Source organism: the organism of the source record quoted next, unplaced genomic scaffold (assembly GCF_019419815.1).
Source record: "Pyrus x bretschneideri cultivar Hongxiangsu unplaced genomic scaffold, Pyrus_bretschneideri_v1 Contig10, whole genome shotgun sequence".
Lineage (NCBI taxonomy): Eukaryota > Viridiplantae > Streptophyta > Magnoliopsida > Rosales > Rosaceae > Pyrus > Pyrus x bretschneideri.
The window spans coordinates 5,161,986-5,411,349 of NW_025999391.1; the positions used below are offsets into that span (position 1 = coordinate 5,161,986).

The window sequence follows — 249,364 nt, forward strand, 5'->3', positions numbered from 1 at the left end:
GACTGCTGCAGTAATCTTTATTGAGGAGTTGCAGTAAATCCTTATTAAAACGTAAGTCCTCATCAAAGTAATGTATCATCATCATGTGATAAATGATTTGGGTAATTCTACATCTCACATGATGAGATGGGCCCGTGTGGATCCTTCACTATGGATGAGGATCCTCGTCGGATCCTTTTTGTGGGAATCGTATGGATCTTTACATCTCAATTGTTTATCGTATATCATGCGGTCAATTTTTGTTAGATACTATTCGTGTTTAATTTTAAATAATAAAATTTAAATTATTTCTGATCGTACGATATACGATAAATGACTAAGATGCGAAGATCTTTAGGATCCTCACAATTTAGATCTGGATCCAAATCCCTTCACTATGACTTCCTATGTACTCTAATAGTTTTTATTTTTATAATATTAGAATCACTTTTAAAGTACATAAAGAAAAAGGGATTGTCTATAAATAAGAAGAAAACAAACCCAAATACTTATTTCATTTTGTATGGTATATAAATAAATGTTTGTTTTGTTTTTTTTGTTTTTTTGTTTTTTTTTTTTTTGCAGATAAATAAATGTTTGTTTAGTAGTAATTAAAATTCATAATTCATTTTTATGAATGGAATATGTAATCTAGGTATGAAAACGAAGTCGATTCCTTGATGAGAAACAAATTGTTTGTATGTCATAAATAATGAATATCAATACAATGTAGGTGCACCTTTACATAAAAAAAATTATCAAAACAAGTGTCCGTTCTTTGATTAGAAATTTTATGTGCATGGTGCGCTGTTGACGTTGTCGATAACTTCTCGGTAACATATTGGCATATTTCAATGGTTACAATCCTGATGTTGACACACAATTTATCACATACCGACAATCAATTTTTTAAAAAAATTAGCGATTGTTGAATGTCCAGATACATCTTTCTTGAAAACATTAAAAAGGGAAAGAAAGGGAAGAGACTTGATGATGTTCACATGAACATTCCAATTCCACAATAGCACCTGTAAATTGTCATCCCCCACAATCGGTTCACTCCATTTTCACTCCCTTTACTGTTCTCCTACTCACAAGTCACAATCACACATTTGCTTCCCACTCCCACATTCCACTCTGCTTCTCACTCACGAATTTTTCAATGTGACCGTCACACGAAATGGTACACTACGTGTTTCTATATAAATGATAAGTTATGTGTGTTAAAAGATTAATAACTTAAAAATTAAAATTTTCCACCATTTACATAAAAACACGTGATATACTATTTGTATTCCCGTCACAACTAAAAATTTCTCTTCACTCACGCTCAGACAAGCCATTTTCTTTTGTCCCAATTTCCAGCTCACAATATTTAACCCAAACTCCCCCTTTAACTCCTTTCACGTCCGTCTCGTCCTTCTTCTCTGTCTCTCTCTGTCTCTCTCTCTCTCTTTCCCTTTTCCTTCATAGCCATGGCAGCAGACAATGCAGACCCATGTATAAAAATGCCACTCTAGCTCGCCGTAGATCCAAATTGTGAAGCTTTTCAATCGAATAAAGATAACCCATTTGATTAAATCCTCCAAGTTTCTCGACCCGCCATTGAAATGGGTGGTCTCAGAGAGTCGTGGTGCTTCTGCAAGGGAGTGAGCAAGTCTGAGAAGATGAAAGCCGCCATTTTCTCCGGCAAGGCTCCGGCCATGGCCAGAATTTCCGGTGCCGCAAATGGGATCTCTGGCACCGGATTTCTGATCCATCGTAGTCTACTATTGACCACCCACGTCAACCTTCCGTCTGTAGCGGCTGCCGAGAGCTCCGAGATCCGGCTGCAAAACGGTGTCGCCGCAACTCTCGTTCCCCAAAGGTAGTCAGTACTAGATTTGCTTAATTTGTTTTACTAATAAAGTTTGGATTTTTCTTGGTTATATGGGAATTAATTGAAGGTAAATAATGGGTTTAGTGTTTTCTATTGGTTTGTTTTTGGAAAAGTGGAAAACCAGCCCCATTAGGCCTCTGCAACGCATTAGGATAGTTTTATGTGCTTTAGTTGTAGTGGGTCCCAAATGGTAGAAATTGAATTTTTGAATAGTTTGATTACATGATGTTTCTACCCATTTTGTTAGCTTTCAATGGAGAATTGATTAGTTTTGTACTGAAAATTTGGTTGTACCCTTTGTTTGCATTGGTGAGATTTGAATTGGTCAAAAGTTGTAAAGTGAAAGAGGTTATAGGTGCTGCTAAGAAGTTGGATTGTTTTGTACGCACCTTCTGGTGGTTGTGCAGTTGTTGGATCTGATTAGATCATATTCATTCATTTCTATATAAACTACGGGTTAGGAGAAAAAGACTGTCAACTGCTAACCATTTTCCTTTTGACAAAACGATATTCTAATTTAAGTGAGAGATCTTAGATTCAATTGTCGCCAAAGGCGAATTTGAACTACATTATTGCTAGCCCATTGTGAGGCTGGCTCACTCCCCCCACCTCCTTTGTGTAGATAATGTCATTTGTTCAAAAAAAAAAAAAAATTTAAGACAGAGGGATTCGAACTTGAGTGCAACCTGATGGCACGCTGCCCTGGTCAACTACCCAAATCCCACGTCTGCGTTAGCTGGTAACCATTCAGATAAGTTAAATGTGGAAGTCTTTAATGTAGGGGATGGAGACTAGGGGTTAGTACTGATAATGCAGTGTGTAAAATGGAGGAGGATTCTCTACCCTCCTATTCCCATCCCCTTCCATCCCCTCCTCTCACACATTGCTTTTTGTCTTATTATCTCTATAAAAAAATCAATATAAGATGTTGACGTGGCTTAACCGTGACCGTTCAAATAGGAGGGCATGGAAGGGTAGAGAGATTAGGAGGGTAGAGAATCCTCCTCCGTGTTAAATAAACTAAAACTAGAGGTCATGATGGAGGGATGGCATGGCGGAGCTAAAAATGGCAATAATTTGTAGGCAATAAGAGATGCCAGTGACTAAAAAAATGGAAGGCATTGGCAATAATGATCATTGTCTCTGAAAAGGTTAAGAAATGAAATTGCTTTCTCAACTTCTCGGGAAGCTCTTCCCAAAATCTCCGGAACTTATCTGGCAAGTCCTCCCCCTGAGTCATGGAAATTTTGTTGTTTTACTTTCACGTTGGGTTCCTAAGGCTTCATTGTGCTACGCATTTATATATGTAGTTATCTTGTGGGTTGCCTCCTCTGGGAGTGATTAAGAAAAAGAAAGGTGATGGAAAATTGGAGTACATAGCATCATAATCGTGATGATTCGGTTTATCACATTATAATAGATTTAGTATTGCATAGAAATTCTGTTGGTTCTAATAGAAGTTCAGTTCTCTAGTTAAGGCGAATGGGGAAAAGAAATTTTGTAGCATTCTTCTCTTAAAGCATCAATACATCATGGTTTATGATAGCCTTTGCATATTTAGGCATTTCGAGTAGTGTTTCTCATTCTTTCATTGGATTGCAGATTTTTCATCACCAGCTCCATCTTAGATCTTACAATAGTAGGTTTGGATTCGGTAGATGGAGATTCAACTGCCCAAGGCCACCTCCACCACTTGCGGACCTGCTCTAAACCAAACCTGGATCTTGGCAGTGTAGTTTACCTTCTTGGCTACACAGAGAAGAAGGAATTGACAGTTGGTGAAGGTAAGGTGGTGATAGCGACGGACAATCTCATAAAATTGTCAACTGATGGAGTAACGTGGAGCCCTGGTTCAGCTGGATTTGACGCACAAGGGAATCTTGCATTTATGATATGTGATCCTATGAAACTAGCAACATCTCCAAACACCAAATCCTCATCAACTTCCTCATCGTCCTCGTCATCATGGAAGAAGGATCATCCGATGCAATTTGGTATCCCCATTCCAATCATTTGTGATTGGTTAAATCAGCATTGGGAAGGCAGCCTCGATGATCTTAACAAGCCTAAGCTACCACTCATTCGGTTGATGTCTTCTGGCCAGAAAAGTGAGCACTCTTGTGCTTCCTTCACGCAGCGGCGAGTTTTTAAGTCAACTGAAGGTGACAATGATGGAACACCATCTTCATCAAATACAATCTCAAAACCTGGGGACCAGCAAGGACCAAGCTGCTCTGCTGCCGCAAACACTGTTGATGAAGAGGCCCTAACAAGTGATCGTCATGCTGCACATGTACAAGGCATTCCTACTCCAGAAATCTATGAATCACCAAAGTTAACAGCTATTCCTCTTCGGAGAAAAGAAGGTTCCCCAGTTCAGCTTTTGGACATTAATTTTCCTCCAAGGGTTGCAAAACCAGCAGTTCAACCACAGTCAACCAAAAAGTTACCCCCAAATTCTGGGGAGAATTTTGTCAGGGAGCCTCCCGAGCAGATCCGATTAAGAGGACACAGAGTTGAAGATAGAGGACCAGCCAGTCCTGATGCAAATGCTGAAATTGCCTCGACGGGTTCATTTAATGGGGTCCAAAGTGAGGTTGAGTCTAGTTCATTCCCAGTAGATGTTTCAGATATGCAGAATGGGTATAGCAGTGAGGGAGAGACTATGTACTCCGCCGAAACTGCTGAGAGTCGAAATTATACTATTCCTGCAGATGGAAAGTTTCAAGAAGTGGGAAGGAGCCAGAGTTGTGTGAACTATAATAGATGGGGAGCCACCCAAAGTAACCCAGTGCAGCGCAGGGCATTGCTAGAAAAGCAGAGAAGCTTTATCCATGGAAGGAAGATGCATTCGCAAGCTGCAACTTCTCAGAGGAGCAATGACTACTACAGCCCAACTGTCTCCTCAATCATGAAGAAGCGCAACTCCGAGCAGCCTGTCAGACCCCGGCAAAGTGCCGTTCATTCCTCTCCGAAATGGAACTTCTGAGTTGATTCTTATCAAATTGTGAAACCCGAAAGTGATTAGCACGAAGAAAATATAGTGTTTTAAGTTAAACGTCCACTATGGTATAGTGTAACAAATTTGTAGTGACTGTGCAGAGAGACAGACATCAGGTGAATAAGAAAATTCAGCAAAGTTGTAATTTTGTTCCTAGTGACTTGTGTTACTGGTTACACATCATCTATAAAATTATTCTTTGAGGGTGAAAAACTCCCAATGGCAAGTAGATAGTCTTTTAGTTCTGGGAAATTTTAGCAGGTTAATCTGTCTCCATGTTAAATCCATGGTATATTGAATGGCACATTTTAATGATAACTGCCTGGTTAAAGAACAGATAGGGCAGCCGCTTTCGAGTTGCATATAACAATAAGGAAAAGTGTTGAAGTTGGCTGTGTTCTGCCATTTTTGGCCATGCGGTTGAGCTTGAGATTCGGATCACAAATTCAGAAAGGGAATTAACGAAGATGATCTCTATTACGAAATGAGCCTGGACCATGGCATATATAACTCAAAATAAACTGCATAGCGTTAACGATTTTATTCATAACATTAGCATTGATCAGATATTAGGGTTCCTGCGATAGGACAACGCTCCAAAGAAAAACTACAAAAAATCTCTTGTTGAGAGCCTCAATAGGATTCAAGTGCAGGCTTCACTAGACTAAGTGATGTCAAGTTTATCCTATTGATACGACATGGTCTCAAGCTTGGCTGGTTTCCCTCAACTTGAGACCGCATCTTATCAATAGGATTCGAGTGAAGGCTTCACTATATTCATCTGAGGAAGCAGCAGAGAGACGGATTCAGTTGAGGGGAACCAGCCAAGCTTCTCTAGGAGTATGTCAATCAGGTCACCTGCTAAGTAAGAAACACCTCCCACCCCAATCACGATGGTGATATAGTAGAGTAAAGTTTTCATGTACTTTGGTGGCCTCTGGATGTAAGCCTTTCCAATTGCGAGAACCATGATGCACAGAAAAGAAGTTACTGCAACTGCTGCAATCTTTAGGTCCCTGTTGTTGCTCTGGAGGAACGAGAAGCTATAAACCACAGGAGGTATTAACCCGAAAACAATGAATGATAATATAACAATAGAGGCATGAAGAGGGAAATTCTCTCTTTTCCCTAGTACTTTCTGGTATCTTTCCACTTCTTCATCTGTTTCACCGGAGGGCACTTTTGAATGATCATCTTTCAGTTCCCAGAGCTGCAGGTTGTAGGTCATAAAACATTAACAAACAAACATTGTCAAAATAATAATTATGATGGGGTGAAGAGCGAATGAATTTGAAAGAGCTGCTATGGAAGTTCTGAGTTTTTCGACGGTAAAATCACTCACGTTGTGACCAATGATGAAAAGTCCGCCAAGTAAGTTTGCCAATGCCAAAGCTAAAATGTTCACTGCAAAAAGAAGATGGTTACAAACCTAAACATGATGATGATCAAGGCGCGCAAGTGAAAAACTAAATTTATTAGTTTCAACTACCGGAATGAAAATGTAATAGACATAAAAACTAAATGCAATGAGCTCGTATATAAAGAATCTCAGGCAGTTTAAAATTAAATCAACTAAAATAGAAGCAACTTACGTGTGGCAGTATCAGCACTGGCTGCAGAAGTCACGATGCCTAAGCTTGTAATTGCTTCAGTTAAACCACCGTATACAATGCTTTTGAAGATTTCTAACGTTGTGGTATCACCTGTTTCGGGGGGTATGATTGTTGGTTCTGGACTAATAACGACTACCGTGCTCTCAGGAAGCTCTGATGTAGTTGGCCCTGCATCAACACAGTATCGCATCATTCTAGATTATAATGTATTAAAGAACTTCTGTTTCAGTCTTCAAATACATGTAAATTTGCATTAGAAGGTTTTGCATTGCTATAATGCTCGATACTTCACTTTCTTAAAATGATTCCATGTTTATAGTTTCTCATGTATGACTGTGTCTTACACATACCTGCATCACTTTCTTGAATTTGCACGGGCTCTCGTGAAATGGCTACCACATCTATTTGTGATGCTGGGGGCTTCGTGGTCACAAGTACACCAACTCCTACTGGCAGAACAGGCACTGAAGGTTTTTTATCAAGTACTGTTCCATTTGACTCATGTGATGGAACTGACTCCTCAACTTCAACACCGCTCTCAAAATTATTTCCAGAAGGTTTAGCTCCAACACTAGCTTCAACAGACTCACCAGTCACTATAGGTTTATCTATTGAGGCAGTATCACCAACTCCAATTGGCTGAGCGGGCATTGCTGGACTTTTATCATATTGCGTTTCATCCAAGCCCTCGACTCCAACGCTGCCCTGAATATTATCTCGTGAGGGTTCAACTATTGCAGTAGCTCCAACGGGCTCTTCAGGCGCTGGACCTTTACTTACTGGTGCAGTTTGACTATTCTGATCTTGTAGTGTTCCAGCCGAGTCATGCGATGGAACTGGAATCAACTCTCCAACTTCAACACCTTTTCCAATATTGGTTTCTGCATCAGCAAATCAAGTAAGAGGTTCCGCTACTTGATAAGCAAAATCTTGAATACCGCTGAATTATACTTCAATGGCAGCTCGTTAAGGTTTATTAACAAAACAGTAGAAAAGTTTACCCTGTTTCGTATGATCGTCCTCATCCTTATGTTTCAATTTAGGAAAGAACCAGCTGCCTGTTTACATTGAAAGAATGGTTAAACTATCAGCCAAGAATTCAAAACAGAAAATGTCACACCGCAAATGCCTAATTGGTAAACGGAAACATTACAAGAGGAAAGATTCAGGTTCTGGAAGTTTAATAGCAATACGATGATCTAAATATATTACAATTTATTTTTTATATACCCTCACATCAAAAGGTAAAAATTCTTCTTTCATTTACTGGCAATAGTTAGGCAATTGAATTCCTTGTTCTAAATTCCGCCAAATCTGTTCCAGCATCAAATGCATTAAACAGAAAAGTTGTTACTAGAGTAAGGATGCAAAACTACCTGCAGGAATGAGGAAACTGAAACACGAAGTGCATCGAATTGGATCAACTAGTGGAGGAGGTGGCGCAGCAGGAGGTAGTGTACTTTCCGGTTCTCTACCGCGAATGATAACCTTTGTGATGCAAGAGTTGCAATTAGGACAGTAGAAATCATGCGCTGCCGGCTTCTGATATACCCTTTCAAGATACAATTCAGACGCTTCTTGTTCACTGATTTCTCTCAGCTTAACTCCCCCATGTTCAGTTGTCCCATTGTTTCCAGAAGCATCACGTCCATTCTGCTCAACTGACTGCTTGGAAGATGAAGTACCAGAACCATTCAACTCTTCTTCAACCTTCGCATCACCGACATCTTGACGGTTGGTAATACTAACAGCACTCTCATCAAAGACCACTTTGACATCCAGTATTTCATCTCCAGGGTTTTTCCTGAAAGAAAAATCGACATGTCCGCCACTGAATCCAGAGATCTCATATGGGGATTCAGTACCTGAAACCATGGAGAGGTCTCATCACAAAACCATTGAGCTTGGCCAAACACAATCATGCAAACATAATACCCTATTTAGCATGGATTTCCATGTCCACCAACCAAGTCCCAGTTGAAATTTACTGTTAGTAAATTGATTAGTCAATTAACTGGAACCCATTTGATTCTTCCTAGCTAAAAAACAGTTAAAAAGAAGGGGTAAAGCAACAACAAACAACTAGTAATTACTACTGAAACTGCAGAAAAACAAACCAAAACTTTCATTGTGAAATAACTAAATGCAGTTCTTGATACACAAACTAATGAACAATCAACTAACCAGATCTGGTTTCAATTCAAAAAGCTGAGAAAAATCAAACAAACAGCTGAAATCACAAAACCCAGTAGCAAAAATAAAATAAAATAATACCAAGAAGTGTTTTTTTTTTTTTGTCAGACAATACATTTTGTTATATTAGATATAAGATTAGCTACGACGAGATTCAAACTCTACGCCATCACGTAAGGCTCAACTCTTTTGTGGTAAAGGGCCACTTGCAAGAAGTGTCTTTTTTTATTACTTTACCTCCATTTTTGTGAGAAATGGGAGTGTCATTGCTTGGGGTTTCCTTGACTTCCTCTGCCTCCTCAGCTTCGCCAGAAGCTAATGAACTCTCAGAGGAAGAAAAGATAAAGTCACCCTGGGAGACAGTGGTGGCGAGGTTTGCTGTGTTGCTGTGCTGGTGTGGCAGCTTTCTTCTCAGAGCCGTGCCTGCTGCTGCTGCTGCTTCTTCTTCTTCTGTCTCCTCCCACTGATTCATTGCCTCCATTTTTTCCACCAATTGCCTTGCTCTGAAGGAAAGCTCTTGAGACTAAGTGTGAACAGTATTATATAGTGGTTGTGGAAATTTAGAAGAGATTTTTCAATGTAACTGGAACACAGTATGGTATATCACGTGTCATTAAATGATGGAAAATGTATATTAAAAAGTTAATAACTTAAAAAATACAATTTTTTACTACTTATATAAAAACATATATGTATCATTCGTATTTCGATCACAATGAAAAATTTAGCGAAATCTAAAGAGAAGGAGAACACATTTTCCACGTGACGTGACGCGGTTGATGATTCATTTTATTTAAGGATTGTCAGTACTTGAGTACCTATTTGTTTTCATTTATTATTATAATGAGGGAGGTACAGTAAGAAAATTATTACAATGATATAGGGACGAGGAGTCCGAACTCGGTGTGCATGAGCGTATCCCAAAATGTTACACAAATATCCTAATAAATAGGATTTTGGGATATTTGTGTAACATTTTATGTGATAAGTGATGATTCAATGAGATAGATTCATTATTGAAGTAATGTGGCATATCATACATTATTGGGGTTCAAATATGTGGTTTTCAAATCATTTTTTTAATAATTTAAAGAAATAGGTGAATATTAACTGTCATATCATGTGATCAATAAAATATAATTTAAGTATATAATCTTTATATAATCAGAATATACATAGGGTAATGTTATCCATATACCCATTTTTACTTATCACATACACTTCTCAAATTTTTGTCGTTCGAACGAATGAATAGAAAAAAATCAATGACTAAAATTTAACAAAAATGTATGAGAGATAAAATGAGAGCATGAATATCACTGTCATATATATTATCACCTGTAAAATGTGAAGTTTTGACATTTTAGGTTAGTTATGTTGTAATGTGCTAGAATTCAAATCTTCACATGAAAACAAAAGTAAGTCTGTATTTAACAATGACATGATTATATCCAAGTTAGGTGATTGAATAAAAAATTTGTCATGCTTTTTAAGTGTTGAATTAAAGTTTTGTATGTTCTTGACCAAAAAATTAAAAGATATTTTTTAGCTGTATATTATTCATAAAGAGAGGTGAAATCGGGTAAGGATCCTCGACGGATCTTTTTCTAAGGATCTCGTGATTTCACTTAGTCATTGTATATTGTGCAGTCAGAAATAATTTCAAATTTTAAAATTTAAAATTAAATATGAATAGTACCCAACGAAAACTGACCGCACGATATATGATGAACGGATAAGATCATGGAATCCCTAGTATAAAGATAATTGCTCTTAACCGCTTGGAGTCTTGAAATACAAATGAAGTCTTTGTAAATCAATTATGCTGATCAACTACTAAGTTAATATGATAATTTAGTTGTATATTTACATCGCTCTTATGGTGTAAGTCTTTCTCCTAGACATAAAAGGGGAAGTTTAAAAACAACAATGTAATTTCATACCAAATGCAAAATGTTCAAGTTAAAAGCCAACTTAAGGTCTTCACAATAGTCCAAGTAAGTGATACTTAATCAAGCAACTTAAGTTTGATACTTAGAATACTTTTTTTTTTTTTAACAAACGAATTATCTACATTATGGGAAAGTGGACTAAACCTCACAATGAGCTAGCAATATTGTTGTTCAAATTCACCTTTAACGGTAATCAAACCTAAAACCTTTGATTTCAATACATGTGAGAGTCATACTTTAAACCCTCATAGTTTATAAGTATCAAGCTCATGAGTTTAATATACAAGTTATAAGAATGTAATTCTTATATGAGCTCATCATATCACACCCAATTTTTCTGACATAAAAGCCCAACAGAAGAAAAATCCACCCAATTTGACCCATGTGCTTTTTTTTTTTTTTTTTAATATGGTAAGGACAATATCCTTGGTGATCCCTAGGGTAGGGACAACAGTTTAATGTTTGTGTACCACAATATGAATGTCATCTCTCCTTATTTCCCACCTCACGAAATTAATCCATTTTTGACCACACACAAAAAAAAAAAAAAAAAAGAATAAAAAAAAAAGAAATAAAAAACTTATCCAGCTAACAGTCAGACTAATATTATACTCATTTTAGTATGTGCTTCTGGATCTTCACAGAATTTTCAGTTTGGGGGTGGGATTTATGGAATCCATGTCTCTAGATATGAACATATGAAGTCAATTTCATCATTCACATTATTTCTCATCATCCTACATGTGAAACCTCAGAATTTTTAAGCGCTTCAAAAGTGATTAGTTCAGATTTTCATGATTATTATTATTATTGAAGAGTCATAAGATGAAAGTAAATTAAATTACAAGTTGGTAGCATTTTTTGAAATTTTTTAGATGTAGATGCATTTAAGGTTTAGAGTTGGATCAGTGAGTCGAAAACACATGGTAGACATTGAGTGGCTAAGTCTGCCACGTGGTGATCTAGCCAGCATCCCAGAGCAAAGACATTGGTCATGTTATTAATGTGTGGAAAGTGATTAGATGAGAAAGTAATGTTACGCTTATCATATTTATCATACCATGTTTGTACAAACTCTCTAATAAATGTACGACCCACTAATATAAGTGAGTCTCACTTTTATTAGAGAGCTTGTATAAATGTAGTATAAAAAAATACGTTAAAAATAGCATTTTTGTAGACGAGGTAACCTAATTGCTACATAAAAATAGCATTTTAAACTATAAGCGGAAGGGAGAAGGTAAAATAGATAATTATGAAATTGTATGTGGCTTCGGGTTTCTCAATACATGTCACACATATTGCCTGCAGCGATGATCAGTTGTTTTTTGAATTGGATATTTTGTATGCGTGCAATGTCTCTTGTGTGCAACTAATTTTAATTGGTCGATCGGGCATGGTCATGATTTGAGGCTTTTACTCAAATGTTAGATGATATTTTTGTTTTTTAAATAAAACGGGGCAATCCCTAAGGGGGAACAATGTCGCAATTGTTGTTCCCTTCCTACTGCATAATTTTCTATGCAGGCGTGACAATGGTAACAATTAAATTTATTTTGTTATTCTCGGACCTCTAATATATTTGTTTATTTGACTTCCAAGTTAAATAAAATCGTATTTTCGATTTATTTTGGTCTATTAAAGTATTTATCATTTCGTAAGGTTTTAAATAAATTATTTTTAAACTCATTTCAATTAGTTATTTATTTACTATTCTTTATTTATAAGTAGGAGTTTTTTTAGATTCGATTTTCGTCAAAGATAAATTTGAACCATATTATTATTAATTTATTATAAGGCTTAATTCATCATTTAGTATAAATAATATTATTTGTTCGAAAAAAAAAAAAAAAAAAAAAAAAAAAAAAAAAACACCTCAGATTCCGGAGGCTCTAGGTCCGAAGTGCGACAGTACATGTCCTTGATAATTAATCCGTAGTTGACAAGCTGATATAAGTGGTTCAGCAAACCCATGACTCACCTGATCAAGACATCATGTGCTCGACTGCTTGTGATGACCTATTTTTTCGGTATCTTTATTTGGGCCAACGTTGGACGAGATTGATATGTCACAATAGTGTCCGAAAGAGAATTGAAGGGACCCGAGCTTCAGATTCAAAGACTAATATTTAAGAAGAATGTTTCAAAAGTATGATTTTTTATAGAATTTTTGTTATTTGATACTTAATAATATTGGTATAAAAATTCGTGTTAAGATACGAGGGGAGAGTCCATAGAAAATGCCTTTGCATTTCTCTAAACAACTAAAAACAAAACAAGTCACGTGTGATTAATTAATGATTATTCATTCATAAATAATCCCTTCGTAGTTATACAATCTAAATATTAATCCCAACTTAATGACATGCATAATTTTCAACAGGTGTGAAGGTTTTATCAAATGCATGAGATGTGGCAGTAGTTAAATCATTTATCATAATCAAAACCGATCTTGATTTTGGTAATTTTTCATTGTTATGTGAAAAACAATAATATACTTACGATAAAAGGGAAAAGTATAGTTACTTAGTACTATAGTTTAGTGAAAAGAATAATAAAAAGAAATAAACCATAAGAAAACCAATTTCGTGTTAAATTCATTGAAACTACCGGAACATAAAATTTCCACCTAGCAACAAAGAAAGATCCCCAACCAGATTTCGCTACCAAAACCGTCACACCAGCAGAGAAGCACTAAACTTTCATCACATAGCCTTGCAAGTAGAAGGAAAAAAAAAAAAATACAAGTGAGAAGGAGATGGGGCGAAAGGGACACATAAAAACACTTTTTCTCTGCCCAAAATTGCATCATGCTTGGCCTTGTAAGTGGGAGAATGCTAGAGAGACTAAATTTATAAACTAAATTTTATAAACCAAATAATGTGGATGTTAATAATTGAATTACTACTTAAGTGTTGATTAACGTGTTTATTTTCTATTGATAACACATCATTTGATTTAAACTTTTGTTTTCTTTAGCTTTGTCTCTAAATTATTATGGCCGACCTATTATGATGCTTAACCCAAATTGTCTACCTCTTAAATAGCGAGTTGGGGTAAAATGTCATAATATTCAAATAAAGGAAGATATGTAGCCCAATGTAGGCCCAACTATTAGTAGTGGGCCAGTCAAACCTGTAACAAAGTGTGAAACTCAATTGTGGGGAATATTAGGCCCACAAAATACCTGTGTAGGCCCAGACTATAAACCATGGGGCCTCCTAATCAGATTACCATAACACGACAAGTCCCCAATGTCGTTCGACCCCAACGACAGTATTCCAAACGTCGGCAGATAAAGCACGACAATCCACGTGCGTGGCTCAAAGTGCGGTCATAGTCCACTTGGCCTCCCGTATATCCCAGTCGCCTAAAGCAGTTGGCTTTCCGGATCCAAATCCGGTGGCAATCTCGTAAATTCCTCCAAACCCGGTGGCGTTTCCGCTCTCCGAGGCTCCTCCTCCTCGGTCCTATCGGCCAGAAAAATATTATAAGCAGAAAAAGCGGCTTTTCTAAGTCACACATAAAATCTCTTCTTCTCTGGTTGGCCGCCGGTCTTCTCAACTTCCTGTGAAAAAAAAAAAACAATAGAAAAATAAAGAGAGATAAAGTGAGGAGAGAGGAAATGTTGAAGCTCTCGACGTACAATGGAGTGGACCAAATTCACGGCGTGGCGGCCCAATGCCGCTTCCTTGGCCCACCCAAGCCCAACCCAATTTTCCCCCGCCGGAAAGACGGCGCCTTTCTTGCCCACTGCGCTGCCTCACCTTCCAAAACGCCGGTCCTCGCCGTCGTATCGGACCGGGGGACCGGGAGCGTGGCGGGTCGGGTCGAGACGAATACCGGGCCGGTCACCCTTGGGGACCGGCTGAGGCAGGGGAGCATGGCGGAGGACTGGAAGTCCTATAAGGAGTGCTTTATAGTAAGGTGCTATGAGGTCGGGATTAACAAGACTGCCACCGTCGAGACGATTGCCAATCTCTTGCAGGTGTGTTAAGAGTTGGAATTTTTGGTTTCGATTCAATGTGTGTTTGCTGGGTTTGATTTGAATTTTTGTGGGAAATGTTCATTCTTTTGGATTCGATTTTTATGGTTTGTAGAAATTTATCGATTTGGTTGATTGGATTTTGTTTGGGCAAAATTTGGGGGATTTTTGTTTGGTATATTTGCCATCTCCCCCACGTGCATTTATGAAGTGAATTGCATGGTTTAATGGTCCAATTTACAGTGATTGGATTTTCAGCTATCTCTGCAATCGATTCATCTGCAAACACACTAAATTATTTCCTTTTTTTTCTCACTGGGAAGTGGGAACGTAAAATTTGATTGGGAATGCAAGTTACCAAATTACTGTACTTATCTGATCACTGTAATTTCTGATTTAATCAAGTGATTTTTGTTTTGATTGCTTGAAATCTTAGTTGCCTAGAAGCAAAAATGATTATATTCTCTTCCGTAGTTTATTTTTATTACTGTATTTCTGTATTAGCTAATTCAGTTTCTGCATTGAGGAAACATTTGGTCTTCTTCTGATGATTTTCATTTTCTGTGATCATTTTGTGATGCAGGAGGTAGGATGCAACCATGCTCAAGCTGTTGGCTTTTCTACTGACGGTTTTGCGACCACAACCACCATGAGAAAAATGCATCTCATTTGGGTTACTGCTCGCATGCATATTGAAATCTACAAATATCCAGCTTGGTGGGTGTTCTCTAGATTACAGTTCGGGTTTTGATTTGTAATCCGGAATGTGAAACTTAAAATGTGGGTTCGTGGTACAGGAGTGATGTCGTTGAAATAGAAACGTGGTGCCAAGGGGAAGGGAGAATTGGCACTAGGCGTGATTGGATACTCAAGGACTATGCCACCGGTGAAGTCATTGGAAGAGCGACGAGGTGCGTATTCTTTTTATTTTTGCTGTTCTAAGCTTTTTAGACATTCATGAAACACTGATATTTTGTCATGCAACATTGAATTTACGTTGGAGAACATGTTATTGTATTGAACCAACTTCCGTATTCTCATTAATATTACGTTTGAGTCTGGCATCTCTCTAAAGATCCGGTAAGCATGTACATGCGGCAGGTCTTTGAACTGTAAAATTATTATCTTCTTGATGCTCTGAAAGCTACCCAATTCCTTTTTTTGCACTGATGCCCGTTGGGCATGACGACATTTTAATTTGGCTGCATGATATTAGCACTGCAATCTTTGCTCATATTTTTTTCTTTGCCTTTTCCTTTCTCTCCTTTTTGATAAATCAATCATCCATTTTGAAGATTGCATGTGAAGAAGTTGTTGAATGTTTTCTGCAATTCTAATTTATTGTTGTTGGATTGTTCTAGCAATTCTCAGTTTATGTGAGCCTATTCTGAGATAGTTCTAAAAATTGGCCATATGTACTGCATGTTTACAGCAAGTGGGTGATGATGAACCAAGACACTAGGCGACTTGTGAAAGTCACCGATGATGTTAGGGAAGAGCATTTAGTTTTTGCTCCACGGGAACTGAGGTAAATGGTCCTTTTTTTCATTTTGTATGACTTCATCGTTTCTATATGATAAAGTTATCCCTCATGCACAATCTGCTGATTGCTTTCTTCTCTTGGGATGATAGATTAGCATTTCCAGAGCCTAACAATAGTAGCTTGAAGAAAATCGCCAAACTTGAAGATCCTGCTCAGTATTCTACACTGGGACTTGTGGTCAGTATATCTTCAATTCATTTATGTTCTCAAATTTATTCAGTAATCTCAGTATGCTTTTTAATTTCGCAGCCAAGAAGAGCAGATCTCGACATGAACCAGCATGTTAATAATGTTGCCTATATCGGATGGGTTCTAGAGGTTGGTATCTATGTCTGTTTCATTCATATGTTTGTTTTTGTGGTGTTCTATGGCCATAGGTTATCGTTGGTTTCATAAGAGATGTTTTCAATTTTATCTTTTACAGAGCATGCCTCAAGAACTCATCGATAGCCATGAACTGCAAACAATCACCTTAGATTACAGGCGGGAGTGTCAACAGGATGACATAGTCGATTCCCTTACTAGCGTTGAACCTTTAGACGATGCTCCAGCTCTTTCAGGCAACGGAACAAATGGATCCCCTACTGCAACAGAAGATGATAAGGACTACCGTCAGTATTTGCATCTACTAAGATTAGCAGGCGATGGTTCAGAAATAAACCGGGGACGAACTATCTGGAGAGAAAAACCTGCAAGATGAGGAAGTAATCTTATCCCTTGGTTTCGCCGGTTTTAGGGTTGATTTTTGTTTCTGTTTTCCTTTGTTTTTGTCCATTGTATGAGAGGGGTTTTGTTTCCTAGTTGATGTCATCTGTCATATTTTCGTTTTCAGTTTATTTCCTTCCAGTTGTCCTCTTCCAAATGCAATTATTTCCTGCACTGATGTGAAATGTAAGGTCCAGATTTTAGTTGCAAATGTAATACTTATGTTCCAATTGCCATCGTTTGTGATTCTTGCTGGTTTCCTTTTGGATTGGTGCAAGCTTCAAAGATAACAGCCTACCGTTTTGTTATTCATCGTTGGCTTATAACTTTAATGAAATGCGAGTTCGATATTAAGGGTTCAACGAATTATGAGTTTGATATTAAGGGAACCGTGTTATTGAGACTTCAAAAAAGTCATTGTTCTCTTGTATATTTTTTTTCAGTGCGGATGACTTTCGATTGGATTAATTTTTATTCTGTTACACTAAAGGGAGTTGAACTGTCACAAGGAATAAACCTATCATTTCAAGCAGAAAATCATGGACCTTTAAATTAGGTGTGTAGATAGCACACCCTTAAATTATGACCCTACTCTTCCTCACGGATTAGGAACTTGAAAATAGGTTCAATTCATGAAACTCTACTTTCATGTTTGACAAGTGCATTAATGGAATAGTCTTTCATATTTTTTATAACAAACAATATTATTTCTATTAAAGAGGTGAAGGAGTGGGCACAATGGGTTAGTAATAATGTGGTTCAAATTCGTCTTTGACAAAAATTGAACCTAAGATCTCTCACTTACCAGTAAAGAATAATACTACAAGACCGTAGTACTAAGTGACGGGACGGTTTTTCATCTTACATGCATTTCAAACTCCTATGAAGAGAAGTTGAAACTCTTATCCCCCTTGTACCCTCATTACTTTTTATTATTTTGTCTTTAAATATTCATTGAAAATGACTAAAATGACGAAAAATCAAATATCAATTCGAACCGATGAAAATAAAATATGAACGACATAATTCAATATCGACGATATAGTGATAAAAGACAATGACATGAGATATATATGCTAAAAATAAAATAATCTCAATCAATGAATTGATCCAAAATCAACTATCAACGATATAGCTAACACAAAATGATTAGAAATTAAATCTCAATTGTTGAACTTATCAGAATGAAATTTGGACGACATAATTGAGATTTGAAAAAATGATCATTTTGACCAATTTCTCATCTTGCACAAACCAGCATGAAAATAGTATTATCTTATACCCAGTCACTAGGAATATAGATGGAAAGTCCATTCCCAAAGACTCATTCCAAATGTTTAGGAATTCAATTTTTTTTTTTTTAACAGACAATCTTGTTTACACTAAGGGGAAATGGATGGGCTAGTAACAATGTGATTCAAATTCACATTTGGTGAGAATCGAACCTAAGACCTCTCACTTACAAATGAAAAGGAATATCATTAAACCGTAATGCTAAGTGGTTTCAAATTTAAAATGCATAAAATGCTGCTTCTCTCCTTAATATAGTAAAGTTGTATCAATTCCAGAACCATCCATCAAACGTCAAACTTAAATGCTGCTTTAGATTCAGAAAGCCTTATCGGCACGAAACCATGAAAATCCATGGCCATTTAAGCTTATCAATGAAGTTACCATTTGCTCCTACCTGTTACCAACAAATCAACCTAATTTCGAACCAACAGTAGAAACCCTCACCAAACTTGACTGGGCCTGCACATTTAAAACACTGCAGCCCCACTCAACTAACTGATTCCAAAACGACCAAAATCTCCATGCAGACCCTACTCAATGCCATTACCGAAACAGAGTACACAAATTAATCAAAAGATTCTCTCACTCTCACTCTCTAACTCCCTCTCGCAGAGTGCCACTATTAATAGCGGGAGATCTCTACGCAGACTTCTCATGCAAAATAACTATGGAGAACAAAAGGGTGTTGCTTGTTTTCATTGTCTTTGTAGGGTTTCTTGTGAGTTCTGAAGGAATGACCAGTACTAGTGAGAAGGAAAAGAAATTAGAGGAGGTCTATGATGCCAAAAATTATGGGGGATACGGTGGATATGGAGGATATGGGGGGCCATATGGAGGCTATGGTGGCCCTTATGGAGGATATGATGGAGGATATGGCGGCCCATATGGAGGATATGGCGGTGGGGTGCTGCCATTGATTCCATTGATTAGGAGTTTGCTTCCATTGCCATTTCCTGGTATACCTGGGCTGGGACGATTGGGGTTCGGTTTCCCTGGGATACTTGCAGAAGATCAGGGTGGGAAAGGATATGATAGTTACCGTAGAGGTTATTATGGCGGGAAGGGAGATGATAATTACCCTGGAAGTGATTATGACGGGAAGGGAGATGATCCTTACCCTAGAGGTTGCTATGGAAGCCGGAAAGGAGATGATCATTACCCTAGAGGTGGCTATGGCGGCCGGAAAGGAGATGATCGTCACCCTAGAGGTGATTATGGCGGGAAGGGAGATGATCGGAACCCTAGAGGTGATCATGGCGGAAAAGATGACAATGGTGGTAAGGGAGATGATAGTGATCACGGAGGCAAAGGAGAACGTTCCAAAGATGATCGTGGTGAAAAGGAACGTTCCGAAGATGATCATGGTGGAAAAGGAGACCGTTCCGAAGATGATAACGGGAAGAAAGGAGACCATTCTAAAGAAGATAACGGTAAGAAAGGAGACCGTTCGAAAGATGACCAACGTGGGAAAGAAGATCGTTCTAAAGACGATCGAGATGAAAGAGGAGATCATCAAAAAGATGACCAACGTAGAAAAGGAGACCGTTCTAAAGATGATCGAGAAGGAAAAGGAGACCGTCCTAAAGATGACCACGGTGGGAAGGGAGACAACCCCAAGTATGATTATGGTAGGAAAGGAGGCATTCCAAAATATGATGACGGCGGGAAAGGCGTTGGTGGCTATCCATAGTCGCTCACCCGACCACACTACGCTTTGACAGGCTCATTGAATTGAGGCCTTATTAACTATAGAAATAATCATGAGCCTAAGAACGTTGTAAACTCAAATTATACGTAATGTTATGGTCTTATTGTATAAATAAACGTGCTTCAATTATCACCGCTCTCTCTCTCTTTAATTTGTTTATGTTTTAGGCCATTTTTCTTTTACGCTTCTTTTTACACGATAATATGCATTGTAAATTATTATAATTTATGAAGACGGAATTTAAACTTGAGTGAGCAAGTTCATTGCCCTTAACGGGCCAACCTATAATATCTCTGCAAAGATATTATTCCGTTGCCGGCCCCGAAATTCTCTCCGCCTTGAAATAAAAGCCATTGTAGTGAATGGATGAAGTCTATTTCTTATCTTGTCTTCAACAAAAAGTTACTACTTAAACTATTAAAGTATTGTCAATAATTTTGTCAAAACATCTACTCTATATGTTTCGATACGTATGGGTGTAGGGTCACATCTAGGGTACATAAGATATCGAAAATCTGAATAATAAGGGATCTTTAACATTTTATACCACTGTCGTAAAAAAACTCTAAGCCACAAGAACAATCACGACCGGATTCTATTTAAATGGTTTTCTTTTAAATTATTATTATTGAGGTAAAGGGAAGGGTTTTCAAATCAGGGACACATTGATGAAAACTCATCAACATCATGTTCACTGAGATATAGAACCACATATTAACTTAGAGATGGTAAAGTTTGAACATTAAGCTTGAAAAAGTCTCCAAACTTTCAATATAACTTGAATTTTATTTTTTATTTCCGAGAATTCATATAAAACAAATTCAAGATTGAAATTTGAAATGTTTTCTTTTGAATTGAATTTGTTAAAGTTTCAAAGATACATACTAAATGGTTCAACTGCCCCTCAAGAGGTGTGGAGTTTTATCCTAAAATACCTCATTGAAATTAGAAATAGGAGTATTATATAAATCATAATTTGTTTTACTAAATTCTTGACGTGAAATTTCCAGCAAAAATTAAACACAAAAGTTCTAACAACAAAGAAGAAAAATTGATTTGTGTTGTAGACATAATTTACTGAACAATTTTATAGATGACATAACGGGGGTGGTCGGCGGCATAGAGAGAGAGAGAAGATAGAAATATGTAATTATAAGGTGTGTTATTCCATTGATTATGTCTTTATTTATAGTACTAGGGAAAATAAATTTCTTACCTCAATAGGAAGATTACAACTCTAAGACTATCTCCAAGGAATTTACCTATTTATAGTACTAGAAAATAATAGCTCAAATATGATAGGATTTATACGATAACATTCTTAAATAAATAGTATTGTAACAATACGTCGTAAAATAAAGTTACTTTATAAAATAAAAGGCAGTTTTCTGGGTTCAAATCATTTTCCTGAATTAATGATTTTACATAAAATTTATTATGCTCCTGACACAATCCATAAAAGGGTTTACCTTTTATACCTATAAATTTAGGGCAAGTCAAAAGATGAGAAGGATTGACTATACATCTATCCTCTATGTTAATGGGATACCTTAAATATCTTATACCAAAATTCATGTTAGAGTGGTATTTCTCTTTTTTATAAGAGAGATTGAACGAATTCTCGTCAAATACGAATTTGAACTACATTATTGTTAGTTTATTGTGAAGCTAAGTTCATCCTCTCCCTCTAGATAATACCATTTATTCAAAAAAAAAAAAAATCCATATTGGACCCACTTATTTATTTATTCGTTTGGTGTTAGTAAACAAAGAATTCAAAGTCAATTGGAAATGCTACAAGAAAAAATTTTCAGTAAATTTTCTTAACGAATATAAAGACGAGTTTGCGGTGGAATAGGAATGGTCAATGGAGGCACATTAATACTCCGTATGTATCACCATCATCATCACAAGAACAAAGATCACCACTCACGACCACATTAACACTCCATATATACCGCCATCATCATCACAAAAACAAACTTCACCACTCACGATCACAATTAACACAGATCTAGTTGGCCTTATCACCATCTTCACCTAGGAGTCCCCATTTTTGCTAACGAAAAGTCGAAACGCCTTGTAATCCTTGACCACTTTTGTGCTTCAATATAATTACCAGGATTAAGCACTATCGCTTGTTACTCGACAGCTTGACTGAACCAAGCCTCCACAATTTCAAAATCTCCTTGTTGAACAACCTGTTCTCCCTAGTCAGAATAGAGGGGTAAATTCCTTCCCATAGAACCATACTTGAGAATTTCCAACCTCATACGGCTCAGCAGTCAAATTCTTTCGTTGTACTATTTATCAATGGTATTCATATGACTGAGTCTATATACCTTTCAAAAAAGATGCTAGTTAGATGCTTAACACCGGTATAACCAATTGGTTTCTTCCTTCCGTCCGCTCTCCTCTTAAGCTGTGAATTTCAGTAGAGATCCGCAGAGGCTTAGAGTTCAATTGGTTGAAACATACCGCCTCATAACGATAACCGAAGGTTCGAGCCCTACTAAGCCAACCACGCCCTTCTTCTCTGCACCCAATACAGGGCGGTCGGATCCTCACCCAACCATAAACCATACGTGTAAAATAAAGCACCAGTAATTCATCACTAAGAACTTGGGCCATTCATTGCTCATCCAAAAGCTAATTGCATTACAAGCAGCATAAAGCTAAAATTAAGGTGCCTGATTTCATAAAGAAGTTACAAATACCCACTAATCATAACATCTTTTTTGATACAAACCATTTGAGTATGAAAATTCAATTCTGCAGGCATGCCAATTCAATTCCCCAATCCTCACTCCCTCAAAAACCACCTTTCATAACCCTGCCACAACCAAGACCATGTATAAGTACTTGACGACGAGCAAAACACGAAATTGTATAACCATGAGGAAATGTAAATTTCTTATGACTATTAGAGAATTGGCAATCCAATATCTAGTTAGTGCTCTTTGTAACCCTTGCATCATAATAACCGATATAGAGAGGCACATTGCGAACAGAAGTACACAAGTGAGCAAACATAATATTAACTCCATGAATGAACAAATAGTTATAGGAATAGGACAGCCGAGCGAACTTACATCACCAATCAACAGGTCGTAGGGAGGAATACCCTAATCAGTTCTTTCATTGTTACTTTTCTCCTACATGTAGGGCATTTGCCCTGCGCACCTATTGCAACTTTAATGCAAGCCTTACAGAAAATGTGGCCACATTTTGTTGACATCTCCTCAACTAAAGGAGCCATGCAAATGGGACAGGTAAAGGTGGGCTCCTTTGGTGGTGGTGGTGGTGGAGGCGGCTGTGTAACATTCTGTTTCTGCAAATAAAATATTTGAAGTATCACATACATGCACAACAAATGAATGCAATGCCCTTAAGTCAAAAGCTTACAATTACCGTGGAGGTGGAGTTGCTGTTGCTTTCCAGATTTATGTAAAAATCACAATTAATAATTGTTTGGTTTGGTCCAACTCTTCTGCGCTTGTTCTGAGTGACCCTAGCCGTCCGTTCTGCAATGATCACAGAGAAATGGAGAGACGCATAAAGATCAATGAAAATAATTACAAATTGTGACCAACATTAGACCTTGATTACCCTACAAACACATATCCTACTAGTAATATGGAGCACCTACAATTCGCCACTGACAAGCTCAAACTCAAAGGTGAGTAGATTTCCTAATCTCCCCTTCTTTTTTAGAACAATAAACAAAGAAACAAAGACGACAACACCTGACAGCTTGTACAGGGTTGTCCCGGACAACTTTCAAGACTCTGAAACTTATATTACAAACATCTTATCCTACTAAGAAAACGCTTAAAAAAAAGAAAAGAGATAACACATTATTCTGACATTATCTCCCTAATTTATCTCATAGGTTGCCCAACACCAAATTTTTATCATTGATGCAGCAAAAACAGAAGCGAGAGGAAAATCCAAAGGAGAACATTCAAATTGTCTAATAATCTCCTGAACTTGGACAGTATGGAACAAGAATCAAGTAAAAAATAAAATAACAAAAACATAATCTTCACCATGAAGTAACAAAGAGACAGCAGATCACACAAAAGAACACATAAATGCCTAAAAGTTCTGCCGTAACAAATAACAAGTTTACATTACAATATAACAAAATTACCTGATTCCACATCAACAACAGTCCTCCGGTTCCTTCTGGAATTGTTTTTAGCCTGGCATAAAATATCACAACATTTTCTTCAATACACTTAAGTGGATGGAGAAATTCACAATAAAAGAATGTGTAAAATTAATATAAGCATGCCTCAGCAAAAGCCGTGGGGCTGGATTCAATAACATCATCATCAATAGCCTCAACATCAATCGTATTAGGTGGTATGGGCTGAACTTGCAAAGTCGCTTGATTATTCTGAGGCACTGACTGAGTTGAAGTTCCCTCCTGTTCCCGACTGTCACCAGGTGGGGCACTATTGAGGTCCAAGTTCAACTCATTCTTTCTTCGCCGCCCTCTTGCATGTGGCGCCCTGGCCCCCCGAGTGCTCATGTTATATTAAATCTTGTATCCAAGTTGAAGATTTTAAAACCTACAGTTTTTTTTAGAAATGAAGTAATCTTATTCAAATACATGATTCACTTTGTCGGAAATCAAATGAAGAATTATAAAACAGAAGAAACAATAATAACATACTTCAGTATTTTCAAACCAAAGCAATAAAGGACATGACACTATGCTCTATCAGCCCATTTCCTTTCCTACAATTTTCATATCAAACAAGCCGACAATAAACTCTGCTGAACCATGCCAACGAATGATAAAACAAAAGTTTGATTATGATTCACTGTTTAACTTCGTTAACCTACCATAAAGACTAGTGCTTCAGTTGCATGCCTCAAACCAGCACGACTAACCAAACTCTCACTACAATGTATTCAGTTCTAAAAGACCTCGGCCAAAGAATCTAGAATCGAAAACCCTAGTGGCAAAACACGGTATGGAAATTGACCGTAACCTGAATGAATTGGAAATCCTAATTGCAATCACACATTTCATCCAACTCTGTGACCAAAAAGTGATCACATTTTCACAACAAACAAGGGGCCTTCTACTAAAGCAGAAATCAAATCATAATCCATCAAGAAAATTGATCATTTGCAACTGAAATTTTCAATTTCCACTTAAAAGTCCCAATTTTTGAGCACCTAACGGCTCAAAAATTGCCGACCCAGGGCTAAAATTTCCCACTTCCATCAAAATCAATTTTTTTTCTAATCCCCAAACAACACGAGATAAGAACGATACAAGCATAAAAAACCATAAAATCGCAGTAAAAATAAATAATAAATTCGCAGAAAGAAACCCTAGGAAATTAAGAGGCACACCAGAATCGAGATTCCACAACGAGAAATTGAGAATCTAACCTCCGACTTCTGGAAAGCAAACGGCTTTGATAATTCGAAATTAAATTGAAAATCGTACCTTCGATCAGAGATTTTTGAGAGGGGAGGGAGTTACCACCGTCTGCCCCGAGGCACCGGGTCTGCAAGCAAATATATAAGAAAATTTTGAAAAAAAGAAAAAGAAAAAGAAAGAAAGTTTATTATATTTTATTATTATTTTCCGCTTTATAATACGAGAGATTTATTATTTAATTAAATTATATTAGAATTTATATGGAGAGAAATATAATTTCGCTCCGCCTTCCTTCCTTCCCTGTGCGACGTTTTTAGTGGACACGGACTTTCGGTCTCAGCGACGAGCAGGTCGGTGAGGGACGCAACCTGTCCACGTCGCGTTGTCTACGTCCGAGGTGACGAACTTATCTCCCCCATACTAAAATGACCACTTTGCCCTCCTTGTGCCTTGCACGTGACTTTTAGTTTACGGGGTTGGTCATTCAAATTTCGTGTGCAAAATATACTAATTAATTGACCTAACTTGCAGGATTCGGTACAATATATATTTAATATAATAATTATTTTTAATCCTTCCCGCTCTTACTAAGATTAGACGATGTTCTTGAAAATTATGGCTGATTCCAAGTATATAAGCAGTGATTTCAAATCCAAAGATTAAACGCACTTTAGCTACTTTACATAAGGTAAAGTTTGTTTTTTTAGGGTGATAGTGAAAAAGTTGACAGATAAGTCATCCTTACTGCTACAATGCCACTCTATAGAAACCGTACATGAGATTTTCACCTCATATAACTTCCCGTTCAATTATTTTGAAGTCATTAGATCATTTTCCTCGTTCAAGAATCTCTAGGCTCTTCTATTTCCTTTTTATTTACTTCATGAAAGTATAGTAATCAAATTCCCAACTTGCATTAGCTTGAAAATGAGATATTTTAATGAAAAATGCTAAGAGGACATTCTCAAACTTTCTGTCACGTTACACTTTAACTATAATTTTTATGTCAACATTATAAAATATTATGTCAAAAACATGAGGTGACATAGTTCAAGAAGAGTCACAATTTTAAAAGAACCCCTTTAACATTTCTCTATTTTAATTTGTTTTAATCCATGAGAACAGATTTTGAACTTGTATGTGACGGATAAGCATATGATGCACTTGTCAACCAACTTGCCTTCATCAACAAATTTGTCCAAGTAATTGACGGCCGTTGACGTGATGGTAACAGTTTCAAATTGGATGGACCAAATTGATGCAACTGAACATAATAAGTGGAATTTCTATAAAACTACCTTCGCCTACAAAATATTTTCTAGCTCTTAAAAAGGTCAAGCAAGTCCACCAAATACTTCAAAGCAACACAAATCCACCTCAAATCCTAAATTCAACAGCATTGCAATCAGTGTCATTTTAAAACGAAAAATGATTTTCACACATTTTTTTAGTCTCTTACAGGCTTCTAATTGATCATGTCCCATTAATTACTTTTATATTTTATTCGATGATTATAAATAAAGAAGATCGTGTGGAAAGATAAAAAGGGTGTAAAAATCAGTTTTAGGGTTACAAAGGAAACTTTGAGCTCATATAGGTTACAGGTTGAGAGCTCATATAGGTTACAGGTTGAGAATAGGCGCCAGAGAAATTGATTACTAACCAGAAAAAAATCTCAGTTTATATATGAAAGAAAGAACATGTTACAACAGCAGTAAATAAGAAGATTTATTCAAGAAAAACGAAGAAAAAACGAGAAAAAGACAATTACATACCTCTTGGTACAGATGAACTAAAAGCATACGAAATATCAGTCATCTAAAACATGACCCAAATTTTTGCTCAAAGACTGAAAAAGTAGCTAAAAGTGTGTTGAGTTAGGCGTTTTCCTTGCAAAGTTCTACATCACAGCTTCTGTCAGCCTCACCATGAAGCTATTCATCTTAGCCGCCTCCAGAACAATCCACGAGGACTCAAACAACTCATGGAAGAACTCTGCGCCAATCTCCTGAGCTGCGTTTCTGAACGCGATTCCAAATGCGTTTCCTTGAACCGCTCCAAGTCTAGGCTTCCCACAAACCCCAACTATCAACACCTTTTTAGGCTCTTGTGCCAAGCATGCACAAACCAGAGGCTTCATTTGAGCTCCCTTCTCTCTCAGACCGTCCATCAGAAAATAGCAGAATTTCGTCAATGCCTGAGGGTACCCCAGCAATTTTGCATCCAACGAGTCTTCAAGTTTCACCCACCGAAATTTACTTCCACTTCTTATGCAGCCTCTCTTGGTTATTGCCATGCTTCCTTGCCTTAGAATTGCTCGCTGGATCTTTATTGCTTGTTGCATTCCTCCTTTCAACTTATCGAGATTGTTCATTGACAATGCATCATAAGCCATCCCAAACTCCTTGGAAGCACAAGAACCATCTGATGTCACATACGATTCAAGCAGCGCTGTAACTCCATAAACCACATCTGCTGCAGATACCCTTGATCTGTAACCATGGAGCCGCAGAAAGCTTCTGTAGTAGAAATCAGTGAGTCCATATTCGGGTAAAAACCGTTCAAACTCCTCTTTCATCAGCTGTTTCACTTCTGTATCCATGTACCTGTATTTCTGCTGGCAATCCACAAGCGAAAATCCCATCCTTGCAAGAAGAAGCTTGAGCTTCTTCATCCCATTGTCACTCCACGTCTTCAATTTAGTAGCAATGTACGAAGAACAAAGCATAGAATCGAATAAATTCCACTCCTGCAACAACATTAGCCTAGGCTCATCTTCGTATGTAATTCTAGACGCCTGGGGCACGCGAATCTTCGTGCCATCTTTGAGAGTCACATTAGTCACTGCCTCCAAATTCCCGGAACAGTTAATGTACTGCTCAAGCTCCATCACCGCAGCTTGGTACCTCTCATCCGTTAACCTCTCGTGCAAAAACTGATCCGTTAACGAAACGCAAGCCAACCAAAGCAACTCATTTGTGTTCTTCCTCAAAGAATGTGACAAATCATACATCAAACACCCTGAAGGCTTACCATGAAAAGTACCCAAATGATAATATTTCCTCTTCAGGTCCCGAAAGAGCTTAACTGGGTCGTTCTCCCGATCCACCCTTCTTCGCTTTCTCGACCTGTCTCCATTTCCTTCTTCCTCCTCACTCTGGCTGTCATCACCGTCACTGTCGCTATCCGATTCGGGGTCAAATTCATCATCACTATTCAAATCACTCGCATTTGCCAAAGCCGACACATCCTCAATGTCATACGCCAAATCAGCCTGCCTCTCATCATCCAAAGTATAAAGCACAACCACACGATCATTCTGGTCGCTCAGATTATGCAAATGAATCGGACGATGGCTGTCAACCACGAAAACACGAGCCTTGGGAGACAAATTGAGCAGCTTCTTCAGGTCCCGGTGGCAGCCCCAATTGATCAAAAGTATTGAAACCGGGTTTTCGGACGAAGAACACAGATCCGGGCCTGCATACTTGTGAATCTCCTGAAACGACGAGACCGGATAGCACGCGTATCGGATCGAATCGGACTCCAGGACGTGGAAGATGATTTTGAGGGCACAGAGTGAGTCCGCATCTGAAGTCGATGGGAATATCAGAAGAGGAGATTGAGACGACGCCGTTGCGGACTCACGGAGCCTCCGGTAGAAGGCCTCCACAGTCGTCTCTCTCACCATGAGTTTATAGGGTTTGAACTCAATTGGGCATAGAGATTTCAATGTTTCTAAAGCAAAAATCGAAGCTTTCCTATAAATCCCAATTCTGCGAAACCCTAATTTCAGCTATTCTGATACTACAGCTCAATTGGGTTCGCAGATTTTGGTGCGGGAATGTGTAAATGTAGAAATTGAAGTGAAAAATGAAGGGGGTTTTTTCTGCGTGGAAAGAACTGGAAGTTCTGAATCAAAGTGAAGTACCTGAGATTTGCAAGGATTCGAACACAGCAATCGGTTCCCTGTATTCGATTCAGCTATGGAGGACTGGCAATCCGAAATTTAGAAAGAGAGAGACAGAGAGGGGGGATTTGAGATTTTAGGTTTCAATTTTCAAACATCTAATCTAATATTTTCGTTTGAGTGTTTTAACGTACTTTTTTCAGCGAAATTTGAAGTTTTGAAACGCGCGGCGAAATTTTGGCGCTCGATTGGGTTTTTTGGTTTGGAACTTTGGTCTGTGGGGCGAGAATTGTAAGTGAGCACCCCCAGGGTGGACTCCCATTATTTGTACGGTGAGTGAGGATTGATTATTTACTATTGACCCTCATTTTTCTGCCTTGTCTTTTTTCTTGTCCGCGGCTCAGACACTAAGGGACTGTATTCAATTGGAATTTTGAAGGTTTTTAATTCTTTTAATGAATTCATGGTATTCAATCAGGATTTTAATTGATTATCTGAAATTCAATGGGAATTCAATCAGGATTTTAAGATAATTTATTAAAATTCTTAGAAATCCGAATGTATTCAATTAGAATTTTAAAGAAGTTTATAATATTTCAGGTGTATTCAATTAGAATTAGAATTTAAAGAATTTGTAAAGGTTGAGGAATTAGAGGGAATTTGAGAGATTTTGTAACAAATCTCACATCTCCTCATGAGATTTTGAGAGAATTGAATCAAAATTTTATATGGAATCTCTACAAATCAGTTAAACTCTATAAAAATCTATGAATTTATAAATCCATTAAAATCTCTCAAATTCCCAATTGAATACACCGCCCTAAATTGCAATAATGTAATGATATTAGTAGGGAAAAATCGTGCATAATTCTCCGTTCAAATTTTTGGGAGGACATGTCATTTTATTGCGGTCAGAAGTAGGATAGAATGCCTTTAATCTTTCTGAGTCCCACTAGACATTAGTTATGCTCTACGGAGTGTAAGATACCTTAAGCTTAAAAGAAATCGATTTATGATTCGGTTGAATTTTTGTAGAGGGGTTTTTTAAAATGATGACCTACAAAGCCGAAAGTCAAAATCATTTAGCAACATTACAGAATGAGAAGGAGAACTGAGAAAATAGACCGCGAGGGTACGAGCATCGTTAAGTGTTTATCTCTACCTCTGGTGTCAAAACGAAGGCATCATACATTCCCACAAGAGAATGCATCCCAAAAGAACAAGACAAATATTGCCGGACATTATATATTGAAATGGGATCAAAGAATCTGGTTTTTTCCATCCAATAATGGTTGTTAAATTGGTAACTCAATGGCACAATAAAACACATAAACAAAGATGACAAAAAAGAAGAAGAAGAAGAAAGATGTCCAATCAGAATGGAACGAAAGCTTTATTAATACAAAAATAACACACAACCTTAGACAGATAAAAATGGATGCATTTTATAGAAGGTACTTCTCCCTCGTGGACTCAGAGCCCTTAAGATATTTACAGGTCCAAACACCTTTTAATTTACCCACAAATTCCGAGGTACGATTCAATCTCATTTTCTGCTCCATGGAAAGCAGCAACTCTGCAAAATTTCAGTCCAAATAAGAAAACGAAATGAGACATGAAAAACGGTGTTTGTATGAAAATGTGAGTGATATGGTGATTAATGACAAACCTTGACACTGTCATTGGAACCCTGCTTTCTTGCATCTTGGTAAGACGGCTGAGAAGGAGTCCCTGGTACTTTTCCCGCCCGCTCCTCCCGCACTTTGTTGAATATGTGAGTGAAACCATCAGCTGATGCCGGGTCATTTTCATCCCACTCGCCAAATTTCGGAACAGCAGCACCTTTCTCAGGCTGCCACATAAAACAGAAAACATACTCAAGAGCAAGACTTGACAAAGATATTGTATCACTATAAAACTACCTTTTTTATAAGTTAACTACAGGACCAATAATTTCGAAAACAATGGTTTTTACCTAGCAAAACTTTTTCGAATGATGCTTGATCATCAGTAAATTAAGTTGTTGAGACCATATCTTTTTACTGTAATTAAAATAAAGATGGAAAAATAGACAACAGTTTGACAAGTTTATGATGGTATAACAATATAATAATGGATATGAGGAAGAAAATTTACACTTTCATCGCGAGGTTTGAGGCGGGACCTTCCAGGAGTGCCATGGCTAGATTCATATGAAGCCTTTCCTTCCCAGGAGGGTGAATTTCGTCCTGTGACCCTCGCATTGCGATGGAGAGGTGAACGCTCAACACTGTTCTCAGACCCAGCACTTGGTCGTGCAGGCCTTTGATGGGTATCCCCAGAACTAACTCCACGGCCTCTGTTAGGTTGATGTGCTGATTCACCAGAATTTCTGCGCTGGGCTGGGGAGTTGGCAAATCTTAGGTCATTATCCTCCCTGCTTCTTCTCCGTTCATGAACTGGTTTTTCAGGTTCTGGTCTAACTTTTGGAGGAGAAGATGCAGATATGTCAGAAAGGATGTCCGGGTTCTCTTGGGGGTCATTTGGATTAATCATCTTTCCACCGACACCAGTTCGATCCTTACGGGCCTTATCAAAATAGGCTGTGTAAGGAACACTTTCTTCGCCTTCCCAATTGCCAAACTTTGGTACATGTGAACGTTGCTGCCACATTAAGAAAATACCATCAGGCCTACTATTTTCATCAATCAATACATTTCAGTACATCAAGTAGCATTATATGAAGTATATAAGACCTCGTCTATAAACAGGGTCATTGAATGGGTAAGTTAAAGTAGGCAGATGAAACCACTGAACAGAAACAAGGACCAAATTTTCAAATATGAATTGGACAAGTATGACAGGCAGTTCAACGTGATCACAACTTGATCTCGCTTAACCACATTGCAACAAACTTTCAAATACACACAGTTAGAACAGATCGGGGAAGAAAAGGACATTCAAAATCTAATGCAACTCCCTAAACCTTCTCAAAGCAACGCGAAAGGGATACTTCTTCAACAAGCTTTGCTTGCATTCAAAGAATGAGGTAACAGCTGGTGACCTCACCTTTGTCAGGTGAGACAGTTATGCATTTTCTCAAAGGCATGCTCTTCCCTGAACGTGTTTCCGTTTCTATCATGAGCGCCCTAAAGCGAGAGAGGGAAATGACTGGACGATTAAATGCCCATGGAAAATATTCAAATGAACATACGCCAAATGGTATACCAGATGACACATCCCAATATACCACCTCTACGATTGTCCAATTGCCCACACGATTGTTTGGTTTAGACTGCATACCTATGCCTTTCTAGTTTCTAATCAAAAGCCAATCAATCCAATGCAACATCCTAGTTTAAGTTTTTAACAGCATATACTGACATCAAACCCAAATTCCTTTAAAATCCGTGGTATTATAAGACTATCTTGGCACTACCAATATCAAGCCATTAATTCCAGTTCTCCTTAATTGCAACAAATGAAGGATAACTCATCCAACCTAGTCACCTTGTCACTCAACACTATCGATTTGGAGAAGCTGTAAAATGCACTGAACACTAGTGAACAATGATATCTCTCTTCACACTAAGTAAAACACCGTATATTCATTTTCACTGGGAAGCCAAAGAATTTCAATTCATACAAGAAAGTTGATAAAGAGAGATAAATTTCAGCTTGCTCCAATCAACTCGTTCAGAAAGAGAGAGCTAAAGAGAAACAGCTTTCCGGACTCACCTACTAGTACAAAAAAATACCAAGTTATAAACTTATAATACATAAAAAAAATGTCAACCCATTGATTTCATTTCTCTAGAAATGGAAATTATCCAACATTCTCACTTTGTGCCCCAACAGTATCTGTTGGAGATACCTTAAAATTCATCGAAACAAATGAACAAAGATTTCTCCACCACATAATAAACAATGTAGACTTAGAGAATTTCAAGTGTGATTATGCAAACAAGAAGGAAGGGGGAGAGAAATTTTGTCTAAGAACATATTATCAAACATCTAACACATAAAGGTTTTCAATTACCTACTAGCACTAAAAATTTCAAATAAGATACCATAAAACATCAGCCTCATCAAAAGATTATCCATCCAAAAATTTCAGCAAAAGTATCAACTTCCAAGAATCAAAACACTGGAGCCATATGCATCAGTGTTTAAGCATAATGCAACATCAACTGGACTACACTAGACCGCTCAACCCCATTCCAATCTTCTACTTTGTGACCCTCAAAACAAGAACTCGGCAACCCAAACTCAGTACAACTATTACGCAAATTAACAAAAGCTAGGGCTCCAGTTCGCCCAAGCACAATTTTTTCAATGCGAATTCAACCACATGGGCAAAAAATAAAAAAATGCAAGAATTCTTCTTCTTTTTCGATGTAATTATTGAACATATATCATATACACAAGCTGAAATATAGATTAAAAGGAATGATAAAAGGCACTCTGATTGAGCAACCTAAAGTAAACTCCCCAATAACAGATCCCAGATCAATACTACATCAAAGTTTGCAACTTTACATGTCAACAAGATTTCACATCAAACATTATTGCTCATCAGAAAATAAATTAGTAAACTTACAATCCCAATTCAATATTTTCCATTCCAATTTCCAAAATTAGAAGACAAAATCAGATAAAGCTCATATTTTTCTGAATTTCCATAAATTCTCTTCTTTATTTCCACAAGCAAACAGAATATTCATATATTCAAAAAAATAAAGCACAAAAAAACCCAAAGAAACTTGTGAACTTACTGCCATTTTTCTGTCCACCAGATTTAGAAAAAACCCAGGAAAGTAATGTCAGAGTAGAATCTCCTGGACCAAAACCCACCACAAATACGCAACCACAGTAGCCCCTCCACGAAACCCTTCTACGAACCACCAAGAGAGAGAGCAATTATTTTAGAGAGAGAGAGGAAGAGGGTGTGGAGAGAGAAAGGAGAGAGCTATAAAGGGGTTTATCAACCATTGACGGACTCTACCCGTCATGTTTGACCTTTCTCTCTATGTAAAAGTCCTGCTTCTCCGTTCAAACATCTCTCGGCGAGTTAAGACTCTCTGTCTATTTGCGATAATGCTAGTGGTTGATAACATGCTCTCTTTTTTATTAATTAATTTATCCTCTGTATAATTCAATTTTTTCATCACTTGTTTTCTAATTTTCTTTTTCTTACAAATTATAATGCTACATTTTCCACTCATCAAATTTTGATAGTAGGATAGGATATGTTTTAAGGTTCTCTCATTCAAGTTGTGTTAGCGAGAATCATTCATGCACACATAATTGATTGTGAGGTTTTTCTTTAAAATAAGCAACATTAAAATGATAAAATAGTAATTTACTCACTTTCATTTAAAATTTAGCATGCCTTTATCAATTTGAAGTAATTTTAAGTTGTGCTAGTGAGGGTCGGTCATGTATGAATTATAAAAAAGAAGTATATAGATATGACTTTTTAAACACTGTTGATGCATAGTAGTTCTTGGAATTGGTTTTTCAGTATGTTATGTGTTTTGCTACTCTTTAAAGCAAAGCTACCAATAACAGCTCATGCGTATCTGATTGATTTAAGTTATTGTTCATGATTGGTACAGGGATTAGCAAAATTAATCATACGAAAATGATGTAGTTACTAGTTCTTGATGCAATGTGACCATAGCATTATTATTATTTATTTATTTTTGTACGTATGTGCTTTATGATTGTCTTTTTCTATCGATGTGTTTTATTGGGATTGTCTTGTTTTTATTAGGGATTTTAATTGTGTTCATTTGGGGTTAAACATGATTAGTTTTAGTGGCGGCTAACTTTAAATTGTAATTTGAGGAAACCTCATCTGAAATACGGCTGTGTTCGCCTGTCGATTTATGTGGAAACATTTTCTCATGACTCCTTCTTTTGTCTTCTTCTCAATTTTTTGGGTTTAATTTCTTTTAAAAAGTCGTATTGTAATTAGATAAGAATTTTTAATGCTAGCTTATAATTTTCTTGATTTGGTTTACACTATAATTACTCTTTTGTTTGTGTCTTTTTTTCTAAAAATTAAAATTGCTCTGCCAAGAGTCTGACTACATTGAATTTTAAGATAAACAAAATATCTTTACAAGTAGTATTGTTGAGAGTCTGAATTTCATATTATAGAAATACAGTTTATACACGAACATTTAATAATCTTGAGATTCTTTAACCGTTATCAACTAGTTTGAATTGAATTTGCACATTCTAGTATATGGTGTGTCAGAACTAACTATTTATGTGTTGAACTGAATTGTCCATTACTCTCGCATCACACAAAATTTGTTGCCCTTGATGGTTAATCTCACATTGGAGCAATTAAAGCCTTAGAGCAACTCCACCCTCCCAATTGCTAGGGGGATTGGGGGGATGATTTGATCCACCAAAACCAACAGAATGAGCTCTAGCCTTATGCCCAATCACTCAGGCTATAGTGAAAACCAGAAGGGCCGACTGCTCAATCGGGTCACAATCGCCCATCGCACTAGCTAAGGTAGTCGGACGTCAGGGTGATGTCACACACGTTATAATTCTTTGTGCCAGACGTATGCGCTTCACGCGCACGTGGGCACAAGTCGTCTGACAAAAATCTAGGCAGCTGGCCCTCTACAACAGTCTGGATTTCTCATATTGACAGTCCCTTGTTATCCTGATTTTTATTGAAATTAAACATAATATGATGTTTTTTAATATAATTTTTTAATACCAATTGTCTGGACAATTCATTTAGGGCTTGAGATACGCTCAACTAATTACTGTTCACCAAAAAAAGAAAAAAAAAGAAAAAGGCAATTACTCAATAGCACAGACTATTATCGCCCTAAAGGGTGGAGTTCCTCTTTCATATGTGTTGCTTGCGATGGTGAATTTCATCCTAAACCCTCAACATGGGAGTATGATTTTCTCCCCTCCTAATCTCTCTCCTATTCCCTTCCCTTCTACTTGATCAGTTACGGTTAAGTCACGTTAACATCTTATTTTGATTTTTTTTATAAGGACAATAAGACAAAAAACAATGTGTAAGTAAGAGGAGGGAAGAAAAGGGATAAGAATAGGAGGAGAGAGAATCTTACTACCTAAACGTGAGATGGATTAGCTTTAAATTAGGGGATGCATATTTTATTTTAATCCCATAGAAAGTTCTTCCACAGATAAAGTCCATAAACTGTGAGTGGTAGCTGGGGCTTGGCAGACATTGAAAAAAAAAAAATTATATATATATATATAAATAATACAAACTTAACTATTGATACTCCAAAATACACAGTTAAATTGTATCTTATGTTGTGCTTATCAACTATAAATCGTGTAAAATTTGCTTCCATGGGTAATAAATTAGGTAGGGTTATGAACTTATGCATCTTCTAGAAAGGCCAATTTGTCAACTAATTAAGTTTTAATTTAATTAACAATTGGGTTATTAAACAAAAAGAAAAGCATAAATAAAGCCTTTAATCAAAACTCAATTTTTCATAAACAAATGCCCTAGTTGACATGAAGAATCTGGTTCAAATCTTGAAAGAACACAGCTTTATAGAGAAAAAAAGTATTCTGGGCCTGATTGAGGTAAATTTTTGTGCAAGGGCTTATTTGTTTGTTACGTCACGACATGAATCCGTTTAAAATACAAAGAAGATTCCTGCATTTTGGTTCATTAAAATAGGTCAAAGTAAGATTTGAATACATGAAACTTATTTTGTGGGTACATTTTGAATGGATATGTAAGAAGACATAAAAGCCTGTACCTAAAAATCTCTCATATGTATGACTTACGATTAAGAGCATACCATGAGTTCAAAGATGGATTCACCTTCGAATCCACAGTAATGGTTCAAGCTAATCATGTGATTCAAAACAACACAAGCTATGTAATGTATCTAATACTTTAGCTCAGTCCGATTAAGTTTGTTGACTTGACCGTCGAAAAGTTTCAACCAACACTGTACGTATACATCAGTCACACCCTAAATTATATGTCATCTTTGAATTATAGATTACTAGAGTAATTTGGATTCACGTTGATATTTTTGCTTATTAATTAGCCTCGCACAAAACGAACGACTATATAATAAATGGTGCATCTTTTGTATGATTGTAGTGGCTTTTTGCATAAAGAATCATAGTCTTTTGGGATAACGGCCATATTGTATTCCCATCTAATTGCACAATCTTTCCCACTAATATTTTATCAACTTTTCTTTATCTAATCTCATCACTTCTATAAAGTTTGTATTAAATAGAAAGCCCTCATTAGTTTCATTAATCTTTCCACTTTAACTTTATTCATACACTTAATAGAAAAAAACCTGGTGTTTGTATGGGATTATTTTATACATACAGGTTTAAGGTGAGTGTTGTAATAATATTGTACATGTACAAGGAACAATGTGAGATGTCATCGTTTCATAGTCAAACTTTGGTCTTATTCAAAAGTTTTTGTATTATGCACCAGAGCATAGTGTGTAGCGGAGTTTTAAATGGTTAGATGTTTTGGAATTTTTTGATAACATGAAAAAAGGAATGACAATAGGGTTTTGATACCTTCAATTCTTCAGTAAATATCATGCACCCGAGCATGATAAAACTTTACCTTATTCAAAGAATACAAATATGACTCATTTGAAAGTCTTTTTAAAATAAGCGAAAGTGTTTTTAGAAAAAAAAAAAAGTTTTTGGATTCTAAAAGTACTTCAAGTGTGTTTTTAGGATTCACTTGCACTTTTACTATGAATTTGTTCCAATAACATTTCACTAAAAGTGATTTTAGCCTATTTAAAAGCATTTCCAAACAAGCAAAACAAGCTTTTAACTATAATTATGAATAGTGAGACTGTTTTGGACGAAGCTTTTTTATTGGATGATATTTTTGTACCACTTTTATTCCTTTTTCTTACTCAAAACATTGATAATATGTTTACTAATTCGAAATAGGCAAGGAAAACTTGAAATAACAAAGGAGCGAGTAGATGAATGTTTACAAATCTGAAATCAGATCCAAAAAGTAAAGTAGATGATTTTATATAACCAACGAACCCCAGCTTCATGTTTGTAGCCATAACGTAGATTAGTAGCCCATTGGACCCTCTTCTCTTACATTTTCCAACAAATGCCATATAAATAAATAGTCAAATTGGTAGCATGCAATTGCAAAGTGTGGCATATCAACATATTTGACAAAATTATGGCTTGGTTGAATGTCAAAGTATGTGTATCAAGTAGCAAGACCTTCTCAGTTCTCAACAGTCAAAGTCAAGCCGTTGCAGCTTCTACTCACAATAACAAGTACAGTCAACAATCTCTCTCCCACCTCTCTTCCTCCGGCTAAAAGCTATACGCAAATATCTCTTTTTTTTTTTTTACTTTTTTTTTTTTTTTTTGCCTTCAATTGCACGACAAGTTCATTGCTTTTGACTCTGCAAAACAACTTTACTTTTCATCCCCTAATCTGAAAGCAAAACCCATTTGCAAATAAACCAAATTACACCGCCTTTTCATCCCCTAATCTGGAAGCAAAACCCATTTGCAAATAAACCAAATTACACCGCCTAGTTACTGGAAAAGCCAACAAATTAACAAATGTTTTTCTGCAGAAAAGCTTCCTGCTTTCTTACATTTCCCTCAAAAAGCATAGATCTGTGTCCTTAAACCCCAATTTTTGTCGATAAATCCAGCTTGTAGCAACTGGTTTTGGCTATTTACCTCGTAATATCATTACCCATCACCAAAAAATTCGGATTTTCGGTCAGAAATCCGTTGTTACAGCCAGTATTTATTGCTACAGTGTCAGGAATCTGCTTTTACAAGTCCATGGATCTGTGACTCTGCCTGCCGAGAAATGAAGCTGCTTTTCTGAGAAGCAGTTCCGATTCCATCACAAGCCAAGCAAAAAAAAAAAAAAAAAAAAAACCAGAGCTTTTGGTGGAAGCAGGGAGAGATGATTCAGCTGTTGTTCGTAGTGCTTTTCGCCGAGGGGGTTGTGGCGTTCCTTCTGCTGGTGAAAATTGGGCCGTTGAGGGAGCTGGTAATAAAGAGCTTGGATCAGATAAAAATGGGTAAGGGTCCGGCCACCATAAAAACGATTGCCGGGACCATGTCTGTGATTTTAATCTCCGACTTCATCAGCATTGTGAAGATCCAGAACAAAGGTGTGAAGCTTGGGACGATGTCGCCGATGGATCAGGTTCTGTGGAGGACCCACCTGCTTGAAGCTTCATTGATGGGTATGTTCCTCAATCCTGCTCACTGTTTTCTTAGTAGTTTTGAGTGTTTTGGTTACTATTTAGTTAGGGTTTTCTTGCTTTAGTTATGGCTTTTTGTTAAGAGTTCATAGAGACCGGCTAGCGGCTCACTACTATTGAACACCGATACTGAACCTAACTTAATCACTTGGCCCGTAGATTTTGTACAAACGGTCTCGATGCAATGAGTGGTGGAACCACTCAATACAAGTTCTACTGAATTTTTTATTTTTTTTTTCTCGTGTTTTCGATGTGGGACTTTACATTTTTAACAGTTTTAATTGGAAGTTCACAAATGTGGATGAGTGTGTGGATTATTACACGAGTCCAGCAAGAGAAAAGTAGAAGTTCTCTATCACAATTAGTTTTGTTGCACATAAACAAGAAACTTTTAAGGTTGTTGCCAGTAGGTTCTGTTGAGAAAGGGGATGGTCAGAAGGATGAACGAGTCGCTCCTGGAAAAGAATCTATTGATTCTCTTGCAATTGGTTGGACCGTGATTAACCCTCGGCTTCACAGATGTACCCGCCAATGATTCTTTATACATTACAAGGATCTTTTGGCTTCTTTAGATTGTGTGTTAAAAGAATTGCCCGAAAAAACTGGTTGTTTTGATTAGTGGAATCTAGTAAGAAGGACTAGAAATTGGTCTATTTGTTAAATATCGCTTATCAGACTAATTAAGAAAGTGAAAATATAAGATATAAAGGTTGTCCTTCAGTTGCCTACCCTTTGCCAGTATTTGTTGGTTTTTCCGTTTTAATGTGAAAATAATTTCATTGGTTTTCCTCGTACCCCTATACATTTGTTAAAGTCATATCACTATGAGTGTTATTTCTTATGTTTTTCATTTCCTTTCCTTTTCCGATAGCTTAAGAATAATCAAGTATTAGCATGCATAATTGTATATCTTCTTGGATGTGACATCTTAAATCTGTATGTATCGCATGAGGAGTAGTTTAGTACCAAATCAAATTATATTGAATTCAATCAAAAAATTGCGACCTAAGTTTTGCATTCACAATCTACAGTTTGACTATCACCAATGTAAGGACTCAGTCCACTAGCTAAATAGGCATGGGGGGCGACAAGATAAGCCATTCATTAATAAAATCTTCACGTTGGCCTCGTACGATCACCATCCATTGTAAATGTGATTCGCTGGAGGTTTCTCTCTATTGTTGGAATGACCGTAATTAATTTCACTCTTAAGAACTGTTTCTTGCTCCTCTCTTTTTATGGTTAAATGATGCAAACCTGGCAACCAGATGACTCCATCTCTCTCTTGGACCGTGTCCCGAATCCGCAGAATCGCTGTCTACTGGTTGAATACTTGGTGTCTCCATTCTTCATTACCCTTGGTTGCTGCTAGTCCAGCCTCTCTATCCTTGTACACCTAGTAATCGCTATCATGTTCTGGAAGAGGACGCTTTTGGTTACCGGAAAAGGGAATGCTTAAGTTGATTATACAGTCTTCTTGGGCAACTGACAGTAGTGCTTCATGCATGGTGTCTGCTCTGTGATTGATGTCCGAACTGTTGTTTGCATTCCAGTGAATGATCCTTTCTATCCCTGACGACCCAAGAAATCAAGCACCATTATCTCAGTAAGCTAATCGATAATTGATCTTGCCTGCAGGTTTTACCCTATTTCTTGGATTCATAATTGATCGAATGCACCATTATCTCAGTAAGTTAATCGGATTGAGGAGTAGCGTGGGAGCTTCAAAAGAAGAACTTGATAGGCTTCAGAAAGAGAAGATACAGCTTAAAGAAAAGGAAAATAAATCGTCCCAAGAAATCAAGCAGCTGCAAGACAAAATCTCAACTCTAACAGAGGATTTGAAGAAGCTGAAATTGGAATGTGCAGAGAAGGATAAAAGCATCGAAACTGCGGAATCCCATGTTGCCTCCCTCCAAAAACAGGCTGCAGATCTACTTCTCGAATACGACCGCTTGTTAGAAGACAACCAAAATCTTCAGACTCAGTCTCTAGGTTATAGGATCAGGTAATTTTGAAACACCGCCGCAGTTTGAACTTTGAGAAGTATTTTGCTTACTTGTGATGTTCTTGTCTGACATCCCCTGCCAAAAAGTTGTTGAAAATTTTGTAATTCTCATGAAATTAGAATGTACACTCCCAGGTTTAGTTCATGATGCCTTTCGATTAATAGATATGCACATGGAAATTTGATCTGTTAGAGCAATTCGATAAATTTTCTTTGCTGGAAGGAATGTTTGTCTTCCGAATTGTGCAACAGAAATTCATTCCTGTGCACATATCCGATGGCTCTCATGTCATGATCCAACTTATTCAGGATTTGCATGATATCCTCATGATGTTGGTGTGTCTTATCTTCCATGAGAAAAGCATGTAGCTCTCCATTCACTTCCACAACGCTATAGCCTGGCACTTTCTTTGTTCGTCTTTGTTTCATTATCTTCTTCATGTCTGCTGCATCATCCCACTTCATCGCCATTGCGTAGAAGTTCGAGACCAAAGCGTAAACTCCTAAATCATCCGGATTCAACTCGAGGATCTTCTTTGCCGCGACCTCTCCAATCGATGACTTCCTATGATTGTGGCAACCTGCCAGGAGGGCAACCCAAACAGCAAGGCCAGGTTCAGTATTCACAGAATTTATTAGCTCATAAGCCTCTTCCACTCGTCCAGCACGAGCCAGTAGGTCAACCATGCAAGCATAATGTTTCTCCTCCGGAGTGGTTTTGTACTTATTGACCATAATGTCGAACCAATGCCGGCCTTCTTGTACGAGGCCTGAGTGACTGAAGGCTGAAAGAAGAGAAGCAAAAGTAGCATGATCAGGCTTTATGTTTGTCTCCGTCATCTGGAGGAAGAGGGCTAGAGCTTCCTCTGCATGACCATGAATTCCGTAGCTTGCAATCATAGCATTCCACGAGATTAAGTCTCTGGAAACAATCTGATCGAAGAGAGCACGAGCGTAAGAAAGGGATCCGCATTTCGAATACATGTCAATCACTGCAGTACCCAAAACTTCATCAAAATCAAGCCTCTTCAAGATATATGCATGTGCGGATTTACCCCATTTCAAAAACCCCACCTGTGAACATGCTAGAAGTGCACTCACAAGACACGCTGAATCGGGTTCAAGTCCACTGCCCTGCATCTCTACTAGCATTTTGAGTGCACGCCCTGCGAAGCCATTTTGAGCAAAGCCGGAAATCAAAGAACCCCATGAAATGGCATTCTTGTAAGGCATCCTATCGAACACCCTATAAGCTAGCTCCAAATGCCCGTTCTTTGCATACATATGGGCAAGGCTGGTTTGAACCATAACATCCATACGAAGACCTCTCCGAATCATAAACCCGTGAACAGAAAGACTCATTCTCAAGTCCCCAAGACTTGCACAAGCCTGTACCAACCCCATCATCGAAACCTCATCAAATTCGATTCCCTCATGTTGCATTCCCCTAAACATCTCAACTGCTTCCATAGGCATTCCACTCTGCACAAACCCTGATATCATTGTTGTCCAACAAACAAGGTCCTTTCTAGGCATCTTCTCAAACACCACCACTGCTTCACCCATCTTCCCGCTCTTGGCGTACAAGTTCAAAACAGATGATCCCACAAACACATCACGTTCGTACCCGCAACCCACCGCCTTAGACCAAATTTCCTCACCAATCTCCAAGTCCAACATGCTTGTGCACGCCTTAATCGCGACAGTAAAAGTCGAGCTATCAGGTCTAACTCCTTCCGCTACCATCTGATGATATAAACTTAAAACTTGAGACGGATAATCTTGCCGAGAATACGCGACTATCATGGCATTCCATGCATTCACGCTTCGTTGAGGCAATTTATCGAACACTTTGCGGGCGGATACAGTATCCCCAATACGTGCGTAGGACGCTATGAGTCGAGCGTTGGAGCTTCCATCGGCGACGGTACTAGTCAATATCATAAGAGCATGGACTTTAGCTATGGAGGTCTTATCCGTGCAGGATAAGAGGAGAGCTCTGAGGCGGTTTGGCCATGGAAGTAACTGCATCTATGCATGGGAAGCTAAAACTTGATATTCTGTTAACACCTAACAGGTTACTGTTTATAGCCGTTGCAAAAAGAGATATTATTATTTCCTACTTTACTTTTGCAATTTGTTTGATTTTCTTTTGAGCGAATATCACACTTTCTTTTAGGTTAGGACATAATATTCGATCAGATAAAAAAAGACAGAATAATTTGGTCCAAATCCCTTCTTATTTATTAAATTTTTTATTAAAAATATATATATTTACATTAAGACCTCTCACATTATTCACGAGACCTGTCATTATCTCCCACTTACATGGTAAATTCTTACAACATTAACTCTTTTCCTGTTAAATTATCTAATTAATTGTTTTTATTTATTTGGGATTTTGGTGATGGTACTTGCTAACATTTGGAAATATGTTTGAATTATTGACGCCAATATGTTCTTGATCGAGCCATAGATTCTTTTGGCGTTGAATTTGATTGGTTGGAATTAAAAATTAAATTTATTATGATTGCATCTAGAATTTGGTATCCTTAATAGAATCAAAGTGTACAAATGCTTGTGTACCCTTTATGCGATCAACTAAATTAATCAAATTAATTTGTATGGATTTGTTTAGTACTATTTGGGCTTTGTCGTGATTTTATACAACTTAGATATTTGATTTGGAATTTGAGAATTAATAAACATTTTGAGTTTGAACCAAACTAAATCATACTAAATTGTTTGATTCAAGAACTTGGCGCAGTGAAATAAACACGAGTCAGACTAGTTTTCAATTTCTTTGCTCGCAAGAAAACTCACTTCCTTGACCCCCACTTTTCTTTGCTTGCAAGACAATTATTTACTTCATTTTCTTTTACATTTTATGTAAAAGGTTACAGATTCAAGTCATAGAAACAACTTATTCGTAAAACATGAGTAAGGCATGGACATTATCCCCGACCCTTGCAAAGCCAGGAGCTTTATCGGTTAAGGTCGCTATTTTTCATTTTTTGTATTTGATATTTAATTCTCTCTGATCACTCCATATATAAATTATTAAATTAAGCAGAAAAAGAAGAAGAGTCTTCTTGGCTCTAAAGTTGAAGGAACCAATAGAAAAATTATATAAATTCTGTTGGTCTACTCATAACCCACAACTTAGGAAAAGAAGAAGAAGAAATCAGATCCCAAATTCCATTACCAAAAGTTGGGGAAGCAAATTGCATCTATTTGTTTGAGCATATATTTGGAGAATTATTCAGTTTGTGAATATTAAAGCTACCAACATTCTGTGAACCCTCATTTCTGCACGCAGAACAACCTCTTTGTGAGTTATCAAATCATGGACGATCAATCAGACGGCGGGGAAGGCAACTCCCAAAGAAATCCGAAGCTGCCGGTACCCGGAAAACGCAACATACTCATCACAAGTGCCCTCCCTTATGTCAACAACATCCCTCACCTTGGCACCATCATTGGCTGTAAGTATAATTCCCAACTACTGCTCTTTCCTCGCCTTGTTTTAGCTCGCTTTATTTATACACAAATCGCAGTTTCACGTTTGCAACATGTTCGTGACTTTAATTTGTTTGAGACCGTGATTTGCGGTTTGATGTTTTTATGCATGCTTATGATTGTATTTCATATATGGACATGATGCAGGTGTTCTAAGTGCTGATGTTTACGCTCGATACTGTCGCCTTCGCGGGTACAATGCGATATACATATGTGGGACTGATGAGTATGGGACTGCAACTGAGACAAAAGCTAGGGAGGAAAATTGTACTCCACAGCAAATTTGTGACAAGTAAGTTGTGACAAAAGTTCGGATAGTTATAGCAGTATGAACTTTTTACTAATTATGGAGCTTAAATGGTTTTGTAGATACTATGAAATTCATAAACAGGTCTACGAGTGGTTCGATATAAGTTTTGATAAATTCGGACGCACGTCAACTCCTCAACAGACAGAAATTTGCCAACATATTTTCAAGAAACTTATGGAGAACGGATATTTTTCCGAGAACACAATTCAGCAGGTATATATGTACTAGTACTACTGCTCGTGTGAAAATTTACATCACTTTACTGCTTACTTAAGTGAAAATTTTGTATCTAAATGGTTTGAATTTCGGCAACAATCCAGCTGTTTTGTGAAACATGCGATCGTTTTTTGGCTGACCGGCTAGTGGAAGGCACTTGCCCAACGCTAGATTGCGGCTATGATTCTGCACGAGGAGATCAGTGTGATAAGTGTGGAAAGCTGTTGAATCCAACTGAGCTTAAGGATCCTAGATGTAAAGTATGTTTAGCTCCTTGAGATTTTGTACTTCATTACTGTTAATTTGTTAGGATTTCGTCGAAATTACCAACTTCTTATTTCCTGGTTTTGTACTCAAAACTGTAATCAACAGGCATGTCAGGCACGGCCATGCATACGAGAGACGAACCACTTATTTCTAGAGCTCCCTTTACTGAAGGATAAAGTGGAAGAATTTATCAACAACCTGTCAGTTGAAGGATCTTGGAGCCCGAACGCTATTCAAACTACATACGCATGGCTTAGAGAAGGACTTAAGGTGCGATGTATGACGAGGGACCTTAAGTGGGGTGTTCCCGTTCCACTCGAAAAATTTGAGGACAAGGTTAGCACTTAATTTATGTAACAAATGGTGATTTGCCCTTTGTTAATGTTTACTAGAAATTTGACTTTTTTTTCTTTGCCAATTTATGATATGCTTAGGTTTTTTATGTATGGTTTGATGCGCCTATCGGTTATATCTCTATCACTTCGTGCTACACGCCCGATTGGGAGAAGTGGTGGAAGAACCCCGGAAATGTTGAGCTGTACCAGTTCATGGGCAAGGACAATGTGCCATTCCACACGGTAAATATTTCATCTTGTTTATCTGGAAGTTTGTAACTTTGTATTTGTTCCTGAAATGTTTATTTGTGGTACGATTTGATTCCAGGTTATGTTTCCATGTACGCTTCTTGGAACCGGAGAGAATTGGACACTGATGAAGAGCCTTAGCGTTACAGAATATCTGATGTATGAAACAGGTAATTATGCGTGAGAATATGCGATGATCTTCTCAAAAGTTTGACTATTTAAAGTTTCAGCTCATACTTCTGTTTCTCTTTTCATTTTCTCTCATTGATCGATGCCACAGGGAAGTTTTCCAAAAGTAGGGGAATAGGAATTTTCGGCAATGATGTGCAAGAAACAAACATTCCCTCAGAAGTGTGGCGATATTATTTGCTAGCTAACCGGCCAGAGGTAATCTGTTTTTTCTTCAGCTGCTGGTGATTTTGCAGTTCTTGCGTTGTACTTGGATAGTTGCAAATTCCAACGGTTATTACTTAATTATCTGTTTCCTTAATCATGATTAGGTCTCAGACACTGTTTTTACATGGGCGGACTTACAAGCAAAACTAAACGCTGAGTTGCTGAATAATTTGGGAAATTTCATTAACCGGGTATTGATCTTCATTGCAAAACCTCAAGGTCAGTTATCCGCTAAACAAAGAATTTTATAATTCGGAGTTTACTTGAATTCACTTTCGAGGTTTTCGATTTCCTTGTGTTTTACGAAAGTTCAAAACACTTAACTACATTTCTGTTTTTACTTGTTATATATCTTGTATCACATTTTTTTTCTTCTTCGATCATCATATTGTGATCAAATTTATGTACCATGTTCTGCTCTCTCTTGCATTTTGGCATTCATGTGAACTTTCACTTTCTCCTGCAGGACAAGGATATGGATCTATTATTCCAGAAGCTTCTGGGGCGGAATCACATTCCTTGACGAAAAGATTGGCAGAGAGAATCGGCATACATGTGGATCAATACATAGAAGCCATGGAGAAGGCAATTTATATCTGAAACTAATCTCTCAATTCCTTTCTGCACTATCTTGTTTGACTAAGGAGTTACATTATCTCACAATCGGCGATATGTATAGGTCAAGCTAAAGCAAGCACTGAAAATTGCAATGAGCATATCCAGTGAGGGCAATGCATATTTACAAGTAAGCTCGTAAAATATCAGTTTTTCTTCTTCAAATTATTGACAGTTTATGAATGAAGGTTTCCCATATGTAATGCAGGAGAACCAGTTCTGGAAACTTTACAAACAAGATCAAGCTTCCTGCTGTATTGTCATCAAGACTTCTGCAGGACTCGTTTATCTTCTCGCGTGCGTGCTGGAACCTTTCATGCCTTCATTTTCTCTCAAGGTACAAAAAATATGTCTTGTATCGAGCAGATTAAGGACAAACAAAATACTTCACTCCATATTTACCAACTTGGTATTAATTTTTCCTTTTCATATCCAACAGGTGCTAAAGCAGCTCAATTTGCCATCCGAAAATCAGTTTTCGCTTTGCAACGAGGATGTTGAAAGGGCAAGAAAGCCTTGGGAAATATTACCTGATGGTCACAAGATTGGGACACCAGAGCCTTTGTTCAAAGAAATGGTAACATTATATGTTCATGTATAATCTTCTATATCCGTTGTCTGTGGTTTTTGAAATGTAATGTAATTGTTTTCGACTTATTGTTTCTCAGAAAGATGAAGATGTGGAGTTCTTTAGGAGCAAGTTTTCTGGAAGCCAAGCTGAAAGGGTTGCCAAGGGAGAGGCTGAAGCAAAGAAAATGGCTGAGAAATTGGAGCAAACAAAAATTTGATGCTTCCTTTATATAATAAGTAGATTCCTTGTTGTAGTAACTTGTATGGAAGGGTTGGAGTCTACCAAGTGCTTAATTTATGAATGAATAATGAATTTTGAAGGATTTTGCATACTATTTTGAACGTTATGTTTATAGAATTAAGTTGAGATTTTCTAGTATGCATCCGTGTATATTATACACTATCATCTTTAGCCATTGAATTTTGGCACATTCAACGCTTCATTTATTCGGTGCATGCTATATAATAGAATTTTAGAAAGAATTTTTTAGTATGCATTTCAATGCTTAATTTCATCCAGTGCATGTCATGCGGTAAAAGAGATGAGACTCAAAATGATGGTTGAATTCAATAGCAGGACAACAAAATAAAAAGATGAAAAAAACGCCGTCTGTGGGAATCGAACCCACGACCACACGGTTAAAAGCCGTGCGCTCTACCGGCTGAGCTAAGACGGCATTTGCGACAGTAAACCACAAAGGATTTTATTTGGAGATTAGCGGCTAGTTTACTTCACCTCCTGATTCTGGGGATTCCAGTTTAGAGCTACAGTGCCTCCACAACAAGGGCGGAAATCACAGAACCGCTCTCCCTCCTAAGGAAACCCCAGAAACATCCAAACCGCTAGAGCCAGCAGATGACTTGGATCCCAAGACGATGCTCAGAATCACGCCAGGAATCAATCGCCTGATCATCACCGTTTCAGTCCTCTTCTCCTTCATTCTCGGTCCTCTTTTATCTCTCTCTGTGTCTCTCCTCATTTCTCTCTCTCCAATTTCTATTTGCTGATTTCTGACTTTGATTTTGCATGCAGGAATCCCATTGATATACAAATCCGTGGAAATCCCATTGATTTCTAAGACTAATAGCTTTGCATCTCCAGTTAGTTATCATGCATTCACCATCTTATGTTTTCTTATGCTAATCTTCCTGCCAATTTCAATAGACGTTCTCCTGGCAGCTCTACGAGAATGGAGAAGATACAAGCAAGAAAATAAGAGGTAGTTAGCACGGAAGACCAAAGTGAACAAAGCATCTTGATCGTAGTCGACACGTAGCACTTTTCTGTTATTTGTGATACATGCGTGTTTCTTGCGGCCTTGGGGAGTAGACCAAGGGGTAAGGAAGGGATGCATCGAAAAGGCAGAAGATGACCTTCTTGAGTACGTGCCATTGAATTTGAGGAGGCGGCTGCGGTGTTCAGGGCGGCGGAATTATTTGTTAGTGTTAGCCGTTCGGTTCCCTTTTCAGATTCATTAGGGATGTATTTGCCCAAATATATATTTCATCTCAAAACCGCCTTGGGGGATCTTTAATCATTTCTTCGGTTTTGGACATAGCACCCGCAACTTAATTTCCTACGCAATTATTCACCTAAGAGCGAAAAACATCGGATTACAAGTTCAAGCTGTGAGATTGGTCAGTAAAATGTAAAGGTATCGGTAGACGGAACACAACAGCACATCCATAAAATTTAAATTTCGAGCTGTTCCAAGCTAACAAATTCACAAGGTTTATATCTATAATGAGCACATTGAAAGCCACTTACAGCGATGCGTACTAGAACGAACGGGAAAGAAAAATGAGGGGTAAAATAAAGTTACAAGCAGGTTGATACCAATCGAAATAAAGCCTGCCAGACTGAGTCATACTAAACATGATGAAACAAGGCCATGAAACGGCTCCACCCCTCAAATGTCAGACTCTTGATTCCAATGCCAAAAGTATCTTCTTCCTTGGTCCCTGAAACCCCCAGATGGAAAAGGTTAGCTCAAAGCTCCGTAGCCAAAACTCATTTGATCAAACGGAATACTCAAATTGCTTGTATATTCATCACCATTACATTATGCACAATCACGGGAAATTGAAGGATACTAACATATCACGTGGTTCTAGCAAAATTAAGGAAAATAAAAAACTACAACAAAAAAAACCATTGAGGCATAGACAACGGTGTGCCCAAGCCTAATCTTCCTTTGATCTAGTGTTATAAAAAATGAATTTCAGTAAAACAAATAGTTTAACTGTTTGAAACAACTGTAACGCAACAGGATTAGTTTCAGGTCAAACGAACAGACACCGTCCTGAACATTAATTAATGATAGCCCTAATTGGTGTTTGAAATTCTCTGTTTTATTTTAAACTCCACGACATCCAACTGATGTTAGGAAAGTAACTATTGTTCAACCATGCAATTCTATTTAATTTTATTAGACTATTGTGAGGATGGTATATATGCTTTACAATAAATGAATTTTTCCTAGTGATTCAAGAATAACTTCAAAAAGCTTTTATGCCACTCTAGCATGTTGAAACATAGGTTGTACAAAGTTTTCTGACATGCACCCACAAACAAACATGTAAACTAGTATACTTCAAATCACAAGAGCATACCACAGGTTCAGTAACAATAAAGTCGACATAAAATAAGTATGGATTTCTTAGTTTCGAAAACAACAAATGCGTATAACATATTGCCTATTGGGATACGAATACGATATTCATAATTCATGTTTCAAGAATTCTATCTGGGAATTTGGTTGAGCTTACCATTGGTATTCCTAGAGCCTTGAGGTCCTCATCAGTCATGTGCACAAGAGCTGTCATATCAACCTGCATAAACACATGGAATTGAGCACTCGAAGGTAATCAAATGCAGGTGGTGGAAAAAAGAAAGAAAAAAAAGCTGTAATCTGCTTACTTCCTCTGCCTGAAATGTGATGGAGTATTTTTCAAGATCCAAGGACGTCAAAAATTCATCCACTGATGAACCAGCCTGTACCAAAAGAGGTATGCGTCATGAAATTAAGAGCCAACTGTCGTAATGAGTGTGTGTATGTCTTAGGATGGGATATTGGAACATAGACACTCAATACTTCAATCTAGAAACAAAATGAATTTTCTTTTATGCTTACTCAAAGACATTGCAACGTAAAAATACCCGTATACCACCAACAATTGATGAACCACTTCATGAAATGATTTCTTCCTGTCACGCCGATTATTGTAAAGAAGTCTTATTCTTATTTATTTCTTAAGAAGCCTGTTAGAAAGTCCCTTCAGGCCACCCTTTCTGGTGCAAAATAAAGTATGAAACTGCTTATTCGTTCTACATGAAGACAATATTTAAGATCAAGTCCTAATGAAACCTCATACTTCTATGTTGTAATGTTGTAATGTCAACCCAGTAACTGCTATATACATACTATTCCCAAACCCATCCCATTCTGGCCCCTTAAACAAATAGAAATTAAAAAAGGGAATGGAAAAGATAGTAGGGTCAACACATATCTAAAATCAACATGTTATATGTCGTAAAGCAAACTTCCGCTTGGTGAAACATTTTAAATATTGAAAAGTTTTCCTCTTGAGCAACGTAGTAAAGAGAACCTAACTATATTAATTCTAGTAATCATATGTCGAGAGCAATCTCAAACACACCGAGTGTAAGTGTGTGAGTGTGTGCTTACTGGTATGAAATTACAAAAAATAAAACACTTCATGCCTTCTGTGAAGCCTTCTTCCTAGGAGCTGGGTTGGCCACTTTTTTAGTCTCTGTTGCAGGGGTGCCAACAGCAATACTTCTCCTGGCTGGTTTGGCAGCCTCCACTTTCGGTTTTGGTGGATCAGTGTTCATTGGTTGTGGATTCATAGTACCAGATAGCTTTTCGCGCAGGTCCCTTACACCTGAAAGGGATCGATTTCCACTTTTTTTGAAACTTTTCTTTTGGAGCTTCAATCGAAGGTCCCGAGCATCGACTTTTCGATCTTCACAAGATATTAACACACAGTCAGCAACCAAAGAAAGATGACTCAATGGCATAAAGCCATAGCTGAAGTTTTAGTTGCAGGTGAAAGTGTCATAGCCCATACTTGAATCTTGAGGATCATCCTGATATAGATCATGCTCCCACTTGCCATCTTGTCTCTGCCTGCAAAAGGATATGCCATGAACTCAATTATGAAGCTTTTTGGACTGAATAACCTTAGTCCAATCAAACACTAACAGTTGAATTGACACAAAGTAACCATTCAACAAATTGCATCCTCTAAAGTTTTGGACAAAAAGTATATGCACCAAATGGGTCAAAGAATCTGGTGAAGGCCAAATTGCAACACCAAATGCAGTATCTTTGTAACTACAATGATTTCATCAAGAATGAAACAATTACAAGTGCTCTCATTGAAGTCTTCAAAATTCATCAACTAGGACCAGACTTATCATGCACCCCATCAGTTCATTTCAACAAACACAAAATCAACTGTGCTAATAACATTGCCACTGCCACACAATTCTGTCTTATCAAACACAGATGTAAGTCATACATAAATAAGAGGTCACAACTTTCACTACTAGAAATACAAAAATAACAACTTTTTGTAATAAAAATATGAAGAGTCAAGTGGTAGAAATAGAGAAAATGGTAAAACAAGGAGTCCAATGGTATCCAAATTTGATTCCACATACCACTTTGTAAAGAGTCCTCATTTCAATGAAAAGGAGATCGATGGATATGAATACCAATTCAATTGCATACATGTTTAATGGTATTGATAACAATGCTGTAAGCCTGATATCCAGCATTTTGAAAGTATAAAACTGTTGTGGACTATTGTTACTTGCGTAATCATATTGGATTTGAAAGAATTGTTTATCAATATCCAACCTTTTCTATTTATAAGGATACTATCATCATTATTAGCTATTAAAGTTGCCAACTGAGACCAAATTCCTGAACTTTTTCCACCTACTTTGACTATCAATACAAATCCAACTCCAAAAACTGATATTTCTATTAATCGAGCGCATCACGAAAACTATTCTGCAACGTACAAAGAAAAAGGGCAACAAAAACCACACTCTAACATACACAATTCAAACCCAAAAACATATAATCGGTGCAAACTAAACCAAAATCCACAAACTACCAGAAGAATCATTGCCATCGATTCCCGTTCTTTGGAAAAACAAGAAAAAGGAAGGAAGAGAAAGCGAACCTCTTTCCAGCTATCTGTCTACGGCGACCAGAGTCCTCCCTGAAGCCGCCATTGAGGCGGTCCTTTGCGGACAACTTGGTATCAGCTTCCTCTCGATCAGCATACATCTCCCTTAAATACAAGAAACCCTAAATCCTAACTCCGAACTCACACTTGAACCCTAACGGGTCGGGAAAAAATGGGGAAAAAGCACAACCTAACAGTCTGGAATTCGAAATATTAGAGAGACATGCAGAGAGAGGAAAAGGGGGAATATTTGGGAAACCCTAACCCTCGTTTTATCAGTGAGAGAAAAAAGATGAACGCTGTAAAAGAGGCGGAAGTAATTGAATTCCAGAGAGGAGAGAGAGAGAGAGAGAGAGAGAGATTTGATTGGAAACGGAGAAAGCCGGTTCAGCTGTAAAACAATTTGAGATATTATGACGCCGTCACTTGATATTTCGGGTTCGGATCTCGGCATCTTTTGATTGTTCGGAGGGGGATTTGGCCAACGGTGAATTAGTGCTGTGATACGCACCGCATTGGCGCCTTTTACAAAAAAACAAAAAAAAAAAAAATTTGCCCTTTTTTACTTCTTAAATTAATTTTGGAAAAAAGTTATTATACAAAATGATCTTTGAGATTTGCATGGTCAATAGAAATGGTCCCGAGTTATCCATCATCCATGATTTTGGTCATTCCGTTAAAAACTCTTTGGGCAATTTTCAAAGTTTTGTAATTCAATCGATTCTTAACCAAATTCGACCCATAATATATCAAAATGAAGATAAGAAAATGTAGAACAAGATTATACCTATTTGGAAGCCCAATGATCACCGGAGATGTCCGACCAAACCTAGGCGAGTTAGCCTTCGAAAAAGGTACCATTCTCTTCGTCTCGTCAAGAAGTATTATTTTCGTTTTTGAATCACTCGATTTGGTTGAGTATTGAATAAGTTATGAACGTTTAAAGTTAACCTAGTTTCCGACGAGTTTTCCAGTTTTCATGCGGACCAGTCACCTTTCAAGCTATTTTCCGGTCATCTCCAGCAACCATTGGGTTTCCAAATAGGTATAATCTTGTTCTACACTTTCCTATCTTCATTTTGATATATTATGGGTCGAATTTGGTTAAGAAACGATTGAGTTACAAAGCTTTGAAAATTACCCAAAATCGTTTTTAACGGAAAGGACCAAAGTCATGGATGGTGAACAATATCAGGGACGATTTCTATTGATTTTCAATCTCATAGACCATTTCTATTGATCATGCAAATCTCATGGACTGTTTTGTATAATAACCCTTTTGGAAAATTGTGTCGTCCAAAACTAGGAGTGCAGTTTGAAGTGAGTTAACCTGAACTCATCCATGTTTAATCTAAATTTAAACCCGAATAAATAGGTTTTTTCTTGGTGATAAGTTATAACCCGACAGTATTAAATCCAAATCGATTATTTATTGAGTTAAATTGATCATTTGCCTGACCATGTCCAAATCGATTTATCAACCCACTATAACCTGATTATAACCCAAATAACTAATGCATATATCACACCCGTCCAACAACCAAACTTTATAATATTTGGTACAATTTCATTTATAGGCATAGTTGATAGTGCTGAAGCATTTGGCATTGGGATTTCTTGTAGCATTAAACCGGATCTATTTGATAATTTTTAGGCCCTCATGTACTTTGTTTTAAAGGATTTTAATGATTGTTGTGGACATATGATATATGATATATATATATATATATGTATGTATGTATGCATAGCTAACTAACTATTTTTCTTATTTAATAGGAATGCAAATTAAATTTCGGACATCAAGACTTGGGTTCGGTGCTTGTTTATATACGGTTCATTGAGGGGCACTGGAAGTAGAGGACTACTTCTAATTTGCACCAAGAATCTCACCAAAACTACAAACTTATTTCGTTAGTACGGTTCATTGAGGGGCACTGGAAGTAGAAGACTACTTCTAATTTGCACCAAGAATGTCCATGGCTGCATGTAAGTGTTTCTGTAATCAAAACCTGCATGCTTTATATGCCATGCTGTTTATATTGTTTAAAATGTAACCCTAGTTTCATACTGTTGGATTCTGGGATAGTATAACATGGCTAGCTTGAAAAAGGTTGGCCAAGATGGCAGGTTGAAGGGATCCACTACTTTTCAAGTTGTGGCGGCAAAAATATGGAAGGCGAGGAGCATCGCGCTTAACATGCCAGACGAAAAAACTTCTGCCATTTTTTCCAGTCTGATGTTTGCAAAGGCGTTGTGCCCCAAGCCCCACCAGGGTTTGCTGGCAATGCATTGGTCGTCTTGCCTTGTGAGGAAGGTGCAAGAAAGGGTGGAGAGATTGGATGATGAGTATGTGAGGTCAGGGATAGATTGGTTAGAGGTGAATAGAGGGGTGCCTTGTGGGGAGGAGGACAGCTTCTCACTTGTAACATGGTGGAAATTAGGGTTAAAGCAAGATGAGTTCTCATGGGGAAAAGTTAAGTGCGCCACTTCGGTTCTACTAAAGCCGGGCCTTGTCATGCTTTTGCTGAGACTGGCCAGTGGCAACGGAGGCCTTAGCATTTGCCTGGGACTGCCTGATGATCAAATGGAGATGTTTCGCAGGTTGATGATGGAAGAATAAAACACAAGATTTGTATAGTCATATAAAATCATAATAGAATTATTTGAGCCGAGCCTAAGCACTTGACATTCGACTACACATCTAAAATGGAGTTGTTCTGCAGGTTGATGATCGGCGAATCAGATAAACCAATGCATTCGTTCCAATTTGAGAAGCTTTCTACCAAATTCGTTCTCATTCGTACTCATAAGATATTCATGTCTTGAATGTATTATTCTAGGAAAATGATTTTCACACGCTGATTTTCTGCTTCTGCACACCCTTATTTATTTATGCCCCTTGATTTTCTTTGAATCCAGTGGCAATAAATAAACCGGGTTCTGTAAGAAAAGAAAAAGGATACGTCGGTGAAAGTGTGTAAAATTACAGTTCCATAAGATCAAACAAATTAAATTACTGTGCTACCAGATCAAACAAACTAAACTACATTCATTTTTACAAGTTCTTGATTTTCCCCAAGGTAAAATTCTTAGACCAAGGCAAGAGGCTCAATGTAAGAACTTTAACATGATATTCCTAGAGAAAACAATTCATCAATACTGCAGAAGGCCGAAGAAGGGGTTCGTCAATGCATTCTTCAGATGAGAAGCAGCTGAGTATAATGTGGCCATGTCAACCTTGTCCCGAGGAAGATACAAAAACTCTTCCCCTTCGGTTCTCTCAAATCCACAGAGCTCAAGAAACTCGATTCCTCCAACCAAACTGCCAACTCTATCCTGTTTAAGAAATAAAAATTTAGACAATATACAACAACTGTTCGTTATTATCTTTCAAAACCTTCTGATTTTACTTATAAAAGAAATATTTCATTATATTGATCTACTCTAGACACACAAACACACACACACACACACAATCATCACAAGTTACCAGACTATCAGCATTGCTATATAGCCAATGAGATAGTGTTCAAAACAAACATGCGCCGCACACACACACACACTCACTTGTTTGGGGAAAAAGAAGAGACAAATCAACACACAGCTTACCAAGAACAACGGATTACTGAGTCTGATCTTCCTGAATTTTTCTTCATCAGGATTCTTTGCAACATTTCCCACATAAATTAGCAGAGTCTGGAAGGCCCTTCGCACTTTAGAATCATCATCCTAGACCAACCAAAGAAAACCAATAGACTAATGTGGATCAATTAAATTAATGGTAGTTCACTAGTTCTACACCAATGTTGAACGAAATAAAAATGTAGCTTAAGGAGGACAAAGAAGGTATCCTCTAGAATACTGCTTAAAATGGGTTTAAGATCATAATTACTGTATAATTCAATAAATTAGTCTTCAGTTACATGCCATATATTTGGAGCAAGATTATTTTCCCTTTTGTAACAGCCAGTACGAACACGCGCTACTATTCCAATTCTTGGTGTACAGAGAGTGGAGTCATTTACCTGGTGGTTGCGCTTCAAGGATCTTAAACACTCTCTCATGTGTTCCGATTTTGCAACAGAACTGACACGAATTGGAATCTGATATTAAGGATCAGGAAAAGAACATTAATGATACTTTGTATTCTCATTCTGCAATTCCCAGAAGAAAAAAGAATTATACTTTTTGATGAGATTGTCTTATAGAGGAAAATTAAATACATAGTCTATAGAGGTCACTACAAAATATCAATACCTGTTGTTCACTTGCTAAAGGTGTTGAAAGTTTCTCGGGTGCAGGGTGTTCCAGTGGCAATCCAAGCTTGGCCCTTCTTTCTAACTGCAAAGGGCATGCATACAGTTTTTTGAGTAATGTAACATTACTGAGCCTCCATTGGTAGGGAAAGCCTAAAAGAAAAGTGGATCAGCATTAAGCAAGCACCTTATCCTGTTCTAATTTCCTGCGAATTCTCTCTCTTGCTCGTTTCTCTTCCTCCTTCTCAGCTTGCCGGAACTCTATATTGCTGAGAAAATATTGTTTCACTCAGAAGTTGATAGATAATTCTCAAAGTAGTAATATATAGGCTAAAAAAACAAACCAGACAGAAACAATAGAAAAAAAAAATGTGAATTAGCGCAGACCGTTTTCTTTCATTTTCTTCTAAAATTCGCTTTGTTTCTAAGAGTTGCTTGCCAGATTGAATCCTCTCCTGAAACAAAAATAGTATACGGATTAGTTAGAACCGAAAACAAAAGTACTTTTTCAACTTAAGTTTACAACATATATAGGTTAGGGATGTAAAGAGTGTGCTTAACAAACAAATAAACAGAATTCCCACTATAATTTTAGTCAAAAGATCGAAGAATTAGAACAAGCAAACACGGATAACATGCTCTGTAATTCAGTAACAACCAACTCATTAGCAAGCATAACTTTATAATCTGAAAAAGAAAACGGTACGAAAGTTCATCGGCGAATCCTTCTTTAACACCTTCTCCCTTTCTCGTTCCAATTTCTTTTCTTCTTCTCCCTTCTTCTTGCGTGCTCTATTCCTAATAATAAGGAAAAAAAAACAAAAAACAACAATAAGGAATCGGATATAACTAGAAAGACAACTCTTAAAAGTCTCAAATATCAGACTACTTGAAGAAATCAAATACGGAAGATTAATGAGCTGAGGAAAAAGTAACCTTAATTCCTGTGCTTTCAATTTCATCCCTTCCGTGATGTAGAGTGGTTCTGGAGATTCGATGTTAATGTCCACAGTTACCTGTGCGTATTTGAACAACTAAGCAAAACTGCAAAAGTGAATGCAGTGACAGTATGTGTAGATAAAATGATTTCAAACGCCCTATAAAAATGAATGATATATACAACTGAAAGATCTTTTACTCTTCCAGCATATGAAATAAAGATCCACCAAAAACAAAATGAAAACCAACTGGACAATATCTCATGCTTCAAAACCTAAACGAACAGGAAATTATATGTTTGTAGCAGTGAAAAATCATATGCAATGTTAGATAGAAGCGCAGCGCCGGCTAATATTCCAAACCATACCAAGGGCATCTCATCAATGTCCGGATCATCATTGTGATCAATAATCCAATCTATAGCAGCCTCTAAGCTGGCATTACCTGGTAAAAAGTGCATAAAAGAAAATTGAAATTACCTGAAAACTTGAGAAACATGATCATTCAAGAAATTAAGGAAAAGAAAAATGCGTTTGATTAAAATTCAAAACAGCACGTGATCATGAATTCAAGTTCAACTAATCCAAGCCTGAAAAACACATAAAACTCCTATATCCTCTCAAAAGAATATTCATTAAACAACCCGAAGAAGCTAATTACATCCGGACTGCGCAATCACCATTAGTGGAGCAATTAGCAAACTATAAGAGCCTTTCATTTTATATGAAGGAGTTCTGTCTAAGCCCTTTCACAATTTTTCAGTCCTCTACCATTAAACACTTTCAACAATCAAGTTTACGCACACTATATAAAATCACAAATCTTTTTCTAGTTGAGAAAAAGTCTAATCTACTCCCATGTCCGTGAAATTGTCACAAAGTCCAAACATGTAATCTTGTTAAACCAAAGCTGAAAATACGAGCAAGAAAAAGCTTCACCAGAATAATGAAGCGCTCGAGTTGCTCGGGGTCTCGGAAATCCCATTGCTTCAAGCTCTCCAAGCAATTTCTTGTCCACTTCCGGAACAGCCATGCCTGTATTTTCGGTCAGAAATGGTTTGCAGTTTCGGGTCAAAATCGGAGAAGAGTTGGGAATTGAGAGTTTTAAATGAAAAGATGGGAATTGAGGAGTCCTGCAATGGAAGCATTGAAAAGATGGGAGGAGTCGGAGGACAGCCATTTTCAAGACATTTCTAAAACCTTCTTCTCAGTTGATTGATTCTCAATTTATACCTTTCGGCTTCTTGGGATTTAAGAAAAGAATTGTCCTCGTAGGAACTGGGTTTTTCTCCGTCATCTTACCTTCAAAAAAATAAAAAAGGGAATTAAAGCGTGAAAGGCACTTGAGTGTCAAGATATAAGGGTTGTTTGGAACATAATCATTCTTTCTATTGCTGTGTAAATATAAAATGATGATTGATAATTGAATTATTATTTAAGTGCTGAAAAGATTTTTCAGTATGTCTGGAATATAGGTACAATATAGTTTAAAAAGTTGGTCTACCTAACTTTTTATTTTTCTTTTTTTTTGAACAAATGGTCTACATAACGTTACTCTTCTCTAAAATACCTTGATACACAAAAGGGGGGTTTTGACCACCCCAACGCTAAAACCCTAACTCCTGCAAATCTCCCTGCTTTCTCTCTCTCTCTCTCTCTGACAAGGCCATGTACCACGTGGAAGAGGGGCAGAATCAGGCCGAACCGGCGAAGGAAGTGCTTGATGAGGAGAATAATCGTAAAAATGGTATGCTCTTGATTTTCTGGTTTAGTGTAAATTCATGACATGGAAGAAGATTATCTGGTTTGTCTAATTGGGTACTATATTATCTGGAATTCAATTGCCACTACATAATAATTTTTATTTCCTCGATCTGGCGTAGTATTTCAAGCAAATTAAGCAGTTGGTATGGATGAGTTAAATTTGTTATCGTAACAAGTTAAGCTATAATTGTCTTGAATTGAATAGAATTGAATTGAATTTCGTTGTTTATTATGTAACATTCCACATCATTCAGGGAAGTAAATTATGTAAGCCTTATATGTATATTTCCAGAATAGGTGACCCACTGAGAAGTTCTCGTGTGAGTTACCATAAACAAATCGTGGCCAGACCCAAAACGGACAATATCGTACTACGGTGGAGTCGAGCCGGGAATGTGGTGGGGGCCTGGGCCGGGATGTGACAGTATATAACTTGTTAATATGCCTTGGTGCTGTTTTCGTCCACGATGCCCTCCTTTACCCCAGGCTGTGATGTTTGGAAGAGGGTTTTTCAAGTTTTTAAGGAGTAGATGTAAGTTAGAAGGGAATTGGCCACAAATTAACATAGAAGGGATTAGAAAACCGTCCATGAACATTTCATTGGCCGATAGGCGTATGATAAGGATTCGCTAATGCCTATTTTGGAGGTGTCATCTACATATCTCTCATGCATTTGTAATACGCATGTTGGAATTTTCTTGTGCTTCTTAATTTGTGCGATTTGACGATTTAGTTTTGTATTTAACTATGGAACTGCAAACAAACAGAAAAACAGAAAGTTGTACCAAAGGATGTTGGAGACTCAATGACTAAACTCCTTGGACGACAAAGAAGAAGATGACGACGATGATGGTGCGCACTTGTAGGCTCTGCATAGTTTGCTGTAAGAAGAAGAAGCACTTGAGTCACAATTGCCCCGTACCTGAAGCATGTTCCACATGGTGCTACTGTTGGCCCTCGCTTTCTGACATATTTTGCAAGTGTTGTAATCAGCTTGGTGGCCACCCTGGGCGAAACTTTGTTGCGTTTTGTGCTTGTTGTATGACTCTGGGTCAACACCCGTATGTGAAGTGCCCGTATCGTCCCAAGGAGAGAGCACCATTATTTGTGCCTCGCACGGTGGTTGTGCGGTCGGACATGGACACACCACCATATGAGTATCATGTACATGACGTTTACTAGGATTAAGATCGATTTTGCCGATGTTTTTCTTGCTTATTTTTAGCTAGTATTATAATGAGATAAGTAAGAGCTTGAGAATTCTCTAATTGAAAGTTAAACTTTGAATAAGAATAAAACACATACATTCGCTTATTTCATGTCAAATTAATACGATCAAGATTCAAGTGCAATCATTTGCCACTAATTCCGAATTGTGACGAGTTTTCTTTGCCACAGCTCTTCACCATCAAATGCTTGCGACTCCTAATTAACCTTCCCTTCTCAGTAATGCATTCTTAATCTTAATACTCAAAGTTCACGAAAATAATATAAAATCTCCTTAATACAAATATGTAGTTTGCAATGGTGAAATCTAGGAACGGGATTTCACAGGCCTTTGCTACTGAGCTCGTCCCAGACCCATCGCCCAAGAGGCTTGTAGCCTTCCAATGACTCGATAGGCTTGCAATAGGCCTGCAATTGCTCTGCAGGGCATGCCCTGTGCACTGTAGCCAACCCAATCAAGTTGGGCTGCGCTATTTTTTTTACCCGACATCAATTTTTGGCATTTCCGCTTGATAACCATACCCATTTAATTTTTGGGACATTTTAGTTAACGCTAATTAAGCTTTAATTTACTGGTTGCTTGGTCCGCTACCAATCGAAGCTAATATGATTTAAACGTCATTATTTTGCTTTCACGATCAACCCCGTATGGTCCCGATCCATTGAATTAATTTCAAGTGACCAACAATCCATTAATTTGACATAATATCCAAAATTATTGGCTTGAAGCCAAGTTTTGGACATTAACGATTCAATATTTTATTTCTTTTCTTTGGACCGCTGACTCCCTTTCGTAGTCCCGAAGCACTCACATTTGAGTTCCTAAAGCAATCCAAATCCACTACGTTTAGTTGTATATTGTATTATGTGTTCGTACAAATACTTCCTTTTATGAATAGGAAGTTCATAACTGAACTCGAACATGTAGTTTCGAATTTAGTGCCTTTGAAACCCGAAGATTTCATAAAACAATACACCCATGAAAACTCGACGTTTTTCCATGTAAAACATGTCTTAGAACCCGAATGTTCTAACTTTCATGCTTATGGATATGTTATTTCCATAGCACCAATCACAATTTTGTTCCCTCCATTCAGTGGATTGTCGAATTTAACAAGTTCGATTTCACTGATTTGGACGTTTCTTAACCGAAATCACTTTATGTGGGTACAAGACGTGAATCTCCACTTGACTACCAAGAAGTTGAGAAACCATTGAGGCCAACAATGGCATGGAAGAGCTTAATAAGTCTCAGCCATGATCTTCACTCGAAGACTTATGCTTGAAGCATTACAAATGAAAATACTTCTCGAACAAGGATTCTATGGCTCTTTGGCTTACTCTTCCGGACCGTTTGATCATGAAAGACATTGCTTGAAGCACACCATGATTATGTCCATGAATGAGTACAATTTTGAAGTTTATAAAACCCCATCGAATTTTGACTGGAGAATACTTTTCTCGTTGTTTCTAACTCGTTCCTGAAGCAGCAGTGTAGAGAACGGAAGTTTACCAAATTCTCAAATCTAATTACTACCACAAATGTGAGAGAAAGATATATACACAGTTTGTCAAAGCCTATTGAACGATACGCCCTGCTTCGACATGGATGTACCAAACAGATTCGCATGGTTCGATTGAAACCTTTCGAAGATGTCTGCCTCTCACACCTACTTTAGGGTTTGTTTTTACAACATATGGTAGAATTAGGGTTTGCCAAGTTGTGGCATCATGCCCGAAGCATGATCTTTGGCACCTAAGACCTAAAACTTCAAGAATAAGGAATATTGTTCCTGAACCTCAACCTTGCAGAATCTACTTCTGTTTTGATGGAAGAAATCATTGGTTATGCACATGTTCGTGCCCCTACCAATGTCGTTGAGGAGTACCCCTCTTGTATTCAATATGTGAGACTAATTTTGCTCCACCAAACATCAATGGAAAAGGAGAATTTTGACATGAATGGCCATGTTGGCCGAATCCACCTTAGTTCGTGAACATTTTTTTATGTTCTTGGATTCAAGTTTGGTGTTTGTTTTAGCTATGGTTAATCTTATTGATATTGTCCTCGAATATGAGTTAAGTGAATTATATTTTTTTAAATACATGTGACCAAATTCAATTAAACACGTGATGAGGTACGAATGTGAGAAGGTTAGTTGTCTGAATGAATGCGATACTACGCACACTAACTTTATACCTAAATCACACATCTAACAACGATTTTAGGTCTATCCAACCTGATTAAGAGCATTGGCACACTCCTCGTTGTATGAATGGTACTAAATTACTATTTAAGAGACCTTATATTCACCATGTACCGGAAGAACGCCGTTGAGTTTTAAGGATATTTGAGATGACGATGATCATAAATGAAACCACTGTTGGAAAATAGAATGGAATGTCTTTGCACCACCTCTAAAATACAAAGCCTGAAGCTATACTTTGGGGCCAATGAGCTGCCTCCCAGCTGGGATGCACCACATGTGGCAAGCCTAAAGTCTGGTGATTTGAGCAGTTTACTTGCTTTGGCATAAATGTATAAAAAAAATAATTAGTGTTTGCTTATTGTTTCCTTTAAGTAAAAGGAATTGTTATTAGTATTCAAAAAATCTCATTTGACACTCCAAATTTTCTATAATTATAAATAAATAAAAAATACTTGAGAGAAATGTAAAATAAGATTTTTAGAGTGTTAATAACAATTTCTTAAGTAAACTAATGTTTTATTTTTCAATCACAATTTAATTCACCAATTTTGACCCCCGACCCGCTCTAACAAAGAAAGAAACTTTAGACACTTCCGGAAACCGTTGGAAGCCAACGTTGTAAGTTCTACCACTCTCTCCGACTGAAAAACTCTCTAAGAAACAGAGAAAATAAGAAAAGGAAGCAACTTCTTGTTAGAGAGATGTCAGAAAACAGAGTCAGGACGATAAAGCTTCGCTGCCCATCGGCTGCGAAAACGGCGTCATTCGCTGCACCGGAGGAGCAGAAGCTGGACCTGGGCTCCATAGCCAGAGCGTTCGGGGTGGACCCACAAACGCTGAAGCTCAACGGACACTTCATCGGCAGAGGCTCCGACCTCATCGCTTCCTCGGTCACCTGGAAGTCCCTCCTCTCTTTCTTCTCCACCAAACGACTCCCCACGGGGGAAGACGACGCCAACCCCATCGTCGTCGACGGCAAGCTCTGCAGAGCTGGCACCAAGAGTGAGTAAATACTACTAAACCACTGCTTGTTTATGCGTTTTGGGCAAATAGGTCGGGTCGGATTCGATTGTTTCTTCGTTAGGATTGAAAAAGATTGAATCTTTTTGGTTTTGCAGGAGTTGGGTGTGACGTTGTTGATGATAGCAGTGGAAGAGAGGCAGAGTTGGAAGATGGGGAATTTTTGGGGATGAAGAGTAAAAAGATGAAGACGACTAGCAATGTTGGAATTTGCTCCAAGAGGAAGCAATTGTTGGAGGATGTGAAGTTGCTCAAAAAGTTGAAAATTAGTGAAACCAACCCAGGTATTTGTTAGTGATAGATAGGCACTTTGTAATCTGGATCAAGTTTTAATTTGTTTTCGGAAAAAGCATGCGTATTGATACTCTGTTACTGCCTATCATGACACTTGGAACAATATTGACATTATTGAGATGATATCGATCCAATGGATCGAATTTTTCCGAAGTTTTTTGGAGTGGTTTTTGGTTCATCTTTATGTTATTTAACTGGCTTTGTTAACCATTCAACCAGCTTGATGGATATTTTCAGATATTCAAGGAAGCAGTAATGGACTGTGCAAGAGCATCGCGAGCAACTAATTCAGTTGCAGTTATATGAGTGGGAGTATGAAGAGGATGACAGAAGATGAGGCAGGTGTGGCTTCTCCTTGCAAAAAGATTAGATGAAGTTCTCATGTTTGCTTGTTCTTAGTTTCCATCTATTTGGTGTCTCGTTCTCGTGCGCTACCTGTGGTCATTCAGTCCAGTTGGGGTTCTTACTATAGTAGAATCCTCGATTGGGGAGAATCCTCGATCACTCTAGAAATTTCACAAGCGAAGAAATCTCATAGCGTAGAAAAGAAAGGACAAATTGTTTTGATTCGAGGCGGATCCCTTTTGTGTTCCCTATTTTCCTTTGTAATTTTGGGCCAGATACACTTTATATTACTTGTAAATGATGAGAATATAATGCAAGAATAAGTCATATATAGGTTTCATTCACTCAGCCTAAAGTGAAAATAAAACGGATGCGAAAATCGAACGAAAAATTCGTACTCTAGGTTGAAACTTCCATTAGCCTTCAAAATATCCATCGGTAACAATAATGAACTAGAAATTGAGTTAAAAGATATAAAACATCTATAGACATGGTGGATGAAATATCTTATGAAGCCAGGGTTACCACACTTGCTTCAAGGTTTCACGGTCTCTGCAGCGGTGGTGTAGATGTAAGCGATCACTGATTCTCCGGCCAAGCTTCATCAGGTTGGTACAGGAGACTGACTCAGAATGAAGATGTTACCATTCCAACTGCAAGCAAACGTCAGAAGCTGTTAATTGAGTAACAAGCACAAGGACAGATTCCTGAGCACTAGATACGAGGTTTCACGGTCTCTGCAGCGGTGGTGTAGATGTAAGCGATCACTGATTCTCTGGCCAAGCTTCATCAGGTTGGTACGGGAGACTGATTCAGAATGAAGCTGTTACCATTCCAACTGCAAGCAAACGTTAGAAGCTGTTAATTGAGTAACAAGCACAAGGACAGATTCCTGAGCACTAGATATCTCACTTTCTTTCTGCAAATGATCGAGTTGAGCAACTGGTCCCCAAGCTGAAGGTACACGGTCAAAGACTTGGTAAGCACACATCTTCCACTGATCTTCCTCCTGAAAATTTGAATTCAAGGACCAGCTTGTATGTAATTTTGTTTCATGGGAATAATTTTGTTTCTTGGGAATAAGTCGTAACGGTTCTCTAACTATCGGCTTCTACAACAACTATAAGTGTTTGCCGAAGAGAAATTCCTGAGCCTACCCCATCTGATTCAAATTCACCAGCCCAAGCGCTAACTCTGTGAATGATAAAATCCTTTGTACATAGATGGTCTATCCATTAATGCAGAAAGCCAGCTTTATCTCTGCACAGAAGAGCTTGAGCCAGAAAGTTAGCTTCTCGGTAAACAGCCTTGCGGGGAAATGTACCATACCTCAAACTGCCTGGCACCGGGCGATAGCCCCATTCAGGGCCAAAATACGTCGTAGACGATTCCAGGAAGTTGATTGATGCACAAAACTGAAAGAGCATGGGTTAAATTCTTCCAAGAATCATCCACCTGTTCTGAGAGACATCAAAGACAGCCCACAACTCCAACTCCAGAATGCTTGGCAAAGTTGCTTGCTATGGGATCAAACCCACTAGTGATCATATCCAGCAGCCTTGTGTGAAAGATAATTCCATTTCCTTAATATGAGACTTCTGAACGTGTCCAACCAACACTACCCCGCAAGTTATATCGTAAATGTTAACCCAGTATCTCAGATTCAATGCAGATAGAGAGAAAGAGAGAGAGAGAGAAAGAGAAAGAGAAAGAGGATTGTAGAGAGAATTCAGAGGGAAAAGTTATGATGTATTATTATGCTTGTTAAGGAAGCTATTACAAGATGGAGTATTTATACTCTTAGTAAACCGACTCTTCTAACCAATATAACAGACTAGCTAATCTGTTTACATGTGGCATCATCTCAGCCTTACATTCTTATACTTCTAACATCCCCCCACAATCTCATGCGGGGAACTGCCAAGCATGAGATTGGTACAATGAAACTTAAACAAAGGAGCACTCAATCCTTTTGTGAGAATATCCGCAAACTGTTCTTGAGAAGACACAAACTGAACACTCAATTTATTCTTGGCAACCCTCTCGCGAACAAAATGAACATCTATCTCAATATGCTTAGTGCGCTGATGTTGGACAGGATTGAAGGATAAGGCAATTGCTGAAAGATTATCACAAAACAACACAGGAGAAGAACAAACAGAAACCTTCAAAAAAGTCAGAAGTTGTTGGATCCAGTTTAACTCAGCAGCCGTGGAAGAGAGGGCCCGATATTCAGCTTCAGTAGAGGAACGAGAAACAGTTTGTTGTTTCTTAGATGACCAAGAGATGGGATTGGTACCTAAAAAGACAACTAAACCGGTTGTAGACCTCCTATCATTAGGATCCCCTGCCCAGTCAGCATCACTAAAAGATTTGAGATGTAAATCACCCTTGGAATATGTGAGCCCCAGATGCATAGTCCCTTTCAAGTACCTTAAGATCCTCTTCACTGCTGTAAAATGAGACTGCATTGGTGCTTGCATAAACTGGCACACCTGATGAACAGAAAAAGCAATATCGGGCCTAGTAAATGTAAGATACTGAAGAGCCCCGACTATACTCCTGTACATGGTTGGATTGTTATAGGGTTGACCATCATCCTTCAAGAGCCGATTATAAGGGAGACAGGGAGTATCACAAGCTTTAGAATCAATCATTTCTGTTTTATGCAGCAGATCCCGTATGTATTTAGTCTGTGATAAGAACAGACCATTGGAACACCTAGTAATCTGAATACCCAAGAAAAAATGGAGAGTGCCCAAATCCTTGATATCAAACTCAGTTGTGAGAGAGTGAATGACCTGTGTAATTGCTGCAGAACTGCTCCCTGTGATGATTATATCATCAACATACAACAATAAAATCACAACTGATTCACCAGCATGCTTGACAAAAAGAGAAGAATCAGAATATGTATGTTGAAACCCCAGAGAAGGTAGAAATGCAGTAAACCTTTCATTCCAAGCCCGAGGGGCTTGTTTCAACCCATAGAGGGACTTGTGTAACTTACACACTAATTCAGGTTGTTTAGCATCTACAAACCCAGGAGGTTGAGCCATATATACCTCCTCTTGAAGAACACCATGCAAAAAAGCGTTTTTGACATCAAGTTGGCGAAGGGGCCAATCAAATTGAGCTGCTAATGCCAAAACTAACCTGACAGTAGTTGGCTTGACTACAGGACTGAAGGTTTCTCCATAGTCTAAACCAGGTTCTTGGCTAAACCCTTTTGCGACCAACCGAGCTTTATGCCGAGCTATAGAGCCATCAGAATGTTTTTTGACCTTGAAGACCCATTTGCAGCCCACTAAGTTCTTTTGAGGTGGTAAAGGAACCAAACTCCATGTCCCTTGTTTATACAATGCATCGAGTTCTTCTGTCATAGCATTGAACCAAACTGGAACCTTGAGTGCAGATTTGTAAGTAGCAGGTTCCACCAAAGAAAGATCAACTGGTGGAGATTCATCAAATGTGGTCAAGAGTACCTTCTTTTTAACAATTCCACTTTTACTCCTTGTTTGCATAGGATGTAAATTGAGGGGAGGTATGGGTAATACAACTTGTAGACTATCAGGACTAAAATCAAATGCCACAGGGATCGCAGGATAGGAATGTGCAGCTGCAGTAATGGACTGAGGAACAGAATTGAAGGTGACTGGTTGTGAGGGTACTAATGAAGGAGGAGTGGAAACAGATGGATGTAATGGGGTAACAGTAGGACTATGAGATGATAAACTTGGTGACACAGGTATAGAAGATGTATGTGATGAGGAATGAGATGGGAATGTAACTAATTCATTAAGACTATTAGTGATAGGGAATGGATGTGTAAAAGAGGCTGCTGTAGAAGACTGTGTAGATGACTTATGGAAAGAATGAACTGATGTCAATAAGGCTGAATAAGGAAACTCTGTCTCATCAAAGATCACATGTCTAGAAATGTAGAATCTTTGACTTAATACCTCATAACATATATACCCTTTATATTTAGAGGCATACCCAAGAAAAACACATTTGGCTGTTTTGGGTTGCAGTTTAGTATTGTTGTAAGGCTTAAGAAGAGGATAACAGGTACACCCGAAGACCCTTAAGTGTGAAAGAACAGGTAAATCCCCAAACAAAAGCTCAAAAGGTGACTTATTCTGCAAAGTTGCAGAGGGCATCCTATTGATGAGATAGTTAGCAGTTTGACAACCAAATGACCAAAACCGGGATGGCAATTGAGCAGCTTGGAGAAGTGTAATTGTGGTTTCTACAAAGTGTCTATGTTTCCTTTCTGCTAAACCGTTTTGCTCAGGGGTATAAGGACAAGCAATTTGATGGGAAATGCCTTTGTCTTTAAGAAACCTTTGAAATCGGTGACTGAGGTATTCCCCACCCCCATCACTTTGTAACAATTGAAGAGAAACAGAAAATTGGTTCAACACAAATGAATAAAAACCAACAAATGTGTCAAACAAATCTGATTTATTGATGAGAGGAAACAGCCAACAAAACCGAGTACATTCATCAATGAATGTTACATAATATCGAAAACCATCAGCAGAAATACATGGTGCTGGCCCCCAAATGTCACTATGAACAACTTCAAAAGGTTTAGCAGCCTTATTGACACTACAATGAAAGGGCAGTTTGCTAAACTTGCCTTCTAAGCAACTTTGACACAACATAGGTAATGATGATTTTGTACAAGGTATGTTAGCTTTACTGAGCATTAAAGACACAATAGGGTTTGAGGGATGACCTAGTCTACTATGCCAAATAGTAGATGTGACAAGCTGACCAAGAAAGGCTGTGGGTTGCAAAATCGATTTCTGAGACGCAGGAAGATGATTGGCAAGTGAAGGTATGGAATATAGCCCATTACTGCAAATTCCTTTGAACAGTATCCTCCCTGTAGCCTTGTCCTGTATCCAAAAATTATACGCATCAAATATGAGCCAACAGTTGTTGTCAAGGCAGAGTCTATGCACAAATAACAAGTTTTGAGACAATTTAGGCACATATAGTATAGAATTCAGCTTAATGGGATGAATATGAGGTTTGAGAATAGTACTCCCAATATGAGATACTTTCAGACCTTCACCATTAGCAGTGTGCACTGTTTCAGAAGTAGGATAAGGAGTGGCCAAAGTCAAATTGTTGAAGTCAGCAGTCATATGGTTGGTGGCACCAGAGTCTGCAATCCAAACCTGAGGGGAAGCAGCCGGAGTGGAGGACATGCCAGGTGTTGACTGGGAGGGTTGAGAAAGCACAATGTTCATTGCTTGCATAGAGTATTGTGGAGGAGAGGAATTAGAGAACATGCCAAACTGTGGTTGTGACAGGCGAGGATCTTTATCCTTGTGAAAACAATACTGAGCCGTGTGATTCTGTCGGCCACAAATGTAGCACTTAGGCTTGAACCGGAATTGATTAGGACAGGAAGGTGCAGTGTGTCCTTCTTGATAGCAGAGTTGACAAGTATTAAAAGGATCAGGATAACTGCCATAAGCTGGTGGAGGTGCATGACCAAGAAGACCTGGACTCGGAGTTGGAAGCACTTGGGTTTGAGTGTTATATGACTGCCTTGGCATGTGGAATCTGTTGCCTGAATTAAACTTGCCCTTGCCTTTGTATTTATTGTTGGTTTGCCAAAACCCATAAGTGGATTGCCCAGAATTAGAAGAAAGACCAGAGGAATTAGCACTAGAACCCCTGTCAGTAGTAGAAGAACTGGTAGCCAACATTGCAGACAGCAGCTGAGCATTATTACTGGCATCAACAATTCCTTCCTCAGCAAGCAATTGAGAGCGAAACTCTTTCAACGAGATAACCTTTTCTCTTCCACGAATGACACATCGAAATGTGTTATATTCAGGAGGTAATCCATTTAAAGCCAAAATCACAATGTCTTCATCTTCAAAGAACACTCCTGCAGCAGATAGATAATCGCGAGCCTCTTTGATTCTCTGCAGATACTGAGAAATTGTATTGGAGCCTTTCTTAATATTTTGTAAGTCAGACTTCATCTGAAAGATACTAGTTCTTGAAACTATCGAAAAATTGTCTTTGAGACGAGTCCAAATGTCCTGAGAACTAGTACTCCCTATAGCACAAGAAACAGCTACAGGGGATAGTGTAGCCGTTATCAACTGCATAAGGGCACGATCATGCATTTTCCACACTTTATAATCATCAGTTTCGACAGTAGCAGATGAATCACCAGAACTTACTTCAGATGCAACAGAAGAAGATACAAAACGAGGAGGACATGGGGACGAACCATCAACAAACCCCATAATTCCATATCCCTCCAGCATTAATTCCATTTGAAAATGCCAATTAATGTAATTAGAGTCATCCAATTTGACATTCACAGAAGTGGACACAGAAGAAATCAACCCAGTAATCGGAGATTGCAAAATTTGAAGTTGCGAAGCAGTAACCATGGTTGTATACAAAGAAACTGAGTGAGATAATACCTTTCTGTGGCTCAGACAAACAAACAAACACCTGGTGTGCAGTCAAGAAACACCCAGAAAACAAGAATCAGAACTTGATGTAGAAACCCTAGAATCTTGAACACCAAGAAAAAACACCAAGAGAAGAGACGATGCAGCGCCAGAGTAGCAGACGAAGACTGGTAGAATGCGGAAGCAACAAAGGATCGGATCTTTATGCGTGATCAACAATGGCGATTGATACCATGTTAACCCAGTATCTCAGATTCAATGCAGATAGAGAGAAAGAGAGAGAGAGAAAGAAAGAGAAAGAGAAAGAGGATTGTAGAGAGAATTCAGAGGGAAAAGTTATGATGTATTATTATGCTTGTTAAGGAAGCTATTACAAGATGGAGTATTTATACTCTTAGTAAACCGACTCTTCTAACCAATATAACAGACTAGCTAATCTGTTTACATGTGGCATCATCTCAGCCTTACATTCTTATACTTCTAACAGTAAAGACTGAATGCCCATGCCACATTCAGGTTGCAAAGTTGTATTAGACAACAATCATAACAGAAACCTAAAGTTTCTCCCTGAATCATTATTCGACACTTCTAGTTTCACATTCTTCCGCACACCGTATACAAGATCCAACCTTTATGTGGCAGGAGATCTTGAATTCAAATTTGGTTTATCAAGCTACGTCAGGCACTGTTATTAAACAAAACCCAGATACAAGATTCAAACTTTTTCTCTGCAGTGCATTAATCGATGCCAAATTTAGTAGATTTGAAAAGAAAAAATGCCAGAGGCAAATGTGATGACTTACCAGCTGAGATATGGCTTTGGGGAAGAGATGGTGGCAGCAGCCATTGGACCCTGCCCCGGAAGTGGAAGTGGGCCAGCACCTTTCGGTCTGGCAATGGCATCACAAACAACTCCGAGAAATCTTCTCGACCGATTCCGAGGCAGCTTGGGGAATGGAGAATTGGGGAGAAAAGTAAGAGAGAGAGCAAGAGGACTGGATGTCTGAGAAGGAGGAGGAAGGCTATGAGGTGGAGGAGTGGGCGAGCTTTAAAATCGGAGTTTGGGCAGCGTTGCGGGAGTGGCTTTAAGATGCGGGCCAACGGGCGGCGATTCAGATAGTCCGCCGTGGGAGAGCGTAGCCGGACTTTGATCAGTGAACTAATCGATTAATAAGTTCATACAACATTAACCATCCATTTCACAGTATGTTTTATAATATAATCTAAACTAATTATGTTTTAGGTCATTGCTGGTAGATCATTCCTGCAAAATTTGCTTCAAGCAAAACTCGTTTAGATCATTTGGCAAAAAAATAAACTAGTATTCATCTTCATTAGTAAGTAAAGGGTCTTAGTTTCAATTATCGCTAAAATTAAATTTGAACAACATTGTTGCTAGCCCACTGTGAGATTAAACTCACCTACTATTCTTTAGTGTAGATAATATTGTTTGTTAAAAAAAATCACATTAGTAAGTAAAAGGTTTTAGGTTCAATTCTCACTAAAAGCGAATTTGAACTACATTATTGCTAGCTCATTGTGAGGTTAAGCCCACCTCTTCTTCTTTAATGTAGATAATATTGTTTGTTAAAAAAAATCATAAGAATAGATTGTTAATTGAGCATTGGACCCAAACGAGTAATTGGCTTACTAATGGGAAGGGCAGTACATGATGAGTAAATTGTAGTAATGGTTCTTTAATCACTCTTGAGATTTAATCACTCTTGAAATATGATTTGGAGTAAATTGTAGTAATGGTTCTTTAATTTTAACTTAATTGAAGCAATGGTTCATCAACTAAAAATCCATTATTATTGGTTCCTCAACTCACCAAAATGTGAAACTATAGTCCCTCAACTAAAAATATATTACCATTGGTTCCTCAACTTTAATCCAACTGGAGAAATGGTCCCTCAATTTTAATCCAATTGGAGCAATGATCCCTCAACTTTAACCCAATTGTAACAATGGTCCTTCCAACATAACTCATTTTGACAAAATTTTGACGAAGTTGACGAGAATGACCATAACTACACGTTTTGATGAGTTGAGGGACCCCAATTATAGCAAAGGTCATTCCAATATAACTCATTTTGACAAAATTCTAACGAAGTTGACGAAAATGACCATAGCTACATATTTTGATGAGTTGAGAGACCAATTGTAATAGATTTTTAGTCGAATGATCATTGCTCTAATTTGATTAAAGTTGAAAAACTATTACCACAATTTATTTTTGATTTGTTATATCCATACATGTAAGAAAAACCCACGGTTATTAAACTGTGCCTATGGATCGTGGCCTTTGTCCCGTTCTCTAGTAGTGAAACTTCTTCAATCTATCCATTCAGATCGCACTCTGGTTTCCTTGGAAAACCAGCTGAACAATAGTCATATACCAAAAATCTTCTAATATCCTCGTATTTTTGTCGTTCGTTGGAGTCAAGTTCCCAATGCTTCCTACTGTTCCACCAATATCTGTGCCCATAACAATCTTTGATGGAGTTCTGTGGTGTGCAGCCGTTTACGTCAAATCCTTGGTAGTGAGCTTTAAAAGGTGCATATCTCCAATCTATATCTGCATCACGAGTTGCCCACTCTGCGTTCCACAAGCTTGCTTGTATTTTCATTGGTTTTGATATGTAGGGAACTCCAAATTTTTTGTTGTTCTTGAAAATCCTAATTGGGAATTGGTCAACATAAAATCTACAAAACGTATAAAAGAGAAAAAGTTAAATAAGTGAAATGTTAAGTTGTTAGACTGTGAATCAAATCACTCATTTAACAGTTTTGATTCATATATAGTAATTGTCTAACAATGTAAAAGACACATGATGACGGGAAGAACAATATGTGGATGTGACTATTACACAATTTGATGGTGGTTGTAATGAATTTTTGTAGTTGTGATAATTATTATTGTTTATTACAAGCGGTATTTTATATTATTCTACATAATATTTAATAATGGTTCTAATGAATCTTCCTACTCAAGATAGTTTTTTTTATTTTTTTTTTTATTACAAGCGACATTCTACACTAATTTACAGTAACGAAATGAGGAGAGTTGAGACGTTATGGGTTAAATAGGAAGATTTAATTACCAAGACAATTCACCACTTTCCTCTAGTTGTGGTAATTAGTAGTGGGGTAAAAGAAAGAATAATGCTATTATCGATAGCATAAACATCGGGGTAACATAAACAATACTGCATGTGAAACCACATATATTAGACACATCAAATATGCTAGTTTTTTGTGTCTAAATAGCATTACTCGAATAACTAGATATGTGAATTAAAATCATGACTTTAGATTAGTTATGTGTATTCTGACAAATGCAAATAACATTTGATGATTGGGAGGCTAAGACATGGAGGATGTGATTCTTACACAATTTGATGGTGGTTCCAAAGAATTTGGTAGTCATGATACTCAGTGGTGGGGTCAAACCAAAATGTCATGGTTTCCTCTCTACCGCCCTGACCATCTATAAAAACATTTGTCAGCAATAATTTTTCCCCCCCGGGTTTGCTTCCCAAAAGCTCAAAGTCCAGCTCATCCTGATGAGGTTCATCGCCTGAAGTTAGCTGCATATACATATATATAATTATTAATGCAAGTCACCAATGAATATTTTGCCTCGATCGGCCATATTTTGGGACAATAATATTAATTCATGGAGAAAAAAAAAAGAAAAAAAAAAAGAGAATGGATGGAATAATATTCACATAAAAAGTTGTGCAAACATCAGCAGTATTCCAGGCTTCTGGTAATCTGATCCTCATGTGAAAGAACCCAGAACCATAGCTTAGCTTGGATATAAACCCTGCGCCTGAAATGTGCAATGTACTTAATAAATCAAATATTTATATCTATTTAATTTAAGATAAATAAAGGAAAGAGAGAGATAAATAATTATCCTTATTTATGGTTAATTACCCTCCATCTATAAAAGTCTTAAAGAGAGTAAAATCTCACATGTTCAACTTTGTTTTTCTTAATTTCTTGATTAAGGTGGGTATGATGGACCAACTACAGTAGTCAAGAATCAATCAAAATAACTGGCTTCGTGGTTTCTTTCTCATAACATGCAATTGATACTAAAAGTTAAAGTTGACACGGTAAACACATAAAGTTAATTTATCAGTCTTAATTTACTCCATATTTAACCGTAGTTTTGGTGAAGAAATGGAAAGAAATCGACAAAAACAGCTCATGAGAAGGAAACAAAAATATTTGTCGGTGATTAATCATGCGTGGGGAGAGATTTTCATTAGTTGAAGAAAATATGGAAATGATAATGAAAGATGTTATTGGCACTTTGTAATTAAGGTCATTATGCACTTCTTCATGGTCATTATGCACTTCTTCATTTATCCCTTGTGTTTTTAACAAAATTAGTTCCTGATGACTTTTTTGCATTGTCAATAACGTCGCCCTTGATAATAATCCGAAGTAATTCCTTGAAATGCTAGAGTTCTATCTCTCTTGATTCAAAGAGGAAAAATGAGCATGATATATACCATTACCATGTGAGCGTTTATAGTTTATATGGCTGGTTACACTCTTGCAAGTATCCAACCAACATGTAGAAGAAACGCACAGAAACGCATCATTAAAAACAGCCATTTTTAGAAGGGAAAAAAAAAAAAAAAACTACTACTAATCAATGTTTTCAATTTTTTATTTTTATTTTTATTTTTGACAAACGATAGATAATCTACCTTAAATTATATGACTGTGTAAAGAGGAAAGAGTTTGAATCCGAGACACAATAGATTGAATAGGAAAACCTTATCCACTGCTTATATCAGCGTTTTCACGTTGGGCAATGGATAGATAATCTACATTTAAATCATATAATGATGGTGAGGAGCATGGTCAAGGTATGTAACCCTAGCCTTTGCCCCAAGCCCATATATGTACTAGTTTTATTAAACTTATGAGTTATGATATTTCTTTATTTTTAAAATCAGTTAGGAAAGAACAAAAAATTTCATATGTGCAACTCGCAAACAAAAAATTTCATATGCGCACCTCACAATTTTTTTTTTTCAATCTTTATTTTTTCATTTAATTGTCAAAATTTTGTTTGGGATGGAAAATTTTCACGGTTGGGTAAGTGTGTCAGTTTTTTGGTGTGACAGTCACACAGCACTTGATGTTACTAACATATACTATGCCCTCGGTTTCACAAATTGTCATATTCCTCACATGTCATTAATCAATCTGAAAAATATAAATTGTGATCAAGAGATCAAAATTTATGCAAATTAATAACAGAGTTTGAATAATGAATGCATGAAAGAGATCATGGATCGTTAGCATAAAAAATTCAAACAAAGAGGACAAGAAGAGGATGAATAATTGAATATTTAAATTGTGATATATGATGATAACCCGAATTATTATCCAAGGAAAGCTCGACTTCTCTCCCTTGATACCGAGATTTGAAATGATCAAATCCCCATTTGACTTCATAGTTCTCATCATAGAAAATGTCACGTGCAAGCATCCCACCAACAAGTTGGAGAATTAACACAAGGAAACCCAGCACTGGAAAATCCATTTTAATCCAAGACCCTAGTGCCCCTATAGTGGTGGTGGTGCAAGCTATAAAAACATATATGTGCTGTTTTTATATAAGTGTGTGTGTGCCTGCGTGTGTGAGGTTTAAACGTCTTCCTGTAAGAAATCCAAATTAGAGAGAAGCAGAAAGTGTGTGAGCCATCATTCTCTCTACCTTACAGCTGATCTGTTTCCCACACGCTATTGACTTCTCCGGATATCCTATCTCCATAACAAACTACATCTCGTATTAATTTATGCATGATAAAAAAGGCCTCAAAAATTGTAAACGAGTAATATATGTTTAATAATTAGTTCATAAGTTTGTATATATACAAACGATACTAGAGGAGGAGGAAACAAACAAATAAGATCGGGTGTACGAGTAAATGCTTTTAATTAATTAAAATGTTATATGCCCCCTTGCAAATAAGTTATGTTGTTTAGAAGCATCCTGTAATACATGTAGGTCTCACATAAATTGGTATGTTCCACCTTCGTTGAAGAGTATCAATTTTGTGTATTGGTATTAATGTTGGAGAATAGAGTATCACAATGACAAAATACAATACAACTTATACATGGTATATTCCACCCTAGACCCTCGGTCTGTTATAATAAACCCTACATCTGACCATTTAATACATGATACACATCATCAATATTCTTCCTGGTGTGCTCCTCTCCCTTCAATGGAAATTCACCATTTGTGGAAGAATCTCCAAATCTAATCAGTACGTTAAAATGATGAACAAAAACCCTGCAACCTCCGTCAAGAGGTCCTGTGCAGCGATTACAGATGTAATCCTTCTTCTTCCCCAATAATGAACAAATTATCCTTGGCTTAGAGGATATGAAGATTCCTCAAACCATAAGCCAATTTCCATCTCTTGTTAAGCCAAAAACAAGGCAAAGATCGGTAGTGAATCTCGTGATGGAGGAGAAATTAAGACCATGACAAACTGAGAAAGACGCACCAATGCAAAAACTGACGAAGACGCCCAAACCCTGACGGCAACAGTTAAACGTGGAAATCATTTTGCTTCTAGAAGAAAAAAAAAACTAAACATAATTATTGCTGATGTGTTATATTTTAAATCGTTAGATTACTAATTACCGGCTTGGATGCTGTGAAATACGGTTGAATGCACAAAGTCTAAATGTAAAGACTCAATTTTCGTCCCAAAAAAATGTAGAGACTTGGAATCTATTCAGGTTAGCTTTGAGTAAAGTTTGACGTCCGAAATAATTAAAGAGGACCAAATATTGTTGTATCAAAACAACAGAAAAAGTATAAGCTTGCAAAGCAAGCCAGGGTGCGTACGCTCATGCATAGTTTGACCAAATTATGTAGTTATAATTTTTGTCACGTGACAATGTTGAGTGACAAAATAATGCAATCCAAAATAGCCTAAATATTGAAATTTAGCGAAGCGTCTCGCTATGAGAATCTAGCTTCGCTAACGCTCGGCTAAGTCTTGAACCTTCGCGCTGACCGTTCGCTTTCTCAGTAGCAAAAGCGCTTCTCTTTGCCCCTTAAGTAGAAGGACAAGAAAGATCTTTTTGGTTTTATTGCTCCCTCACATCTGCGCTCGTCAAGCCAACTTTGCTTTTTGGGAGGTGAAACAGCGGTTGAAGCGGACATTTCGAAATGACAGCATCGAAGATATATTTATATATACACGGTCACGGTTATCCCGGACTGCGTTCCGGAAAAAGTGGCCCGCTTGAAAGAAAGGGCGGGCACTCTCGTGTTTCAACCCCACTATATACTAACAACCTCTACGATAAGCAAGTGAATGGGGAGATTTCTTGTGTGTGTGTGTGTCTACATATATATATATATATATATATATATATATATATATACACACACACATATATATATATATATATATCTTTTAACAATATTATTTTGTTACTCAATAGCAAGAACAATCTTGTACAAGTTTTTATCGAAGTTTTTGGTCGTTGCATAAGAGGGTTTTCGTACAAAAAAGGGTCTGACGTCACAACTTATTGCGTTTTGGCTGTCCTACTGTTGTAATTAGGCTATAAAGGTTACTAACCCCACATTAACAACTGAACCATTTTACTTGGCATTCCTTGAAGTCTCATTTCTGAGACAATAAATAGAGAAATATATTCGTAATCATAAGAGGCATAGTAATCCTTACACCATATCTGAACAAAAAGCCTAATCCTTCCTTAGTTAACTAGTTTGTGTTCTGTTAAAAATAAAAAAAAATAAAAAAGAAAAAACTAGTTTGCGCATGTTTGTCTTAAACTCTTTTGACAAACGATATGGATAGTTACAAGGATACTTAATTATCCCGTTGATCATTTGTAAAAAAATAAATAAATAAATAAAGAAAAACAATAGAAGACAAATTAAAAAACTGATAAAAGAAGGCTTTTTGTTTCAACAAAAAACTAGCTCTCTGTAATTCATGTTCAGCAGATGAATGTACTTTGTTATTCAAGTCATCAAATTGCAATGGCATAGCGGCCTAAGTATGATAAAATTAATTAATTAGTCAATTAGTCATGCATCACATACATATAAAAATTTCTAACCATCCTATTTAACAAGTACAATGCAAATGTTCTTCAGAAAATACCAATAAATTTCATCTGAGATAATTACAGCACCAATTGGTACTTTATTAAAAGTATTATTTCTCCCTTTATTCTTTTGGTAAATTGTTTCCCTTGTTTATTTGTATTCTAATATTTCTGACCATTATGTAGCTGACCATTTTTCTGAATAACGCACTCTCGGGGAAGCCCGGAAGGGTACTTAGCCTTGTCATCACAGTAGTCGTAGTTCATGTATTTCTTTCTCACATTCTCGTATGCCTTCTGTTGGGTAGAATTTAGGTTCCAATACTCCATGTTGTTCCACCAATGATTGGAGCTATAACATTCTTCAACATCGGAGTTCTGTGCTGAGCACCCACTTATGTCAAATCCTTGGTAGTGAGCTACAAATGGTGCGTAAGTCCAATTTATCTTATGCCCGAAAGTTGCCCAATCTGCAGTCCACAAGGCTGCTTCGATTCGCATTGGCTGCGTCGGGTACGGAACTCCATAGTTTGTGTAATTATTGAAAACCCTAATTGGGGTGTCATCGATGAAAAATCTGCAAATAAAGAGGAGACTGTAAATTTGGACCTCAAGTTTACATGATCGATAAGTGAAGAATAGTCTAACAAGAGAACGATATATTTCATGGTATTGGAGAGATGGGAGATTGATTCTTACACAACATGATGAGGGTTCCAAAAAATTTTGTAATCGTGGAAATTTCCTGCTGGGTCAAACCATAGGTTAATCCTTTGCTCTCTGTTCCCCACACCATTTACAAACACATTTGTTTGCAATGTGATTTGCTGGCCTTCTATGTTACCCAAGAACTCAAAGTCCAGTTCATCATGCTGACTAGCGCTAGCCTTTGACATTAGCTGCATGTGTGTATGCATAAACATAGGTATGCATATTAATTTAAGAAAATTAGATTCCATGGCAACAAGAGGATACATTAAAAAAAAAGAAAACAAATCTATATTATTATAAAGAGAATTATGGAAAAATATATCTCACATAAAAACTTGTGACAACTCCTGCAGTATTATTGTTCTCTGGTATCTTCATCCTCATATGGAAGAACCCAGAACTGTAGTTTAGGTACGAAGCAAATTTACACCCTGCAATGACCAAGTAGCTATTCAAATATTAGAAAAGAGGAAAGAGCTCATAAAGCCAAACGTAACTAATCGAAAACACTAATTGCTTTTTTTCTTTTTTCTTTTTTTGTTACCAGCTCTTTTATATATATGTTTTTTATAGCATGAAAGACTCACAAGTAAGAAGACTTACAAAATCCTTGGTCATCTCATATGTTTTCTAATTTCCTAGAAGTACATTCCATAACATCTATGGTTTGTTGGACATATTTTTCAAAAAATCATGCAAAATAGAGACCAAATTATGTCACACAGGTCGATATATATACCTATAGGGCACATGCCATTTACTTGATAGAAAGAAACGTGATAATCATCACAACTATCAAAATGCAAATATTAAAAGATAGTTAATCATGAAATATCATTAGCACATCTAACAAAAATAAGAAGATGAAGATGATAACCGGAACGATTATCCAACGTAAGCTGGAGTTCGCTCCCTTGATTCAGAGACAATATGTGATCATTTCCCCATATGAACTCATAATTTTTATCGAAAGCAATGTCATCATTTTCAGCTGCAAATATCCCACCAAGTAGAAATAAAAACACAGAGATCACTGAAAAAGCCATTAGTTATAAGCTAAACCTGTAGAGGGAGATTGCTATCAGATTTTAGGTTGTTCTGGTGCCTGTGTGGTTATGGTGGTGCAAGCAATATATATATATAGATGATGATTTGAGGCGTTGAAGTTTTTCCTAACAACACAAAAAACCCAAAAACGAGTGTGAGTCATATATCATGATCGAGAGCCTTCACCAACTTTGTTACTTGTTACTTGCATGCTTTTGACTTCACCTATTGGTGTTACTAGGCTAAAAGGCCATGGCCCCACTTCTCATTTCAACTTTTGAAGAGATCTTTTAGTGTGCCAGGAATATAACTCATTCTAACTTTTGGACCGTCTGATTTGGAGTTGATTATCTTTTGGTATATTTTGCTAAAAACAAATTAATCCCAACAATCTAATCTGGAGTCTGTGACTTCTGTTGCAGCAAAGCGTCATCAGCTACGATTGAATGACTTTTCATTTTCACCTTTTTATTTATTTTTAATTCAATGCGTCATTCAATCTTAAATCTCAAAACCACTAATTTTGATGGCTAAGTTAAATGGGAAGAATACCGTGTAGTAGGTGTTGGTTCACTCTCCCTGGTATGAACAAAAGGAATATAGATAATGTGAAAGGTAGCTTTTTTAGACTGGCGTTGAAATTACTTCGATCCCTTAAAGCTCTATGTCTAGGTAGAAACCTAAATGAAAGAAAATTGCCAAAAGGTAAAAAGGGGAATATATTTGAGTACCACAACTTATGCAGCAAGCTAGTCATAGAATGGTCATCTCTCATTAATTAGTAAAATGTTAATTTTATCTTTAATACTTATTATCTACACTATGAAATAGGACAGTGAACTAAGCTTACAATGAGCAGTCATAATAATTATATGCATTGTTTACCACTTTTGTATTCACATTGGCCGCCATAAGAATATTGCAAACAAGAATATGAATTTTTCTCTAATAATTTTAATATTAAATAAGTATCGAATTCGGATTAGATCATATTTTTATTGTATTGAATTGAATTTGTAGCCAGTATTACACACTAGAATAATATTGAAAATAAAAAGATAGACAATTTACAGCTTAATTATTTCACTTGGCATTCCTTGAATTTTTCTCTTCTGAGAGAACAATAATCATAAAACAGATATTTCTGAGTCACATTCTCATAAGATCTTTGCTGCTCTGCGGTCAGATCCAAATAATCTTTGTCGTTCCACCAATAGTTATGGGATTGAGAAGAGCATTTGGCTCCAAATTGGCATCCATTTATATTAAATTTTTGATAATGTGCTTGGAAAGGTGACTGAGACCAATTTACTTTTCTGCCATTTGATGCCCAAGATTCTCCATTCCATATGCTTCCTTCCACAAACATCTTCAGTTCAGGGTACCTTGCTCCCAACATTGTATTGTTCTTGAACACTCTAATTGGGATGTTATCCACAAAAAACCTAGAATAAAAGCATGTACGAACTATATCAATAAAACTAATCATACCACATCTCTCACTTATTAACATGCTTCACAAACTATATGTAAATTTCACATCTTTTAAAATGTCGGTCAACAAATTAATAAATCTAGCATGCGCGTTTTAGTGTTTACTCTTATTACGCTATCTATTTTCCGAAAAAGTAAACAAAGAATATACATTAAGATATAACAATTAAGGAACAATAAAGAAAGCTACAGTCTTTTGTAGTTTCTGAGTTTGCTTACACTACTTGGCTATAGTTCCATAGGATTCCATAATTATGAAAATCCTCGGTGGGATCAAACCAAAGATGAAGCCTCTGCTCTCTCTCCCCATTGTCATTTGCAAAAATATTTGTTTGTAAGGTATAATTTGGCCCATCGATCGGTACCCAAGAACTCGAAGTCTAGCTCGTCATGGTTTCCAGGCTTATTATCTGGATGTGAAGTTAATCGTCAAAATAATGCATGCAAGAAGTTAATGCATAGTTTTATGCATGCAACAAATTAAGGAACTTTGATATTAAACCCTAGCTAGGGGGTAGTTGGTGGGCAACTTGCAAAGTTTGTTTGATTTCCAATCACCTTCAAAAGGTAACGTCATACGATATGCTTACATAAAATGTTGTGACAACTCCAGGAGAATGGCTTGATGGCAATTTCAGCTTCATTTCAAAGAAACCCGAACCATATCCGTTCTTGGAATTAAATCCAGATCCTAGCATGCATTAATATGATACATAAGATTACAATTACCCAACCATGAAAAAGGAGATAATATTTACCCTAAGTGTGAGGAAATTAGATAGAATTAGAACCTGTAGTTTGGTCCAAAGAAAGCTGAACATCTCTTCCTTGGTTTAGTTTCAAGAAATGATCATTTCCATATCTGACGACGTAGTTTTGGTCAAAACTAACGTCGTCCTCAGCTGCTTCGCCTACATCATGCTTTCTAACAACTAGTACAACTAGTACTAGCAAAAATAGCAGAGAATACCAGGTTATCATGAATACTGATCAAGAAAAATGTTGTAATTAAGCAAAGATATTAAAGAAGTTGCTAGCTAGCTAGGGTTCTGTTTCATACAAGCTCTAATGAAAACTCTATATAGTTTTATTTGTAATAAAACAGATTGTTTAAGAGCTTCGATCGATATTTGCAATGTGTGGCCTCTTATTTCATAACAAGCTTTTGAAATGTTTAATTTAGATTGGAGATAAAATTTTCTAGCTCCAGTCGATGTTAATTATGTTTAATTAACATATGCCGTAGAATATATAATTAGGGTTAACTAGAGACACCTAGACCAACCATGTCAAAGAGAAGAGGGAGGCTGCAGGCGATCACACAAAACAGAAGCATCCACAACCACAGGTGGCACTGGCAGGCGTACGTTTTTATATTTATCGTTTTTAACAAACCACTACTACAAAAGGGGATATTACTGTGAGAGTAAAAATGACAAGAAACACTACTTACTATCAAATTATTGGTAAAAATCCGACATTAAATCGTGCAATGTCGGATAGAGAAACCGACACCAATGCTACCGTCACAAAAAGGGTATTTACATCGCTTAGGCCCCTTAATCCGCCACCATAAAGTAAAGTAATATAAAATAAAAAGGAACAAAGGCGTCGCTTAAAACTAACATATAGGTACTAATGTCGCTTATAAGCGACATAGAAAGGAACAAAGGCATCGCTCCAATCCGACATTAAGTAACAAATAAACAATTAAAATATCACAGTTACTGTTGCTTCCAACCGACATTACCTAACATCTCGTTAAAACTGGCAAAGGTGATGACGTCGCTGATAAGTGACACTAGATATATTAAAAATAAAAAATAATAATAAATCTTCCTCAGGGTCCGCCAACCGTTTAGCATTAGCTTCATCATTCCTTCTCAATTCATTGTTCTCAGTCATCAACACTACTACTGAACTCCTGGATGATCTTCTGGAAGAATTATTTTGCACCAGTTGTGTGGTTCATTGTTTTCAACCGCCTATTATGCTTATTTTTTGCAGCAATCAGCCCACTGTCGAGGATCCACATTAGGAGGTGTGTTCTCGTGCTCCTCGACCGGTTTATCAGTATAATGTTTTTTTTTTTTTTTCGCCATATCATCTTCTTGAAAAATAATAGTTTCCTATACTCACCAAAAAAATCAAGCAAATTAATTATTACTATAAACATTGACTTATTATACTTTCTTCAAGTAACAAAAAATATTTATACCTTTATTCTATTCCAGCTTCCTTGTGGTCTTCCTTGATCATGCACCAATCTCTCACCAACGGAATATTTCTATAATCTCTAATCTCCGCCGCTACATGTTTTGAAAAAGCACTAGAATTTTCACTAATGCATTTTCCAGACACATCAAAAGAACAAGGTTGTTCCTTCCAGTTGGGAATTGAGGGTCCCCGTCCTCGTTGAGTTGTTCCTTATCAATACAGAAAAAAAGAATTAAAAACCAAGGACCAAAAAACAATTTTCAATTTGGGCATCATACTAGTTAGACTACAAAACAAAAAACTGAAACTAATAACCATAATAAATTAAAAATGGACCACCTTCGACTTCTTCCTCTTTGAATTGGATTTCGTCAACATGCACATCTTCAAAATGATCCAACCGTCAAACTTGTTTGTATATGCTTCAAGATCGCATACGCCAAAAATTGCAAAAAAAAAAAAAAAAAAAAAAAAAACATTCAGAGATCAAGTAATGGGACAAAACTTTTCGACGGTTATAAAATGTAAAATCACGATTTAACGGTTATTTTAATTCCGATTTTGATTATTTTTTATAGCTACACTCCTTGATCCTATATAAATACAATGAATGAATTCGATATTCAATTTAAAATATTTACATTAGAAGATACCACAAAATCTTATGTTATAATTGATGAAAGTATAAATAAAGTCTAAGTGTTAGTGAATCTATCGTTTTGATGGGATATGCATTCTACGAAACTAATTTCAATGATCCAACCGTCAAACTTATTTGTATATACTTCGAGATCGCATATGCCAAAAATTGCAAAAAAAAAAAAAAAAAAAACATTCAGAGATTAAGTAACGGAACAAAACTTTTCAACGGTTATCAACAAAAAATCACGATTTAACGGTTATTTTAACTCTGATTTTGATGATTTTTTACAGCTACACTCCTTGACCCTATATGAATACAATGAATGAACTCAATCTTCAATTTAAAATATTTACACTAGTGGATACCACAAAATCTTATGTTAATACTTAATGAAAGTATGAATAAACTCTTAAGTGTTAGTGAATCTATTGTTTTGATGGCAAACGCATTCTACGAAATTAGTTTCAACGATCTAACCGTCAAATATATTTGTATATACTTCGAGATCGCATACACCAAAAATTTCAAAAAACAAACATTCAGAGATCAAGTAACGAGACAAAACTTTTCGACGGTTATAAACAAAAATCACGATTTAACGGTTATTTTAACTCATATTTTGATGATTTTTTTACAGCTACACTCTTTGATCCTATTTGAATACAATGAACTAATTTGATCATCAATTTAAAATATTTACACAAGTGGATACCACAAATTCTTATATCATGATGATCGATGAAAATTGAGGATTTTGTAGACGGAATAACATGCAAGCTTTGAGTTCCATTGGCAAGGTTTAAACTTTTGAGAAAGGCTTCACAACCTTGAAAACAAAAACTCTTTCATTTTGCATGTCCTTGCACATTTAATATTTTGTAATAGACTAGTAGTGTATGGATGTTTGTTTATTAGCCTCTTATTTTCGAGTGTAGATGTAGTACTTAAACGACAAATGTGTTTTACTGTTTTGAAGTAATATTTATTTGGCAATGTGTGGTATGTGCAAATTTAAGAATTTTTTTTAATGGGTCGTAACGGGTGACACGACACGACCCATTAAGATAACAGGTGTTACACGAATACGATAGACACGACCCATTTGCCAGGCCTATTCTAGAGGATATATAAAGGCCACCAATCTGTCGCCTACAACCGCACTGGGTTTCAAAATATTTTAAAAAAATTTAAATCTATGTCGGCTACAAGCGACACAGGCTTTGAAAATATTTAAAAACTTTCTCTAGTGTCGGGTATAAGCGACACCAATCTTCTTTTAACCGACGCTAACTTTATGTCGATTACAAACGACACCGGGTTTCAAAATATTTAATAAAAATTAAAACTCATGTCGACTACAACCGACACTGGCTTTGAAAATATTTAAAAACTATCATTAGTGTCGAAAAAAAGTGACACCAGTCTTCTTTTAACCGACGCTGAAATTATGTCAGTTAAAAGTGACACCACTATTAAAAAAATATTAAAATCTATGTCGGTTATAAGCAACATTAATAGTTTATGTTGGTTATAAGCGACAATGATTCCGACACCATGTAAAGTAGGTGTCGTAATGTCTTAAGCGCCACTATGTTTTATAAAAACGACACTAGCCACCGACACAATTAAGACCCTTTTGTAGTAGTGAACAAATATATGTGTTTGCAAATTTAGCAGCTGTCGAAGTTTTTATTTACAAAGATGATGAGGCATATATGCATTATTTGGAGCTTAGAGTCAAACATAATAACATTAAGTTGACAGTAATATATATAGATCACTTGATTCAACAATTGGATGGTTGGAGTTATTACATTATTAGTACAGGATTTGTTGTGTATCCCCACTTACCACCTATCCTACACATTTAATCAAGGTTGTCAGTGCGAAACTACAATAGAAGTCCATAGGGTCTTACCGTTGGTACTCCGCATCTTCACAGAGAATTCAATTCCTTACACATATATTACATATATATAAATATGTGTAATGGAAAGTGTTATTAGCACTCCAAAAATCTCATTCTACACTTCTCACAAGTGTATTTTTCTTTTCAAATATAGAAAGTTTGGAGTGTAGAATGAAATTTTTGAAGTGCCAATAACAATTCCCATGTGTAATATATATATATATATATATGTGTGTGTGTGTGTGTGTGTGTGTGTCTAGTTAAACTAGTTGCACGTCCAAGCTGAAAGGCTATCCACTAATTAGAATTCAAGTGCTGAAAGAAACACACCCCATTTCAGAGTTTGCGAACAAATTTCAAACTTCAAAAACATGAAAACAAAAGAATGGCTTAATAATAAAAAAAGAATGTGAAATACAAAGTGACAGTCCAAAGGAAAAGGTTATTCGGTTTAAAGAAGGGTATTAATGTGTTGGGAAAAAAAAAAAGGTAGTAATGTGACAACCGGATGTTCAAGTGATAAATTGATAAATAAGAAAAAAGCAAATTTAAGTTGGGTAATGTGTATCAAAACAATCCAATTAATTAGGGTCGGGCCAAAAGCTAATTAAAAATTTCAGTAATTTCATCCATCAAGATACGATCTCTAAACAATCATCCATATAGTTTAATCTTGTCCAAAAAATACTCTAGCAAGAAATTTTTGAGGTGCAAGTTGCCATATCGCCTCATACATTTGCCTGAGACACAAAAACATTCTATGTGAACCAACACTCCCTAGATTTCAAGCTCACCCAATTCCTCATGGTTCTACTTCTATCCACTATACAGGGTTTGGCCCGACATTAAATGTTTTAGGCGTGCACGGGAGAATTTCTTCAAAACCAACCCGCACAATCATAGTTTGGTTGACTTTATACTTAATTAGCATATAGACACACAAAATGTGTAAGAAAATTTTTAATTTTAATTTTTAAAATAGAAGGAGAGAGGAAAAAAGTGATAGAGAATGTGAGAGTGAGAAGTTTTATTTTATTTTATTTATTTATTTATAATTAATTAGAGATATGTTAGAATTACATGTATGTGAGGTTTTGAAAGAAAAAACGCAAAGTTTGGTTGTGTGAAATTACATTTCTTTCCCATTTTTCTTATTCATGTTCTGTTTTAATTAGAAAGTTAAACTGGTAATTTTATAAAATTTTAATGGATAAATTACACTTTCATACATCAGGTTTGAGGTCTATTTCAATTTCTTACATCTTCAAAACATTTCACTTTCATACCTTAAGTACTATTTTATTTCAAAATAATACATCTGTTACATTTTTCATCCACTGATCCGTTAAATGCTCACGTGGCTGCCACATATATGTCACATGGCTGCCAAATGTCTGCACGTGACAAATAGAATAATTTTAAAAAACCTGAATTTTTTCAAAAAAAAAAAACAACCCACATCTGCAAGAAGAAGAAGAAGAAGAAGAAGAAGAGGGAGTAAGGGAGATGGGTCTGGGTGGGTGGGGAGATGGGTCGGGGTGGGTGGGGGGACGGGAGGAGGGTCGCCGGGCTGGGGGAAGGGGGACGAGAGAAGGGTCGCGGGGGGTAGGGGAGGCGGAAGGAGGGTTGCTGGGGGGAGGGGGGTTCTGGGAATTTGAAACCCTTTTCTTCTTCTTCTGGGTTGCCCCCGCGCGTGCGGGTTGGGGTGGGGTGGGGAGGTGGGTTGGAGATGGACAATTTTTTTTTTTCCTTTCTTCCTCCCTTTTCTTCTTCCTCTTCTCCTTGCAGAAATGGGTTTCAATTTTTTGTTTGAGAAAATTTTTAAAAAATTATTTTATTTGCCACGTGGCAGACATTTTGCAGCCACGTTAGCATTTAATGCATTAATAGATGGAAAATGTAACAGATATATTATTTTGAAATAAAATAGTACTTAAGTATGAAAGTGAAATGTTTTAAAGATGTTGTAATGAATTAAAATAGATCCCAAATTTGAAGTATGAAAGTATAATTTACTCAATTTTAATTGGCAATAAGTGTTTTATTAATTAGTAAAGATAAATGAATGAGATTTACAAAGAATCAAATCCAATCAGAACTTCCCAAAACTTCTGTTTAATGGAAAGTACACATCACCATTCTCCATAAAGAGGGACGAAAAAGCATGAAAATGACTCTTGAATCCAATCCTACTGCAAAAGTCCTACACATGCGCAATCTCACCCGTCGGATTCCCTCTCAATAGATTTCAGCCGGCAATTGTGATTCCACATCACACAGCTTTTTACCCTTTACAGCTACAAACAACGATTCCGTCTCTCTCTCTCTCTCTCTCTTCGCTTATGTAGCGTTTATATTACGCATAGCAACTCCGCCCCTGCTCTTTAAGTTTGGAGCATCAGAGGGTTTTGTGTCTGTGTGCCAAAGAGTAATTTAGGGGTGAGAGAGAGAGGGAGAGAGAGCCGCATTGTAGGATGATGTCAGCAACAGGTGGAGGTGGCAGTGGAAGTGGTGGTGGGCGGGAGGCAGAGAAGAAACCCCTGGATCAGTCTGCTGCCCACATTAACCTCAAAGTCAAAGGGCAGGTATACATACAACATACAGCATATTCACAGAAGGAAGTTACCTATAATGGGATGTCATTGCATCAATATCTCAAGTTAATCACGCATTGTCATGCGTTAGTCATTTACTTGGAATATCGCGATGGTTACATGCCGTTGTAGGTAAGTTCTTCTCCATATTCACATGTTCGCATGTGAATATTTTCATGATTGTTACTTGTTAGTGATTTTTGAAGATTAATTTGCTAATTTTGACAATAATTCTTCCTACTATTGTTAAATTTATAGGATGGTAATGAAGTGTTTTTTAGAATTAAACATACGACCCAGCTGAAGAAGCTCATGACTGCCTACTGTGATCGGCAGTCAGTGGACCTGAACTCGGTTGCCTTCTTGTTCGATGGCCGGAGACTCCGGCCGGAGCAGACTCCAGAGGAGGTTAGATATTGAGCAGTTTCTCAATCTGAACTCAGTATTCGTTTACTTTTAATTGAGTTTGCAGCTCATATTTTCCTTTCTTTTGGTGTTTTTTTAGCTCGAGATGGAAGATGGCGATGAGATTGATGCCATGCTGCACCAAACTGGGGGGTGATCATGAAAGTTGTTGAAACCCTTTTTTTCTTATATCTTCTATATTTTGTAGAAAATTATTAAGTCTTTAAGTTTCTGTTTGTTGGTAGTAAATATGATGAAGTTGTGATGAGATGAATATTTGAAATAAACGTTTTCTCGAGGGCGAGATCGAGAGTTAATGTGTTAAACAAAGTCTTCAAAATGTTCACAAATAAGAGTTAACGATTGAATATCATGATTCAAAGCATAAGACATTCTGAGAAGTATAATATATTATGATTCAGAAAACATTATATTCTGAGAAGTATACGTTCCTAGATACCGAAAACAGTTGCTTTGAGAAACCATGTAAGACGGAAAAAATATACAGAGTTTTGAAAGTCCGATGATAATGAGCATTTCCCGAGCAACGTATGTGATCCTTTTGCATAAGGAAATGGATGAAAAACTAAGCCTGCGTAAGGGGTGGCTGAGAACTCAAGCCGGTAACTGGAGCTTTTTGTTGTTTTTCCAGCTGCAGATCATGATTATACAAATATATAAGAGGGAAGGCTCAGATGAATGCAAACTATTACCGTAATGTAAACACATTTTTGTAACATCTAAGAGTATTTACCTGTGGAAATAATAGTAGAAGAAGTCGGCATACAGCAGTGTTTGAACAAGCCCGGAAATCCACGCTGCAACGGCCAAGGAACATAATCATATAGTTTATGGTGGAAAGGAAAAGTGTACCCAAACAAGAAAGGGCAAATCTTCCAGGAAGATGCTGATGAGCTAAACTTCGGTTTCAATGAGTGGTATAGGAACTCAGAATGTGAAGGCTTATGCTCAAAATAACACTCCCCACATTAAAAACAAGAAAATTATCGAAATTCACAGATGAACAAAATTAAGTTTACATTCTGAGAATTCGATACACCATACAAAAGTAGAAGAAACAAGTTGGGACCAAGTGCTTTGGAATTAAAGAGTAAACAGTTGCTAATATAAGTAACACATATGCACATATTGGTCTAAGCCGTAATTTTAACAGATAATTCACAGGATATAGAGGCACTACTTATTAAAGCAATAGGTCTATTAATCGCCCTAATTTGAAATGAATACAACGAGAAATTTAAGTCTAAAGTACAACTGTACAAGTATAGAAATTGAACGTTATTCATATAAGCAATAATTCAATACATGAATGTGGCATGTATGCTTGTCCTGTATATTTATAGTTCTTTGACGCAAACTCCACAAGATAATCATTTGCTTTAAAAAGCAGAAAATGGATTCACCAGCAACTAACATCAAATGATGCCTACATTCGTGCAGATATTACACGACATTATATTTCATAGTTCTGCCTCCACGGAGCATATCATCAAGCACAATACGCGAGCATCACATCACAACATCTCTACCTAATACCTCTATCTTTACAAAATAATGGAAACATAAAATATGCAAGTGAATGCATACGAGAACACATGCACAACAAAGGGCATCAATACAATCCCACACAGAGAGAGAGAGAGAGAGAGAGTCATACGTATCCAATAAACATAGTGTGGTTCGGTAAAGTAGCGGTAAATCCAGTTGAGAATGTATAAAGCTCGGTATGCACTGCAGAAGTATTTAAGCACATCAATTCAAGCACCAAAACAATATATCATAAGACGCTATCAGCATAGATAAAATCTTGTAGGTAACATGTCGCATTAGAAACAGTTTCAAATGGTACTGTAGCAGAGGATATTTCTATGCCAAATATCACAAAAGACAAAAGAAAAGGAAATTAACTTATAGAAAGAATCTTTAGCTAAGAAGATGAGCCAATTTGCGCCGCTATGCATTAGGAAATGAAAGAAACTAAAAATCTGATATGGTATGACAAATCAAAAGTTTGTTTTGAAAATATATACCCAAGAAGTAACACATATTGGCCTGTCAAATTGTCAATGTTTCTCGTTCTCTGCAACAGCACAAGCTGAGGAAGTATAGCAACAGCTTCTAAATATAACGAAAATGTCCACAAGACCTGATCCACATTATCAAAGAGCATAAAAGGAAATTAAGTAGGATTAAACCAAAAGATGCAAAGCCAGCCAAAAAGTTTGAATTAGTGCTTAGCAGTGACAGGCACCAAATATGAATAAACAGCAACTGAAAGAATATGCAAAGGGACCTCCTTGACGGTGAATTTCTCATTGATTATTAGGGCTAAGAACACACATGGCAGCAAAAGAAACACATGGCGGAAGGTGTCTTGGTCTTTATCATAAGATCTGCGAACAATCTTGTGCTCCCTAATGTACCAAACAATTGAAAATGAGCTCCCCAAGAATATCAACTTCATGAAGGTATTATACAGAGATATAAAGTCGGTGAAAATGTCCAGGTAGCGAGTAGCAAAAACAATGGCATAAAGTTCTTGAGTCTTCAAAGAAATACCTGGACACAACGAAACACATCAGAAAACAATGCTTGCAGTACTACTAACCAAACAAACGACCCGAAAGAGAGCCATTTCTGAATATTTCGGATTGCAAAAAATGCAAGAGCAAACCAATCCCCTATAACCCAAATACTCAATGCCAAGAAAATTTCAACTTTATCCCTCATTCTCAATTATCAATAGATAAAAAAACCCCAACATTTTGGAATTTTTCTACTGTAAGCTGGATTATACAAGTTATAACTCAGAACCCAAATGCTATTTTCAGCAAAAATCAAACTTCGAAAGCTTAAATACATGATTAAATACAATGTAATACAAGATTAAATGAATTAAAACCTCAAATCTCAACTGGGTTCAATTCAAAACAGAATTTAAATGCAGCTAAACTCGAATAAACATTACTTGCAAAGCATTTCAATTACAAAATGAATATGCAGAGAGAGAAAAGATGGGAAATGGCGGTACTACCGGCGCACGATTTGATAGTGTGGATCTTGAGGAGCAAGACGAGGACGCTGGCCAGGTGGGTCATGTCGCCCGCTAATCTGAATATATTCATTTTTGCTGGATCCGAGTGACCGGTATGAATTCGGATCTCTCTGGTTTAGCTGGTGAAAGGAAATGGGTTTACTGTTTGCTTCTCTACCAAGCGGTGTCGAAAGGCACAGAGAGATACAGGCTACAGCAACTGCGTTAAATCTTTTTCCTCTGGTTTATTCGTCGTTTAAGATTCGGGTTTCAGTGACGAAGTCTCGGCGGGTAGATCTGTTTGTACGAGTTCTTCTTCTTCTGCTTAGTTGTGACTTTGGGCCTCCTGAATCCTAAACGAGCTTTTTCTACAGTCATGGGTCCTTTACTATTTTGGGCCTTCTTTTTCCAACCCCCAACCCAACAAAAAAAAGGTATAAAGAAAGTATCAAGCTATCAGCAAACTATAAGAGTTTGTTTGGTATCTTATTTGAAAATTTTTATCATTTCCTAAAACTTTTCTTGAAAACAATTTTCTTTAAGACTTAAAAAATTGTTTGGTATGCGATTTAAAAATTTTAAATCTTACAACTTAAACTAGACAAAGAGATCCAAAAAGAGAGGGTCGATGGAGAAAAATGAGAGAGGAGGAAAGAAAGTAAGACATGATTGGAGGAAAGAGAAAGAAAAGAGAGGATCAGAAAAGATAGAGAGGAAGAAGAGTGAGAGAAAGAACCGAGAAAATGAAGAAAGCGGATTGTAGGAGAGACCAAAGAGGTTTAAAAAAAAAGAGAAAGGGAAGATAGAAAGAAGAAAAGAGAGAGATAGATTTGAAATGAGAGGGGACGAGGGAGAGAAAAGAAATGAGTGAGTTTGTTTAAAAACTCTAAAAACTCACTTTTTGTTTTTTTTTTTAAATAATAGACTATATTTTTGAGTTAGTCTTGTGTTCAATTTTTTAAAATAGTCATACCAAACAAGTTTTTAAGGCCTAAAACTTGAAAATTGTTTTTGAGTTTAAAAAGTTGGATTCAAAGAAAGTACCAAAAAGACCCTAAATTTTTTGTGTAGGACGTCCATTAAAGAACACAATGCGTTAAAAACGTAACCTTGTAGGATATTGTCAAAAATGTATCGATAAAACACCAGTGCATTTTGTTTGCAACAATGATTTTTTTTTCTTTTAAAAAGGGGGACAACTAGCAGTAAGCCACGGTTATCCACCTCTTTCGAGGGTCGGGAATACTCAATGAGGCATTCCAGCCTCCCCTTGGCCACAAGTCTGGCGTCCACACCATCAGCGAGTTTACTAGTTTTTAGTTTAAAGGAAGCATCTCAATCCGTTATTTACCACTAAACCACCAACTCGTGATTTGTTTGCAACAATAATTAGATCTATTACGAATGACATATCAACAATATGCTCATTTTATAGACAGACTAACCAATCAACTTCCACAAAATAATTCTCTTAAAAAAATAAGACTTTGTATCTTTTAATTGTCGATTGATCGTTAACTTGCTTTTGACTGTAAACAATGAAAGTAACTTATGTTTAGATTGACCATTAAACTGTTTTGAATATTTTTACGGTTAAAACGACATAAGGCGCGAATCAAAATCCGTAAAATGAACTTCAAAATTATATCAAAGATGAAATAAACTGCAAGGACGAAGTGAAAAGTTAGACACACAATAAGGACAACAAGTGTGAAGCTTCGTGCCATTGTACTTACATGATATATAATGAAAGAATAATTCTCAAGACACCCAAATAATCCCAAAAATTAGGGTGCAAATGTGCTTTATGTTTATATCTGGGTCCACCATGAATTACATTATTAGGTGGTTAAAAATTTAGGAAAAGCTTTTATGACTATAATTTCTACCATAAGAGTTTTGATTATTTTTATTTCATATCACGATAAAAGATATTTGTATTTGATAATGAAATTCAACCGCACTTACAGAGTTACAGGCCCATTATTCATAACAACCCAAGTAAAGTACATTTTCTCCTTTTAGATTTATCGTCGTATGTTGCATTTGGTGTTAGAGGTGCGTTGATGAAAAACCTAATAAATCTACAAATTTATTATGGTATGAAATCCATAAGTAGATAAATAAAAAAAATACGAGTCACAGTCACATGATTTTGATTACTAAGTAATCATTTTATCATAAAGATTAGTTATCCGACGTACGTTCAAAGCGACGCGTGATATAACAACCTAACAAACCTACATGCTTATTATGGTACGAAATTCATAAGCCGACGCAACAAAAAAACGAATCTCGATCACATGTATTCGACTACTGCATAAATGTGGCTTAGTCATCAACCGTTAAACCAAATCTCAGGGGCGGATGACCATAATAATTTAAAACAAAGACTCAAAAGTAGTAGTCAATGAGGCAAATTAAGAAAAAAACTGAAAATAAATATTTAGGAAGGCTAATCCCACGAGTAACGGACTTGGCGGGTCCACTAGATTAAAAGCGTGCTCTGTGATATTTCCATGTCTATATATCAAAAACTTCCATGTACAAGAGAGAGAGGAGGAGGAGAGAGAAAAACAGTCTCTAGAGGGAGAAGCTTGGCCGCTTTTTACTTCGTCTCCCCAGACAGAAATCACGCATCTCAAGCAGTCACAGAGAGTGAATAATGCAAATATATATACTCGGCAAATCGGTCTCTCTTTAACGGCTACTTTTGGTGAGAGAAGTTGAAGAGAGAGAGAGTGTGTGTGTGTGGAGAGAAAGCAAAGAGGGTCTGGCATTTGGGCGACGACGGTTGAGCTGCTGCTTCTGCTACTGTTGCTGTTGCTGCTCCATAGATGGATTACAATAATGACAAGTAAATATAAATACCCCTTCTTTCTGTCGTTTTGGCTTCTGGGTTCTTTCGGATGTGGGTTTTCATGTGATTAAAGTGTTGATTTTTTTTTTTTTTGTGGGTTTTGGGATTGTTGTGGCAATGTAGACGGGGATTTCGATTTGGGGGATTGGATGATGGTTCTGTGAATTGGGTTTGCTTCAATTTTTCAGATTGGGTTTTTAATTATTTGGAGAGAATTATGATTTATTTGGGACTTTATGGCTGATATGAGGATGATGTGGGCTCTCTGATTTTACTTGGTGGGTCATTGTTTTATGCTTTTAGCTTTATTTTTTTGTACTGTATGGCTTAAAGCAAAATCCCCAAATGCGGATTATCAGATTCTGCTAGTATATCTCTTCGTCTTTATACTTCCAGATCCTTATTACATAAGCATCCCTCTATCGGTACATGTTTAGCATCCTAGAAGTGGATCATTTGTTTGTTTAGTAGTCTTTTTTTCAAATTTACGGTCTTTTTCTCACTTGGGGAAAGATACATTTGTTTGGTTTTACTTGTAGGTTATGCTGCTTATTGTGTGGGTACAATTCCATTCTGCTTGTTTTTTATTGGCAGCTTCGTTGGTTACATTGATCTTTTAGTTACTGATTTGTTTCATTCCAACTATGTTGAACCCACCAGCGCCAAGAGAGATTGAAAAATAAGAAAAGATTCAAAATGTAAATTCTGGAAGAAATTAACTAAATATGCTGCATATGCAGCCTTGGAGCCTGAGCGTATCATGTACATTGTGTAAATGTCCACTGTGGCTCATTTTTGAGATGGTTGCAGTTTTGTGGTTTTCATTTCAGTTACCTGAAGTATATTAGTACTTATTTCTGACATCATTTTAATTTCCTTTCTGCTGTGTGAAATGATGATAGTGGGCACTGGAATTGGAGAAGGAATAATCAGCGTACCCAAAAGGACTCCAACCATGGTATGTTCTCACGGCAGTTCGTAATTTGTTAATAATATTGTTATACAAGGATGAAGTTAGTGATTTCTTGCTTGGTACTATTCTTTTTGAGCAGACATGTCTGAATGCATGTGGAAGGGAGTGCCACAGAACGAAGAAGATATTTCCTACATGTTCGATGATGAAACAACACCAGTTAAGGCTTGTGGAGATTTGGCATATCATGTTAACTTCAAAGGTTGGGCTTGTTATTTTCCCTCCTCATTGTTCTTTGGCATTTTCTTGCTTTTCGTGTATCTGCAATTCAGAAACACTGCGTTTTTATGTTTTTTAATATCAAAGAAGTGGATTTCAGATGATAGGACCAAGGAACCAGAACCAGAAGAACAGTCCTCTCAAATAAAGAGGCGCAGGATGCTACAATTTGACACTCAAGATTTAGATCCTTCCCTTTCATGTGACGAGTTGTCATCTTCATTCTTGAATACAAATGTATGTGCTTTCTTGTCCGAATTATCACATCTATTGGGAACTTTGTATTGTTCTTAGGCTGCGTGCCAAACTGCTATTCAATTTGTGGCACGGTACATATTCTTTTCTATCCCAATGCTACTGCATTGTAATGGTGATTTGGGTGTTCAGTAGAAAGATGGCTTTTGCATTATATTTGCCACCCATTTGAAGTAGGCATGTCAAATTGGTGTGCTGCATATGTTACAGGGGTACAGTTTCTCTAGTAGTCTAGCTTTGGGTTTTGCGTTGATAAGGGAATTTCAAGTTGTATTTTTTTGCCCTGGAAGTCAGAAATTGGAAGACTTGGAACTTAAGTTTTTCCTTGGAGACAAGATTTCAATACATAGACAGCATATTACATGTGCCATGTATTTTTCGTAGACTAATTTTTGTGCTTTATATTTAGGAGAGGTTGGATTCAATTGAAGAGGCTTTTTCTGAAGCATCGCAATGGGTATCAGGGTTTGCAGGTTTGTCTCTTCCAAAATATGTCTTCCTAAATTTACTTAAACATTTACACCTAGGATTTCTGATAATCATATTATTTATGTTAGGAAATTCATCTGCATCTTGCTTTGAAGGCCTTGATCAGTCACCTGATGAGTGGATTGCTGAATGCTTCAACAATACCGATATGCATTTCAGCCCTGATGAGTTGTATGCTTCTGGAAGCTCTATATATATATATATATATATATTTTTTTTTTTTTGTAAAATCATTTAATAATTTACAATAATCTGATTGCTTTAGTATTTGATACTCAGGAATTTCTCTGGGGCATCGGATGTTCAGCTTGACGTTACAAGTAAATTACATTTGGTTCTTTTCATTATATTTGTACTTTTGCCTTTGTTCCTTTATAACCTTATCCCTCAATTAATTCTAAGTATACAAGTTCAATTTTCTGGTGCAGAGTTATGTGACCTCCGACCTGAGCATGAAGTGAATGTGGTTCAACAACGAATTACCCGAACACCTCAAAATGTTATTTTTAAAGGTATTGTCATGTTCATGACATTTTTTGTTTCCTATATCCAATGTTCTCTTTATCAGCTTCCTGTCCTTCCTCAAAGTTATCCTACTTATAGAAATGCTCTCTCTCTCTCTCTCTCTCTACACCCCCACCCACCCATCCACACACACATACCAGGATTCTTTGCCTGGATCATCACAAACTATGCTCTTAAACTATTGAAATGAAAATTCAATCCTCTAGGTTCTCTGTTTGTATGCATAGGTAGGAAGTCTTACATTCGGACTCCCACTAAGTTGGCTACTTCTGTGGCATATCCATTTGCCTTCATTAAACCCTCTGGTGCACATGGAGATGTAACTCTGAAGGACATAAACCAGCGGATCCGCACTCCACCACCTTCAAAATCAAAGCAAAAACAGGAAGACCCTGCTGCTTACCCTACTTCGGCCTTTTCAGGGAAGCCTGTCGTTGGAAAAACTAAAATCCGCACCGAAGGAGGGAAAGGCAGCATTACAATTATGAGAACCAAAGGCTAGGAGGCAGTGTAGAGAAGTGGTACTCCAAACTTCCCTTCTCGCTGCCCTTCTGTTTTCCCTATCTTTTGGGATGAATTTTTCCTGTAATATTCTAGGGCAGTCAGGTACAGAAGTTAACTTCTTTTTTTTTTTTTCTTTTGGAGTTGTTCTCGGAAATTATAAATCACGGCAGAGTGTTTATGTTTCCAAGTGTCTCTAGCTGTCAAAAACTCAAATAGTAGCGGTTCGATACATTGTATGGCTGAGAATCTCAAAAGTCTAGTAGGTACTAGTTTATTTCGGTTTCTCAAAAACCTTGGTAATCCTTTCGGGAACATAATATGCATAACATTGTGTATTTTGATTTATGTCTGAATTTGAAAGGTGTATTTAAGATGAAATGAAAGTGTAGACTTTATCTGGTTTGCATGTTCATTTCTCCTAAACCTATCTGGTTTGCATGTTCACTTCTACTAAACCTCTCTTTGTGGTTTCTATAGTATTTATGCCTTGTGTATACAGGCGGAGATTCTTCTATCCCCGTCTGTATATTTCTTTGTGTGTATTTATCTCCCCTTGTCAAGAGAGATATGCGAGCGATAGTAGGGATATACATCCCGCTTACAAGGGCCTTGGAGACATCTCACTTGGTCTCCTTGGGGAATTGAAACAAAGAGGGTAGAGCATGATTGCTTGTGGCAGGCTTTGAAGGGGAAGGGGAAAAGGCAAAGCATTGTTGAAAGTTGAACCTTGAAAGCAGGCATCCAACCACAGTGGTATGCTGTATCAACTTCACATGCTTAAAAGGGTTGAAAGCGTTCAGGTGATTAACTTTACAATTAGGGCTAATTGCTCTACTTAATTAGCCAAAACGCAAAGAAGGATAAAGGAAGAAAAAGAAGAGAAGTGGTCGGCACTTGGCACCCACATGCTTGCAGATACTTTTGTGAATTTTTGGAAATGAGGGTGGAATTTTGCCTAACTTTGACCAAAACCAGTCAATGAAAAAAAGTTATCAGTCCATGGATATGATTTAAAATTATCATCCAGTAATTATCATTAGATTTGAGATCTGGCTTGGATTCAAAGGCATGCAAGGTAAGATCCAACCTGAAATCTTTTGCAATTGGAAATGCATTGATGTTGGCATATCTCTTAAAAATCTAGTTATGACAAAGTAAGCCAAATTTAACTAAATGGTGATTGGCTAGTACATTTCGTAACCTTATATAGCTCGAGTTGTTAAGAGCACTTACATCATTGTCGAATATTATGTGTATATGTGCGATTTTTTCCTCTTCTATGACTTGTTTACTAATCCATAATCAAAACGAGAAGAATTGAATTGAAAAGAAGTTGGAATGAGGTGGAATTAGAATTTAATTTCCGTTAAAGTTGTTTACTTAATTGCCCGGAATCAAAGTATGAATGGTGCAAATGACATGTAAGATGTTTACTTATTTACATGAATCAGAATTGAAACCAACTTAGTTACTAAATTGCCTTTTTTTTTTTTTAATAAATATTTTTATTTGCTACACATATTCTCATAATATAAATTTCAACAAAGATAGTTATTTAATTAAATAATTTAACAATATTTAATCAAATATATTGGTACAAAAGTTGGATTTTTAATGGGCTTCATTTTGGAGAATCCAATATCATCTCAATCTTAAGAATCGAGTTTTGGAAGTTTAATGAGTATGATTTCTCATTTTAGTGGTACTTATTTATATATATATATTTATCCTCCAAGTGTTTATAAACAGTTGAACCACTTAGAATGACTACAATTCTTATTTCTCTTATTTCATTCCTTTTACGTAAACACGTGATTAATATCTTTTGTGTAAATCGTTAATAAAAATTGTAACCAAATTAAGCCCAACACAAAAGAAAAGTAGTATAAATTCCAGCCCATGTTGATAACCAACCTTCAAGCCCAACCCTATATCACAGTTCAAGCCCATTTGAATTAAAGTTCCTTTTGAATCAATTCATGGCCAGAACCGTCCAAACCAAGCAACTCTATAAAAATTTCCTTGACAACTTAACCCGTCTCAACGTGTCCCATCACAAATTAAAAACCGCCGCCCCATTGTCCCAACCAAAACATCTGGGATTGCGTGGGACAGAATAAGTCGGTATAAAAAAGCAAGCCTCCCCTCCACGTCACCATCAGAATCCAGAAATATTCCTTTATTATTCCATATTCTTTATACCTTCCCCTATATATCTTCGCGCTCCGAAGGCGGATGAGACCTAAAGCAATGCGTCTTTTCCCCTGACAGAAATGGCATTTTCTCCGTGCTCCTCCCTTCCTGCAGTTGCTGCGATAACTTGTTTGATTGCGGTGGTTGTTGGTTGTTATTGGCCCGTTGAGGCCCGTATTCCGACCACCATGGACGGCCCGTTCGAGCCCCTCACCGTCGCATTTGATCCCAGCTTGCGCGGCAACGCCGTCGATTTGCCTGATGATGATCACCGGGTCCATCGCCGGGTTAAAGGGTTTGAGCCCGAGCAGATTTCCGTCTCCCTCTCCGCCCATTACGACTCCGTTTGGATCTCCTGGATAACAGGTATTAATATGTGTGTGTATATATATATATATATTTTGGTGTTGGTGTTTAGGGGTGTAGTCAATTTGGATTTCAGAGTATTTTAAAAGACTTTTTTAAGTGTCAGATTTCAAAGGATTGTAGAATCCTTACAACTTTCAAATGGATTTTAAAGGATTGTTATGGATTTTGATTAAAGATTTGAATGGATTCTTATGGACTTTGATTAAAGATTTGAATGGATTTTGAGACTCTCTTGTCAGCATATTCACATAGTAATTCACATGGTTGAAAGCGAGTGAGGGAGGGGCTGGAAGGGTACAACCATTCCTCATGTGGCTTGATTATTTCCTTGAGAATTTCTGACTTACATATCAGTATCTTTTAGAAACAAACATCGTCGCTTCCTATTCCCTTGACAGTCTTCATCATTCTCAATTTAGTTTCACTTAGGGCTGAAAATTATAATCAGCACTTGAGCATTACGGTAACAATACCGCATGAAAGTTGAAAATTGTTCACTTTCGATCTAAGTAGGTCAGTGCTGCCATTAAAAGAAGATTGAAGAGAACAGTAAATCCGAAGAGCGTGGCAATACAAGTCCAATACCAAGTCTTTGTAGTAAACAATCCTCTTTCAGGTCATCTTGGTGGGGTGGGGTGGGTGGTTGAGACGCCAAAAGGAAGGATGGAAGGATGGGTTTCTTAGAGAAAATGGACAGCGAGAAGGAAAGCTCGAGTTGCAAAGTCGATAGAGAGAGAAAGAAAGCGAGGGGTTGAAAAGAAATCCTAGGGGTGGGGGTAGGATTTTGTTATGCTTACCATCTATTCTGAAATCCTACAAAATCTCTCATTGAATGAAATCCTTCAAAATCTATGAATATTTGAATACCTAAAATCCTTTAATTGACTTGCCCTGTATTTGAATGGACTTTTTGAAAATCCTAATTGACTACACCATGATTCTAAAGTCTTTTAAAATCTTTTAAAATCCTTCTAAATCCTCATTTGACTACAAATTGTTGAGCTTTTATGCAAATGGAATTTTAGGATTTGAGAATTGGGATTTTTCAGTGCTTGGTTTTGGTTAATTGGGGTCTGTTTGAAACTGCTTCTGGAAGAAAGCGCAATTAAAAGTGCTCCCGTTGATATTTGACATAAAATTTTGAAATGTTTTTGGATGATAGAGGCAGTTTCTGGGTTGTTGGTTTTCTAATAAAAGCGCTTGTGAGCAGAAGTACTTCCTATAGAAGTAGTCCCATACAGGGCCCGGGTTTATTAGTTAAAGCCTTGAGCTTTTTTGCCATTGAGAATTGGATTTTTATCATTTTTTGGGTTTGGCCTATTGGATTTGATTTTTCATGGATTGTTATTGCAGGGGAGTATCAGATTGGAGACAACATAAAGCCATTGGACCCCAAAAGTGTGCAAAGCATTGTTCAATATGCGGAGCTGAGGTATCCACCAACAAATGAAGCCTCAGGATATTCTCTTGTTTATAATCAGCTCTACCCTTTTGAAGGCCTCCAAAATTACACTTCCGGAATCATCCACCATGTTCGTCTCACAGGTTTGATTTTATTCGCTTCTTCGTTTGCTTCAAAGTATCAATGGAGAATTACAAAGTTGGGGGTGACTGAAATGAATGAACTTTTAACTTCCCCGAACATAAGTTGTGATGGAAATGTGGTTCTTCTGATGAGTTGGTGATTTAATTCGTGTTTTGATGTAGGGTTGAAACCGAATACAGTGTATTTTTATCAATGTGGGGATCCTTCTATACCTGCAATGAGTGAAATCCACCATTTCAGGACTATGCCAGTTTCTGGTCCTCGGAGCTACCCAGAGAGAATAGCAGTTGTGGGAGACCTTGGCCTTACTTACAACACAACTACCACAATAAGTCACTTGACAAGTAACAACCCTGATCTTGTTCTATTGATTGGTGATGTTACATATGCAAACCTCTACCTGACAAATGGAACTGGATCCGACTGTTATTCTTGCTCATTTCCAAACTCTCCGATACATGAGACCTATCAGCCTAGATGGGATTACTGGGGAAGGTAAAAACTTATATTGCTTTATTTCTGTTGCACACAGTGGCTGCTGCAAAGTATGGCATAGAACTTGCTTTCTTATGTTGTCATTGCTGGGTAATTTGTGTAGGTTTATGCAGAGTTTAGTTTCCAAAGTTCCAATAATGGTGGTTGAAGGGAACCATGAAATAGAAGAACAGGCTGAAAATAAGACATTTGAGGCTTATAGCTCTCGGTTTGCATTCCCATCTGAAGAAAGTGGATCCTCGTCCACATTCTACTACTCATTTAATGCAGGGGGGATTCATTTTATAATGATTGGAGCCTACACTGACTTTAGCAAATCAGGTAATAAAAGTGTGCATAACTTGAGCTTATGCTTTGCCTCAACATCCCTTTTTTTGCATTTTCTTTTCCTTTATGAAGCGTATGTTTATTGTTTCTGTCCCTGCAGGGAAGCAATACAAGTGGCTGGAGCAAGATTTGGCTAATGTGGACAGATCCATAACTCCATGGCTGGTAGCTACTTGGCATCCACCCTGGTATAGTACCTATGAGGCCCATTATAGGGAGGCAGATTGTATGAGGATGGAAATGGAAGAGCTACTGTACTCCTATGGCGTCGATATAGTGTTCAATGGACATGTAAGTGACATTATTGCCACAATCTTTGATGGGTAACAGGTTTCTTTCTTATAGTCAGAAACTTTGGTGAGAAGTGGTATAAGGGCCCTTCCATAGAGTCTTTCATTTATACCAGATAGTGATAGAAAGCTAGAAAAAAACTGCATTTTATGTTTTTAGCTTGTGTAAACAAAGTTAATGTGAAATTAAACAGTCATTGGTTCCCAGGTTACTAAAATGTAAAACAAACTTATTTTAAATGTAATGACCTTATCTTGAAACTAGTTTCACCTCATTACTATTTGGTTTCGTTCCAAGCATGTTTTTATTAAGTTGTCCTTCGTGTCTATGAATGATGAATTAATTTTCCCCATTGTAACTAAATGTCCTTTTGCTTTAAAGTTACTGAATGTTGTTCTGTTTTCTTGAATAAAACAACAGGTTCATGCCTACGAGAGGTCGAATCGAGTTTATGATTACAACTTAGATCCCTGTGGTCCTGTTTATCTCACCGTTGGTGACGGGGGTAATCGAGAGAAGATGGCAGTTCATCATGCTGATGAACCTGGTCATTGCCCAGAGCCATTAACTACTCCTGATGAACACCTAGGTGCAGGTGCCTTTTGTGCAGATAACTTTACCTCTGGCCCAGCAGCAGGTAAATTTTGTTGGGATCGGCAACCGGATTACAGTGCTTTCAGAGAAAGCAGCTTTGGCCATGGAATCCTTGAGGTACTCCTTTTTTTCGGTGTTTCTGTTTGGGAAAAGTGCAGTTGAATAATGCATTCAATTTTCTATAACTGCCATGCTTTAATTTGTATGACCCTACATATGATACAACTTGAAAGTATGGAAAGAAATATGACAGTCAATGAGTATATAAAAACCACACATTATATAATATTGCTTTACTTCTAGTAGCCATTCAAGATCTCTTCACTCAGTAAATAGGAAGTTCAAATTCTTTTTATCGTTCAATTGCAACGTCATGATCAAATCACTCAGCACGATACTTGTTTATATGGAGCGGGAGATTTTCAAGACCTGAGTTCTTGAAGATCCTGTGACCGACTAGAATATCCTCGTTGCGTTTTGTGTAGCAAACATACAGGTCTAGGCTGCAATCTGCAGAGAATGTATATACTAGAATGACAGCCCAGTTTAACCACCTGGATTACATTCTAACCGTGGGATTCAATGTGCATAACTTGCAGGTGAAGAATGAGACTTGGGCTTTATGGACATGGTACCGGAACCAGGACTCTGACGATAAAATTGGAGATCAAATATACATAGTGAGGCAACCAGATAAGTGCCGCGTCCGCTACATGTTGAAGAGTTGGATTGCTGACCTCTAACTCTCACTGCTGGGAAACTTATTTTTAACATCTTATATCAGTTGACCATTATTATCTAGATAGGAATAGGACGGAAGGTGCAGAATGAGAGCGAGAAGAAGCAGAAGAAGAGCAACTCGGCAATTGTTGTATGTAAATGGTAAAATCTAATTTATACATCTTCATTGTAACTTGAAACAGTTTCTGAAGATATACCTCCTCAATCAATTTGTACAACAATAAAAGCGTGTAAAATTGGTTTTTGGAGCAATTTCGGATGCCAATTCTAAACTAATTGCGTGTTGTTGACAAATTGCGCATTGGTTCAATTGATGAACCAAAATTTTCATCTCCCCTATTGTTAAGCCAAGAAATTGTCGACAAATTGCCCATTGGTTTAGGCGAGTCGATCATCCCAATCGGACCTTGGTCACTGTCCCGTCTTGCCAAGCACCATCCTGACTCCTTTTACATCTCATCCTAGGCCTTTATCGCTGACTGCAAATTACCACATAGTCCAAATGGCGCATGAGTATTTTTGTCCCGTCTTGCCAAGCACCATCCCAACTACCTTTACATCTCATCCTAGGCCTTTGTTGCTAACTGCAAATCGCCACGTAGTCCAAATGGCACTTGAGTATTTCTGTCCTTGGAGACTTGTGCCATAAAGCTGTCAGTTTGCCCACGTGTTCTATGCCGTCAGGCAACTCCTTTTTCATCTCAGTCAGCTCAAGTGCTCGGGGCAGCCCTCTTTTGAAGATTGTTAATACAAAATACCTTCTGTAGTTAATTCATTAATCAAATGTGATCAAATATACAACAGATAAATTTCATCGACACCAAGTTTCTAAAGGACATCCAGGATACTTTCTCAGCTCTCAAAGTTGTTGTTGCCTGCCTTCCATGAGCGAAACTATACTCTTCACATATATCACAGGCAAATGATACACTCTATCGGGTGGAAAATCGTTATCCGGTGATACTTTGGGAATAATCGTTACAGCAGTTTGAATCGGAAGATCTTTATGGTTTTTAGTACCGATGTTATAGCAGACAATGCATCCATTATCCTCCACCAGAAGAACCTTGTCGCTCTTCCACATTGGCAATGACGTCTCCGGGTCGGGGTTCATTGACATCAGTGGGATCTTGGAAGCCAAGTGTTTTGTCCAAACACCACCCTTACCGTTAGCTCCACCACCAGAACCATCATCCATCACCCACATTTCAAGGTTAATTGATCAGCATCTGCAAAATGATCCAAGCGTAAAAGAAGAAAGAGCTGAGACTTACCAGAGCGCGAGAGAGACGATGAAACATTCTATGATGATGGAGGCCACACTGTCAAAAGTCTACTCGCATCGCGATGCACCACCATTTCGTGATGCGAATATACTACCATTTCGCGATGCACTTGGATCGCATAAGAGATTTTGAAGGAAGAGTTTAACAAAATTTTCACCAAAAAATCTTGTCCAATTTTGGATGTGGTGTTCGTCCAAAAGAATCCATTTGTAAACACGAGCGTGGAAACAAAAAAATCTGAAAAGCTTAGTAACATTTGAAATTTGTTTTCATTTATTAATAGAGAAATTAGATTCTTATTCTTCATTTTATTTTTATTTTATTGGTTGAATTTTTTTTTTAATTTTTGATGAAAATTCTTTGAATTCTATCCATTTTATTATTTTAATAATAAAATATTACATGTTAATATTTTAAAATTTTTAAAATTTATTTTCTCTAAATATATCCATTTAGTGTTGGAAACGTTACATTTTGTTATATTTAATTTGACCCCGTCACAAGACTCATAAAGCTTGTTATCAAGAGTGGTTGCATATTTTTTACACTTCTATATTAATTATTATTAATTTTACTCTAAGAAAAAAGCACTATTCATGATGGTTTGAAGGGTTTTAAAAATCTAAAAGACGATTTACACATCGTCAAAGCGTAAAAGATGTCACGACGAGCGTTTGCATAGTTTTCACACTTGTAAATTAATTATTTTAAAAATTCTAAATATTCTTTGATATTTTTAAATTGCCTTAGCATTTTTAATGTGCTTTAAAAAAAATTAATCTCACTCATGTAAGATTAAACAGTATGGGGTTTTGAGTAGTTCAAAATTATTAAACTAAACTTTTTTCTTATCAGGTTGAAACAAGTTACCCTGAATAAAAATGTTAAGAATTGCTACTCTTAGCGTGTGATCCGAGAATGCCCCGATCAGTTACTGTCTTGACATGAAACTCGTTATTTTCGTATTATTTCGGGTCGTGATAACATGTGTGTAAGAAGTTATAAGGGGACCCAAAATTCCCCCAGTACCCTTCCATTAGTTTTTCTATTTTTTTTAAATGCAATGGTAGCTTGCCTTAATAGAGAAGAGCTTAGATACAACATCCCTCGATTGTGTGAAAGCTAGACTTGTAGTCACTGGGAAGTTGAAATGTCTTTGCGAGTCTTCCTTACCTCCGAAAGGGATGGATAACCATGATTTGTCACAAATTATCTTCTTTTAAAAAAAACAACAAATAAAAAATGAGTTCGGGGTCCTCAAACTAACAACAAAAACAACCAGTGGGAATGGCAAATCGAGCTAGCCGATAGGTAATGTTGTTGGTCGAACATCGCACATAAAAAGAATACACTAGAGCGATTGCAACCATCAACCATCGCGACAGAAAGCATTCATTCGTTTTTACAGAAATCCGAAACTAATTAGGAGGGCAATACAAAAACGAAGAATAAATAAAAAAATAAAAAAGGCTTCCTCAAAAAACTCCAATTAAAAGTTGAAACTTGCAGTGACTTTTCTTTTACTTTTACTTTTTTCTGGTTCAGAAAATATCGAGAATTTCCAAGATGAAATTGTTGCAGAGGGGGCAATTGCCCCGCTGGACCCACAGCTCTCGGGAGCACATCCTGCAGAACGTATGCCCGCAGGGGATAAACGCCGCGCCTTTATGCCTAACCATGCACACGCAGCAGTTATACTCCACATTCCCTTCTTCCGCCGCCACCTCCACCTCCTCCTCCTCTTCTTCCTCGTACACCTCCTCATCCTCGTCCATCGTGTACCTCGACTCCACCCCCATCTGCCTGTCCGTCTCCTCCAATAAGTCCATCAACGACATCCTCACCGGCTCCGCCGCACCCGTCTCTCCCGACGGCACGTCATTTCCCGTCTCTTCTTCCGCAGCCAATGCCGCCGCCGCAGCTTCGGAAGCCTCTTGCGCCGCCACAGCTTCCCTCGCCGACAGTGATCTCTCCTCGTCCAGCGCCGCCGACAATCGCCGTCTTGGAGAGTCCGCCGCGACCTCGTCGGCCGTGAACCGCACAGAGCCCTGGCGCGAGAACATGGAGGCGTGGGGGTTGTTCATATCCACCTCGTCGGACGGAATCGAGGGGTTGGGGCTGAACCGGGTGGAGCCCCGCCGCGAAATCTGCCTCTCGACCTGCTGAGTCATATCGAGATCGCACTCCGGAGTGACGTAACGGACCGAGCTGCGACGCGAGTTGCGAGATCGCGGGTGGTGGTTGTGATTGGAACCGTAGTTAGCAGTATTCCGGATAGGGAGATCAGAGGTGGGGACACGGACGGAGGAGGTCCAGGCGGAGCCGGCGCGTTTGAGTAGGAGGCGGTCTTTGAACGACTTCCAGGCTTTCTTATCCTTCTTGCCAATCAGGGCCCGGTAGGACTTGGGCTCCTCGTCGCGGATTATATCGAGTAGGGTCCGACCCGAGATTATGGCGGGAAGTGCGGGCGGTGGAGGGGGCTGTTTGACGGCTGCAGGGGCCAGCAACACGTCGTGTAGGCTCAATCCGGCTAAGTCTCTGCCGTTGCTACTTGCTGACATCTGATCGAGAAGCGTTAGCCTCCGGCGACCTTCCATTTCACAGATTCACCAAAAATAAATTAAATAAACAAATTTAAAATAAAATGGAGGAATGAGCAAATCAGCGGATCGGAAGCATCTGTTCGATTTGTTTGGATTCTGAGATTTCTTGGGAAATGTAACTGAACGAACAATCGGGATCTATAATTTTTTTTCTTTCAGTTGAGTAATATACGCATTTTCTGAGGGCATCTAAGCAAAAAATCGCAAGAATACATACATTTTTTTATGTATTTTTTTAATTACTAAATACGTAGTTCATGCATCAGTTACCGTTTCCAGTTAAAAACCAGTTACGAACTATAATTTTTACGCGTATAATAAAAATAGTACGTTGCTACAATGAGTGTTGCCTAATAAATGCACAATGTGATTTTGTCGACCGTCCGCCATTTTGCGGTGTCGATCAACTAATTAATTAACGTTTGTCATCGTCATCGACATCATATTTCATACTAATTAATTAACGTCAAAATAAGATTTTAAAAGATTTTAAAAGTAATAGATTTGATAGGATTTAAGAGGATTAGAGACTTCTACAAAATTCATATGGATTTTTAAAGAATTTGAATGGATTGTGGTGGATTGTGGTGGAAGGATTTGAAATGCTAGGGGATGAGGTTGGATTTTTTTTAGTCCTGGTTATATATATTTTTGGCTCTCATATCCTACAAAATCCACAACTTATAGAAATCTTCAAAAATCTTGATTTTTTTAATACACTTAGACTTGGATGAATTTTAAAATCCTTTAAAATCTTTTAATCGACTACACCTAGATTTTAAAGGATTCTAAAATCCTTTAATTGACTACCCCTAAATTTGAATGAATTTTAAAATCCTTTAAAATCTTTTAATTGACTACACTAAGATTTTAAATTCTCAAATCCAAGTTTGACTACACCCCCTAAAGTCCTCCAATGCTAGATGAGAATTGCACAATTAATGTCGAACTCTTATGTATCGGTCAACTGGCTTCCTTCTTCAATTGATCAGCTTATTTGTGCCAATCGATCAAACTTCTTGTTGTGTCGGTCAATCGACATCACAATACACATTACTTATGCATTTTTCATCATTCATGGGAGAAATTTGGGTGTAAAGCAGTAAAAGTCTAAATCTAAGACGTTTAAGTTTACAGTTATGCAGAACTTTGATAGTGTTGGAGAAAAATGAAACTGAAAGTGGGTACATGCATGGGATACCTTACGTCCCGTGACCGTTGCTTCTGGTGGTACCGGCAGATACGATGGCTCCGCCATCTTTCAATTATTTAGTTGTTGCGTTTCTCTCTCTGAAAAACAATAAGAAAAAAGCTGAGATTTACCAGAGCCCGAGAGAGACAAAGAAACATTCATATGATGATGGAAGCAAAAAAAGAATTGTAATCTAGATAAAAAGATGAGAGAGAGAGAGAGAGAGACAGAGAGAGAGTCGATGCACCAGAAGGCAAATGCTAAGTGATGGATCGATAGCAAATTGGCAATGGTTGGTCTGTATGTTTGTTTTCTTTGTTTGCTTTAAGCCTAATTAGTAATTAGTTGGGTGGATGATTGATTGTGGTTGTTGGTTAATCTCTTTCCTTTTCTTTTTCTCTTTTTTTTTTTTGGTTTTATAATTTTTCCGATTTTAGCTCTCGAATTGTAGGGGAGGGAAAGAGAAGGATTTTTGGGGCATTTGGGGCAACGGGGGAGCGAGTCTTGTGGGAGGAGGAGAGGAGGTACTAGGTTCCCTCTACTTCCCCTTGTTTGTGGCAAGTACAATACTGTCATACATATGCTTCAATTTTTTTTCAGCTTATCAAACTTATTACGTGACGTGAGTAGAAATCTAAGTATAATCGATGAAGTCTTTCAGCCCAAAAGAAGTATTAAGGCTATACATATCAACATAATAGTTATATTATTCCTCACAATGGGATGAAAAGTTATAATAGTTTCTGGATAACGTTTTTGTTGTTTTTATGGGTTAGTTAGGGTTTAGGGTTTTATGGGTTAGTTATTTCTTTAGGAATTGTTCCGTGATCAATTAAAATAGAAGTAATGAATTTTGCATTTTTGATGTGGAATTTTCATACACGTCACTTTTGTTTGGTACCATTCATTAACATAAATTGGAGCAAACTTGTTAAAAGAAGCATTTCCCAAAGAGACAAGGGAAGGGGGAAGAAAATTAGATATACAAGTGAATGGAGAGTCGGAGGCACAAGGACGATGGGTATGGCATAAGTTGGAAGACAAAGTATGGAACTCAACTGAAGGAGGAGCATAGAGCAATAGGCATGCATTTTGTTTTGGTTCATAAGATAAGTGGTGAAAATAAAAAATGATGTTAATTAGGATGAGTAACGTGTGCGGGCATGATCTGATTTGATCATTCATGTATGTGAGATTTACAAAGCAAGAATAGTCACCATTGGATAGTAATGACCTACACATAAATACATCGGAAAAAATATATATACTAATATGTACTGATTTGAAGGTTTTGTTGTGGGAAATTCGTTTGTTTCAAAGATGAGTGGTTGAAGATGTTAGGTTGTTATGAATTTGGAGATAACGACTAACTAGTTGCAATCAAAGTATAGAATGTGCAGGTTTTTGCTAACTTAATATTGGTTCCACATGCCCATCATCTACTAACACTTTTTTATTTTTCTTTTCCATGTGTAATATATGGGGTGGTGTCAATACACCGGAGTATGCCATACTCCGACACTTAGAGCCATTTGATCCAATATTGAATTTAACAGTTTTAAGTGTCACATTATACATTTAAATTAGATCAAATGACTCTAAACATAGAAGTATTTCATAATTAGGTGTATTGAAAATAAAATTATAATATATGACTAGTAAAATAAGTTGAGGATCTCATAGACTTTTCAAGGATCTTGATCTAATGCAAGAGTGGGACATATTTTTAATGTAGGTGTGGAATTGTAGGTTATCTTTGTCTGTAATTTGTTGACTTCACATGTCTTGCCATTGTTACTTTAAATAGTGTCACTATCTCAACGAAGAAATTAATAGAGGGCGTGGGCAACAAATGTTATTTTTCTTTAGGGTTTTGCATGCATCCATAAAACGAAAAGTGTGCAGTTTCATGTGTTTAATTATTTCAATAACAATGCGTGATTGATTTTGAATGCCTATTACCGTACATACATAATTGCATATAATTTTCTTCTTGTTTAGAGTAAGACGAAAAAGATACTAACATGTTTGTAATTCATAAATGTTGACAAAACTATGCTGGTTTTTCCTCTCGCAAATAATTGTAGCGCTCTGCCAATGATTGGAGGAAAGGGGATGCCGTGTATGGACCGATCAAACTTGCTAGTCTTTAATCTAGTGATATTTTTCTCACCAAATTGAAAATGTCTCAAATTCCAATTTTTCGAATCAACTAAAAACAACTTGGCTACTCAAAGATGAGTAGAAACTTCTACTCAAAACTCTTAGTGTTTTAAGCACAGAGCTTTGTGCTTATGATCTGAACTGGTCATATTATTAATCAAATTGTAAAGATCATCTCTGCAAAAAAAATAAAAATAAAAAAAATAAAACTAAGGTCGTTTAGTCAATCTATTGTAACAAATACATAGATGGTTTGTAGTACTTTTACAAATAATGTTCATTTGTTTTTAAACAATTTGATGACTAAACGACCTTAGTTTTAATTGATTTTTTGCAGAGGCGATCTTTATATGGTGATTTACAATATGAATAGTTCTTATTATAAACAAGAAATTCTATGAATTCATAAAAAACAATTTTGTAAAATTTTGAGTAGAAATTCCTACTCATCTTTGAGTAGTCAAGTATTCTTCATCAACTAAGACATAAGTTCAAATTGCACTTAAACATCAGCCCAATGGTTTGATGACTAACACGTTCATATGGGCCTTACCAGAATGCTATGTCTTCCCATGCTATAAGAAGCCCAATTATTTTTCTTCAAAAGGCCAATTAATTTGGAGTTGTGATATTCATGCACTTCATTTTACTTCTCACACATCTTTTTAATTTTCGACCGTCAGATCAGATGAATTGAAGAAAATTAACGGACAAAAATTATTAAGGGGTGTGTGAGAAGTAAAATGGAATGTGTGAATAGCACATCCCTTAATTTATTAATTAATTTGAAACATTAAGCAGAGACTGCACAAATAATTCGCCAAAAAACAATTAAAAACAGATAATGCCAGATAAGCACCCAACTGAAAAATCATTTATTTGCGAAAGTGTAAAAAGCGCGGCTTCTAGATACTTCCATAGATTGTCTGCTTCCGAACATCTTTCCCCTTTTAGCCACCACCTCTCCTCCGACCCCAACACCATCAAAGCCTCCAGCAAGCCTTCTTCTTCTTCTTCTTCATCAATCTCTCTGGGTTGCTCGAACAGGTAAATTCAAATTTACCTCTTTTTTTTTTCTCGTTTAGGAATTTGGGATTTTGATTCGATGAAATCGTTAATTGAATTTTGATTTGTTTTCGAATTTCAGGGGTTTTTGTTGTATTTGTATTCTGTTTGGCTGTTTTTAGCTACACTCACACACTTCAATAATGTCCCATATCCTTTGCAATCGGATCTGATTCTTCCCCTGTTAATTTTTTCTAAATTGTAATGATTTATGCCCTGTTTGGCTGCCGAGAAACGCCGAGAAAATCACGAAGATCAGATCTTTGACTTCGTGTTGTGTTCGGCGTTCTCTCCGCAACCAAACGGATTGTAATTTGAGAATTGTGTTGTTTGTGATGCTCGAAGTGTTTTTTTGTTTGCCTTAACTGAAGCGAACGCGGAAACCACAGGGATCGAGACCGCGAAAGGGCTCAGGCCAGGTCTGGCGGCAACAAATCCAAGCCCAAAAATGACGGATTAACCCCTGAACAACGCCGCGAAAGGTATCGATTTCGATCCCTTTTTCTCTGAGCTTCACGCCTTTCGTGTTCAATGCATCGCTTGTGATTCAATTCTGAGTTGGATTTGTGTTTGTGATTCAATTTTAAATTGGAATCTTGCTTGTGATTCAATTATGAATTGGGATTCTGTTTGTGGTTCAGTTCTGAATTGGGATTTTGCTCGTGTTTCTGTTCTGATTTGGGATTTTGTTTTTGATTCAATGCTGAGTTGGGGATTCTGTTTGTTTTTCGGCTTAGGGATGCGAAAGCGCTGCAGGAGAAGGCGAAGAAGAAGGCAGCGGCGCAGCAGGCCGGAGGGATCAACGCCGGCGGCAAAAAATGAGATGGGATGGAGATAATGTGAAGATTAGGGACTACATTAGGGATTAATGTGATTGTGTGCCTTGTAATTGTATGGTGGGGTGGGAATTAGAAGGGGTTTTGTTTTTGGTTTGGGATTTGGAGTCTGTCTCTGTTTGAGTATTTGAAAATCGAGATGAACAATCAAATTTCAAGTGTTTGTTTTGGTTCTGGAAACTGCCACTAATGTGTACTTGTTAGATTCTGAAAAGCTTTCAGCTTTATAAGCCTTTGTAATCGTAATCTATTATTAAATTTGTTTCCGTTAGTTCTTTTTATTCATCAATTGTACATTGTGCGGTCAGTTTTTATTCAATTTTAATTAAAAAAATGTACAATGATTTTTTACCGTACGATGAACAGATGTGATTAGAGAATTCTCAAGATTTTTATAAAGAAGATTCGACAAGGATTCTCCTGGGACCAGCATCAAGATGACGATGATGGTTAATAACCATTTTGTTGGTTGTTGTTCACATCGGCCGCCAAGCTAACTCGGTGGCCCATAGACCAGCCTGGTTTGTCCTCTGTTGTGGAGATGAACGTACTTGGTGTAATGAACCTCCTACTATAATTAGTGATTTGCTTGTGGAGGATATTGCTTCACCCTGTACAAACTAGCCTGTTCTTGGCTTTATCAACGTTGGTGTCGAACTAAACCGATTTGATTACTTATATAACTTATTGATGGAATGAAGAATTCTTAGGGTAGGAACTGAACTCAAATACTCTTTATTCCTCTTCAGTGACAACTCAACGTGCTTACAATGATGAAGAAAAACCTGTATAGCATATCAAGCACGTCATTCGTAGGGCAGCTCACATAAGAATCATAAGGATTTTTGCATTAGGTCGGTTCGCAAATATTATTGGACTCATATGGTATGACAAATGACAGAGGATGAATTGGGTTTTCGGAAATTCTATCCGGTTTTGTACTTGTTTTCCTTGGTTGCTGAGAAATGTAGGAAAAGGAGAGAGATTGACATTTTGAGTACTGGGATTTTGGTGTTTTGTTCGGAATGGGGTAGCTGAAGGGTCTACTCTGATGCCTTCAAGCAATTAGTTTGCTGGATAGCTTGAGTTTTATTTGAATTTCGGTGTTTCGTTCAGCTCAATTTCGTTTTGTTTGCTTAGAATGCGTAGAAAAGGTTTGATTTTTAGCTTATGGGGACACTTGAAAATCAGAATAATGTTAATCCTGGTAGCTGATTGTGATTATTGTCACTGTTTATATTTTCATAGAGAGATGAATGAACATATTACGAGCCTCTCTTCTCATGGTCGTTTTATCCTTTATACTTTCAAGTTTTTGAACTACTACTGGAGCTGCTTTGGTACCGACCTAATTCTGTTGTATACGTTAAGCTAATCGTCATGCTGGAAATGTAAGCAACCGGAAAAGGACTGCGAGCTTCTTGAAGTTATAATTGAAGAAGGCTGTGATGTCAACACTGAATCTTACACTGCTCTTGTACCTGCCTATGGTAGGAGCGGCCTCTTTGACAAAGCATTTTCCCTCCTCGAGTTGATGAAGAATACTCCTGACGTCCATACTTACTCGATCCTCTTAAAATCCTGCCTGCAGGTTTTTGCATATGACAAAGTACAAGATCTACTATTGGATATGGAAACTCAGGGGATGAGACCCAACACATTCACATACAATAAGCTCATCGATGCCTATGTCAAATCTAAAAGATTTGCAGAGATGTAATCAACACTTGTGGAAATGCTTAGCGAACAGGATTGCGAACCTGATGTTTAAATGATGAACTCCATACTGAGAGCCCTTGGTGACAGCGGGCAAATAGAAACAACGGAAAAGTGTTTTGAGAGGTTTCAGAGTGCTGGGATCTAAGCCAATATCACGACTTTCAACATTCTTTTAGATTGTTATGGAAAAGCTGGGAAATATGAGAATGTGAGTGCTGTGATGGAATACATGCAGAAATATCATTACTCGTGGACGATTATGACATACAATGTGGTGATAGATGAATTCGGGAGGGCTGGGGATTTGAAACAAATGGAGTGTCTGTTTAGACTAACGCGATCAGAGAGGATCAAGCTAAGCTGCATCACACTTTGCTCACTCGTAAGGGCATACAGCCTAGCCGGTAATCCCGAAAAAAAAATTGATGGTGTTTTACGTTTTGTGGAGAATTCAGATGCGATGCTCGATACAGTGTTTTTCAATTGCTTGGTTGATGCTTATGGGAGGATGAGAGGCTTCACAGAAATGAAGGGGGTGCTTGAGATAATGGAGCAAAAAGGATGTAGGCCAGACAAGGTTACATATACAACTATGATTAAAGCTTTTTCCGTCAACAAGATGATTGGCCACTTGAAAAGACTCCGCGAACTTATGGAATCAGCAGAAGGAAGTCAGATGACTTTATTCCGAAAAGAAAAACCTGACTTTCGGTGAGCTCTTTTTGCAGGCCATCCATCCCTGAGGTATATTGTTACTCTACATTATCATTGTTTAAAAGTGATTCCTGATTTGTGTACATGAATACTGAATACATTTTTCTTCAAAGTCCTCCTGGGATTAGGGAAACCCTCTTCCATACAGTGTTAGCAATATTTTTCCTCAGCAGGTCCTTCCCAGTCACGGCTGGGGTGCCCCCAATGTATTAAAAGCATGAGGCGTGGGCGAGGCGTCCGAGGCGAAGCCCGGCTTAGACGTGAGGCGTGAGGCAAAGCCTTACAGGATTTAATTTTTTTTTATATATATGTTTTATATATTATACATATAATTGTATAAAAAATAATACTATGTAAAATAAACATCCATTCTCAATTTTTCATTCAAATCCATAGTCATTCAAAAGATAATATCATTTAAATTCATCATTCAAATGTAATATCACCCAAATTCATCATTCAAAAGGTAATACAAACAAAGAAAACAATCATTCATCCAAATCATCTTCATATAAATCAAAATACAAACAAAGATATAAATCATTCATCTAAGTCATCTTCATCTAAATAAAAGGCAACATCATCCTCTTCATTGCCAACTCTAGATGAACTTGTCGGGTATGTCATCATTTCATCAAAAGAATCTTCCGAATCATTCTTATAGTTCTACTTGAGGATTCTTCATTACCCCGTTTTCTTTTGTATGTAATAGGACCTCGAGGTTGAGTAGGCTCGCGAGGAGGAGGAGGAGGAGAAGACTATTGAACATCGGCATCTTCACGTTCTTTCCCTTTCCCAAGCATCCTATCCATGCAAGCAAACAACCCATTTCGCACTTCATCAGTATCTGAGAAATTATCCTCATATTGAAATTGTGGGTTTAAGTAATAGCCCGCCGCATGTAGTGGTTGATGAAGTTGATCGTCCCATCTACAATCTATTTTTCTCCAAATAGGCATATATTTTTTCTCCACTTTGTTAAGATTGCTTGCAATTTTCTCTTTTGCGGCATCCATCAACTCATATATAAAACCCATGGGGGGTCTCTCCTCCGAATCAACCTCTCTCAGAACACAAACAAGAGGAAGAACACCCTTAATGCAAAAAGAAACTTAACCCCAAAACTCACGATCATATAACACATGATGCTTAGCCAACTTTGCTTCACGGGATTTTGCATAGGTACTTTTCCGACCATTCTTGAGAGGTAAACAAAGCAACAAGATTTTCCTTTTGCTTTTGTAAGCTTTGTAGTGTAAGGAAAGAAGTGGCAAATCTAGTGACCGCCGAACTAAGAATTTCCGAATTGTTAGTATACTTTCTCATCAAAGCTAGTACCCATTGATGCCCATATAGATACTTTGAAATACACCTAGCACGTTTGAGTGTGTCATCAAACCATGCCATCTTAGAAATATCTTCTAGCATCAAATCAATGCAATGAGCCGCACATGGAGTCCACCACACCTTCTCTTTCCTCTCCATAAGTTTTGCCCCGACATTCTTGTAGTTCGAAGCATTGTCAGATATAACTTGAACCACATTCTCCTCCCCAATTTCTTGAATAACGTCATCCAAATGGCCATACAACAAATCTCTATTCTTAATAGAGGCCGATGCATCAACCGATTTCAAGAACCAAGTACCTTGAGGGTTATTGACAAGAAAGTTGATTAAACATCTACTTTTGCCATCCGACATAATAGTGCATCCATATCTCTTCCAAGCCTTTTGATGTTCTTTCATCATACTTTGTACATCATCAACTTCTTCTTTGAGCATCCAAGTTATATATTCATGGCTTGTAGGAGCATCAAAGTCGGGACCAAAATTGGATACCACTTTCATTGCATTAACATAATATTCATTATTTGCCGCATTGAATGGAATGACACTAGTGTAGAACCATCGGGCAAGTGCTCGGGATGCTTGTCTTCTTTCCTCTTTTTTGAAAGGTGTATTCAACGTGGTTTGATGAGCTTCTGATGTAACATACCTATCAAGTGGTCCCCTTGACCTAGGTGGTAGAAAAGAACCGGTTTGTTGTGAATGTGTGGCACTCGCACTCGCACTCCCACTACTTACATATGATGTCCTTGTTGTGCCCATATCGACAATTTCACTTTCTTCTCCACCACCACGACACAACTCATGACTAGCTTTCCTCTTTTTTTTAGTTCCCATAACATTAGCAAAACATTCTTCCTTCACATTGGGTGGGATTTTTTTACAACTTATCATTCCTCCCGAACTTACACCACCCAAGTGATGTTTGAATCTAGAAATTGAACCCGTGCATTTGTGGTTACAAAAAACACAATAGAAGTGCTTAGTGACAGGATCCAAATCTTTTGTCCATTGCCAAGCAAAATCTTTCTTAGAAGAAGAAGCCATATTCTTCAATACCCTAAACAATAAACAATAGATGCATGCATACAATTAATGAACCAACGATTTATTAATTAATTTATATACCAACAGTTTCCAACAATTTCCAACAATTTATTAATTAATTTATATACCCCTTTAGTCCCGACTAATTAGGCCTAGCATTTAGAAATGTTTGGGTTCAACCAATTTATCTAAGTGCCAATTTATGGCACACGGTGTAGCAGGAGCATTAAATTGTTGATGTATAAGTGCAAAACAGTTTATGGCAGCACACAGACACAAAGAAAACCATGGGTCTGTCTCTTTGTTTTCTACTCTGATTCTTTCTTTCTTTTTTTCTCTCTCTCTCTCTCTCTCTCATTCGCAGAAAGCCTTCGACAAGCCTTCCCCAGAAAACTTCTTAGTTAGGCAGAGCATGCAGAGGCAGATTTAAAACTTTTATGTCTAACTATTAACCCCTCTATAGCAAAACCTTCCCAGAAAACTAAATCCCTAATTTCAGAAACCCTAACCTTTGGGATCTTGCTGACGGTGCTAGGGCTGGGCTGATGGTGCTGAGGTGACGGCGGCGGGGTGATGGTGGCGTGGCGACTGGACCAGTGTTCTAAGCTTCTGGCGTGCGGGAGAAGAAGAAGCAAAAAGGTAGAAGGCAAAAGGCAGAGGCAGAAAAATGGGATCGAATTCGAAGGTATGATATGAAGATTGAAAATCCTTACCCAAACGACGTCGTTTTGGGTTTGGATGGTTTTTTTTTTTTAAAAAAAAAAAAAAAAAAAAAGGTCTAACAAGGCGTCCAGACGCCTTGAGGCGCGCCTCCGCCGCCTCGGCATCTCCGGTGAAGCATTTCGCCTACTCCAGCAAAACTGAGGCGTTTGCCTCTCTGCCCAGCCTCAAGGGCGCCCTAGGCGCGCCCCGAGGCGAGTTCTTTAAAACATTGGGTGCCCCTCAATCTTACGACAGAACTTACAAACTATACCATGGCCAGGGCTAATAGTAGCGCCATGTGGGATTCAGGTACGGGTATTTGTCACTCCAGTGCACATCCTCCTTCAGGCAAATCAAAAGCAGCAAGTTCAGTTCGAGTTGAGCCATATGTTTGGTAAGGTATATGGTGTAGCCGCGGGTAAACCTGAAAAAAATGATGGCGTTGTACATTTCATGGAGAATTGAGACGTGATGCTTGCTTGATACTGTGTTTTTCAATTGTTTGGTTGGTGGTTAATGCTTATGGGAGGATGGAATGCTTCATGCTTCTGTACCTTATCATTGTTTATTACCAATGATAGCGCATCCTATCCTATGCTAAATACAATTTCCAATCCAATTCTCGACACCAAACGAGAACCTAAACTGCATACATACAATAAATCTTCTTCAAACAAGAATTCACTTATGTTTTAAGAAAAAAAGCATGTATACGTTTAGTATTCTCATCTCCTTCAAGCATGTCCTTCGACAGTGGGGCATGATACTGCCCCTTTCCGGACCCTGTCAAGGAAATCATTGTTAGAGAGAGAACGAGAGAATTTGGCTGGATTCCGGCGTTTACGTTATTTTAAAAGAAAAAAATAAGAATGTTTGAGAAAGGATGCGTAAGTGATGAATTAAATTTTGACGTGGACAAACTAGATATGTGTTAATTCACTAGACACCAGCGTTAAATGATGACGTGAACAAATTTTGAAGTGTTTTAACTCTCAATTATCTATGAAGTTTTGAATCTTCAAACTCACCCCTTGTAATCAAGCAAATTTAGGTTTTTATTTGGCTAAAAGTGGTTGATTAAGGATTTAGAGTTCCATTTAATGCTAACGACATCATCATCGAGTGTTGGTGATCTTAAAGGAAGAAAAATCTTGTGATTATAAGTGGTCAACTCATAATTAAAATGTGCATAGCAAGAAATGAAATATTAGTTAAATACGATTTTGAAGAAAGTCACAAGTACGTAAATAAAAGTATATCCTGAAATCTACTCCAAATGACTATAACAGTTAGTTTACAGTTGAAATGTGGATATCAATAAACAAATATAACGAAAACCGAGTCAAATTTATGTGAAATTGAAGTATTACAAGAGATGATGATAATCAATCGGACAATTTCCTTTTTAGTGATTAAAAAACAAATGAGAGTCACAAAATAAAAATAAAAATAAAAATAAAATTCATGTATTTAAATTTTGGCCTGTTTCTTCTTCCTCATCGAACCAACCCCAATCGAACTCGAAAAAATAAAATTTTAAGGGACGTAATAATAAAAAGCCCAAAATGTACGTCCAATTTCTCTAAGCCCTCTTCGTTCGTGTTCGTCTTCTTCCCCCATGTGCACAGAGCCCACTATTCGCAGAGGTCGCGTACTCCCCAAACTCTTCACCCCCAAATACGCAACGAGAACATCAATCCGAAAACCTAATTCCCCAAACCAGAAATCAGTCAATTGCAGATTGAGAGTTTCTCAGCAAGTGTAAGCATCCATTTCATGGCTGACATTTGGAGAGAGGTCTTGTGTTCTAGGGCAAACTTGGTCCCGTTCCATTTCTGAGCGTTTATATTTTTTGTGTTTGTTCAAAACCCTAGGAGAGAGAAATTTCCCGAAATTGAAGTCCCCAGTGGCACCACAGTCGTGCCCTAGCTCGCAATTTTGCTACCGTGTTCCCAATTGCAGGTATTTTTGCTGCTCTGTTCGTGTTAGGTTTTTGTCACGTAAACCCTAGAATTTTTGAAATTAGGCGTTTGCTTGAATTAGGGTTTCGCTCGTTAGGACAATTTGTGGCGAGGTGTCTTGCGTTGTGATTCTGTAATGCATTGTGATTGAATGCTTGGGGGTTATAGCGTAAGTTTTGCTATCAGTGCGCTTATTGTTTTGACATGGGATTGAATGCCGGAATTAGAAGTCCCCCTCATGGGGAATTGAGTATGTTCTTTATTTGAGTTGTATGCCAGTAGCTTTGTAGCTTTAGTGGGTGTATCTGAAAGTGCACATGTGGGAATTCGAAGGAAATCATTCTCTGCAAGCCTCTTGCATGCAATTGTTGCTCAAAATTGTAGCGTTATTAGTACCGAATACGTACGTATATATTATGCAAGTAATGACTTACCATAATTTGGCCCTTGCTTTTTCATGTTCCTATTTTTTGGCAGACCACACATTTCCTTTTCTGTACTTAGCTGTTTGAACTAGGTTTCACCTGTTCAGTGGTTAGTGCTTGTTTTGAACCTGATGACTTTCCACTCATGCAATGTGGCTCTTATATTGCCTTTCAATTTTGCCCTTGAATATTTAGCATCTCGTGGATTTGATTTAAATTGTGGACTGCTATGCAGACTAAATCTACCATACATTGATATAAATTGTGGAAAATCATTTTCTGAGAGCCGGAGAATGTCCTCATAATTTTGGTGGTGTTTATGATCATGTTGAATTCACATTCTTCCTTCCTCTTATTTTTTATTATTTGAAGTTCTTTAAATGCTTTAATATGCATTTCCTCCTACAACTCGTTGATTTCTGGGACGAGAGGAACTATAGTTAGATTTGGTCTAAGAATGGAATCCGCAGCCATAATATGATGTTTCATGTATACATTAGCTGCTTATCTTACCCTTCTAAGTTTGTTTGTTGGGATCAATATGAGTTTGACAATCTGCATATCTTTGTATATGTCTGTTTCAATTTGATTTCAAGCTTTTTGTGCTGGTAAATCATGTTATACCTGTTTCTAGTTCTGTTTAAAAGAACATTAAAACTCAAGACTGTTCAGATGCTTTTCAGTCGAATGGGGACATTTTTTCCTGGTTGCTTATGGTGCAGCAATTCAAATTTAGTGAACTAAAAGTTTATTTTCTTATTACTTGTGTTATCAGGTTCTTCTCCTTTGTTTATAAATAGAAAATTACATAGTAAGTTCCTGATTCTTATTTGATTTTTTTTTTATATCTGTGCCTTCAGTAATTTTTGTAGACTTTGGATAAGATGGGAGATTAAAGACTCTGGGCATTAAGGTCGGAATGCATGGATGTAGCTCAGGATCTGCTCTCCTAGTAAATGCAGAGGTTGATTCCATGGGTGGAGTGGTTGACGGCGGAGTTGGTATTGGTTTGAAAACCTCTCCACGCCGAGCAGCAATCGAGAAGGCCCAAGCAGAGCTTAGGTTTGCTTTCCCGTCTTCTTTAACTTTTATATTTTGATATTTTCATATCTGCATGTAGTACACTATGAACTGTTATTTTCTGATAACAGGCAGGAGTATGATGTGAGGGAGGAAAGAAGAAAGGAACTAGAATTTCTTGAGAAAGTATGGAAATTTAATCTCATGGTGCTGATTTATTTTTGACTTCTTCATGTACTGATTATCACTATTTAATTACTTTCAGGGTGGCAATCCTTTGGACTTCAAGGTTGGGAATGGAGCTTCTGTTAGTGTTCAGTCTACTTCACTCACTGATCAGCAACCAGAACAGTTTGTGACCAGGTAGAATTTTAATTCACTTGTTCATAAATGGGTTGTAGATTACATGATTTTTCATTAAATTTCTAATTCTCTTCTATTTTCTTTCCTTGTGTCGTTGTTTTGATTTCAGTGAAGCAAAAGGTAGTTTTGCATTGACTGCATCACCACATGGGGACTCTGTTGAAAGTAGCGGTCGACCAGAGGTTCCTACACTTTGTGAACCTAATAGTGCTGATAATCTCTTACTCTTTGATGCTGACAATGATGTTCCTGATGGTGAAAGGAATTCTATGCATCTTAGTAGAAGGAATAACAATGGTCCATCAGAACAGTCTTCCCAGATGGATGGGACTCAAAACCCCAAGGAGTCAGAAGACTCGGCTATATTCCGTCCATATGCTCGAAGGAACAGGTCCAGACCAAATCGTGATGGCACTCGATCAAGTTCAACAGATATACATGGTCGTGGAGGTCAGGGATCTTCTTTACCTTCTCGTGGGTTGTCAAAGGATCCTAAGAGGCCGATATCTGAAACTAACAACCAAAAGGACCAGAATATACCTTCTGGCCCTAACATAAAGTATGTGAGTTCAAATGGTGATATTGTTCCCAAGATTGTAACTTCTGATAATCAGTTCGATATGGACTTGGAGGGGGTGCAAGCCCCTGAAGTAATTACTGGTCCAATGAAAGATGGATATCAAAACAAATTGGATGTTACAACTCTTAAAAGTTTGAGGGATAGCCAACATAGTCAACCATCTCAGATTGATGCTCAGGAAACCCCCATTGATGTTTCTGAGAGATCTGATGTTTTTGCAGACAGGGAACCACTAGCATCATCCGTCCTTGAGTGTCCTCCTTGTGCTGCTACAACAAAGACTGAAAATGAACTTAGTTCGGTGCAGATGAATGGGTTTAACAATCTAAATAGAGAGAGTAAAAGTGTGCCACATGAAGGTCAAATTAGCAGTGCAGCTCTATGCCCAAAGGGTTTAGATTCAGAGTCTTCTTGCACCCAAACTAGTTTAGGATTAGATGTAAATAATGACAGTGACATGTGTACTACTACGAGGAATGCTGATAATGGAAATATTATTGAATCATCAGATGTGGATGGGACACAAAATCTAGCTGGCGGCGTAATGGTACAAGAAGATAAGGAAACCAAAGCTGTTGACAGTGGTGCTATTGTTAATGATAACCAGGCTTCTGTTTGTCAAAAGAACTCTGGCAATAGCGAAGTCAAAGTTGAGGAAGACATGAGTCAAAGTAGATCTGAGTTGCATAATGAAGTTAAGCTGCATTCAAACGTTGAGGGAGAACAACCAAGTGACCCTCTAATATCAGAAGCTGTTAACAAGGTGGATGAAGCTTTGGATAATAGTTCCAACATCAACAAAGAGAACTTTTCTACTGGCATATCCCAGGGTCCTCAAGAATCATCAATGCATGAGGTTCCTGGGACTGTTTTGTCAGGGCAAGATACTGCTGCAGGTTCTGACTGCCAGACTCCTAGAGTTCACTTGAAAGTGGTAGACAAGGCACATGAAGATTCTATTCTGGAAGAGGCTCGAATTATAGAGGTTATTTCCCGCTTTCCTGCAATTTATGAAGTCTAATTTTACAAACTTTGAAGGATCTTTTACTTACTTCTTCAATTGCATAAACAGGCCAAGCGTAAGAGGATTGCTGAATTATCTGTTCGTTCTTTACCATCGGAGTATTGCCGAAAGTCTCAGTGGGATTTTGTCCTTGAGGAAATGGCTTGGTTGGCAAATGATTTTGCACAGGCATGATATTGTGATTATACACGTATTGTGGAAACTAACTAATATTAATATATCTATATTTGTTAGTTTTGTAAACATTTTTATTCATTTATTTTGTGTTTATAGGAGCGTCTTTGGAAGCTTACTGCTGCTGCTCAAATATGTTATCGCGCTGCTTTTACTTCTCGGTTGAGAATTGAATCCCAACATCAACATTGGGAGCTAAAAAAAGTGGCTCATGACCTGGCAAAGGCTGTCAACCAATTTTGGGTTTCAGCTGAGACCCTTTTGAAGGGCAACGATTCAAGTTCTTGTCAAAAGGACTGTAACTACGATTTGGTTGGATCAATGAGGATTGATGGGAACACAACTTCTCAAGACAAGAATGGGGAACCCAATATGGCACTGGTCATTTTTCTTACCCTTCTATCAATGGTTGTTACTTTTGATCGATTTAGTTATAGGAATCACATGCTATGAAGGTGGTTAGTTTCCCTTTACTATTAGTATCTGGTAACTGTTTAATTATTGGTCCATGTCTGACAGTCAATTTTGTTGTGATACACATCTTTGGTGGTTACTTTTTTCGTGCGAACTTTTAGATTACTTGATAAGCTAATCTATTATTAATTGCTGTGAGATATAGAGAGAGAGTTTATGCCATAAGAAAATAATCTGTCACCTTAAGCATGAATCAGATTAAGTATTTACCATTCTCAAGGTTATTTTGAACTTGCAGAACTTAGAGAGGCTTGTAGGAGTTCTGGATGCATACAATTCTCTTCTTTATGTATTGCGCCTTTAAATAAAAGGAAAACTAATGAAAAGGGCTTGAAAACTTTGAGTTTTAATCAAAAGGACAAAAAGGAGTTGTAAGTGAATAGTACTAGGAGTGACTTTTTAGGGTAAAAATGTCCTTTTTCGTTAAAGTGAACAGTACCGGGAGTGTTTTGTTAAAACTCCCTTAAATAAATGATCAGAGTTATGCTAAGTTTATAGTTTCAAAGAGGGTCGCAAAATGCTTTAGTAATCTCTATGAAAAAGTACTCACGTGGATGTTTGAATTTGACTTATGTAATTTTCTTTTGCCTATTTTAGGCTTGAATGAATTCTCTAAATTTTGAGATGCACCTCCTGGTTGTTTGCTTAAAGATGCTTTCATTGGCTGAAAAACTTGTTTCATGCGTTCATTGTTTGTATCCATTGATACTGTGCTTATAGGCCAGAAGATGCCATAACTTTTGTCTAACATGTATGTGCTATATGTTGTTGATCAATAATGGTCAGGAGCCAAGCAACGATTTGGAAGCACAGCATCCCCAAAAAGATCTTGCACTTTCAGTGCGGGGATACGCAGTGAGATTTTTGAAGTATAACAACTCTCTGGGTCCTGACCGTCAAGCACAAGCACCTGCTACTCCTGAGAGAATTTCTGATTTAGGCATTACAGAAATGTCGTGGGAGGATCATCTTACAGAGGTATGTTCATGTGGTTGATGATTATTTTTGTTGGCGAAGCTATCTATGTTGACATTGGCCACCCATCTCTCCATCCTACCCAACCTCTGTTCATCTGTCTCTCTCTCTTTCTCGTTCTTTATATTATCTGTCTCTCTCAAATACGCAAACTTGCACGAAGGTGATAAGTATCTATTATAACATGGAAATTATTTAGGGGTCCCTTCCCATGTGTTATATCTTTAAGGGATAACTCTTGCATGCCTTTATGCTTTATTTTCTTTTTAATATATCTTTTATATATGTATATAAAAATTTATACATTTGCAACCATAGGGGCTTATACCTCGAATCTGGTAGACGCAAGCTAGGGCAACCTGAATTCTATTCAGAGCTTTTTATTGTTTGTTTCTTAAAAACTGAGATTTTGTTTTTGCAGGAAAATCTCTTCTATGCAGTTCCCTCTGGTGCAATGGAAACCTATAGAAAATCAATCGAATCTCATTTGGTTCAGTTTGAGGTAAATGCAATGTGCACTAGCGTTATTGATTAGGTGCTTCCTGTTTCTGGTTTCTCCAAGGATTTATCACATTTTATTTGGAGAATCTGGGGAACCAAATTCCACTGTGAATTGGTTACTCGTATATGTATTGGTTATCATAGAAAGGAATTTCTTGTTTATATTGTGCCTCTTGCAGACGGTTTCTTACATAATTGATTTGGTAACTGTTTGGTTCATTTTGGTTTATTATTGCTGATTTAGCGACCTGCAAAATTTCAGAGAACTGGTAGTAGCATGCAAGAGGAGGTTGAGACATCTATGTATGATGCAGGAGCAGGTACAAACTCAAAACTATTTTTGTATAACTAAATTGAGTTCACTTTTGTTTTATTTGTATAGCAAATCCTGTGCTTATTAAGTTGTTCTATTCAATCTCAGAGTTCTGTTTTCAAGAGGCTGCATATGATGAGGATGAAGGAGAAACAAGCACCTATTATTTGCATGGAGCATTTGAAGGTAGCAAGTCATTAAAATCTAACCTGAAGAAACAAAAGAACTTGAAGTTATATGCTTCTAGGTCATATGAAGGAGCTGATTTGCCTTATGGCAACTGCACGACGGCAACTCACCCGCCCATATTGATGGGGAAAAGGCCTGCTAGTCTCAATGTTGGTTCAATTCCAACGAAACGCATGCGCACTGCTTCCAGGCAGAGGGTCGTTAGTCCATTTGGTGCTGGAGCTAATGGGAATGTTCTGGCTTCGATTAAGACAGATGCTTCAAGTGGTGATACTAATTCTTTTCAGGATGATCAAAGTACTTTACATGGTGGATCTCAGTTCCAGAAAAGTGTGGAGGTTGAATCTGTTGGGGACTTTGAAAAGCAGTTACCATATGACTATGCAGAAACATCAATGAAGCCTAAAAAGAAGAAGAAGGCCAAACATCTGGTACATGAAGTACTCATAATTCAGCTGGACTGAGTTATCCATGGAATAATATGGAAGGTTCTTTCGTTTCCTTACCTTAATTTCTGGCTAAGTTTATTGTATTATGGTTGCAGGGTTCTGCCTATGATCAAGGATGGCAGCTGGATTCTGCTATACTTAATGAACAGGTAATTAGTAATATTGTTAGATATGATCTGGGTCTGCCATGCTTAATAATTTCTTTTTTTTTTTAATTTTATTTTTTTTTTACAATTGTGCATTATTCTTTTGGATTGTGTTTTCTATTTCTATGCAGTTTCTTATTTTGCAAGCTTGATCTTTAGTTTATGCTGTTTAAATTTCATCCTCCCTCAATTAAGTGTTGCGATGAATCCTATGAACTATATTCTGAAGTGCTAATCAAATAACCGACGGTGTCTTGAATTAGCAGAGGGATAATTCCAAAAAGAGATCGGAGGGTCATCATTATGAATCCAGTGGAACAATTGGTAACTGTCTTCACTTGGATATTTGTTTTGGGCTTCGATTTGAAAATGCGGTGGAACTCTCTCAGTTATGTATTTGTTTTAGGTTTATACGGGCAACATACAGCCAAGAAGCCAAAGTTATTAAAGCAATCTCTAGATAATACTTATGACAGTATTACTCCAATGCCTGGATCCAATCCTTCTCCAGTGGCATCCCAAATGAGTAATATGTCCAATACCAGTAAATTTATTAAGTTGATTGGTGGTCGAGACAGGGGACGGAAAACTAAATCACTAAAGGTAACTCTTTGGTGATACCCTGTTTGACAGTGTGCTCACACTTGACCCCCCTTTATTGTGCTGTTATTCCTAAAAAAATAAAAAAATAAAAACCTTTTGCTTACGTCTTATACTGTGAATGTGAATTTAACCTTTTGCAGATGTCTGCTGGGCAGCCAGGTTCTGGAGGTCCATGGTCCCTTTTTGAAGATCAGGTTAATATGTCATTATTGATTTTATCAAATTGTTCTCTCTTCAGTTGTTATACAGTTGCCAATAACTGAACAAAACTTACTGTTTTTTTTTTACCTTAGGCACTTGTTGTTCTTGTACATGACATGGGCCCAAATTGGGAACTCATAAGTGATGCAATCAATAGCACGCTGCACTTGAAGGTTAGTGTTATTTCTGGAGCACCTTCTGATGCTTTTTGTCTATTGCGAGGATGATCTATGTGCATTTGAAGTGTTGGTTTTCATAGTCTATGTCTTGCTCTTATGACTGTACCATGCAGTGTATTTTTCGCAAGCCTAAAGAGTGCAAGGAGCGTCACAAAATATTGATGGATATGAATTCTGGTGATGGTGCTGATAGTGCTGAAGATTCAGGATCTTCTCAACCTTATCCATCTACAATACCGGGCATTCCGAAGGCAAGAGTGTGTTCTTTAAAGTGCTTCCTTTAAACTATTAAGTTGACCTCACACTGTTTCATCTTCAGCATGAGAGACCTGCATCTATCAGTATAATTCTACTTACTTTTGTTGGTTGGTGTTTCTGTTTTTCATGCAGGGCAGTGCCCGACAATTATTTCAACGCTTGCAAGAGCCAATGGAAGAGGATGTTCTCAAATCTCATTTTGAGAAAATAATTAACATTGGTCAAAAGCATCATTATCGGAGGAGTCAGGTTAGTGAAAATAAGTATAGATTTTCTCAATCAGTGCAGTGGCCCGACTTTGATTGATATTGTTGTCAATGTCTCTGTAGCTAGACCATCCTTATGATCACAAGTTTAGACCTTTCCACTAAGGAAGAATCATTTTACAGTGATTAATGCTGGACCTTATTGTTGGATTACATGCTACACTTGAGATGCCAATCCTTTTAGTTTGGTGATCTGACTGGGCGTTTTTTAATATTGTCATCATCGAAACTGGCAATTTTGATCCATAGGATCATAAAGGTTTTTGTAAATTTTAATATTCAGCAGTACCTTACATCTTAAACCCAAAACAGTGAGTGTTGTCAATTTTCTGTTAATGATCCCAGTTCGAATTAAATGGATTGTTCAACCCAACTCGAAATATATGTGAGATAAAGGTAGTTGAGTTCAAGTTCAATTGAAACAAATTATTGTTTAGATTCTCACGAGAATGGACAGTACATGGTTGGGATCTTGAAGCAATTTAATTACCCTGTTTTTCTCTTATACTTGCTTCAGTATTATTGGAACTCCTTTTTGAATCCTAACAATAACTTCTTGTGATTGTGTATTTATGAAGAATGAAAACCAGGATCCGAAACAAATAACGACTGTCCACAATTCTCATGTTATGGCCCTTTCCCAAGTCTGTCCAAATAACTTGAATGGAGGTGTTCTAACGTAAGTTCTTGTTCTTGTGTGCCAACAATAGTCTACTATTCCATGTTAATCATCTGTCCATCTTTGTCGGTATGTTAAAGATATCTCGTTTACTTGTTCTCCTTCCAAGATTCTACGTATTAAGTATTGGAATTTATGTGTGAAGGCCTCTTGATCTGTGTGATACCACTTCATCAAGCTCTGATGTCCTTGGGTATCAAGGATCTCATGCTAGTGGTTTAGCAATGTCAAATCAGGGTGCCATGGCGTCACTACTTCCTTCTGGGCCAAATGCCTTCATGCAGGGATCATCTGGTATGGTTCTTGGAAGCAACTTGCCATCCTCGTCTGGTCCACTTAGTGCCAACGTCAGGTAGTGTGTTTCTATCGGATGTTATTGTCACTTTGGTGTACATTATTTTTATAAAATTCTTCATACATGCTTTTAATTTATTTGTTAATCCTATGTATCCCATTATTCATGGTACAGAGATGGTAGATACAGTAGTCCAAGAACATCATCTTTGCCAGTTGATGAGCAGCAAAGAATGCAGCACTACAATCAAACGTTGTCTGGTAGAAACATTCAACAGTCTGGCTTGTCTGTGTCTGGAGCTCTTCCAGGAACTGATCGTGGAGTTCGTATGGTTCCTGGTGGAAATGGTATGGGCATGATGTGCGGGATGAACAGAGGCATGCCAGTGTCAAGGCCAGGATTTCAGGGAATGGCTTCATCATCTATGCTTAACTCTGGGAATATGCTTTCATCCAGTATGGTGGGGATACCAAGCCCTGTAAATGTGCACTCTGGAGCTGGTTCGGGTCAGGGAAACTTGATGTTAAGACCTCGCGATGCTTTGCATATGATGCGGGTGAGTTGTTGACGCACCTACATTGTTTAACACTAAGATCTAACTCTGTGATGGTAGCTTTTAGAGAAAGCATCAAATGGTTCATAGCTTATGATTCCTTTGTCCTCAAGGATTGATTTTTTGCAGGTTGGGGTTAAATGTGCCCAACTTGCAAGTTGCAATAGTTTGTCAAACCGCATTCATTTTTTTTAGTTTGATTATTTTTTTCCAGTTTCTCCTGCCAATCTGGGAGTGCAAAGTGGAAGAAGAAAGGCTAAAGTTGAATGTGCTTAGTTGAATGGTGTCAACCATCTTCATTAGTTTTATCTTATTGTTTTATTTTGTTTTTTCCTCCCACCACTTTGGGGGTGGAAAGAGGGGAAGAGGGAGGTATGTCCTTGGGGTATTTAATGTTGGTTACTTTCGATCTGTTGGTTTCCTCCCTCCTATCAGGCTTTTTTTTTGTATCGAAATGCATCCTGAAGTTTGAATTGTGGTATGTATATATTTAATTCTTTAGGTTTTAGTTTCATCGATCAAAAGTTAAAACCTTAGCCCTCACTTCACCCTCATTAACTTCTATTGGCAAGGCTGGAAATGGAACTTCTGTTCACACTTAAGTTTGATTATCTAGTGTTACACTTGGAACAATCACTTGTCATTTCACTGCTTTTCTAGGTTGCCGTTCTTGGCAGACACATTTTGATGAGAAGATTTGATTATCTCCTTTCCTTTCTCAATAGTCAATGTTTTACGCTTCTAATTATCCAAATCCACCAACGTTTTATGTTTACTTGACTATTGAGTTTTTTTTGTCATAGCCTGGCCATAATCCGGAGCATCAAAGGCAACTTATGGTTCCAGAACTTCAAATGCAGGCCACACAAGGGAATGGCCAAGGAGTTGCTCCATTCAATGGGTTGAGTTCTGGTTTTCCTAATCAGCAAACTCTGCCATCTGCTCAAACATATCCAGGCCATAGCCCACAGCAGCATCAGATATCCCCACAACAGTCCCATGCACTCAGCAACCCTCATCACCCTCATCTTCAAGGCCCAAATCATGCTACGGGGTCGCAGCATCAAGCCTATGCCTTCCGCGTGAAAGAAAGGCAGTTGCAACAACGGTATTTGCAGCAGCAGCAACAACAGCAACAGTTTTCTGCATCTAATTCTTTGGTGCCACAGGTCCAGCCGCAGGCCCAACTTCCCATGTCATCAACTTTGCAAAATAGTTCCCAACTTCAGTCGCAAACTTCACCTCACCCGGTGTCTGTGTCCCCTATGACACCATCTTCCCCAAGGACTCCCATGTCATCCCAGCACCAGCAGAAACATCATCTGCCATCCCATGGCTTTAGCCGGAATCCTGGTGCTGGTGGGATGACCAATCAGATAGGGAAGCAACGACAAAGACAACCACAGCAGCACCATCTTCAGCAATCTGGTAGGCACCACCCTCAACAGCGGCAAATTACGCAGTCTCAGCAGCAGGCTAAACTTTCAAAGGGAATGGGAAGAGCCAATTCAATGGTGCATCAGAACCTCTCCATTGATCCTGCAAACCTCTCTATTGATTCTTCTCAACTTAATGGACTTGTGCCTCCAGGAAGCCAGTCTCTTGAGAACGGAGAACAGTTCATGCAATTGATGCAAGGTCAAGGTGCATATTCTGGGTCTGCCCTTAATCCAGCAACATCGAAACCATTGGTCCCCCAATCACCAAACCATTCTCAGTTGCAGCAAAAGTTACTTTGTAGTGCACCGACCAATTCATCAAAGCACCTCCAGCAAATGCCTTCTCATTCTGATAATATCACTCAGGGCCAGGTTCCACCAGTTCCTTCCAATCATACGATATCTGCTTCACATCAAACTGGCTCTCCATCAGGTATGGCTTCCAACCACCAGCAGCTGCAGCCGCAATCACAGGCACAGCAACAACAAAAGCAAGCTAATCAAACTCAGCCTTATGTTCAGAGAGTGCTGCAGCAGAATCGCCAAGTGAATTTGGAGATTCCAAATAAGTCTCAAAATGATCTAACTCAAGGTGATGAGCAGCCTGTGAATGGTGCTTCGCCGGTAGGTGTGAGCACGGCAATTCCTCAGTCCTGTATTGATTCATCTAGTGTAGTTCCAGTTCCTTCTGCCATTCCTCAGTGGAAATCATCAGAAGCAGTATATGATGCTAACATGCCGAATTCAACTGCTCAAGTGGGTCCAGTTGGGAGCCCCCCGCTAACAAATTCTTCTGGGAATGAACCTGGGCCACCTATCAGTCAAGGGTTAGGCCCAAGAAAGTTATCTGGAAACTTGCTCTCTCATGGACATAATGTTGGAGCACAGTGGCAGCAGCAGCAGCTACTGCAACGGTCTCCTTCGCTGCCATCCCCATCTCAACAACATTACCAGCAACAAGAACAACAGCAGCAGCAGCAGGAACAAGAGTCACCCCAACATCAACTGCCTCTGCAACAGCAGTCTCAGCAGCAAATGCAGCATCTGCAAGCAGGGCAAGGAAGTTTGTATATGATGTCTGGTAATTCAAAACCAGAATGAATGATTCTAAGGAATGAGCAGCTGCAGCAACCGGTCCTGCCAGGGTTGGATCTGCATGCCCTTGGTACAGCGGTGTACAGGTAGTTGCTATTCTTTAATTACATAAGATGGATATAATATGATAAGGCTTTGCATAAACTTAAATGTGTCACCAAAATCATCACAAAATTATTCTTTGGCTTATTGGTTTTCCATTACTTGCAAACCTTTCCGGGGTCAAGTGTAAAATTGCTTTGTTTTTCCCCTTTTGTTGTCTTCTTTTTGTCTTTCTCCGTAGTAGGATCTGTCTTCCACTTGATGATTGCTGATTATTGCTTTAATGGTCAAATGCTAGTTTATATATTATTTTACTGTATGAGATGTCTATTTTTTGTAGTCAACGGAGTCCTGTGTTTCAATCTTAAAAACAAATCTGATTTTGGTTTGGGGTTTAATGCCAGATGAAGCTGATTATTCGACAAGGGCATTGACAGGAAGAGAGTTGGTCATGGTATTTGCAGGTTTTGTGAAAAATGTAGCTGGACTATCGAAGTGATGTTGCAAGGCATTTTGCTTGTCTTTGCAAACCATGTAAATTACCACGGGGCTAGAGTTCTGGGAAGATAGAGATCAATATAGAGGTACGTGTACAGGGCTCGTATCTTTCCATTTCTAGTACCTGTCGGTTTTTTTTTTTTTTTTTTTTTCCAATTTTTTCTTTCTTTTTCTTGGTCTCCCAGCATATTTGTCGAGGGTCCTTATTTCTTTTTTGGCCCAGTAGATTAGTGCATGTATTACTACCCTTTTCAGATCAAAGGGCGTTGCAATCATTTTTATGGGCAAAAAAGCCTTTTGCAAAAATCTTGTGAATATTAGAGATGTCTGGTGTATACATTGGTGAATGGGATTAGAACAATCATCATCTGTCAATGCCATGTCGTAACTTGTAACGATTCGTAGTTTATAATGCAAAGAGTCCTGATAGCTGTTCATCCACATCTGGTTTTTGTTAAAAGCCAACAGGCATCTGTATTGCATAAAATTTTCTGCTTTCAACTTTGTGTTGGGAGCTCCTCAGATTTTTACTTTCCGTCAATGGGCGACCGTTTGATTGATGTTTGATCCGTAAAAGTAAGTTGAATTAAAACGTGGTTGAAGAGTCATTGTACTAGTCATGGTTGTAAATTTAGACCCCCTCTGAGTTGGTATCTCAGTTCCACTACAATGGCTGGAGTTCATATTCAACCCGATCCGATACCCGGGGTCTTTGGAGGATACGTCGAGACGTGCAAGTGCTGCTCCGAAGGGTCATGCGTTCAAAAATGGTGAAGGATTGATAGCAGGAGGAAAATAGTACGATGGCAGTGCCAAGAGTTTCTCAAGAGCAAGTTTACGAACTTCATCAATTAACCAATGTTGAAGATCAGCAAATACAAAGCAAAGTACGCTAACAACAGTAACTGTTTTCAGAGGACCCCACGCAGATCAAAGTAGTACTATGTACCTAGTTTTGTCCTCAAACCCTAAAATGAGAGATTTTCCTTGAAACTTATGTGACAATTATCTAACGCTTTGTCTTCGAGCTCGAATCTCTTAGTAATTCAAGTTAGAGTAATATCGCTGCCCAAATATAACAAAAAAATTTAAAAAAATAGAGAAAAACAAAAGAATGCTGGTAACGCGAAATGATTATGTACTTTTATGATGTCATTAATATCCTAGTGCACTTAAAGCCGCGGGCATTGTATCCAAACCCCAAACCCCAACAGAGAAGAGAAGCTTATTGAGCATAATCCAAAAGTATAAGGCAGATTAAGTTTAAATGAGAATATCAAATTGTTGTGTTCATCCCCCAAAAGGACCCAACATCACAACTAAAAGATTACAAATGCTGAGAGAGAGAGAGAGAGAGGGATTGAATCTTCAAGAAATTAAACGTGCAAGTATATGACACCATGCGTAAATTCTGGGCTTCAACTGTCAACTATACAAATCCATTTCCACAACAAACACAGAAGCCATAACATTATCCCTACTCAAATCGAAAACCAACCTTAGAAACGAATTACATGATCAGCTGGTGCTCAGCTTGTTGGAAGACCCGAAAGCGGTATTGATGGAGTGAACAATCTTCTGCTGTGACTGCAGGATCATGCTCATCCTCCTCTTCTCCATCTCCACTCTATACCTCTCCGTTTCCTTCATCATCTTCATCCTCATGTTCTCCACCCCGATTAACTGCTGGGCGAATGCCCTCATCTCGTCCGCCAATTCCACCACCATTTCCCTACCCCTATGCTGCGGCGGCTCCGCCACGTCGCACTCGCCCACCGCCTCTCTCCCTCTCTTTAACTCCGCTGCCGCAGCGGGTCCCTGCAAAAACGAGGCTTTCCCGGAAAATCTGTTCACAAACGTCGGCCTCCGCAGGATGAAGTCGATGCTCCGGACCTTGTTGGAATTCTCCTCATCGTCGTCTTCATTGCCGCCGCCACCGCCGCCGTGATAATTACGATCGTGATAATCACGCTCTTCTTCTTCTTGCTGATGTGGCATCTCCGCCATGGGCATAACAGAGATGGGCATGGGCCCGCGCTCCATCTGCTCCATGAGCTCGAAGAAGGGCCAGCCGGACTTGGTTCTCTGGCCGAGGCGCTTCTTCACGGCGCGGTGTCGCTGCCGGAGCTTCTCCATCTTGTGGCGGCACTGCGTGGCGGATTTCGACGGCTCGCCGTATTCGTAACCGCACCGGGCCGCCACGGTCACCGCCACCTCCTCCCACTGGCTCGACTTCAGCTGGCCCCTCCTCAGCGCGTACCACTTCTCCTGGTAGGCCCGGATCAGCTGCACCGTCTCCTCTTGGGTCCACGGCAGCGGCTGGGACTTCTTAGCGGTGGCTGTGGGCGAGGCGGAGACTGAGGCCATGGGGGAGGCCGTGGGCGACGGCGGTAGTGGTGTGGACATTGCTCTGGGGGTGGTTAGGGCTAAGAATTTGGAATTTTAGGGTTAGGGTTTGGGAGGGATTGGGGTTTTTTGTTTGAGATTTGTGGAGGTTGGTGGTGGCGGTGACGGTGGTGCTGATGGACAGATGGAATTTGTGTTTCTTAATGTTTTAATAGTGATAGGAGTTACAATGTTCAATGATTGGATAATGGATTGCGTATTATGACTTGTGCAATGCAAACAAAATTTAGGGTTAGTTGTGTTTTAAGAAAAAAATTGTTTCCGTTGGTGAGAATAATCAGCATTGTAAATAAATAGTTAACCGTTTGATAAATAGTGTTATGTAATTCGTTCTTCATTCAATTTTCGTTGAATTATTTAGAACCATAACTACATATAATACAAATACTTTGTGATTAGATTCTAGAGGCACTCACAACACTTTGGTGTTGTGAAGATTTCTCGTTGGAACATTTGTCGTTACTCGGAGATTCAGTTCTCAAGTATGCTGTGAGCTCCCACCTACATAAAATAGGAATCAAGGGAAAGATACAAGTATCAGATGTCTTCGATATTTCAAAATGTTGGAACAAGTGTATAACGTAGGCATCAAGGTACTAGCCCAACAATAATTTTTCTGTGTGTTCGACATGGATACATACGTGAGAGAGCATTTGAACCACGCCGTTGGGCAGCTCCAGGGCAGCGGTCTAGATTCCCTGATCCGTGTAAATGCAGAGTCGACACCTCGGAAGTGCCTTTGGACAGCAGATTGCAAACTGTACAACCGGTAAAGGTCGGAAAATTCTGCTACAGAGGCCACAGGTGGATGAACTCGAAGACCATAGCGAATTATGTTGAGGCCCTCATAGGAGCCTACTATGTTGGCCAAGGATTGTTTGCTGCACTACATGTGATGAATTGGCTTGGTATAGTTCTAAATTCGAACCCTCATTAGCCACTGAAGCCATTACGAGGGCATCCCTCCGATCCTACTGCCCGAAAAAATGATGAAGTCGCTGTCTTGGAGAAGAAGCTTGGCTACCAATCTTCGGTTAAGGGTTTGTCACAGGAGGCCATAACACATGCCTCTGAGCAAAAACTAGGTGCTAGATATTGTTACCAGGTTTGCACTTGATATTTTCTGCAGATTTTAGTCATTTTTTACTTGTTGAATATTTTGACAGAGGCTTGAGTTTCTTGGCGACTCGGTGTTGGATGTGCTGATGGCACAACATCTCTATCATCGCCGCACAACTATTGATCCGGGACAGTTGACAGACTTGCAATCACCTGCTGTTTGTAATGAAAACTTTATCGGAGCTGCTGTGAGAAAGAACCTTCATCGGCATCTTCAACATTGCTCCGGGTTACTTCTGAGTCATATCACAGAGTATGAGAAGTTGTGTACTGCTGAAGCTCTGAACACCACCATCCTACTTGAAGACCCGAAAGTAAACCTCTTAGTTTTTTCGACTTAAACTCTAAACGGTTAGCTGTTTGTATTAATCTGAAGTTACGTTAGTAACTACGAATTGTTTAATGCAGGTTCTTGGGGACATGGTGGAAAGCATAGCAGGGGCAATAAACATGGACAACAATCTCGACCTTAACAAAGTATGGAGGGTGTTTAAATAACTATTATCTCCGATCGTGACCCCTTCCACTCTGCAATTACACCCGCTGCGTGAATCGAGCAAGTTATGCGGTTCTATAGGGTACTTTGTGAAAGAAACTTGTACTAAAGAGGATTCAATGGAGCATGTGGAAATGACTTTGCAGCTGGAAGATGGTCTTTTGGTTGGGAGCAGGTACAATCGGAGCAGCAAAGCTGTTAAACAGAAAGAAGCTCGTCAACTGTCGAAGGAGCTCCAGGGTTGTCATTCCTTGTCTAAAAGGAGAAAACTTGATTCTGACCACATAGATGAGATATATTCCGAAGGCATGGAGATTGAACCCTGCAGCCAACTGACTGATGTTCATTCTTCAGAGCCAATCAGTCGAATCGAATCATCATCTGCAGAGTCGCGAGCAAGTCCTGCCCCGACCAATTTTGGTTCCAACCAAGTCTACAGTCACAACATTGCATCCCCAATTTGCCTGGTTAGTGAACGATTGAATCAACCTATTACGATGCTCCCGATTACCCTTGTTTTCTCCCATTTTCATTTACATGCTATTCATTCTTGTTTGCAGTTATGGCTTCTATCAGCACGAGGAAAGGAGAAGCTCGGATTTCTCTCTTTGAGCTGTGTAAGGTAATGCAGTGGCCGATGCCTACATTCAAAAGAACAGAGCAAAAATCGAGGTGATTCGAATAAACCAAACTGCACTTAAGTGTTCTCTTTTCCTAGGGGCTAACTAGTGTCATCCTAGTGCAGAACTCCGATTGAATTCGGAGAGGGCTCTGAAAAGAGAATGGATTTCAACAGCTACGCATGGGAATTAAGTTTGCAGACACCGAACTTTGGGACTATTGTATGCAGAGGAGATCCTTGAGCTGATAATAAGAGTTCATATGACTCTGCAGTAGTTGCCCTTTACAAGCTTCAACGACAGGGAAAAACTTACAATTGGGTGCTCTTGAGGGGTGAGCATTGGCTGGGTTGGTCGGGTTGGACTCTAGCCCGTTGGCCAACCCAATAGGTTCGGGTTGACATTATTAAAACCCATTTTCACCCAAGAAAATGGGCAAACCAACCCACCCAAACCATTTTATGACGGGTTGACAATGTCATGGGTTAGAATTATAACTTTGTTTCTTATACTAAAAGTGTATATGAATGACAAATAATCCAAAATGGATGTCATAGTGGGCTTAAATCATGTGAATTTTGTGTTGTAGGATCATTATTTGTTACTTGATACTTTAAGGGTTGTTTTATTAACACCTCACATCTTTGCGAATACACCCCACATCTAAAATATGCCTTTAGAATTCCAACTTCGTCCTCCATTTTTCTGAAGCCACCCGATCCCCATAAACAAACGAGGGCAAAAAAGATGGCTCGACGGCCACAGGCCACTCATATAAGAGGTATTCGTCATCGATATCAGCACAACCAAAAACCCCTCATGTCGCGAAAGTTGACAGCCAATATCAACTCTCTAACAGATCGAGAATTGTCCAACACTCTAAATTCACACACCCCAGGTAGCCGCCATAAGGGAGTGTATGGGGTTTATGTTGGACTTCAAAACTTAAATCGTCAGAGTAAAAATTGAAATTTAACTGAAAAAATAAAATTATGGGGTGTATTCATAAGATTGTGGGGCGTTAATAGACTTATCCTACTTAAATTGCATCATTTTGACTAAAGTATAAATAAACAAGTGTTCTTAAGAATTGTCTGTAAAGATACATCTATGTTTAAGAATTGTTTGATATTCGGGTGGATCAATTTCAATTAGGTTAATAATAATACTTCAACCTAACCGACTTGTTCAACGAGTGGCCGGATTTTTACCCAAAAATAAATGTTTAAAACCCTGTGTTGGTCGGTAAACTACTAAAGTGCCCACCCCTAGATAGTTAGCAAACAATGTACAGAATCGATAGACATTGTAGACGTAAAATCTGCTTTTGTAAATTTTCTATTGGTATAAAATTCAAAAGGGTCAAGTACTATACTGTATCACAACGAAAAGGGGGAAAGAAAGAAAAAATTGGTCATAATATGTACATAAACACCAAGAAGGTTATAAAAACGCTTTTCTTCGCTGTAAAGATGAGTTCCGTGACCCCAATCAACAGCTTTATTCTCTTTACTCTTCATTCTCTCGATAAAACCTGCACCGGAAATAAAGAGATTAGAACGAGATGACTGCATAGTTGTGTGCTTGTGCACACATGGACAGCGTGAGAGTGAGAGTGAGAGAGTCAATAATATTGGACGGGAGAGACAAGTCACCTTAAATGACAAGCCCATTAAAATTGGCTCAGTGAACTCGGATGTGGTAACATTTGCATTTGTGAGTGAACGGGCATTGTTGGCCATCAATATCAGTATACTCTTGTCCCAAGAAACTGGCATTCATCTTCCTGGGTCGTGGTTGTAACTGCAACTTCTTGGCCAACATGAGTTTGATCCCTGCAATTGAGAAAGCCTGATGTTAACGGTATATTCAAGTTGTGCCAGCGACATAAACGAGTCATATGAATTCCTATCCAACCGCATGCAAGTAAAAGGAGGATCCAAATTCCAATCCACGTTAATAAACTAAATTCAACTTTATTTCTAAAGGTGATAGGAACTTACAGTTAAACTGTCATCTTTTAAACTTTCCAGCGACTCAGCAAGCTCCACTTGTTTTGATGTTGTTGCGAACAATGCCTGAAAGAAAAGCTCTTGGATTTAGTAGCCAACTCTAATACGACAGAAACAAGAAACCTTACTGGTACATACTTCAAAATAACCCATGGTTACAAGAAAGAAGGTTGACTTACTTTCTTTGTCTTCTGTAAGTCGCACTCTATAGATTTAATGCGACTTAAAGATTCGTGAAGCATGTCTTCTTTCTCTTGAGGAATTTTAGTAGGTTTGTTTATCAAATTGGTAACCAATCCTTCTAACTGCTGCAGCCTCTGCCAGAGGGGACCTACATCTATTCCCTGTGAATTCTGTTGTTCCTGAGAACTTGAATTTTCAAGTGCCGGAGGTTTGAATCGTGTTTTTAAGCAGCTCTCTGAATAACGTGCTGCAAATATCCTCCCTAACATTGGGAATATGAGATATATGCCTGTTAATATTTTGAGTATGAGGTGAACGGTTAAACTTGCTACATGTGGAATGGATGTCTTCAGCGACCTTCTTGGGGTGAAGTTCATGGGTGAATCACCTGTCAAGAACAAAAACTTGAATAGAAATTTCCAAGTCTGAGGCATGAAAAGAAAACTGCCAGGCACTACATCACGAGTAAATATAAGAAGCTTGATAATTGACCAATGATCACCTACTTGTTAAACTTGAGTTAGCAACTTCCATTATTCCTGCAGTACTGCCTGATTCAACTAGGCTGCAGGGAGATGCAGCAGACTCGGTTGCCCTCTCCTGAGACAAATCAGAAGAAATATAGAGGATGAAAAGTTAGAAACTGATTGATATTTTATCATGTGACTGGATATAAACCTAGCCACAATCGTAAGTAAAATCTTTAACTTTAGTAAGGTATATAGATGCTAATAATAAAGTAGCTATAGAGATGCAGTCAGTAGTTAAGTGAAAGGAGATGACACCCAAGAAAAGAGAACTTCAGAAAATTTACTTCGTCAGAGTTAGACTTTGATAGCTGCAAGAAGGCAGAAGTACTTGACCTCATTTCTGATCCTGACTCAGCTGCAGATACTATTTCACTATCTGTAATCTGCAAAGTAAACCCAAGCAATGTGAAATATGATACATGGGTACAAGGTAATAAGAACAGTATCCATTGAAGGTTTGGCTTAAGTCACCTTAGAGGTAAGCAGCTTGATTCCGACATCGTCGCCATCATCAGAACCTTTGATTTTCCTCAGGTGCATTGTTTCTCCAACGTGTACCAGCTGCAAACAGAAGTCAAATGAGCATGGAACTGGCAAGAAAACCCCCAATATTCAGCCTATTAACCCAAACTACGGTTAACCCACTAGAATCATACTTTCATTATTTCTGGATCATTCCAGGGTCCCTTTCCAGACCTAAGGCACCCGCCTTCATTTGGACACGAGCAAGTTCCCCCAAGGAAATCCGGAAGTTGGCTGTTTAAAGAGAGAGTTGCTGAAATAAGTTTCGCAACACGAACCAAAAGTTCCGACAGCCATTATATTCATTAAAAAATCAAACTAATTTATCAAATAGTAAGAAATCCGAACCTCGAGTCTATGATTTCCAAAAGCTTGTTTTGATATCTGTTGCCTAAGACCTGCAGAAGCACTTATTAGTAGTCAATAGTACCTTCAAAATGAAATCATCAAATGACAAATATCCACATACATGTATCTTTCCAGTAGTCCTCGGGTCAAGAAAGCCTTTTGCTGTGTTCCAAAGTAGCTTGAACCCGTTACCAGCATTTACCACAAACATTTGATGTAATGTCTGTGGAGAACAATCTAGTGTCAGAAATAAATAAAAACGATTTCATAAAATGTTATCAGTTGGTTTCAGATAATATTAAATCCACCTCAGGATAGTTATCACCGTCCATTTTCTGTATGCGCATAACAAGGTCATGTGCAACCTTGCCAAAGCTCATCCAGTTCTGCATAATAATAATAATAATGATAGTAAATTAGGAAAAAGTATAGTTATTTCAAAAAATACGTATGATACATAGAACTGAATAAATGAAATTGAGACTTAATAAGTTACCATCCCCTGGACATCTAGAATAGTGGTTGTAGAATCTATATGCTTTTTGGCCGCAAAAGAACATGCTGGGAATTTCTCAGCAAAAGCCTTCTCAAAACCCTGGACATGATATTTTAGAAACCGTTCCACTGTGGTGACATTCATTAGTTTGCTAGGTTCAACTTTTCCAAGTCTTTCAATATAAAGAGGTCGCCCTGCCTTGTCTACACCATGATAACCATGAGGATAGAAACGCTGAACCTCTTCATATTCACTGTACACAAAATCCTACAAATTTATCATTGTAACACCTCTATTAGAACTCAGAGAATGAAATGAAATCTCCGCTAAAACAGGCATTAAAAAGTTCCTCTTGTTTGATATTCTGTAGTCTTTACATATTCGACAAAAGAGTCTTTCTTTATCAAAAGAAATGAAATATAAGAAGATATGTATCAGTCGTCCTTCGAAATACTCTTAATAGCATTATACCTTCACAATAGATTCTACTCCAAACTCTCTCCTCCAGTTGAGCATTTCTGCCCACATTTGAAAAGATTTATCAATGTCGAACTTCCTCGCCTTCAAAAATCTGCATAAACACGGCCTAGCTATTAGTAACCAAATCCAAAAAGCTAGAAGGACTATAAAAAAATATACACTATCATTGCAGTGAGTCAATCACCTCAGCATTGTATGATAATCATCGAACTGAGCCGGAAGCATATCTTTAGCAATCAATGCATCGCGAAACGTAATCACAGCTTCTTCCTCCTCAGCATCCCGAGCATTTTCAATTGAAATCGATGCGTAGCGACAATTTGCCACACGCGTGCCACGCTTTCTAGGAGTGTTTGTTAATCTCAAGGAAGCATTTGAAGTCCTTTTCTTAAGAGATCTGCTCCGAGGTCTCCGCCTCTCGTCCTCGGAGGTTTCGAAATCAAAAGTTCTAGACTTTTCGTCTTCTTGCAACGAAATTAATTCTCCTAAAGTTACATATCGAAATGCAGAAAAATGAAAATTTTAGATCAAACATAAATATTAAGATCCGATTTTTGTAGAGAATTTTACTGAGGAATCGGATTAATGTACCTGGCATTGTTGCTAATCGAATAGGATTACAGCTCGAGCTCAGATTACATCTGCATCGAATAAGAACAGCAAAAACAGAGAAAATCAAATAAATAAATCACCAAATTTACAAATAAAATCCTAAATTTCTTAGAAAATACTCAACAGTTCAAGAAAACGACGAAATCTACCAAGATTTTATCAAACTCTCGGATAAAACCGGGAAACGGATCCGAAAACAGAATCCAGAAACGAAAATTCAAAGCCGCAAAAACTTCAAAAAAAAAATTGCATTCGTACCATAAGCTGATCAGGTGATTGAATCGCAAGCGCAACTGAAAATTGCGAGCGAACATTTGACGGAATCGAGCGCGGGCGTGGCGGAGAATTTCGGAAAGAATTGAATTGTTGATGCTGCTTCTCTTTCTCTCTCTTTGAGAAATAACAGGTGATGAGAGAGAGAGGAAGAGAAAGCGAAATGGAGGTTGCTTTCGGATTAAAATGGCATTTTTTTCTTATTTTTTTCTCTCTCTAAGCAGCGAACTGTGAGTCTGAAGACGAAGAGGCAGATGAGAGAGAGAGAGCCGAGACGACAGAAGGAACGTAGCCGAAGCGGAGAAGAAGAGAGAGAGGCATGTCGTTGTCAAAAGCGTTAGAACAAGAAGTAGCGTACAACGGCCGCTTCAGCTCCGTCATCATCTTTTTTTTTTTTTTTTTTTTTTTTATTTTATATTTTAACAAACGATATTATCTACGTTAGGATGAAGGAGTTGAACTTAACCTCACTTTAGTACTAGTCTCGACTTAAAAGTTAAACTTTGTAGGTTGTTGCCATAAGGATAGTTTAATTATCCAATTTTCCGAGGTATGCTTAGTAATTTTACACCTAAAAGAATTTGAAATTTCCAAATATCATTCGTGAATAGACATGACAAACAAATTGTTTTTTTGTGCTTAGAGTCGTGTTTGACACGAACACAATATGTTAGTTAACATGTCGATCCAATATTAATAAGACTTATTACGGCTAAACCGAATGCTATATTTTTCGTCTCATTTCGTATTGTATATAAACTTTTCAGATCAATTTATGAGCTAATTATGCCAAAAATTATTTCTTATTGCAAGTGATTTTTTAAATTTAACTAAAAATAAACGGGATAAAAAGTGTTCGAACTTGAGTATATATGATGAGCGCTTTAAGTTCAACAAATATAATTCATGTGCGCAATTAAGCTATATTTTTTAAATTTCTACAAAGGTCAAATCGTGATAATAAAAATTTAAGGGCCGAAGTAGAACATTTTATTTTTGGTAGGGCCGAACTACAAGAACAAAAAACATGCTTTAATCTTTATTTTATTATTTCTTTAGTTTATTGTTTGTTGGCGCCGTTTGTTAACTGGAGACGGAGGAGGGTGTGATTGGTGATTAGGTGCTGTAGAGTTTACGCTACGCTTACGAGGAGACGGAGTTTCGGTGTGGAATATTTGTGTGGGTGCCACGTCATCGTCCACACGGTAGGTGACACGTGGAAGGGCGTCGGTGATGTGACGGTGCTCTCAATTTCTCAAAATTGGATGCTGATTCGAGAGAATAAGATGCCACGCTTTGGACCGGGAGGGGAATCAAAGCAAAGGTCGCCCCTCGTGTGCCTACCGCAACGCACACCTCCCTTTCAATTCTCAATTTTTTGTTGTCATTTGTGTGAGAAAGTTCCTCGTATGAAAATTCTTTTCTATTTTATGGGAGAATTTGCACAAATGCTATTTGAATTTTTACGTTATTATAATTTTATTATAAAGATTTAACATAAAAATAGAGCGTTTCCTTCTTTATCCAAGCTTGAGTTTCACAATTATTTATATCGTTGTGTAGTTTCATCCATCTTTTTGTGATCACGTGACAAGCATGAGGGTTCTTTTTCAATAATATTTGCATCAGCTCATGAGATTAGGGTGTTTGACACCATTAACTCCATCAGCTTACACTCAAATTGGCATCAACTTTGGTGTAGGTTGAGGGAGTGTATAGGGTTGCACATCGTAATACTATGCAATAATGAAAATGCATTGAAGAAGGACTATCACATTTGTCATGTGACCATTAGGTGACAACAAAATAAATAAAAACGAAGACAGATTACAGATTAGAATGGTTGTGATACATGTACTTTGATGATTAATGATTTGCGGAATTATCAATTTTTCACTAATGATCTTATAATCCACAGCATTTAATAAAAATTAAGATTGCATCTTTTGAACAAAAAAGTTAACCTTTTTATTTTGTCTAAGTTAAGAAAGAAAGAATCATTAGTTTTTCTTTCCACTTTTGAACATCTAGAAACGCCCTTTTTACAAGTTTAACATATTCGTATATCTTAAAAAATAGTACCTAACCGCAAGACCTAATAGGGTTGATGTCACGTGGCACATGGAGACAAGGAGTACACGGCATGAAAGGGTGCCGAAATTTTAATATATATTTGTAATATTTCTTATATATCATCTCTCTCTTTGTTAAGAAAAAATTGGAACAATGGATCCAGAAGTTTCACCCTATTAGAGTTTTAGTCTCAGAATTTGTCATAATGTTGAGCAATGGTATTTTAGATTAACATTAACACGGTTTAGAAATTTCATTCAAAATAAGGGATTTAAAGAGCCGAAAAAGAGAGGAATGTTTTAACACACTTACCCAAAAAGATCGTTGCTCCATATGGCAACAAGTTCAAGGACCAATACTCGGGTAAGTAAATTTAATAGTCTGAATTACTCGGCAATCCACTTTATATCCATTAAATTAGCAAATAAGTAAAAATATTATTTCCTCAATTCAAACCTGATTGTTTATTTTTCGTACTAGTGAGTAGTCCGGGAATATTGAAGAAAGATTGTCACTACTCACATAGTTTTAGTTTATGGACCAAACTTCAGACGAAAGTTTATAGACTACTGCTCCAGTTATCTCTAATATCTCGAAATCACAATGGACATGTACTTCAAGCGGCTAAGAGTTTTGTCGCCGCACCCACGTTGTGTTTGGTTTCCCTTTCCCTCAATATTTTGTTATGAAAAATATTCTCTCATTCAAACCCAAGTTGGCTGTTAAACAAGCATGTTCTTTGACAGGATCATTGCTCCAAAGATTCTCTCTGTTTTTTATTAAGCTAGTTTGAGTCAAGTCAAGGAATCAAGGGTGGCAAAACATGAGACTTAATCTTCATACTTGATCCCTCACCTACCTGGAAGAGTTGTCCTTTTGGATTGTCAATTTGTTTACATTAGTTTCTTTAAAAATACTTCCATTTGTCACAGGTCCAACTATCAAAGATTCCCTCTTCACAAATTTCATTTCAATAGTTCGGGAGAGACAAGAATCAAACTCTGACCAAGAACGTGAAATATTCATTCTTTACCATTTGAGTTACAAGCCTCCGAAATATTCTCCGAATAAAGAAAGATTCACCGTTAGCTAGAAACTGTAGCGAAATCTTTCTTATTAAGATGATGAAAATGTAATGAGAAAAGTGAGAAGAACATGAGAAGCTAGAAGGACAATCATTGCATCCATCTGCAACCCTCAAGGCCATAAGTTATGGTGGCTATGATTTGGGGGGCATTTTCCTTTTTATATCATTTACAAAAGGAAAACAAGGTGGGACAGATCAGCTGAGGAACATGGTTGTGACTTGTGAACCCCCTTTTACACACAGCACAAAAGTTATCAAGAGTAGGCAACTGGCAGCTACAGTCTAACTACAGAGCTTTTGTAGTGGGAATATACAATTGGTTTACAGATTCCTTCCAACCATAAATCAGATTTAAAGGACTTGAAGCAACAAGATTCCGATAAATCACTAGTCCGGGAATTACTGTACAATCGTACATGCTTTAGGAACTTGTACATTCCAGTGCCTCCGAGGGCGTACTTTGGCAGCGTTTGTTATTCAAACTCACCTGAAAATGAGAACAATACAATCAGCACTTGTTATTCGGAGAACACAGCAATGGAAATGAAAGCATTATAGTTACATGATTATGAGCCCATAACATGGACCTTTCTGTATTTCCCTTCTTTCGTGGTTCTGCGTGCGAGTTCTCATGTGCGCTTGTGTGTGTTACTGTGTTATAACTGAAGTGATAGCATTCATTGGTTTTGTCTCAAGTCTAATGACTCCACTGCATCGTTGCATTTTATTTTTGATAGGTGGTGTTTCTATCTTTATATATGTTAATAAGGGTAGGATAGAAGCAAACCACGTTGCTTCCTCGATGAAGAAATCAAAGTTACAGTACAAACAATGATCCTAGCAGCACAAGACATGGATGATTCTGACAAAAACATGCAATAAGAAGTTATAACAATGTAAAATGGCAATCAGGAAACACTATGATTCACCTTAGAAGACAAAGGATGTAAAGAAGCCCAGCGCGCAGGATCTCTTATCTGCTGAATCTTGCAAAGCGGGTTCCCAATCTCCTCCAAACATGATGGGTTTTCTTGCCTCTCCCCATGTTGAGAAGAGGAAGTCAGCTTCTCTTTTCTCTCTTCTAGAATCTGTAGCTTTTCCATTAGCAAATCATCCTCAGTGTCAATCTTCAACCTTTCATTATTTACTGTGGACAACGAGTTCTTCATTGAGTCTATCACCAAGGTTTTGCATCAGGAGTTATCCATCATCGGTAACCCACAATGCATATCCAAAGAACTTGCAATGAATTTAGGTTCAGTATCCACCTGGCTTGTACTTGGAAAACCTTGTAATAACTCACTGCTCCTGACCCCGGTAGCTCCAAATGTAGAAGCAAAATCTTGGGATCCATCCAATGTAGTATAAAATGATGATCTACTTTCTTCTTTCCAAAGTTCAGTTTTACCATCAACGACATGAACATCATAAAAAGCTGGCTCAATATCAAGCATTGAACCATGCAAATTTCTCTGAAGATCCCCATCATGCTGTTGCACTCCATCACAATGTAAGTTTTCCTCAGTACCAATATGAGCTTGGGCTGCTTCAGGAGTTATTTCTTGGCACATTACATCTTCCGTGTGTACTTTTTCTTCCCCTTCTGAAAGTACACATTTCTCAAGTGAATCATGTTCATTAGGATGAATTTGTTTTTCAACAAATGAAGCCTCATATTGAGAAGTACTATTTGCAATATTTCCGAATTCCGTACAGTTAGATTTACTATCAGCAGTCTGCTGCAGCAGTGCATCTGTATTTGACTCAACAGAAGGTGAAGGCCTTTTTCCCGATTCACACAACATAGCACTCAAATCAGCATCAGACCGTTCATTTCCTAAGAAGCTCATTTGCCTATACGATTCAACTTCCTTCTCCAAAAAATGGTTCTCCATCTCCCTCCTAAGAAGAATCTCTTTCAGAACACCCATCTCCTCTTCATCATAAACAAATTTTTCTTCCATCATCCTCTGATACTGCCTCACTTCCATTTCTATTGATGCTTTATCCTTTTGCAGACGTGCTATCATGGACATCGCTTCGTCAGCAGCACTTGCAGCAGCAGCTCGCTCTTTCTCTAGCTCTAGATAAAGAGCAGCACAAGCAGCTTTCTCTTTTTCCAGTGCTTCTTGCAACACCCTGAGTTTATCAGTTTCATTTCCAACAACGGGAGCCTTTTCTTGCGTATAACTAATGTCCACGTCCTTACTCTCACCAAATGATCCACTCAATTCAGAACTTTGGCAGATACTCTCAGCCATATCATTTCCAGTTGGTGCTTTCACATAATCTAAAACGAAAGAAAATCCGCAAAAGTGAGAAAACATCATTACCAATACAGTAAAAATATAAGTTCATATCATATGCAAGCAATTCTAGTTTTAAAAGATTTTCGAAAAATTGAAATAAATTTGATTAACACTACATTCTAATATATATATATAAATCCACACATTAAAGAAAAAAAGGTTCCTCTAATATTGAAAAATATGAAATCAAGTATTGAAAACAACCAAACAAGTTTAGATATTCCTCATCCTCACCTTCTCTACCAGCTATGGCAATTGAGCTTTCACCTGACATCTCTCTTGTATCTATGTCATCGCAAGGAAAAGGGAATATGTGAGCAAACAACTTTGAACTATCACTTGGATAGTAAGAAGGAAGCCTTTCATATTCAGGAGCCGCCCTCCTAGAGCGCCGAATTCCAGTCCTTTTCTTCAGAACCATAACCCTCTTCCCCTTAGTGTCGTACCCACTTTCCCTATCAACCAGGTTTTGCAATCTGGGACTCGAAAATGGACTAGAAGCTGCTTCACCTTGCAACTCACGAACTCTATTCTCACAATTTACATCTCTGATCAGTTTCCTATTCAAGTTGCACCTTTGATCCCTAGACCAAAGAACATCAAACGGGAACTTGCTATTCACCAACTTATGGACAGCACCGATTGTCCCAACAGGCCCGTCAATAAGCAACAACTTATGCAAGCAAAGATCAGGGTTTCTATACCCGAAAACCCATTACATGGACATGGAAAACAAACCCAAAAAATCCCCAACAACTTCGAAGCGAAAAACACGAAAGCAGACACGCATAGCAGGATATAAGCCAAACCCAGGTCGACAAAGGCTCCCAAAAGAGCAGTAAAGGTCCATGGCTGAACTTCCTGGCAAGCAAAAGCCATCCCTTTTCAAAGTAATCAAAATTCTGGGATTTCACTGAATTGTGGGAAGCAACTGAAGAATCATACCAAATAAACTAAGAATATTTTGCTGAATTGGGCGCAAAGAATCCACCAAACCAAAACCAACTCAGTTGGAGACACATAAAAATATCAAAAGAGAAAAAGCTAAAACTATGCTTCTAATTGAAAGTAGTGCATCATGATTAAAAAGCCCTTGAAGGAAAAAATAATAATCCAATATTTATGCGCTAATAATCATGGCCTACACTCCAACTAGGTACAGGTCAATGAAGCACGCAAAAGCTTAGCAAATAAGGAAGGTGAATTTAAAAATATATAAAAAGAGTTGAAAAAATAGAAGAAAATAAGTAAAAATCTCAACTTTTACAGGAAATTGGTAACTTGGAGAGCTGAAAGGGAAAACCCAGCAAGGATATGGGGAGATCGTGATGGGTTTGGACTTTTGAGCCTCGAGGTCGGAGAGCAGCTTCGTTCGCAGAGTTTTGGAAAGAGACGGCTTTTCAATTGGGGAAGAAAGCGAGCAAATAGCTCCTAGCTGACTGCTGTTCACTATTACGGCGTCATCTATTAAGTTGTTGTTTCGTATACTGTTACGTGCTGCGCGCCAAATCCCCCTCAAGGTCAAGGGTACTACGACATCCTTTTTAGTGTCGTTTATGGGTTTGCAAGCATGTTGAGCTATGCATATGAATAATTTATCGATGTGATTACTACAGTGTCACTTAGTTTTGTCAATCTATAATCATAATACATATATCTAATTTTATGAATTATCACATTTTATTTTTATTTTTTATGAATGAATTATTACATTGTTTGTCCTTTCATATAATCATATTATTACATCATTAATGTTGTAATATTACATTATCAATGTTGTAGTACTACATTTTAAACGAATTCTTAATTAATTTGATGGTAAAAATAAAGTGCGACACAAAAAAAACCACAATGATTCATTTAATTTTTAGAGGAAAGGCCGCCATCTAACCCTACTTTTAAGAAAAATTGAACAATCAAAGACTTAAAAGAAAATGAGAAAATGCAAGGGTGTGCTTTTTTGTTAAATCATGAACGAAGTGTGACCCAACCAAACCAACCATATGTTTCACAAGAACATGAATGAATGATCTGCCTAGTAATTAAGGTCATTATGATGTAGTTGGAACATGATAATTATTAGTGTTTAGTGGTATTCATTTTCACTTGTAAGTGAGAGGTCTTAAATTCGATTATTTGCAAATGCAAATTTAAACCACATTATTGTTAGGTCATTGTGAGGTTAATGACACCCTTCTCTCTTAACATAGATAATATCATTTGTTCAAAAAAAAAAAAAAAAAAACAATCACCTCTTGTAATCCATACTCTTGAACAAGTCAGTGTACACCAAAGAGGAAAGAAGACAAAACATTGGTGGCACGAACATGCCGCATAATTTGGGTTTTGAATCAAGACAAATGTTTTAGAGTTGACTCTTTTAGAGCACTTCCACCTTATAGGACAATAGACAATTATTGCCTTAATGAATAGTAACTATCCGATTGCATTTTACTTCGTAACTAAATTTTTTGAGCAATTGGTATTATTAATTCCGTCACGTCACGTGTCATTATCCGAAATTACAATTTTTCTAGAAGAGTATGATTGGATATTTAAAGGACATATTTAAATTTTCCCCCCTTTTTTTGTATTTTGTATTTTTATTTTTAACATTATTTTCTAACCAAATAAATTTTAATATGCATTTTTTAATTTTAAAAATTTCTCTAACCAAATTAATACGAAGTGTTAGAAAAGGGCAACTAATGAAAAATGTTTGAAAACTTTAAGTTTTAATGATAAGGACAAAATAAAGGGTAAAGTGAATAGTACCAAGATTGACTTTTTAGTGTAAAAATATAATTTTTCGTTAAAGTAAATAGTATCATAAACTTTTCGTTAAAACTTCCTCATTTATATTCAGCGTACTCAATTGTGCAGCGTGGGCACACCAGTCACTTTGAATATTTAAAAATTTTCTAACCCAAGAATGGTTGAATTAATAAACACTGTTAGATTATATGACCGTTGGAAACTCAATGTGTATTGCACGTGCCTGATGCAGAAAAGTTTTACACATGGCCGACGTCATGCGGACGTCAACCTTGACGTCAAATCACAAGGGCAATGGGCCGTGCACAAATTGCTTGACTGCTTCTTTAGGTAGGCTTGGGCCTACGTTTTGCCCGACTTTTTTCAATGGCCCAGAGCTTTTTTTTTTTTTTTTTTTTTTGGCTTTTGGGCAAAAAGTGCCCAATTGCCTGACAAAAAGAGGTTAGCTGAAATTGCTCTCAAGAATTTCTTGTGGATCAAACTAAGGTGGCTGTTGTTGAGTATATTTTGGCTCTCTACTATAAGTTAATTGTTATAAATAGGTAAAAGTTAGAAAGATAACATTTACTAGTGACAGGAGCGAAGCATGTGTAAAATATCACACTATAACTATAACACAAGGGGATGACAAATGAAAGAGGGAGGGATAGATACTGATGTTATAGATCTTTTCTTCCTTTTAGTATTTTGATAGTACACGGAACACTCTATTTATAGAGTAACTCCAGCACACACCTTTTGAAAATACAATCCTCATTCGTTTCCCAAGTCCACATTACTGTGTGGGCATTCATTAATCCATCAATATTTTCAACATTACTATGTGGGCATTCATTAACCCACAAATATTTTCAACACTCCCTCTTGGATGCTCACATATCAACATCAGTTGGCTCGTTAAAACCTTGCTCAAAAAAACCCAGTGGGAAAAAACCATAGCAAAGGAAAAAGAGTACAACTTTACCTGGATTGTTGATATAGTGTTAAATATGCTTATGTTACCTCGTTAAAACCTTGATAGGAAAAATCCAGTGGGAAAAATCCTAATCGAAGGAAAAATAGTACAACATACATGTATCTTGGATGTTCCCTCTGATATGTATCTCCTCCTGATTCCACATTTTCCAAATTTATCTGATTGGTAAGTCGACGTAATCCGATACTTTGCACTAACTTTTGAAACGTGCACTTTGGTAGAGATTTAGTGAACAAGTTTGTTAGATTTTCATTGGAACGAAATTGTCTGACTTCAATAACTTTAGCCTTCTGAAGCTCATGTGCACTGAAAAACTTTGGAGATATGTGTTTAGTCTTATCGCCCATAATGAATCCTTCATTCATTTAGGCAACATAGGCTGCATTATCTTCATGAATGACAGTTGGATTGTCTATCTTCGAAGTTAGACCACATGAATTCCGGATATGATGGATCATTGATCTTAACCAAGAACATTCACGACTTGCTTCATGTAAAACAGGTATTTCTGAGTGATTTGAGGATGTAGCAACTAATGTTTTCTTTGTTGAGCGCCATGAGATTGTTGTATCTCCATTCTTGAACACATATCCAGTTTGTGAACGAGTTTTATGCAGATCAGAAAGAAAACCAGCATCTGCATATCCAACAAGGACCTGGTCATTTATGGATATCTTTGAGTAGAAGAGACCCATGTCTGTTGTCCTACAAAGGTATCGCAATACATCTTTGATTTCTTTCCAATGACAAATTGTTGGAGCAAAGCTATACCTTGTTAACAAATTGACTGAAAAAGCTATATCTGGTATAGTACATTGTGCTAAATACAATAAAGCACCTATTGCACTCAGATATGATACTTTTGGACCAAGGACCACTTCATCATCTTCTTTTGGATGGAATGGATCTTTCTTAATGTTCAGAGAACGAACGATCATTGGCGTGCTGAGTGGATAAGCCTTGTCTATGCGAAATAGCTTCAAGATTTTTTCAATGTAAGTTGATTGGCGGATCAAAATTCCACTAGCACAATGCTCAATCTGTAGGCTGAGACAATATTTTGTTTTTCCAAGGTATTTCATTTCAAATTCACTTTTCAGATATTTAGTAGTTTTATTGAGCTTTTCAGTAGTTCCAACTAGGTTCATATCATTGACATATACTGCCACTATAGCAAATCCAGAGTTGGATTTCTTAATGAACACACAAGGGCAAATGACATTATTGATATACCCTTCTTTGATCAAATACTCACTTGAGACGATTATACCACATTCGTCCAGATTGTTTCAGTCCATACAATGATCACCTTAATTTGATTAAAAGCATACTTCATAGTTTGTTAGTTGTTTCAGGCAACTTAAGTCCTTCTAGGACTTTCATATATATGTTAGTATCTAATTCTCCATATAGATACGCAGTGATGACATCCATAAGTTACATGTCAAGTTTTTCTGAAAGCACTAAACTTATTCAGTAACGGAGCGTAATTGCATCCATTACAGAAGAGTATGTCTCCTCATAATCAATTCCAGATCTTTGCAAAAAGCCTTGTGCAACGAGTCGTTCTTTATATCTTGCAATCTTGTTTTTCTCATTTCGCTTTCTTATGAATACCCATTTGTAACCCATGGGGTTTATACTAGGCGAGGTTTGGACTATCAGTCCAAAAACATTTCACCTTTCCAAGGAATTTAATTTTGCCTGGATTGCGCTTTCCACTTAGGCCAATCTTATCTCTGTTTGCATTGATCGACAAAGCGAGGCTCAATATCATCACTTAATATGATTTCGATGGCTACTGAGAATGCAAACATGTAATACCCTGAATAATTTAAAATGTGTGATTATGTGGAAATTTTTTATCGATAAGGTCAAGTGACGAAAATGCCACTTGGTGGCTAAACGTAATTTTACGGGGACGTATCTTATCCTCATTTATTATGTCAAGTTTCTTGACATATTTGGATAGAGTTCAATCTTACGAATGTGCAGGTGAAAACTGTTCCTGAAACGGAGTTATAACGAATAAGTTATTAACGATTGAAGTTGAGGGCGAAATAGTGATTTTGCCATTAAATTGAATGGCTCCAGATCTTCTGGAGAAATGGGAGTGCCACATGGGTGGCTGAGTTGAATCGGCAAGGAGAGAAAGGAGAGTGGAGAGGGATTAGAGGGACCAATCAGAAACCAAGGAAGGGAAGGAAAGGAGAGAAGAAGGAGAATGGAGAAAACGAGTCTCTTAACCCGTGCAACCCAACCGGGGGCACCATGGAAATCCGATGGTCTCCTGGACAATTTTCGGTGAGTTGAAGCCCCTCGCCACTTGGAAATCATTTCCCATCATTCCCTTTACCTATTCTACCCCAAATTCGATACAATTTAGCTTTGAAATTGGGAAAATTGCACCGGTAGGTGTGCGGGTTCATAGAGGTCAATCCCCCAAATTTGAAACAAATTTCTTCGATTACCACCACCTATAGCATCCTCTTGAGGTTTGGAACAAAGCCCAAACAACTATACGGGCGATGGAACACCAGAGGTGACGGATCGAAGCCAACCATTCTTAGGGTTTCTGACGGGTTTGAGGGAAATTGGAGCTTTTCCCGGCCAAATTGGACTTGGTTACAGGTATAAAGTTTACTATACTCTTTGAGATCTTCATTTTTGTAAATTTTGAGAATTTTTAGAAATAGTTGAAATTTTTAGGCGAGTTGGGGCAGCCGACCGCCACTCACAACGACGCGTGGCCAGAGGGCTGTAGATATCATTTTAAGCCACCTTAGATGTTTTGAGTCTTAATTTGATAATTGTATGGCTTAGGTGGATTGGTTGAACCTAAGCTTCGCTACGATACAATGCTTTGATTAATTTAGGAATCGATGATTCGACTATTGGATCGTCACCGAAATTTGAGACATTATAATAAGTAATATTTGAGGACCTTGGGAACTTATGGACTGGGAATCCGACGAATAGATCTTTCTGAATTGGGTTTGTAAGTTCGTAAAATAAAACGTCGATCGCTATTTGAATTCTTGATTGGCGGAGATTCGACCGTTGGATCATAATGAAATTTTAGTATATTGTTCTAGAAGCAAAATGATGAACTACGAATGACTTGATCCTTTCGTTTAGGGTACGTAGGCAGTCTAACCAGGATGTTAGATGCAGCCATAAATTAAACAAAATGATTATTTTTTTTAGTGTGGTTAGTTAGAATTATAATTAACCATTATTTTATTGTGGCCTACCTATGTGTTTGGCTTCCAAATTAGAAACTACAGGTCATTACAGAACATGTCGTCGATGATTATTTCATTATGATCCCCTAATTCATTAGTACAAGCATAATTTATGGAGATTTCTTTGCTTTCATGTACCTCTGTTTCTTTAAGTACATGTGTCTCACCCATGACATTTTCCTTTTCTGAAAGTACAGAATCATGAATTGTGGATTTATCATTCATTTTTTCTTCTTAAATGATTTCATTTGGATTCAGTTGTGCCCTTGTCTTTCTCTTTCGAGGGGTTGAATCTTTTGAACCTGGAGGTCTACCACGTTTCAGGCGTGCAACAAATGAATCATTCGCTGCCACTTTATTTTGTCTAACAGGGACATCAATTCTTGCAGGTGGGACATCAATTATTGCAGGTGCATTTGCAGCTAGTATATATGATTTTGTCACTTTCATAGCATCATTAAATGCATTTGGCATTTGATTGACAATACTTTGAAGATGAACGATCATTTTCACATTGAGTGCTACATAGATCAAAATGAAATAAGGTGGAACAACCCATGTTAGCTCTTGCTGTTTTTCTAGAACGGTATTTTCTCCCCCTAACGATAGGAATACTATCTCATCAAAGTGACAATTAACAAAACGAGCTGTAAACATATCACTTGTCAAGGGTTCCAAATATCTAATGATAAACGGTGAATCAAAACCCACATAGATTCCCAGTCTGCGCTGAGGTCCCATCTTAGTGTGTTGTGGTGGTGCAATAGGTACATAAGCAGCACAACCAAAAACTTGTAAATGTGAAATGTTTGGTTGATGCCCAAACACAAGTTGTATTGAGGAGTATTAGTGGTTGGCTATAGGTCTCAATCGAACCAATGATGCAGCATGTAAGATGGTATGTCCTCATGCAGAAACTGGCAATTTTGTTTTCATGAGCAGAGTGCGAGCTATTAATTGAAGCCGCTTGATCAATGTTTCTGCTAAACCATTTTGAGTATGGACATGAGGAGCATGATGTTTAACATCAATGCCCAATGTCATGTAGTAATCATCAAAAGTTTGAGACGTAAATTCATTAGCGTTATCAAGTCGGGTTGACTTAATGGGGTAATCTGGGAACTGTGCTCGCAACTTAATTATCTGAGTTAGAATTCTCGCAAAAGCTACATTCCGAGTAGACAAGAGAGAAACATGTGACCATCGGATAGATGCATCAACCAAAACCATAAAATATCGAAATGGTCCACAAGATGGTTGAATAGGCCCACAAATATCCCCTTGAATTCTTTGCAGAAATGATGGGGATTCATCATCAGCATTTAGTTGTGATGGACTAATTACCAACTTCCCTTGAGAACAAGCCTTGATGGGCTATCATTTGAGATAACAATGTGTCTGCTTACTAGTGGATGTCCATTAGAGTTGGTAATGATCTTACGCATCATGGTAGATCCTGGGTGACCCAGATGGTCATGCCAAAGCATGTAAACTTTTTAATCAATGAACTTCTAGTTCATGACAGTATGTGATTCAATTGTCTTTATGTATGTATAATATAATCCACTCGTCAAACCACGCAACTTATCCAATATATGCTTCTAGGTATCATTGGAGGTAGTGCATAGATACTCCACATTTTCTAAATTTTTCGTTTCAATGTGGTATCTATTTAAACATATGTCTTTGAAACTCAAGAAATTTCGAGTACCGTACAACGCATTCTGTATGGACAATATTTTTCCATTTGGTAACATAATCTGGGCTTTCCCTGAGCCTTCAATTACATCTGATTGCCCTGATATTGTTGTTACCCTTACTTTTGTAAGCGTCAATCTTGAGAAATACTTTTGATCTCGAAGTATTGTATGCGTGGTTACGTTGTTTACAAGACAAATATCTCTACCATTGCTCTTGTTTTGAGAATGACCATAGTGCTTATCCATGCTTTATCAAACATAAACGATTCAGTTGGACCGGTATACTTCATTCTCCATTTCTACAATAAAGTCTGAGACATCTAGGTGGGTTGTGTTCAACTGCCCTGATAAGTCACACACAGGATAAGGTATATCCATTGGTTTAGCCTGGTCGAGAAAATTGGTCTCAACACCCTTCTCCTTGATGGAGGCTTGATATAGATCCACCAAATATTTTGGGGTACGACAAGTACGCGCCTAGTGCCTATTGCCACCACACCTATGGTAGGCTCCTTCAAAGTTTCTGGAAGCATTATTCATATGAGCTTTGCCTTTGTGGCGATTTACATTTTTGAAGCTCGGGTCTAAATTATGCCTTTGAACTTGGTTGTGAAACTGGACACCATGATTCTTGTATTTCTCGTTCTACCATCATCGTTTGTGGTCACGTCCTCGTTTATGATTATTACCACCAGAGGAAGTGGCGTTTACTTCGAGGGAATCAACATTCACTTTTGGGAATGGTGCATATCCAGTAGGTTGAGACTGATGATTTTTCATCAGGAGCTCATTGTTGTGTTCAGCTACCAAGAGCACATATATTAGCTGGTTGTATTCAGTGAAATCTCGTTCTCTATAGGATTGTTGTAGGAGCACATTTAAGGCATGAAAAGTGCTGAAGGTCTTTTCCAGCATATCTTTCTCAGTGATGGTTTTCCCATAGAGTTTCATTTGAGAGCTAATTCTGAACATCACAGAATTGTACTCAGCCACTGACTTGAAATCCTGGATCCTTAGGTGAGTCCACTCATAACGAGCTATTGGGAAAATCACCATTTTCTGGTGATTGTATATGTTTCTCAATGCCTTCCAGAGAATTAACAGATCTTCGACCGTTAGGTACTCGCTCTTTAGTCATTCATCAAGGTGGCGACATATAAAGATCATGGCCCTTGCACGATTTTGAGAAGATGCATTGTTCTCCTCCTTAATTGTTTCTCCAAGATTCCCTGCCTCCAAATGAATCTTGGTATCCACTACCCAGGTAAGTAGTTTTTCCCAGTAATGTCCAGGGCAACAAAATCAAGTTTTGCCAAGTTTGCCATTTTCTTTTCTAAAAGAAAAACTGAGATGTATAAGAACTTGTAATAATATGTATTCTGGAGGTATGTAGTGTTAGAACTTCTGGTTCTTACAAATTTTTCATTTTGATCTTTAGGCCAAAATGATAAGCACTTGAGACTTACATGATGAATGAGGAGGGTGATTGTACTGCATCATTCTCATTGAAATAACATAACATAAGATGAACGATTATTCCGCACCATTCAAGTAGTAAGAAAATTTAAATACGCAGAGCAGGGTAGGCGATTATACCGCACCACCTAAAATTGTAATGAAATTAAACAGCAGGTAAATTAAATATGCAGGGTAGGGTGGACGATTATACCGCTCCACCTAAAATTTGCAGTAATTAGATTTGCAATCCAAGATACGCGATGATACTGCACCATCTTGGATTGCAGTAAGATTAAATTTGCAGTTCAAGATGGTCAATTGTACCGCACCATCTTTGATTGCAGTAAAATCAATATAAATAAACATTGGGTTAGTAATCAAGAGCTACACCAAACAAGAAATCAAAGATATAAGTAACTATTAGGTTGAGAACTAGAAGCAGACATAGTGCAAACAGTTCTTCGCGAGGGTATATCCCGCAGTTGAGGTAGAGGAAGAAGAAGAACAGTAAAATCCTTAGAGGAAACAATTTTTTTTTCTTTCTTTCGGCAAAGAGAAATAAGAAATGGTTAGAGAGTCGTGCTGATAACGTGTTATAAATAAGCAAAAGTTAGAGATATAATCTTTACTAATGACAAGAGTAAAGCAGGTGTAAAATATCACAATGTAACTATAACACAAGGAGATGACAAATAAAAGAGGGAGGGATAGATACTGATGTTATTGATCTTTACTTCCTCTTAGTATTTTGATAGTACACATATCGCTCTATTTATAGAGCAACTTCAACACATATCTTTTGAAAATACAATCCTCATTCATTTCCCAAGTCCACATTACTGTGTGGGCATTCATTAATCCATCAATATTTTCAACATTACTATGTGGGCATTCATTAACCCACAAATATTTTCAACATTAATGACTATTACCATCACGTTATTACAACATTTTTAATGGGAGTCACTACTTAGAGATTTCCCCCACCATCTTTAAGGACTCATTTAGAAGCTTTAGAGGAATATTCGAGTCTCTAAAATAATATTGTCTACAATAGAAATCCCTTATAATATCATCCCTAAATGTAGGGACTAAAATATTAAATAATTATTATTCATTTCATTGAAGTATTGTAACTATTGATAAAAATTAAAAAAACTATCTCTACTATTGATTTTTCAAGAATTAAAAAAAAAAAAGAAAAAAGGCAAATGAGAAGTTGCCTCACTTGGGTGGGTTCAAAAAAACAAGTTAAAAAACATAAAGAGCACACCATTTCAACTCAAATTTAATATGGTGTCCAACATTTGAGTTTTTATATGTAATCCTTATATTTGAGAATTTTGTTAAGGTATTCAGCGAGTCTTTTTGTATTGAGATATTTTGAGGACTTAAATTTTGGCCCATTGGAAGTCATTTGTCCTTATATTTAGGGACTATACGGTTGTTGGGACTCCATTTAGGGTCTCCATTGAAGATGCTCTTATGCAGTTGGACAAGTGTTATTTAATCTATTTACTATTTTTTTTTAAACAACATATATTACATTAAGGAATAAGAAATAGGAGAATAAATTAGTATCGAGCTCGCGATTTATGCGAAAGTGAGACTTTCCATGAACTCTTTGTTACATTGTTTTTTTGGCACAATATTTTATGATATTGGCACGAAAATTGTGTTAAAAATATGAGGTCGTGAAAAGTCCATAAAGAATTTCATTTTTAAAAGAGTATTCTTAGCATTTCTCATCTTACTTAAACTACTTTTGCGCAAGTTTTAGAGGAAATAGATTATCTCCGGATCCCTTTATCTAACCAATTAAACAATTCGGACCCTTAAAATTTGATTCAACAGCTAAAAACATGGAGCGCTTTTAAAATTATAATAATTTTAACTGTTATATCAAGTTTTAAATATCCAAATTAAATGATAATGATTAGATGAATTTTGTGGAAGAGATTCGAAGAGCATCCATTTTCAATTTCAAAATCAATTCCTCCATCGGTTCAATTTAGGAGATGTACATTGCCTAAAGCCTAGCCCACGACCAAAAGATCCAATTTTGTTAGACGCAAGTAAATTCGTCTTTTCCCATGACTCACCGAGTATCTCAATCCCTCTTAAGAGCAACTCTAGCGTTGGAGCCCTTCACCTGGCAATGCACTATTCAATCCACCTAATGAACAGTAACTGCCCTTAATGAACAGTAAATAGCCCTGGCAATAGAATTTGCATCTCCACCGTTACACTTCAATAGCCCTGGCAATAGGCAATAAAATATTAGTATTTTTTTATTTATAAAATAATACAAAATAATTTTAATTGTAATAAAATAATACAAAATAATTTTTATTCAATTAATTAATCTCTGCCGTTGGATATAAAAAAATTTGAATTCCAACACTCCAGATTGTGCCACGTGTCACAACGGTAACTTTTCAGATTTTTAAAACTATTTTTTCATTTATTTTTTAATTTATAAAGCATTTTAATATCCACCGTTGATCTCAGATCGAACAGTGGATATTAAATCTGACTTAATTTTTTTTTTTACCGTTGAGATCAAACGGTCCAAATTAAGTGACCGTTGAGATCTAACTCACCGTGGGAAGCCATGTGGCTTCCCAACGGTAACTGACAGATTCTTTTTTTTCTGATTTTTGTGTTGGCGACGCGCCCCCACACGCGGATGGGGTGCACGCGCCTGACACAAAAAAAATTAAATATTACGCTGACGCCACCCTGGCGTCAGCCTGACGTCACGCCCACCTCGAGCTCTCGGGCTGGCAATCCCCCACGGAGCCGGAGCTCGGGCCACCCCCTTCCATCGGGCTAGCCCACGCTGGAGCCCTCCCACCGGCCCTCGGGCCCTTGTTTTGGAGCCTGTCCCCCGAGCCAAACCCAACGGTGGGAATGCTCTAACAAGCATATACCTCTGAGGACTCTGGTTCCTCGCTGACCACTCACATCCAAGCAAATGGAACCAGAGCCGCCAATCCTTCTTCCAAATGCCACTTAGCTGATTGCCTCCACAAACACAGGGAGGAGGAGAAAGCAGACGTCTCCAATGGCGATTTTGGCCCATGGGTTTTATCTACCCCCACCCACACGGACACCCAAATCATCAAATCGGAAACTTGTTGGGTATTCGAGCTCTATCATTGTCAGACGCAGATTGCTGACCGACGGGAACGAATGCGTGCAGGTTTCCGAACTCTTCACTCCCAAGACTTTCAGGTAAGTTAAAACTTTTTGGGTAATTTTTTTTGTTGTATTGATGTTTGGTTGCTGAGAAAATCTGAGGGAAAAAAAGAGGGAAACTTTGAAAGATGTGAAAACATGGTTAAAGGGTGTTGGAACTGAAAACCCAACTCGTGAATAAGCTAATATTTGAAGTAGGAGCTGCAAGGTCGAGGCTTTCTATCCTTACCAGCTCAGAAATTGACCTCTGACGTTCTAGATATTCAAATTTGGTGGTATTAGTTGACTGGTTTTTCGGTATTTAGTCGGTTTTTTCATTGTTGTTTAATTTTTGTACTAGCAGGATCAGAAGCTTTTCTGAGGAGGATGCAGGAAATAATGAGGTTGAAATATCTAAAGACATTCTGGTTGGGGAAGATGGGATTTCTGATGAGCTGCTTGGAAATGTTATGAATGCTGCGGAAAGTTCATTTCTTGCTAAAATAGCAATTGCACTAGGCGTTGCCGCAACAGTGACTCTGATATCGGTTGGCATCAAGGGTGCACCCGCAATTGGGTCATCGAATGGAATTCAAATTTTTCCAGATAGTTCATCCTCTTCAGTAATGGCTGCAGCCAATGTCGGTTTCACTATCAAAGCTTTTGGGTACAGCATTGTTCTCCCAGCATTTGCACCGGGGTATATTCTTAACGTTTTTTTTCTTAAACATGCCTGATGGAAACTCTCTTTACTCTTTTTTGGTTACAGTTAATTGAAAGACATTGCTGTGTTATTTCTACACCCATTTAAAAGCAGCTGAGACAAATAGAATAGTACTTTGTTACTGCTGATTTTGCGTAGTACAAGTGGTGATTCGTGATCATTGTAGCAAAATAGAAAGAGATGATTTTAGATATTATAGCATAGGACTCCCTAGTGAAGTTTGCTTCACCTCACGGGGTAGTTCGTTTCTTTATTTATTTCTGAATCGTGCATGAGTCATGACTATACCGTGTTGCAGGTGGATCTACTTTTGGTTGCTTATGGCTGCAGGCTGTGGACTTTTCATTAGTGAAGAGGCTCTAAATATTTGGGTCTGTCCTCTTTTCTGGTATTCTATTTCACAAGCTTAAATATTTAACTTTGAATTTATCACTGTTTCTATCTCCATGGTTTCAAGCCGGTTTGAACTTGTGGGTAATCTTTTTGAAAACAATTTAGGTTGGCATATCTTTGGCTCAGATGCTGTCTTTGGATGGGACATGTCAGTCGTTCGCTGAATCTTTTTCGAGAAATGCTCCATATATCATATCCACAATTCTTTGGGTGTATTGGTAATGTAAAGACGGTTTTCAGTGCTGGTTATCCAGTTACAAAAGCGACCCCATAGGCTTTCGCTTTCGTGTCTCTCTGGCCGCACCATTTTAGTCTAGCATTCTCTGTCTATATGTCTTGTAATATTGACTATGGGAATATTACTTTGATGTTTTCATATTTCAGGGGAGTGTGCATCAGTGATCTAATACCATTTTATCTCGGGAAGCTTTTTAGAAAATCCAGGGCCTCCAATGATGTTCTCTCGAAGGTTAATCTTACTCCTACCTTCTTGCTTCAGAGTTCTTATATATCTGGAGTGCTTATTCCCATGATGCACATACCTATTTTCTGCAAGTGGTAAGCACCACTTTTGTGTTTTAATGAAGTTTAACCTGATGATGGATGCAGCTAGGGATTGGAAAAGAGAAAGCTTTAAGCATAACCTCTGCAGTGCAAAAATATGGCAACCTCATTGGTTTCGGTAAGCTCTAAAGCTTATTTGTTTTAGATCCGTGTGATTATGTTTCGAATGTGCAAGGTTATGAATGATTCAAGCTTTTAGTCGTGAGTTGACGAATTCCCATAGGCCAATATATGTACAAATTTTGAGGTAGTGTTGTGTAAGAAGATTATAGGAATCCTTTATGCTTGAATTATGGTATTAGATAGTGACGTTTCAGTGCATTTTGGCTTTCAGTTGAACGATTTTCGCTTGGAGTGAGAAATCCAACGGCTTTTCTAGCAGGGACCTTGGTTAGTCTGATATACTTCATCGTACTTTTTGTTGTTATTTTGCTTTGATTGACTTGGGAATGACATGCTTTTACCTGAGTGCAGGGCATTTCTTCAGAGTGTTTCTTTGCTGGAGTTTGTTGTGGCGGTTTGATCACCCTGCCTCTCCAGGTCAGTTTAGTTCTGTTAAAAACACTTAAATCTATACTTAACTAGGTAGAACTAGAAGACACGTCTCAGGGACACACTCTAGCTAAAGTTGCACTTTGGTGGACTGGGGCAAGGAATTGGTAAATCTTTGATTAAAATCTTCGTGTTTTTTAAAGATCAAAGAAAAACTAGAAAACTTACATTCATATGCAGCCAGTTTGAGCACAATCCGTCACTCATTTCAATACTTGTCAAAAGGAGTGAAATTTTTTAGAAGTTTCAGATTTTCTTGGCTTTTGAGGAGTAATATTTTCGATGCTGGAAAAAACAAGTGTAGAAATTGATATCCAACCTTCGTTCGAGGACTAGCCTAACTTATTCTCTTTTGCTTTCTGATCACAGTTGTTAATAGGATTCTTCCTAAGGGAGCACCCCGTCTTTGCCCTCACTACTGTTGCAACAACAATTGTATGCAAGAACACTAAATCTATGAATGAAATTATCAATTTTTTTGTAATTTCATGAATCTAACTTGAAAACTTTCCAGGGCATTTGGACCATCTTCCCTTACGCCGTGGCTGCATCAACGGCATTATTCCTTTACTTGAGACGCCACTACTCTACCTAGTCAGAATAAATTCCTAGAAATAGAGGATAGAAGTTATAAAATATTCGTATATACAGAGAAATTACTGTGATTATTCTTGGAGTAATATTGAATACACCTTGTCTCAGAGAATTAGTGACTGAGGGTTGTGAGGAGCTTAACTTTGAGGCATTTATCGCTCCAAACCCTCCTCTCTCTTGAAGTTCTGAGGACATCCAGTGCCATAATTTAGAGGCTATTCCCATTTTAGACAACCTCACATCCCTCCGTGTGACTATTGAAGAATGTGATGGATTGGCAAGTCTGCCGAGTGGGCTCTCATCCTGCACATGTCTTGTCGAGTTAAGAATACTGTTCTGTGAGAAATTACAATCCTTGCCGACAGGTTTACACACTATTAACTCGTTTGAAGAAATTGTGTATTGGTTGGTTCTGGGAGGAGCTGGATTCTTACCCGGTTTCTGAAATTCCATCATGAAACGTCGTAGAATTCTACGGATGGCCTAAGTTCAAGTCTCTGCCTCCGCTAATTCGTCTCTCGACCAGTCCTGGTAACAGAGGTGGCTATATCTTATTGTGATGCCCGTTCTAGGGTCGAGTTATCTCTAAAGATTTGGAGATGCCCGAAAGGTAAACAAGTTCCTCACTGAAAATTATTAATATAAAAGATCCAATTCCTCAAAACGAGATTCCCGACAAGAAGTGATCACTAAGATGTGATCCCCAATAAAAACGGCAAGAAATTCATCGAGATGTAATCTTCAACAAAAAAATTTCACGATGTCATTCTAAAGATCTTTGAAATGTATAACATCTGAACTTTTTTAAAGTCACTTCATCTAATCATTGTATAGTGTCTTTGTAATATATTTGAATCGTCGCTTTGTTGTCCTTAAGTAGTTCATTATTAATATCTTTACAAAGTATTCTTTAACAATTGAATATGAAATTCCTTGAAACTTTGAAGGCCCTTCATCAAAACATGAGCGGATTTCGGTTATCCCTTTCTTTCCTCCCACTCTCCTCTGTTCTTTCTGATTTTCTTTTCTTCTGTATCTCTTTCTTTCCTCTCACTCTTCTCTATTCTTTCTTCTTTATCTCTTTCTTTCCTCCCACTCCTCTCCCTTCTCTCTTCTGTCTTCTTTGTTCTTATAATTTATCTCTATATTCCCTTCCTCCCGCTCGTCTCTGTCCCTTCATTTCCTTTCCTCTTTCTTTCACTCTCTTTCTACCTTTGGAATATAGCCAATTTCAAGGCTCCTTACTGAAATTTTGACCAACTTTTTTGAGCATGATATTAGTTCTTGTCTTTTGAACAAAACAAGAACCAGAACATTAAAAACAATCATAAATTAATTTTAATCTAAAATGATTGACGGTAGACAAACTCATAAATTACTTTTATCTATTTCAAATTTCAGGACCAAAGTGAAAAGTTATTTCAATCTCAAAAACTATTTTAGCTAAAATATCTAAATTAATTGACATTAAAATCATTATTCCGATTTCATTAAAACTTGAAGTTTGAATAAGGACAAATTTGCATAAAGTCAAAGAATGTTCAAATGGAAAAGAGAGTTCGTTGCTTGGCATGGGGAGGAGTTTTCGGGAAAATAGCCATGCATCACGATTCACGAACTGGACATTGGCTATCTGGCATTGCACAAATCATCTCTGTGCAGTAAGTGTCAAGGTCATTTACGTCTTTTTGACCTTATCTTGGTTGGATTTATAAGATTACAAAAGAGTTGGAAGGGAAATAAAAATTGGACATTTTCCAAATTTACTTTGTTCTTTGCTTTTTCATGCAAACTACTAACGAGTAACGGCCTTTGCTTTTCTCTTTCCTCTTTCCTCTTAACTTTACTTCAAAGAACGAATCAATTTTCCCAACATTTTCATTACCTTCCTTGTCCTCTCTCTGCAACTCCCACACTTCAATTCTCTCTCTCTCTCTCTCTCTCTCTCTCTCTCTCTCTCTCGCGCGCGCGCCACGAACTCAATCTATTTCTCCACAACCACGAGTCCAAGGCCTCTCGGTCAGGCCTCTCCCCGACCTTCCTCACGTTAAGCGTAATAATTCAGATCATAAACCCAGGTTAGTTCCAAATCACAAATTGTTGTTGAAGGCTCTTAGATTCTTAGTCTCGATTTCTTCATCTACTTTCCTTAACTAGCTGAGTATTAATCTGCTCTTTCTTTTGTGTACCAAAGGAAGGATATGCCAGAGATATTTAGTTTCAATGCTGAGGGAATACTTGCAAGGGCGGCTTCACTTGCCACTGAACCTCTCATCCGTTCTTGGGGACTTGAAGCAAAACTGACAGGCCTGCATCAAACATTATCCCTGATTCAAGATATCACGCGTGAAGCTGCTGAGCAACTACAAGATCCGGTTGAGGCAGTGGCGTTGTGGGCGCAGAAACTTACAGACGTAGCTAATGATGCCGATGATGTCGTGGACGAAATTGACTACGAAGTTCTCCACCATAAGCTGGAAATAAAAAACCATTTGAAGAGAAAGGTACTCAACTTCATTTCACTCTCTAATCCGGTTGCATTTCGTCTTAAAACAGCACATAGAATTAAGAAAATCAACGCATCGTTGGTGGATCTCAAGAATCAGGCGTCTATTATGGGACTAGTTTCCAAAAATATAGATGCAACTTCTCAAGCAATGAGATCGATCAGAGAAACCAATTCATCAATTGGCAATGAAATCATGGTTGGCAGAGATGAGGTCGTGTCAAATATACTTGCAACCTTGACCAGTTCCGAAGTCGATCAAGAAAATCTTTCCGTTATGGCCATTGTGGGAATGCCAGGTTTGGGAAAAACTACTTTGGCCAAGTTAGTTTATAATGAAGATGAGATAAATAAACACTTTGATAAGAAAATATGGATACATGTATCCAATACATTTGATGTCGATTTAATTTTGAGTCGAATCTTAAAATATGTTGACTGTGGAACGTTGATATACAAAGTCAGGAGGCAGTGCTTAAAAGCCTCCAAGAACAGTTGAAGGAGAAAAGATGTCTTTTTGTACCAGATGACATTTGGAATGAAGATTCTGAAAAATGGAGCAAACTGATGAGTTGTTTGTCAGAACTCCATTTTGCACGGGGAAGCACCATACTTGTCACTACATGCAGTTCCAAAGTTGCAACAATAACGGGAACACTTCCTCGCTGCGATTTGGGATTTCTATCGGAAGACGAATGCTGGTCCATATTGAAGGAAAGAGCATTTGTAGATAACACTGCTGCTCCTGCAGATCCTGATCTAGAGGAAGTTGGAATAGAGATTGCCAAAAAGTGTGCAGGTTTACCATCTGTGGCAAAGGTAAGGACTATTAATTTAGTATTATTTATTTGTAGTTGGAATCTTAATTGTCATCATTATAATTTCCGCACATTCTTTTGACCTTTTGCACCTTTTGTATCTTTTGTACGTCTCTACTTTATTTTGTTCTTTGATTCTATGATGGAACCAATTTTGTAAAAAGAAGAAAGAAAGGGGAAATGCCAAAAAAGAAAGAAAGGGCAAATGCTACAAGAATTAAGAAATTAAATAATAATATGCTTAATTCATGCCTTACAATTGAGGCTATTACCAAATATATATAGTGCTCTCCTTAGTGGGTCTAAGTGACCCATTAACCCTATTACAGATATTGACCCATCAATATTGTTAGGGTCCTAATAATCCCACCCCCTAAATAAAGGCATGTCTTCGTGCCCTAATACTAGATATGCTAAGTTAGACCCAATATGCTCTACCTTTGTCCAAGTAACACCCTCCCCAAGCAATCTGTCATGTAGACATGAAAAGGGTTGTCCCTGCTTGTTCACCCAGTTACAAACCATGGGATATTCAAATATTAGCATGGTAGCTGCAACCAAAACAAGTGCAAACTTGTTATCAGTTGCTGAATATTTCCCCAAATACAACCTTGGTGACAATGCAAAATTTCCAATTCCCCTAGCATCCCACAAGCACACTAGCCTCCAACTGAACTACTTTTTCCTTCATGATTATGATGCATTATGCATATAATGCTACTGAACAAAGACCCAAAAAGTTGTTCAATTCATCAATTGTATTGTAGTCCTTGATACAAACGGCATGTAGGTATCAACAAACTTTGTCTTGATCCAATAATAATCTTGCCTTCTCGAATTAAGTAGTGAGGCATCCGACGATTTGGCATTATCATCACAATACATCACAATACTGTATCACTTTTGTCAAACATATGATGATTCTAGAAATTACAAAGCTCACGTGATGCGCAAGTCATTAATTGCTAAGCTAACTGCGTCCTTCTTGCGGATGCGATGTGAAAACATGCGACCAAGCTCGGTTGGGTGAGTAGAATAGACGTGGTCATGTGGTGTCGAACTTACTATTAATTTATGCACCGAGCAACTACGATCGACGATGGAACACTCTCAGCCTAGGGTTCTAGAACCTAAAGACAAGGTTATGCCTTCGGCTATGAAGTTCAATTCTTCGCACCAGATTCAGTAGCTTCAACTATATTTGTGAAAATATAGGAGCATCGAATCAGTATTAGGTTGCATGAGCAAAGATACTTAATTGAATGAATGTCTTTACTGTGAATGTTGTTAGGCCGACTGAATGCTTAAGTCTGAAATCCACCTAGGAATAACCACTCATAGAACAACTCACTTTGCTAGGAAGTTGATGAAGTGACCTCATTTGGCAAAAGAATCGTAGAATCTTCGCCGGCTGAGATTTAGATAGATAGCAAACCAACTAGAAGCAGTATTGTTAATCCAAACTAAATATGCTTCTGATCACCTGATTCTACGGCTCCAGTGATGTTAATCTAAACTAGATATGTTGCCGATTCTCAACACATTGTTGTTAATCCAAATTGGAGGTGCATTGAAAAATGGTGAGGATAATTAATATTTTTTTAGGGTGTGAGAAGGTTTCGCATAGAGCATTTTGAGTTGTTTGTTGAGTTGAATAAGTTGTTTGCATTGCCAAACCACTTTTCTTTATAAAGGTAAGTTTTGTGATAGCCAAGATTGCCGAAGTAGAGACCCAATAGGACTGTGACTTCTCGGCCCATACTTAGATATTCCTAACCTTATCTCACCCAAGCCCCTTCTCTGCAAAGACTCTATCTCTACAAGGTCTCGGCCTCTTTGACTTGAATTAAGACTCTGAACCTAGCCTCTTTATGCACTTAATTCACTCTTATCTGATTAGGCATAGGTTTTGGTCTTGGAATAATTCGAGTCTTATCAAAACCTATTCAGACCCTTAACAATTTCAATTCAACCAGGACTCGACCTAGCCACGTATAAGTCTAATCCCTTAGCAATCCCACTTTCATTAGGACTTGGTCGTAGGGGTGGGTTCAAAAAACCGAAAACAAAAAAAAATGACAACCGAACCGGACCGAAAAAAATCGAACCGAATTAATTAAATTAATATTTTTTATTTAATTATCTGTTTTGGATATATATATATATATATATATATGTGTGTGTTGGAATGTGTACTGGGTTATTATTATATTATTAAAGTAATTAAAGTGTGCCTGACAAAAGTTGATCAATCAAGCACATGGGTGCTTGCTTTACAAAAACCGTGTGCTGAGTGCTGACAAAAGTTGTATAGCACATGGGTACTTGCTTTCTAAAGACAAATCTTTCCTTCTCTATTTTCTATCTTATCTCTCTCGTATTATCTTTCTCTATTTACAACCCAGAAGGCAGAAACCACCCAATTTCATCTCCTCTTTGTTTTGACTTCTTAGCCTCTCTCTCCCACCGTCGAATTCTTGCACCTCTATGCTGCTCTGCTTTCTTCATCTCTTCCTCCAAATCAAACTCTCTATCTCTCTCCTTCCCTCTTCTTGCACCTCCATGAACCCGTGGAGAATTCTTTTCCTTCACTTTAAAAGCTTGGTTGCAGACGGTTCCTTGAAAGCTCAAAGAAAAGCCGACATGCTGCTTTGATTACAAAACAGATGCTGCATCCAATCTCACCATCAGATATTATGTCTCTCTCTTTCATAGCTATGGCACGGCAATTGCTCGGCAATCGCAGCAAGTTCTGCACATCACTTCTTCATCGGCACAACATTCCTTCCAATTCTTTCCAAACCCTGGCTTTTTCAATCCCCACCGCACCATCTTCGCTTCCCAATATTTGATTACAAAAATCATGGAAAAAATCGAACCGAAAAAAATTGAACTGAGCAGAATCGAAATTTAGGTTTTGGCAAAAAACTGAATCGTTTTGAACCGAACCCAGCCTTACTTGGTTAAATCATCATTTTTTTGCTGAGAAAGCCATCTGGCCAGAAGGATCACTATTGGGCCGAGAGCCACGACCTTCCATTTTGACTTATCTTCTTAACCCAAACCCAATATGTCAAGCCCAAACATTGCCCTCCACTTATGAAACCTTTGGCCATAGACATATAGTTAGAGAGTTTTGAAGAAGCGAATATTCTTCAACCACCTTCATTGGCTTGTAATAAATGCCTCTACTCAGGTGTGCACGCCAATACTGCATCGACTGACCCAACCTAATTACTTGTACCACGCGTCGAGTTCTTACCATGACTCTCCAGATTAACCTTTCATGGGCCATACTTTTCTAGACAGCCTAACCGTCAGAACGTCCCATTTTGATTGGCTTGCTTTAAAAACCAAAGCGTCAATTCTCATATCAGGTTGGGTGGCGTGAAAATTGGCCCAAGTCACTTTAATTGCCAAAACTGCAATGAGTGAAAAGCACATCCGAGATTTTTCTATTTTGAAATTCAAAATTAATAACTCAATCCTTTCTTTATCTTCTGTATTGCCCATAAAAACCCTCAAAAATTTCTTCTTCTCATTCACAGTTTCAAAAACCCTCTAGAAACCCTGCAACTTCAATTTCCCAGAATTCTCAAGCTTCCTTTGTTTTCTTACCAACCACTTTAACTTCTCTAACTCGAAACCCCATCTTTTCAAATGGCCAACACTCACACTTCTAAGCTTCTGTGAACACCTCACTTGTGAACTTCAAAACATTAAAAGCCCCAATGACTGCCTCGTCATCAAGCTTTTCAAATATCCTGATGAGCCATAAACCAAGTCTTAGGTTCTTGGTCCTTTGATCAAGAACACTATCCCATACTCGGTCATCTCGCTGGTGAAGGTAAATCTACTCACATCATTCTTCAAAGTTGGGAGTCGCCAAACCCCTGATCGTTTGGCCCTCAGCCTCTACTGCTTGGGCTTCATAGGTCAGCTGAATAATGCCTCACTTTGGCGATGTGTGGCATCTGGGCATTTTCGACACCAGCAAGATCTTCATCGTAGATATGAACATGGGCCGAGAACTTTTAGTGGCAACCCTTAATTTCTGGTACCTAACCATTAACACGATGGTCTTCCTTTCAAGTCTATGAGCCATACTATACTAGACGTCATCATCATCCTCGGTACATTTGTAACTGGCCTCCCTGTTGACTTCATTTCGTCAACACGCAAGTACGACTTGGACTTGAGGGCCATCTTTGATGAGAAAGCCTAGGAGTCTTGAAGCTCAAAGACGACAAGAAAAATTAGCAGAAAGAAGACATCACCAAGTTTGCAGAAAACTTCCTCAACTACAACATGTTGAACACCAATTTTGTTGGCAAAGATGATGAACATGTCCAACAAGGAGAACATAAGGCCTTCATTTTCTACTGGTACTGTTCCAAGTCCAATAAGTGCCTCACAGAGAATATGTCAGTGGTCGAGGCATTGGCAAGTGGTCAGGTATTGGCCCTTAACCTCTAGCATCTCGAAACACTACATAGTTGTTGGTGGCATGCCTGTTGAAGTGGTGGCAATCAATAGACATTTCTTTTCAAATGTTCGACCTTAAGTATGACATGGCCTGGACAAAGCTTAATCAATAACATCGGCCTTGGTGATTCGAAGGTGCAAACTTTTGCAGTCTTGGCCGAAGCTGTTTGCGTTTTGACAACTTTCCTATTGGTTTGGGACAATGTCTTACACACTTAACACTTGCCGATGATAATTCCAGCAGCATTAATGTTGATATACTACAAAGAATTTTCTTTTGCAAGGTACTGCACTTGGTGCTTGCTTCTCAACAGTGACATCTGGACTGTCAAATTTCAATGAACAATTTTGTTAACAAAAGTTTGTTTCCTCATGAGATCGTTATACTTCCTTATGGTATTGATTTGCTATATCTTGTTTGAAACTGAGTTAGCAGAGCTCACGCTCCAAGGTAAATTCAAATGTCTGGTATGTATGGCGAGCCTACGTCAAATGAAAGTTTTAGGAAGTACATCATCTGAGGCCTCATCGTTGTCTTCCTCAACCATCCATTATGAAGGCCCAAAATCGGACGGCTTAGTACTCATCGCAATAATTGTCGCCGCTACCTTCTGGTTGTCAAGATTTATCTCCACTTCTAGGTGTGCTTCAAGGTCTGGCGTGACGGCAACGAGAAGATCATGTGCAATTTTTACGTCAGATGACACAATTGCCTGATTTGTAGATGTTGATTTGTCGATGCTTTCCTTATCATTGTTTTCTTCTTGACAAAGTGTATTTTAGTGGTCATGAACTTCATAGTTTTTAGCACTTGGTTGGTTTCACTAAGTGTGCCAAAATGTTGACCTTGAAAATTACAAAGCCTAAGTGACGCGCATGCCGAGTAACTACTAAGCTACTTATGTCTTTCTTGTGGATGTGGGCGTGCCAACTCACCACCGAGCACGGTCGGGTGAGTAAAATTGAAGTGGTAATGTAGTGTTAAACGCACTGCTAATTTCTGCACTAAGCAACTACGACTGAAGAAGCACTCTCGGCCTAAGGTTTTGGAACCTGAAGAAAAGGTTATGCCTTTGGCTACGAAGTTCAATTCTCTACACCAGATTTGGCGACTTTAACTATATTTGTGAAAATATAGGTGTGTCAAATCGATATCAGGCTGTAAGGCCAAAGACACTCAAATATGTTATTAGGTTGTCTAAACGTCAAACTCTCAAATGCACCTAGGAGCAACTAATCATATAACACTGCACTTCGCTAGGAAACTGATGAAGTGACCTTGTTCAGCGAAAGAATTATACACTCTTTAGTAGCTGAGACTTGGATAGATAACCAACTGACCAAAAATAGTGTTGTAATTCAAATTGAAGATGCTCCTTAATCGCCTGATTTTACGACTCCAGTGATGTTAATCTAAACTGAATATGTCACCGGTTGTTAACACAGTGTTGTTAATCCAAATTGAAGGCGTATTGACGAAAGGTTATGATAATTAGTGTTTTTCTCTAGGGTGTGGGAAGGTTTCCGTAGAGTGAGGCTTCGCATAGAGCAAGTTTCGCGTAAAGCATATTGAGTTGTTTGTTGAGTTGAAGGGCTCTTTATATTGCAAAATCATTGCTATTTATAGGGTTGGATTTTGTGATAGCCAAGTCTACCGAAGTAAAGTCCTAATAGGACTGTGACTCCTTGGTACATACTCAAGTATTCCTAACATCATCTCATCAAACTCCATTCTCTTCCGAGGCTTTATCTCTACTAGTTCTCAGCCTTTTTAACTTGAAATAGGACTCTGAAACTAGCCTCTTTGTGCACTTAATTCACTCTAATATGATCACCATAAGTCTTGGTTCCTGGAGTAATTCGAATCTTGTCAAAACCTACTCTAACCATTAACAATTACAATTCAACTAGGATTTAACCCATCCACGTATAAGTTTGATCCCTTACAATCCCACTTCCATTAGAACTTGGTTGAATCATTATTTTCTGGGTTGAGAAAGCCATCTGGCCTTAAGGATCACTATTTATCTCTTCTTAGTCTAAACCTAATATTTCAAGCCCAAACAGCGTAAGAGTTCCTTGACCATGAAACAATTATCTTCAAATAGAATGGCCAAAGTCTGGTATCATGAACACTTTCATGAATTTTGTTCTCATCTAACACTATAAAGGTTTCTTCAAGTCTTTCGGTCTCCCAAAGCGCATAGACGACTTTGGTACATATAATGTTGGCTAGCTCATATCCAGACTACAAGTGTCAAATAAGATATGACAATCTTGGATGATAGAGATGCCATCACTCGACAATACAATAGTAGAGTAGACTTTCCAAGCTCTCATTTCCTCACAGGAAAGTAAGACTGCCTCAAGTGTAGGATTAGACACTCATGTGGAGTTTGTGCTTTGTAAACCAATTCCATTTTCTTGTTTCCAAACCCTAGAGCAACATGAGCTTTGGACATCATGCTCTTGGATATTGAGTGGCTATATTGCCAATAGCTTTTACAAGCTTCACGTTCCTAAGGTCGAAAATTTTTTCGTCACTAGCATCTACACTTCAATCCCTATGAAAACCGAACCAGGCTCTGAATACCAAATGATGGAATCCATTTCGTTTCGTAGAAAAGAGAAAAAAAGGGAAAATGCAAAAAAAATTAAGAAATTAAGTAACAATATTCTTTATTCATGCCTTCGAAATGAGACTATTCAGAAATAAATATATAGTACTCTCCTTAGTGGGCCTTAGTGACTTGTTAACCTTGTTACTAATATTGGCCCATTAATACTGGGACCGGTGCAGAAGGTTATTAAAATACCATTGCTCTTTCTCCATACCCATGTACTTCTATTCTTGCGTGTTTTAACTTTTGACTTGATGACCAGACTTCTTGAAAAGTTTTATCTTTTGGTTTGTGCTTGATTTACTATTATCCCATCGATTAAAATGTTTACGCAGTCTAAGAATTATTTAATGGGAAATCTAACCATTATGAACCAACAGGTTTTCGGAGGAATGTTGCATTCTAAGAATGGTGCAGATCAATGGTCAGCGATTCTACAAAGTAAAATATGGGACTCTCCAGAAGCGAAAGAGATTATCATCTCGGAATTGAAGTTGAGTCTGGATAATTTGAAATTTCCATTTTTGAAACAATGCTTCGCTTATTGCTCAATGTCCAAGAAAGGTTCTGAAATTGAAAGGGATGACCTAATACAAATGTGGATGGCTCAAGGATTGCTTCACCCTTCTACCGAGAATAGTGATCTAGAGATGGAGGATATAGGCACCGAGTATTTTCATATTCTGTTGCAAAACTCCTTACTTCAAGATCTTACGAAGGATGAATTTGGTGTCGTAGCCAAATGCAAGATGCATGCTCTTGTGCATGATTTTGCAGAACTTGTATCAAAATCTGAGAGCGTGACTTCAAGTTCTAATAAGATGGTCGGCACATTGAAGATTCGACATGCTTCACACATTCCTACTTCGGTTTTGGAATCAATTCAAAAGAAAACTTTAAGGGGATTGCGCTCATTGTTTTCTAATAGTGAAGTTCCTAGGAACATGTTGCCAAGGCTTAGAGGTTTGCATGTCTTGAATCTTTACAACTCTAATATTAAGGAGCTACCGATTTCCATTGGGAAACTGAAGCAGTTGAGGTATTTAAACGTTTCTGGAACAGAGATCAAAGCAATCCCCAAATCTGTCGGCAAACTCCATAACTTACAGACATTAAGAATGGAGTATTGTAGACGTCTGAAAGTGTTCCCTAAGGAAATGGGAAATTTGATCAATTTGAGACACGTCTATTTTGGTCCAGTCCAAAAAAAAAAACGTGCTAATTTTGGTTGGTATACGGAGTCTCCTGTTGGGGTTGGGCAATTGACTAATCTCCGAACGATGCCTTATTTTATTGTGAGTCCTGATGAAACTGATCGTAGCATTGAAGAATTGGCTGGCTTAAACCACTTGAAAGGTGAACTGGCCATTTATGGTTTGGAACATGTGAGGGATGGAGAAGAAGCGAAGAAATCGAATTTAGTTGGGAAGAGAAACATACGTAAGTTATCACTTGTATGGGGTGAGGAAATGAGGCCATGCAACAACAGTGAAGAGGATGTTCTCCAAGGCCTCCAGCCACACCATAATTTGGAAATTTTAGAGATTCGCAACTTCATGGGTGCTCAATTTCCATCGTGGAAGCCACACAACAACTTGAAAGAGATTCGATTGCTTCAGTGCGACGTATGTGAAGAAGCCCCCATGCTTGGCCATCTACCTGGTCTTATGCATCTTGAGTTTAATACAATGTGTAATCTAAAACGTTTGGGAGATGAGTTTTATGGCTATGATGACGTTGATGATGCAATGAAGACCAAGGCTTTGTTTCCTGCATTGAAGACCTTCAGAATTAGTGCGGCCCCAAAATTGACCGAATGGATTGAACCACCAGTGGTGAAAGAAAAACAAATATCGGTGTTTCCTCGCCTTGAGGAGTTGGATCTCGTGGAGTGTCCACAACTGAGAAATTTTCCTGATCATTTTGCATCCCTCCATAAGTTGGAGATGAGTATTTGTCACGAGCTATCAAACCTAACAAGTCGGGTAGAAAAGTGTACCTCTCTTAAGAATCTGGAAATAAGCAATTGCGACAAATTTATGTCTCTTTCATTATCTGGTTTGACATCTATCCAGAAATTATTGCTTAGTTCACGTGGTGGTAAATTAACATCAACGAGCCTGCATAGTGGACCAGAATTGTACGGCCGAGTTTCTCTTAAGGAGTTGTCCATAAAATGTCCATCTCTTGAAAGTTTGGAAATAAGCTGCTGCAATAGTCTGATGTCCATTTCAATTCACGGTGCAACATCCCTTCGAGGATTGAAGATTAGTTCATGTGGTGGATTAAGATCAATGGACCTACGAAGTCTACCAGAATGCTATACCCCTCTACAGGTGTTGTCTTTAAGGTCGTGCAAAAGTATGGAGTCAATTTCAAGTTTACACGGATGCACATCTCTCCGTGAATTGACCATTGAAGATTGTGATGGATTAAAAACTTATGTACCAAGTGGGCTTGAATCTTGTACTTCTCTTCGTACGCTGACTGTCCATGATTGTCAACACTTGAGGCAGTATTCAGCTTTTGGGCTAGACGTGTCTCTCATTGAGGAGCTGACCATTTATAAAAGCCCTAAGCTAATATGTGTTTCAAGTCACGGTCTAATGAGACTCCGCAAACTGGTACTTGTTGCAAGTTGTGTACAAGAATTGTCTATCGTCGGCAGTACTACAGTAGAGGAGTTGTCTTTACAGGATTGTACATCCCTTGGTTCACTGTGTATCGACAATTGTGAAAGGCTGAGGCATGTTGCGATCGAGGGTTATGAGAAGCTTTCAAGCTTGCTGGGTGGGTTGAAACATTGGAACGCACTTGAGAGATTGAAAATAACTGGTAGCCGAAACTTAGAATGCATTCCAATTTCAGATGTATTCCCGCCATCCCTTAGGCAATTTGTAATTGAAGATTGTGCTCAACTATCAAGCCTGCCAGGCCGTCATGAATCTCTTGAGGAGTTAAGTATAGTGAATTGCCCTGAACTATGTTGGAGTTCAGTTGCCAATGAGGGGCGGAGTTTGACCGCCCTCCGGAAATTGGTTATTGCAAGTTGCAGCGAAACAGAATTGAACATTGACTCTATCAGTACGCTTGAGGAGATTTCTTTACACGATTGCACAACCCTTGGCGAACTGAGAATACGGGATTGTCAGAATTTGAGGCATTTAGTGCGTGATGGGTGGGGGATCCCCCCTCTCTCTCTTGAACTTCTGAGTATAAAGCGGTGCTCTAATTTAGAGGCTCTTCCCAGTTTAGACAACCTCACATCCCTTGGCAAACTGAGTATTAAAGGATGTGATGGATTGACAGGTCTGCCGAGTGGGCTCTCATCCTGCACGTCTCTTGACAAATTGGATATTGGATGGTGCAGAAATTTGATATCTCTGGCAGATGTCGATGTAACTAGCTTGCAATCTCTTTCCAGGTTAATAATACTTCGTTGTGAGAAATTACAATACTTGCCGACGGGTCTACGGACTCTGAGTCGTTTGAAGACGTTGTGGATCGGTGGGTTCTGGGAGGAGCTCGATTCTTTCCCGGTTTCCCAAATTCCACCATCAGACGATTTAGCAATCATGGGGTGGCCTAAGCTCAAGTCTCTGCCTCAAGTAATTAATCACTCGACTAGTCCTGTAACACGGTTAACTATATATGGTTGGGATGGGCTGGAGACTCTTCCAGAGTGGTTGGGTGACCTTACATCTCTTACCAATCTGAGCATTCATAATTGCAAGAATCTCTGGTCTCTGCCTTCCGCCCAAGCTATGCAACGCCTCACCCAAGTACGGTATATATGGATTTATGTATGTCCCATTCTGAAGGAAACATGCGACAAGGGCATCGGCACAGAGTGGTCCAACAAATCTCATTTTCCAATTATCCAGAGTAATTCCTTCTCTCTCAAAACAAATAATTCATTTGTTCAATTCTCATTCCCTCACGTTTCTTCTTCAGTATTGAGTATTGACCAAACCTCTTTTTTTTTTCTTTTTTTAATTAAGGTTATGACACGCCCGAGACATTCTAAACGTCAAAAGGTAATTTCCTGTCAAACCAAATTATTCATCAAGTTTTATACCTTAAATATTTACTTCCACACCTTTTACCATCATTTCAACAAGTTGCCGGTTGTTTTCTATATTTCTTGCTAACTTCTTTGTGTTACATTTGATCAGCCACCGTCCAGATTCAACACCAATCCAACTTTTCACTTCCAAAACTTCGGAACATGAGGAGGTCTGCGTTTTTCAGCACCGAGACGGAAAGGAGGGCATTGTTCGAATTCCCTCCATTGATATTTGTTATCCTGCGGTTTACTGTAGGATGTCGAGTCCTCTATTTGTACTATGGAAAGTTCATCCAAGAATGTACGTTCTAGAGTCTAGTTATCCTCCAAATATTTCGCGAGATTAGAGAGGGCAATCCCATTTTTCAGAGTTTGTCACATGTGTAAACACTGCACGAGTCTCTATTAGCTCTACTAAGACCATCTTCAACATTCCGATGACGTACCCAAAAATCATACCCGAATTTAAATTCGGTTCAAAAATAGGTTTATAGTTCTCCGATAGGCTAGAAAACGTCAAGCTAAAATGTCAGGCAAACACCCAAAACTCTAGTCATGTTAACACAATGTGCACACAATGGAAGCCGCCATGGCTTTTGGTGGCAGTAAGTGGCGCCAACAAAGAAACCAAGACTGAGACCCATAAATTTTTACGGAAAAAGGCAATATCATAAAACAAATTAGAACCATACGATTCAAGTCATTCAACACAGGTAAACAAGTTCCTCATTTAAACTTATCAGCGCAAAAGATCTGATTGCTCAAAACGAGATGCTCGACAAGAAGTTCACTAAGATGTAATCCCGAATAAAAGCCAAAAGAAACTCGCCGAGATGTAATCCTCAACAAAAGAATGTATGACTGGCAGGGTAAAAAAGATGACGACACCACTTCATAGCCCTGAACTTTTAATATGTCACCGAATAAAGGAGTTGAAGCTGGGAACCAAGCTTCTCCTCTGCAGATTTTTCAGTCTTCAACCTCAGTTTGGTTAGCTGCTTCTTCCTCTCGTATGCCAACTGAGCCATCTCCTTTCTCTTGTTCTCTAGCTCCTGTGAACACGAAATAAAAAGATGTTCAGTACTTGGCATGTAACTTTACCAACACATGTAACATTGCATTCATACAAATCCGAGAACATCATGCCATGGATGCAAAAACACGTATATGCAAACCTATTGCCAAGCTTAAAGGCAGTTTCCAAATTCGAGCACATCTCAAGAAATTTTAAAAACATATAAAGCCATGTATGATCATGAAAATCATATTCATGGATGAATAAATACATAAACATCATAAAACCAACAAGTGAAACGATGCAAATGATGAAGATAACTCCGTAAGGTAACAAATGTATCGACTCTGCTGTGGCTAACAACAACCTACATTCAATTTACATCCAAACTACATTCAAATTACAAGAAAATACAATCTACATTCAAGTTACTTACAACAAATGAAAGGCAATGTTAACAAATTTCGACATCATTAAACAAGAATTGCAAAAAGCATAAATCTTTTGAGTTGAATTTCATCTTACTTTGATGGTTAGATACGCAAGTGAGTGTTAGATGATAGGTTACCAAGCATTTCCTTAACAATATGATGTATTTTTTAGTGTAGCGTGAAGTTGAGATGCATCACGGTTTAAGGATAAATTTTAGTGTGTGACTAAAGGATTTTAAGTATGTGCGGCCACTCACAAAATAGTCGTTATATTTTCTTAGCATCCAAGGTACCTTGTGATCCCATTGATGTGATAGTTTCTACATACAAACAACTACATAGAAGAATTTTTCTAGAGTAAAGATCATGAATTGGAAAATACAAAAAGATATGTGTTAGAAATCTTTGAAATAAACAAAACAAGTTAGTGAGAATCATGGAATGCACCATCTCAAGTTATGATCATATCCACAAGAGTTTGATATGACCGTTATACAAATTGTAGAGTCGACTCACTGGTTAAAACTCTACCTTCGCAACCAAATATTAAGTATTGATGTGTACACAAAATATTTACTACTCTAGCTACAAGCCTGCACAACCTTTTGATGTTCCTCAGGTTGATAGAAATACAAGAGGGAGGGAAATAAAAAGCTAACCAACAAGCTTTACGATGGGGAATATGAACATTTTCCACATTTTCAGAATGGCAAAAAAAAAAAAAAAAAGTTACGAAAATTTCCACAAAGCAATTATGCCAAAAATTAAAAAACCACCAAACACATTGGGAGTTGTGGTTGGTGGACGAAGAGGGCGACCACCCTTTTACTTGCCCAACCCACCTTTCGCTTGTTTACTCTTTCAAATCAAACTCTGTGAAATCTTCAAAATCTCTGCATTTCCAAGTCTTAGAGGTGAACAAGCAGACCGGCCCCTGACTCTCCGACGACGACGACAATGGCTGGAGACAAAAAGGTTTATACTTTGGCTGAGGTCTCCACTCACAGTGATCGCAAGGACTGCTGGCTCCTCATCGATGAAAAGGTAATGTTCTTGCTTCTTTTGAGCTGCACTTTTCAGTTAAATTTTGGGATTTGTGTGTGTGATTGAGTTTGGGTTTTGCTCTGATTGGATCTGGGTGAAGTGTTTGTTGGTGGGTTCTGACTGGTGTAGTTGAATATTGGTTCATATCATTATTTTGACACCATGTTGGAATAGTTTGATCAGGATGAAATATGTTCGAGATTGCTATAAAAAAACATAGGAAATTACAAGTTTATAGATTGTTATGAGTCAGATTGATAGACATTGGTTGAGATATAGATTTCAACTTAGAGCAACTCCAGCGTTGGAGTCCTCCCCCCTGACAATACACTATTCAATCCACCTAATGAACAGTAAATGCCCTTAATGAACAGTAAGTAGCCATGGCAATAGAATTTGCATCTCCACCGTTACACTTCAATAGCCTTGGCAATAGGCAATAAAATATTAGTATTTTTTTTATTTATAAAATAATACAAACTAATTTTAATTGTAATATCGGATAAGATTTTTAATCGTTCTCGTTGCGCCACGTGTCATTATCCAAAGTAATATTAAATAATACAAAATATTACAAAATAATACAATTATTGGTGATGGATTTCTGATAAGATTATTAACCAATCACGTCGCGCCACGTGTCATAATCGGTTCACAATCTTTGAGGATAGATTTCCATCAGATTTTTAACGAATGACGGCATGCCACGTGTCATAATCTGTTTACAATCTTTGAGGATAGATTTCCATCAGATTTGTAACGAATGACGGGATGCCACGTGACATTATGCACAACCTAATCCTTTCTGAATCCTCTATATAATCCACCATCCATCCTCACAAATCTCACACCAAAATTCTCAAGCTCTCTATCATTATTCATAGTTTCTGCTTCCTTATTCACAAAAATCTGTATCATTATTCATAGTTTCTGTTTCTTTCTTTCAATGTCTTCTTCTTCTTCCTCAAGGATGATGTGGGAATTCAATCAGGAAGAGGAAGAATTGTTTAACGAATCAGAAGCAACATTCAATCACCAGGGGGTAAGAAATGAGAGGGAAGAGGATGAGGAGCGTTGATGAGTATATTTTATATTATATATTTAACCCTATTCTTAGTATATTTTGGTTAATAATTTGGAAGAATTTTGATACTTTGAATTATATTTCCAATATAGGATTTTCGACTTCCTCTGGAGCAAAAGATGGTCAAATGGACGAATTTTGGAGTAATTCCAATTGGAGGACGTTCGTGAGTCATTTAGCTTGATCGTGTCAAAATATCAGATTTTTCTACCAAGCGAATATTTTCTGATAATAAAATAAAGGAGCAATGTGCAGTGCTGGAATAGTAATATTTCGGGCTTGAATTGCATTTTTGGAGCCCAAGATGACCTCGGATGGGTTTGTGGCCTTCTGGAGATGTGTTCAGAATGTTCTTATCTTTAAAACAAGCTATCTTGGGCTGGATTTGGAGGAGATTTGAGGCTAAAACGTGGCTGAACAGTTTATGTGCAGTTTTTCTTAGGTTAATTAGGAATTTATTTTCTATTTTATGTTATTATTATTTAGTTTCTTAGTGGGAATAAAATACTTTAGGGTTAGGGTTTGTGTTTTAGCTTTGAGGGAGATATAAAAAGGGTTTGGCCGTTCTCATTGGGTGGAGGCTTTTCTTTTATGCAACTTTGGGGGATACAGAGAACTTGGCTAGGGTTCTTGGAGATTTTCTACTTTAAGGTGTTTTCATTCCTTTTATTCTTAATAATATGTTCTATGATTTCAATTATGAATATGCGTAACTAATTCCTTTTGCTAGGGTGAAGCCGTAAGCCTTAGCATAAATATGTGACTTTTATTTAATTGCTTATGATTGATTGCATGCATACTTTGAATTATTGATCACCGTGATTAAAACTATCTAATTGTCTTAATGCCTGATCACCATTAGGATCTTTAGAAAAGTAATTTGATGCAATTTTGGTCGGAAGGTTCCCTGAAATTGATGCTGGCTTCTTGTGATTAATAATTGTAATTTCACTTAAGATGAACACCACGTCTTAAGGGTTGCATGGTTTTTCAAAGGGTTTTCATAAAGCATAATGAGTCTCTCATGTTCAGATTTGATCCGAACGTCCGGACGGGTTGCATGTTAGATATACGTTCTATGTTGGAGGTTCCAAGTAGAATATAAATTAGGAAAACCTAACCTTCAAAGTGGCATGTATAGATCATAAGTAATTGATAAAAATACATAGGATTGCTAGGTGATGGTGAAACCCTAGTGTTTTCTTAATTTGATTTTTCCAAAACAGTTTTATTTTCCTTTCATCTTTAATATTGCATATTAGTTTATTTTTATTAATTAAATTCGTTTTAATTTAAGTAGGTTATAAAACCAATCAACTCAATTTTCTGCTTTACAGTAATTAATTAAAATTTAGTTTGTTTCGAATTATTTAATAATCCCTGTGGAGAACGACCTTGCAAGAACCGTTTATACTACAACAACCTTGTCATTCTTGCAAGTAATATAAGAGTTTTTAACCCGATTGCATGTGTGGTAAAATCTCTATCAAGCGTCAAATGAGAGATGACAAAGTAAGAAGGGGCAGAGCCTCACATTCCCGTCGAGCCATCCAAGCTGCGGCTCAGATCTGCAGGCCCAGCCGTTCCGGAAACCTTGATAGAAGCAGGCAACGACGAGGTATGGAACTCTTGGATGATTATTTTGTTCCTAATAGTGCATTCCCTGATACGTACTTTAGACGTCGTTTTAGAATGGAACGATATTTGTTCAACAAAATCATGATTGCTGTTTGCAACCATGATTCTTATTTTGTGCAAAAAAAAGATGCTTTTGGTGCTATGGGTCTACTGCCTGAGCAAAAAATTATTGCTGCCTTGCGGATGCTTGCATATGGAGCATCTGCAGACCAAGTGGATGAGATAACGAGGATGGGGCAATCAACCATTCTTGAGTCCCTGATGAGGTTTTGCGGAGCAATCGAATCTATCTACACCGATGAGTACCTCCGCAAACCTACACACATGGACTTGGAGCGGTTGTTGAAGAAGGCGGAGATGCGTGGCTTTCCTAGGATGATTGGAAGCATTGATTGTATGCACTGGACGTGGAAAAACTGTCCAAGTGCATGACAAGGCGCTTACGGGGACAGAAAGGAGCAAAAAGTATCATTCTGGAGGCGGTGGCATCTTTTGATACATGAATTTGGCACGCCTTTTTCGGGGTCCCGAGAGCTTAAAATGACATCAACGTCTTTGCCCAATCCCCAGTGTTCAACGATGTCCTGCAAGGAAAGGCACCAAAAGTTACGTATGAGGTCAACGGACGTATGTACGACGGGCCATACTACCTAGCTGACGACATCTACACGCGCTGGTCAACATTTGTCAAAACAGTGCCACGTCCACGGAGTGCAAAGGAAAAACACTTTGCAAGCTGTCAAGAGGGGTGCAGGAAGGATGTGGAGCGTTGTTTCGGTATCCTCCAAGCTCGCTGGGCGATCGTCAGGGGTGCTGCCAGATTGTTTGATGTAGAGTCGCTTCGATCCATCATGATGACGTGCATCATTCTTCACAACATGATTGTGGAAGATGAGTACGATTATGAATATGTTGATGAATATGAGCCAGACCCGATGAACAATTCAAGAACACGTATATATTGTGCTCATGACGCCACCGATGAGCCCGTGCAACATGAGCCATTACAAAGGGATGAACGTTACAATGAAAGGCTCATTGAACGATATACTGCATTTCAAATGCCAGACATGCACAATGCCCGACAAATTGACTTGATAGAGCACCAGTGGGCATTGAAACAAGCTGAAGATAATTAAGTTCATTTAGTGTGTTTTATTGAATTTGATATGTTTATGTTATTTTATTTGGTGTGTTTTATTATTTGGTATGTTTATGTAATTTTTTAATGTTTATGTTTATGTAATTCTTAGTATATGTAATTCTTAGTATGTTTATGTTTATGTAATTCTTAGTATATGTTTATTTTTATGTTTATGTTTATTTAATTCTTAGTATATGTAATTCTTAGTATGTTTATGTTTATGTAAAGGACTTTTAATTAGAACCATGGACTTTTAATTAGAACGATGGACTTTTAATAAATAACTTACCAAATTAATTTGAATAAATATTCAAGAAATTGGAAACAACATAAATAATACAAACAATAAATAATAAATTACAACCCAAAGTGATTGGAAAATTATGGGCTCCGATTACAAAAAGTACTCTATTCGGTATCACTTAACCAATTTGTGGTGCTAGGATGATCTTCTCTTGTGGTGCTAGAACCACCTTGGTTTGCTATCGTTTCTCTTGCACGCCTCCTTCGCACCACGTCCGCTTTCTCTGACTTCCAAAAATATTTAGAATTTGGAGACTTCCCTTCTAAAGACATGTTCATAATCTCACGATCTTGTTGAGCCCGTCTTTCTTCTCTAACATGTTCCTTTTCTTGCCTAAGTAGCTCTCTTTCTCTCTCATTAGCATAAAATTCTCTCTCAACAGCTGCTTGTTTTGATGCCTCTCTAGCCTTATCAGCCTCATCTTTCGCCAGGTCCCTCGCCAAAGTCAATTCACCTTGGCGAGTAAGTTCTTCCATGAACTTTGCATAATCGTTCTTCGAAGCACTCCCTTTTCTCTTTGAAGCCTTCTTACCTTCAGGCCTAATTGGAAAACGGGTCGAACCCGACGCTTGTTCAGGGAGGGGCGTTTCGGGCACTTGTTCTGCATCATCTTTATTAACATGATCGGGTGTAAAGTGTAGAGGGGTGCTGTTCATGTGCACTTCTGGACCGACCTGCACAACTCTAAATTTAGGACAATCTTTGACAATATTCCAACATTCCCACCGGTTGAATGATTTATTTTTGCTTTTGGTTTTGGCAGCGTACCAAGCTTGTGCTTAAAGTTCTTACACAATAAAAATAAGTAACAAATAAATAATACAAATAAGTAAGAAGGCTTCAAGTTTAGTAAATAATGAAAATACGTAACAAATAAATAATTATAATGAAAATAAGTAACTAGCAAATATATACATATATATATAAGTAACAAATATAATGAAAATAAGTAAGAAGGCTTCAAGTTTAGTAAATAATGAAAATAAGTAACAAATAAATAATTATAATGAAAATAAGTAACTAGCAAATATATACATATATATATATATATATATATAAGTAACAAATATAATGAAAATAAGTAAGAAGGCTTCAAGTTTAGTAAATAATGAAAATAAGTAACTAGCAAATATATATATATATATATATGTCATGTTAATCATAACATGGGGCTAGAGTTCCAAGTTTAGTAAATAAATAATACAAACAAACAAAAAATAAATAATACAAACAACATAATTATAATGTAACAAATAAGTAACAATAAATAATAAATTTTGTACGTAACAAATAAATAATACAAACAATAAATAATAAATTATGTAGATAACAAATAAATAATACAAACAAATAATTATATTGTTACCTGATCCGAGTAATTTTCTCCACTTCGAATATTACTACTAGCTTGTGCCAAAGCGTCTCTCCACGTACTAAACGATTGGCTAAGTAATTTCCAACGATTGGACATCGATTCTTTGGTTCTTTTCCCACCAATTTTCCCAAGAAAATTGGTATGAATAAGACTCCACATTTCTCGCAACTGCATCTCATTACCCGTAAGCGAACTATGAGTAACTTCAACCCAGCTAGTACACAACGCAACATCTTCAATAAGCGACCAATTCGTACCTGCACCAGTGGTCATTTTGTTGAAAAAAAATGGATTCAAACTTTGAGACAAAGAAAGGAATGTGATTGAAAGTAGTTGAGAAAATATGAAATTGTTGTGTAAGGTAGATGATAATGAGAAGGTATTTATAGAAAAGTAAAAACAATTTTTTTTACAATTTTTTTCAGATTTTTTTTTGAATTTTTTACAATTTTTTTTAATTTTTTATTCAATTAATTAATCTCTGCCGTTGGATATAAAAAAATTAGAATTCCAACGCTCCAGATTGTGCCACGTGTCACAACGGTAACTTTTCAGATTTTTAAAACTATTTTTTCATTTATTTTTTTATTTATAAAGCATTTTAATATCCACCGTTGATCTCAGATCGAACGGTGGATATTAAATCTGACTTTTTTTTTTTTTTTTACCGTTGAGATCTAACGGTCCACATTAAGTGACCGTTAAGATCTAACGCACCGTGGGAAGCCACGTGGCTTCCCAACGGTAACTGACACAACCCGTTTTTTTTCTGATTTTTGTGTCGGGACGCGCCCCCACGCGCTGGTGGGGTGCACGCGCCTGACACAAAAAAAATAAAATATTACGCTGACGCCACCCTGGCGTCAGCATGACGTCATCCCCACCTCGGACTCAAGGGCTGGCAATCCCTCATGGGCCCTTTGCTCGGGCCTCCCCCTTCCACCGGGCTTCCTCACGCTGGAGGCTTGCCACCGGCCCTCGGGCCTTTGTTTTGGACACTGTCCCCCGAGCAATTTGCTACGGTGGGAATGCTCTTATAGGAGCATGATTCAACTGCTGATGGATATGCATTTCTTTTGTGTTTTTAGTGAAATTTATCGCCTCTAAAGGCGATAGTTTGTGCTTATGCTGCGCATTGGTTTCTCCTAAAACAGGTGATACTTTATGAAGAATAGCTAATTATTAAGATTTTAGTTGGTGGTGAAATGATTGATTAAGTTTAATGAAATTAATGCCTGAAGGCACAGTAAATAAAAAATGGTACAAATTTTGCAGATGGACTATACAAAGCCGGTTCCCAGCTGGCCAGCCCTCTTCGTGTTACATCCCGGCCCGGGCGGGACCACTTCCCGGGCCCAACTCCACCGTAGCACGATATTGTCCGCTTTGGGCCCCTAGCACACCCTCACGATTTTGTTTCTGGGAACTCACACGAGAACTTCCCAGTGGGTCACCCATCATGGGAGTGCTCTCGCGCACTACTCGCTTAACTTCGGAGTCTCATGGAACCCGAAGCCAGTGAGCTCCCAAAAGGCCTCGTGCTAGGTAGAGATGAGAATACACATATAAGGATCACTCCCCAAGGTGATGTGGGATGTCACAATCCACCCCCCTTAGGGGCCCGACGTTCTCGTCGGCACACCACGGCCAGGGTTAGGCTCTGATACCAAATTGTCGCATCTCGGCCAGGGACGGATCACTTCCCGGGCCCGCTCCACCACCATAGAACGATATTGTCCGCTTTGAGCTTACCATTCCCTCACGGTTTTGTTTCTGGGAATTCATACGAGAACTTCCCAGTGGGTCACCCATCATGGGAGTGCTCTCGCACGCAACTCGCTTAACTTCGGAGTTCCATTAAGCGGAGTTCCCATGGAACCCGAAGCCAGTGAGCTCCCAAAAGGCCTCGTGCTAGGTAGACATGGGAATATAAATATAAGGATCACTCCCCTGGATGATGTGGGATGTCACACTTCGATTCCTCATTAAATTAAGTAGTAGTAGTGTAGCTGAAACTTGGCATAGTTCAGGTTCCTTTCTTAGTAAGCATAGATTATACGTTTCGGTCCACTGTGCTCACGTTCATTGCCAACTGATGTGCCCGCAGTTCTATGTTACAAAATTCGACTGTAATAATGCTTCCATTTGTCAATTATTTGTATCTCAAGGAAAAACATGTTGCTCTTTGGGTGTGTTCACTGCCAATCCTTTGGGGAGGGAGTAGCAATATGGAAGAAATTTGCAGTCAAGTGAGGGCAAATTATTTATATTGTGATAAATGTGTTGGAACAGGTATATGATGTAACAAAATTCTTGGAGGACCATCCTGGTGGTGATGAGGTCTTATTGGCAGCCACAGGTAGGACACAGTGACACTCTCTCTCAAACAAACTTAATTGTTCCCCTTTTTGTATGCACACAACGCAATATATCAGCCGAAACAGAAACCTATTGACTCGATGTGATTCATGGTCCTAAAGTGATCTGTGGTTTGCAGGAAAAGATGCAAGTAATGATTTCAGGCCACAGTTCCAGTGCTAGAGCAATGACGGATGAGTTTTACGTTGGAGACATTGATTCAGCATCCATCCCCGCGAAGAGGATGCACACTCCTCCCAAGCAGCTGATTTCGTTATCAAACTCCTCCAGTTCCTTGTTCCTCTGCTAATTCTGGGCTTGGCCTTTGGCGTCCGCTTCTACACCAAATCGTCAACAGCACAAATGTAGAAGCCGAAAGAGAAGTGAGAATGCTTTCGAATATGTTTATGACTGGGTCGCAAAGACCCTTCGTTAGTTTTTGGGTTTGGAAATGTAGTTGATGAAGGGATGTTAGGATGTATTTGACTTCTTTGTGGTAATGAGTTTAAGCCTTTGCTTTCAAACTGAACTTGAATTATGAGTCGTGTTGCTGATACGACATATCGTGGGACTGATCAAGGCCCAATACCCACATAAGTTTTACAGACCTGCTATTTACACCCAGCGATTCCATCACTGCACCCAACATACAAAAACGATGTTGGGTTCCTTTCCCATTCTACTCCCGCCTACTTCAACCTTCATTTAAAAATCAGAAAACAACAAAAAACATATTTTAGACAAAAGAAAACACCTGCAAAACCCATGTTCGATCATGGCCTCCATCTCCGTGATGGTTGGCGAGCATGCAAGCACCATGGTCGACCATGGCCTCTATCTCCATGGAGGTCGGCTTGAGGGTGCCTTGTATCACAAATCTCTTCATGGAGGCCACAACTAGTAGAGAAAGTTGCCTACTCTATAGATCCCACTATGACGATATTTTGAGTTACTTATTTTCATGTGTCTTAACATTTGTGCATAGCAATACATGATTGGTAAGAGAATCGATATAGTGGCATCTGCAAAACAGTTCTTCACTACCAAATATTCATGACTTGATTGACTTCTGTTTTGTTTTTTCTTTTACGCAAATTAGTCATCTATTACATACCCTTTAATGAGAAACACTTCAAACCAATACTTAAAAAAAAAAAAAAATATCGACCTAACTTTGCAAAAGAATTATCACAATTAAGAATCAATTAGAATATAACAAGTGAATAGCCGATGAGCTATCTCCTCCGATTAAAATACTTTTATGTTTTTGTATAAAATTTAAAATTAGGAGAGGTGTTCTTCTAACTCAGAGCAAGCCCAGCGTTGGGTTTGGCTCGGGGGACAGGCTCGAAAACAAGGGCCCGAGGGCCGGTGAGAGGGCTCCAGCGTGGGCTAGCCCGACCGAAGGTGGAGGCCCGAGCTCCGAGCCCGTGGGGGATTGCCAGCCCGAGAGCCCGAGGGGGGAGTGACATCATGCTGACGCTAGCCTGGCGTCAGGGCAATATTTAATTTTTTTTGTGTCAGGCGCGTGCACCCCACTCGCGCGTGGGGGCGCGTCGCCGACACAAAAATAAAAATAAAAAAAGGTTTGTCAGTTACCGTTGGGAAGCCACGTGGCTTCCCACGGTCCATTAGATCTCAACGGTTACTTAATGTGGACCGTTCGATCTCAACGGTCAAAAAAAAAAAGTCAGATTTAATATCCACCGTTCGATCTGAGATCAACGGTGGATGTTAATATTCTTTATAAATAAATAAAAATGAAAAAATAGTTTTAAAATTTAGAAAAGTTACCGTTGTGACACGTGGCACAATCTGGAGTGTTGGAATTCAAATTTTTTTATATCCAATGGCAGAGATTAATTAATTGAATAAAAATTTTAAAAAAATTGTAAAAAATTCAAAAAAATTCAAAAAAAAAATCTGAAAAAAATTGTAAAAAAAATTGTTTTTACTTTTCTATAAATACCTTCTCATTATCATCTACCTTACACAACAATTATATATTTTCTCAACTACTTTCAATCACATTCCTTTCTTTGTCTCAAAGTTTGAATCCATTTTTTTCAACAAAATGACCACTGGTGCAGGTACGAATTGGTCGCTTATTGAAGATGTTGCGTTGTGTACTAGCTGAGTTGAAGTTACTCATAGTTCGCTTACGGGTAATGAGATGCAGTTGCGAGAGATGTGGAGTCTTATTCATACCCATTTTCTTGAGAAAATTGGTGGGAAAAGAACCAAAGAATCGATGTCCAGTCGTTGGAAATTACTTAGCCAATTGTTTAGTATGTGGAGAGACGCCTTGGCACAAGCTAGTAGTAATATTCGAAGTGGGGAAAATTACTCGGATCAGGTAACAATATATTATTTATTTGATACCCAAATTTACATTATAATTATTTGTTTGTATTATTTATTTGTTACCTACATAATTTATTATTTATTGTTTGTATTATTTATTTGTTACGTACAAAATTTATTATTTATTGTTTGTATTATTTATTTGTTATTTATTATTTATTTGTTACCTACATAATTTATTATTTATTATTTGTATTATTTATTTGTTACCTACATAATTTATTATTTATGGTTTGTATTATTTATTTGTTACCGACTTACATTATAATTATGTTGTTTGTATTATTTATTTGTTACTTATTTTCATTATAATTATTTATTTGTATTATTTATTTGTTACTTATTTTTATTGTGTAGGAACTTCAAGCACAAGCTTGGTACGCTGCCAAAACCAAAAGCAAAAATAAATCATTCAACCGGTGGGAATGTTGGAATATTGTCAAAGATTGTCCTAAATTTAGAGTTGTGCCAGTCGGTCCAGAAGTGCACATGAACAACACCCCTCTACACTCTACACCCGATCATGTTGATGAAGATGATGCAGAAGAAGTGCCCGAAACGCCCCTCCCTGAACAAGCGTCGGGTTCGACCCGTTATCCAATTAGGCCTCAAGGTAAGAAGGCTTCAAAGAGAAAAGGGGGTGCTTCCAAGAATGATTATGCAAAGTTCATAGAAGAACTTACTCGCCAAGGTGAATTGACTTTGGCGAGGGAAATGGCGATGAGGCTGATAAGGCTAGAGAGGCAGCAAAAGCAGCAGCTGTTGAGAGAGAATTTTATGCTAATGAGAGAGAAAGAGAGCTACTTAGGCAAGAAAGGGAACATGTTAGAGAAGAAAGACGGGCTCAACAAGATCGTGAGATTATGAACATGTCTTTAGAAGGGAAGTCTCCAAATTCTAAATTTTTTTTGGAAGTCAGAGAAAGTGGACGTGGTGCGAAGGAGGCGTGCAAGAGAAACGATAGCAAGCCAAGGTGGTTCTAGCACCGCAAGAGAAGATCATCCTAGCACCACAAATTGGTTAAGTGATGATGAATAGAGTACTTTTTGTAATCGAAGCCCATAATTTTCCAATCACTTTGGGTTGTAATTTATTATTTATTGTTTGTATTATTTATGTTGTTTCCAATTTCTTGAATATTTATTCAAATTAATTTGGTAAGTTATTTATACTAAGAATTGCATATACATAAACATAAACATAAAAAAATTACATATACTAAGAATTACATAAACATAAACATAAAAAAATTACATAAACATAAACATAAACATAAACATACTAAGAATTACATAAACATAAACATAAAAAAATTATATAAACATACCAAATAATAAAACACACCAAATAAAATAACATAAACATACCAAATAAAAAAAAAACACAGTAAATGAACTTAATTATCTTCAGCTTGTTTCAATGCCCATTGGTGCTCTATCAAGTCAATTTGTCGGGCATTGTGCATGTCTGGCATTTGAAATGCAGTATATCGTTGAATGAGCCTTTCATTGTAACGTTCATCCCTTTGTAATGGCTCATATTGCACGGGCTCATCGGTGGCGTCATAAGCACAATATATACGTGTTCTTGAATTGTTCATTGAGTCTGGCTCATATTCATCAACAGCTTCATAATCGTACTCATCTTCCACAATCATGTTGTGAAGAATGATGCACGTCATCATGATGGCTCGAAGCGACTCTACATCAAACAATCTGGCAGCACCCCTGACGATCGCCCAGCAAGCTTGGAGGATACCGAAACAATGCTCCACATCCTTCCTGCACCCCTCTTGACAGCTTGCAAAGTGTTTTTCCTTTGCACTCCGCGGACGTGGCACTGTTTTGACAAATGTTGACCATCGCGGGTAAATGCCGTCAGCTAGGTAGTATGGGCCGTCGTATATACGTCCGTTGACCTCATACATAACTTTTGGTGCGTTTCCTTGCAAGACATCGTTGAACACTGGGGATTGGGTAAGGACGTTGATGTCATTTTGAGCTCCCGTGACCCCGAAAAAGGCGTGCCAAATCCATGTATCAAAAGATGCCACTGCCTCCAGAATGATACTTTTTGCTCCTTTTCTGTCCCCGTAAGCGCCTTGCCATGCACTTGGACAGTTTTTCCACGTCCAGTGCATACAATCAATGCTTCCAATCATCCCAGGAAAGCCACGCATCTCCACCTTCTTCAACAGCCGCTCCAAGTCCATGTGTGTAGGTTTACGGAGGTACTCAGCGGTGTAGATAGATTCGATTGCTCCGCAAAACCTCATCAGGGACTCAAGAATGGTTGATTTCCCCATCCTCGTTATCTCATCCACTTGGTCTGCAGATGCTCCATATGCAAGCATCCGCAAGGTAGCAGTAATTTTTTGCTCAAGCAGTAGACCCATAGCACCAAAAGCATATTTCTTTTGCACAAAATAAGAATCATGGTTGCAAACAGCAATCATGATTTTGTTGAACAAATGTCGTTCCATTCTAAAACGACGTCTAAAGTACGTATCAGGGAATGCACTATTATGAACAAAATAATCATTCAAGAGTTTCATACCTCGTCGTTGCCTGCTTCTATCAAGGTTTCTGGAACGGCTGGGCCTGCAAATCTGAGCCGCAGCTTGGATGACTCGACAGGAATGTGAGGCTCTGCCCATTCTTACTTCGTCATCTCTCCTTTGACGCTCCTCATCATCTTCCCTCTCATTTCTTACCCCCTGGTGATTGAACATTGCTTCTGATTCGTTAAACAATTCTTCCTCTTCCTGATTGAATTCCCACATCATCCTTGAGGAAGAAAAAGAAGACATTTTAAGAAAGAAACAAAAACTATGAATAATGATACAGATTTTTGTGAATAAGGAAGCAGAAACTATGAATAATGATAGAGATCTTATCCGAAATTACAAATAAAATTATTTTGTATTATTTAATAATACTTCGGATAATGACACGTGGCGCAACGAGAACGATTAAAAATCTTATCCGATATTACAATTAAAATTATTTTGTATTATTTTATAAATAAAAAAAAAATACTAATATTTTATTGCCTATTGCCAGGGCTATTGAAGTGTAACGGTGGAGATGTAAATTCTATTGTCAGGGCTATTTACTGTTCATTAAGGGCATTTACTGTTCATTAGGTGGATTGAATAGTGCATTGCCAAGGAGGAGGGCTCCAACGCTGGAGTTGCTCTCACAAATTTTTTTCCTCTTAAGTTTGGGTGATTGAGTACCATGATCAAATTCTTGGGGCATATAGGAACCCTCTAGGGTTCGATATCTATCCATTTTTAGAAAGTTTCAATCTGTTTTAGGACCATTTTTGGATAATCCATTATTAAAATAAGAGCAAAAGCCAAAAGGAAGAACAAGAAACAAAACAAGACAAGTTTGATTTAAGTGGAAGTAGTGGAATTATGCTTCTGGCTTGTTTTGTTTCTTGTTTTTCCTTCTGGCTTTTGCTACCAAATAGTCATGACTTCTGTTTTGTTTTTTCTTTATGTATATTAGTCATCTATTACGTTACTCTTTAAAGAGAAAAACTTCAGACCAGTACTTAGAAAGATATTGAGCTAACTTTGCAAAAGAAATATCACAAATAAGAATCAATTAGAATATGAAAAGTGAATAGCTGATGAGCTCCTTGCTCGGATTAAACTATTTTAAGAGTTTTTGTATAATACTTAATTATTAGTGTTTCTTCAAACTTACAATTTTTTCTTTGAAGTTTGGGTGATTGAGTGTTTATGACCAAAATCTTTGGTTGGATATCTATCCATTTTTGGAAAGTTTCTATATGGTTTAGGTAGGGCCAATTTTGGATAATCCGATAATTAAATAAGTAGAAAAAAAAAGCCAGAAGGCAAAACAAGACAAGTTGGATTTAAGTGGAAGTAGTGGAATAATGGAAGAGGAAACAATAAAAGAGTAGGATCAGGGTCGACGGGTGCCGATGATCTCGGGGCCCCTCCATTGGATCATAATGTTGTTTGCCGCACATCCTTAAATTCGTCCAATCCTATGCTGCTCTTGAGGAGAAATTTTTTTTGTTTCGTAACATAAGTGGTACACCACGTGTTATTATATAAGCAGTGTTTTACGTTAAAAATTAATAACATAAAAAATAAAATATTTTGTGTTAAAAATTAATAACATAAAAAATAAAATTTCCACTACTTATACAGATGACGTACCATTTTATATTTCGGGGATATGAAAAAGTCTCTTGCTCTTGAGGCTCTGCTTTGACTGCGCACCACAAGATATTTTGAGCACAATAATCCCCAAGTTCCCAACTGGTTATCTTTACTTGAAAATGATAAAATATTGAAAAAGGATCCTCACCGGATTCTTTTTTTTGAGAATCCTAGAGATTCCGTGATCTCGACCGTTCATCGTACATCATGCAGTTAGTTTTCGTTAGGTACTATTTATATTTAATTTTAAATTTTAAAATAATTTATGTCCGCACGATGTACAATGGACAATCTCGATCACGTGATCCCTTAGATCCCCAAGAAAATGATCCAATGAGGATCATTTTCCAAATATATTCTTGTATAGAACTCGTTTGTAAATGTTTTTAAAATGTCTAAAATCGTTTTTGGTAAAAACATTTTTTGAACTAATTCTTAGTGAAAATATAAGTAAGTGGTACTGGAAAATCACTTAAAATGTTTTCTGGAATAAGCGCATAACTAATGTTTTTTGCCAGAAAGCACTTGAAGTGCTTTTGAAACTAAAAATATTTTCTCTAAAAACGCTTTCAGTTATTTTAAAATCGCTTCCAATAAGCTCTTAGCTATCTTCGTTGTTTTTTTTTTTTTTGATATATTCAATTTAAAAATTAAAAATAAAGAAAAGTACGTGACAAGTTAAAAAGAATGTAAAAATTGCCTACTTGCTCGTCAATATCATATCATAAGTGTATGTTTATACTCAATCACTACCTCTTCTTTGGTAATATGGCCACACCATTTTAGTTTTTAGCATTGTCTGTCTATACGCCTTGTAATATCGACTATGGGAATATTACTTGATGTTTTCATATTTCAGGGGAGTGTGCATCAGTGATCTAATACCATTTTATCTCGGGAAGCTTTTTAGAAAATCCAGGGCCTCCGATGACGTTTTCTCGAATGTTAATCTTACTCCTACCTTCTAGCTTCAGAGTTCTTATACATCTGGAGTGCTCATTCCCGTGATGCACATACCTATTTTCTGCTAGTGGTAAGCACCAATTTTGTGTTTTAATGAAGTTTAACCTGATGCTGGATGCAGTTAGGGATTGGAAAAGAGAGATCTTTAAGTATAACCTCTGCAGTGCAAAAATATGGCAACCTCATCGGTTTCGGTAAGCTGTAAAGCTTATTTGTTTTAGATCCTTTTTATCATGTTTCGAATGTGCAAAGTTATGAATGATTCAAAGTTTAAGTCATGAGTTGACGTACTCCCATAGGCCAATATATGTACAAGTTTTGAGGTAGTGTTGTATAAGAAGATTATAGCAATCCATTACGCTTGAATTCTGGTATTAGATAGTGACGTTTCAGTGCATATTGGCTTTCAGTTGAACGATTTTTGCTTGGAGTGAGAAATCCAAAGGCATTTCTAGCGGGGACCCTGGTTAGTCTGATATAATTCATCGTACTTTTTGTTGGTATTTGCTTTGATTGACTTGGGAATGACACGCTTTTACCTGAGTGCAGGGCATTTCTTCAGAGTGTTTCTTTGCTGGAGTTTGTTGTGGCGGTTTGATCACCCTTCCCCTCCAGGTCAGTTTAGTTCTGTTAAAAACACTTAAATCTATACTTTACTAGGTAGAACTAGAAGACACGTCTCAGGGACACGCTCTAGCTGAAGTTGCACTTTGGTGGGCTGGGGAAAGGAATTGGTAGATCTATGATTAAAATCTTCTTGTTTTTAAAAGATCAAAGAAAAACTAGAGAACTTCTATTCATATGCAGCTAGTTTGAGCGCAATTCGTCACCCGTTGCAATGCTGTAAAAAACTAGAGAACTTAAGAAGTTGGAAAACATAACACCCTCAACCTTACTCAGTCATCAGAAATGAAAATAGGTTTAGGTACAAGATTCCAACCAAACGAGGAAGGCCATGGAAAGTGTAGTTGATCTCCACATGTCATTTGTGTTTCGAGCCGAATGTTTGTGCTCTTGTTTTGATAACTAAAACCTTATTTTGCTTGTGTTTGGTTAAGTGGAATGCCCATATTTTGTAATCGAGATTCTATGGGTTATATACCTTATGGGTGATAAAATCTCTTATGTTTTCCAACTTCTTAAGGATCATTTTGTGGAATTGTATTAGGATTATTATGACATTATGAAAATTATGTAATTATCTTGAGCATTTTTTATGAGTATTATGAACATGTTTCTTATATTAATGCACTGCTTTGGAGACAATAACACCATAAGCATTTGTCTAATTATTATTTTGTTAGAGAAAATAAAAATGGTTGTACATGCTTCAAGAAAAAGACTAACTTAGCCACTTATGAAGACAATAACATCATATGTCATTTCTCATGCGTAGGAATGAGAGGGAAAAATAAAATTGAAAATAGGAATTAGCGGGCAAAAATACAAAGAATGTTTTGTTTTGTTTTTTTTATTATTTTCAGTTTTTTAATCATTTTTAAGAGTGAAATAACTTAACTACCCTCACATGTTGTGCACTTGGTCTCACTTAACAGAAATATGGATGGAATATATGAAAAACTAATGGTAGGGGGGCAAATTGGCTAAAAAAATTAGTTTTGAGTCCTTAATTTTCCAATAGAAAAGTTTAGGAGGGAAATCGAAAGCTAAGTGAAAGTTCAGGGGGTAAATCGATAGTTTACTCAAAAAAAGAAAGGTTGATGCAATTGATAAAATCCAAAACAAACAATGAATCCAGAGGAAAGAGAGGTGGCCGAGTGGTTCAAGGCATAGCATTAGAACTGCTATGTAGACTTTTGTTTACCGAGGGTTAGCCAAGCATTCTTCTTACAGTTAGATCCAATCTCTTGGTCCCTGCGGAAAGGAAAAAGATTTCACGTTCTTCCTTTTGGGAGTGCAGGAACCCCAAGACTAGAAGTAGTAGGATTTATTCTCATAATAAAATATGTTGAAATTTTTTGCGAAAATTACTAAAGAAAAAAAAAGGTTCGATAGCAAAACAAGTTAAGTTGATCTGTTAATTCAATAAGAAATAGGCCTTAGTGGAAGCATGTCGTAAGCCTAATATAGATGTACTAAGATCGGGCGACAAGAAGTACTTGCCCTCCGCATGCCGAGATCATAAACGCATGATTTTGGACCGGCTCGATAAGGCATTACGTGAGCTTTCGAGTGATTGAAACGCTTGCTTACTAATAGTAAGAAGGTAGCATTAGCTAAGTTTTGTACTTCTAAGTAATTGCTCCATAGATCCTATATCTATCTATATGAAAAAGAAATCATGTAACGAAGGGGATTCTTATTTGTACAAATGGTACTTCGAACTTGGAACGAGCATGAAAAAATTAACAATACTTCTTAGCAGGTGCACTTGTTTGTGTCCAATCCGAAAGGCCCGATCAATAGTTCAAATCACACACTCCCATAATCCATTTTATCTTCAGAAAATTTGCTTCAACTATAAGTGTCAAAAAAACGACCTACAAGCAACAGTGGCAAGACCTACAAGCAACACTGGCAAGACCTGGTAGGGAAACCTAACTGGGAGTCAAAAGATCTCGTTTAGGCCTTATTTAAGATAGGAGAATGAGGTTAAAGTCAACTTTTGCCTAAGGCGAATAGTAGACTTTGCAGTAATCCCCTGTGATACTCCAACCTCCCCATGAATTGGTTATTCCTAGCATGGCTCTTTGATAAGTTGCTCTAGCATTCTTTAATCTGAAGGGCTTTACGTTGCCACAGTAGGTTCCCCACGATATTGTGAATAAAGGTTTCTCCTGATCTGACTCTGCCATCAACATCATATTGTATCCTGAGAAACTACCCATGAATTAGAACATCCTATTTCTTGTTGTATTATCGACTAGAACGCCGATATGAGGAAGAGGGAATTCTATGTGGGTAGGGCTTGCTCTGTTCAGATCCCTGTAGTCAACGTACATTCGAACTTTTTCGTCTTTCTTGGTAGTGTGGATTATTTTCTTTCAATTTCCAAAATAATGTAAATTATTTTTGTTCAGTTTCAAAAATAAAAGAGATTAGAGTCCTATATAGCTTTGGAGTTACTTCCAAGCTGCTTATTTTTGGGTAAATTACATTTTACCCCCTCAGGTTTCGATGCAATTACAATCTCATACAACATCTTTAAAACATTTCAATCTCATACATTTAGTTTTTTTTTTTTTTTTTTTTTCAATTTCATACGACCATAAAAAAATTAGTTAAGTTAACCATTAATTGATGACGGGGCAAATAAGGGGTCCCTATTTATGCTGACATGGCTACACTTAACACAAAATTTAAAATATTTAAATAAATAATTAAAGAAAAATAAAAAAACCCAGAAAGCCTTTCGTCTTCCCCACCCGAGCCCACCCCCAAATCAGACACGCTCCCTCTCTCTCTCTTTTATACCTAAACCCAGAAACCCCTTCATCTTCCCCAAATCAGACACACCCCTTTCTCCCCACCCGAGCCTACCCCCAGATCCCCCCTCACGCGACCCACGTGGTACCTCATCTCGCGCACTGCCCATTACTCAACGTCATCGGCCGCAATAGCCACTGCGCCTCGTACACCCGCTACAACATCGGTGAGTGGAAAAATCACAGATGATTTCACTAGAAAGGGCCCCACCAGCAAGGTCTGTTAGGTGATCATAGCCATCGTCGATGTTAGGTTCGACGAGGGGTTGTTGCCGATCCTCACGGCTCTCGAGGTCCTGGATAACTAGATTCGATTGGTGCTCGAGGTGGGCTAGCACCTTGGTGAGAACATGCTGAGAACCATATGGACAGTGGTTCGAATCCGTCCAGATCTCCTCTGAATTGACCATTAGATGGTTTGGTTATGTTGGGTGAGGCTTATGGGTGGCCTCGGGTAAGGAGAAGGGGGTGGGAAGACGAAGGGCTTTTTGGGTTTTTTATTTATTTATTTTTAATTTTTACTTTTCTTTAACTAATTATTTTAATATTTTAAATTTTTTATTAAATATTTAGCCACATGACATAATTGTGATAGTCATGTCAGCACAAATAGGAACCCACATCATCACTTAACGATTAACTTAATAGATTTTTTTTTAACGGTTGTATGAAATTTAAAAAAAAATGATACTAAATGCATGAGATTGAAATTACACCAAAACCTAAAGGGGGTAAAAATTTACACTTCATTTTTTTATAGAATTACTCTCAAGTTTTGACCTGGAAACACAAATCCATTCCACACAAGTCTGATGGCGGACTTCTGTTCAGCCCAATACCAATTTGGAATACCAAAGTTTATTGTGACGTGAGTGCGGTTTCTATTGCACTGCTAAGAGTATTGCAAATTTAAAAGAGTATTGCACCGCTTGGAAAATCAACTAAAAAGCTATGTCCTGCCGCGTCATTTTCTTCCCCTGCGTAAGGCTTGGAATGGATGAACAAGAAGGAAGAGATTGCATTGATTTTCCGATGAAGAAGAAGGAAGAGGCTGCAACTGTAAAACAACAGAATACCCAAATGTGTTCACATCAAATAAGAGATAAGAAATTCAATCTGAAAACCACAATTAATATCAAACCCAGATAAACCGACACTAAATTATACCAGACCCGTATCACAGAAATGGCAAATTCAACAGCAGATGAAAAAATTTAGAAAACCCACAACAAATCTCTCCCAAACTGACCTCTTTAGCTGAAATCTCGGACGCATAAGGGAGTACAAACTGACCTTTTTATTTCGAAAATGGTTGAATTCGAATCGAATAGGAAACGAAAATAGAGATTGAGTAGAGAGATCGAGAGAGATTGAGTGGAGAAAACGATGATAGAAAATTGTGTGTAGGGGAGAGATCGAGAGAGGGATACAAGGATTAAGCGGGCAAAGGATTTCCATCAGGGGTAAAATTGGAAGCATATTGTTTGGGCCAACGTGTTGGGCTGTTTTGTTGTTGGATTTGTCATAACTATTAAATAAAATTATTAAGTGGTTTTTAGTTAAAATTCAAAATTTTGAAACTCTTTTTATTAATTTTTTTATTTTGTAATATGGAATATGTTTTCCTCTTGTCCACTTTTTTCATTTTTTTTAAGCTTTTATTTAAGGCGTATTTTAAGTATTTCCGCGTGTTTTATCAAATGTCGCTCCTCCCTTTTTATATGGAAATTATTATTATGTGTGTAAGGTAAATTATTGTTTAATCAAATAACAAGAAGATATGTTGTAAGTAAATTATTTTACATGTACTAGTACATACTAGGCACATTTTATTGTTATTATATGTATGTGTGTAAAATGCATTCAACTTACAACATTAACTTCTAGTTTTCTGTTATCGAATCATTACCCTCTATTTAAATAGACAAATGCTACTCGGATTCTCTCACAAGTGAAAATCTCTGTTACCTCATAGTTTAACGGGAATTTTCATGTCAACATTATAAAACATTATGTCATGGCAGAATGTCTCACTTTTGAGTCTCCTTAGCATTTCTCATTTGCATCTTATCAAGACATTAGCATTTTCTGGTTATTGCGATAACCATTAATCCCCTTCCAATTCACATACAATTAAGAATTCTTCATTGTGTAGGTCAAAAATGTAATTAAGGGTATTTCAAGCATTTGGAAAATGTATAATTGTTGAAGTTAAATATAATTAATGAATTTACTTATGTAGAGTTTAGTCCATGAATTTTATTCAAAGAGTTAAAAACTACGTCGGGATTTATGTAAAGAAAAATGAGTTTTAAAGACTAAAGTTATATTTTTCAGTTTACTGACAGCTTGCACCGACAAACCATCCTTACGACAAATTAGTTTTGTGAATAGTGACTACCATTAACCTTCACAGATCACTGCACCACCGAGAAAGCTCCGACTCGGAAGCAAGTGTTGCCAGTCAACTGAGGCTATAGAAAAATGTCTTATACAAGATCAAAAATTGATGAAGTTTAGATAAATGTCTTATACAAGATTAAAAATTGATTTTAGTCCCTAGTCTTCATTTAATGTCATCATATGTATTTTAATGTCTCTTTTTTATTTATAATTTTATGGTGTTCATAAATTAAATTTATGAAAATATTATTATTTTTAATTCCCATTATGGTAAGTATCTTATATAAGAAAATATTTTATTAGAAATTTTTAGGTACACTTATGTTTTTGCATATTTTCTAATATGCCAATAATTCAGTACAATATATTTAGATACGAACATTTCAGTACACTAGGTTAGTATAATATGTTTAGGTCCGAACATTTCGATACACTAGTTTAGTATAAAATATTTAGGTACCAACATTTTAGTACACTAGTTTAATATAAAATATTTAGGTACCAACACTTTAGTACAGTAATTTAGGATCATATATTTAGGCACAGAATTTTCAATGCACTTATGATTTTGCATATTTTCTTATGTGCTACTAATTCACTATAATATATTTAGGTACGAATATTTCGGTACACTAATTTGGTAAAATATATTATGATATAGACGATACACTAATTAGAGGAAGTTAAATAAAATCAATGAATTAAAATACGTATAATAATACACTTAAAATTTAATGTAATGACATTAAATAAGATAATTATTAAATAGTAAAAAAATATAATACGAATTTGAATTAAATACACATTAAAGGACTAAAATCAAGATCCAATCTAATACCAGGTTTTTATTAAATTTTAATCTTCTTCAAGGATTAAAGTTCAAAAACCCCTAAAAATCTTTCCGATTTATGAGTTATCTCTACACTTTGGTCAGTAGTCGTATAAGAGAATTATAAATAAAAAGTGACTCGCCACGAATAACTTTTACATTACTTGAAGTCAATTTCATATAAATTTATTTAGCGTTGTTGGAGATGAGTTTAGAACCTCAAAAAGGCACCGAGTGTACTCATATATAGTGACCACTAGTTCTGGTCTTACCAAGTGAGAAAATAATGTAATTTCTTGAGGAAAAATCATAGTGACAAAAGATCGAAACAAATGGCTTACCAATTGAGTCGACTCCCATCTGAAACAAAGGAAGCATGCCAACAGGAAACAGACCTGAAAAAATCAAACGCTAATAAGAAGAAATATTGGAGAATATAATATACACGAAATATTTAGGATTTTGAAAAATTAAGAATTAAATTATATGAATACAATTCTGAGCGTACCAAATTGAAAATTTTGGAAAGAGCATACCAGTTTTTTGTGGTTGATTGGGTCAAAAAGTACCTGATGTTGCTGAACCCGAAAAATCAAACAATTCCTACACAATTGACAAAGAGGGTTAAAAAGGACAAAAAATATATTTAATCAAACAAACAGATGAAAGAATGAATTTTTATTGTCTTGCCCACATACCTATCTCGTCATTTACCTGAAACCCCAATTTTCTACTAATTCACAACACAATGGCAGCAATTTATACAAATGCTAACAACAAATTGTCAAAAACAATGAGAAAAATTACCAGAAATTTCAAATCTTTTGGGGTTCAGAGTAATTACCAGAGAGATGAATGCAAAAATAAAAAATAGGCCCATTTTTTCAAAATCTGAGAAATGCAGTGCAATTTCTGAAGACAAAAAAAAAAAAAAGAGAAAACCCTAAAATCCCTAAGAACCTAATTTATAAACCCCCAAACAAACGCAAAAAGGAGAGAGGAAACCCAAATAAAGAGAAATTCGAGAAATTCAACATACCATAATCGGAGCGAGGACGCTTTTCGACGGCCAAATTCATCGACAACGGAGGCTGTTGTCGACCGTCATTGTACCTCTATTTCGCTTCCACCATGCTTGAGGCTTTCAACCGTCACTACTTGGTTTGTGGGCTTCACGGCGAGAGATATGGGGCGCGGAGAAAAAGGAAGAGTAAAGGAAGATGAAAGATTGTGGATATTCCAGTAGAGAAGGAGAGAAAGAGGAAGAGAGAGAGGACAGTACAAGCGCAGGGGAGAGAGAGAGGAATAATGAGAGATGAGAGGCGCACGCGTCTAACTTGTGAAGTGTGGTAAAAAGGTAAATATCCTGAACTCAGTGACAGATTACCCTCATAACTTTAAGTAATTACCCTTCAGCCCAGCCACAAATGAGATGGCAGTGGTGTAAAAAAGGAAAAATTAAGGGACAAAAATTTGACTGTAGCTAACCTACAGTCAAATCCCTCCTCAATTTTAGAATGGATAATTCCACTACACTCATCACAAAAGCAAGTAATTGAGGTGAAATGTTGAACAAGGAACCTTCAAAACTCTCAAGATAATTTAAATTTTTTTTAATTCAACGATACACATACATTAAACAGACAACGGAATAAATTGGTATCGAAGAAAAATCAATAAACCCTAATACTAAGGGGGTTCCATGATATTTTAGATTTTATTGTTAATAAAATAAAATAAAATAAAAAGGTCTAAACTCAATTTACTATCTTGAAGTTTCTTGTTTTTGAACATTTCATACGTTAAGTTTTTTTCATCCTAGTACCTAAAGTCATAATTGTAGGACACTTTCATATATCTTTTAAATTTTTTATCAGAATCTCCGTTAATTGATGACATGGTACCCACGGGATAATGACTGAGGGCCACGTCAATATGAGCCCACTCAGATATTTAAACAATAAAAATTAAAATCCTAAAAGCTATGCCTTTGGATTTGGAAGCAACTTGGGTTTTTTCCCCAACCCAGCCGTCTTAGGAATGGGCTTGCTTCTGCTCAGAGGACAACGGCGGTAGCACCATCGGCTCCCTCGCCCTCCAACCCTCCCTCATCTACCCAATCTCAAAAATGACGCCATTTTAGCCATCCCTGACACTCCAACTGTGAGCTTCATCCAATCCAGCGAACTCACGAGGCCAGTAGTAAGAATTGAAAGACCGTGAGCCAATCGAGATTGAAATGTAGAAAACCAGAAAGGATCTCGACCGTCGGATTCACGACAATCAGGTCGCGAGGGAGATCATGAGGATTTCGAATGAGGAGTGGAAGGAGTCCCATGACTTGTTTTCCAAGCCCCTCGGCGAAGGATCATCCTCTTCGTCAAGGGTGGCGGCAAAGAGCGTCAAGAGCGTATTGAAGCTATACTTCAAGGGTTTGGTGAGCGAGGAAATGGTTGGGAAGGAGAGGGCGGCGTTGGCAGGGTTGGCACAGGCTCAGTGGGGGTTGAGCAACCATTCGGGCCCAAAAAATATAGGGGCAATAAAATTACTAGAGTGGGTATATGCATATATAAGAAATTTCACTAGGATCAGTGGTTTTTGTTGTTTGAAATAAATGAGGAGGTATTGGGATCAAAACATCATGTGTGTTTATTACTTTCCAATTTTTACAAATTTCTTTTCATTAGAGTATAAAGTTTATAAAGTTTGGCAAAATGATAAAAAAATTAGGCCATAAGTGGTGGTTTATATTATTTAAAATTAATAAGGAGGTCTTAGGTTTGAAACATTATGTGTGTGTGTGTTTTTTTTTTTAATTTCGAAATGATATGTGCATGTTTATTCTTTTCAATTTTTATGAATTTTTATTTGGCTAATTTCTTTTTAATTACTAGCTAACAGTTATGTGGGTTGTAGTTTTTAAACATTTGTTCCAATTAAACCTAACCTCCAATAAAGAATAATGCGTAGACCAAATTTGCAAATTATATCACGGGTCACCAATAGGTTTAATTTTGGGCTCATTAGTTGCTTATAAATATCAGTTAAAACATCATTATTTTTTAGTCCCATATTGATAAGGTTAGTAAATAAGAAAAAGCACATCACAATTTATACAAAACACTTTAAAAGTTTAGATAGAAGAAAAACAAAACTCATCATCTATCTACTTGTAAGCTCGGGGTTTTTTTGTTCCTTTATCTGGATACAAAATAAATTTGTTTTTTCGTGTTTCTAAAATATTGAGTTTGAAGTGCTTTTTTAAGTTTAATTTTATCAAAAATCTTACGTATGAAAACAAATAATTTTCGTATATATGAAGTTAGGGCACATTTTTTGGTGTTGTCTCGGGCCTCAAAAATCTGAATACTGGCCCTGGGTGTCGGCCGACATTGGGGCGGGGGAAGCCACTGATTAAGAATGGGACAAGCAACAGTGGGGCTCATGTTGTCCACCGGGAAGAACAACAGAAAGAGTGGAAGAAGGAGCAGTCTATTTGAGATGGGGAAATCCAATCGACCAATCGGGGGAAAAACCTGGTTGCTTCCAAATCCAAAGTGATAGCTTTTGGGTTTTTAATTTTTAATTTTTTTTTAATTTTTTTAATATTTACGTGGGTTCATATTGACACGTGACGTTCAGTCATTGTCCACATGGGATGCCATGTCATCAGTTAACAAAGGTTTTTCAACTTAACATATGTATGAAAGTGTCTCGGAATTATGACTTTAGATACCAAACTGGGACGAAAAAAAACTTGATAGATGAAATGTTGAAAATCAAAAAATTTCAGGGTAGTAAATTGAGATTAATCCTAAAAAAAAAATTACTATAAGACTACCAATGAACTAATAAAACACTACAAAGTTACTTGAAAAGACTTCACGGTATTATTCGAAAGATCTCTGAAACGTATAGCGTCTAGACTTTTATAAAGTCACTTCATCTAATCATTGCGTAGTGTTTTTGTAATACATTTGAGTCGTGGCTTGGTCATCATTAAGTAGTCCATTATTAATATCTTTGTAAAGTATTTTTTAACAATTCAATCTAGGATTCCTTTAAACTTTAAAAGCTCATCATCCAAACATGAGCGAATTTTCATTATCCCTTTCTCCCTTCTCTATTCTTTCTGAATTTCTTCTTCTTTCTTTACCTCTTTCTTTCCTCCCACTCTTCTTTATTCTTTCTGAATTTCTTCTTTCTTCTTTACCTATTTCTTTCCTCCCACTCGTCTCTATTCTTTCTTTTCTTCTCTTCTTAATCCCTTTCTTTCCTTCCACTCTTCTTACATTTCATCTCCATATTCCTTTCCTCCCGTTCGTCTGTTTCTCTTTATTTCATTTCCTCTGTTGCTGTCACTCTCTTTCTACCTTTGGAATATAGGTATAGTCAATTTCAAGGCTCCTTAGTGAAGTGTTGACCAACTTTTCCAAGCATAGCACCAGTTCACTTCTTTTGAACCAAAGCAAGACCTAGAATATTTAAAGCAATCATAAATTAATTTTTATTCAAAATGGTCACTGAGATTTAAAATCGATATAAGTGGTCCCTGAGTTTGTCTATCGTCAATCATTTTGATCATTATGTGAAAAATCTCCATTAAATAAGGAAAAATGACAAAAATACTCTCAATCTTATTCAAATCATTATGTCCCATAGTTTATTCAACTGAGGGTATTTTTTTCATTTTCCTCTTTTTTTTAATAGAAATTGTGCACGAAAAGACCAAAATAATTGACAGTTGACAAACTTAGAGACCACTTCTATTGATTTTAAATCTTAGAGACCAAAGTGAAGAGTTATGTAAATCTTAAGGACCATTTTAGCTAAAAAACCTAAATTAATTGATATTAAAATCATTACTTTGATTGCTTAAAACTTGAAGTTTGAATGACAAATTTGCAAAAAGTTGAAGAATGTTGAAATGGGGAAGAGAGTTCGTATAGAAAATAGAAATATAAAATGTAATTGTTGTGGGGAGGAGTTTTTGGGAAGGGTAATGCTAGGTAGACTGAATTGGTAAACTAAATAATGCGTCACCAATAAGAAATAAGCATGTTAATCAACACTTAAGTGATAATCTAATCATCAATTTTTTTAGAGAAATCCAATCATCATTTAGTTTACAAAATTTAAGTCCACAAATTTAATTTGGTGTCCCTAGCATTATCCTTTTGTTATAGAGTAATGCTAAAGAGACTAAATTTGTAGATTGAATTAACAAACTAAATGATGTGTCACTAATAAAAAAATAAACACGTTGATCAACACTTATGTAATAATCCAATGTCACCAACTTCTATATCATTTAGTTTACAAAATTCAATCTACAAATTAGTCTATTTGGCATTACCCCTTCGATAAAATAGCAATGCATCACAAAATGGACATTGGTTATCTGGCATTGCCGAAATCATCGCTGTGCAATAAGTGTCAAGGTCATTTAAGTCTTTTTGACCTCTATGTTGGTTGGATTTAAAAAAGGGAATTTTTTTTTTAATTTATAACTTTAATTCTTGAAGAATATTGAAATATAATAAAAACTTTGTGTAGATTACATATTGATTATAGTCTCTTGATATGTCCTTAATTTAGTTTAATTTAATTAATGTGTAATTTATTCAATGTCTGTGACATCCCACATCGCCCAGGGGAGTGATCCTTATATGTATATTCTCATCCCTACCTAGTACGAGACTTTTTGGAAGCTCACTAGCTTCGAGTTCCATCGGAACTCTGACGTTAAGCGAGAAGGGGGCTAGAGCAATCCCATGATGGGTGACCCACTGGGAAGTTGCTCGTGAGTTCCCAAAAACAAAACTATGAGAGAATGGTAAGCCCAAAGCGGACAATATCGTCCTACGGTGGCGGAGTGTGCTCGAGAAGTGGTCCCCCCGGGGCGGGATGTGTAGGGGTGGGCATAAAAACCGCCAAACCGCAAAACCGCATCGAACCGTAAGAAAAAAAACCAAAAAAAACCGTGTTGACCGGAAAAGTCAACTTTGAGTGAAAAACCGAACCGAACCGTTCAAACCGGTTCCGGTTCCGGTTTCGAATGACCAAGAACCGGCCGAACCGAACCGAACCGTTTTATTAATAATAAATAAATAAATTATATATACACACACATGTCATGGTATAATAGGTTGAAAAATTGTGTACAGGAGCTGCTGCTTCTTGCTTGCTCTCTGAAGTCTGAAAACTTGCAATTTGTTTCATCATTTTTTTGTTTGTTGACTGATTGACAAGTGCATATGTATTTTAGTTGTCTCTTTTTGTTGACTTGGTGCCACTACCAAAGACATTTGCATTAAAAAAGATGTGTTGTATGCAACTTTATGTAATCAGTTTTAGAAGATGTATTTGAATGCATAATGATTTGGTGTTCAAATAATTTATTATTAGGAACCGTAAACCGGTAAGAACCGAATCGGAACCGGTGTAGACCGAACCGTAAGGTTCTAGTCATAAATTTAAGTGGAACCGCACCGAATCGAACCGTTAATATATTTCGGTTCCGGTTCCAATTTAGGGGTGGAACCGCACCGAACCGCACCGTGCCCACCCCTAGGGATGTGACAATTGGGTATTAGAGCTTAACCCTGGTCGTGTGTGTGCCGACTAGGACGTCGAGCCCCTAAGGGTGGTGGATTGTGACTTCTCACATCGCCCAGGGGAGTGATCCTTATATGTATATTCTCATCCCTACCTAGCACGAGGCCTTTTGGGAGCTCACTGGCTTCGGGTTCCATCGGAACTCCGAAGTTAAGCGAGAAGGGGGCTAGAGCAATCCCATGATAGGTGACCCACTGGGAAGTTGCTCGTGAGTTCCCAAAAACAAAACCGTGAGGGAATGGTAAGCCCAAAGCAGACAATATGGTGCTACGGTGGTGGAGCGGGCCCGGGAAGTGGTCCCCCCCGGGCCGGGATGTGACAATGTCTCCCATTAAATATTAAAATTTATTAATATACCCATTTAAATTTATTTTTTGACCAATTTATTTTTAAAATTTATTAATTTTATTTAATGTTTTTCAAACTTGAAAGACTCAGTTAATGTATCTAAATGTTAGTACCGAAATATAATATTAAATTAATGTACCTAAATGTTAGTACCGAAATGTATAATATTAAATTAATGTACCTAAACATATGTACTGAAATGTTAGTACTGAAAATGTATGTACCGAAATACGTGTACCTAAATATATGCACCGATATGTATTATAATGAATTAAATGTACCTCAATGAAGATGACAAAGTATATCAAAATATATTGTATAACAAAAATTAGTTTATCTAAATATTTACAATAAAATATATTACGATGAATAAATGAAAATTATACTTATAATGAAATCTAATTAATACATTAAAATTAGGAGTAAAAAAAAAAGAAAAATAATTAAAACATCAAAATATAATTAATAAATGAAGTGATTAATGTATCAAGGACTAAAATTAGTTTTTGATCTTACTCATTGTTTTAGTCCAAAAATCATCTTTGCCAAAGATTAGAATTAAGTTTCCTATTTACAAAATTTCAAAAGCGTTGGAAGGGAAACGAATTTTCCCAACAATTTCATTATCTTCCTTGTCCTCTCTCTGCAACTCCCACACTTCAATCCTCTCTCTCTCTCTCTCTCTCGCCAAGAACTCAATCTTTTTCTCCACAACCACGAGTCCAAGGCCTCTCAATTAGGCCTCTCTGCGACCTTCCTCATTTTTAAGTGTACTAATTCAGATCATAAACCCAGGTTAGTTCCAAATCACAAATTGTTGTTGAAGGCTCTTAAATTCTTATCTCCATTTTTTCATCTACTTTCCTTAACTAGCTGAATATTAATCTGCTCTTTATTTTGTGTACCAAAGGAAGGATATGGCAAAGATATTTAGTTTCACTGCTGAGGGAATGCTTGCAAGGGCGGCTTCACTTGCTACTGAACCACTCGTCCGTTCTTGGGGACTTGAAGCAAAACTGACAGGCCTGCATCAAACATTATCCCTGATTCAAGATATCACGCGAAAAGCTGCTGAGCAACTACAAGATCCGGTTGAGGCAGTGGCGTTGTGGGCGCAGACACTTACAGACGTAGCTAATGATGCCGATGATGTCTTGGACGAAATTGACTATGAAGTTCTCCACCGTAAGCTGGAAATACAAAACCATTTGAAGAGAAAGGTACTCAACTTCATTTCACTCTCTAATCCGGTTGCATTTCGTCTTAAAACAGCACATAGAATTAAGAAAATCAACGCATCGTTGGTGGATCTCAAGAATCAGGCGTCTATTATGGGACTAGTTTCCAAAAATATAGATGCAACTTCTCAAGCAATGAGATCGATCAGAGAAACCAATTCATCAATTGGCAATGAAATCATGGTTGGCAGAGATGAGGTCGTGTCAAATATACTTGCAACCTTGACCAGTTCCGAAGTCGATCAAGAAAATCTTTCCGTTATGGCCATTGTGGGAATGCCAGGTTTGGGAAAAACTACTTTGGCCAAGTTAGTTTATAATGAAGATGAGATAAATAAACACTTTGATAAGAAAATATGGATATATGTATCCAATACATTTGATGTGGATTTAATTTTGAGTCGAATCTTAAAATATGTTGACTGTGGAACGGTTGATATACAAAATCAGGAGGCAGTGCTTAAAAGCCGCCAAGAACAGTTGAAGGAGAAAAGATGTCTTTTTGTGCTAGATGACATTTGGAATGAAGATTCTGAAAAATGGAGCAAACTGACGAGTTGTTTGTCAGAACTCCATTTTGCACGGGGAAGCACCATACTTGTCACTACATGCAGTTCCAAAGTTGCAACAATAACGGGAACACTTCCTCGCTGCGATTTGGGATTTCTATCGGAAGACGAATGCTGGTCCATAGTGAAGGAAAGAGCATTTGTAGATAACACTGCTGCTCCTGCAGATCCTGATCTAGAGGAAGTTGGAATGGAAATTGCCAAAAAGTGTGCAGGTTTACCATCTGTGGCAAAGGTGAGGACTATTGATTTAGTATTATTTTTATTTGAAGTTTACACTATTTTGTTTGAAATCTTATTTGTTATCATTATAACTTCAGCCCACATACTAAACGAAGTAATTTCCACACTTCCTTTTGATCTTATGCACTACTCTACTTTATTCTATCATTTGATTTTCTAATGGAACCAGAAAGAAAGGAAAAATACCAAAAAAAAAAAAAAAAAAAAAGATTAAATGACAATATTCTTCATTCATGCCTTACAAATATGACAATTAAAAAATATATAGTACACTCCTTAGTAGGCCTAAGTGACCCATTAAGCCTATTATTGGTCACTAAATATTGTTATAGGGTCCTAACAATCATAAAACCACCCCCCCCCCAAAAACAACAAAAATAAATAAATAAAGGCTTGTCCTCATGCTGTAATTGTAGTTTATGCTAAGTGTTTTTTTTTTTTTGGAACAAACGATGTTATATACATTAAATGAGAGGGGGTGAAGCCTAGTCTCACAATGAGTTAGCAATAATGTGATTCAAACTCGCATTTGGAGAGAATCGAATATAAGATCTCTCACTTACAAGTGAAGAGAAATACCACTAGATCGTAGTACTAAGTGGCAAAATAATTTATGCTAAGTTAGACCCAATAAGCTCTGCCTTTGTCCAAGTATTAGCGTGGTAGCTACAACCAAAACAAGTGCAAACTTGTCATCAAAATACTAAATATCAAACATCAACATCGTAGCCGAAAACTAAAATAAACAATCTCAAAAATAAGAACACAAGAAATTTAACATGCTTCGGAGCAAAGCCTATGTCCACAGGCAAAGCACGGTGAGGAATTTCATTAAACAAATGGAGATTACAAAAGAGTGTGTAACTCTCACAACCCAAATTGATTATCACCAAATTGCCAAATGAATGAGCCATGAATTTGCCACACACTCATGATGACTCCAAATGTGACCTCCACCCAAAACCTAGTGAGAGAAAACTCTCTAAACTAATGGGTTTAGCACACAAAATAAACCAACCCTAAGGTCCTATTTATAGTGCATAGGACTTAAGTTACAATGAGAATCCTAATCCTAATTGGAAGTAAATCATCCTAATCAAATAGGTAATTAATAAAATCTCTCCACCAAGTAAGGAATCCAACCAAGAAATCAAATCCAAACTCAAATAGGAAACCAAAACGAAATGGGTAACACAAAACTAATTTTTGCATCATCCTAATTTTGAGCCGTATATCCCAACAATTTCCACCTCGGCGAGAAATTAGCAAAATTTCCAAATCAAATACAAACTCCAAATTGGGGTACCAAATTACAAGCGCAATAGTGATCACCAAATTCTTCAAAGAACTAATCTCCCCCTAGACTCAAAAAATCCAAAACTCTTCAAACTTGAAATTTCCTCCAATGCCTTCTCCAACAAATTTCATTATGGAAACTAACAAACATGAAACAAAATCCAAACAAAAGCTTGAACATATGAACCAAAAGTGCGAATTGCACTCCACCAAAAGAGCTTGAGTACCAACCTCCACCTCCTCACATAACCTTTAGAGGAATTCAGAACAACAATCTTTTGCAATGTTTGCGTTAACACTAGCAAAAGACTTATCAAATAGCATCTTGTTGCCCTTGAGTTAGGGCAATCTACTTTTTAATGACCCTCTTTATGACAATAGCTACGAGTGTTCTTTACAAATTTGCCTTTTTTCTTATTCTTTCGTTGAACTACCAAAACTCCATCTTGCATGTCAGACACTTTATTCTTTAGCTCTTTAGAATTCAAAGGGGTTTTAACATGTTCCAAACTAAGACTTTCTCTACCAAATAGCATGGTATCGACAGAGTATTCATACGAAAGAACATAACAAAGTTATTGCATAATCCTCATCACTAATTTGATCATCCACACTTTTCAAATCCATCATAAGTTTATTGAAATCATCAACATGTTTATGAAATGATGTACCTTCATCCATTCAAAGAGTATGCAAACTTTTCTTCAAATACAACCGTTTAGCAAAGGGTTTAGTCATATACAAGCTCTCTAATTTGAGCCACAACTGCGGTACAGATTTGGCGTTACCAACTTCACGCAAGACTTCATTAGATAAAGTTAGCAGGATTGCTCCAAGTGCCCGCTCCATAACATCTTCCTTTTCCTCTTTGGTCCACGAATATGGCAAAGCCTTCACACCCTTTAGTGTTTTCAAAAGCGCTTGTTGAAATAACAAATCACGCATCTTCAATTGCCAAATACCAAAGTCACTATCATCGAACTTTTCAATGTCAACTTTCATCGACGATACAAAAGGCTTCATAGTGACTGCCACTAGTAAGCAAAACTCAAGCCGAAACCCGGGCTCTGATACCACTTGTTGTACTTGTATGCGCAAACGAAAGCAGATCCTAACAAAATACCAAATATCAACATCGTAGGCGAAAACTAAATAAACAATCTCAAAATAAGAACACAAGAGATTTAATGTGGTTAAACGCAAAGCCTATGTCCACAAGCGAAGCACGGTGAGGAATTTCAGTAAACAAACGGAGATTACAAAAAGAGTGTTTTACTCTCATTACCCAAATCCTACAAATTACAAACCTTTGACCAAACAAGTAAAGAACCCAAAATAGACAGAGAAAATTCTCCCAAATTTTTCCAACTCACAAATTGATTCTCACCAAATTGCCAAAGAATAAGCCATGAATTTGCCACACACTCATGACTCCAAATTGTGACCTCCACCCAAAACCAATGAGAGAAAACTCCCTAAACTATTGGTGTTGGCACATAAAATAAACCAACCCTAAGGTCCTATTTATAGTGCGTAGGACTTAGGTTACAATGAGAATTCTAATCCTAATTGGAAGTAAATCCAAATCCTAATCAAATGGTAATTAACGAAATCTCTCCATCAGGCAAGGAATCCAACCAAGAAATCAAATCCAAACTCAAACAAAACACCAAAACGAAATTGGTAACACAAACTTAATTTTTACATCATCCTAATTTTGAGCTGTAAATCCCAACATCCTAACAATCCTACCCCCAAAATAAAGGCATCTCGGCATGCCGTAATTGTAGTTTATGCTAAGTTAGAGCCAATAAGCACCTGCCTTTGTCCAAGTATTAGCGTGGTAGCTACAACCAAAACAAGTGCAAACTTGTCATCAGTTGCTGAATATTTCCCCAAATATAACCTTGATGAAAATGAAAATTTTCCAAATTCTCTAGCATCCCACAAGCACACTAGCCTCCAACCGAACAACTTTTTTCTTCACGATTCTGATGCATATAATACTACTGAACAAAGACCCAAAAAGTTGTTCAGTTCATCTACTGAACAACTTTGTCTTGATTCAATAATAATCTTGCTTCCTCGGATTAGGAGGCATCAGAGGAAGTGGCATCATCGTCACAATACTGTATCAACTATGTCAAACGCAACAGTTCCTTGACCATGAAACAATTATCTTCAAATAAAATGGCCCATCTTGATAACATGAACACTTCCACTAATTTTTGTCTCATCTAACACTGTAAAGGTTTGTTCAAGTCTTTCGGTCTCCCACAGTGCATGGAGGACTTTGTTAAATATAATCTTGGCTAGCTCATATTCGGACTATGGGTGTTAAACAAGATATAACTATCTTAGATGAGAGAGACGCCATCATTGGACATTCCAATAGCAATGTAGACTTTCCAAAACACCGACGAGACATTGAATCTCTCATGAAAGCAATGTCCTTGTCCCGCAAGCATTACATGTACTCATGTTCTCATCTTTTACTTGGACGTTGGCCTGCTAATGAGCTACAATAAGCATAGTATAATGATAAATTGTCTTTCCTAAACACTCGTGATAGTCCGACTAGACTTGACCCTTTTTCTAGATACACTCCCTTAGACGGTAATGATTGTTGACCACTGGAAAGTCATTCTCCTTGATATATAGTATTCTCCTTAGTGGGCCTAAGTGATCCATTAACCTTCTTACGTATATTGACCCATTAACATTGCCAGGGTCCCAACATTCTCTTTATCGACTAAATGGCTAGTAAAAAGAAAAGGAATGTAGAATTGCATAAAGGTCATTAAAAAAGGCCATTGCTCTTTCTCCTCACCCATGTACTTCTATTGTTGCATTATTGATCTTGTAGGTTGATGGTTACAAATTTCTTATAGCCACCAAAACTTGATCATAGTGAACCAATTTAAGATAAAATATATTTCTCACGTCGATCAAAATGTTTGTACTAGATTTACTATTCTCTCATCTCAGCCACACACGAAAAATCTAAACCATATAGGAAGTCAATTGAAATGTTAACAACACCATGATTGGTAAGTATAAAAAAGTTTAAATGAAACATTTGTATGGACAAGCCAAGTTATAGTCTGCATCAATACAACACAATGTGCACATATTAGTCAGCTTCTGTCAAACTACAAATTGATGTTTTTCTTGTTATAATCGGTTATACAATCTATGAATTATTTAACAACAAATCTAACTATATATGAACCAACAGGTTTTCGGAGGAATGTTGCGTTCTAAGAATGGTGCAAATGAATGGTCAACAATTCTAGAAAGTAAAATATGGGACTCTCCAGAAGCAGAAGAGATGATCATCTCGGGATTGAAGTTGAGTTTGGATAATTTGAAATTCCCATTTTTGAAACAATGCTTCACTTATTGCTCAATGTTCAAGAAAGGCTCTGAAATTGAAAGGGATGACCTAATCCAACTGTGGATGGCTCAAGGATTGCTTCACCCTTCTTCCGAGAATAGTGATCTAGAGATGGAGGATATAGGCACTGTTTATTTTCGTATTCTGTTGCAAAACTCCTTACTTCAATATCTTACAAAGGATGACTTTGGTGTTGTTGCCAGATGCAAGATGCACGTTCTTGTGCATGATTTTGCAGAACTTTTATCAAAATCTGAGAGCGTGACTTCAGATTCTAATGAGATGGTTGGCACACTGAAGATTCGACATGCTTCACACATTCCTACTACTGTTTTGGAATCAATTCCAAAAAAAGGTTTAAGGGGATTGCGCTCATTGTTTTCTAATAATGAAGTTCCTAGTAACATGTTGCCAAGGTTTAGGGGTTTACATGTCTTGAATCTTTACAATGCTGATATTAAGGAGCTGCCGAAATCAATTGGGAAACTGAAGCAATTGAGGTATTTAAACGTTTCTAGAACAAAGATCGAAGCAATCCCCAAATCTGTCGGCAAGCTCCATAACTTACAGACATTAAGAATGGAGTATTGTAGACGGCTGAAGGAGTTTCCTAAGGAAATCGGAGATCTGATCAACTTGAGACACATCTATTTTGGTCTTGTCCAAAAAAAGAAACGTGCTAATTTTGGTTGGTATAGGAAATCTCATGTTAGGGTTGGGCAATTAACTAGTCTTCGAACCATGCCTTATTTTATTGTGAGTCCTGATGGAACCGGTCGTGGAATTGAGGAATTCGCTGGCTTAAACCACTTGAAAGGTGAACTGGCTATTTATGATTTGGAACATGTGAGGGATGGAGAAGAAGCGAAGAAATCAAATTTAGTTGAGAAGAGCAACATACGAAAGTTATCACTTGCATGGGGTGAGGAAATGAGGCCATGCAACAACGGTGAAGAAGATGTTCTCCAAGGCCTCCAGCCACACCCTAATTTGGAAATTTTAGAGATTCGCAATTTCATGGGTGCTAAATTTCCATCTTGGAAGCCACACAACAACTTGAAAGAGATTCGATTGCTTCAGTGCGACGTATGTGAAGAAGCCCCCATGCTTGGCCATCTACCTAGTCTTATGCATCTTGAGTTTAATACAATGTGTAATCTAAAACGTTTGGGAGATGAGTTTTATGGCTATGATGACGTTGATGATGCAATGAAGACCAAGGCATTGTTTCCTGCATTGAAGACGTTCAGAATTAGTGCGGCCCCAAATCTGACCGAATGGATTGAACCACCAGTGGTGAAAGAAGAACAAATATCGGTGTTTCCTCGCCTTGAGGAGTTGGATCTCGTGGAGTGTCCACAAATAAGAAATTTTCCTGATCATTTTGCATCCCTTCGTAAGTTGGAGGTGAGTATTTGTCACGAGCTATCAAACATAACAAGTCTGGTAGAAAAGTGTACCTCTCTTCAGAATCTGGAAATATGCAGCTGCGACAAACTTAGATCCCTTTCATTATTTGGTTTGACATCCATCCGGAAATTGTTGTTTAGTTCACGTGGTGGTAAATTAACAACAACCAGCCAGCATAGTGGACCAGAATTGTACAGTGGAGTTTCTCTTGAGGAGTTGTCCATAAAATGTCCATCTCTTGAAAATTTGGGAATAAGCCGCTGTGATAGTCTGATATCCATTTCAGTTCACGGTGTAACATCCCTTCGAGGATTGGAGATTAGTTCATGTGGTGGATTAATATCAATGGACCTGCGAAGTCTACCAGAATGCTATATCCCTCTGGAGGTGTTGTCTTTAAGGTCGTGCACAAGTCTAGAGTCAATTTCAAGTTTACACGGATGCACATCCCTCCGTGAATTGAGCATTGAAGATTGTGATGGACTAAAAACTTATGCATCGATTGGGCTTGAATCTTGCACTTCTATTCGTGCACTGCGTGTTCACGATTTTCAACAATTGAGGCAGTATTCAGCTGATGGGTTAGACATCTCTCTTATTGAGGAGTTGACCATTTATAAATTCCCCAAGTTAATATGCATTTCAAACCACGGTCTGACGACCCTCCGTAAACTTGTACTTATCGCAAGTTGTGTACCGGAATTGTCTATCGGCAGCAGTACTACACTGGAGGAGTTGTCTTTACAGGATTGTACATCCCCTGCTTCGCTGTGTATCGACAATTGTGAAAGGCTGAGGCATGTTTCGGTTGATGGGCTAGAAACACTTGCTACTCTTGAGGAGTTGACTATAAGGAATTGTCCTAGTCTACTATTCATTCCAATCATTCCATGTCTTCGAGGATTAGTGATTGAGGGTTGCGAGAAGCTTTCAGACTTACCGAGTGGGTTGAAACATTGCAACGCACTTGAGAGATTGAAAATAAGTGGTAGCCGAAACTTAGTATCCATTCCGATTTCAGATGTATTCCCGCCATCCCTTGGGCAATTTGTAATTGAAGATTGTGCTCAACTATTAAGTCTGGAAGGCCGTCATGAATCTCTTAAGGAGTTGAGTATAGTGAATTGTCCTGAGTTAAGTTGGAGTTCAGTTGCCGATAAGGGGAAGAGTCTGACCGCCATCCGGAAATTGGTTATTGCAAGTTGCGGTGGACCGGAATTGAACATTTACTCTATCAGTACTCTTGAGGAGATTTCTTTACGCGATTGCACCTCCCTTGTCGAGTTGAAAATTGAAAGGTGCAAAAATTTGATATCTTTGGCAGATGTCGATGTAACTAGCTTGCAATCTCTTTCCAGGTTAAGAATACGTAATTGTCAGAAATTACAATACTTGTCGACGGGTCTACACACTCTGACTCGTCTGAAGAGATTGGAGATTGGTGGGTTGTGGGAGGAGCTCGATTCTTTCCCGGTTCCGCAAATTCAATCATCAGACTGGTTAGAATTCGGCGGGTGGCCTAAGCTCAAGTCTCTGCCTCAAGTAATTCATCACTCGACTAGTCCTGTAACACATTTAACAATACATGATTGTGATGGGCTGGAGACTCTTCCAGAGTGGTTGGGTGACCTTACATCTCTCTACCAACTAGAGATTTACAATTGCATGAATCTCAACTCTCTGCCTTCCATCCAAGCTATGCAACGCCTCACCAGACTAGAACATCTAATAATTTCAGGATGTCCCATTCTGAAGGAAAGATGCGCCATGCTTACCGGCACTGAGTGGCCCAAGATTTCTGATATTCCATACGCGGACCGTAATTTCTTCTCTCAAACCAAATAATTCATTTGTTCGATTCCCTTTCTTTCACCTTTTCCTTTCTTCTTCGTCTCCACTATTGAGTATTGACCGAACCTCATTTTTTGTTAATTAGTTGATTTATGATGGGAATGAAGATTGAATGTTGGCCTGAGATTTCTCACATTCTAAACGTCAGAGGTAATTTCTTGTCAAACCAAATTATTCATCAAGTTTTATGTCTTAAATATTTACTTCCACACCTTTTACCATCATTTCAACAAATTGCAGGTTGTTTTCTACATTTCTTGCTAACTTCTTTGCGTTACATATGATCAGCCAGCGTCCAGATTCAAGACCAATCCAACTTCTCACTTCCAAGTCAAGAATGTACATTCTAGAGTCAAGTCATCCTCTAAAGATTTCGTGGTTCAAGAAGAATCCAAGTTTTCGCTTCCAAGTTCAAATACACTAATAAATCAGGCATCACTGGATCCGACATGTGCATGAAGGAAAATGTTGAAGCTGGAAAGTTACATTCCGACAAGAACAAGTCCGATATGCTAACCAAGGCTTGTCCGAAAGGCAAACATCAACACCGCAGAAACAGATGAGGTCTGCATTTTTTTTAGCACCGTGTTGGAAATGAGGGTAATGTTCAAATTCCTTCGTGTAAATGAGACGTCACTACAAAGATATTTGTTATCATGCAGTTTACTGTAGGATGTCCAGTCCTGTATTTGTACTGTGAAAAATTCATCCAAAAATCTACGTTCTAGAGTCCAAGTTATCCTCTAAAGATTTCGGGAGAGTAGAAAGTGTAATCCCATTTTTGGGAGTTTGTCTCATGTACAAACACCACATGTACCCAAAAATCATACCTGAACTAAAATTCGGTTATAAATTAGGTTTACAGTTTTCCGATAGGCCAGAAAATGTCGAGCTAAAATGTGAGGCAAACACACAAAACTCTAAGTGGCGCCATAGCTTTTGGTGGCAGTAAGTGGCGCCAACAAAGAAGCCAAGATTTAGACCCATAAATTTTTATGGAAAAAGACAAATACCATAAAGCAAATTAGAACCGTACGCTTCAACACAGGTAAACAAGTTCCTAATTTAAAATTATCAGAATAAAAGATCCTCAAAGCAAGATGCCCCACAAGAAGTTCACTAAGATGTAATCTCGAATAAAAGCAGAAGGAAACTCACCGAGATGTAATCCGCAACAAAAAAAATGTATGACTAGCAGGGTAAAATAGACGACACCACTTCATAGCCCTAGACTTTTAATATGTCACCGAAGAAAGGAGTTCAAGCTGGGAACCAAGCTTCTCGTCTGCAGATTTTCAGCCTTCAACCTAAGTTTGGTTAGCTGCTTCTTCCTCTCATATGCCACCTGAGCCATCTCCTTCCTCTTGTTCTCTAGCTCCTGTGAACACGAAATAAAAAGATGTTCGGTACTTGGCATATAACTTTACCAACAAATGTAACTTTGCATTCATAGTCAATCCGAGAACATCATGTCATGGAGGCAAAAACACGTATAATGCAAACCTATTGCCAAGCTTAAAGGTAGTTTCCAATTCGAGCACATCTCAAGAAATTTTAAAAACATAGAGAGCCATGTATGATCATAAACACCGTATTCATGGATGAATAAATAAATAAACATCATAACACCAACAAGTGAAACGAGCGAAAAATGTAAAGTATGAAGATAACTCCGTAAGGTAACAAATGTATCGACTCTGCTGTGGCTAACAACAATCTACATTCAAATTACATCCAAACCACATTCAAATTACAAGAAAATACAATCTACATTCAAATTACTTACAACAAATAAAGGGCAATGTTAACAAATTTCGACATCATTAAACACGAATTGTAAAAAGCATAAATCTTTTGAGTTGAAATTCATCTTATCTTAAGGGTGTCATAATGGTTTCATCCGACCTCAGACGAAAGCTGACCCAACAAGCAGTATTTGTGGCCCTTCAGAAGCCTCAAATCCCTAATTCACAATTGATCACAAACCCCAATTCACTGAAGCAATTCATCAAACACTTAGAAAACAAAAATAAAGTCACACCACCACCATGCTCACTTGAGAGCATCAGGAACCACCGTCCTCTTCGTCTAGTCATACGGCGGTGGGATGCCCTCGTAAACCTTCAGCTCGCCAGAGCCCGCACTTAGACATGTGCGGAATCATCCCGAAAAAAAAATACAAACCAATCGCCATTAAAACAGTGAGTTTTGAAGCAGAGGAACAAAGTGTGAATTACGAAATTACGGCATTACCCTCGGACGTTGCGCCAGAAGATTTTGGGGGGAGAGGGTTGGGTATTCATGCGCTTCCTGAGGAACTTCATGTACTTCAGCTTCTGCCTCACCAGACCTCCTGATATGGCGATCTGCTCGGCGCGCACGACTGCGGTCGGCTGGCCGTTGAGAAGGTCCTTGGTCACTACCACCACTCGCTTCGCGCAGATTCCTGAGCCGGACACCAATTTCGCACACTCGGATTCTCTTTCACAGCTAAGGGTTTTGTCAACCGCGGGCCCTGCATTGGTTTTTGGGCCGACTATTGGGCTTTGAACATTTCTAATAATGTTTTGTATTCAGCCAGTAATTGGGCTTTTTATTGACTTGGATGGTAGAACCAAGAAGTTTTCTCTGGTGCACTCTTGTACGGAAATGAACTTTCTTTTGATGTGCACTACAGAAAATTTGTGAACCAAATCCTATTTCCTTACGACAATTCTTTTGGAGTGATTTAGATATGAAAGTGAGTGCTAGATGATAAATTACCAAGCATTTACTTAACAATATGATGTGTTTTTAGAGTAGTGTAAAGTTTAGATGCATCTCGGTCTGAGGAGAAATTTTAGTGTGCGACTAAAGAATCATAAGTATGTGCGGCCACTCACCAAATAGAGAGTCATTGTGTTTATAGCATCTAAGGTACCTTGTGATCCCATCGATGTGAGAGTTTCTGCATACATGCAACTATGTAGAAGAATTTTTCTAGACCAAAGGATCACAAATACGCAATACAAAAGATATGTGTTAGAAAGTCTTTGAAATTAACAAAACAAGTTAGTGAGAATCATGAAATGCACTATCTCAAGTTATGATCATATCGACAAGAGTTTGATATGACCGTTGTACAAGTTGTAGAGTCGATTCATTGACGAAAACTCTGCCTACGCAACCAAATATTAAGCATGAATGTGTGAACAAGATATTTACTACTCGAGCTACAAGCATGCACAAACTTTTGATGTCCCTCAAGTTGATCAAAACACAAGACGGATGAAAATAAAAAGCTAGCAAACGAGCTTTATTTTGTTCAGAAAAATTAAAAAAAAAACAAACAAGCTAGCTTTACTACTATGTGGAATATGAACATTAAAAAATAAAAAAACCACCAAACGTATAGGCAGTTTGTGGTTGGTGGACGGTTGGTGGACCAAGGGGTCATCCCACCCCTTTACTTGCCCAACTCCCGCACAATCAAACCACCAACCCACCTTCCCTTCTTTACTCTTTCAAATCAAACTCTGTGAAATCTTCAAAATCTCTGCATTTCCAAGTCTTAGAAGTGAAGAAGCAGATCGGCCTCTGACTCTCCTCCTCCGACGACAATGGCTGGAGACAAAAAGGTTTATACTTTGGCTGAGGTCTCCACTCACAGTGATCGCAAGGACTGCTGGCTTGTCATCGATGGAAAGGTAATGTTCTTGCTTCTTCTGAACTGCAGTTTTCAGTTAAATTTTGGGATTTGCGTGTGTGGTTGAATTTGGGTTTTGCTCTGATTGGATCTAGGTGAAGTGTTTGTTGGTGGGTTTTGACTGGTATGGTTGAATATTGGTTCATATTCTGACTGCATGTTGGACTAAGATCAGGATGAAATGTGTTCGAGATTGCCATAAAAACAAGGAAAATTACAAGTTCATAGATTGGTACGAGTCAGATTGATAGACATTGGTTGAGATATAGATTTCAACTTATAGGAGCATGATTCAACTGCTGATGGATGTGCATTTCTTTTGTGTTTTTAGTGAATTTATCGCCTCGAAAGGCGATAACTTGTGCTTACTGTGCATTGGTTTCTCTTAAAATGGGTGGTACACTGCGGAGAATAGCTAATTATTAAGATTTTAGTTGGGGGTGAAATGATTGATTAAGTTTAATGAAATTATTGCATGAAGGCACAGCAAATAAAAAATGGTGCAAATGTTGCAGATGGACTTTACAAAGCCGATTCCCAGCCGGCTAGCCCTCTTCGATTCCTTGTTGAAGTGGTATTAGTGTAGCTGATTTAACTTGGCATAGTTCAGGTTCCCTTCTTAGTAAGCGTAGATTATCTGTTCGGTCCACTTTGTTCACGTTCATTACCAACTGATGTGCCCTCAGTTTTATATTACAAAATTTGACGGTAATAATACTTCCATTTGTCAATTATTTGTATCTCAAAGAAAAATGTGTTGCTCTTTGTGTGTGTTCAGTGCCAATCATTTAGGGAGGGAGTAGCAATATGGAAGAAATTTTGCGGTCAAGTGAGGGTAGATTATTTATATTGTGATAAAAGTGTTGGAACAGGTATATGATGTAACAAAATTCTTGGAGGACCATCCTGGTGGTGATGAGGTCTTATTGGCAGCCACAGGTACAACACAGTGACACTCTCTCAAACAAACAAAATTGTTTCCCTTTTCATATGCACACAACACAATATACAGGCCGAAACAGAAACCTATTGATTCGATGTGATTCATGGTCCTAATATGATCTTTGGTTTGCAGGAAAGGATGCAAGTAATGATTTCGAAGATATTGGCCACAGTTCCACTGCTAGAGCAATGATGGACGAATTTTACGTTGGAGACATTGATTCAGCATCCATCCCCGCGAAGAGGATGTACACTCCTCCCAAGCAGCCTCACTACAACCAGGACAAGACAACTGATTTCGTCATCAAACTCCTCCAGTTCCTTGTTCCTCTGCTAATTTTGGGCTTAGCCTTTGGCGTCCGCTTCTACACCAAATCGTCAACAACATAAATGTAGAAGCCGAAGGAGAAGTGAGAATGCTTTCGAATAAGTTTATGACGGGGTCGCAATGACCCTTTGTTAGTTTTTGGGTTTGGAAATGCTGTTGATGAAGGGATGTTAGGATATATTTGACTTCTTTCTGGTAATGAGTTTAAGCCTTCGCTTTCAAACTTCACTTGAATTATGAGTTGTGGTTGCTGATACGACATGTCGTGGGACTGATCATGGCCCAATACACACAAAATTGTGACTGGTTGTTGGGGCTTGATTCAGGGCCCCACATAAGTTTTACAGACCAGCTATTTACACCCAGCGATTCCATCACTACACCCAACATACAAAAACGATGTTGGGTTCCTTTCCCATTTTGCCCTTGCCTACTTCTACCTTCATTTGAAAATCAGAAAACAACGAAAAACATATTTTGGATAAAAGAAAACACGTGCAAAACCCATGGTGGACCATGACCTCCATCTCCGTGGTGATGGTCGAACATGCAAGCGCCATGGTCGACCATGGCCTCTCTCTTCATGGAGGCCACAACTAGTAGAGAAACTTGCCTACTATATAGATCCCACTACGACGATATTTTGAATTACCTATTGTCATGTGTCTTAACATTTACACATAGCAATACATGATTAGTAAGAGAATCGATATAGTGGCATATGCAGAAAAGTTCTTCACTACCAAATAGTCATGACTTCTGTTTTGTTTTTTATTTTACGCAAATCAATCGTCCATTACATACCCTTTGAGGAGAAACACTTCAAACCAATACTTACAAAAAATTTTAAAAAAAAATATCGAGCTCACTTTGCAAAAGAATTATCACAATTAAGAATCAATTAGAATATAACAAATGAATAGCCGATGAGCTCCCTCCTCCAATTAAAATACTTCACTGTTTTTGTATAAAATTTATAATTATGAGACGTGTTCTTCTAACTCACAATTTTTTTTCCTCTTTAAGTTTGGGTGATTGAGTACCATGATCAAATTCTTGGGGCATATAGGAACCCTGTAAGGTTCGATATCTTTCATTTTTGGAAAGTTTCAATCTGTTTTAGGACCATTTTTGGATAATCCATTATTAAAATAAGTAGCAAAAGCCAAAAGGAAGAACAAGAAACAAAACAAGACAAGTTTGATTTAAGTGGAAGTAGTGGAATTGTGCTTCTGGCTTGTTTTGTTTCTTATTTTTCCTTCTAGCTTTTGCTACCAATAGTCATGACTTCTGTTTTGTTTTTTCTTTATGCATATTAGTCATCTATTACATTACTCTTTAAAGAGAAACACTTCAGACCAGTATTTAGAAAGATATTGAGCTAACTTTGCAAAAAAAAATATATATATATATATATCACATCACGATTAAAAATCAATTAGAATATGAAAAATGAATTGCCGATGAGCTCCTTCCTTTGGTTAAACTATTTTAAGGTTTTTGTTTAATACTTAATTATCAATTTTTCTTCTAACCTACAATTTTTTTCTTTGAAGTTTGGGTGATTGAGTGTTTATGACCAAAATCTTTGGTTTGATATCTATCCATTTTTGGAAAGTTTCTATATGGTTTAGGTAGGACCAATTTTGGATAATCCATTAATTAAATAAGTAGAAAAAAATAAATTAATTAATTAAAAAAAAAAAAACCAAGGAAATAAGTAGCAAAAGCCAGAAGGCAAAACAAGACAAGTTTGATTTAAATGGAAGTAGTGGAATAATGGGAGAGATTTTTCCGTGTAATCAGTACATAAGATAGTACATCACATGTCATTATACAAATAGTGAAATATGTGTGCTAAAAGGTTAATAATTTAAAAAATAAAAATTTTCATCATTTTTATTAAAATACGTGATGGACCATTTGTATTCCTGTCACAATGAAAAATTTCCCGAATAATGGAGGAGGAAACAATAAAAGAGTAGGATCAGCGTCAACGGGTGCCGATGATCTCGAGGCACCTCCATTGGATCATAATGTTCTTTGCCACACATTCTTAAATTCTTTGTTTTCATAACACATAGTGGTACACTATGTGTTATTATATAAGTAGTGAAAATTTTATTTTTTGTATTATTAATTTTTTAACACAAAATATTACTTGAGGCTCTTGAGGCTCTGCTTTGAGGCTCTGAGGCTCTGAGGCTCTGAGGCTCTGCTTTAACACAAATTATTTTTTATATACCCTGTGTTCCGGGTATATAAAAAAAACCTCTTGCTCTTGAGGCTCTGCTTTGACTGCGCACCACTAGATATTTTGAGCACAATAATCCTCAGGTCCCCAACTGGTTATCTTTACTTGAAGAATGATATATTTGCGTAGAACTCGTTTGTGGGTGTTTTTAAAATGTCTGAAATCGTTTTTGGTAAAAATATTTTTGAAACCAATTCTTAATGAAAATGTAAGTAAGTGGTCATAGAAAATCACTTGTTTCCTGAAAGAAGCAGATAACTGGTGTTTTTTGCCAGAAATCACTTGAAGTGTTTTTGAAACTAAATGTATTTTCTCTGAAAGCATTTTCAGTTATTTTAAAAACACTTCCAATAAGCTCTTAGCTATCTTTGTTGTTTTTGTTTGATATATTCAATTTCATGACTAAAAATAAAGAAAAGTATGTGACAAGTTAAAAAGAACATAAAAATTACCTACTAACTTGTCAATATCATATAATAAGCGTATGTTTATACTCAATCACTACCTCTTCTTTTCAAAGATATGTAAGAGAGATTTGCAAATCACTGATGCATTTACAAGTCCCTCTCGTGTGCCTTAGTAACGATCATAAAGAGCATTTTTAATCCCTTGGATCTGCCATTTTGTAATAAGTTCCTTACTTGACATCAATCCCCTGAGACTAGGAAATCCCCCAGTCTGTCAAACATAGCCTTCTAAGAGGTAATTTTGGAAGAATGGTTGAGTAAGAAGAATAAACTATTTAAAAATTGTAAAATTTTGTTAATTAAGAGTTTGATGGGTAGGCAGAGATAATAATTTAGCATAAATAGAAGCTCCACTAACATTTGGTTTAATCTAAGATTTTAGACTCGACTAACACCTGTGTGATAATAGACATTTATGATGAGTTCAATACCTAGTCGTAGACGACTCCATTCCAGTAACACACCTCTATTGTTTGCATCTGTTGGAATGCAAAAAGTTTGTACAATAAGTTGGTGCCTTTCCATACTAGTGTCTTTTGCCCCACCATGTAGGCGCCCATGTTGTCGCATTGCTCAACTATGGAGTCCTTTGGGACTCTGAGCAGCCAAATCAAGTGTTAAGATTAAGAATAAGACCCTTCACAAACACCAAACAAAGTTTGGTAAAACAAACAAAGAATCTACTCAAATGCGTACAGAATCTATGTGGACAAAGAAAAGTCACATTCCTCCGGCTAATTTTGGCATTCCCCTCCAAAGATTCTTCATAAGTTTCTCCACCAAAACTCCATCTGCTAGTGAGTTTATTACCACTATAAGAAGCAAATTTGAGCAGCCTGGTAGCTCCTCTTCCTCGACGTATTGTCCAGTAATTCCTAGCTGCTTAGGAAAAAATACTTGATCAGATATTACCGGCATTTGATTTGGCGATGGGAAGTGTAGCGAGGGAGGAAGGCGTGCTGAAATTGGTGCGTCCAGGGAGGCGTTTGGAGGTTCACAAGAAACCGGTAACAGCTGAAGAGGTGATGAGAAGGTACCCCCGGCACAGCATAACTAGGCCAGACATCTTTGAGTTCCCGTGGATTGTGGTTAAGCCTGAAGCAGTTTTGATTCCCGGGAAAGTGTTTTTTATAGTTCCTAACCGAACGATTTATCAGTTGCTTAAAGCCAGAGAGCACGGCTATCAGCCTCCTCCTTTGATTGAACATAAACAATCTGTTAAGGCTCATGGCCACCATCAAGTATATGAACATAGTTCTCCTCCCAAGGAGTATGCTGGTATGACACCGAAGCACCACGAGCAGAGGCGAAGGCTTAAGCTTCGGTTTTTCGCTTGTGCTACTGTAAGCCCTAGCCTGAGTGATGAAGAAGCTGACTCTGACAGAAGACTCCAAACAGATATCAAAGTAGAGTTGTCATCCACAAACAAGAAAACTCGTGGAGAATCTGAGCACAAACCTCTGATACATTCAAGAAATGAAACTAGACGTCATAGAAAATATGATGATGGCAACAACGACATTACTGTCAAACTTGCTGATCTTAATATTAGGGAGAGCACCTTGCTGAAATCTTGTATAAGAAAACCTGAAAGTGCTCGTAAGTCGCTTCGCCTTAAGGTAAATTTTACCGTGCCAAACAAGGAAGAGGAGCGACAAAGAGAGGCTACTGGGTCTCGGGTGCAATTCCAAGGCTTCTCAAGTAGATTAGTCCTGCAAGGCATTTACTAAACCGTGTTTTTGTACGTTGATTATGCGCACCAATGTTTTGTTACCTTATTAGAGCAGCTGTATAAGTTTATTTGTTTGTTCTACATATCCAGCATAGAGTCTATATTATTTAATCTTAACCTGCTACATTTTGCAATTAAGTTGAAATTTAATTTAATGATTTAGAATTTAAACAAATGTAAAAACTGTACTCAACCAAAAGCATCACTTACAATCAAGATCTTTCCCCGCTATCGCTAACTCAAAGCACAAATCTTTTTTACAAGGAGGCCAAAAGACGCATACACAAGTGAAAATTTCATAAGGCTTGCACTTACTAAAAAGACATAAAAAGTTCCTGACAATGTGAATTACCTAATCTGTGCTTGCACACGTTCTCTCAATCACTTTAGAATCAGTCCTATAAGAATGCCTTGACGGAGACGTGGATGCCCTTGAAGAACTATTTGCAAAGAAGCTTAGCTTGCCAATCTTCTTGGAGAAAGAACTCATAAATTTACGAGAGTTGGACCTTTGCATATCCCTCTTCATGCATACATGTTCTCTCTCAAGATCATTTAGTCTCATTCTTAACCGAGCTAGCTCAAGCTTTAGCTCACGATTTTCTCTCCTCAATGATGCATAGTTGTCTCGTGGAGACATCGCTGCACTGAGCGCACCACTGCTGATCCGCCATGACTGGTGCATTGGCTTGGGTTCATCTTCATTAGAGCAGCCCAAGGAATTTCTGAGCCTTATTTGCTCAAAATAAAGCACTTGTACTATTGACTGGAGAGGGAGGCGCTCGTTCTGTGCAGCATGTGCACCTGCTTCTTGTGAGAGCTTTTGGAAATCAATCATTTTGCAGAGCCTCTTCTTGTCTGTATCTGTTAAACCTTGATGAGCCTGTCACAGAAAGAACGTATATAAATCAATCGAAATTCATGAAAGAATAGTTATAGCAAAACATCTTAATCAAGACTAATGGCAAAGAAAGATAAGAATGACATACTTTTAAGTAAATATCAATGGCTCGATATAGCCCATCATGAACTGTTCGTGCGTGTTCAGGTAAAGCATCAGCAATGACTATGAACTTAGCAAGCTTGAGGTTTGCATCAGGAGCTATTTCAGCAAGGTAATTGTCCACCAACTTTGAAACTTTAAACAAAGCGGTCTGGGAAGGTGAATGAGGACTATCAGATTCAAAAACAGACGCATCTTCCATATCTTCTTCGCTATCATCTTGCTGAGAAAAGTTAACTAAAATCCTATGCACTGTATCGACATCAAATAAAGTGTCACCAGCGTGCTTGAAAGAAGGGATCAGAAGATCATCAAGAGTAGCAATATCCAGCTGTGACCCAATTCTCCTCTCCAGATCAAGTCTGCAAGCAATTGTGCAATCAAGCATTACAGCGCTTCGCAAAAGCCCAAATAAGAAATTGATTGGAATAACAAGTTTCTCGACGGGCAGAAGGCTGACAATTGTCTCAACCACGAGTTTTTCATGCCCAGTTGAAGCTGAAATTCCGTCAACTTTTGTCTGGCCAGACATATTCCATAAGCTGGACTTTTTTGTCAACTCCTTCTGCGCATAGTTCACAAGTGATGCACCAATACTCTCAGGGCGGACTCCGCGGCACTTCATGGCAGTTATGACTCTTTGGTACAAGTCAACACGAAGAACTGAAAGATCTTCTATCCACCAGTCCCCATCAGATTTGGCTTGCCTGTTCATGTGAAGCCTCCCCGAGCTGCTATACTCCAAGCGCGAAAAGCTCGAAGCAATTTGCTCTACACAAGCCTTTGAGGCTATTGCATCTATGCAACGGCTAACTATTCTCAGCTCATCGGCCAGAGGGAGTAAACTCTCACATTGTTGCAAAACCTCAACACACATTTCAAGATTCTTGCAAACAACGCTTTCAAGGTATTCTTCAGTACGCGAACCAAGATTATCTTTTGAGTACTCTTCAGTCATTTCAAGGTAATCAGAAGCACAACACAGCTGAGAAACGTTTGAAGATGTGATCTCGAAGTTAATACCATAACAGAACTTTGCTGCCAACTCAAATGATTCTGCACCTCCCGGTAGATTAAGAAGTTCCACTCTTGAGATATCAGAATCCCTGTGTTCAGCAACCAACTTCCGGATTCTCCCACTTCTGGAGACCAGAGGGAACTGCATTCAGAAGCACCATAATATATCAAAATTCCATCAACACAGTGAATTTAAAGAATCATTTTCAAGAATTGGAAGTAAATAAAACAGCAAAGGTAGTTACCTTATGTAGTGAGAAAGCCCCTCCATTTACTTGTATTGTAATATCGCTTGGAACGTCCCGAAAAATCCTGCAAAAGATCAACAAGTAAACATTCATACAAAACCGTTGCAGATATTTGCACATGACAAAAATCAATGAGGAAAAAAAAAGTTTCTTTATAGAATACATATCAAGAGAACAATCAGAAACCATTGATCTTTTGTTTATCATGCATCTGCACAACATAGCACATAAATATATATATCAAAACACCACTTATAGAATCACTAGGTAGTGTAGGCAACACTTACAAAATAAAATTAAAAGTACTCAAGTTGAAATACAAACATAAAAAAACATATGAAAATCAAGAAACAAACCACTCGTTGTATCGCTGCTGCCGCGAACTCTTAGCCACGGATAGTTGTGGTTGCTGCTGCTGCTGATGCTTGTCACCGCCGCGGTCCATGGGGCGAGAAAATGGCACCCAAGAGAGGAAATTGGAATGTCAAGGCAAAGATGAAAAAATGGTAATGGTGGGGTTGAAAGAGTGAAGTACTGGGAAGAGAGACAGAGACAACAACCCAGTTGGAGATGTTGATGTTGGTGGTGAACTTGTTTGGCCATTTTTTTTTTCTTTTTGTCAAACAGGTGGTGTGCAAAACACAGATTGCAATTGTCCAAAGCAATGGGCCTCTTTGGTGGGTCATGCTTTTCTGCCTTTAATTTTTTTTTTTTTTCCGGGGGGGGGGGGGGGGGGGGGGTTGTGGTGGGTGGTGTGGGGTGTGGCGTGGTGTGGTGGTTTAGTAATCACACTCATGTTTTTTGTTGCTCTCTGCTGTGATAGGATTTAATTTAATTTTTTAAAAATTAAGGAGATGATGAGAAAGGACAGAAAGGAGAGGTTTGTTACTTTGTTCACATAGTAAAGTCAAAACCTCTCATTACCAACCGGCAAAAAAGCGGGAAATATAGAAAAAGTAGTTATTTTGGTTTGACAACTTTGACATGTTTTATTGTACTTTTTGTCGGCCGTAAAACTCTGTAAAAGTGAAAGACTCCGGGAGGGAAAAATATCCTGCCGAAAATAAAGGGAGGTGAGATGGTGGTAAATTGGTGTAATTAATGGGATATGAACTGTGATGGATCTAGGATTCGAATATTAGGGGTTTGAGCTTTAAAAGTACAAGTTTTTTAGCTGAAATAGAGTGCGAAGCATACACAAATATTTTAGTTTAATTACTGAGGCATTTTGTCGAACACTTAGTGATCTTATTGTTGTCAGTTGAACCATGTTACGCACGTGTCAATAGGTATCGACAGATGACGAAGTAATCTGATGAGTGCTATCGAGAGAATGTGTTGAGTACTCTCGACTCAGCCTGTCGAGTTCTACCGAGATATGCCTAGCATACATTATATCAAACACTTGTGGACATAAAAAAATACTCATGCCAAACATTTAAATAGTCCTCGAAAGATTTTCACATGTATATTCCCTGAACTCCGAGTGGTACTGATAAGATCTTGGTTTCAATGTACATTCACCACTGGACATGAACCCTCATACGTGCAAAAATTTAATACATGTGATTTGAAATGATCTTTAACACATTAAGGCTTGAAAATGATCTTTAAATATTTTGCCACTGCCAACAAGGTATTAAATCGTGGGGTTTTTGCTCGTCACCAAAAGGAAACCCAGACACTTTAGTGAATCATTTAACTAAGTTATAAGCATCATCTGCCTACTAAGTTATGAAATTACTTTAGCAAACCATTTAACTAAGTTAACATCTTGTAGCAATAAGGTAAGAAACGAGTCATGTACCAACTTATGTTTCATCCAAGAAATAACTGATATTGGCCCTATGGAACTATGAGACCATATAAGATAAATTAGAAATGGCAAGGAATATAGAAATCATTAGCATCAAAACAAACTTTGGAAATTAAGGTCTATTAAGGGAGGAACTCCCTTTCATACGACCGAGAGTTTATGACAGTTGGTCAGATCAAGATTTTATTAATTTTGCATTCAAATTTGAATCTTTTTTTATTTTTTTAAAATTAGTGTAATTTAAAATAATAACGTAAAAAGTAAAGTAAGTCGGTCTATTTTAGGGAAAATATTGCACAATTCACGTGAGGAAGAGCAAACAAAGAAAAGGTCAAAAAGAAGAAAGAAAGGAACAATCAAAATTTGGATAGGGAGAGAGTGGTGTGACCACTTTTGATAATTCCATGATTTTGATTTGTGATTATTACCCACCACCTCCACCTGCGGTGGGTCATATATGTTTAGGGTTTTTTAATGGAACGAGGATCCTCTCCTGATCTTCTTTGTGAGGATCCTCGAGATCCTTCAATCGTGTTTGTTTATTATACATCGTGCAGTTAGTTTTTGTCAGGTACTGTGTATGTTCAATTTTAAATAAAAAAATTCCAATAATTTTTTACCACACGATATACAATGAATAGACACGATTGGAGGATCCCTGGATCCTCACAAAGAGGATCCGGAGAGGATCCTCATTCTTTCTAATGCAAGGCAAGCCACAAGTAGTTCCGACCACATATTATTACATTTGCTATTATTTGATCTTCCACCACCACTAAGAAGAACTTATATAATACAAATATACTATTACATAAACATCTCATGTCGATAAAATAAAGATATGTACAAATGTTTTTACATATCGTTATTTTCATTGACACAAAACATTATATAACAGACCAACAGTGTCATACCATGTAAGTTATCCTCCAATACCGCCACCAACATTCCTTTAATATGTGTAGAATGGTGATACAAACAAAAACTTATTTGGTTCAAGTCAAAATCATCAAACCATTCGTGATAATGGCATGTATTTTGTTATATTTATGAATGCATGTATGTATAAATGGCATGGAGAGCAGGGTCCTAAAGTTAATGATTGGTGGTCGCTTTTATGAGTGAATTCTAAGGTTTGAATATGCATGCTTTAAGTGAAGTCAAATTTTGTTCCCTTCTCATGATGTAAAACCAAAATCTTATATTGTGTCAAATGACTACTTGTGTAGCTTTTCACCTACCTAAGTTAGGTTTCACCTTCCGCCGAATGATAGGGATCTTTTTTCCTTGACATCTTATAAGTAGTGTTCTAAAAATTTATGTCTAGCACTGCTTAAGTCATGTTTAGGCGTTAGGCAACTGACCAACTTCACGATTAATATTTAGGCATTTAAAAATTAAAAAAGAGTGCTTGCCTAGCCTACATAGGCACTCGCCTAAGTCACGACTCTCACTTAGACATAAAATAGATAACTTCTATTTTACATTTTATTTTTTTAGTAAATTGTAAGAGATTTGTTGGATACTTAGATGAATACTCATTATATATTTGTTCTCCATATTTTTAATATGTTATAATACTTTGTAATCTATATGTTATTTTATTTTACAATTTATGTATCATAATACAATTATGTAATTTCTTTAAGTATAAATAGACACTTATTTATATGTTATATAATATATTTAATTAAAATTGAAAGAAGAAAAAAATCGCCTAGGCACCGTCTAGATGTCTAGACATTAGACTCGTACCCGTTGGCCGACTAGCGCCTAACGCCTTTTAGAACTTTGCTTATAAGTATCAAAATGTCAAAATATTGAACCCTAACGTTTTACCACATTACAGCTTTTATTCTTATTTTAGATCTCTGACAAGTTTTCGTGAATTTCGCTTAGTTGTCTTCGAATCTGCACACAAATTTTCACCATTCAAACAAGCGTAAGAGGTCATATATGTTAACGTTTTTTATCCTTCAATTTAGTTGATAAATGTTACTTTTCACAGATTACCTTATTGATTGAGATATATCGGCCATATGTAAGGGATGAAGAAAATTATTGGGGATTGAAGGCGTGCGTTGTCTTGTGGTAGTGGTGGTCTCAGGGAAAGTGAGTTCCCATCATTAGAGTACATTCGCACGCCAAGTGTTTCAAAGTAATTACCAATTAGTGATGAGACACAAACAATGTAACAAACTCTAATTAAAGGCATCCGATGCTACAGTTTACATGCTCAAACTCTGCATGGCCTTATACTATTTTAGCCTTCATTTTTTGAATCACGCGTGTTACGCGAGACTAAATAATTTTTTAATTATATTATTACTAGCACATTGTAAGGCTAATCTCATCCCTCCCCTTTAGTGTAGAAAATATTTTTTGTTCAAAAAAAAAAAAAATCATTTGACAACTAATTAAATCACATTATTATGCATGTGAGAGACCTTTTTGATAATCGGTACTACGCCTCTTAAGATGTTTTGAACGTGTTTAAAAATAAAGAAAATAATATTTAATAAACAATTAATTGAATCACATTATTGCTAGTTTATTGTGAGGTACTAATTAAAAAAATAAAAATAAAAAACTGCACAAAAAATTTAATTAAAAAAAAACACAGTTTATATGACGAAAATACCCCTACATTATTTGATGCATTATTTTGAGCTACTTTTGAACTTTTTTGTTTGGGGGACATTTTTGACCCGTTATTTTTGGTGAAGCTCGTGGCTCTAAATGGGGCTGGCTTTACATAGTAGTATAGATTCATATGCTTACAAATTAACTTTACTTTTTCACTATAGATACAATTGGGATATGAATCGTGACACTATAACCGCTAAATTATTGATTTTTGTTTGATCATATATGTAACATAATTCAAATGTCACATAATCATATACGTACAAGATAATCATGAAAGGTATGGTTCCTAAGCTCTATCCATTTTTGTATGCTTCTATCTCTCAATTTTGAGGATCACGTATTCGATCTAATCGTCTAATTCTGGTGGACATATTAAATAAATTTCAACTTGAGCTTGAACACCAATTTTTTCAATTGATACGATTTTAAATCGAGATAAGTTTCGATTGAGAGGTCATACAAAAAAAAAGCCTAATGTTTTGGATGTTTTAAAGACCATAAACCCAATTTTTCAGATTTTTAGAACTTTAACTACTTGAGAAAGATACGAGCACATTTTTAATTTACAAGTCATTGTAAGGTTTTGTCCATTTCCAATGTTGGACTTTATTTTTTACATTTTGACATTATGCACTTTGTCAATAATCTACACAACAAGCGTTGTGAGAAATGATCTTCTCAATCTCTTTTTCTTCCTCTACACTCCTCTATCTTTTTATAGCATTAGGATTGAATAAATCAAAGAATAATAAGGACAACAAAACTTACATAAAAAAAACAGTAAATTGTAGCAATGGTCCCTCAACTAAAAATCCATTACCATTGGTCCCTCAACTTATCAAAATGTATAGCTATAGTCATTTTCATCAATTTCGTCAAAATTTTGTCAAAGTAAGTTATGTTAGAACGACCATTTATACAATTAGGGTCTCTCAACTCATCAAAGTGTGTAATTATGGTCATTTTCGTCAACTACGTCAAAATTTTTGTCAAAACGAGTTATGTTAGAAGGACCATTGCTACAATTGGGTTAGAGTTAAGGGACCATTTCTCTAGTTGAATTAAAGTTGAGGGACCATTGCTCCAACTGAATTAAAGTTAAGGGACCATAGCTACAATTTATTCTAAAAAAAAAAGGTGAAGAAGGAGAAAACAGAAGTGTAGATCATTTGGTGCACATGATGGCCGGTAGGACATTAGAATTACAAAAATTATTTAAATAAAAATTGATTGAGTTACGAATATTAAATTAAAATGTAATGGCTTAACCTCACAAATGAAACACTCAATTTTTTCCTTTTTAACAACGATATTATCTACATTAAGGAGATAGGGTGGCCTTAACCTCACAATGGACTATCAATAAGGCCATCTCCAATCGAAGGCTGGCCAGAGGGCTCATTTTAGCCATCTGGACCTCCAAGATATTAATATTTTAATGAACAGTACAGGGTCATATTTGCCTCCGTCTCCAACCGAGAGCCAAATGACCATAGGGCTCGTTTTTGCCCTGTCACAAAAAAGGGTCTCCAAGCGAGTGCCAAAGGGCTATAGGGCCAAACATAATTTATTATTTAAATTTAAAAACTACAACAACTTAAATTTAAAAACTACAATGGTAATTAGCCCAAAAAACCAAAAAAATTAGAACTTAAATTTAATGAATGGTTTAGGTATTTATAGGAAACAAATATTAGAATTTTTAAGAATTAAAAAAAATGGCCCCAAAAAAAAAAAATTTTTGAATACAACGGCTAGCTGACTAGCTGTTGTATTCAATTTTTTTTAAGTAATCCTGTCGGTTATATTTTTAATATAAATATATTCATGTCGGTTATACCCGACAAGATTGCTCTATTTTCTGGCTAGCCCCATTCTGGCTGCAGCCAGCCCTTTAGCCCTTCAGATTCCACGAGCCTTCTGGCCCAGCCCTAGGTTGGAGACGGTTTTTGGGCTATTTCGGCCCTCTGGCCCTCTAGACCCTTCGGTTGGGGATGGCCTAATGTAGTTCAAATTAGCCTTTGGTGAGAATTGAATTTAAGACCTCTCACTAAGAGCATCTCTAGTGAGAGGCTCTATATGAGGTTAGAAAATAGTGGATATAGCCCATTTTAGAGTTCTGAGGAATCTTTGAGGCTCTATAAAAGAATCTCTCACAATGACAAACTACTTACTTTCGGGCTCTATATGGGCCTACATATATTTATTTATGTAATAATTTGATTATGTGACAAATTTTGCTTTGTATTAACTTTTTCTTAAGTTGATTCTTGAACATGTTATCTCAAAAAGAATTTATGAACATTTCAATCTAAAAAAATGTAAATTCTGACAAAGTTAGAGTTCATCACTTATGAACTGTTGGATTAGGTTTTCTAATCTAAATTTTATTTGTTGGTTTGTTTCTCTGAAGTCGGATAAGATAAGATTTCATCTTATAACTAAACTATAATGCCCTTCCAATTTAGGTATGTTGTTTGTTTATGTTTTCTGTTTAGGTCTCTAAGAGTATGAGACCATCTCCAAAGGAAATGTCAAATTACAATTGATGGCTAATGTGGTAATTTGAAGCTTTATGTCAAATTTTGTATTCTCCAACTGAATTGTCAAATTTATTTTATTATTTAAATAGAGCTTTAAATGATTGTAATTATTAAAAAATTGTTGAAACAAAATTTTTATTGGTTGAAATGTTAGTGAAATAAGGGACCCACTATTAAAATGAATTAAAAAAAAATTGACATCAAATTACTAAGCCTTCAAATCCAGTTAGCAAATAACATTTCGGTTGAAGAGACTTTTGATGTCAAATATGTACAGTGGCATTCCACCTAGGATTTTGATATCTCATTTGAGGATGCTATGAGTGTATTTGCAATTGGGAGAAGATTAGAAAATTTTGGCTCACATAGGTATCTACTTTTTTAGTGGGACCCACTACTTTTTGGGCTAGATGTAGATACCCATGCTTTTTTGCTACACATGGATTGACAGAAAATGTGTGAGATCCCACATCGCCCAGGGGAGTGATCGTTATATGTTTATTCTCATCTCTACCTAGCACGAGACATTTTGGGTGCTCACTGGCTTCGGGTTCCATCGGAACTCCGAAGTTAAGCGAGTAGCGCGCTAAAGCATTCTCATGATGGGTGACTCACTAGGAAGTTCTCGTGTGAGTTCCCAAAAACAAAACCGTGAAGGTGTGCTGGGGGCCCAAAGCACAATATCGTGCTACGATGGAGTCGGGCCTGGGAAGTGGTCTCGCCCGGGCCGGGATGTGACAATTTGGTATCAAAGCCTAACCCTGACCGCGTGTGTGCCGACGAAGACGTCGGGCCCTTAAGGGGGGTGGATTGTGAGATCCCACATCGCCCAGGGGAGTAATCCTTATATGTTTATTCCCATCTCTACCTAGCACGAGGCCTTTTGGGAACTCACTGGCTTCGGGTTCCATCGGAACTCCGAAGTTAAGCGAGTAGCGCGCGAGAGCATTCCCATGATGGGTGACCCACTGGAAAGTTCTCGTGTGAGTTTCCAGAAACAAAACTGTGAGGGTGTGTTGGGGGCCCAAAGCACAATATCGTGCTACGGTGGAGTCGGGCCCTGGAAGTGGTCCCGCCCGAGCCAGGATGTGACAATTACCCACTGGGAAGTTCTCATCTGAGTTCTCAGAAACAAAACCGTGAGGGTGTGCTGGGGGCCCAAAACGGACAATATCGTGCTACGGTTGAGTCGGGCCTGGGAAGTGGTCCCGCCCAGGCCGAGATGTGACAAAATGTCTTCAAATATTACTTTGTAGAGAGGTTCGAGCGGTAATATTTATAAATTCCAGACGAAATCAATTCTCGTTGATATAAAAGTATAAAGCATGCATAATAATGTTACAGTATCAAACGGTTTGTACTTCAATTAGTCAAGACATTTGCCTTCTGCGCTAAAAGTCTCGAGTATGATTCTTTCTCTCTATTACATATTTATATCCGAAACCAAGAAGGGCCTAAACGGCAAAGAAGAAACCCATCCTTGTTTCTCTCTCATTTAAAATCCCCGTTAATCACCCTTCTAGGTCCTTAAATAGCCTTATTTGAAGAACACTTTTGAGCTCACTTCGTCCTTTTTCTCAACTATTCAAATTGTTTATATTAAAAATAATTATGTATAGCTCATTTTTACAAAAACAAATATATATATATATATATATATATTAAAAAGATAAATTCAAAAGTATTAAGACATCAAGTTATATTGAAGAAAATAGACAAATATGATGCTTCAAAGGAACACTAAATGATCAACATTTAATCAACAAACATGTAGTTTTCAATATGACAATTTTTTGTTGATATGATCTTTGAAGAAAAATCGATAGATGGTTAAATCGTTGAAATATAATGTGAGGTGAACTTGACAAAAGTATAATCGGTAAAATCATTGTTGAAATATGATGCGATATGAAGCCACTTAGTACTACAGTCTAGTAGTACCCATCTTCATTTGCAAATGAGAAGTCTTAAATTCTATTCTCGAACTAAATTAATATAACTAGTCTATTGTAAAAGTTAACTCACTTTTCTACCTCCTAATATAATTGACACACCCCGACCGAGATCGGAGCGTGCTGGCCGTCACACGAAGGTGACGTAGCCATGTGCACGTGCGGAAGCTAATGAGATAGTAATGTAAAAGTACGAATAATTTAAAAACTAGCATACAAAGTACTAAGACAAGTGCTAGCGTAAGTGATACACTAAGTTCAGAGCAAGACTACAGCAGTCCAAAGAAATGATACGATAATAGTACACCCGAAGGTGACCCTACAATGGTGAGTGTCTGTAAGAAATGCCGGGACGCCCTCTGGGAAAACCACCGAAACTGCTAAGCAACTAGAACCTGGAAGGGCGCAAAAACAAAAACGTGAGTGGGCAAAAACAAAGCTCTTTGAAAACCATTTAGCAAAATACATTCTAACCCCTCGCCGTAAAACCTGTATACTTCCCAGAAAATAAACATATATACGTATGTATAAATATGCCAAACATGCTCAAGGGTAAGCCAATCACGCTCAAGAATATGCCATGTCAATGCCTCATAATAATATGCAAGTGCTCAGGTATAAATCACATCAATAGCATAACATCTGGCAGCCGGAGTCACCTAACGTGACCTGTACGGCTGCATATAGAGCTCTAATCTCAAACTCAATAACTGAACAACTGAACCTGACCACGAGTCGGAACCACCTAAAGTGGTCTGTACGACAGGACTGGGTGTAACGTATATATACGCTCTAGTGCTACGATCACGTGAAGGCTGTGCGAATAATCGCGGGTCACCTACGAGTCGGAACCACCTAATGTGGTCTGTACGACAGGCCTGTGCACCTAGCTTGGATCCAAGCTGAGCATGAGGTGCGGGAGGTGAACATCACGTGAAGGACTGTGCCCTGCTCAGGGCGGGAGCACTAACACCGGGGGTGCAGGTTATGAGCTCTCTAAACATCTCAAACTACTGCTGAATGTAAATACGAATAACATTTACCTGGCACTTACCTGTGCATCCACAGCACCCAATACGTATATATATATATATATATATATATATGTATGCCACTACTAATACATGCGATGATGCGTAAACGACATTCATATGATGCATGGCATAAAACAATAACCCTTTTTATTTAAATTTCTGGGAATATAAATGTATATAGGTATATACGAAAAACCAAAAGCCCACTCACTGATAAGTGGAAGGGTCGTAGCCCCCCTGCCTCAAGTGTGCACGCTCGTCCTCGGGATACGTATCACCTATACGCGAAACAACTACAAAAACGTTAATTTAAAAGCACATAACCAACTTCTCGTAATAACTTCTCATACATTGCTAAAAATGGACAATTGAATATACCAACGTGCTCTACACAACCTTAGGATCACAACCATATTTTTAGAATAATTTTCCTCCGCCGCACGCGCCCCCACGCGCAGGCACGTGTGGCGCACACTGACGGCGTCAGTTGACGTCGTTAGGAATATTCCGTCAGTTTTGACAGATTCCGTTAACGGCGTCAGGAATATTCCGTCAGATTTGACGGAATATTCCGTCACCTTCTCCGTCAGATTTGACGGAATATTCCGTCACCTTCTCCGTCACCTTCTCCGGCGCCGTCGCCGGCGCCGGAAAACTGGGAAAATTTCAAACTTAGTTTTCTCACTCGTTTCTCAACCAATTTTCATGATTCTTGGACCAAAATAAAGCTTAGAACTAGTAGAATCACGATAGACTAGTTTTAAAGCCTAAAAACTACTAGATCATACCTGTCCACAACTTCAAAAACCGGCCAACTTTGAACCAAGCTTTCCCGACGTCCAAACTCGTCCAACGAAGCACTCCGAGGCTCCTTGGGAACTCACTAAGACATCTACGAGCTTAAAAATTCCAAAAACAAGCTAGATTAAATTTGCATGAATAGTACTCAAATCGGCCATTGTCGAATCGACGTGAAAACGTAGGATTTCTCACCTGAAAATGGTATGGTTGCACTCGTACGAGCTTCACGAGTTCGATGGTGTCCTTAGTTTCCTCGATGGGTGATGATTTGGTATATTTGTGTGTGTGTCCGTACGTTGAAGGAAGAAGAAGAAGAATGATAAAGGACTCGGGGAGAGAGAGAGAGAAGAAACAGAGAAAAGACAGAGGGAGAGGGAATCACGGGAGAGAAAGACAGGGTGTGTGTGTGTGTGACCCTACGCTTGTCAACACCACACAAACAACACTAAACGTACACGAACGAACTAGGGGTAAAATCGTAATTTCCCACGTACGTTAATATGAATTTTGGGACGGGATGTCACAACCTACCCACCTTAATAGAATTTCGTCCCGAAATTCAAAATAACTAAATAACAACCCCTAGTGGTCAAAGAACAATCTAGGATACAAATCCCTTATCCGACCTTCTGTCTCTCATGTAGCTTCCTCGACTGAATGATTCCTCCACAAAACTTTCACTAAGTTCACCGTTTTGTTCCTCAGAACCTTCTCTTTCCAATCTAAAATCGTTAACGGTTCCTCGTCATACATCAAATCTAGATTAATCTCCAACGGTTGAGGAGGTATCACATGCGACGGATCAGCAACATAATGTCGGAGCATAGACACGTGGAAAACGTTATGCACTCTAGCCAACTCCGGAGGCAACTCCAACCTGTAAGCTACCTCACCAACTCGCTCTGTGACCATGTATGGTCCGATGTACCTGGGACTCAACTTCCCCTTCTTTCCAAACCGCACGACACCTCTCCACGGTGAAAGTTTCAAAAATACCCAATCTCCGACCTCATACATTCTGTCCGTAGCATGCCGATCTGCTAAACTTTTCTGCCTGTCCTGAGTTGCTTTCAGGTTAGACCTAATTACCTGAACATTCTGAGTAGTCTCCTTAACAATCTCCGGACCCACTAAGACTCTTTCTCCAACCTCTGACCAACATAACGGAGTGCGACAAGATCTACCATATAAGGCCTCAAATGGCGCCATGCCAATGCTCGAATGGAAACTGTTGTTGTAAGCAAATTCCATCAAATCTAACCTCTGGTGCCAAGCATCACTGAACTGTAACACCGATGTTCGCAACATATCTTCCAAGGTCTGAATAGTTATCTCTGACTGTCCGTCTGTGGATGATATGCCGTACTGTAAAGTAGTCTCGTACCCAAAGCTTCCTGAAAAGCTACCCAAAACTTCGATGTGAATCGTGGATCACGATCCGAGACAATACTCACAGGGACACCATGATACTTCACAACCTTCGAGATAAACAACTCCGCTAACCGGCTCAAAGAATACTTCTCTCTCACTGGAATAAAATGTGCTGATTTAGTGAGCCGATCAACGATCACCCAGATGCCGTCAAAGCCATTATGTGTACGCGGGAGCTTGTACACAAAATCCATAGTGATATTTTCCCATTTCCACTCTGGAACGGGAAGCGGCTGCAACAGCCCAAACGGCTTCTTTCTTTCTGCTTTAACCTGCTGACAAACAGCACACCTGCTCACATACTCGGCTATCTCCCTTTTCATACCCGGCCAATAATAAAATGGTCGAATGGTATGATACATTTTAGTTGCTCCTGGGTGCATGGCGTAAGCCGAGACATGTGCTTCATCGAGAATTTCTTTCTTCAACTCCACATTTTTAGGCACGAACATTTTACCCTCTAGCATCAACATGTCATCCGAATCACGAACTCTGAGGTTTCTCCTCCTACCTTGATTACGAGCTTGAATTAGTTCTTGAGTCTGCTCATCAGCTACTTGAGCTGCAAGCACCCGATCAACTAAGATTGGCCTAACTTGAAAATTAGCAAGTAACGCCACTTCTCGATTTTCTGTTTCTAACCTTACTCCCGTAGTACGTAAGTCCACCAAAAGAGGAATACGACTAGCGTACAACGCATTAATACGGCCATGTGACTTCCTGCTAAGTGCATCAGCCACTACGTTCGCACGACCAGGGTGATAGTCAATCGTGCAATCGTAATCGCTGAGCAACTCCAACCACCTCAGTTGACGAAGATTAAGTTCCTTCTGAGTAAAGAGATACTGAAGACTCTTGTGATCTGTGAAGATTCTACACTTCTCCCCGTAAAGGTAGTGTCTCCACAACTTCAACGCAAAGATAATAGCAGCCAACTCCAAATCATGTGTAGGGTAATTCAACTCATGGGGTTTCAACTGCCGCGAAGCATAAGCAATCACCCTACCATGCTGCATCAATACACATCCCAGACCATTCAAGGAAGCATCGCTATAAACCTCGAAATCACCACTATCGTCCGGGAGTGCCAAAACAGGTGCATGAGTGAGACAATGCTTCAACTGCTGGAAACTCTGCTCACACTTATCGTCCCACTCAAATTTAACTTCCTTCCTCGTTAACCTCGTCAATGGCAAGGCAATCACCGAAAAATCCTTAACGAATCTCCGATAATACCCCGCCAAACCAAGGAAACTTCTCACCTCGGTGACGGTTCGTGGTTGCTCCCAACTCTCCACAGCTGCAACCTTCTGAGGGTCAACCAAAATACCCTGAGCAGAAATGATGTGCCCCAAAAATGCAACTTGATCTAACCAGAACTGGCACTTGCTAAACTTAGCATACAATTGGTGTTCCCTCAACCTCTTCAACACCAGAGTAAGATGTCGAACATGCTCCGCTTTGGACTTAGAATACACCAAAATATCGTCAATGAAGACAATAACAAATTTATCCAAGTAAGGCTGGAACACCCGGTTCATTAAATCCATAAAAGCTGCTGGTGCATTTGTCAACCCAAACGGCATAACCAGAAACTCGTAATGACCGTAACGAGTCCTGAACGCCGTCTTAGGAACATCATCCCTACTAATCTTCACCTGATAGTACCCAGACCTCAAGTCTATCTTAGAAAATACACAAGCACCTTTCAGCTGATCAAACAAATCGTCGATACGAGGCAATGGATAACGGTTTTTAATCGTCACCCGATTCAATTGCCTGTAATCAATACACAGCCTAAAGTTCCGTCTTTCTTCCTCACAAACAATACTGGAGCGCCCCAGGGCGAAGTACTAGGCTGAATAAACCCCTTATCCACTAATTCCTGTAACTGCACTTTCAATTCCCTTAACTCAGCGGGCGTCATACGATAAGGAGTCAAAGAAATAGGATTAGTACCTGGAAGTAACTCAATAGTGAACTCCACGTCTCGATCTGGGGGTAAACCAGGTAAATCCTCGGGGAAAACATCAGGGAAGTGTCTGACCACTCTCACATCCTCAA

General features: G+C 37.7%; 33 protein-coding genes, 4 long non-coding RNA genes, 1 other non-coding gene and 3 pseudogenes across 49 annotated transcripts; 20 read left to right on the forward strand and 21 right to left on the reverse strand.

The window, feature by feature from the left end:
- The first annotated feature begins 1,378 nt into the window (after positions 1–1,378).
- LOC103961153 lies at positions 1,379–5,072 on the forward strand. The gene is made up of 2 exons (XM_048566849.1): positions 1,379–1,846; positions 3,461–5,072. Exons 1-2 carry the CDS (start codon positions 1,590–1,592, stop codon positions 4,845–4,847), a joined length of 1,644 nt encoding a protein of 547 aa, XP_048422806.1. The 5' UTR covers positions 1,379–1,589; the 3' UTR covers positions 4,848–5,072.
- A 294-nt stretch (positions 5,073–5,366) lies between these two features.
- On the reverse strand, positions 5,367–9,194 carry LOC103961126 (membrane protein of ER body-like protein). Its single transcript, XM_009373652.3, has 7 exons — positions 8,903–9,194; positions 7,849–8,337; positions 7,474–7,530; positions 6,823–7,353; positions 6,452–6,640; positions 6,202–6,263; positions 5,367–6,069 (listed from the first exon to the last, which is right to left on the reverse strand). Exons 1-7 carry the CDS (start codon positions 9,144–9,146, stop codon positions 5,605–5,607), a joined length of 2,037 nt encoding a protein of 678 aa, XP_009371927.3. The 5' UTR covers positions 9,147–9,194; the 3' UTR covers positions 5,367–5,604.
- A 4,747-nt stretch (positions 9,195–13,941) lies between these two features.
- Positions 13,942–17,086, forward strand: LOC103961120 (oleoyl-acyl carrier protein thioesterase 1, chloroplastic). The gene is made up of 7 exons (XM_009373644.3): positions 13,942–14,605; positions 15,186–15,319; positions 15,400–15,513; positions 16,035–16,130; positions 16,235–16,322; positions 16,395–16,463; positions 16,570–17,086. Exons 1-7 carry the CDS (start codon positions 14,243–14,245, stop codon positions 16,843–16,845), a joined length of 1,140 nt encoding a protein of 379 aa, XP_009371919.2. The 5' UTR covers positions 13,942–14,242; the 3' UTR covers positions 16,846–17,086.
- A 1,790-nt stretch (positions 17,087–18,876) lies between these two features.
- LOC103961733 (eggshell protein 1) lies at positions 18,877–19,833 on the forward strand. Its single transcript, XM_048591187.1, has one exon. It carries the CDS (start codon positions 18,877–18,879, stop codon positions 19,831–19,833), a length of 957 nt encoding a protein of 318 aa, XP_048447144.1.
- A 2,625-nt stretch (positions 19,834–22,458) lies between these two features.
- LOC103961105 (E3 ubiquitin-protein ligase RNF4) lies at positions 22,459–25,478 on the reverse strand. The gene is made up of 6 exons (XM_009373633.2): positions 25,322–25,478; positions 24,149–24,428; positions 24,005–24,056; positions 23,263–23,375; positions 22,944–23,182; positions 22,459–22,684 (listed from the first exon to the last, which is right to left on the reverse strand). Exons 2-5 carry the CDS (start codon positions 24,386–24,388, stop codon positions 22,952–22,954), a joined length of 636 nt encoding a protein of 211 aa, XP_009371908.2. The 5' UTR covers positions 24,389–24,428; positions 25,322–25,478; the 3' UTR covers positions 22,459–22,684; positions 22,944–22,951.
- A 1,428-nt stretch (positions 25,479–26,906) lies between these two features.
- Positions 26,907–29,441, reverse strand: LOC103961101 (cell division control protein 45 homolog). Its single transcript, XM_009373617.3, has one exon. It carries the CDS (start codon positions 28,944–28,946, stop codon positions 27,156–27,158), a length of 1,791 nt encoding a protein of 596 aa, XP_009371892.2. The 5' UTR covers positions 28,947–29,441; the 3' UTR covers positions 26,907–27,155.
- A 1,093-nt stretch (positions 29,442–30,534) lies between these two features.
- On the reverse strand, positions 30,535–34,236 carry LOC103961091 (RPM1-interacting protein 4). The gene is made up of 4 exons (XM_009373606.2): positions 33,920–34,236; positions 31,302–31,808; positions 30,835–31,017; positions 30,535–30,741 (listed from the first exon to the last, which is right to left on the reverse strand). Exons 1-4 carry the CDS (start codon positions 33,923–33,925, stop codon positions 30,712–30,714), a joined length of 726 nt encoding a protein of 241 aa, XP_009371881.2. The 5' UTR covers positions 33,926–34,236; the 3' UTR covers positions 30,535–30,711.
- Positions 34,237–38,546: 4,310 nt separating this feature from the next.
- On the forward strand, positions 38,547–41,574 carry LOC103961070 (B-cell receptor-associated protein 31). Its single transcript, XM_009373583.3, has 2 exons — positions 38,547–39,403; positions 41,060–41,574. Exons 1-2 carry the CDS (start codon positions 39,118–39,120, stop codon positions 41,431–41,433), a joined length of 660 nt encoding a protein of 219 aa, XP_009371858.2. The 5' UTR covers positions 38,547–39,117; the 3' UTR covers positions 41,434–41,574.
- A 44-nt stretch (positions 41,575–41,618) lies between these two features.
- Positions 41,619–43,665, reverse strand: LOC103961080 (putative pentatricopeptide repeat-containing protein At3g25060, mitochondrial). The gene has a single exon (XM_009373595.3). The coding sequence runs from the start codon at positions 43,458–43,460 to the stop codon at positions 41,619–41,621; it is 1,842 nt and encodes a 613-aa protein (XP_009371870.2). The 5' UTR covers positions 43,461–43,665.
- Positions 43,666–44,555: 890 nt separating this feature from the next.
- On the forward strand, positions 44,556–48,241 carry LOC103961055 (probable methionine--tRNA ligase). Its single transcript, XM_009373565.3, has 14 exons — positions 44,556–44,914; positions 45,096–45,240; positions 45,318–45,471; positions 45,579–45,734; positions 45,847–46,077; positions 46,176–46,319; positions 46,405–46,495; positions 46,606–46,712; positions 46,826–46,940; positions 47,188–47,306; positions 47,401–47,466; positions 47,545–47,673; positions 47,776–47,913; positions 48,005–48,241. The coding sequence occupies exons 1-14, from the start codon at positions 44,776–44,778 to the stop codon at positions 48,122–48,124; spliced, it is 1,854 nt and encodes a 617-aa protein (XP_009371840.2). The 5' UTR covers positions 44,556–44,775; the 3' UTR covers positions 48,125–48,241.
- A 269-nt stretch (positions 48,242–48,510) lies between these two features.
- On the reverse strand, positions 48,511–48,583 carry TRNAK-UUU. Its single transcript has one exon. It is a non-coding gene; the product is annotated as a tRNA-Lys (tRNA).
- Positions 48,584–48,665: 82 nt separating this feature from the next.
- Positions 48,666–49,444, forward strand: LOC125469503. The gene is made up of 2 exons (XR_007251787.1): positions 48,666–48,852; positions 48,940–49,444. It is a non-coding gene; the product is annotated as an uncharacterized LOC125469503 (long non-coding RNA).
- Positions 49,445–49,568: 124 nt separating this feature from the next.
- Positions 49,569–53,537, reverse strand: LOC103961047 (ankyrin repeat and SAM domain-containing protein 6). Its single transcript, XM_009373559.3, has 6 exons — positions 53,124–53,537; positions 51,999–52,057; positions 51,631–51,893; positions 50,827–50,901; positions 50,676–50,738; positions 49,569–49,868 (listed from the first exon to the last, which is right to left on the reverse strand). Exons 1-6 carry the CDS (start codon positions 53,228–53,230, stop codon positions 49,824–49,826), a joined length of 612 nt encoding a protein of 203 aa, XP_009371834.2. The 5' UTR covers positions 53,231–53,537; the 3' UTR covers positions 49,569–49,823.
- A 1,684-nt stretch (positions 53,538–55,221) lies between these two features.
- On the forward strand, positions 55,222–55,749 carry LOC103961725 (fatty alcohol:caffeoyl-CoA acyltransferase-like). The gene has a single exon (XM_009374315.2). The coding sequence runs from the start codon at positions 55,222–55,224 to the stop codon at positions 55,747–55,749; it is 528 nt and encodes a 175-aa protein (XP_009372590.2).
- Positions 55,750–56,105: 356 nt separating this feature from the next.
- On the reverse strand, positions 56,106–59,631 carry LOC103961714 (UBX domain-containing protein 1-B). Its single transcript, XM_009374307.3, has 10 exons — positions 59,263–59,631; positions 58,692–58,768; positions 58,322–58,401; positions 58,123–58,183; positions 57,773–57,840; positions 57,573–57,654; positions 57,387–57,470; positions 57,155–57,232; positions 56,739–56,858; positions 56,106–56,465 (listed from the first exon to the last, which is right to left on the reverse strand). The coding sequence occupies exons 1-10, from the start codon at positions 59,501–59,503 to the stop codon at positions 56,283–56,285; spliced, it is 1,074 nt and encodes a 357-aa protein (XP_009372582.2). The 5' UTR covers positions 59,504–59,631; the 3' UTR covers positions 56,106–56,282.
- Positions 59,632–64,092: 4,461 nt separating this feature from the next.
- On the forward strand, positions 64,093–65,527 carry LOC103961032. 2 transcript variants are annotated; one of them, XM_009373550.3, is made up of 3 exons: positions 64,093–64,526; positions 64,643–64,828; positions 65,058–65,527. In XM_009373550.3, exons 1-3 carry the CDS (start codon positions 64,226–64,228, stop codon positions 65,060–65,062), a joined length of 492 nt encoding a protein of 163 aa, XP_009371825.2. In that variant the 5' UTR covers positions 64,093–64,225; the 3' UTR covers positions 65,063–65,527. The 2 variants fall into 2 exon arrangements, with proteins under 2 accessions (XP_009371825.2, XP_009371817.2); XM_009373542.3 differs by having other exon boundaries at positions 64,094–64,526; positions 65,076–65,527.
- An 8,427-nt stretch (positions 65,528–73,954) lies between these two features.
- Positions 73,955–75,426, reverse strand: LOC103961705 (xyloglucan endotransglucosylase/hydrolase protein 2-like). The gene is made up of 3 exons (XM_048564107.1): positions 75,370–75,426; positions 75,032–75,228; positions 73,955–74,344 (listed from the first exon to the last, which is right to left on the reverse strand). Exons 1-3 carry the CDS (start codon positions 75,424–75,426, stop codon positions 73,978–73,980), a joined length of 621 nt encoding a protein of 206 aa, XP_048420064.1. The 3' UTR covers positions 73,955–73,977.
- A 4,298-nt stretch (positions 75,427–79,724) lies between these two features.
- LOC103961695 (xyloglucan endotransglucosylase/hydrolase protein 2-like) lies at positions 79,725–81,636 on the reverse strand. Its single transcript, XM_009374284.2, has 4 exons — positions 81,363–81,636; positions 80,813–80,916; positions 80,474–80,673; positions 79,725–80,351 (listed from the first exon to the last, which is right to left on the reverse strand). Exons 1-4 carry the CDS (start codon positions 81,529–81,531, stop codon positions 79,937–79,939), a joined length of 888 nt encoding a protein of 295 aa, XP_009372559.2. The 5' UTR covers positions 81,532–81,636; the 3' UTR covers positions 79,725–79,936.
- Positions 81,637–82,610: 974 nt separating this feature from the next.
- Positions 82,611–84,007, reverse strand: LOC103961689 (putative xyloglucan endotransglucosylase/hydrolase protein 1). The gene is given in 5 exon segments (XM_048591195.1): positions 82,611–82,977; positions 83,246–83,382; positions 83,384–83,436; positions 83,613–83,717; positions 83,818–84,007. Coding segments are annotated over 5 exon segments (852 nt in total).
- A 6,130-nt stretch (positions 84,008–90,137) lies between these two features.
- Positions 90,138–91,124, forward strand: LOC103961023 (small ubiquitin-related modifier 1). The gene is made up of 3 exons (XM_009373530.2): positions 90,138–90,380; positions 90,648–90,797; positions 90,895–91,124. The coding sequence occupies exons 1-3, from the start codon at positions 90,270–90,272 to the stop codon at positions 90,949–90,951; spliced, it is 318 nt and encodes a 105-aa protein (XP_009371805.2). The 5' UTR covers positions 90,138–90,269; the 3' UTR covers positions 90,952–91,124.
- Positions 91,125–91,186: 62 nt separating this feature from the next.
- On the reverse strand, positions 91,187–94,142 carry LOC103961013 (ER lumen protein-retaining receptor). The gene is made up of 6 exons (XM_009373518.3): positions 93,850–94,142; positions 93,109–93,374; positions 92,846–92,961; positions 92,473–92,546; positions 91,549–91,612; positions 91,187–91,446 (listed from the first exon to the last, which is right to left on the reverse strand). Exons 1-6 carry the CDS (start codon positions 93,938–93,940, stop codon positions 91,410–91,412), a joined length of 648 nt encoding a protein of 215 aa, XP_009371793.2. The 5' UTR covers positions 93,941–94,142; the 3' UTR covers positions 91,187–91,409.
- A 2,235-nt stretch (positions 94,143–96,377) lies between these two features.
- Positions 96,378–100,080, forward strand: LOC103960997 (protein XRI1). Of its 3 annotated transcripts, none has more exons than XM_048566923.1 (9): positions 96,380–96,706; positions 97,612–97,667; positions 97,762–97,884; positions 98,002–98,138; positions 98,566–98,629; positions 98,741–98,816; positions 98,925–98,965; positions 99,074–99,157; positions 99,398–100,080. In XM_048566923.1, exons 1-9 carry the CDS (start codon positions 96,687–96,689, stop codon positions 99,670–99,672), a joined length of 876 nt encoding a protein of 291 aa, XP_048422880.1. In that variant the 5' UTR covers positions 96,380–96,686; the 3' UTR covers positions 99,673–100,080. The 3 variants fall into 3 exon arrangements, with proteins under 3 accessions (XP_048422869.1, XP_048422880.1, XP_009371779.2); XM_009373504.3 differs by having other exon boundaries at positions 96,381–96,706; positions 98,714–98,816; XM_048566912.1 differs by having other exon boundaries at positions 96,378–96,706; positions 98,714–98,816; positions 98,925–99,157.
- Positions 100,081–101,932: 1,852 nt separating this feature from the next.
- On the forward strand, positions 101,933–106,482 carry LOC103960987 (purple acid phosphatase 15). Its single transcript, XM_009373493.3, has 7 exons — positions 101,933–102,233; positions 103,590–103,781; positions 103,944–104,277; positions 104,381–104,598; positions 104,705–104,895; positions 105,316–105,606; positions 106,089–106,482. Exons 1-7 carry the CDS (start codon positions 101,948–101,950, stop codon positions 106,230–106,232), a joined length of 1,656 nt encoding a protein of 551 aa, XP_009371768.2. The 5' UTR covers positions 101,933–101,947; the 3' UTR covers positions 106,233–106,482.
- A 2,394-nt stretch (positions 106,483–108,876) lies between these two features.
- On the reverse strand, positions 108,877–110,490 carry LOC103960963 (E3 ubiquitin-protein ligase complex slx8-rfp subunit slx8). The gene has a single exon (XM_048591196.1). The coding sequence runs from the start codon at positions 110,111–110,113 to the stop codon at positions 109,058–109,060; it is 1,056 nt and encodes a 351-aa protein (XP_048447153.1). The 5' UTR covers positions 110,114–110,490; the 3' UTR covers positions 108,877–109,057.
- A 3,871-nt stretch (positions 110,491–114,361) lies between these two features.
- LOC103960956 lies at positions 114,362–115,656 on the forward strand. Its single transcript, XR_007261139.1, has 3 exons — positions 114,362–114,521; positions 114,911–115,021; positions 115,277–115,656. It is a non-coding gene; the product is annotated as an uncharacterized LOC103960956 (long non-coding RNA).
- Positions 115,657–116,545: 889 nt separating this feature from the next.
- Positions 116,546–117,809, forward strand: LOC103961680 (annotated as a pseudogene).
- A 757-nt stretch (positions 117,810–118,566) lies between these two features.
- LOC125480394 lies at positions 118,567–119,509 on the reverse strand. Its single transcript, XM_048591220.1, has 2 exons — positions 119,147–119,509; positions 118,567–118,902 (listed from the first exon to the last, which is right to left on the reverse strand). Exons 1-2 carry the CDS (start codon positions 119,507–119,509, stop codon positions 118,567–118,569), a joined length of 699 nt encoding a protein of 232 aa, XP_048447177.1.
- Positions 119,510–120,120: 611 nt separating this feature from the next.
- LOC125480866 lies at positions 120,121–120,763 on the reverse strand. Its single transcript, XR_007261148.1, has 2 exons — positions 120,712–120,763; positions 120,121–120,215 (listed from the first exon to the last, which is right to left on the reverse strand). It is a non-coding gene; the product is annotated as an uncharacterized LOC125480866 (long non-coding RNA).
- A 1,652-nt stretch (positions 120,764–122,415) lies between these two features.
- LOC103960911 (chromatin modification-related protein EAF1 B) lies at positions 122,416–136,047 on the forward strand. 4 transcript variants are annotated; one of them, XM_009373423.3, is made up of 24 exons: positions 122,416–122,665; positions 122,779–122,866; positions 124,151–124,352; positions 124,442–124,496; positions 124,576–124,673; positions 124,783–126,238; positions 126,326–126,445; positions 126,551–126,832; positions 127,712–127,903; positions 128,322–128,402; positions 128,664–128,721; positions 128,823–129,334; positions 129,448–129,501; positions 129,762–129,822; positions 129,905–130,101; positions 130,242–130,295; positions 130,395–130,475; positions 130,595–130,732; positions 130,872–130,988; positions 131,584–131,684; positions 131,830–132,036; positions 132,154–132,535; positions 133,336–135,152; positions 135,513–136,047. In XM_009373423.3, exons 3-23 carry the CDS (start codon positions 124,210–124,212, stop codon positions 135,070–135,072), a joined length of 6,126 nt encoding a protein of 2,041 aa, XP_009371698.2. In that variant the 5' UTR covers positions 122,416–122,665; positions 122,779–122,866; positions 124,151–124,209; the 3' UTR covers positions 135,073–135,152; positions 135,513–136,047. The 4 variants fall into 4 exon arrangements, with proteins under 4 accessions (XP_009371698.2, XP_009371681.2, XP_009371717.2 ...); XM_009373406.3 differs by having other exon boundaries at positions 122,416–122,866; XM_009373442.3 differs by having other exon boundaries at positions 122,416–122,866; positions 129,765–129,822.
- A 932-nt stretch (positions 136,048–136,979) lies between these two features.
- On the reverse strand, positions 136,980–138,211 carry LOC103961670 (trihelix transcription factor ASIL1). Of its 2 annotated transcripts, XM_048592105.1 has the most exons (2): positions 137,931–138,211; positions 136,980–137,879 (listed from the first exon to the last, which is right to left on the reverse strand). In XM_048592105.1, exons 1-2 carry the CDS (start codon positions 138,010–138,012, stop codon positions 137,125–137,127), a joined length of 837 nt encoding a protein of 278 aa, XP_048448062.1. In that variant the 5' UTR covers positions 138,013–138,211; the 3' UTR covers positions 136,980–137,124. The 2 variants fall into 2 exon arrangements, with proteins under 2 accessions (XP_048448062.1, XP_048448053.1); XM_048592096.1 differs by having other exon boundaries at positions 136,980–138,204.
- Positions 138,137–140,578, forward strand: LOC108868252 (annotated as a pseudogene).
- A 983-nt stretch (positions 140,579–141,561) lies between these two features.
- Positions 141,562–145,979, reverse strand: LOC103960901 (phosphatidylinositol/phosphatidylcholine transfer protein SFH9). Its single transcript, XM_009373394.3, has 16 exons — positions 145,689–145,979; positions 145,410–145,459; positions 145,003–145,303; positions 144,810–144,909; positions 144,339–144,605; positions 144,151–144,228; positions 143,964–144,065; positions 143,843–143,892; positions 143,629–143,728; positions 143,444–143,533; positions 143,257–143,355; positions 142,949–143,042; positions 142,439–142,830; positions 142,251–142,325; positions 141,903–142,082; positions 141,562–141,781 (listed from the first exon to the last, which is right to left on the reverse strand). The coding sequence occupies exons 2-15, from the start codon at positions 145,414–145,416 to the stop codon at positions 142,026–142,028; spliced, it is 1,812 nt and encodes a 603-aa protein (XP_009371669.2). The 5' UTR covers positions 145,417–145,459; positions 145,689–145,979; the 3' UTR covers positions 141,562–141,781; positions 141,903–142,025.
- A 2,882-nt stretch (positions 145,980–148,861) lies between these two features.
- Positions 148,862–160,924, reverse strand: LOC103960891. The gene is made up of 5 exons (XM_048591228.1): positions 160,558–160,924; positions 151,957–152,033; positions 151,407–151,845; positions 149,793–151,153; positions 148,862–149,350 (listed from the first exon to the last, which is right to left on the reverse strand). Exons 1-4 carry the CDS (start codon positions 160,922–160,924, stop codon positions 150,057–150,059), a joined length of 1,980 nt encoding a protein of 659 aa, XP_048447185.1. The 3' UTR covers positions 148,862–149,350; positions 149,793–150,056.
- A 3,323-nt stretch (positions 160,925–164,247) lies between these two features.
- Positions 164,248–167,707, forward strand: LOC103960871. 3 transcript variants are annotated; one of them, XM_048566965.1, is made up of 10 exons: positions 164,248–164,563; positions 164,871–165,206; positions 165,529–165,601; positions 165,729–165,841; positions 166,008–166,092; positions 166,233–166,305; positions 166,522–166,577; positions 166,662–166,727; positions 167,109–167,174; positions 167,254–167,707. In XM_048566965.1, the coding sequence occupies exons 1-10, from the start codon at positions 164,394–164,396 to the stop codon at positions 167,332–167,334; spliced, it is 1,119 nt and encodes a 372-aa protein (XP_048422922.1). In that variant the 5' UTR covers positions 164,248–164,393; the 3' UTR covers positions 167,335–167,707. The 3 variants fall into 3 exon arrangements, with proteins under 3 accessions (XP_048422922.1, XP_048422925.1, XP_048422929.1); XM_048566968.1 differs by having other exon boundaries at positions 167,112–167,174; XM_048566972.1 differs by lacking the exon at positions 165,729–165,841 and having other exon boundaries at positions 165,529–165,618.
- Positions 167,708–169,509: 1,802 nt separating this feature from the next.
- LOC125480397 (putative disease resistance protein RGA3) lies at positions 169,510–178,879 on the forward strand. The gene is made up of 3 exons (XM_048591229.1): positions 169,510–170,658; positions 178,144–178,802; positions 178,873–178,879. Exons 1-3 carry the CDS (start codon positions 170,407–170,409, stop codon positions 178,877–178,879), a joined length of 918 nt encoding a protein of 305 aa, XP_048447186.1. The 5' UTR covers positions 169,510–170,406.
- LOC103961661 (putative disease resistance protein At3g14460) lies at positions 178,867–224,133 on the forward strand. 3 transcript variants are annotated; one of them, XM_048566984.1, is made up of 4 exons: positions 178,867–179,380; positions 221,147–223,366; positions 223,484–223,548; positions 223,687–224,133. In XM_048566984.1, exons 1-3 carry the CDS (start codon positions 178,882–178,884, stop codon positions 223,492–223,494), a joined length of 2,730 nt encoding a protein of 909 aa, XP_048422941.1. In that variant the 5' UTR covers positions 178,867–178,881; the 3' UTR covers positions 223,495–223,548; positions 223,687–224,133. The 3 variants fall into 3 exon arrangements, with proteins under 3 accessions (XP_048422941.1, XP_048422932.1, XP_048422950.1); XM_048566975.1 differs by having other exon boundaries at positions 178,867–179,377; positions 221,144–223,548; XM_048566993.1 differs by lacking the exon at positions 178,867–179,380 and adding an exon at positions 203,509–203,513 and having other exon boundaries at positions 221,143–223,548.
- Positions 184,228–192,591, forward strand: LOC125468421 (annotated as a pseudogene).
- On the reverse strand, positions 204,039–207,768 carry LOC125469571. Its single transcript, XR_007251813.1, has 4 exons — positions 207,468–207,768; positions 206,965–207,031; positions 206,770–206,823; positions 204,039–204,253 (listed from the first exon to the last, which is right to left on the reverse strand). It is a non-coding gene; the product is annotated as an uncharacterized LOC125469571 (long non-coding RNA).
- A 314-nt stretch (positions 224,134–224,447) lies between the features above and the next one.
- Positions 224,448–226,331, reverse strand: LOC125480399 (60S ribosomal protein L13a-1-like). Its single transcript, XM_048591236.1, has 4 exons — positions 226,319–226,331; positions 225,652–225,913; positions 225,304–225,361; positions 224,448–224,776 (listed from the first exon to the last, which is right to left on the reverse strand). The coding sequence occupies exons 1-4, from the start codon at positions 226,329–226,331 to the stop codon at positions 224,642–224,644; spliced, it is 468 nt and encodes a 155-aa protein (XP_048447193.1). The 3' UTR covers positions 224,448–224,641.
- A 486-nt stretch (positions 226,332–226,817) lies between these two features.
- Positions 226,818–228,581, forward strand: LOC103960854 (cytochrome b5). The gene is made up of 3 exons (XM_009373352.3): positions 226,818–227,084; positions 227,956–228,022; positions 228,159–228,581. Exons 1-3 carry the CDS (start codon positions 226,998–227,000, stop codon positions 228,413–228,415), a joined length of 411 nt encoding a protein of 136 aa, XP_009371627.1. The 5' UTR covers positions 226,818–226,997; the 3' UTR covers positions 228,416–228,581.
- A 4,409-nt stretch (positions 228,582–232,990) lies between these two features.
- Positions 232,991–235,784, reverse strand: LOC125469577 (BTB/POZ domain-containing protein At5g48800-like). Its single transcript, XM_048567005.1, has 4 exons — positions 235,431–235,784; positions 235,072–235,138; positions 233,796–234,968; positions 232,991–233,689 (listed from the first exon to the last, which is right to left on the reverse strand). The coding sequence occupies exons 1-4, from the start codon at positions 235,517–235,519 to the stop codon at positions 233,159–233,161; spliced, it is 1,860 nt and encodes a 619-aa protein (XP_048422962.1). The 5' UTR covers positions 235,520–235,784; the 3' UTR covers positions 232,991–233,158.
- Positions 235,785–249,364: the final 13,580 nt, after the last annotated feature.

Coding starts and splice junctions, on each gene's coding strand:
- LOC103961153 (XM_048566849.1), top strand. CDS start 1,590: ATGGGTGGTCTCAGAGAGTCGTGGTGCTTCTGCAAGGGAGTGAGCAAG. Junction 1,847..3,460: donor GCAACTCTCGTTCCCCAAAG/GTAGTCAGTACT, acceptor ATTGGATTGCAG/ATTTTTCATCACCAGCTCCA.
- LOC103961126 (XM_009373652.3), bottom strand. CDS start 9,146: ATGGAGGCAATGAATCAGTGGGAGGAGACAGAAGAAGAAGAAGCAGCA. Junction 8,338..8,902: donor CATTTCTCACAAAAATGGAG/GTAAAGTAATAA, acceptor CCATGGTTTCAG/GTACTGAATCCCCATATGAG. Junction 6,070..6,201: donor TTTTCATCATTGGTCACAAC/GTGAGTGATTTT, acceptor TACAACCTGCAG/CTCTGGGAACTGAAAGATGA.
- LOC103961120 (XM_009373644.3), top strand. CDS start 14,243: ATGTTGAAGCTCTCGACGTACAATGGAGTGGACCAAATTCACGGCGTG. Junction 15,320..15,399: donor ATCTACAAATATCCAGCTTG/GTGGGTGTTCTC, acceptor TTCGTGGTACAG/GAGTGATGTCGTTGAAATAG. Junction 15,514..16,034: donor GTCATTGGAAGAGCGACGAG/GTGCGTATTCTT, acceptor GCATGTTTACAG/CAAGTGGGTGATGATGAACC.
- LOC103961733 (XM_048591187.1), top strand. CDS start 18,877: ATGACCAGTACTAGTGAGAAGGAAAAGAAATTAGAGGAGGTCTATGAT.
- LOC103961105 (XM_009373633.2), bottom strand. CDS start 24,388: ATGAGCACTCGGGGGGCCAGGGCGCCACATGCAAGAGGGCGGCGAAGA. Junction 24,057..24,148: donor GCCCCACGGCTTTTGCTGAG/GCATGCTTATAT, acceptor ATTTTATGCCAG/GCTAAAAACAATTCCAGAAG. Junction 23,376..24,004: donor TGTTGTTGATGTGGAATCAG/GTAATTTTGTTA, acceptor TGATCATTGCAG/AACGGACGGCTAGGGTCACT.
- LOC103961101 (XM_009373617.3), bottom strand. CDS start 28,946: ATGGTGAGAGAGACGACTGTGGAGGCCTTCTACCGGAGGCTCCGTGAG.
- LOC103961091 (XM_009373606.2), bottom strand. Junction 31,018..31,301: donor TCAAACCTCGCGATGAAAGT/GTAAATTTTCTT, acceptor TTTATGTGGCAG/CCTGAGAAAGGTGCTGCTGT. Junction 30,742..30,834: donor GTTCCAATGACAGTGTCAAG/GTTTGTCATTAA, acceptor GAAATTTTGCAG/AGTTGCTGCTTTCCATGGAG.
- LOC103961070 (XM_009373583.3), top strand. CDS start 39,118: ATGATTCAGCTGTTGTTCGTAGTGCTTTTCGCCGAGGGGGTTGTGGCG. Junction 39,404..41,059: donor GCTTGAAGCTTCATTGATGG/GTATGTTCCTCA, acceptor TCTTGCCTGCAG/GTTTTACCCTATTTCTTGGA.
- LOC103961080 (XM_009373595.3), bottom strand. CDS start 43,460: ATGCAGTTACTTCCATGGCCAAACCGCCTCAGAGCTCTCCTCTTATCC.
- LOC103961055 (XM_009373565.3), top strand. CDS start 44,776: ATGGACGATCAATCAGACGGCGGGGAAGGCAACTCCCAAAGAAATCCG. Junction 46,078..46,175: donor TCGAAAAATTTGAGGACAAG/GTTAGCACTTAA, acceptor TGATATGCTTAG/GTTTTTTATGTATGGTTTGA. Junction 46,320..46,404: donor ACAATGTGCCATTCCACACG/GTAAATATTTCA, acceptor ATTTGATTCCAG/GTTATGTTTCCATGTACGCT.
- LOC103961047 (XM_009373559.3), bottom strand. CDS start 53,230: ATGTATGCTGATCGAGAGGAAGCTGATACCAAGTTGTCCGCAAAGGAC. Junction 50,902..51,630: donor GGAAGAAGGCTTCACAGAAG/GCATGAAGTGTT, acceptor CTTTTGGTACAG/GCTGGTTCATCAGTGGATGA. Junction 50,739..50,826: donor TCACATTTCAGGCAGAGGAA/GTAAGCAGATTA, acceptor GTGTTTATGCAG/GTTGATATGACAGCTCTTGT.
- LOC103961725 (XM_009374315.2), top strand. CDS start 55,222: ATGGCTAGCTTGAAAAAGGTTGGCCAAGATGGCAGGTTGAAGGGATCC.
- LOC103961714 (XM_009374307.3), bottom strand. CDS start 59,503: ATGGCTGTCCTCCGACTCCTCCCATCTTTTCAATGCTTCCATTGCAGG. Junction 58,184..58,321: donor TTGAAAGCACAGGAATTAAG/GTTACTTTTTCC, acceptor CCTTATTATTAG/GAATAGAGCACGCAAGAAGA. Junction 56,859..57,154: donor CCTTGAAGCGCAACCACCAG/GTAAATGACTCC, acceptor TGGTTGGTCTAG/GATGATGATTCTAAAGTGCG.
- LOC103961032 (XM_009373542.3), top strand. CDS start 64,226: ATGTCAGAAAACAGAGTCAGGACGATAAAGCTTCGCTGCCCATCGGCT. Junction 64,527..64,642: donor CTGCAGAGCTGGCACCAAGA/GTGAGTAAATAC, acceptor TTGGTTTTGCAG/GAGTTGGGTGTGACGTTGTT. Junction 64,829..65,075: donor AATTAGTGAAACCAACCCAG/GTATTTGTTAGT, acceptor GGATATTTTCAG/ATATTCAAGGAAGCAGTAAT.
- LOC103961705 (XM_048564107.1), bottom strand. CDS start 75,426: ATGAGGATCAGATTACCAGAAGCCTGGAATACTGCTGATGTTTGCACA. Junction 75,229..75,369: donor ATGTTTGCACAACTTTTTAT/GTGAATATTATT, acceptor ATGTATATGCAG/CTAACTTCAGGCGATGAACC. Junction 74,345..75,031: donor TGGAACCACCATCAAATTGT/GTAAGAATCACA, acceptor TACGTTTTGTAG/ATTTTATGTTGACCAATTCC.
- LOC103961695 (XM_009374284.2), bottom strand. CDS start 81,531: ATGGCTTTTTCAGTGATCTCTGTGTTTTTATTTCTACTTGGTGGGATA. Junction 80,917..81,362: donor TACGTTGGATAATCGTTCCG/GTTATCATCTTC, acceptor TGGTCATTGCAG/GGTGTAAATTTGCTTCGTAC. Junction 80,674..80,812: donor GAGTTGTCACAAGTTTTTAT/GTGAGATATATT, acceptor ACACACATGCAG/CTAATGTCAAAGGCTAGCGC.
- LOC103961023 (XM_009373530.2), top strand. CDS start 90,270: ATGATGTCAGCAACAGGTGGAGGTGGCAGTGGAAGTGGTGGTGGGCGG. Junction 90,381..90,647: donor ACCTCAAAGTCAAAGGGCAG/GTATACATACAA, acceptor TTAAATTTATAG/GATGGTAATGAAGTGTTTTT. Junction 90,798..90,894: donor CGGAGCAGACTCCAGAGGAG/GTTAGATATTGA, acceptor GTGTTTTTTTAG/CTCGAGATGGAAGATGGCGA.
- LOC103961013 (XM_009373518.3), bottom strand. CDS start 93,940: ATGAATATATTCAGATTAGCGGGCGACATGACCCACCTGGCCAGCGTC. Junction 92,962..93,108: donor AGAAATTCACCGTCAAGGAG/GTCCCTTTGCAT, acceptor AATGTGGATCAG/GTCTTGTGGACATTTTCGTT. Junction 91,613..92,472: donor ACACTATGTTTATTGGATAC/GTATGACTCTCT, acceptor TGGCCGTTGCAG/CGTGGATTTCCGGGCTTGTT.
- LOC103960997 (XM_048566912.1), top strand. CDS start 96,687: ATGGATTACAATAATGACAA. Junction 98,139..98,565: donor CTTCATTCTTGAATACAAAT/GTATGTGCTTTC, acceptor CTTTATATTTAG/GAGAGGTTGGATTCAATTGA. Junction 98,630..98,713: donor ATGGGTATCAGGGTTTGCAG/GTTTGTCTCTTC, acceptor TATTTATGTTAG/GAAATTCATCTGCATCTTGC.
- LOC103960987 (XM_009373493.3), top strand. CDS start 101,948: ATGGCATTTTCTCCGTGCTCCTCCCTTCCTGCAGTTGCTGCGATAACT. Junction 104,278..104,380: donor AGATGGGATTACTGGGGAAG/GTAAAAACTTAT, acceptor TAATTTGTGTAG/GTTTATGCAGAGTTTAGTTT. Junction 104,896..105,315: donor ATATAGTGTTCAATGGACAT/GTAAGTGACATT, acceptor ATAAAACAACAG/GTTCATGCCTACGAGAGGTC.
- LOC103960963 (XM_048591196.1), bottom strand. CDS start 110,113: ATGGAAGGTCGCCGGAGGCTAACGCTTCTCGATCAGATGTCAGCAAGT.
- LOC125480394 (XM_048591220.1), bottom strand. CDS start 119,509: ATGTCGGATGGCAAAAGTAGATGTTTAATCAACTTTCTTGTCAATAAC. Junction 118,903..119,146: donor ATCTATATGGGCATCAATGG/GTACTAGCTTTG, acceptor TTTTGCATTAAG/GGTGTTCTTCCTCTTGTTTG.
- LOC103960911 (XM_009373406.3), top strand. CDS start 124,210: ATGCATGGATGTAGCTCAGGATCTGCTCTCCTAGTAAATGCAGAGGTT. Junction 126,446..126,550: donor TGGCAAATGATTTTGCACAG/GCATGATATTGT, acceptor TTGTGTTTATAG/GAGCGTCTTTGGAAGCTTAC. Junction 132,536..133,335: donor ATGCTTTGCATATGATGCGG/GTGAGTTGTTGA, acceptor TTTTTGTCATAG/CCTGGCCATAATCCGGAGCA.
- LOC103961670 (XM_048592096.1), bottom strand. CDS start 138,012: ATGTCCACACCACTACCGCCGTCGCCCACGGCCTCCCCCATGGCCTCA.
- LOC103960901 (XM_009373394.3), bottom strand. Junction 143,893..143,963: donor GGACTACTGGAAAGATACAT/GTATGTGGATAT, acceptor GTGCTTCTGCAG/GTCTTAGGCAACAGATATCA. Junction 142,326..142,438: donor ACTTACAGAAGACAAAGAAA/GTAAGTCAACCT, acceptor CTTTTCTTTCAG/GCATTGTTCGCAACAACATC.
- LOC103960891 (XM_048591228.1), bottom strand. CDS start 160,924: ATGGTGATTTTCCCAATAGCTCGTTATGAGTGGACTCACCTAAGGATC. Junction 152,034..160,557: donor AAACGCCACTTCCTCTGGTG/GTAATAATCATA, acceptor TTTGCTTGCCAG/GAAGTTCAGCCATGGACCTT. Junction 151,154..151,406: donor TGCCATAGCTGGTAGAGAAG/GTGAGGATGAGG, acceptor CTTTCGTTTTAG/ATTATGTGAAAGCACCAACT.
- LOC103960871 (XM_048566965.1), top strand. CDS start 164,394: ATGGCGATTTTGGCCCATGGGTTTTATCTACCCCCACCCACACGGACA. Junction 165,602..165,728: donor AAGAGGCTCTAAATATTTGG/GTCTGTCCTCTT, acceptor AAAACAATTTAG/GTTGGCATATCTTTGGCTCA. Junction 166,728..167,108: donor TGATCACCCTGCCTCTCCAG/GTCAGTTTAGTT, acceptor TTCTGATCACAG/TTGTTAATAGGATTCTTCCT.
- LOC125480397 (XM_048591229.1), top strand. CDS start 170,407: ATGAGTTGTTTGTCAGAACTCCATTTTGCACGGGGAAGCACCATACTT. Junction 170,659..178,143: donor GTTTACCATCTGTGGCAAAG/GTAAGGACTATT, acceptor ATGAACCAACAG/GTTTTCGGAGGAATGTTGCA.
- LOC103961661 (XM_048566975.1), top strand. CDS start 178,882: ATGGAGTATTGTAGACGTCTGAAAGTGTTCCCTAAGGAAATGGGAAAT. Junction 179,378..221,143: donor CTTGAAAGAGATTCGATTGC/TTCAGTGCGACG, acceptor AAATTTTAGAGA/TTCGCAATTTCATGGGTGCT.
- LOC125480399 (XM_048591236.1), bottom strand. Junction 225,362..225,651: donor TTCTGGCGCAACGTCCGAGG/GTAATGCCGTAA, acceptor ATTGTGAATTAG/GGATTTGAGGCTTCTGAAGG. Junction 224,777..225,303: donor TGGGTCAGCTTTCGTCTGAG/GTCGGATGAAAC, acceptor TCGTGTTCACAG/GAGCTAGAGAACAAGAGGAA.
- LOC103960854 (XM_009373352.3), top strand. CDS start 226,998: ATGGCTGGAGACAAAAAGGTTTATACTTTGGCTGAGGTCTCCACTCAC. Junction 227,085..227,955: donor GGCTTGTCATCGATGGAAAG/GTAATGTTCTTG, acceptor GTGTTGGAACAG/GTATATGATGTAACAAAATT. Junction 228,023..228,158: donor GGTCTTATTGGCAGCCACAG/GTACAACACAGT, acceptor TTTGGTTTGCAG/GAAAGGATGCAAGTAATGAT.
- LOC125469577 (XM_048567005.1), bottom strand. CDS start 235,519: ATGGACCGCGGCGGTGACAAGCATCAGCAGCAGCAGCAACCACAACTA. Junction 235,139..235,430: donor CAGCAGCGATACAACGAGTG/GTTTGTTTCTTG, acceptor GATCTTTTGCAG/GATTTTTCGGGACGTTCCAA. Junction 234,969..235,071: donor GGGCTTTCTCACTACATAAG/GTAACTACCTTT, acceptor TTCTGAATGCAG/TTCCCTCTGGTCTCCAGAAG.